Source organism: Lineus longissimus, chromosome 14 (assembly GCF_910592395.1).
Source record: "Lineus longissimus chromosome 14, tnLinLong1.2, whole genome shotgun sequence".
NCBI lineage: Eukaryota > Metazoa > Nemertea > Pilidiophora > Heteronemertea > Lineidae > Lineus > Lineus longissimus.
Window position 1 is genome coordinate 1 of NC_088321.1, and position 286,250 is coordinate 286,250.

Consider the following 286,250-nt stretch of genomic DNA (forward strand, 5'->3'; position numbering starts at 1 on the left):
AACCCTAACCCTAACCCTAACCCTAACCCTAACCCTAACCCTAACCCTAACCCTAACCCTAACCCTAACCCTAACCCTAACCCTAACCCTAACCCTAACCCTAACCCTAACCCTAACCCTAACCCTAACCCTAACCCTAACCCTAACCCTAACCCTAACCCTAACCCTAACCCTAACCCTAACCCTAACCCTAACCCTAACCCTAACCCTAACCCTAACCCTAACCCTAACCCTAACCCTAACCCTAACCCTAACCCTAACCCTAACCCTAACCCTAACCCTAACCCTAACCCTAACCCTAACCCTAACCCTAACCCTAACCCTAACCCTAACCCTAACCCTAACCCTAACCCTAACCCTAACCCTAACCCTAACCCTAACCCTAACCCTAACCCTAACCCTAACCCTAACCCTAACCCTAACCCTAACCCTAACCCTAACCCTAACCCTAACCCTAACCCTAACCCCTAACCCTAACCCTAACCCTAACCCTAACCCTAACCCTAACCCTAACCCTAACCCTAACCCTAACCCTAACCCTAACCCTAACCCTAACCCTAACCCTAACCCTAACCCTAACCCTAACCCTAACCCTAACCCTAACCCTAACCCTAACCCTAACCCTAACCCTAACCCTAACCCTAACCCTAACCCTAACCCTAACCCTAACCCTAACCCTAACCCTAACCCTAACCCTAACCCTAACCCTAACCCTAACCCTAACCCTAACCCTAACCCTAACCCTAACCCTAACCCTAACCCTAACCCTAACCCTAACCCTAACCCTAACCCTAACCCTAACCCTAACCCTAACCCTAACCCTAACCCTAACCCTAACCCTAACCCTAACCCTAACCCTAACCCTAACCCTAACCCTAACCCTAACCCTAACCCTAACCCTAACCCTAACCCTAACCCTAACCCTAACCCTAACCCTAACCCTAACCCTAACCCTAACCCTAACCCCAGGGCAACTAACCCCAGGGCAACTAACCCCAGGGCAACTAACCCCAGGGCAACTAACCCCAGGGCAACTAACCCCAGGGCAACTAACCCCAGGGCAACTAACCCCAGGGCAACTAACCCCAGGGCAACTAACCCCAGGGCAACTAACCCCAGGGCAACTAACCCCAGGGCAACTAACCCCAGGGCAACTAACCCCAGGGCAACTAACCCCAGGGCAACTAACCCCAGGGCAACTAACCCCAGGGCAACTAACCCCAGGGCAACTAACCCCAGGGCAACTAACCCCAGGGCAACTAACCCCAGGGCAACTAACCCCAGGGCAACTAACCCCAGGGCAACTAACCCCAGGGCAACTAACCCCAGGGCAACTAACCCCAGGGCAACTAACCCCAGGGCAACTAACCCCAGGGCAACTAACCCCAGGGCAACTAACCCCAGGGCAACTAACCCCAGGGCAACTAACCCCAGGGCAACTAACCCCAGGGCAACTAACCCCAGGGCAACTAACCCCAGGGCAACTAACCCCAGGGCAACTAACCCCAGGGCAACTAACCCCAGGGCAACTAACCCCAGGGCAACTAACCCCAGGGCAACTAACCCCAGGGCAACTAACCCCAGGGCAACTAACCCCAGGGCAACTAACCCCAGGGCAACTAACCCCAGGGCAACTAACCCCAGGGCAACTAACCCCAGGGCAACTAACCCCAGGGCAACTAACCCCAGGGCAACTAACCCCAGGGCAACTAACCCCAGGGCAACTAACCCCAGGGCAACTAACCCCAGGGCAACTAACCCCAGGGCAACTAACCCCAGGGCAACTAACCCCAGGGCAACTAACCCCAGGGCAACTAACCCCAGGGCAACTAACCCCAGGGCAACTAACCCCAGGGCAACTAACCCCAGGGCAACTAACCCCAGGGCAACTAACCCCAGGGCAACTAACCCCAGGGCAACTAACCCCAGGGCAACTAACCCCAGGGCAACTAACCCCAGGGCAACTAACCCCAGGGCAACTAACCCCAGGGCAACTAACCCCAGGGCAACTAACCCCAGGGCAACTAACCCCAGGGCAACTAACCCCAGGGCAACTAACCCCAGGGCAACTAACCCCAGGGCAACTAACCCCAGGGCAACTAACCCCAGGGCAACTAACCCCAGGGCAACTAACCCCAGGGCAACTAACCCCAGGGCAACTAACCCCAGGGCAACTAACCCTAGGGCAACTAACCCTAGGGCAACTAACCCTAGGGCAACTAACCCTAGGGCAACTAACCCTAGGGCAACTAACCCTAGGGCAACTAACCCTAGGGCAACTAACCCTAGGGCAACTAACCCTAGGGCAACTAACCCTAGGGCAACTAACCCTAGGGCAACTAACCCTAGGGCAACTAACCCTAGGGCAACTACCCCTAGGGCAACTAACCCTAGGGCAACTAACCCTAGGGCAACTAACCCTAGGGCAACTAACCCTAGGGCAACTAACCCTAGGGCAACTAACCCTAGGGCAACTAACCCTAGGGCAACTAACCCTAGGGCAACTAACCCTAGGGCAACTAACCCTAGGGCAACTAACCCTAGGGCAACTAACCCTAGGGCAACTAACCCTAGGGCAACTAACCCTAGGGCAACTAACCCTAGGGCAACTAACCCTAGGGCAACTAACCCTAGGGCAACTAACCCTAGGGCAACTAACCCTAGGGCAACTAACCCTAGGGCAACTAACCCTAGGGCAACTAACCCTAGGGCAACTAACCCTAGGGCAACTAACCCTAGGGCAACTAACCCTAGGGCAACTAACCCTAGGGCAACTAACCCTAGGGCAACTAACCCTAGGGCAACTAACCCTAGGGCAACTAACCCTAGGGCAACTAACCCTAGGGCAACTAACCCTAGGGCAACTAACCCTAGGGCAACTAACCCTAGGGCAACTAACCCTAGGGCAACTAACCCTAGGGCAACTAACCCTAGGGCAACTAACCCTAGGGCAACTAACCCTAGGGCAACTAACCCTAGGGCAACTAACCCTAGGGCAACTAACCCTAGGGCAACTAACCCTAGGGCAACTAACCCTAGGGCAACTAACCCTAGGGCAACTAACCCTAGGGCAACTAACCCTAGGGCAACTAACCCTAGGGCAACTAACCCTAGGGCAACTAACCCTAGGGCAACTAACCCTAGGGCAACTAACCCTAGGGCAACTAACCCTAGGGCAACTAACCCTAGGGCAACTAACCCTAGGGCAACTAACCCTAGGGCAACTAACCCTAGGGCAACTAACCCTAGGGCAACTAACCCTAGGGCAACTAACCCTAGGGCAACTAACCCTAGGGCAACTAACCCTAGGGCAACTAACCCTAGGGCAACTAACCCTAGGGCAACTAACCCTAGGGCAACTAACCCTAGGGCAACTAACCCTAGGGCAACTAACCCTAGGGCAACTAACCCTAGGGCAACTAACCCTAGGGCAACTAACCCTAGGGCAACTAACCCTAGGGCAACTAACCCTAGGGCAACTAACCCTAGGGCAACTAACCCTAGGGCAACTAACCCTAGGGCAACTAACCCTAGGGCAACTAACCCTAGGGCAACTAACCCTAGGGCAACTAACCCTAGGGCAACTAACCCTAGGGCAACTAACCCTAGGGCAACTAACCCTAGGGCAACTAACCCTAGGGCAACTAACCCTAGGGCAACTAACCCTAGGGCAACTAACCCTAGGGCAACTAACCCTAGGGCAACTAACCCTAGGGCAACTAACCCTAGGGCAACTAACCCTAGGGCAACTAACCCTAGGGCAACTAACCCTAGGGCAACTAACCCTAGGGCAACTAACCCTAGGGCAACTAACCCTAGGGCAACTAACCCTAGGGCAACTAACCCTAGGGCAACTAACCCTAGGGCAACTAACCCTAGGGCAACTAACCCTAGGGCAACTAACCCTAGGGCAACTAACCCTAGGGCAACTAACCCTAGGGCAACTAACCCTAGGGCAACTAACCCTAGGGCAACTAACCCTAGGGCAACTAACCCTAGGGCAACTAACCCTAGGGCAACTAACCCTAGGGCAACTAACCCTAGGGCAACTAACCCTAGGGCAACTAACCCTAGGGCAACTAACCCTAGGGCAACTAACCCTAGGGCAACTAACCCTAGGGCAACTAACCCTAGGGCAACTAACCCTAGGGCAACTAACCCTAGGGCAACTAACCCTAGGGCAACTAACCCTAGGGCAACTGTTAGTGGCTTGGGGTTAGTCACCTTAATGTTAGTGGCTTGGGGTTAGTCACCTTAGGGTTAGTGGCCTTAGTGTAAGTGGCCTTAGGGTGAGTGGACTTAGGGCCAGTGGCTTTAGGGTTAGTGGCCTTAGGGTAAGTTGCCTGAGGGTTAGTGGCCTTTGGGTTACTCGCCTTAGGGTTAGTTGCCTTATTAGAGTTAGTTTCCTTAGGGTTAGTTGCCTTAGGGTTTAATAGTGGACTGAGGGTTAATGGCCTTAGGGTTAGTGGCGTTAGGGTAAGTGCCTTTAGGGTTAGTGGCCTTAGGGTTAGTGGCCTTAGGGTTAGTAGCCTTAGTGTTAGTGGCTTTAGGGTTAGTGGCTTCAGGGTTAGTGGCTTCAGGGTTAGTGGCTTCAGGGTTAGTGGCTTTAGGGTTAGTAGCTTCAGGTTTGGTAGCTTTCGGGTTAGTAGCTTTAGGGTTAGTAGCTTTAGGGTTAGTAGCTTTCGGGTTAGTAGCTTTAGGGTTAGTAGCTTTAGGGTTAGTCGATGTGATGTCCTAAACTGGTTGTAACCATTGTCTCCCATCGTTCAGGTGGAGACATCAAGTCGTTGTGATGTCCTAGACTGGTTGTGACAGCTGTCTTCCATCGTTCAGGCAGAGACATCAAGTCGGTGTGATGTCCTAACCTGGTTGTGACCATTGTCTTCCATCGTTCAGGCAGAGACATCAAGTCGGTGTAATGTCCGAGACTGGTTGTGACCATTGTCTTCCATCGTTCAGGATGAGTCATCAAGTCAGTGTGATGTCCTCGACTGGTTGTGACCATTGTCTTCCATCATTCAGGCGGAGACATCAAGTCGGTGTGATGTCCAAGACTGGTTGTGACCATTGTCTTCCATCGTTCAGGCGGAGACATCAAGTCAGGGTGATGTCCAAGACTGGTTGTGAACATTGTCTTCCATCGTTCAGGATGAGACATCAAGTCAGTGTGATGTCCTAGACTGGTTGTGACCATTGTCTTCCATCGTTCAGGCGGAGACATCAAGTCAGGGTGATGTCCAAGACTGGTTGTGAACATTGTCTTCCATCGTTCAGGCGGAGGCATCAAGTCAGTGTGATGTCTTAGACTGGTTGTGACCATTGTCTTCCATCGTTCAGGCGGAGGCATCAAGTCGGTGTGATGTCCTAGACTGGTTGTGACCATTGTCTTCCATCGTTCAGACGGAGACATCAAGTCAGTGCGATGTCCTAGACTGGTTGATACCATTTTCTTCCATCGTTCAGGTGGAGGCATCAAGTCGGTGTGATGTCTTAGACTGGTTGTGACCATTGTCTTCCATCGTTCAGACGGAGACATCAAGTCAGTGTGATGTCCTAGACTGGTTGATACCATTTTCTTCCATCGTTCAGGTGGAGGCATCAAGTCGGTGTGATGTCTTAGACTGGTTGTGACCATTGTCTTCCATCGTTCAGGTGGAGGCATCAAGTCGGTGTGATGTCCTAGACTGGTTGTGACCATTGTCTTCCATTGTTTAGGTGGAGACATCAAGTCAGTGTGATGTCTTAGACTGGTTGTGACCATTGTCTTCCATTGTTTAGGTGGAGGCATCAAGTCAGTGTGATGTCCTAGACTGGTTGTGACCATTGTCTTCCATTGTTTAGGTGGAGACATCAAGTCGGTGTGATGTCTTAGACTGGTTGTGACCATTGTCTTCCATCGATCAGGTGGAGGCATCAAGTCGGTGTGATGTCCTAGACTGGTTGATACCATTTTCTTCCATCGTTCAGGTGGAGGCATCAAGTCGGTGTGATGTCTTAGACTGGTTGTGACCATTGTCTTCCATCGTTCAGACGGAGACATCAAGTCAGTGTGATGTCCTAGACTGGTTGTGACCATTGTCTTCCATCGTTCAGGGTGGCCTTAGGGTTAGTAGCCTTAGGGTTAGTGGCTTTAGGGTTAGTCGGGGTTAGGGTTAGGTGTACTTGGTGAGGAGCTAGCTATTGAAGGTGTCTCAAAGACAGTAGGTTGCTCTCTCCAAAGGGTGAGATGTACTGGGTGAGGAGCTAAGGTGTCTCAAAGAAAGTTGCTCTCTCCAAAGGGTGAGGTGTACTTGGTGAGGAGCTAAGGTGTCTCAAAGATAGTAAGTTGTTTTCTCCAAAGGGTGAGATGTACTGGATGAGGAGCTAGCTATTGAAAGTGTCTCAAAGATAGTAAATTGCTCTCTCCAAAGGGTGAGATGTACTTGGTGAGGAGCTAAGGTGTCTCAAAGATAGTAAGTTGCTCTCTCCAAAGGGTGAGGTGTACTTGGTGAGGAGCTAGCTATTGAAGGTGTCTTATAATGATAATAATACGAGTCTTATATAGCGCAGTATCCAACCATTAACTGGCCGCTCAAAGCGCTTGATAGGCCTCTTTAAAAAGCAAATGTTTGAGTTGTCCCTTGAAAGATAACAGAGAGCTGCAGTTCCTAACAGTTGAAGGAAGTTTGTTCCACAGCTGAGGGGCTCCAATTGAAAATGCTCTACCACCGACTGACATGACATTGGTCTTTGGGATAGACAGAAGAACGGCCGATGAAGTCTTAAAGACAGTAAGTTGTTCTCTCCGAAGGGTGAGGTGTACTTGGTGAGGAGCTAGCTATTGAAGGTGTCTTAACGACAGTAAGTTGCTCTCTCCAAAGGGTGAGATGTACTGGGTGAGGAGCTAGCTATTGAAGGTGTCTCAAAGACAGTAGGTTGCTCTCTCCAAAGGGTGAGATGTACTGGGTGAGGAGCTTAGGTGTCTCAAAGATAGTAAGTTGCTCTCTCCAAAGGGTGAGATGTACTGGATGAGGAGCTAGCTATTGAAGGTGTCTCAAAGACAGTAGGTTGCTCTCTCCAAAGGGTGAGATGTACTGGGTGAGGAGCTAGCTATTGAAGGTGTCTCAAAGACAGTAGGTTGCTCTCTCCAAAGGGTGAGATGTACTGGGTGAGGAGCTAAGGTGTCTCAAAGATAGTAAGTTGCTCTCTCCAAAGGGTGAGATGTACTGGATGAGGAGCTAGCTATTGAAGGTGTCTCAAAGACAGTAGGTTGTTCTCTCCAAAGGGTGAGATGTACTGGGTGAGGAGCTAAGGTGTCTCAAAGATAGTAAGTTGCTCTCTCCAAAGGGTGAGGTGTACTTGGTGAGGAGCTAGCTATTGAAGGTGTCTCAAAGACAATAGGTTGCTCTCTCCAAAGGGTGAGATGTACTGGGTGAGGAGCTAAGGTGTCTCAAAGATAGTAAGTTGCTCTCTCCAAAGGGTGAGGTGTACTTGGTGAGGAGCTAGCTATTGAAGGTGTCTCAAAGACAGTAGGTTGCTCTCTCCAAAGGGTGAGATGTACTGGGTGAGGAGCTAGCTATTGAAGGTGTCTCAAAGACAGTAGGTTGCTCTCTCCAAAGGGTGAGATGTACTGGGTGAGGAGCTAGCTATTGAAGGTGTCTCAAAGACAGTAGGTTGGTCTCTCCAAAGGGTGAGATGTACTTGGTGAGGAGCTAGCTATTGAAGGTGTCTCAAAGACAGTAGGTTGGTCTCTCCAAAGGGTGAGATGTACTGGGTGAGGAACTAAGGTGTCTCAAAGATAGTAAGTTGCTCTCTCCAAAGGGTGAGGTGTACTTGGTGAGGAGCTAGCTATTGAAGGTGTCTCAAAGACAGTAGGTTGCTCTTTCCAAAGGGTGAGATGTACTGGGTGAGGAGCTAGCTATTGAAGGTGTCTCAAAGACAGTAGGTTGCTCTCTCCAAAGGGTGAGATGTACTTGGTGAGGAGCTAGCTATTGAAGGTGTCTCAAAGACAGTAGGTTGCTCTCTCCAAAGGGTGAGATGTACTGGGTGAGGAGCTAAGGTGTCTCAAAGATAGTAAGTTGCTCTCTCCAAAGGGTGAGGTGTACTTGGTGAGGAGCTAGCTATTGAAGGTGTCTCAAAGAGAGTAGGTTGCTCTTTCCAAAGGGTGAGATGTACTGGGTGAGAAGCTAAGGTGTCTCAAAGATAGTAAGTTGCTCTCTCCAAAGGGTGAGGTGTACTTGGTGAGGAGCTAGCTATTGAAGGTGTCTCAAAGACAGTAGGATGCTCTCTCCAAAGGGTGAGATGTACTGGGTGGGGAGCTAAGGTGTCTCAAAGATAGCAAGTTGCTCTCTCCAAAGGGTGAGATGTACTGGATGAGGAGCTAGCTATTGAAGGTGTCTCAAAGACAGTAGGTTGCTCTCTCCAAAGGGTGAGATGTACTGGGTGAGGAGCTAAGGTGTTTCAAAGATAGTAAGTTGCTCTCTCCAAAGGGTGAGGTGTACTTGGTGAGGAGCTAGCTATTGAAGGTGTCTCAAAGACAGTAGGTTGCTCTCTCCAAGGGTGAGATGTACTGGGTGAGGAGCTAGCTATTGAAGGTGTTTCAAAGACAGTAGGTTGCTCTCTCCAAAGGGTGAGATGTACTGGGTGAGGAGCTATCTATTGAAGGTGTCTCAAAGACAGTAGGTTGCTCTCTCCAAAGGGTGAGATGTACTGGGTGAGGAGCTAGCTATTGAAGGTGTCTCAAAGACAGTAGGTTGCTCTCTCCAAAGGGTGAGATGTACTGGGTGAGGAGCTAGCTATTCAAGGTGTCTCAAAGACAGTAGGTTGCTCTCTCCAAAGGGTGAGATGTACTGGGTGAGGAGCTAAGGTGTCTCAAAGATAGTAAGTTGCTCTCTCCAAAGGGTGAGGTGTACTTGGTGAGGAGCAAGCTATTGAAGGTGTCTCAAAGACAGTAGGTTGCTCTCTCCAAAGGGTGAGATGTACTGGGTGAGGAACTAAGGTGTCTCAAAGATAGTAAGTTGCTCTCTCCAAAGGGTGAGGTGTACTTGGTGAGGAGCTAAGGTGTCTCAAAGATAGTAAGTTGCTCTCTCCAAAGGGTGAGATGTACTGGGTGAGGAGCTAAGGTGTCTCAAAGATAGTAAGTTGCTCTCTCCAAAGGGTGAGATGTACTGGATCAGGAGCTAGCTATTGAAGGTGTCTCAAAGATAGTAAGTTATTCTCTCCAAAGGGTGAGATGTACTGGATGAGAAGCTAGCTATTGAAGGTGTCTCAAAGATAGTAAGTTGTTTTCTCCAAAGGGTGAGATGTACTGGATGAAGAGCTAGCTATTGAAGGTGTCTCAAAGATAGTAAGTTGCTCTCTTCAAAGGGTGAGATGTCCTGGATGAGGAGCTAGCTATTCAAGGTGTCTCAAAGATAGTAAGTTGCTCTCTCCAAAGGGTGAGATGTACTGGATGAGGAGCTAGCTATTGAAGGTGTCTCAAAGATAGTAAGTTGTTTTCTCCAAAGGGTGAGATGTACTGGATGAAGAGCTAGCTATTGAAGGTGTCTCAAAGATAGTAAGTTGCTCTCTTCAAAGGGTGAGATGTACTGGATGAGAAGCTAGCTATTGAAGGTGTCTCAAAGATAGTAAGTTGTTTTCTCCAAAGGGTGAGATGTACTGGATGAGGAGCTAGCTATTCAAGGTGTCTCAAAGACAATAGGTTGCTCTCTTCAAAGGGTGAGATATACTGGATGTGGAGCTAGCTATTCAAGGTGTCTCAAAGACAATAGGTTGCTCTCTTCAAAGGGTGAGATGTTCTGAAGAGGAGCTAGCTATTCAAGGTGTCTGAAAGACAATAGGTTGCTCTCTTCAAAGGGTGAGATGTACTGAAGAGGAGCTAGCTATTGAAGGTGTCTCAAAGACAGTAGGTTGTTCTCTTCAAAGGATGAGATGTACCGGATAAGGAGCTAGCTATTCAAGGTGTCTCAAAGACAGGAGGATGTTTTTTTCAAAGGCTGAGATGTACTGAAGAGAAGCTAGCTATTCAAGGTGTATCAAAGACAATAGGTTGTTCTCTTCAAAGGGTGAGATGTACTGGATCAGGAGCTAGCTATTCAAGGTGTCTCAAAGACAATAGGTTGTTCTCTTCAAAGGGTGAGATGTACTGGATCAGGAGCTAGCTATTCAAGGTGTTTCAAATACAGTAGGTTGTTGTCTTTAAAGGCTGAAATGTTCTTGATGTGGAGCTCCCTATTCAGGTTGCTTCAAAGGAAAACGACTATGTTCAAAGTGTATATTCAGGCTGAACAGGTACAACGGTGTAGAAGCAACTCGAGCTATACCTCCCGCATGTTGACTCGATGCATCATATTCTTTTGTTATGCAGGGTATTTCAGTGCAAATTGGGTATGTCTTTCAATTGGCTATATGGGCGGCATTAAAATCTGCACTTGTCCACGTCCACCCAATACAACAAACAATTGAGCCATTGGAATGTTCTTCCCGTTAGTACAGCAAGGTCTGCTTTTGACATGTCAGCGCTATGCACACAACACGTGTTTAAGCTGCACCAGGTCAGAGTTTGAGCACAGCTTACACAGAGCAACGGGTATGTCAATTGTGACTGGGACTGGACATACAGGAATAAAATAAAACAAAAACAAAATGACGTGCAGGAAAAATGATATTGGTAGTGAGTGAAACAATACATGCTTTTAGATTGTAGAATATAATTTGTTAGAAAATAGCTATTGCACATGTTATATATCACAAACATCAATCCAATATGATGTCTGCGATGGTGCAGCTCACAAGTTCAGTCTGCGTTACCTTCTGGTGGATCAAGCAGTTCAAACCCAGTGATGCATTCCATGAACCAAGTTGTCGGGGCTGTACACACACGGAAGTGACGCTGCATCCTAATCTTATCCTTTAGATCGTGAATGATGAAGTAACAACCATCAGCCAGATACGATCCCTGATTTAGCGTGATAAGGAACAGTTATGTCATTTGGGATAACATCAGTTCAGGATCCATTTTCCCAGGAGGACTGCGTTCAGGTACTTGAGAGTTCGCGCGCACATCCCTTCACTGTGCACATGACTCACTGCAAGAATATGAAATCAAGGGTGAAATATTTTAACCATTACAGACACAAGCAGTAAGGCCTGCAGATCATTTCAAACTTGAAATCCCTGGTGTACATGTAGGAATCTTACAAAGTTGGTTTCAAGCTCAGTCAGTGATAACCCATGCCTACGCGCAATTCATTAACAATGCATCGATCTGCCAAAAGCTGAATGTAACAAGGTGTGCTCACTCAGGTCCAGTCAAGATTGTAGTGGGAATAGCGTGATATTTTTTAGTCCTGTTTGATGATGGGAACTGCTACTGTTGGATGGAAGGTGACTGGGCAGCCGACAGCATGGTGATAATGAACCTTGAAGGTTGATGGCTTCACAATCCTGTGGAAGATGAACTGTAATCACTTGCACTGTTTACGCTAGTCTACAGCATACCTTCAGGTGGGAATTCAGTGAATATCCTTCCATGAAGCATGCTGGCACACTTCTGGACCTTCATCTGCTCGAGGCACTTCAGGCCGGTACAGAGGAGGACAACCTGCTCTGGTCTGGTGAAGCTGGTGGGGGTCTGAAAGTCAGAGAACAACAGGTGAGAATTCAGTGACTATCCTTCCATGAAGCATGCTGGCACACTTCTGGACCTTCATCTGCTCACGGCGCTTCAAGCCGGTACAGAAGAGGACAACCCTAACCCTAACCCTCGGAGACCTTCACTCCGAGAAACTTGCACGAGTAGGCCCGGGTCACACAGACAAACCAATAACAGATCGTTCTTACCTGGACCAGTTTCTCCAGCACCATCAGCATCGGCCTCATGACGTCATACAACGGGTACCGCTTCTCAAGTAGATCCCAGTACCTCGGCCGTAAGATGATGACACAGCAGCCGTTGCCGTCACAACATGGAAGCACATGGATCATCCCATCATCCAAAACCTCCCCTATTACTTTCATTGGCTGCCTCTGCAGTCCCGTTCAAGGTTCTGCTGCTGACTTTCAATTCAAGGCCTTGAATGGCCAGGCTCCCAGCTACATCAGGGATCTTCCGACTGTGTACAAGCCAGGGCGGTCACTTCGTTCAGCTGAACAATTGCTGTTGGCCGTGCCTGTATCCAAACGTTGTGGTTGTGACAAGGCCTTTAGTGTCAGTGCACCCAGACTCTGGAATGAATTTCCAAGGAACATCAGGGAATCAGAGTCTGTGGACATTTTCAAAAAGAGACTAACATGACTAAAGGGACACCTGTTTTTGTCGACATTTGTGAACTTTTTAACAGCGCCTTGAGCACCATTTCCATGGTGGATCTGGCGCTATACAAGACTCCGTATTGATTGATTGATTGATTTTAGTATTTATTGCTGACGCAACAAAATGGCAATGGTCGTAGTCGAATTTCCGTGCGTGTAAGAAACGAGCCCTTTATCTATTTTCCAAGGTAGGCCTGAGTTGCAGGTCGGAGCACTTCTACATCTAGCCTACATGATGCATGGGTGGAGGAGGCCAGGTGAATCATGCTGATACACCACTTTAGACAATCACAATGCAAACTCGAAACTGCACTTCAGTCAAAACAACGAGAACATAAATACCTATCTTGTCCTAGTACTTAACTACCGTCTAGTCCCTGGTTCCCGTAAAATATGCACAGTATCGCAACAAAAGAGCACTTATCAAGAAACAAAATCAGAAAACTGAGAAGTTAGCGAAAAGAGGTCAAGGTCGTTTAATGGCGAACTAACGGGGTAGGTGCAAACTGTGGACGAAAGGCGATTTATTTTTTCACACCAGGTGCGGCCATTTGGTTTTCCATATATGGCATAATTTATATCATTGCATGTAGAATGTACGTTTTTCGAGAAAAAAATTGGGATCCTTGCGAGAGCTAAGCGAACTAATTATCGCGCGCTAAAACAAAAGGTAGGTCATTCAGTGCGGTGACCGGCGCACGAACTCAATGACTGAGTTCGACTGTAACTCTAGGGTCGGCTTAGAGTTCCTCAGGCGATGACATCATGCCTTAAATGCGCATGTCGAGTAGGGGTAGCACGCGAACGCAGTCGAGTCGGTTCGGGTTGATTTGGTTTGTTTAAACATGGCGGATATAGCGGCAATATACGAATTTTTAGACTTCATTTTTCCCAATAGTACAATAGATGTAGAGCTGACAAGTCAAGAACATTTATGGACACTATGTTTGTTCGCCAGAAGGAAATGGGTGCTCTAGGTTCATATCTGAACCTAGAGCGCTACTCAATAGGCGGCTAACAAGAAACTACGCATTTTACTGTTGTTGCCGACGTATGTGTACACTGAACTTGGGATGTGCGTCGGCCCCGTGTTGAAATGCCGTCCAGTGCCAGTTGGTGCATTTTTCGCTGATTTGTGCAAAATTCAACATATCTCAAAAGTTCAATGGTTGACCCTCGATTTTTTTTTTGATTTTTGTGTAGCGTAAGCAACTGTCTTCCATGGGAGAATGGTCACTGTAAGAATCATTCAGGAAGAAATGTATAATATTTTCGTGTTTGTCCGGCCCAATTGGCAATATTGTCATTTGGGATGGTGAACAGAGCTAGGAGCAAATGCGACGCTTATGATTTATTTAAAGAAATAAAATGCCCGATTTAACATTGCAGAATAAGGGGAATCGGGCGTTTCCAGTGATATACGACACAAATGGGTTGTCTTCATGCATTCACTTTGGAAACGCATTTTAAAATAGATGTTGCGTCCTGTTAAGGGGCATCCTGAGCTTCAGGTTTTTGATACTCCTATGTCCCATACAATAGCGAGAGCTGGAGCATATGGAAAACCACTGGGTGCCGAGGATGGTTAAGGGGGCACGTCGTCATCGCGTACATTTGGGAAAAACTCCCTAACGAGACCTAATGTACACTGGAGGCGAGGTATGACTGGGTTGTTCTAAAATATAGATTATTGAATCGGATATGCGACTGATTTCTAAACTACCGTCAAATTCCGATCTGATCATGTAAAAATAAGCTCCAAATATTGATTCGTAACCACCTTAGGTTCAAATGGCATTTTTTCATGTTTTTATGCATTTTTAGGACTGATTCCAAGGTTTATCACTGGTTTCAAGGTTTCACTAACCCTAACCCCCATCACATCATCATATCCAGAAGCAGAGGCCTGGCTGAGCCCTGTGATTTGGCCAAATTCAATACGATTGTTTTCTACTGTGATGATGTTAAGGCCCTTGTGTCATGCAGCGTATAAATTCCGTAGCACCGATACACAACTTATGATAAACCGCGACGTCTGCTGAAATTCAAATTGCATATGACGCCAACTGAATTGTGACGACTTGTTTCGCCAATCTTTTAGTGAACAGTGATCACGGGCTGTGGGAATTGCGACAGGATGGTGTAGAGTATCGCCACAACAATGTTGATATGATCACTTGTCGTTTCAGTGGGCATGGCTTGGGACATCCAGTGACCCAGCAAAAAGTAGCGATGGTACAGCCAGAAGTAGCAACAACTCGCAAAAGGGGATCCTCGTCTGACTGGTGACTGGACCACATGATAGGTCGCCATCAAATAAGGGAGCTGATCCAGCACAGCTGGATAGAGGGGGGCCCTTTGAGGGTTAGGGTTAGGTCTCTTGCAAATGCAATGAGACAGTAGTGCACCATATCTCTTCTCGATGTGCCCTCACCTTCATAGCTCCATGCAGATGTTGCCCGAGTTTACCAAGTCTTTGCTGGATGTGCCATACCCCTTCACTAAGCGTACTCTGATCTGGATGTGGATTGGCGTAGAGGTGACACTACTTTTTTTACTGTGAGGAGTGTCGAGGACTTCACTATAACCAAATTGCGACATATGTCTCTTAAAGAGAGGTCATCCAAACCTTCAGAGTTTGGTCAATGAACCCGAACCCTTCCCCCTTGAAAAAAGTAAAAAATAATACAAGTCTGTTTATGAATTTTTTATTTCAATCTGTACATTCCAAGAATTTATCAAGATTTTACCGAACAATATCAAAACAATGACACCACAGGGCAATTCATTCTCCAAAACAGCGATAATATGCAAGCATATTCTGAACAAAAACTATTTACATTTTTGAGTGGACGGCGCCTCACACTTCTATAACTGTGCAAAGAGAGGGCAATTTAGAATGTAGGTACAAGGCAGGGGAAACCCGCAACCCATCATTTGGAACGATCGCTTTATGAGGAACTTGCCGGCAAAGCCAGTTTGATAGAGACAAAAGACAACTCCGAGGAACAACTCAATAAATAGTGTGAAATTCAAAATTTCTAAAATAATGCAAAGAGCCATTGATACATGCAACACTTTTGGGACACATTGTTATACACGGTCCGGTTGAAAACATCTTATGTTTATGTTCATTTTGTTTGGGAAACCATTTTCCACTGGAATATCTACATAATTTATGTTTTTGAGTCGCATGCAGCGACAACCATTGTAAATGCAAGCAAGGTGAACTGCTGTGGTGTATTCAGGTCACGAACCTTGACCTCATTGATCCGAAACAGCACGACATCGGTTAGTGGGTTATTTAAATAACAAAAGAACCAATTTCGTCATGGCGATCAACAGGACCGTGCTGTGATCTCATTTGCATGACAAAAGGGGCCGCTCTAGATCAGGCGTTCAGATCAGTCTTCTCATTTGCATGACAAAAGCGGTTGCTTTGGACGAGTTTAACAATAGAAGTAACTTTTTGAATTCACCTTTACATGTATTATGGCTTTTATATGTAAATTTCACATATTGTATCATTATACAAACATAACAAATTAATACATAAAACGTCAGACATTGACGTTGGCGACAGCTTGCTCGACCCATTCTGTACCACAGGAAACTTCTTGATGGGGCAGTTGTTATCTTTATAACTCACAGGAAGAAACAAGATGAATCTTTCTGGACTAATTATCATGAAAAGACTGAGCTCCTCTTCCACTTGACCGCAAGGTCAGGAACCAACATCAATTTGGAATATTTTGGAAAAATTTCAATCAACAAAATATTTCAACGAAATCTCAAAATTTGGAAATGAATTTGCCCGATTCTTTTGCATTTGTTTTGGTCTTGGGGATAACCTTTGTTATCATATCATTGATGAAACCAAGAATGAAAGGCACCCGGATAATTACCGTGTTTAAGGAAATTTAAGATACTTGTATAAAATGGAGGCTAGAGTTTGAGTTTGCCAATTTCATATCTGTCCCAAATGGAGACCGGCACTATCAGGTCTCGGAAGCTGATTGGAATAAACGCAGGTATTCGTGGTACTGAATGGATCGAGAAAGTTCATAAGGCCTACGGTTCCATCAAAGACAACACATGTTCTGGTTGGCTGGGGTCGAACCAACCAGAATCACGTGGACCCCATGTCTCATTCGATGGGAAAATTGAAATATCTGATCAATTTGGTGATTTAGGAGAAAAATGAAGTAAATTTTAACAGCTCGATAGTAAATTATTTGGATCTGGTTCTGGTTCTTAATCAACAATCATCTAGGAGGAGTGACTGACGATGACTGATGGAAAGTCTTTTAAAGGCGTTCCAAATGTGTTCAGACATTTTGTCACAGCCACAAAATGGAAGTAGGCTTTTTACCATCGGATGATATTGAGATTTGCAATGAAACCACCTTTCAATCAGATATTTCGATAAAATACAACGTATCCTTCTGCAGAGGCCTACAGGTAGCGAATGTACAATACTACACCAGAGAAAGTCTGTTGCTTATGACTCCCATAGCGACAATCGTTCAGGGGCCGAGGGTTCCACATCCATTGTGTCATCTTGCTGAAAAGAAAAACACATTATGTATCACAGACAGTGCAATAGATGAAAAGCTCAATGCCCACAGACCATTTCAGAGAGATTCACGCAAAGTAAGCCTGAAAATGGCTAGCACAAAAATTGGCGAAAATTTTGCTTATGCACGTTCTTGGTCATGCTTCATACGATTGGTACAAAGTTAGACTAGACTTTGAGGTTTTACATAAATAATACATTTCGTTTAACTACTGATTTGTTCTGTGTGTAATCAGCGTGCTGTTTTCTCATGAAATCGTCCATGTGAGCCTTGTTGCAATTGTACGTTTATCGAATGTTTCACAGCTGTCTCAGCGAGACTTGAAATGCTAGAATTCATATTTCAAGATCAGAAGCTCGGTTGTTGGTGTTGCTAGCTTTTTGGAAGGCTGTCTCAGCGAGACTTGAAATGCTAGAATTCACATTTCAAGATCAGAAGCTCGGTTGTTGGTGTTGCTAGCTTTCTGGGAGGCTGGAGATTACACGATATGTGGTATTCACCCAAATAGGCATGTTCTGATAATATCGAAATACTCTTATCTTCGGATCCGGAACTATAACACCAGACAATGAGAAGTCACTAGGCCCACCTTAATGGTGAATATTCATGACCCTAGCAAATGCCGAGAAGGGCATATCAGTCATACCTGGTCAAATAGCAGAACTTGAGGTCCTGGCCTAGGCTGGTCAGGTCGTTATTGGAAGTCTGGCTCAGAGTGGAATTATCTGGTGTTATAGTTCCAGAGATAGTGTATATCTGTTTGCATTACCCTCAAGATGTGCCCCCGTCGTCACATGGCATCAGTCGTAAAGAGATTCCTGAAGCATGCCGTCATCCAGTGCTTGTGAGATTGGTATCACGTCTCGTCAAATGAAGGGGTTAGAGGTACGCATCTTGTCCAAATCCTTCGTTTGTGGTTCAAATGAAGTACATAAATATAATCCACATTTTCAACAGTTCAATCTGAGCGAAGAAAATAAAATAGTCTAGCGATGGTCCGTGGCTTTCGCGAATCCTTCGTTTGCGATTCAATCTGAACTAAGAATTGTGTTTGCGTTTAAGAATACGATACGCGATGAAAACGTCTATGCATATAAACACGTGTGTTATCGAGATATTCACAGTCCGAGCGAAAGCTTCACACAGTTAGATAGAGAGTCTGTTCCAGGATTGGTATGCGTACTGAGCCCCTGGATACCTCTTCCGTCCCCTGGATGTACAAGACTTTCATTATCCGTGCACGTCTGTGGACAACTGAAAATAGAAGTACATTGCCAATCAGATGAAATTGGTCGGCGTATTCAAGTGCTTCTTGCAGACACTCTATAACTAACCTTTAGAATTTTTTAAGTTGGAAATGTATTGGATATCTTTGTTGTTATAACATACTGCAACATTACTCAGAGTATGGTGTTCATCTACTGGGTGGATGTAGAGGTGATCAATCGGAGGCTCGAATGGCACAAATTTTGCTTTCCTTTGGAAGGTCATGTCAGCTGGCCGTTTTAGGCTCTTACACTCCGCCCTAAAGGCTAACTCACTTCTTCTTAACCTCGTCATCTCAGGACAATTGCGGTCTTCCATTTGATTAGATCATAAATTCTGTTTCCATCCAGGACTGGGTGTGGTGGTGCAAACTCTCTGCAACCTACAAAAGTATCAAACCATTACAAATCTTCATACAGTGCGAGAAGTGTCTTCAAAATGAACATCGTAATTGGCAAAGAAGCCCATCTTAACAACTTATCATCTTTTCTGTTGAACCTGGCTGCAATTTCCATTTTCTTAAATGGGTGGACGGAGGTGTCTTTAAATAACCCCTTTAATTTGCAAGTTATCAGCTTTTGTCCAGACGTTATGTTATATATCTGCCGAGTTTAGAGCGTACATGTATATAGAGTCAGACAATCGCCCCACTGTTGTAATATAGGTATTGACTTGAAACATGTACATGTACGTTGTGATCCTTACCTCCACTTACAATGCACATCCTTGAGAGCGTCATTTCCAGCAGTTGGAGCGACGCCCTGGTCGTGGTGATGAATATCCTGTGACCTGGATGTGGTGATGCCGGCTCCGGACGAGGACTTCCACTTCTGTGTCATTTCCAGCAGTTCGAGCCGAGTGGTTCCCTTTTTCTGGTGTTACCCATCTTTTGGGAATACTGAAAAAAAGATTTGACACGTTTTTCTAAGTTTCCCCCACTGAAACCCTTTGCTGCACATCTCCTTTTGTTGTATTTTAGCATTCCATACAACTGCAGTTTCATGGTGAGGGCTCTTCAGTCTTCGTCCCGACGTCGCTTGCTACAGTTTGCATGTTTAGAGCATTCTCATTATTTTCAAATGAAACTTTTCAAGGAGCTGATTACTCTGAGCAGATCAATCTTTGATTTTCAAGTGTCAAGTAAATAGGTTCTACTGCTTACCTGAAGTAACACTGCAGCTTTCTCCATCGGCTGTCTGGCCGCTTACCTGAAGTAACACTGCAGCATTCTCCATCGGCTGTCTGGCCGCTTACCTGAAGTAACACTGCAGCATTCTCCATCGGCTGTCTGGCCGTTCGGGATCGATCAAAAGATAACGGCACAACCGCTTCCCTTGGCAGGATCGTGTCAGGTGGCCGGGCACGGCTGTTGTCCTGAAAGTCAAAGTCACGGCAGATATTTAAAGACGTCAAGACAATTTGTAAACAAGCTGTGCTGCATGGTATGGTATAGTGGATGCGCTTTCAAATTACGGGAAATGGCGGTCAACCAATTGAAGGGCTCAGTCGATCACTCGAATATCTGGCATCCAATAAAATGGTCCTAAGGGATCAATCCAAAATGAACGGTTCTAATGGTGCCATTTTTGCTTCCCTGGGCAAGGTCATGTCAGCCTTCTCCTTCAAGCACCAACAGCTACACAGGCAGAAATTTCTATAAAGAATCTGTAAAGCTATATAGAAATGGTAAACACAAAATCTATATAGAATCTATATATATATTTTTGCCTGTGTATGCTCACTGTGATGAGAGCTAAATTCACCTATCTACTCACAAAGTCCTTGTCGTGTTCAAACTGGGATCATGTTCAAACCTCTGTATAGTGGGCTCTCGTCACACGCTGGGCTCTCGTCACACGCTGGGCTCTCGTCACACGCTGGGCTCTCGTCACACGCTGGGCTCTCGTCACACGCTGGGCTCTCGTCACACGCTGGGCTCTCGTCACACGCTGGGCTCTCGTCACACGCTGGGCTCTCGTCACACGCTGGGCTCTCGTCACACGCTGGGCTCTCGTCACACGCTGGGCTCTCGTCACACGCTGGGCTCTCTGCGGTGTTCTTGGCTCTGCAAGATGGATCTTGCTTCGCACGGGTCTCCCGGATGCTCTTCCTGAAAAGAATCTTAACGATTTAAATCGCTCATAATTTTTTAAATTGGGTTCAAAAATAATGAAATGAAGTTACCCTAAATGCGGCACACATCTTGCTCGCATCCGAATCCATCCCCAGACGTCTGTCACGCCACGATCGTGCATCTTCAGCCCTCTTCAACAAGCATGCCCCATCGCACCGACCCTCTTCCTTCCATTCGGAGGTGGTCTTTCCGTCTATGCTGTAAATGGAAACGGATTCAGTGGGAAAATATCTTACATGTATTGAATAAAGGTAGCAGGAAGGGGTGGGCGTTGGTGGTTTCAGAGTGTGAGGGGGTACTATAGACATAGGTTAGTGGCGTCTGCTAACTGTACTTTGAGAGACTATGACTAGGCATGATGCCAATCTCTCTTAGGGTCGAGTCAACAGGCATGTGGTTTCAGCATTAGGTCTTTCATTGTAGCAATGCGAAAATGTAAGCAATTTTGGTTAGGTCCGTCATTTGTTATTACCAAGTAGCTTCTAGAGTGTCTCAACCACTCTTGATTACAGCGGCCGTCTCAGCGCCACCACGCGGGGCCTAATGGTATTAGTCTGAGAAGCTTCGCGCGATCGATATGCACAATTCTGGGTAAAGTCAAATGAGGAAGTATGCTTATAGAGTCATTAGCATAATCTAACCTTAACTCCATCTCGAGGTAATCTTGGGCAGTGCAAAATAGTTACAACCCCATAATCGCGCTACAAGTCCATAATGAGATCACGGTGACCAGTTATAAATGTTTCGCCAGCTTCGCTATTTTGCCGCTACGCGTCGCGTTGGGTCCTTGCGTCTCGGTGTCACAAGGTGAAGATCACTATGTTGTGACCAGGTAGTGTACTAATTGTGATGACGTCATGCGCAATGCACATACTGGCTGTCGAAGGTATGACGTGAGATTACGTTGCTCACTTTGCATGGGTTGTTGCTGGAGGCTGGGAAGTAAGACGATTATCCCAATCATAAACAAGTCTCAAACAGTGCGGGAAATGTAACGATCTAACTGGAGTAGGATCTCGTATAATCTTTCAAATTTTTTTTCTGGATGTTTCAATCATCTCGGGGGAGAATCGGTCAAAGAGCTAAAATTGCGCAAACATCAATGACTTAACAAAATGCGAATCTCACCTGTTTGTTGTAATATCATCTACTTCAGTGCCTGATCTTCTACGACTGCCGCCGGAGAGCATAGAGGGTTGTAATATCATCTACTTCAGTGCCTGATCTTCTACGACTGCCGCCGGAGAGCATAGAAGGTTAACCCATCAAGTTAAGTGCGAGCCGTCTGATTAACGGCAAAGGCGAGTCCGGAGCCCGTCCCGGACTCCATCCCACACCATGTCGTCAACTTTCTTAAGCCCTTCAACAGCGTAAGAGAGGGAAGGCCTATTTAATTTAAAAACCTCTCTTTTTCGCGTTGAAATGGCAAAATGAACGAAGACGACACGCCCTCATGCTGAACCCCCCTCAGTCGTAGAACCGAACGACAGGGTCCCCTAGGGGCGCCCGACAAGAGACACAAAGCGTACCGTGCTTTGGACTCCGCCACGTCGTCGGCCGGCTGCTTGGCACACGCCTTCCATACGGAGTCCGCGGAATGGACCTTCTGTAAATGGAATTGGAGAGTCAACATCACAACTAATGCAAAAGACACAGAAAACGCAAAAAAATACAGGACATAGATCAACCAAACACACACCCGCACCCATACTCATCCCCTCGACAACCTCCCACATCCCACGCCCCCCAAACCCTCTCCCCCAGCTAATCACACACACATATCACTCTATACATACCCTTCACCTCGCGATAGACATCATTCATAGTCGGTTGCATTGGAGAACTTGGCTTGGGGCATCTGCAATGATAAAAGTGATAGTAACGGTAACACGAGCTCTAGAAACTTGTTCCGAGTGAAAGGCCCAGAAGCTTAGGGTGCGATTTTTGAGGTGTTCTTGACGAATTCGAACAAAATCATAAAAGAATTCGTCACAAAAACAAAGAATTCCTCGTCGTCATTCGGGAGTGTTGCGGAACCTCACTAATGAGACCCGAAACCAACCGAAACTGTCTAAACCTCACGAACAAAAGGACACGTGGAGTTCGGCCACGAAGTCTTTTCTGCAGCCAAATGAGGGGAAATATTTTGAATTGAAGGGGGGGGGGATAAATCTTTGGAGTAAGACGAAATTCAAAAACTGCTTGGCATACTGAAATGAAGCGGGAGTTCGCATGTGGCGAGGACTGGACAGGAATGATTCAGTGCGCAGCCGTCATTGGCTTCTTGGTTGCTGAGGAAAACGGCAAATTTCTTGGAAATCGGAATTCGGAATTGGATGTGTGCTCATTTACAGAAGTGGAGGTTGGGATATGCCAGAGTAATGTCCAAGACCGAATCTGTCTTACCATTGCGTGGCGTGGCCTGTGCTTAGAAAACGTGGCGTGGCCTGTGCTCGTCGCGTCTGATCTTGAAGCTCCACGAGTCTTGAATACGCAGTTTATATTGGGAGCGTTGGTAACATCAGTTGAACGACTTACGTCATGTTATTAAATAATAGAATCGTTCTGGTGCTTTCATGCCGTGCTCGTCATGGTCACTGCATTTGTTGTGCCAGCCTTATACGAGTGGATCATAGCATAATTTGTATATTTTGTACTGCTGATCTGGTCATAGTCAGGTTGGCACCAAGCTTTAGTAGGTTTCGATGTGGTAAGGAAGCATGACATGTGGATGTTATAATACACTATCTACAGCCGATTCTGTCAACTACGGTGAACAAAAGTCAAAAGGATGGTCTTGATTTAAAAGTAATTCAGTCGTGGACATCCGCTATTTCTGAAGAGGCTCGACAGATCTGAAAGGAACAATGAGTATGACAGGGAAAGGACATCGACATTTTTTTTTCGGGGCGGGACGACTAATTAAGTCGGGGGGGACGAAAACGAAACAAAAAAATTTGAAAAAAAAATCTGTTTCATTTTCATTCGCCCCCCCCCCCCCCGCCCGCCCGCCCCGAAAAAAATAATTCTGATGGCCTTTCCCGTTTCCACCGTACTTCTTGCCTCAAATCCCAAGGTACTTTTATGCCACCCCGGCTCAAGTCCCACTTTCCTTACGAGCTATTTTGGTACGACTGCTCCATTGCTGTCACCATCGTTTTCCTGAGCCCAAATCCAATCTGCAAATACCTACTGTGGTGTTGCCGCGACCTGTCTGGTAAATTAGGTGTTGAGATGTTGTAGTTGTATTCTAACACACTGGCCACTGTGGGTAACACTGTGAGTCTGAGTGATCACGGTTTCAGCTTGACAGACAATCAAATTTTTAAATCGACCTAGAAAATAGAGAACTTCGGCCATTTTGAAAAGCCTTAAAGGCGTTTTCACAGGCATCGTTTGTTTACCATGGATTAATAGTAACAATGGACAAGCTTAATCAAGTAATTTACTTGATGTTGTCCATGTCTTACATTGTTTATGATATTTTGAATGCATTTGGTGATGATTTAATCAAAAACATGACTCTTGTGTTATGGTAAACTTGCGCTGCCTGTGAAAAAAAGGCCCCTAACTTGGTACTTGGCTAAGCACAAAGCAGCACTGCATTAAGTCAGGAACTATGATCTGTATGCCATCTCAGTTCTGAGATTCAAAGATTACGGATGATATTTGTCTTCTATTTGTGCAAACATGTAGGCCTAACCATTAGACTAGAGTTGACTCACACCTGTACTGTAAGTTAGTAAGGACATAGAAAATAGCAACATGACATGCCTCTAATCAAGTGATTTGTTTCCGCTTGCAGCTGCTGCCAGCCTTACCTTACCAGTTGCAGTCCACATCGTTGACCTTTGATAAAGTAGAAACAATTGCCATGGAAACAAACAATCCAACTGACAAAGAGACAAGCCAAATAAATGCAGCCATCTTTCCATCAAGGAAACGTGGTCCTGATGCTGATGCTGGTTTGATGGTCTCTACTAAGGCATCGAAGAAGTTGTACTCTCAATCTGCAGCGGGTTACCATCAGATGTCAAGCGATACTGCTGATGAGGCGGAGATCGTTTCAAACGCATGCACCCAGTTTCATCCTTGTGTTGGTGATGTTCAGACATTCACAGAGGGTACTCAGGATGATTCGACCTTGACCTTGGACCCGGCAGCTATTGGGGAGTATTGTGAGATATCGATGGAATCCAGTACGAGTGATCAGAATGTGTATGTTAACCAATCTTCCACAGAGTATCAGCCTTACTGTGGCCAACTTCAAACATTCCCTGATGGCACGGAGAAGGAATTGCAGTCTCTTGCTGGGTACGTTTATTATGAGGTGTCGACGAGTGATATTCAGGCTTTGAGCCCAAGTGATGAAGGCAATGCAGTGATTATAGCACCCCAGCCGTTGGTAGACAATGCCTACACTGCCAACCAACTTCAGACACGGAAAGATACCAACGATAGAAATGAGTATGACCTCGGGTCCTCCATGGTGTCTGCTCGTGCCCTTCAGACACCAAGTGATCCTACTCGGCAGAATGAGACCTTCACTCAGTATTATTATTTGCCTGCTACTGAGGCACTTCAGACGTCAGCCTATACTTACACTTCTGTCCAGAATGAACTCGTACAAGCAACTGCTAACTTGGACAGTCTGCCTACTGCTTGTCAATTTCAAATGTCTGCTAGCCGTCTGCCTACCACTGGTGATCTTCAGATATCTGCTGATGCTAAGCAAATGGAAGCAGCCCAGCCTGTGGCATCTGGCAAACTAAAGGCATTGACTGGTGAAACTGAAAAGGATATGCCCTCGATTAAGTTGGAGTGTCTGCCTACTGCTGGAGATCTTACAACGTTAGCCAATACTAGTAATGAGCATCAGGTTCAAGCCCGTCCGCCTTTGACTAATTGTTCCTTTTCTGCCAATGAACTTGAGACAATGGCTAAGGTAACTGAAGGTGTCAAGCCCTCGATTAAGATGGAGTATCTCCCTACCACTGGTGACCTTTCAACATCAGCCAGTAGTATTAATGAGAATGAGATGGACACGGCACAGCCTTTGGCCAACCGTAATGAACTACAGACAATGGCTGATGGAACTGAAGTCAATGTTCCCTTGATTAAAGTGGAGTGCATCCCTACCGCTGGAGAACTTCCCACATTCTCCAATAGTAGTCATGGCAATCTGATCAAAGCGGCTACCTGCAGACAACAGGCAATGACTGATGGAAGTGAAGCTGACTTGCCCGCTATTCGGTTGAAGTTGCTGCCCACTGCTAGAGACTTTCAAACATCAGTCAGTTGTAATGAGAATGAACCAAACCAGTCAACAGCAAATCCTCAATCTTCTACAGTTGGACCACAGTCAGTGACTGTTAAGACTGTGGCTGACATTCGCTCGATGAAGGTGGAGGCTCCCCCTACCACTGTAGGTTTTCAGATATCAGCCAAAAGTAGTGAGAATGTTGCAACTCGGGCAACATCTGAGTCTCCAGTTACTGCTGGTGGACGACAGACAGTGAGTGATGGCACCGACGCTGACTTGCCTGTGATTAAGATGGTGTGTCTTCCAACCACTGAAGATCTTCAGACTTCAGACGAGCCCTCAACCAATATGAACTTCCCCACCAGTGAACCTGAGGTAGTCCCTGAGAGTGCTCAAGAGAATGGGGCCTTGATAAAGTTGGAGTGCTTGCCTAGCCCTGGAAGATTTGCGACAATGACTGAGAGAGGTACAGGGGAAGCAGCGTTGGTTAAGATGGAGAGTTTGCCTGGTGAGGTCCAGACATCACCCGGTAGGGGTGAAAATGAACCAACTGAGGTGACTGTTGACAGTGCCTTCACTGCTGGTGAACTAAAGGCATTAACTCACATAACTGGAGACATGAGTGAGCCCATGCCTATGGTCAAGATGGAAGCTTTGCCTCCAGCTGGAGATCATTGGACATCCCTAAATAGTGATGCAGCTACCCAACTGGCAGCGAACAATCCCATTACTGCCAATCACCTTCATACGGTGAGCAAGTCCACGCCAAGGGTGGACAGTATGCCAGACTCTGGTTCACCTCCAGCAACAGTTGACGAAAGTCCAGTGGAACAGCTGACAGAAGCAGTCGAGGTAACTCCAGCATTGGAGAGTCAACCTCCATCTGGAGATGTTCACACCTTGGAAAACAGTGATTCAGAAGAGGAAGCACCAATGCCAGTGCTTGAGCGCATGCCGCTCATTAAATTGGAAACTCCTTCAACCTCCGCTGGACCTCGGACATTAAACGCCAGTAGTCTCGGGTGCCAGGTTCAAGGTCAAATAAGTGATAAGCAATTGCCAAGAAAGCGTCAAACTCACTCAGATAGTCGGTCGCTATTCACAGAGTTGTTCGCCCTGCAGCAGCAGTCGCCAGGCAAGAAGGAGACAAGTGGCCTATATCAACAGAAAGACCTTATCAACATTGTCAGCTTCGAACCTGGAGTGGAACTTGACACTGGGTCCAGTTTGAGTATCAGGGTTAAAAATGGCTCTGGAAAAACACAGACTTACCACTATGAAGTGAAAGAGTCTGCTTATGATGCTGGTGTCGGTACTGCAACTGTCGTAATGCAGGAAGCCGGTTCTGGAAGTCGTAAGGATCGACGTAAAAGACGCAACCCAAGGAAGAGTACTTCTGCCTCTGATACAGTTGTTGTGGGCTCAGAGATGGAAGATGTTTCCGATTCTGGTCATGTGGCTTCCCTCAAGATGGAGGTCGAAGATGGTGAAGGGTCGCTGAGTGAACAAGAGATTCAGGAAGCCATCACAGAGGAAGAAATGGTAAGATGTTGTCATATTCTATTGTTAAGCAGGTGGCGCCCTGGTATTTTCAGGAGCACATATTTAATATAAGGGGGGGACCGAGCTGGTGCTGGCCCCCCTATTTTCTGCTGACTTGGAAAAAAAGGTTTTTCTAGTGAGAGAAATGCTTAAAAACAGTGCTCTACAGTGTTTATGCTGTGGCCCCCCCCCCCCTTTCTCATAATCCTGGGTCCGCCCCTGATCTGGTGTTATTGCATATTGGTCTGACTGTAAGTTATTGTCGTTTCAGGATACGAATGATGAAGATGACCTTTGGGAAAACTGGCAAGATCACGATCCAGATTACGATGTCACTAAAGAGGAGGGTATGTATTATTGGAGTGGCCAGGTGAAAACATCACCTCTGAGCTCCCGGTGTCAATTGCCGGTCAGCACTCTTCGGCAGGGTTTTCCGGCTTTTCTTCCACAACCAGTCTTGCCCAGGATGAACCTGTATCAATTGAAAAATCGATCACAGACGAAATTCAAATCCCTCGAAATGAGGTTTTGGTTAAATTCTTGATTTGCTTAAGATTGGGAACTGTCTGTTCTAACTGTATGATGTTAAAAGGTTAAGTTACAAAGAGAGACATTTGGACTGCATGTTGCTATGTATGTTTCTTGCAGATGACGAGGCCACCGCCAGCAACGAGGCCACCGCCAGCAACGAGGCCACCACCAGCAACGATGCCAGGGATTCAAAGTCAACTCTTTCACAGCCTGATCTACACATCGTCAAAGGATCCTTGCGACCGAGTTTTTCCGCCATTTTGCCCCGTCGTCGTAAATCAGAGGCAGGCTCTGCTGAATGTTTTGAGGTCAAGTGTACAGGGAAGGATATGAAAGAAGGCTTGATCTGTCGCTACACATTCTGCGATGAAACATTTCAAAAATGGTGTGAGCTAACGAACCATGAGCGCAGTCATAATGGATTAGCCGCACTGCACTGTAAACATTGTAATATATCAACGAGTGATCCCGAGGGTAAGAAAAGCAAACTTTACTCAGGCGTACTCACGTGTCATTGTGGGAAAGAGTTTAAGGAGGTGAAGCGGTTGACAGAACATGCTAAGACTCATGATGACAACAGGCCACATCGCTGTGAATACTGCAACAAAAGGTTCAAAACGAAGACTGTCCTAGCGCGTCATATTCGTACACACACAGGAGAGGTCAAATACGAGTGCATGTTCTGCGGGAGAGGATTCGGTGATTACAGCAGTTGGAAGCGACACGAGCGTGTTCACACGGGAGAGACACCCTATAAATGTGAACACTGTGAGCAACAGTTCAAACAGAGTAAAAACCTGAAAGCACACGTGAATGCTGCTCACACAGCTCTTGAGCATTATGGATGTGAAACATGTGGCAAGATATTTCTGAGGAAGGATATCTTGTATTCACATAAGAAATCACATGAGCCCAAGTCAACTGAGCGCCCATTTAAATGTGAGATTGAGTCGTGCGGCAAATATTTCAGGACGAAAAAACTCCTGGGAGATCACAAGCTCATTCACACCGGTAAAAAACAATACAAGTGCGATTTTTGCGATAAAACTTTTTTGAAAAGTAGCGCACGAACGGTACATCATCGCACACATACAGATGAGCGGCCGTTTAAATGTGACATCTGTGATGATGCATTTCGCACAAAGGGGGCGTTTCTGCAGCATAGAAATATTCATACGGGATCAAGGCCACATAAGTGTCGTTATTGTGATCAGGGGTTTGCCGCAAAGTCTTCAGTTTATAATCATGAGAAAATGCATAAGAAGGAGATAGAGGGCCTGGTGGACAGGAAGGATTTGGACACCCCTGTGCAAAAGGGGGATTTGGACACCCCTATGAAGAAGGGGGAATTGGACACCCCTGTGAAGAAGGGGGAATTGGACACCCCTGTGAAGAAGGGGGAATTGGACACCCCTGTGAAGAAGGGGGAATTGTTGGGGCGGGTCTGTAAACCACTGTTCAATGTTGGTGAGAGAATGGCAAAGAAACATAAGACAGAGTCACTGAAAGATCAACCTCTCGATGTCAGTGAGAAGAAAACCACTGCTAACCCATATGTTTTTGATGATTAACTGGTCAGGTTGATGGCCTGCTATGAATTAGATATAAACCTGGCAGCTGTGCAGTAAATATAGGCCAAGGCAATGAAATGTGTGTATCATGTTTTGAGAACAGTCTTATAAACATCACTATTGGTATGAATATTGAGTCTCATTGCCGCTATCAGCAGGACTGTGCTAGCGGTCCAATTTTATTCTACTACTATACAGATTTGAAATCAACATGGGAACAAAGTTTCTCATAGTAAAATCTATGAATACTAAAAAATGAAGGTGATATTGCTGTTTATGTATATAAGTAAAAGCCATGTATAATTACTTTAGATTTTTGTTTGAAAATTATTATTGCTTGTGTTAAGATTTATTTGCCAGTTGAGCAGATGACGTCATCACTCTGTGTGGAGCCTCGCATTCTGTTAGTCTCTCACACACCACTTTGAGTCTCCTTGGTGGGTAAAACCAGTATGAGCAACATGATCAGTGCTGTAGCTAGTGAGATGGGGGGGGGGGGACTTGTCTCTCAGCGCCCATCCCAGAGTCCCCTGTCTGTCATGTAGAACACGACTTAAATGAGTAAATTCTTTTTAATACTATATTTATTGTCTTCTTTCATTATTCATCTCGCACTGTTTCCAACTTTGTTGGTGGTCTTATGCTGAACAATGCCTAAACATCAACATAAGGACTAAATTTACCCTGATGAGCGCACCAAGGCCTTAACTTACCCCATGAGCGCACCAAGGGCTTAACTTACCTCCATGAGCGCACCAAGGGCTTGACTTACCTCCATGAGCGCACCAAGGGCTTAACTTACCCCCATGAGCGCACCAAGGGCTTAACTTACCTCCATGAGCGCACCAATCCTGCCAGTTAAAGACGACCCATTTGATCCCTTCGCTCCTGTCTATAAGGTCTCTGTCTATAAGGCCAAGCTGTCTAATCAACTCTACTGGGGTTGAATCCAAAATTCCATCCACTGCACTTTTGATAAGCACTGTCTTCTTTGAACAGTGTGAACTCAGATCCTGTATCCAAGGTTACGGATGATGCTTGAAGGGAACAGATATGACTTTCAATCTCTCAGACTCTGAAAAATAAGTGGATAGATCAAAAATCAAGTCATTACCAGCAATCCCCAACTTTATTATGCCGCTGCTAAATGCAGGCGCTACGATCGAGTTTGACACGTGACCCAATTTAGCCAATCGGAGCGTTCATCGAATAATAAAATATATTTTTAGTACAAGAAATCAATGCCTTGTGTCAGTTTTATGCCTTCAAGTTGTGGGTTCACAATTTTGAATGTGTTCCAGCTCATCAAAAGAACAGGGTTTTGTCTAGAATCACGGTTTTCCGAGTTTCTCCTTGTCAACACTGTCAGGAACCCCCCCCCCCCATCCTATCTACCTAGCCAACACCCAGACAGAGGTTACCAAATGACAGAGCTGAGAGAGCCCAAACATCTGAGGAATCCATGCAACAGCAAAAGCTTTGGCAAATATGCTGAAGGGAACGATGCAATATAATATTTCGGGCTTGGTCACCCGCCTACCCCCCCCCCCCCTAGTGACATGACCCTTCCCAGCCCTAGTGTCCCTAATTGAACCATCCAAAGCTAGGGATCTTAGGCCATAAAGTGGACAAATAAAGCAAGAAGTTATCAAAGGGCAGTCATTCTCATATCTTCAAAGATCACTTGAGGTCCAGCTTTTCATGTATGTTGATGTTTGGACATATATTCTCTCCTCAAATCCACTTGGGACGCCAATTTCGACCCCCCCCCCCCGTGGACATGGAAAAATTTTCAATTTTCCCAATGGCATGTGTTTCAGTATACTCAGTATGATGCTGCCATCTGCAGGAGCTATCGGCAAACTAAATATGCAAACTCTATGTGATTCAAAACGGCCACAGAAGTCGGCCAATTTTCATGTTTTCTTAGAATTTACATTAGGAAAAATTGCAATACACGTGGTATTTTCAACCCATATGTGGACATGGAAAAATTTTCACCATCAACTCAAAATTTGGCCTGAAAATGCCTTGATAGTCATAGATTCACATACGCTATCGGCAACTAGGCTTTAGTTACACAGAAAGCCGTGAGATGTCTCTCACCTCGATCTGCTATAGAAAACGTATGCTTGGCTCTGGAAGGGAGTTTGGCGCATGCGCAGCTAAAAGGGTGGGAATTGCTGGATTACCAAACGACATTCCAACTGTAACACACAGTGGAGAAACCATCAGTGCATCACCGAAAATTACAATAGATACTCCTCAGGGCATCCTAGCACCAGTTGTTTTCAATAATACTCTCCGCATCTCGATATTTCCTTTTTTGTTCACACCGAAGAGGAGTAAAAAAAGCCAGTTCTCTCTCAGGATTGGTTCAGAGTAGATGAGCACCTGGCAGAGGACAAGTGCTGAGAAGGAAACTATTCATACTGTAGAGAATCATAAATAACATTTTTTAATATGACAACGAATGGCATTGGAGCTGCTGGGGCCGGGTGGGGGCGCACTTTTCGCCCCTAATCAACATAAAAAACAGCGGCTTTTTTTCGGGACGCCCCATGCCAGTCATGAATCACGAATCTTAAGTCGGACAGAAGCATATTTAACGCACTTCTACTATTTTTTCAATCACTTTTAAACAAAGTCCATTGATTTTTACACACCTTTATCATGACATTTACCTCTGAACTTAAGTTAGAGTCCTTTTTCCTCTTATACAAGCACAAAATGTATTCGTCCGACAAAGCACGAGTTTCACAAATCGGCACTTGTTGTGGTTGTTCGTGAATGTAGGACCGATTCCGCTGTAACCGTATTCCTCCTCAGCCACCTGGACGGGATCGTCTGCTTGCCCCTACAGGTGCACGGAACATCGGTTTAACTTCTCATGGACAAAGCACCAAGGGCATCATGTAAACAGCGACAAAGCACCAAGGGCATCATGTAAACTGGGATTTCCAAGTTATTGCATTGACTTATTTTCAGAGAAAGAAGGAATTCTCCGAATTCTCCCAAATTTGATGTCAAATGGTGAACATTTCCAAGAAGCAAGGCGAGGCATGATCAAAACGTTTATACATTTTGTTTATTACATCTGACCGTCGAAAACATGATTTCTTACAAATTTACATCACTCATGCCACCTATCTCTGTTAAAAAAGAACTGATGTCCTACAAAACAGTCGTCTCTCTTTGATTCTTCAATGTACAACAATGCACTCCTGCAAACTGCTGTTGACCAAATCTTTAGAAACTTAATCTAAACTACAGGAACAGACATCTGTGCAGGCCAACATGCTGCAGACACTCAAATGTACAATGTGTACATTTTTATTCCATAAGTTGTTGAAGTGTGACAATGGGAACATCTGGGCCTATCACCTTTGAGGTCCAGGTTCGATTCTCTCCTCGTCCCGGCATACTCATGTGACGGAGAGGGCAACTCTCTTCAACAGCTTAGGTTCCCTCCGGCTCTCCAGTTTCCTCCTACTTGACATTACAATCACCCAATACAGAGGTATGAATGTCAGAGTTGATGTCAGCTCCCGACTCAATACAGAGGTATGAATGTCCAAGTTGATGTCAGCTCTCGACTCAATACAGAGGTATGAATGTCCGAGTTGATGTCAGCTCTCGACTCAATACCTTTATTCAAAGTGCAGAGACTATAGCCAGATTAAGTTACACAAGCTTCTGACTGTCCTAGGACGTTTACAGATAAGTACATGTATATGGTGGCATGATTATAATAAAAACAATAACCAAAAGTTCTAGTTATAAATTACAATATAGGTGGCAGTACGGACATAAAACAAAACATGTTGGTTCTTGCCACTTTCAATACGGAGAGAGAGATTGACACGGACTACCTGGTTATTCTAAACAACTGGGCTACAAGTGTTTAGGGATGATTGTTGTTGTTGGGTGACTAGGATTACAGTATTGGGCAACGGCAGTGTCTCTGTCGCAAGCATTGGAGATGTCCTATGCGATCATTATCACAGGCCCAGTGACAAAAATTACCTGTCTGCTGCGAACATCTCTGACCATATTTGAAGCATTGGAAACCAACATAAAAACTGAATACAAGTTCTTAAGTTCTAAATTACCAAAACATCACCAATCAGATTGGCCAATGATTGACTAACCACTGCTGCCAAAAGGTGGCAGCATTTGTCTAAATAATCACATAAATTAACATTACATTAAAAAAATTTCAAGAACGGTGTTGCACCACATTCTGCTTACACTTCCCCAGTAAATCAACCTGACCCACCCCATACAATGACAATGGACCAACCCTAAAAAAGTAAAATGTCTGATGGTTGATCTCACTGTTGAAATGTAGGGGTGACAGTTGATATTTCATGGCTCTAAAAGTGAAATAGGCTCAATCTTCTTACATTTTAAAGAGACACGGACATCCCACAGGGGGTCAGATTTAATCAGCTTTTGAAACCAATGACAGCCGACCTATAACATTAGTAATCTCTACTTGCTGCAGACAAAACATGCCCCTGTAATGAGAAATTGCTTGAGGGTGCATGAATGTTGATGTTACTCGCTTAACATGAAATGGGTAGAAAAGCAGAAAAAGACAAGCAATCATTGCAACAAAGTCTCTAGGCGGCACATTCTGCACATCCTTGGTTAATGTGTGTACATAATACTGACATTATCACGAGTCTAAACTGTTTGGATGTGCCATGGAAACAATGGATAGGTTGTCATGGAAACAAAGGATAGGTTGCCATGGAAACAATGGATGTGTTGCCATGGAAACAATGGATGTGTTGCGATGTAAACAATAGATGTGTTTCCATGGAAGTAGGAAGAAGTTTCCATGGTAACTGTAAGTAGGCCTCATATGAGAGTATAGACAAAGAGGTCGGGGAATGAGATGAGGTGGACGTCCATCCGTTAGTCCTGCTGTCGTCAACGACAATGAGAGACAACGTCATGCTTGACAGAGCCACACAAACTTGACCTTCAAAATGGCGTCCTTTTCCTCAATGACATCACCTGCATCGACTCTATGTCATCAAAACACAAAGAAATTATCATAAACTGTATGTTCAATTCGCAAGCGTTCATTTTTGTGAATTTCAGGCATAGTCTAATCTCAAATTTTATTTGAAAAACAAAGAGAAATTTTGTAATTCGCCAAAATAAAAAATGTGATAATTTATTTTTTTTAGATCTTTTTCAAATCACAAAAATGATGAGGTATGAAAATGAAGCGTTTTCCAGTAATCTCCATAGAATGGGATGTTACCATGGTTACAACGTATTATGCACTCCAGTCACATTTGAGCAATGATAAGACAACATCGTGGACCCCACAAGTAGCAGCTCCAGCCTCCACGTCAGAAACAAGCTCCGGCCTCCACGTCAGAAACAAGCTCCGGCCTCCACGTCAGAAACAAGCTCCGGCCTCCACGTCAGAAACAAGCTCCGGCCTCCACGTCAGAAACAAGCTCCGGCCTCCACGTCAGAAACAAGCTCCGGCCTCCACGTCAGAAACAAGCTCCGGCCTCCACGTCAGAAACAAGCTCCGGCCTCCACGTCAGAAACAAGCTCCGGCCTCCACGTCAGAAACAAGCTCCGGCCTCCACGTCAGAAACAAGCTCCGGCCTCCACGTCAGAAACAAGCTCCGGCCTCCACGTCAGAAACAAGCTCCGGCCTCCACGTCAGAAACAAGCTCCGGCCTCCACGTCAGAAACAAGCTCCGGCCTCCACGTCAGAAACAAGCTCCGGCCTCCACGTCAGAAACAAGCTCCGGCCTCCACGTCAGAAACAAGCTCCGGCCTCCACGTCAGAAACAAGCTCCGGCCTCCACGTCAGAAACAAGCTCCGGCCTCCACGTCAAGAAACGAGGTCGACCGACAGAGCTATGTAGACTATTTCTAGTGTGCAACAAAAATAGATGCCCAATATCCATTTCCACTTACACTACGACCCATTTTCAGCTCCTTGCAAAACGACAACAACCTTTATGTCAAGGACTACAAAAAATGGGAATTGTTCATAACAGCTGATTTACAGGTGAACAAAAATACAACTAATCGCCAGAGGTTACCACAGTTGATTATATTGTTACCTAGGTTACCTGAATCAGGGGCGATTATCTCTTTTAGTGTAGAAAACATGATAAAATAGCAACCGATTAACAGCGATAAAACATTGGTGTAAAAGAAACCTCACCCCAGTACGATTCAAGTCCCTGGGATGAGGATTCATCTCTCTCATAATCTCAAATTGCGGGTCAATTTCTCTCAGCTCGAGGAGCACCTGCTGAACCTCATCCCCAGTATGATTAAAAAACCTGGCGACAAGGTTAGACCACATTATTATGATAAAATCTTACACAACAAACATTTTACAAAATATCTAAAACTTCCTAGCAACGGAGTTGCTTACTTCTATTTATAACCTCAGTGTGACCGGAACCAGAACCGGTGTGACCTTGAATGTCAACATAACTTCAGCTCAGGAAAAAATAACCTTGTGACGAGGTTAATTGGCATCAAAGATATTCACAATCATTTCAAATCCAGAAAGGCTTCATTGAAAATGCGAATGACGATTGTGTAAGCTTGACCTTGACCCTATACCCAGCCTTTCTTGCCTTGACCTTTTATCTTTGGTTGATTGTGACGCCTCCTGTTCCTGCCTGCCGGAGATGAGTTGGATGACGGCGGTGTTTGGTGCACGATTTGTTGCGGGATCCGCACGACGCTTGGTGATGATTGAACGTAGTATGGATTCTGCACACAGTTTGATGATGTCATAGCACACTGTGACGGTGTCATAGCGCATTGTGATGATGTCATAGGGCACTGTGATGATGTCATAGCACACTGAGGTGATGTCACCAAATTTTGCGGCAACGCCATTGTAGGCTCACGTGTAGAAAGATTAGCACATTGTGATGTTCTAGCACAGTCTGATGATGTCATACAACAATCTGGTGACATCATCACTCCTTGTGTAGATGCCACCACATACTCTGATGATGTCATCACACACTGTTGAGGAATCCCTGTTTCGGCTGATGTCATGTATTCAGCTGCAGATGCCCCTGACAACGGGTTAGTATGCACAACAAAGTTTTGATTATGAATGATTTGAGGTGTAGAGTTGGCACTTGAAGTACAGCATGAACTGTGTACGTGCTGCAAGGTCTGACAACCTGGATTACGTGTCGTCACGAAGTGTTTTGTATGCTCCACATAAGGCGATGATGTCATAAATGGTGTCCTACCAGGTGTTGCCACCAAATGGGTCACTACCGCCTGCTCCGGTATGACGTCCGGCCCATATGGTGACAACCCTTGTGGTGGAAACCTTGCCCCCATGACAGAAACAGCACCATACTTCTGGGGCCCAGGATACCCATATGCAGCTGTGAGTGGTTTTGGTGAAGATCCTGATTTTGATAGTCCTGGATATACAGCCTGCCCTTCAGTCACTTCTTCCCCATGAGGATTCACCCACTTCTCTGCCCGCTTTCTCCGTGGTAGCCGCTTACTGCACAGCTTGACAAATAACGCCTGAAATGACAAATCAAGACAAAATAATCCAATCAGAACTGTACAATTCAATAGACAATACCTGTCTGTGTTATGTCTCAATATGATATGTATACAACAGTCACTCTATAAAGTGTCTATAGCAATGATTCAAGTGTTTCAACAGCCTTAGGCAAGAGTATTTTAATACCTCGTTTACCGAACGTTTTACACCAAACTTTTTAAGCGGCTCTCAGAAAATAAAAATAAAAATTTTCAGAGATTTTTTGACTTCTTGAACCTATCCTGGTAAAATTTCTGAGAGGAGGCAATAAAAAAAAATTATTTTCACAATGAATTTTTTTTCACAGCCAGTTCACAGTACTTACTAAGAAGATGAGTAGAGCTAATCCTATGCCACCAACAACATACCAATGCCTCATCACCCATTCCTTCATATTCTCACGCCCTTTCTCTGAGAAGAGATAGCGGCGCAGAATACTCAGTGGTCCTGACGGGTCAACCTGAAAAAAAATTGGTTTTCTCCGATGAAGGAATATTAATATGCAGTTTTATAACTACCTGTTTAGCAGACCAGAGGCTCCCCCCCCCCCCCTCCCTCCACCACCAATACCAACTATACCAGTATTCCTAACAATTATTCCCCCTCCCCTGTCACTATGACAGTTAAGGTGGAGAGGTTCAAAAATATCACATTTGAATGGTTTATCTCCTGTATGAATTCTGACAGCTACAGGTTTAACAATCATTAAATATCCACGACATGTTATCATGTTCTTGGTGTCAGTTTTTGGATGAGTGTGGATACGTTTGTAACAAAAACTACAAAACCACTCAAGATATGGAATTGAATTTTTGTTCAGGGACTGTTTACATTAGTAACATATTTCTTATGATATCCAATACATCGATTTGCTGGTATTTTAATTTCGTTCGTCATTTTGGATTTTGGTGACCATCATTAATTAGGGTGAGAGTTCAGGTCTTGGTGACAAGCTTCTTTGTGGTTCGCTCCCTGTTTTATGCATGTTGAACCTCATCAAATGTAGAGCTATCGATCAGTCGTTAACTGGTGTACGATTACTCAGATATCTGGTTTTTCATTATTTCCCCTCCCCTGTCTATCTGACAGTAAGATGGAGAGGTTCAAAAAGAAAGAATCTCGAAATTTCGCGGTATCCGTCTTCGGTGACAGATATGCTGATGAGAGGTGACACTGTTAGAAGACGTACCTCAGAAATTCAATCATTTTTGTGGTTTGGTTCTTTGGGTCATTCTAAATACTTTGGTGTCAATAACTTTAAAACCGTTAAATATATGGAAACAGAATGTCTTTTCAAAAGCTAAGTGCATAACCAATAGATTTCTAATGCTTCTTAAAAAGAAAATTGAATGTTAATTTCATTTTTGAGGTCATATTTAGTATTTGGTTCCGCTATGAACTTGAGGCAAATTTCAGGTGTCAATTAAACTTGTGTCATAGAGAAGTTTAACCTCGCTCCTAGGCTGGATTCACTCAGAGAGGTGGTCAACCTCTGCCACAGGGGCGCTACATTGCTGGATTCACTCAGAGAGGTGGTCAACCTCTGCCACAGGGGCGCTACATTACTGGATTCACTCAGAGAGGTGGTCAACCTCTGCCACAGGGGCGCTACATTACTGGATTCACTCAGAGAGGTGGTCAAGGTTCTGAAAGGCAGCAAAGCCTGTGAAACAATCCTGCACAAACTTGCAGGACATTCAAGAATGTAGAGCCAAACAAGAGGGTTTCCTTTCCATTGTGGGCAGAGGTGTGTGGAGCAACCATCTAATGGTGGTGACAGAAATCAGAAAGATATCCCTCCCTTGCCTATATGACAGTGAAATGGAGTGGGATTTCCCCTTCCCGACCTATATTGTCTGACTTCAAGTATGATTTCCCCTCCCCTGCCTATCTGACAGTGAAATGGAGAGGTCCAAAATATTCAATCAGGATCACTCCTGAGATCTTTTTCGATATACAGAGTCGAGATGTCTACAGCTGACTACCAGAACAAGCACATACCCACAAGGTTTCATCATTTTCTTGGTGCAGGTCTTGATCAATTCTCTAAACATCAGTAACTTAAGACTAGAAAACGATACGAGATATAGAATTCATATTGTGTTGGTGAATTGATGAGGACACAAATTATTTTTTAGTGAGTTCTGAATATTCAATTTGAACTAATTTGAATTGATTGTGACCCTGTATTTGGAATAGACATGGCAGTAGGCCACGTACTCACCTCCCTGCATTTGGAATAGACATCGCAGTAGCCCATGTAGTTGTTGCAAGGCATTCCCGGCTTGGCCATAATGTCTGGAACATTGTACGGTGCGCGGTTCCATTGTTTTGATGTTCTGAAAAACATATCAATAGTTATGTTTTTTCTTCACTATTGGTATCTGTGAGACAACACAGACCCAAGATGCACGTTAACTTATAGTGCACAAGTAATCTCCATGACATGTTCCCCTCAATAGATATGATAAGCCCCATAGACATGAGGTTAACCAAAGCACAATCCTATTATAACCTTGTCCCCACTTGATCACTTGCATGGCTTGTCCTCTCCTGGCTCACAGCAACACATGTGTGATAAGACCCTCAGCTATGAGGTTGCCCAAGCGTTATCCCCTTATAACCTTGTCCCCATGTACTCACTTGCATGGCTTGCCCTCTCCAGGCTCACGACAACACAGATGACATAAGACTTGGTCCTTCCAGTCACCAACTTTCTTTGGTGCACACTGGCATGATTCAAGGCCATAAACAAGGCAGATGGAGCCTGTACACTCCTGCAAGGTAAAAAGGCAAGTTGATAAAGCCTGGCAGATGGAGCAGCCAGTAACGTTTCATCATCACACTGATACTTACCCCTTGGTAACAGACTGAGTCATCATCACACTGATACTTACCCCTTGGTAACAGACTGAGTCATCATCACACTGATACTTACCCCCTTGGTAACAGACTGAGTCATCATCACATTGATACTTACCCCTTCGTAACAGACTGAGTCATCATCACACTGATACTTACCCCTTGGTAACAGACTGAGTCATCATCACACTGATACTTACCCCTTGGTAACAGACTGAGTCATCATCACACTGATACTTACCCCTTGGTAACAGACTGAGTCATCATCACACTGATACTTACCCCTTGGTAACAGACTGAGTCATCATCACACTGATACTTACCCCTTGGTAACAGACTGAGTCATCATCACACTGCGTCCGATTCGGTTTGTGAGCTGCTTCTGGACATGGGGCAGCAAAGCCAGTGGAAAACCGTTAAGGAAACGATACAATCATAAAGCCAGGTGACTCAATCTGAGTAATGGATAATACTACAATCATAAAGCCAGGTGACTCAATCTGAGTAATGGATAATACTACAATCATAAAGCCAGGTGACTCAATCTGAGTAATGGATAATACTACAATCATAAAGCCAGGTGACTCAATCTGAGTAATGGATAATACTACAATCATAAAGCCAGGTGACTCAATCTGACTAATGGATAATACTACAATCATAAAGCCAGGTGACTCAATCTGACTAATGGATAATACTGGTGACTCAGCTACAGACCCACACATTACAATCTTCTTCACCAACATCAACACCTGTTGCTAGGTGATGGCGTACAATAATGTTACCATTCTGGAGTCTCATTTAACATTCAAAAGGATATTCACAATATGATGGCTTGGTGCAGGTGGTTTCCTCGCGGCACACTCGGTAGTGAGATCTGCCCACCAGGCGGCATTTGCCTGTACAACACGGACCTTCACTTGGGCTGCAAGTAAACAATAACACGTTCGACGTCATGTTGTTACCAGGCAACTGTTCCTATCACAACCACTTTCAGCCATGTTGCCAGGCAACTGTTCCTATCACAACCACTTTCAGCCATGTTACCAGGCAACTGTTCCTATCACAACCACTTTCAGCCATGTTGCAAGGCAACTGTTTCTAAACCTACTCACCTGCATACAGCACCAGGTTTAAGGGTACATGGTGGCTCAGCAGGATGTGGGTTAGACTTCTGTGGGTAGCAACAGTTCTCACGGCAATCACCCTCCCAACCACAGTCACACTGCTCGCCAGGCTCAACGATCTCATTACCACAGATGGCGCCGGTGTAGACTGAAATAAAGAAGACGACATTCAGGAACCTGGATTTGAGTCATCCGCTAGGTGGTGCTGTGAGTGTATGACATGTTGCCTAGCAACCACCACTCTATACAGCTAAACAGATCAACTGGGCTGCACATTGAAGCTCCTCAACAAACAACCCTATAAATTCAACTCCTGAAGGATGGGTTAGGGTTAGTGTTACCAGGGTTCCACTGTACTTACTTATGAAGCAGCCTGCACTGCTCCGTGGGTTCCACTGTACTTACTTATGAAGCAGCCTGCACTGCTCCGTGGGTTCCACTGTACTTACTTATGAAGCAGCCTGCACTGCTCTGTGGGTTCCACTGTACTTACTTATGAAGCAGCCTGCACTGCTCCTTGCTTTAGCAGCGATGACCATACTCATACTGTCCTTGCTACACTGCGAAAACTTATTGTTATTGGGCTTATCCCCCGACGTGGCTCTTGCAAACATGATATAGTTGCCTATCTCTCCACCAGGGGCGCAGTCCTTTGTCTCCGGGTCATGTTGCGAGCCCATGTTGTGGCCAATCTCGTGAGCTAGGGTGACGTGCGAGACGGTCGACGGCACATCTTTGCCGTAGTTGAGCGTGGTAACGATCCCTGAGTTGAGACTTTTCATACTGCCTCGGAAGAACTGAAATTGATAACAAAGAAATTGTTATTTGGAAGGTGTCACTCTCATCTTCACCACATACAATAGTTTTGTAAATTCAACTTGGCCTTTAATGAGTGTAGTTCCACCAATGGTAGGCATATTTTATAACTGTAGGGCATTATCTCTCAGTTCAGTTTGAGAGTTGATGGGGTGGGAAGCCAAGCAAGGCTGTGTTTGAGGTTGGTTTGCTGTGCCGACTTCCTAAAATGGCCACTGGGGTTTGGTGAATGCAGGACTCCTAGGGGTGACCAATGCTTCACTTATCAACCGATTCTCTAGACTTACCCCATTCTGTTCACAAACTCCTCCTGCATTCTGTAGATCACCCGTCCACGCCAACCCCAATGTCCCACCATCAAAATCACGATATGTGAACATATAGGCCAGGCAAAAGTCGTTATAATTATCCTCAGAAAATAACTCCAGGTACTTCTCAACACCGTATCGTCCATTGTATTTATATCCTGGGATGTAAGGGTTCGTGTGTACTTTAATACGCTTGATGATGAAGTTGATGTTATCCTCCACTTCGTCTTGATCAAAATCTGCAGAATAAATGTCCAGATGGTATTCATTCTGAAACGTTCATCATACGATAGCCTAAGAGTAACGTCTGCTACTGGGCTCAACATGAGATGTTCTCCCCCAAACCAAAGAAAGGCTGTCCCTTCTTCCTCATATCTTGCTAATAAACAATGGGTATCCCCCCCCCACCCCTCACGGGCGAAATCTGGTGGTATTTCTACAACCATTTCTTACATCTTCAATTTGTTTTGAGACAGCGTGAGATGATCACTTTCTCTCCCCACCCCTCACGGGCGAAATCTGGTGGTATTTCTACAACCATTTCTTACATCTTCAATTTGTTTTGAGACAGCGTGAGATGATCACTTTCTCTCCCCACCCCTCACGGGCGAAATCTGGTGGTATTTCTACAACCATTTCTTACATCTTCAATTTGTTTTGAGACAGCGTGAGATGATCACTTTCTCTCCCCACCCCTCACGGGCGAAATCTGGTGGTATTTCTACAACCATTTCTTACATCTTCAATTTGTTTTGAGACAGCGTGAGATGATCACTTTCTCTCCCCACCCCTCACGGGCGAAATCTGGTGGTATTTCTACAACCATTTCTTACATCTTCAATTTGTTTTGAGACAGCGTGAGATGATCACTTTCTCTCCCCACCCCTCACGGGCGAAATCTGGTGGTATTTCTACAACCATTTCTTACATCTTCAATTTGTTTTGAGACAGCGTGAGATGATCACTTTCTCTCCCCACCCCTCACGGGCGAAATCTGGTGGTATTTCTACAACCATTTCTTACATCTTCAATTTGTTTTGAGACAGCGTGAGATGATCACTTTCTCTCCCCACCCCTCACGGGCGAAATCTGGTGGTATTTCTACAACCATTTCTTACATCTTCAATTTGTTTTGAGACAGCGTGAGATGATCACTTTCTCTCCCCACCCCTCACGGGCGAAATCTGGTGGTATTTCTACAACCATTTCTTACATCTTCAATTTGTTTTGAGACAGCGTGAGATGATCACTTTCTCTCCCCACCCCTCACGGGCGAAATCTGGTGGTATTTCTACAACCATTTCTTACATCTTCAATTTGTTTTGAGACAGCGTGAGATGATCACTTTCTCTCCCCACCCCTCACGGGCGAAATCTGGTGGTATTTCTACAACCATTTCTTACATCTTCAATTTGTTTTGAGACAGCGTGAGATGATCACTTTCTCTCCCCACCCCTCACGGGCGAAATCTGGTGGTATTTCTACAACCATTTCTTACATCTTCAATTTGTTTTGAGACAGCGTGAGATGATCACTTTCTCTCCCCACCCCTCACGGGCGAAATCTGGTGGTATTTCTACAACCATTTCTTACATCTTCAATTTGTTTTGAGACAGCGTGAGATGATCACTTTCTCTCCCCACCCCTCACGGGCGAAATCTGGTGGTATTTCTACAACCATTTCTTACATCTTCAATTTGTTTTGAGACAGCGTGAGATGATCACTTTCTCTCCCCACCCCTCACGGGCGAAATCTGGTGGTATTTCTACAACCATTTCTTACATCTTCAATTTGTTTTGAGACAGCGTGAGATGATCACTTTCTCTCCCCACCCCTCACGGGCGAAATCTGGTGGTATTTCTACAACCATTTCTTACATCTTCAATTTGTTTTGAGACAGCGTGAGATGATCACTTTCTCTCCCCACCCCTCACGGGCGAAATCTGGTGGTATTTCTACAACCATTTCTTACATCTTCAATTTGTTTTGAGACAGCGTGAGATGATCACTTTCTCTCCCCACCCCTCACGGGCGAAATCTGGTGGTATTTCTACAACCATTTCTTACATCTTCAATTTGTTTTGAGACAGCGTGAGATGATCACTTTCTCTCCCCACCCCTCACGGGCGAAATCTGGTGGTATTTCTACAACCATTTCTTACATCTTCAATTTGTTTTGAGACAGCGTGAGATGATCACTTTCTCTCCCCACCCCTCACGGGCGAAATCTGGTGGTATTTCTACAACCATTTCTTACATCTTCAATTTGTTTTGAGACAGCGTGAGATGATCACTTTCTCTCCGTACAAATCAAGATTATTCGACACTTCTTGTACATCGATCCCTTTGCATTCTGAATAGCATCATATTACCAAGGTAATAGTTGCCATGGTTACCATTTTTAAACAGGTTTCCAGACATACTGTGTTTCAGTTCGATACATTGATCGAAGCCAAGTGAGGATTAGTGATGGCTGTGAAAAAACAGCCAGTGAAGAATCCACGATAGATCAGCAATGGAGAACTTTCCACGGTAAAGGTGTTATTCTACTGCAGCGAGTTACCATCTCACTTTTACCACTTCCACAGTTGGTGGACAGTTGCAGAACCAAAACTTGCATCGAAACTAATCGAGCGCCTGTGAAGCTCCACTGTTTCCGACCATTACCACAATAGGGGAAAGTGGCATTCAAAATAAGTATTGTGTTACGTCCACCTGGTAAAGAACGCATGCAATCACTCTGCCTCTAGCCAATCATTCGTTACACCGTGCTGATCAAAACTCTTCATTTGGTCACTTTAATCTATTGCCAAAATTCCATACACATGTAAACTAGATTTTAATCTCTTCATCTTCCCTGATTGGCTATTGGCTAGCTGTCATCGCTAACTCAGCTACTCCAGTTTCATCACCACGACAACATGGCTATCGCAGCATATCCACCACAATCAATGGACCCTAGATCTCATTGAACACATTCCCAATTGATTGGATGTTTCCAGTGACTGGGACAATTTGGAAAGAAGATTACTTCGTGATCAGTAATAGAATGCTGTCATTTCACAGAATACAAGCGTTATTTAAAACTTGAAGTCTCAACCAGAGGAACAGGCTTGAATGAGAGCAGTTCAGAGCAACCCAGAATAAAACGAATCGCGACACACATTGGGGGAGAGTGTCCTACACATTCGTGACAACCAGCGGTCGTTCATACCAGGTCACCCCTCTTGCTACACATTCGTGACAACCAGTGGTCGTTCATACCAGGTCACCCCTCTTGCTACACATTCGTGACAACCAGTGGTCGTTCATACCAGGTCACCCCTCTTGCTACACATTCGTGACAACCAGCAGTCGTTCTAACCAGGTCACCCCTCTTGCTACACATTCGTGACAACCAGCGGTCGTTCAGACCAGGTCACCCCTCTTGCTACACATTCGTGACAACCAGCGGTCGTTCTAACCAGGTCACCCCTCTTGCTACACATTCGTGACAACCAGCGGTCGTTCATACCAGGTCACCCCTCTTGCTACACATTCGTGACAACCAGTGGTCGTTCATACCAGGTCACCCCTCTTGCTACACATTCATGACAACCAGCGGTCGTTCATACCAGGTCACCCCTCTTGCTACACATTCGTGACAACCAGCGGTCGTTCTAAAATGTCTTGAAGAAAAACTATTTAACTCACCTATGATTCTATAGATGGCGTTAACTCCCTGCACATGTTGTGTAAGCTGCTCAATGACGGCCTCCACATTATATCCTTGTTTCTTATAAAACAAGTGATCGGCCTGCATGTATAACAAACACGTCGTTTTCGTCGGGTCAATCTCGTGACGTTTACTCCGATGCAAATAACGATCTGCACTCCGCTCAAAACGCTGATGACCGTCCGAAGATTTTTGTAAACTTAGCCTAAAAAGATGACGTATACTTTGTGTATTTTTATGCTGCCGCGAATTGGTCACATGACCATTTACATCCAATGAAATATTTTCCCTGAGATGAGTCAACTTGGTCAGATTTCTGAATATATCATAATCTGAAATCTTGAATGAGTTTCGTTCTCGAGTTTTGTAAACTTCTGCACTCGGTGTATTATTTGTAGCAACCTGTTTATGATTTCTGTCTCCATTCTCACCGGCTTCATATCTGCCACGGTGTTGTTCACGCTCTGTCTTATTGCTCCGAGTCCAAAAGTCTCCTTTTTGCGAATTGTAAACTTTTTGATGTAGTTGATCTGATTGGCATTTGATGGCACTTTGATTGAATGTGACATCCGAGTGTTTGAATATTATGGAGTGGAAGTCCTTCGGCGTATTGAAGTAGCGCATGGAACGCTCAATGACGTACTGGTCATCAGGGGTGATGACCTTGCCCTCAAAGTGACCTTCAGAGGTCAAGGTACCATGGATGAAACTGTCAGGGTCATCTGGAATGAGACATATTTTTTGAGAAAATCATCAAAGGGTTAATTCTATCATCACAAACCAACTGTGAGTCATCACTAGCCTTGACCTTGGAGGGCGCATGACCTTGAATCTTGAACCACCATAATGGCCGCTGCAGCCCCACGATTCCAAACCTCTGTTTACGCTCCGATCCATATTATCGGCAGAAATCATGAATAGAAAGCTAGTATTTCCATGGAAACAAGCTAGGAATTAAAGATGTGGAAATTTGAGATATGAGTTGATGTTTGGGTGGTGAGGCTGAGGGTTGCTGGGTGAGAGATTGTCAGCCTTACAGGTAGGGCCTACTCTCAAAGGAGGACCAGCATTACTGAGTTGCTGAGGGTTGCTGGGTGAGAGATTGTCAGCCTTACAGGTAGGGCCTACTCTCAAAGGAGGACCAGCATTACTGAGTTGCTGAGGGCTGCTGGGTGAGAGATTGTCAGTCTTACAGGAAGGGCCTACTCTCAAAGGAGGACCAGCATAACTGAGTTGCTGAGGGTTGCTGGGTGAGAGATTGTCAGTCTTACAGGAAGGGCCTACTCTCAAAGGAGGACCAGCATAACTGAGTTGCTGAGGGTTGCTGGGTGAGAGATTGTCAGCCATACAGGTAGGGCCTACTCTCAAAGGAGGACTAGCATAACTGCTCCCGGGCAGATCCAGGATTCTGAGGGGGGGGGGGGGCATATGACGATAGAATATTCAACATCACCAATTCATGGAAAGAGTTCTTTGAGAAATCTAAGAGTAATCTATTTCCACTACCCAACACTAACCCACTACCCAACACTCACCCTAACCCAACACTCGCCCTAACCCAACACTCGCCATAACACAACACTCACCCTAACCCAACACTCACCCTAACCCAACATTTTTGTGAAGAACCCATGGTCTACAGTAACCCTAAAGGGTCTTCAAGCTCTGACTGGAATCGAAGACCTTAATCAGGTCACCTGACGTGGTTACCATGGTGACTAATGGAACAAATAGCATCTCAATGGCGGTTTTTCTGGGGTCGGAAGCTAGCGGGTATTCTTACTAATGGAGGGACCAAAGTCAAGCACTTTGAGAAAAAATGGTCGGCAAAAAACAACCAATGTGAACTCATATTGGCTTTGGTGAACTTCTACAGAGTTTCACTGAAATTATAGAAGTTGTTGATTTCCAGTAAGGCCAGACTTTACCAAGCTGATCACGAACAACTCTCTGACTACAAACATGGCATCATTTCCAAAGAGGTCAGACTTTACCAAGCTGATCACGAACAACTCTCTGACTACAAACATGGCATCATTTCCCAAGAGGCCAGACTTTACCAAGCTGATCACGAACAACTCTGACTACAAACATGGCATCATTTCCCAAGAGGCCAGACTTTACCAAGCTGATCACGAACAACTCTCTGACTACAAACATGGCATCATTTCCCAAGAGGCCAGACTTTACCAAGCTGATCACGAACAACTCTCTGACTACAAACATGGCATCATTTCCCAAGAGGCCAGACTTTACCAAGCTGATCACGAACAACTCTCTGACTACAAACATGGCATCATTTCCCAAGAGGCCAGACTTTACCAAGCTGATCACAAACAACTCTCTGACTACAGACATGGCATCATTTCCCAAGAGGCCAGACTTTACCAAGCTGATCACGAACAACTCTCTGACTACAAACATGACAGCATTTCCCAAGAGGCCAGAGTAGAACATGTGTGATGGGATGACAGCGGTACAGGCCGAGATTAAAATCATTCCCGTGTTGAATATAAACATAGCGTCCAATAGTAAAATCACTCTGGTACAATATCTGCGTGGGCCAGGAAAACCCACCAGACCACCGTAACGCCAACATTAACATCGTTATATTTCCCTTGAGGCCATAGCACAACCTGTCTTAATGTGAAGTGACCAGGCTGGTCATGTATGAAATCGTGGACATCATACATATCATCACATCTTGATCTCAACAAGTTGTCCAAATGATGATTATGAAGATGCCACCAGATGAAGGTTCTCTGCTTCACTCCCAATATCACAGCTTGCGATTTGACAACCCCACAAGGAGAGTCATCGCTGGAAGAATCTGTCCAAGATCTGAGCCTGATCCAACACCTATAAGTTTATAAATTGCCCAGGTATCTTCTAGCTCTATTCGTTCTTGATGTTTTCACGTGAAACCTGTGCCACTATTGCCTGCCTTGTGTTTGTCGCCTGCTAAAAGTATTACCTGAACTTCGCGGAGGAAACCGTCACCAAGACCTTGTGAAGTCACCATACATGACATGGTTAATCTGCCCCAGGACACTCAAATTGGTATTCTCAATCTGGTTTCAAGAACGATGTTCTCAGTGGGTGAAACCTTCATTGTTCGTACATCTCTCACCGTTGATACATCACACAAACTGTTTCCAAGCTGAGCAGTGCAACAATTGAGGTTTTTTCACGAACACTTCAAATGATCAAGGAAGTACCACCTGCTAACATTCCTCGTCTTTCGATGAACTCCTGAACAATATGTTGTTACTGATTGTAAGCTCTCTCATTACTGGCAGTAGAAGCCTTCGCACCTGTAAGGGTCAGTTAACCCTCTCAAGTTTGGCATGTATTCATCTCACCTATAACTGCAGAACAAACAGCATGGGTCAGGACCATCAGAAACAAGATGTTGGGATGACCTGTGTATGAACCAGCATCACTCCTCTCCTCCTGATGAAAACCAAGAACAGGATATATGGACTCAAACCGGCTCATACTGCACAAAGTCAGACTGCAGGACGGAGTGCAGACATGAATGACTGCCAGATGGAGTGTAGACGGTGATGACTGCCAGATGGAGTGCAGATGGTGATGACTGCCAGATGGAGTGCAGACGGGGATGACTGCCAGATGGAGTGTAGACGGGGATGACTGCCAGATGGAGTGCAGACGGGGATGACTGCCAGATGGAGTGCAGACGGGGATGATGGCCAGATGGAGTGCAGACGGGGATGACGGCCAGATGGAGTGTAGACGGTGATGACTGCCAGATGGAGTGTAGACGGGGATGACTGCCAGATGGAGTGCAGATGGGGATGACTGCCAGATGGAGTGCAGACGGGGATGACTGCCAGATGGAGTGTTGACGGTGATGACTGCCAGATGGAGTGCAGATGGTGATGACGGCCAGATGGAGTGTAGACGGTGATGACAGCCAGATGGAGTGTAGACGGTGATGACAGCCAGATGGAGTGCAGATGGTGATGACGGCCAGATGGAGTGCAGACAGGGATGACTGCCAGATGGAGTGCAGACAGGGATGACTGCCAGATGGAGTGCAGACAGGGATGACTGCCAGATGGAGTGCAGACAGGGATGACTGCCAGATGGAGTGCAGACAGGGATGACTGCCAGATGGAGTGTAGACGGTGATGACTGCCAGATGGAGTGCAGATGGTGATGACGGCCAGATGGAGTGCACAAAGCACTTTACTCTTGACTCTTGCTCACTTTGCCATTCCTACCACATAATGACATTTCATTACCAATTACGACAATACGAGCTATCAATTCCGTGACAATGCAAACAGGAACCTGTATAAACATACCATGATTTATAATGATTCCACTTCATCTCTCATCCCACGCACATAGTGTCATTGTGTTGGCCGCAATAAGTACAACGCCAGAAACGGATGAGGTCCGCATTGCGCCCTCTGTAGGGACCTGGGAAACCATTGTATGCGTGCCCGACCAGGAGGACGGCAGCAAGTCAACAGGAGGTATCAGGCTGTACCCGACCAGGAGGACGGCAGCAAGTCAACAGGAGGTATCAGGCTGTACCCGACCAGGAGGACGGCAGCAAGTCAACAGGAGGTATCAGGCTGTACCCGACCAGGAGGACGGCAGCAAGTCAACAGGAGGTATCAGGCTGTACCCGACCAGGAGGACGGCAGCAAGTCAACAGGTGGTATCAGGCTGTACCCGACCAGGAGGACGGCAGCAAGTCAACAGGAGGTATCAGGCTGTACCCGACCAGGAGGACGGCAGCAAGTCAACAGGAGGTATCAGGCTGTACCCGACCAGGAGGACGGCAGCAAGTCAACAGGAGGTATCAGGCTGTACCCGACCAGGAGGACGGCAGCAAGTCAACAGGAGGTATCAGGCTGTACCCGACCAGGAGGACGACAGCAAGTCAACAGGAGGTATCAGGCTGTACCCGACCAGGAGGACGCCAGCAAGTCAACAGGAGGTATCAGGCTGTACCCGACCAGGAGGATGGCAGCAAGTCAGCAGGAGGTATCAGGCTGTACCCGACCAGGAGGACGACAGCAAGTCAACAGGAGGTATCAGGCTGTACCCGACCAGGAGGACGGCAGCAAGTTAACAGGAGGTATCAGGCTGTACCCGACCAGGAGGACGGCAGCAAGTCAACAGGAGGTATCAGGCTGTACCCGACCAGGAGGACGCCAGCAAGTCAACAGGAGGTATCAGGCTGTACCCGACCAGGAGGACGCCAGCAAGTCAACAGGAGGTATCAGGCTGTACCCGACCAGGAGGACGCCAGCAAGTCAGCAGGAGGTATCAGGCTGTACCCGACCAGGAGGACGACAGCAAGTCAACAGGAGGTATCAGGCTGTACCCGACCAGGAGGACGCCAGCAAGTCAACAGGAGGTATCAGGCTGTACCCGACCAGGAGGACGCCAGCAAGTCAGCAGGAGGTATCAGGCTGTACCCGACCAGGAGGACGGCAGCAAGTCAGCAGGAGGTATCAGGCTGTACCCGACCAGGAGGACGCCAGCAAGTCAACAGGAGGTATCAGGCTGTACCCGACCAGGAGGACGGCAGCAAGTCAACAGGAGGTATCAGGCTGTACCCGACCAGGAGGACGACAGCAAGTCAACAGGAGGTTTCAGGCTGTACCCCACCAGGAGGACGGCAGCAAGTCAACAGGAGGTATCAGGCTGTACCCGACCAGGAGGACGGCAGCAAGTCAACAGGTGGTATCAGGCTGTACCCGACCAGGAGGACGACAGCAAGTCAACAGGAGGTATCAGGCTGTACCCGACCAGGAGGACGGCAGCAAGTCAACAGGAGGTATCAGGCTGTACCCGACCAGGAGGACGGCAGCAAGTCAACAGGTGGTATCAGGCTGTACCCGACCAGGAGGACGGCAGCAAGTCAACAGGAGGTTTCAGGCTGTACCCGACCAGGAGGACGGCAGCAAGTCAACAGGAGGTATCAGGCTGTACTCGACCAGGAGGACGGCAGCAAGTCAACAGGAGGTATCAGGCTGTACCCGACCAGGAGGACGGCAGCAAGTCAACAGGAGGTATCAGGCTGTACCCGACCAGGAGGACGGCAGCAAGTCAACAGGAGGTATCAGGCTGTACCCGACCAGGAGGACGGCAGCAAGTCAACAGGAGGTATCAGGCTGTACCCGACCAGGAGGACGGCAGCAAGTCAACAGGAGGTATCAGGCTGTACCCGACCAGGAGGACGGCAGCAAGTCAACAGGAGGTATCAGGCTGTACCCGACCAGGAGGACGGCAGCAAGTCAACAGGAGGTATCAGGCTGTATCCGACCAGGAGGACGCCAGTAAGTCAACAGGAGGTATCAGGCTGTACCCGACCAGGAGGACGGCAGCAAGTCAACAGGAGGTATCAGGCTGTACCCGACCAGGAGGATGGCAGCAAGTCAACAGGAGGTATCAGGCAATACATGAAGAACAATTGACACAGAGAAGTTATGGCCTCTTCAATATTCAGGAATAGCCAAAATACAACCACCTCTTGCCAAAACAGACTCTTGTTATTCATATATGCCTTGGGCACAGCTCTGTCTGTGACACGCCACATTGCTTCACATCGATAATTCATAAATTGACCAACAGATTGCGCCGGCAGAGAACGTGTTAAGAAAATATGCCATCAGCTTGTTTATGACATGCTGGGTGAATATAAAATAATGATTGTTCGCATTTTGTGCTGTGATTGGCAAACCGAGAATGATGGTGTGGGACTGGGTAGCGAATGGGACGAATTTGGTGGAAATAACGCTGCTTGATATGATGGTGTTGAGGAAACATCAGACACACCTTCTCATTGAAGATGACACCAGCAGACATGTATACCTCCCCAGTAAGACCACTATCTTTCAGGGAGACCTTCTCATTGAAGATGACACCAGCAGACATGCATACCTCCCAAGTAAGGCCACTATCTTTCAGGGAGACCTTCTCATTGAAGATGACACCAGCAGACATGTATACCTCCCCAGTAAGATCACTATCTTTCAGGGAGTTCTTGCCCTCATGTCCTCAAGTTGATTTTAGCGGAAGAGTAAGACATTTGTGTCAGACTGAATTCACTTTTTGACTGACAGTCTTCAAGAAATCAATCCATTCACGGCTTTGATATATGGGCTAATTAAAGGACTTCTACAGCTTGTAAAAGTCTTGCCTCCCGCCCTATTATCAGTATACACTGTACCTAATTAGATTGTGTCATCGAGCCTCTTTGATCTCTGGGCCTCACTATGACAAACAACCAAATACCATCATTTGAAAGTCAGCTGAACGCTAGTATCAAAGGTAGTGCATTAACACGATAAAAACCCTCGTCAGAAGCTCAAAGGAAGTAGTTAATGTTACTGGTGCATGATGGGATGTGATAAAAACACGACTTCTTGCAGTGGTTATTGATAAGGAGGGCTTTCTGTGACTACCCCTTAACAGATGCCATGGTAACTCTGAGACAGACATTTTCAGATCCCTTACACTTGGCAAGAGAGCATCTCTGCACGGCTCATACAGACCCCTCACACTTGGTAAGAGAGCATCTCTGTACGGCTCATACAGACCCCTCACACTTGGTAAGAGAGCATCTCTGCACGGCTCATACAGACCCCTCACACTTGGTAAGACAGCATCTCTGCACGTCTCATACAGACCCCTCACACTTGGTAAGACAGCATCTCTGCACGGCTCATACAGACCCCTCACACTTGGCAAGAGAGCATCTCTGCACGGCTCATACAGACCCCTCACACTTGGCAAGACAGCATCTCTGTACGGCTCATACAGACCCCTCACACTTGGTAAGACAGCATCTCTGCACGTCTCATACAGACCCCTCACACTTGGTAAGACAGCATCTCTGCACGGCTCATACAGTCCCCTCACACTTGGCAAGAGAGCATCTCTGCACGGCTCATACAGACCCCTCACACTTGGTAAGACAGCATCTCTGCACGTCTCATACAGACCCCTCACACTTGGTAAGACAGCATCTCTGCACGGCTCATACAGACCCCTCACACTTGGTAAGACAGCATCTCTGCACGTCTCATACAGACCCCTCACACTTGGTAAGACAGCATCTCTGCACGGCTCATACAGTCCCCTCACACTTGGCAAGAGAGCATCTCTGCACGGCTCATACAGACTCCTCACACTTGGTAAGACAGCATCTCTGCACAGCTCATACAGACCCCTCACACTTGGTAAGACAGCATCTCTGCACGTCTCATACAGACCCCTCACACTTGGTAAGACAGCATCTCTGCACGGCTCATACAGACCCCTCACACTTGGTAAGACAGCATCTCTGCACGTCTCATACAGACCCCTCACACTTGGTAAGACAGCATCTCTGCACGGCTCATACAGACCCCTCACACTTGGTAAGACAGCATCTCTGCACGTCTCATACAGACCCCTCACACTTGGTAAGACAGCATCTCTGCACGTCTCATACAGACCCCTCACATTTGGTAAGACAGCATCTCTGCACGGCTCATACAGACCCCTCACACTTGGTAAGACAGCATCTCTGCACGGCTCATACAGACCCCTCACACTTGGTAAGACAGCATCTCTGCACGGCTCATACAGACCCCTCACACTTGGTAAGACAGCATCTCTGCACGTCTCATACAGACCCCTCACACTTGGTAAGACAGCATCTCTGCACGTCTCATACAGACCCCTCACATTTGGTAAGACAGCATCTCTGCACGGCTCATACAGACCCCTCACACTTGGTAAGACAGCATCTCTGCACGGCTCATACAGACCCCTCACACTTGGTAAGACAGCATCTCTGCACGGCTCATACAGACCCCTCACACTTGGTAAGACAGCATCTCTGCACGGCTCATACAGACCCCTCACACTTGGTAAGACAGCATCTCTGCACGGCTCATACAGACCCCTCACACTTGGTAAGACAGCATCTCTGCACGGCTCATACAGACCCCTCACACTTGGTAAGACAGCATCTCTGCACGGCTCATACAGACCCCTCACACTTGGTAAGACAGCATCTCTGCACGGCTCATACAGACCCCTCACACTTGGTAAGACAGCATCTCTGCACGTCTCATACAGACCCCTCACACTTGGTAAGACAGCATCTCTGCACGGCTCATACAGACCCCTCACACTTGGTAAGACAGCATCTCTGTACGTCTCATACAGACCCCTCACACTTGGTAAGACAGCATCTCTGCACGTCTCATACAGACCCCTCACACTTGGTAAGACAGCATCTCTGCACGGCTCATACAGACCCCTCACACTTGGTAAGACAGCATCTCTGCACGGCTCATACAGACCCCTCACACTTGGCAAGAGAGCATCTCTGCACGTCTCATACAGACCCCTCACACTTGGCAAGAGAGCATCTCTGCACGGCTCATACAGATGGCTGCCTCTGCACGATGGCTGCCTCTGCACGATGGCTGCCTCTGCCTAGCAAGTAGAAACCCCCAGGTTCGATCCAAGGCGAACGTTAAGATGTGACTGCTGATCAATTCCAAGAAGTTCAAAGGAAAAAACAAAAACAAAATTGATTCGAACGAAAGACAACAAATTCATTAAAACTCATCATGGGTTGATTAAACATGTGACTTTATCATTAAAACCATTAAAAATTGAAGGTTAGCTCGTCTACTTATTGCCTGTCAATCAGTCGATAGTGGCTGTCAATCAAACAAAATAATTAATTGTCAAATCAAAGAAAAGATATCATCAAGTGATTTAATCCATTGAATTAGAAGCAATGATTTGCTTTTATTCAATTAGACTGATTTGATTGGCATACTATGTCTTATTCTCTCACTCCATGGTACAGCAGGCGTCTGGGTGCATCCTCCCTGGAAGCTCACGATAAGAACTCGCAGGAAATCACATGAGGTCAGGGCACCAGGCTCGTTACACGAAAGTCATGGGTTCAACTTTCCTCAAACATTGTCAAAAACATTGTCAAAGCTGACAACAACACTACCAGATGCACACCACCACAGCACTACAAACTTGAGGAAAGCTTCCCTTTCAGACAAGCCATCGCTAAGACTGTTGAATGCAACCCACCCCTGGGAACCCGAGGAATTGATTAAGCATGCAGGCAGAGTACACACCTAAGTCACCCCCTATGAATCCTTCTCTCTGATGTAACCCCCCTCTCCTCCACGAAGCCATCGCTAAGACTGTTGAATGCAACCCACCCCTGGGAACCCGAGGAATTGATTAAGCATGCAGGCAGAGTACACACCTAAGTCACCCGCTATGAATCCTTCTCTCTGATGTAACCCCCCTCTCCTCCACGAAGCCATCGCTAAGACTGTTGAATGCAACCAACCCCTGGGAACCCGAGGAATTGATTAAGCATGCAGGCAGAGTACACACTGAGAACTGTGGATCAATACCAACCGGAATTTAACACTACCCACACGCGAAGAAATTACCATCTCAACGGCTGCGTTGATACAAGGGGCTTCGTCTTCACACGAGAACATTACGAGGCCGGCATTATTCATATACATGTACGCAACGAGCAAGAGGATCATGACACTGCTCATGATGATGATGATGATGATGATGATGATACTGATGATGAGATGGTCTCTCTTTATGGCTGTAGCCTCCAAACATTGCTGCTTCCTGCTTGGATTTCATGCACAAAGTTCATCCTCATCCCATGTCAACTCTTCCAGAAACACTGCACCCATAAGATTAGCGTGCAGGACCTCTGTCTTCCCCCTCCTGGAGTCTTCAACTCCATAGAGCTGAAGCTGCTGTACGCAGCTAACCAGTATTTACCCCACTAAGGCCTGGTTGTTAGAGAGCATGTAGCTCATGACATCAGTATTTACTCACTAAGGCCTGGTTGTTAGAGAGCATGTAGCTCATGACGTCAGTATTTACTCACTAAGGCCTGGTTGTTAGAGAGCATGTAGCTCATGACGTCAGTATTTACTCACTAAGGCCTGGTTGTTAGAGAGCATGTAGCTCATGACGTCAGTATTTACTCACTAAGGCCTGGTTGTTAGAGAGCATGTAGCTCATGACGTCAGTATTTACTCACTAAGGCCTGGTTGTTAGAGAGCATGTAGCTCATGACATCAGTATTTACCCCACTAAGGCCTGGTTGTTAGAGAGCATGTAACTCATGACGTCAGTATTTACTCACTAAGGCCCGGTTGTTAGAGAGCATGTAACTCATGACGTCATGAGTTTCATGCTCAAAGGTATGTTCACTTTGAACATATCATCACTGTGATTTTGATGCATGATTTTAGAGCTTTCCGCCAGCTAGCAAGAAGTGACACAGGTGACGGATAGCTTTTCACTCTGAAGGGATTGAACAAACAAAAACATTGACATGCAGTGACTGATCCTATGGTGATGTCGGGCTGCAATGCTCAGTAGACTCTTCTGGGGTGACTGTGGAGGTCATGAGGACATAGGGCACTAGCACTAGTAGGCCTTCTGGGGTGACTGTGGAGGTCATGAGGACATAGGGCACTAGCACTAGTAGGCCTTCTGGGGTGACTGTGGAGGTCATGAGGACATAGGGCACTAGCACTAGTAGGCCTTCTGGGGTGACTGTGGAGGTCATGAGGACATAGGGCACTAGCACTAGTAGGCCTTCTGGGGTGACTGTCGAGGTCATGAGGACATAGGGCACTAGCACTAGTAGGCCTTCTGGGGTGACTGTCGAGGTCATGAGGACATAGGGCACTAGCACTAGTAGGCCTTCTGGGGTGACTGTGGAGGTCATGAGGACATAGGGCACTAGCACTAGTAGGCCTTCTGGGGTGATTGTCAAAGTCTCGGGTAACTAGCGATGGACTTCTCTCGGTTTGTTGAAGAGTGAAGCCCATCAACAAACCTGGTGCCCAATGGTAGTGGCACATCAAGAATAAAGCCAAGAGAAAGAAACTAAGGTTCTCAAATCAATATGGACTTGTAAGGGTTAAAGAAAGGACCATTTCGTCTTCCAACGCATTGGCTTTCAATCCCCAGCCATCAATACGCATCGCCTAACCCATAAAGAAATACAATACTGACTATTGATTCCATGCTCGCCGATACACATCAGCAGTCAACACCACTGCTCGCAAGCTTCTGATTGGATACGGTTGATCAGACGCGATATTGGCGATGTTTGAGGCACCATCGCCGATACCAGCCTCATTCTGGCAAACAAAATAGATGAGTAAACATCAACGAAGTGAACACAAAAATCAATTGGGAAATCGACAACAGTGAGGGAATCTTCTCCGGGGTTGAAAATGACCATGGATAAACGATACGATGAACTTCATAGATGTTCTGGTTGATATTAATGAGGCCATGAGAGATACTGGCAGGTTGGCTGCTGGTCCAGCAAGGCATGATCTACAGGCCTGTGTCAGCTGAATAGGTAGAGAAGGCTGAAGTCTGGCCGCTGGTCCAGCAAGGCATGATCTACAGGCCTGTGTCAGCTGAATAGGCAGAGAAGGCTGAAGTCTGGCCGCTGGTCCAGTAAGGCATGATCTACAGGCCTGTGTCAGCTGAATAGGCAGAGAAGGCTGAAGTCTGACCGCTGGTCCAGCAAGGCATGATCTACAGGCCTGTGTCAGCTGAATAGGCAGAGAAGGCTGAAGTCTGACCGCTGGTCCAGCAAGGCATGATCTACAGGCCTGTGTCAGCTGAATAGGCAGAGAAGGCTGAAGTCTGGCCGCTGGTCCAGCAAGGCATGATCTACAGGCCTGTGTCAGCTGAATAGGCAGAGAAGGCTGAAGTCTGGTCGCTGGTTCAGTAAGGCATGATCTACAGGCCTGTGTCAGCTGAATAGGCAGAGAAGGCTGAAGTCTGGTCGCTGGTCCAGCAAGGCATGATCTACAGGCCTGTGTCAGCTGAATAGGCAGAGAAGGCTGAAGTCTGGCCGCTGGTCCAGCAAGGCATGATCTACAGGCCTGTGTCAGCTGAATAGGCAGAGAAGGCTGAAGTCTGGCCGCTGGTCCAGCAAGGCATGATCTACAGGCCTGTGTCAGCTGAATAGGCAGAGAAGGCTGAAGTCTGAAAAAGGCAGAGTGCAACGCCGGCTTGCCGATATCTTAGAGTTTATGAGCACTCGACAGCTTGTAATGTAACGCTACGCCCATCGCATCACTCTGAAGCTCTTTACGGCCGCAACAGGATCAGCAGCGGCCAAATGCACAATCCCATAAGCCAACAATCAACAGGAAATAGGCCATCATCATGAGATCATCATTGAATTCTGAGAAATGTGGACAATGTTGATAACATTGTTGCCGATGCCCCGGTTTCTTGCCTATGATTTCTTTCTAATTTGGACACTTAGCAAGCCCGTCACACTCAAAATCACCGAAAACCGGCGACAAAAAAATAATTTTTTTTTTGTCATTTAGCAAGCCCGCCGCACTCAAAATCACCAAAAAATCACCGAAAACCGAAAAAAATAAAAAAAATTTTTTTGTCATTTAGCAAGCCCGCCGCACTCAAAATTGCCGAAGCGAGAAAAAGAGTCTCGCCTCAATTGTGCAGCTGCATCTTACAAAAAGATAGAAGACGACATTGAAACATATTTTATTCAAAGACGACAATTGAGAAATCTGTCGTTGCCATGGTAATGGCAGAAACATTAAATTTGATTGGATTACGTGCCTTGTATTGGGAGGTTTATCAGTTGATGAGCGGCTTGTCGGGGGATTCTTTTACATTTAAACAGTCAATCTTTCAGATTATCACACGAGTATATGACATATTAGCGTACGTTCTTCTCTAGCTGAGGTCGTCAACAGCCTGACCGCATCAATTTGTAAGTTTAAAGGGACCATAGGCAGGAGCTAAGGGAAAACTAGACAGTCTTCATATGAACAATATGCAGTTAGGCAACTGGGAAGTCTCTGAATCAGTGATTATATCCTCATGCTAGTGTGAGCAACAGTTTCAATGTACTGTCAGATACAAGAGACCCCTATCAGCTACTTGGTGTAACTCATTCTGACCAACCTGGCTCATGCCTAGTCTCCCTGCTAAATGTCTGATCAACCAGGTGGACTCTGGAGTGGCTCTTTGGTTGATAACCCAGACTTTGCCAAATCATCTAAGGTCAAATGGATCTTGGATGACCCGAGCTTGCAATGGTGGCAATGAAAAGCAGTATTCCTTCACTATTTACCCTTATAGTGACTGTGAATATATTCTGTTGCTAGGGAACCAAACAGTGAATTCAACTAATCAGATACACGTTCTAGCGATGTACGTTTTGGGGAGTTTAGGGAATTGCGCTAAATATTTGGTTAATACCGCGCCAAGGGAGGCAGCAATTAGACGAAGTTGAATACTAATGTTTCTGGGTGGTGATGATCATGGATAAAACATTGCTGGTCGAGCAATGTAGCTGGTGACCTTGGCAAGGTCATAGTCATTCAATCTAAAGAGTAATGCTGGAGATAAAGAAAGTCACATGTATGGGTACCCCAAATGGTGGATGGGAGTCTAAAAATAGCAACTGCAACAGCACTTTGACAACCTGGACAACTTGACTTCGGCTGCTGCTGTATTTCAATCTCTGGTTATGTTGTCATGGTTCCATAGCAGTGACTAACATTGCTGGTTTTTGCAGCATTTCAGTGGGAATATTGGCAATCAGACTCATGCAGAGCATCCAAGGTCAATTCTTTCAAGCCAAACTCCCAACTTCATGAGTCAAAACCATGACTTATTTCATGGATTTGTAACTGAGAAATCTCTGCAAGGTACATGCAAAGATTTCCACACTTTGCAGCAGCTTGGCTGCCTCATCTTCAAGGAATGGACCGCCCGATGGTTATAAACACTTTCTAAACAAGAAAACAATACTCCACATCAGCAAACAGTAGGGCAGGCTACTGGACGTGGATTAATCCTGGAGGTACAGACTGTGCAGGTATGGACGTCGGCCAAGTTGACTTGGACGTAAGGTCCACACCTCTGGAGCGGAACCAGGACTCAAACAAAGAGGGAGCTTGTCCCTTGGGATCAATGCCTTGATCCCCAGTTTGTCAATGTGTTAGTTTGGTGTCCCAGCCCAAGAGGCAAGTCATCTTAACCACCACACTGCTACACCTACACTCAATGAATACAAAACAAGTGAGGTTTGCGAGCAGCTGTCCGCTTATTTGAAAGCTATTTCCCAGACTTTCTCTGTGCTATACAGGTGAAGCAGCTAGCCGCTATGATACATCACTTCTCTAGAGTGGATCGACTTGGTTAACCCGTGAGGATCGCATTATTTGTATGAACTATCAGAAAATGTGAGTCACCACTAAGTCAAATCAGGATCCAAAAGCTACTTCAATGGTTATTTGAATCCAAAGTCCCGTTGAGTTGACTGCCTTTGTTGAGCATTTGCCACCATCAACTACCTGGGAACAGACTTTTATAGTGGAGGCATCTCATTGAGCTTGAAAGAGACAGTGACTCGAGATAAAGCAACGTTAGAACTTCTCTCACCTGATTACCTTCAGCTTCCCCTCGCTGTATCTGCTCACCGTACGAGGTCTTCCTAGCTTCAAGCTCCAACCAAAGCGCACAAAGACCTTGTTTGGGGACAGAAGTATTTTGGTGAGTGGTCCCTTCCTTTGGGAACCAGCTGCCGGCCTATATGAGGCTGGCAGACAGCGTAATTTCATTGAAGCTGTCACTAAAGATGTGGCTATTTAAGAGACATTTTGAGGGATGAGCTCCTTGATCACATTGACACGGTGGAAAGGCACCCGCTACAAATCTGTATACGGCTATGAGAAATGAATGCAGAGTCAATTGTAAAATATCTGCATTATATAGCGAGAAGCTACGCACACCACTCACTAACAACAGTTTGGCTATTTTAACAGAGTATCATTAATATTTCATGATGGGTAATTAGCCATGATGATAGCTCCCAGAGCCTACTTCACAATAAAAGCATGTTGGACAAAATAGACCGGCACCATTATAGATCATCAATGCTATATACGACAGACATACTTAGGGTGATGGTGCTAAGGCAAGACTTTTTTTATACCTTGTTTAGCGTGCTTTTTTATCCAAGGACAAGCTGAGGAGGGTGGAATAGAAAAAAAAAATTTTTTGGCTCTCACGGAAGACTTCTGTAGAGGCAGCTCAGAGGAGGAAGGGCGATTTTGATTGCAGCGGGCTTACTTAATGACAAAAAATAATAAATTGTTTTTTCTTTTTTTTCTTGGTTTTCGGCGATTTTGAGTGCGGCGGGCTTGCTAAATGACAAAAAAATAATTTAAAAAAAAAATTTGTTTTCTTGGTTTTTCGGGGATTTTGAGGGTCTTGCTAAATGAAAAAAAAAGATTTTTTTTCACTTTTTCAGTTAATCGCCTAGCGGTGCTATGGGTGATGGTGCTAAAAGCATAAAACAACAAGACCAGGTCACCCTTCTTTCATCAACATTCAGATATCAGAAGATAACTCAGAGTGCATGTATATGTAACAGAGGAAAAACATCAAGGTCCAACCGGGGATTGAACCCGGGACCTCTCGCTCATAAGGCCATTACTCTACCGACTGAGCTAAAGGGAATTTCCCTCTAGCCTGGACTAGTAGTAATGATACCACCACTACATATACATGCATAAAATGAGCATAAATGAGCATATCCTACCTTGGAGGTATCCTATATAAGCCCTATGCATATCGTAATACATCGGTCCATCACTTGTCTCCACGACGAGATCAGTTGTATATACCCCAGGATCTCGTCGTAAACGGATTTTAAAATTCCTGAAATGTCGATAGATATGTTGAGCATAATTGTCATACACTTGTCATCATAGACAGTGGAACCGTGGTAACACGACCACTCATGGGACCGAGGTTGAATGGTCGCGTTACCGGGATGGTCGCATTAGTGAAGTTCAAAATCCAAAGTTCAAAATTTTGACAAATTTTCAAAGCCAAACTTCTTTTGGGACTGATGATGTTTCCTCATTTTGAGGAGAAAAAAACAAGTGAAAAAAATATTTGGACTCAGAAATTTTTTCATCCTTCAGAGTTGTGGGAAGCTGAGATTTTTTTGAGGTTGAAGTTTTCTTCAACTGATGGTCTGGTGGAAAGAAATCTTTGGTCAGGTGGTCTAATAGAAAAACCATTTAGAGCTTGAGAGAAAATGGTCTGTTGGTATGTTATGATCTGGTGGTAACTGTAAAAGTTGGATTTTGGTCTCGTGGCCTACTTCACCAAAATAGGGAGCGGAGAACACTGATATTGTCACAAAGCCTCTGAAGGCAGTCTATACGAACACAGCCATCCACCAAGTCCACACAAAAGATACTCATTTCCATGGTAACCAATGTCTTAGATAGATGTAACAATGCCTTTATGCCTCAGTTCTTGTCAATATTTTGTCAGTGCTGATGTTTAATTAATTAAGACGGGTAATTAATGTTGGGTCGTGATGTCAGAATCGCTGGAGTACAGCGTGTGTGAGAATATCATTGGTCGATGATGGACTAACCAAGTTGTAAAGTGAACTCATTTTCATCTCAAAATGAAGAGTTCTGACACACAGATGACAGATCAGGGGGAGGTCCATCTGAATCCCATCTGATCTTTGGTCCTGACACACAGATGACAGATCAGGGGGAGGTCCATCTGAATCCCATCTGATCTTTGGCCCTGACACACAGATGACAGATCAGGGGGAGGTCCATCTGAATCCCATCTGATCTTTGGTCCTGACACACAGATGACAGATCAGGGGGAAGTCCATCTGAATCCCATCTGATCTTTGGTCCTGACACACAGATGACAGATCGGGGGGAAGTCCATCTGAATCCCATCTGATCTTTGGCCCTGACACACAGATGACAGATCAGGGGGAAGTCCATCTGAATCCCATCTGATCTTTGGTCCTGACACACAGATGACAGATCAGGGGGAAGTCCATCTGAATCCCATCTGATCTTTGGCCCTGACACACAGATGACAGATCAGGGGGAGGTCCATCTGAATCCCATCTGATCTTTAGCCCTGACACACAGATGACAGATCAGGGGGAAGTCCATCTGAATCCCATCTGATCTTTGGTCCTGACACACAGATGACAGATCAGGGGGAGGTCCATCTGAATCCCATCTGATCTTTGGTCCTGACACACAGATGACAGATCAGGGGGAGGTCCATCTGAATCCCATCTGATCTTTGGTCCTGACACACAGATGACAGATCAGGGGGAGGTCCATCTGAATCCCATCTGATCTTTGGTCCTGACACACAGATGACAGATCAGGGGGAGGTCCATCTGAATCCCATCTGATCTTTGGTCCTGACACACAGATGACAGATCAGGGGGAGGTCCATCTGAATCCCATCTGATCTTTGGTCCTGACACACAGATGTCAGATCAGGGGGAAGTCCATCTGAATCCCATCTGATCTTTGGTCCTGACACACAGATGACAGATCAGGGGGAGGTCCATCTGAATCCCATCTGATCTTTGGTCCTGACACACAGATGACAGATCAGGGGGAGGTCCATCTGAATCCCATCTGATCTTTGGCCTTGACACACAGATGACAGATAAGGGGGGGTCCATCTGAATCCCATCTGATCTTTGGCCCTGACACACAGATGACAGATCAGGGGGAGGTCCATCTGAATCCCATCTGATCTTTGGTCCTGACACACAGATGACAGATCAGGGGGAGGTCCATCTGAATCCCATCTGATCTTTGGTCCTGACACACAGATGACAGATCAGGGGGAGGTCCATCTGAATCCCATCTGATCTTTGGTCCTGACACACAGATGACAGATCAGGGGGAGGTCCATCTGAATCCCATCTGATCTTTGGCCCTGACACACAGATGACAGATCGGGGGGAGGTCCATCTGAATCCCATCTGATCTTTGGCCCTGACACACAGATGACAGATCAGGGGGAGGTCCATCTGAATCCCATCTGATCTTTGGCCCTGACACACAGATGACAGATCAGGGGGAGGTCCATCTGAATCCCATCTGATCTTTGGCCCTGACACACAGATGACAGATCAGGGGGAGGTCCATCTGAATCCCATCTGATCTTTGGTCCTGACACACAGATGACAGATCAGGGGGAGGTCCATCTGAATCCCATCTGATCTTTAGCCCTGACACACAGATGACAGATCAGGGGGAGGTCCATCTGAATCCCATCTGATCTTTGGTCCTGACACACAGATGTCAGATCAGGGGGAGGTCCATCTGAATCCCATCTGATCTTTGGTCCTGACACACAGATGACAGATCAGGGGGAAGTCCATCTGAATCCCATCTGATCTTTGGCCCTGACACACAGATGTCAGATCAGGGGAGGTCCATCTGAATCCCATCTGATCTTTGGTCCTGACACACAGATGACAGATCAGGGGGAGGTCCATCTGAATCCCATCTGATCTTTGGTCCTGACACACAGATGACAGATCAGGGGGAGGTCCATCTGAATCCCATCTGATCTTTGGTCCTGACACACAGATGACAGATCAGGGGGAGGTCCATCTGAATCCCATCTGATCTTTGGTCCTGACACACAGATGACAGATCAGGGGGAGGTCCATCTGAATCCCATCTGATCTTTGGTCCTGACACACAGATGACAGATCAGGGGGAGGTCCATCTGAATCCCATCTGATCTTTAGCCCTGACACTATCACAAAAAAACATATGACCTCGAATAACCTCAGGCCATCGACATTATTGTGTGATTTAGCAAGGACAGCATGCATGTCCAGTTCAATCTTTAGATATCATAAAGCAATTCATGTGTTTACCTTCCAAGAGCATTGATGTCTAGTTTCATCTCTTTATCTGCTGAGCGCTTCACGATGTGGTGTTGCTTCTCAAGGTGGGTGTGGTCGTAATAGACTGGCTCAAAGTGCCGGATGTACTCTGTTAGGGGTGTACCTGGAAGTGAAGGAAGAAAATGAACCAGACACATCAACATTTGGGGCGGAGCGTAGCCATGTCTTCAGCACAACTGGTCTTCCCTGGCTCTGCCCCCGTGATGTCATCACATGGAAGACATCATAACTTCCGTTGGGACGATGCCTTTCAAGGCTGATAACGTCTCATCATGTTCTGGCAAGCTGGTGTCACCTGGCCCCAGAGACGGGTGTGTATTGTTCACTGGGAGGAAGGAAGGGTGTGGAGGGGGGTAAACAAACCCAGCACTTATAAACCAAGATGATCTTCTGTCTCAGAACAGCTTCTTTAGAGTTAACACACTGTTTTCATGTTAAACCCAGTGTGGCGTTACTAGAGACAAAACAACTTGTTACAAGATTCTGGATTGCAACACACATGGACGTGATGAAGCCCAGAAGACGAGAAGACGACACATCTGCCTCAGATTTTGTCTCCTCTCAGCGCTGTCCCCGATACAGACGACCAATCACACCCCACACTGCTCTGCATCGAAAAAACATCTCTGGCTCTGCTGCTGGGAATGCCAACACCATCAACATCATCACCATCACCAGGGTTGTGATCCGGATCCCAAGGCAGATTGAAAGCTAGGAGCCAAACAATGGCTTTGCCTATAAATAATAGAGGACTCTTGCTTAACCCATCACAAACCATTCCTAATCCCATGTCCTTATCCACACACGAACTGACCTGCTGACGGCTGACGGCTGCTGTGGCCAGCTCTGTACAGATACACTACGCTATGCGTATACATTGTAGATCACTAGTGAGTAATGTATCATCACAGTCTAAAAATATCATATTTCAACAACGGATTGCATCACAGCGCGCATTCAGAAGTGTCTTGTTTTTACAGAACATTCAGATAATACCTACCAGCGTCGACCAATACATCCTGTAAAACCAACAACAGAGCCAAAACGCAGCAAAAGAGAGTTTGATCCGAGTGTAAATCCACCATTTTGACAATCTCTCATCAAAATATCAGAAAATCTTGACTTTCATTGTCCAAAAGAAGCATCATTTTATCCGAAGTTCGTGATATCTTAGGATATCTTTATCCATCCTGATGCGTGTTTTGATCCTTGTGTTATCCTAAATGCATAATTCCGATTTTAATTAGCTGTGAGCCCATAGAATATCTTGATAACAAAACTGACTAGGGCATCTCTCAAGACAAAATAAACTGGCTGTTTCATTAACTCCCTCCGGATGCTGGGCTCTGCCATTATCCTCCCTCCGGATGCTGACAGCCATGAAGGGGCAGCACTGTACAGTCTGCTCAGAGACAGTTCACGGCTCAAGTCATGCCGTGTTTATTTTGCCTCTATGGTTGGAAAGAGATGACTCAAGATGCTGGCCGGAGGACAATTCGGTTTGGCTGAAGACATTACCACAGAAATCGGGGGGGGGGGCGCTATGGGGGGGGTTATCAAGGGGGGGGCGTTATCAATGGGGGGGGGGGGGGGGCGTAATCAATACGAGGGGCGTTATCAATGGGGGGGCTATGGGGGGGGGGGGGTTATCAATGGGGGGCGTTATCAATGGGGGGCGTTATCAATGGGGGGCGTTATCAATGGGGGGCGTTATCAATGGGGGGGGGGGGGGGCGTTATCAATGGGGGGCGTTATCAATGGGGGGGGGGGCGTTATCAATGGGGGGGGGGCGTTATCAATGGGGGGGGCGTTATCAATGGGGGGGGGGCGTTATCAATACGAGGGGCAGTGTCCTTGACAAGAATGGGGTGTCACAATCCACGCTGACCCTGTATTGTACGCGCCGGTCACCGATTCAAAGGTTGACCACGCTCAACGTTGCTTAACTTCCACTCTGGGGCCAACGCGCCAACCACTGGGCCATAAAGGAATTCCCTCATGGCCGGCGGGTTAAGCCGTGCCATATACCTGGGGGTACTATAGAGACCCCATTGGTCTCCGTCGGTTTCGCTCCCTCAGGTGGATTAAGCACACCCAAAGGTGGCGTTAGCAGAACACTTCTTGCTCCTAAAGCGGCACTGTGTCATCATCTGTAATGGAGGCACGATGTCAGACACATCAGTGCTCTTTCTTGAGTACTAATATATAGAGGGGCAGACAGGGGTATACCTGGAGACGATCCATGAAGGGCCTCACATGGGAGTCGGCCAGGCGGAAAGCTGCTGACCAACATGAGTGGAGGACCCTGATATATATAGAGGGGCAGACAGGGGTATACCTGGAGACGATCCATGAAGGGCCTCACATGGGATTCGGCCAGGCGGAAAGCTGCTGACCGCCATGAGTGGAGGACCCTGATATATATAGAGGGGCAGACAGGGGTATACCTGGAGACGATCCATGAAGGGCCTCACATGGGAGTCGGCCAGGCGGAAAGCTGCTGACCGCCATGAGTGGAGGACCCTGATGGAAGCCCCATCTGCCACCTAAGGGTCCTAAGTATGTGAGTAATACAGTGGACTGGGGAGAGAGCGGGGCGGGGCAGGGCAGGGCGGGGCGGGGCAATGGATACAGAACAACATGGATTCAATTTTTCTATAGTGAACACTTTTTATATCTTGAGTTTACATAGACTTCATATCTGTTACTTCACCTCAATCCAAGACCCACTGTTGTACATGCAAGCACTCATTCCTACAGACAATGCTATCATTGGTTACAATAGTGGCAACTTTAAACTGTTCCTGGACCCTCCATAACCTATAAGGAACCTCTCTACTCTCAAGGAGCAGTCTAATGATAATGAAGTTTATCACATAACCATATAACAGGTGGTTCTGGGAGGTGATTTATAACTGCATCTTCCATGCTGCCACCACTCTGTCAGGCCAGCGTAACGGTAAACACGTCCAAGGCTTAGAAATGTGGTATGAATCGAAGTGTCCAGTTACACTCTTGTTTTGAGATGAAGTCCAGGCATATACTGACGATAATATAAAACAGGATAAAATCACTATTAAAACAGAAAAAATAGTAAACTCTCCAACCCCAGCATGGAGACCATGACAACGCTCCAACCCCAGCATGGAGACCATGACAACGCTCCAACCCCAGCATGGAGACCATGACAACGCTCCAACCCCAGCATGGAGACCATGACAACGCTCCAACCCCAGCATGGAGACCATGACAACACTCCAACCCCAACATGGAGACCATGACAACGCTCCAACCCCAGCATGGAGACCATGACAACGCTCCAACCCCAGCATGGAGACCATGACAACACTGAAAGACGCAGTGCCTACTCATATCACGGCAAAACTCTAAGCAGTTCTGTATCTTCAAGTTCGAATCCGAAAAACAGTTTTGTTTAATATCTTGTATTGTGATGACAATATGGAGCTTTTGGATATTACTATTTCTAACCAAAGTCTGCTCAACATTAAAGGTTGTTTGTATTGTGATCACAATATGGAGCTTTTGGATATTACTATTTCTAACCAAAGTCTGCTCAACATTAAAGGTTGTTTGTATTGTGATCACAATATGGAGCTTTTGGATTTTACTATTTCTAACCAAAGTCTGCTCAACATTAAAGGTTGTTTGTATTTTGGGTTGAGATGAGTGGGGGAGGGGGGGAGGGAGGGGTGTAAACACTCCCCTTTCATGCCGTTTGACCAATAAGCTGCCAAACTCTCAAGAGGGGAGGATGGTTTTAAAGAATTGAAATGGCCTTTGATATATCCAAGTTGATCATCAGTTTCTCAAGGTTTTTGGAAGAGAATTTGGCTGTCATACAAATAGTCACTGCATTTAAACCACCAAGAAGTTTATCAAACAATTCTAAACAAAACAATCTTACTTATAACAAAGGTGAGTAACGGTGTTACTATGTTCATGAATGAGTGGGAATCAATTTGGAAACACTGGCACAGCCAGCTGAGGAGTAATCATGAGATCAGCCTGATTTGACTAATTTGAAATGTTCTGACATACATGTAGCATAATATTCTTGAGTGCAACTGCAAAGAAAAATATCTTTCATCGGATATCCCCCCAAAATGTGCTCCTTCTGCAGTCGGGCATCACCGAGAAATACAGGGACAATAGACAGGAGAGTGGAGTTCCACTGGTGGTTTCAGGAGAAAAACGTCAGAGAAGGCCTTAAATGTTTTGATGTGGGGCACTCATGTCAAAAGATGTGAGTTCATAACATCGACTTCAGTTCTAAAGCATTGATTAAGTAGAAGTAAGAAGAGAATAAATGAGATGGATGGTTGGACGTTGTCCCTTTAAGGATTAAGGAATAGTTAGTCATGTCTCATGAGAGTGGGAACCCTCTTGTCAGGTTTGGCTCGACGGATGAGCCAGTGGTATACAACAGGTACCAAGGTATTAGTCTCACCTCAACGGCCAACAATCCATTCCTTCGCATTTCTCAAAGAGAAACGTCACCTTAACGGCCAACAATCCATTCCTTCGCATTTCTCAAAGAGAAACGTCACCTTAACGGCCAACAATCCATTCCTTCGCATTTCTCAAAGAGAAACGTCACCTTAACGGCCAACAATCCATTCCTTCGCATTTCTCAAAGAGAAACGTCACCTTAACGGCCAACAATCCATTCCTTCGCATTTCTCAAAGAGAAACGTCACCTCAACGGCCAACAATCCATTCCTTCGCATTTCTCAAAGAGAAACGTCACCTTAACGGCCAACAATCCATTCCTTCGCATTTCTCAAAGAGAAACGTCAAACCATTTATCGTGGATACAATTCACACCTTTAGACGTCTTTACAAGTATTTACAAGTTTATACATTCAATCGACTCACATAAATAATAGTGATTATAATCTATTACATCCAACAGGTTGAACGACCATGGAGCGGACAGCATCTGATGATCAGACGCATTTGACTTGATTTAGAAATATCTGTGAAGTTGAAGATGCAAGAAGTGCCATATCATATAAGTTAACTGCACAATGGCCTTGAGTGATCTCTCTTCCATAGTTCAGGCCATTCGCCCCAACAGTAAAACTTGACTTTTATGTCAACTTTTTTACCAGTTTTCAGTTTTGAAGTTTTTTTTCTCAAAGTAGCATTTCATTTCATTAAAATCTCTTCCGTTTCAAAACTCTTTAAAATGTTTTCTTTGAATTTTAAAAAAATCTTCTTTCCCTATCTGCAACTAGCACCTAGGCCTAGCAAGTGGGTATCAAATTTTTACAATTTTTTTACAACTGAAATAATATAGAGAAGTATGCTTTTGCCAGATAAAAGTGAGAAATTTCTAGGCAAATAATATAATTTGTTGATAAAATTTACAAAAGTGGTCCCCCCTCCAGAATATAAACCATGACCATTCACCTAGAAATAATGATAATGTATGCAAATAATGCTCATTTACATATGACCTTTACACTATGACCTAGACAATAACATGACCTTCCCCGTCAGTGTAAGAGTGGGTAATGCTATGAGACGTCTAACAACAGTCAATGTTACACGTACGTCGCAGAAGTTAAATGCACAGTTCCACTGAGCACATGTTTTGTCTCTGCTGTATTCCCCAGCCGAATCCAGAAACTGTTCTGTAGAAGCTAGGGAGTGAACATTCTACCCTTGGCCAGGTGCGGTGTGAGTATACAGACTGGCACTGAGCGGGCTCGAATCCACAACCGTCCAATCACAAGTCAGACTCTCTGCCACCGTGCTCGCCAGAGTCGAAATGGAACGATACTGTTCTCGACTGATGGAAGCATGGCACAAACAAAATGTTTCTGAACACAAAAGCCAATCAGATTATCAGTAACTCTAAACACTTCACAAACTTCCAACTGAATATCAACCCACTCTTACGCCGACTGGAAAAATCTATCAACTGGGTCAACATCATTAGAATATGACCTTTGACACCCAAAACAAGTCCATAGAACAACATCATTAGAATATGACCTCTGACCCAAACAAGATGGAGTCCATTTTACAACATAATCTAAACATGACCTTTGACCCAAAACAAGGTTCAAATCATTCAAACAACATCATTGATTATGACCTTTAACCTTTGACAATAACCAGTCTCTCTCATGAATATTCCATAGTCATTTAAATATAGTAAACAATTATTTCAACACTTTGACTTCCTACTTTGCCAAGGCAGTGTACAACAAAGTCACATGGTACCGACACGTCATATACGAGAATCAACAAATTAACAAGTTTTAAAGAATTTGAATTATTCAAAAGGTGATATCACCGTTAAGTTTCATTTTAAACAAATGCTGCCTTTTCAAATACGAACAAATATTAAAGGGACTTGATGTCACAGAGCGTTTTGTCGACTGCTGCCAATACTGACAGGGTGCGCCACCGTATAACGTAGGGTGTTTTTATCATCATCTGACAGGTAAAGATATGAAATGTATTCAAAGTCTGCATTATCAGGGTGCGCCACCGTATAACCTGGGGTGTTTTTATCATCATCTGACAGGTAAAGATATGAAATGTATTCAAAGTCTGCATTATCAGGGTGCGCCACCGTATAACCTGGGGTGTTTTTATCGTCATCTGCCAGGTAAAGATATGAAATGTATTCAAAGTCTGCATTATCAGGGTGCGCCACCGTATAACCTGGGGTGTTTTTATCGTCATCTGCCAGGTAAAGATATGAAATGTATTCAAAGTCTGCATTATCAGGGTGCGCCACCGTATAACCTGGGGTGTTTTTATCGTCATCTGCCAGGTAAAGATATGAAATGTATTCAAAGTCTGCATTATCATCGACATCTGGAAAGAACCCTGGTGGTAGAACGGTGAACTAGTTTGACCTAGTTTATACAGAGTCCCTCTAAAATTCGTTTCATTGTAAATTTCCTTCTAATTCCTAATGCCCCTTTGATCCCCATAGATTCACGGCACCTTCAACCAAGACTAGCGATTCTCTTCTGCTATTCTCTAAACCAAAACCACATCTCTTACTAATCAACAACGTGATCAGGGCAAGGTTGTTCAGAGAACAATTTGGTAACCAACTTGGTCAGACATTTCATTCGCTGAAGAAGACATTGCGTTGAATTATGTTGTTTATAATCACGCGCCGCTCGATACAAACCTCTGGTGACCTTGGCTCTCACAAGAAATTGACTAAATCTCTACTCAGTGCTGCCACCAAGTGATCACAACAAGAACCTGCCTGTACAATGTGACCCTGACCTTGAACAACTATGTACAACTCTAATAATAATCAACATTCTTGAATACACGACGTATCATCAACTCTCGCAGCAACTCATCCCACCTGGAGTCTCACATTGTGACCTGATCAGTGCAGCGGTATGAGTGAGGTGACTCATACGCCAGCTGGTATGAGTGAGGTGACGAGGCTCATACTGTGAGGGCATCAGCTGAACTCAACCTAACAGGATTCATACCTCAACCAAGATGGTGAAACATGTTTTTGAGGAGAATACAACCAACTTTATGCTCATGAGCTCGATTCATAACATTTAAAAATAAACACAAACCCCCTCCATTCCTAGTTAAAACCAGTTCAAATTCATTCATGCAATGACATTTTCAAGAAATTGGATAATTTACACTTTTCGATAAAATCTCATTTTAAAAATCAGAACAAAATAATAACTTAAATGCCACTCCGGTCGGTGAAATACACAACCAGGATAAAATACCAGGACACTTATGACACCAAGAGGAATATTTCCCCACGTATTTTGAACACGTGATAATATCAGCCGAAACCAGACTTTTCAAAAGTCGCACAGATACAGAACTTCCTTGGTGACACAATCTTTAAATTGCACATAAAATGCTAGTATAACAAATCATGGACCTCAGCCCAGCTACCTGAACTCAGGCCTTTTTTAAAACTGAACAACAGAATATTGGTTGAATCTGTTTTCTCTCCTAGGAAGGGTTAAACCAAACAGAGGACCGACTGACTCGTCAACTTGGCACCATATCGACATCGTTCTCCATATCTTCGAGGCGACAGATGACCACGTAGTGACCTCTCTCGATATCAACGGACCAGTTGTTTCAAAGTCAGCCAAAGAGGGCGCTTAGTCAGGGGATGGAGAGGATGTAGATTTGGTGCGAAGTTGACTCAATTACACAGAGTAGAAACATTCAAAGACATTCCCACAGCGCAGACTCCAAAACAATAAAGATAATGCAGCCCGCCATATTGCTCTGGTTACTATGGTGATGATCATGTGATTAATCTGGTGGCAGTAACTCGTGGAGACGGAACTTGTCCTTGATCAGCGGTCGCACATCCTCGTTCTGAAAAACAAGACTTTGATGAGTATTGTGACCACCAGGTGGTGCTGATCATCGCGTTTATCTCTCAATCCAGTCAGCAGACGTCACGGACTACTTCAAAACCTCAAATATCATCTTATCACACTTCTTATGTCAACAGCGGATGGCGCCGTGTCATAATATCAACGTTACTTGATCGAGGACGGATTCAGAATGGGTTGGCATGAAGATATCGAGAGGGATCTCAGAGCGGATCAGCTCCCCTGGCTCTCTTACACCAAGTATAAGACTGACTGTCTGCATGTGAGCAACATTTACAAATCATCAAACGTCTCTTTATACTTACAATATGCACTAAACTCTCCAGGAAAGGTATCAACTTGATGAGCTCCGTGTCGGATTTATCCATGAACCAACTCTCAATGGGGATACCATTATACAGCTGGAAAAGAGACAAGTTCCATCATCTGACACCAGAGGGAGACATCTTGTTAAACAGGACAGGGGACAGTGGTTCCACCTGGTATTCATATCCATGGACAAGATTGAGACTTGAAGTTCACAACAGACCTGGCACTCGACACATTCCATCCCCAGTCTGGTGTCATCCTCATATGAAATAAGAGGGCAAATCTCTCTCACAGCTCTGTTACACAAAATTGCCCCTAAAATGCTTATTTTTTATCCAATTTTGACAATTCAAAGATCCACAGAGGGATGAAGCAAAGAACTTTCCATTCAAGCTGTCAAATTTACCATGAAATAAGAGGAAAAAGTCTGAAATCTGCCTAATCGATAGTCCCTGATATTGGTTATAGAGCTCAATAAGTCCTTACCTGGTAACCAAATGCCTGTGGCGAGTTATCGATGATGACAGTTTTAGACAGATCTCGGCCGAGGATCTTCAAATCCTTGATGTAATTACCATTGACACATACGCAGTGTTCTCGGAAGAGACGATGCCTGGCAGGAGAAAAGAGGATTGTTTACAAAATGTGAGGGGAAAAGGTTGTCTAACAGCACCGGACGATCTACCAAGCAACAGGACGATCTACCGACCAACGGGACGATCTACCGACCAACGGGACGATCTACCGACCAACGGGACGATCTACCGACCAACGGGACGATCTACCGACCAACGGGACGATCTACCGACCAACGGGACGATCTACCGACCAACGGGACGATCTACCGACCAACGGGACGATCTACCGACCAACGGGACGATCTACCGACCAACGGGACGATCTACCGACCAACGGGACGATCTACCAAGCATCTACTCACCTGATGAGCTTCTTCTCTGGATCCAAGAGATTCATCAGTTTATCCGCGTAAACTTTCTTGGACGCTGTGAACAAAATCACCTCGTACATTTGTGACACTTTCTCCAAAAACTCACGGAAATACGGCCGCGTCCGGACAAATACCTGTAAAATAGAAAGAATATCTGATCACTCCTGGTGATGACCATTGGTCGATTGACAGTATTAAGCTGAGCAGTGCCTGCATTCAAGTCATCACCAAAGACAAAGCGTGTTTACCTCATATGTTGTATCTTGAAAATAAACCGGGAAAGAAAATGACGCGTCCATCAGCCGATTCAGACTGCAGTGGACGAGTGTTTCATCCTGAAATACAAAATAGCAGAGCATCAACATTAGGTTTTCTATGCCTTGACAAAAGACAATCTTTGCCCACTTTTACAACTTACCCCAGATGAGCCAGTGAATACTATGGACTTTGAACCAGCGGTAAACAAGCTGTCCAGAATTTGTATCCAGCACAGTCACACAAAGAGTGCCTCTTCTCGATTACAGCAGCAACTATCCATAATGCCCTTGTGAAGCTTTTGTGAGCTGACAGAGTTCTGACAATACAGAACCATACCCCGAACTGTCTCACACCCACTGTAGGCCTTTACGAGCCCGGGAATCTTTTTGCCACAATAAGTTTTATAAAAGACCAGTACTCACGAGATCAAGAACGAGAGAGAACTCAGGCGTACTCCTTGTTTTGAGTGGCAGCGCGGGGTTGTGAGCTCGCATGTCATCAGTCAGCGGCGGCAGATGCTTGATGAAGTAATACCTGCAAACAAACAAGGTATCTTTAGAATAAGGACAAGATGAAACAGTTCAACAGGGTTTTTCTGGGCTATACCAGTTATTTCATTGACCAGACAAACTTAAGGAATTCCAGGAACCAAGCATTTGTCAAGGAAACCTCCCAAAACAACTTACGGATCAAATGTCTCCCACTCATCAAACTGTTGTTCTTCCTCGATCTCTGTCGTCTCGACGTAACCAGTCGTCGTCGTCGTCGCTGGCATCGGTGGCGCCACCTGCATGGCAACAGGCTCCTCCTCGACGGCATGGCACTGTGATATATCAGGCGTCGCCCCCTCAAGAGATGGCGCCTCATTCTCTTTGCCTGTAATATGACCACTGTCTAGAGTGTAAAAAGAAAACAGTTCTAACGAACTATTTCAACATTTACCACCTGGTTCACATCACAACCTTTGTGGTCTTGTTTGGCCACATTGCTTCAAATTGTCATCACATCAGTAGTCAGAAAACAGCACTTCAAAAATCATTCATTTTCATGACTTATGGTTTTCCACAATGGCACTGGAGTAAGTAAATCCCCTAGTTAATCTTTCACTCAGGGTTGATCAGAATTCAATGGTGAGTGGGGTTTGTGTGAGTAGCTGTGTAACAATGAGGTCCTCAATGGAACCCAGTGGCAGACAAAGCCCTCATTACCAAATGCACTGGGCCATGATAGGCTTAGGCTCATAAAGGCAGACAATGAACTGGGGAATGAACAAAGGTTACATCACAAATACATCTAAATACTGTACTGGTGTGACTAAATGTGCAGTGTATACAATCACAAACATCAAATCATTGCTATGTGTAACAAAAGGATCTCTTCGTAATCGCTGGGCTGATGACTGACTCATTGGGTCACTACAACCTGGGACGACCACAGCAGATGAGCAGCGTTTAAATGACTGGTTTGCTGGGCAATCCAGGTATGCTAACTTTGGAGTTCCAAGACTCACAGCTCACAATCCACAACTCCTCAATTTGAATGTAACACCCAAACAAGCACCCGTGCAACTCCACACATAGACGGAGGGGGACACAAAGGGGTAGACACAGTTACAGAGACAGGGAGGGGACACAAAGGGGTGGACGGACATAAACCAAAAGTAAGCGTCTATTACTAAAGGAGCGCCATGCAGTCTTGACAACATCAAATATCTTCTCAGCGGTTGTCAACGTACCAAGGGAGCTACCTTCCGAGTCGCTTGATGAGGAGTCATGTGACTCATTGGCCGTCTCCAACTCGAGTTTGCTGGCAAGATCCTCAATTTCCTCCACTTCTGTCTCTGTCACTGAAATGAAGCCAGGAGAGTTTACCATTGTGTGAAGGGAGCATTCAAGAAAGTCAACAGAGTAACATGTTGGTGAAGGGCAGGCTTGTGGAAGCAGCAGTATGACTGCACCATTCATCCAGGGCCTTGCCCTCCCAAAGTGGAAGCAGCAGCATGACTGCACCATTCATCCAGGGCCTTGCCCTCCCAAAGTGGAAGCAGCAGTATGACTGCACCATTCATCCAGGGCCTTGCCCTCCCAAAGTGGAAGCAGCAGTATGACTGCACCATTCATCCAGGGCCTTGCCCTCCCAAAGTGGAAGCAGCAGTATGACTGCACCATTCATCCAGGGCCTTGCCCTCCCAAAGTGGAAGCAGCAGTATGACTGCACCATTCATCCAGGGCCTTGCCCTCCCAAAGTGGAAGCAGTAGTATGACTGCACCATTCATCCAGGGCCTTGCCCTCCCAAAGTGGCCTATGACGTTTACTTTCATCAGTTTTCTATTAGATAAGGCTACTTTTGAAAACATGTAACTTCTAAAACTGACGTCAACGTGTGGGGCACAATCAGCGCAAGGCTTAGAATTGATCAACAATATCGTCTATAATCTTGTGCACTGTGCATGTAGATGTGTAGATCACTACATAAACAAACTGTTCTAAGGTCAAGGTAGCAATACACCTTGTGCAATGAAGTTATGGCCCAGAATACCTGGTTTCAGTCTTTGACCTATGCTGAATGGACATCTCGGTTGGTGTGAGTTGCCCACCTTTCTGTTAAGACAAGTACCGCAGACAGTGAGAATACAAACCTTTGCCATTACTCTCGTCAAACAATTGAAAGACAGGTGAGAACAGCGCCCCGAGGATGGTGCCACTTGTCCGCACGGGCGTCTTGGGGGGCTTCCGTCGCCCACCCTTCCGTCGGTGCTTCCGTTTCTTTGTGACGAGCGGCGTCGATGAGATGAGGTTTCCATTCGGGTCTTCATTGTTGTTTTTGTTTTTGCGCTTCCTCTTGCTGGCGGACTCATATTCTCCCTGAAATGAAAAATGACCACATTGAAAATCAATTTATTCTCAATTCTTGATTCAAATCGCACATTTGTGGGTTGCTTTAGAAATAAGAGGTTACAGGAGCCTGCCCTCTTGGAATGATCTTGTTTGATCTGAGGACACACCAATAAACCTACCTGATTTTCATGATCCCTGGAGGGGGTAGACCAGATCAGACTCTTCAGTGTCGTGAAAATGCTGTCTGCCTTTTTCACGGGGCCGACCTGAAATACCGGTAAAATGAAAGCACTGCAAAAATCGAAGGGTTTTTATATTCTTATGAAGAAGCTGGGTCTACTTGTAGCAAAATATAATCGCCAATTCAACATGTACAATCACTGAAAACCCACTCTCTATCACTGCAAGGCCAGTTAGCAGCGCATCATTTGAGCACACTCTCGTACAAACCGCACTCTCTATCACTGCAAGGCCAGTTAGCAGCGCATCATTTGAGCACACTCTCGTACAAACCACACTCTCTATCACTGCAAGGCCAGTTAGCAGCGCATCATTTGAGCACACTCTCGTACAAACCACACTCTCTATCACTGCAAGGCCAGTTAGCAGCGCATCATTTGAGCACACTCTCGTTCAAACCACACTCTCTATCACTGCAAGGCCAGTTAGCAGCGCATCATTTGAGCACACTCTCGTACAAACCGCACTCTCTATCACTGCAAGGCCAGTTAGCAGCGCATCATTTGAGCACACTCTCGTACAAACCGCACTCTCTATCACTGCAAGGCCAGTTAGCAGCGAATCATTTGAGCACACTCGTACAAACCGCACTCTCTATCACTGCAAGGCCAGTTAGCAGCGCATCATTTGAGCACACTCTCGTACAAACCACACTCTCTATCACTGCAAGGCCAGTTAGCAGCGCATCATTTGAGCACACTCTCGTACAAACCACACTCTCTATCACTGCAAGGCCAGTTAGCAGCGCATCATTTGAGCACACTCTCGTACAAACCGCACTCTCTATCACTGCAAGGCCAGTTAGCAGCGCATCATTTGAGCACACTCTCGTACAAACCGCACTCTCTATCACTGCAAGGCCAGTTAGCAGCGCATCATTTGAGCACACTCTCGTACAAACCACACTCTCTATCACTGCAAGGCCAGTTAGCAGCGCATCATTTGAGCACACTCTCGTACAAACCGCACTCTATCACTGCAAGGCCAGTTAGCAGCGCATCATTTGAGCACACACTCGTACAAACCGCACTCTATCACTGCAAGGCCAGTTAGCAGCGCATCATTTGAGCACACTCTCGTACAAACCGCACTCTCTATCACTGCAAGGCCAGTTAGCAGCGCATCATTTGAGCACACTCTCGTACAAACCGCACTCTCTATCACTGCAAGGCCAGTTAGCAGCGCATCATTTGAGCACACTCTCGTACAAACCACACTCTCTATCACTGCAAGGCCAGTTAGCAGCGCATCATTTGAGCACACTCTCGTACAAACCGCACTCTCTATCACTGCAAGGCCAGTTAGCAGCGCATCATTTGAGCACACTCTCGTACAAACCACACTCTCTATCACTGCAAGGCCAGTTAGCAGCGCATCATTTGAGCACACTCTCGTTCAAATCACACTCTCTATCACTGCAAGGCCAGTTAGCAGCGCATCATTTGAGCACACTCTCGTACAAACCGCACTCTCTATCACTGCAAGGCCAGTTAGCAGCGCATCATTTGAGCACACTCTCGTACAAACCGCACTCTCTATCACTGCAAGGCCAGTTAGCAGCGCATCATTTGAGCACACTCTCGTACAAACCACACTCTCTATCACTGCAAGGCCAGTTAGCAGCGCATCATTTGAGCACACTCTCGTACAAACCGCACTCTCTATCACTGCAAGGCCAGTTAGCAGCGCATCATTTGAGCACACTCTCGTACAAACCGCACTCTCTATCACTGCAAGGCCAGTTAGCAGCGCATCATTTGAGCACACTCTCGTTCAAACCACACTCTCTATCACTGCAAGGCCAGTTAGCAGCGCATCATTTGAGCACACTCTCGTACAAACCACACTCTCTATCACTGCAAGGCCAGTTAGCAGCGCATCATTTGAGCACACTCTCGTACAAACCGCACTCTCTATCACTGCAAGGCCAGTTAGCAGCGCATCATTTGAGCACACTCTCGTACAAACCACACTCTCTATCACTGCAAGGCCAGTTAGCAGCACATCATTTGAGCACACTCTCTTACAAACCACACTCTCTATCACTGCAAGGCCAGTTAGCAGCACATCATTTGAGCACACTCTCGTACAAACCACACTCTCTATCACTGCAAGGCCAGTTAGCAGCGCATCATTTGAGCACACTCTCGTTCAAATCACACTCTCTATCACTGCAAGGCCAGTTAGCAGCGCATCATTTGAGCACACTCTCGTTCAAATCACACTCTCTATCACTGCAAGGCCAGTTAGCAGCGCATCATTTGAGCACACTCTCGTTCAAACCACACTCTCTATCACTGCAAGGCCAGTTAGCAGCACATCATTTGAGCACACTCTCGTACAAACCGCACTCTCTATCACTGCAAGGCCAGTTAGCAGCGCATCATTTGAGCACACTCTCGTACAAACCGCACTCTCTATCACTGCAAGGCCAGTTAGCAGCGCATCATTTGAGCACACTCTCGTACAAACCACACTCTCTATCACTGCAAGGCCAGTTAGCAGCGCATCATTTGAGCACACTCTCGTACAAACCATGAAAACCAATACATGTAAGAGAAGACGACAAGGCCTCACCCAATGGCACAAGTTATTATCCGTCAATGTACAATCAATGGTAGCCATGGAAACCAGAAGTATGCCACGATGCTGATTCATGCATGCCATCACCGATGATCAACTGGTTACCGGGGCAACGGTAAACATAGCTCTAAAAGCATTAGTGGTCCTTTTATAGAAAATAATGAAAAGTATTTGATTTTTTCTTGTGCAGTTTGATTTGATGTATCGCTTTATCAATGGCTTCAGTAAATTCATGAATGAACTTACTGGTGGGAGGCCTCCACCAGCCCAGTATTTGACCTGCCTCCACAGTGACCTACCTGTTCATTTGTCTCTGCCAGTGTCCTCTTGCGTTTCCTCGACCCTGTCTGCTGGCTCCCCGCGCCCGACTGGCGACTACGCAACTTCATCACTTGCCAGCGTCGACTGTCGCTTGGATCATTCACATCTGAAAAAAAAAAATGAAAAAAGAAATATTTACGTGTTTTATTAAAATTTTATGACGGGCTAAATCCTTCTTTTGGTTGGTCTGCCGCGACGCTATTTTAGTTATTTTGTCAACAGACGGAGACCATGGAACATCTTTTGCATGTCACGCACTGAAACATTGTAGACAAGCGATGGTCCGTTGGTCGATTGAACCAGGTCTTGCCATATCAAATGTTTACTATGTTCACAACCTACTTTATTGAAGTTCCATTTTGATGAGAGTTATATGAGCATGTTGATTATGGTTGCTAGAGAGAAGTTTGAAAGCACTGGGATCCTGTTTAGGGTCTCTTCAAGAGTGGGGGTTTCACTATCACAGAGTTTGACACAAACACAACAATTCAACTCAAATTAAAGTGCTTCACTTATTGAGAAGTATTAGAACTTCATGAAATGTTTGAATGAGGCCAAACTGTGTCAACAGAACAATTTTCATATTCAGTGGAGTAAAAAAGAGCTGGCATGACTCATCCCACTACACTGATAGGTCACAGGTAGACTACATTATACTCGATCAATGCAATATTGTTCTAAAACGTTTACTCATTTTAGTATTTTTACAACATGTATGTTTTTTACATGCAGCAGCAATAGGAGAAAATCCACCTGAAACTGGGAAAGGGAGCACAGAGATTCTTACTCAGCATTCTGCTATAAAGCTGAACACAATCAGAGCAGGGATATAGAGGGGACATCACGGTCCACTGACTGAGTAATGATTATCATGACCCGCCACCTCAGTTCTCCTCAGAGTTTCATCTACATTATTATTGTGGCCTGTTCTTGGCACTGCGCCAGATTCATTATGTGGCAGAGTAAAATTGGCTACAGCACTTTGTATACAATCATAGAAGGCTGGATGGCTGTTGATTTAACAGCTGACTGTAGTGAGTCAGTGCAACCTATCAAGCTAGTGCAGGGAGGTCAGCGGTCATGCTCACAATAGCCACCAAAATGCCTCTAAAATGCTTAGTTTTGGTCCCATTTTGAAAATTGAAATTTTCTATTCCAGTTATCATATTTAGCATTTGTCTAACCTCCCGGACTCTCTCAGTCTGTGTGAATTTTGCCCCCCCCCCCTCCCAGGAAAAATATGAAACCGACAGTAATTTTGGCCAGAAAAAGGTGGCATTTTCATTTCATCAATCATATGTCAATAACTAAGTACAGGATTGGTCTTCTATGGTGCACACAACCAGTGCGTAGTTTTTATCTGAAGGCATCGTAGCCGTCAGTACAATCAAGTCCATTGAATGAGTATTGATTGGTGTGTAGAGTAAGAGCGTGGAACATGACTGTGTACCGATGTGGTTGTGCCTTCCAAGGAGGATCAATAAGACAGGAGCAACCCACCAGCCATGTAAACACAACTCCATGTTGTACATGTATGATGATCTTTTCAGTGGCTTTGCTTAGGTCTGGGTGAGCCCAACTCCTGTCTACCCTCAGTGGCTGTGGACCAGCCCTACTCCCTGCTGCCCCTCAGTGGCATTGGGTGAGGGTGAGCCCAACTCTCTGTGCCCCACAAAGACTTTGGGTGAGCCCAACTTCTGTCTACCCTCAGAGGCTTTGGACCAGCCCTACTCCCTGCTGCCCCTCAGTGGCATTGGGTGAGGGTGAGCCCAACTCTCTGTGCCCCACAAAGGCTTTGGGTGAGCCCAGGAAAGGTCATCAGTTGACAAAATTAACACAATTTGTCAAATAGATTTCTAGTTGAATGCACCACATCATTTCTGATTGAGAACTGTAAATTTTCATCGTTTGTTGATTTATGTCCTTTTTTTGTCAAAACTGCTCCCTTTCCCTCAAAAGGAGAAAATCCCCCCCCCCCCCCTTTTTGGATCATGGCGAAAAAGAACCCGGCTTAATATTCAGCCATGGCTTATCTTCCAGGGAAGAACGGGGACTGTGGACATGAGCAAGAAAAGAGCAGGGTGACCTGAAATAAAATGGTAGTGATTGCACTCTTTGTATGCATTAGCTGTTCTGAGGAAGAGAGCACTTTTACAACACATAGAGGGGCAGTGGAGCCATCTGAAACGCCAAGGTGACGATTTGTTGACTGCGAAAAGTAACTTCACATTGTTACCAGTACATATTTCAGTTCACAATCAGATGAACATTTTCGTAAACAACGTCAGTGGTTAATGGAACAGGGGACAACATTTCTGTCTTCAGTTGACATGAGGCCATTATTTTGTGTAAAGTTACACTATAGGCCTACATGTCTCATTCTCATGCAAGCTGAGGAGGTCACAGGATTCGCTTCCTCATGAGCTGAGCCCACAACAGGACTTCTGACATTGCTGGACATGACACAAACACATCAGCCCACACAATCAATGCCAAATGCCTCGAGCATGTTGAGATCTGGGACTCCCAGATTCCATGCAACCCAAACAGGCCTAAGAAAGCTGTATAAATAAGAATTTTCCTGAAAATGAAACTGAAGGCAGTCCCCAAACTGTTCTAGTTCTGGGCGGAGTACAAGTGCTTCCATTATCTATCATGACAGTGGTTCATTAGAACAAACGTTGTTTTGCGATATTGTATCCCCACGCCATGAGAAGATTGTGAGTAATATCACCACATTTTAATGGAATTAACATCATAATCACCTAAATGGGAATATATATAAATGCAGAAGTGGCCATACAATGAATATTGTGCACATTTACAGGATTCAAAAATGCTAAAATTGCATTTAGCAATGACACTGATGACCAACTCCACTCAACACGATCACGCACTTCTTTCTTCATTTATTCTTTCTGTTCGTCATTGAATATCATATCATGATATAGGATATAGGCTAGGCCTAGTATGCCTAGGGCCTAGTTGTAAAGCCTAATTATGACGTTCATTACCATTAGGCCCTACATGTACATCCGATTTATGAGATCAGTTTCACTTGTCTTGCACACCGTACGATGTATATAGGCCTATACGAAGACAACACCACTAGTTATCTCACCAAAGCTGGTCAGGTAAATGTCATCTCGGGCATCGTTATTAGCAGGTTGATGGTATAGATTGCGTCATCAACAAGTTGCAATCTCAATCTGACATTCTGACAACTTGGCATAATCTTGAAATCTGTGAAGGAATTTTTCTCCAAAATATCAACATTTCAAATGCTGTGAACTCAGTAACTATAGCCATGATTTTAACAATTAAACCATCATTATCATCAGCTTATGTTACTCTATCATCTGAATCATGATCAAGACGAAGTAAACGCCGAAATCGTGGAGAAAACCTACCAAATTTGAACGATGTTTATATTTTCCTACTCCATTTCGCGCGTACAAACAGTGACCCGGATGATGACAGCCAACACTGCGCATGCGCTATAGTATAAATAATTAGGTCAACCTGGATTCCACGAAAATGAAAATTTCTTTACCCGGTGACGAGGTAAAGGTCTCACTAGCCAGTGGTGATCAGGTCAACATTGGTCCCCCCTGAAAAAAAGTTCTTCAATCTCAGGCGATTACCACGGATACAGATAAGCCTATCATATCGCTATTGCTGCATGTTCAAATGTCGGTGTCCTTATAAAAATATTATTTCACCATCCATGTTAATTCTCAAGTTATAAGGCGGCAAGGTGAAATTTTCAAAATTTTCATCGATGTACAGGGTGTCTCATGTATTGTGCTGCCCCCATGTTCTCATGACTGAATTACTTGATAACAATGAAAGCTGGCCAGATGTATTCTAGAAGCGACAAGCTATTCAGAAATGTATAGGTTTATGTGTGAGAGTGATATACTGCAAGGTCGACAGCCACTTGAACAGGGGTATGCATGAAATGACGTCGCGCCATTTGTGGAGCCAGGTAGGCACGGCCATTGCACTGGCTAGTGAGACCAAAGTCATTGATCTGTCACAACCAGTTCATCAACACTGTGGGTTTGACTCTCAGATGGATGGGAGGGGAATAGGCCTATGTTTCTTCAAAAAGAAAGAGCAGGTCTCACCCCTCATCAGAAAGAGGAGGGCTCGCCCCTAATTGGGAATGTCGATGAGTCAAACGATGATCAAAGCACATATGCCGTTCGCCCCTCCCGTCCGCCCCTTCTCGTCCGCCCTCAGGAATGTCGGTGGGTCAAACGGTCATAAATGCGCATGCACCGTTCGCCCCTCATCAGAAAGAGGAGGTCTCGCCCCTCATCAGAAAGAGGAGGTCTCGCCCCTCATCAGAAAGAGGAGGTCTCGCCCCTCATCAGAAAGAGGAGGTCTCGCCCCTCATCAGAAAGAGGAGGGCTCGCCCCTCATCAGAAAGAGGAGGTCTCGCCCCTCATCAGAAAGAGGAGGTCTCGCCCCTCATCAGAAAGAGGTCTTGCCCCTCATCAGAAAGAGGAGGTCTCGCCCCTCATCAGAAAGAGGAGGTCTCGCCCCTCATCAGAAAGAGGAGGTCTCGCCCCTCATCAGAAAGAGGAGGTCTCGCCCCTCATCAGAAAGAGGAGGTCTTGCCCCTCATCAGAAAGAGGAGGTCTCGCCCCTCATCAGAAAGAGGAGGTCTCGCCCCTCATCAGAAAGAGGAGGTCTCGCCCCTCATCAGAAAGAGGAGGTCTCGCCCCTCATCAGAAAGAGGAGGTCTCGCCCCTCATCAGAAAGAGGAGGTCTTGCCCCTCATCAGAAAGAGGAGGTCTCGCCCCTCATCAGAAAGAGGAGGTCTCGCCCCTCATCAGAAAGAGGAGGTCTCGCCCCTCATCAGAAAGAGGAGGTCTCGCCCCTCATCAGAAAGAGGAGGTCTCGCCCCTCAACACATCACGGTGACACTGTCCTAAATTCCAACATAGGAACGAAACAACATAGGTTCTACAAAAGTTTTATTACAAAATTTCAAAAGGGTTCACGAACATGTTTATCAATATTTCACAAAGCACAATCTGCTTCTCGGGTGTTTTTTGATAAAAAATACCAAACACCCACAAAATCACATTGAAAATCGGCTTTTTAAAACACAAGGCATAAAAGAAACACCAAACAAGTTGTGTTCTCTCGAAAATACTGGAAGTGGCTCTTGCATCTGAATTCTTCATTTCAACTTTTGTAGCACAGTACTCGAAACTTTAAAACCAATCAACATATATCCACAAAGGCCCAGTACATTCGTTGAATCCACTTAAAAGTATTTTACACCATAACCTTAACTTAGTAACAGACTCAGCCTTTCAATTGAGGCCGACCTTTTCTAGACATCAAACATTCCATGGTGGAAGCCACTGCAGTAATACTAACAGTTAACTGCATACCTGGCTCAACCTCTCATGGCCGGCCTTAAACAGCTGCACGCAGCCAACGTTGAAACTATTCTCTCTTGTTGGAAAATACAAAGATTTTGGCAAGGAACACATTGTGGCAGTCAATCACCAGACGGCACTGTGTAGGGTTTCCATAGCAGTCAATCACCAGACGGCACTGTGTAGGGTTTCCAGTATTGATAAAATACAGTTAACAAAGTCAACTGCTTTGAATGAATTACGTCCCTAACATCCTACTTGGTAGGAAGAAATGCACAACAGGCAGTGAATATGAAATACAATTGCAATTACAATGAAAGATATTCTCCATCAGATAACAATCCAAGTAATCTCAGTTGCTGAGGACTGTCAGAGAAAGGCGATTTTCCAAAGGCAAAATGTTCATTCTGTTCTCCTGGGCGTGGTTGATCAAAAGCCTAAAACTGACGTTATCCCCGACGGTTTGTTAGGTATCCTAAAGACATTATCTCTTTCAATTGATCCCATTAAAACTTCTCACATAAAGACTACAGACTCCTGCACACAGGGAGATAAGTCAAAACACTTCAGTCAATCCTGCACGCAGGGAGAATGGATAAGATTATTGGTTCAAACAGATTTGTTCACTCTTTCACAATCCTGACTCATTTCAAAAAGAAAACATCCTCAAGGAGTTTACTTTCCTCTTCCTCAACCTCTTCATCAGACTCCGACCGGTGGCTCCCCCTATCCAACACGTGGCGAGGACTAAACAATGGTTCACTGTGCTCCAAGCTGTCGACGATCTCAACAACAGATAGCGCCCTCTCACTGCAAGTAGAGGAGACAATGATGTGTAAATTGAGTCTGTTGAAAGTAGAAAGAATCAGGGGTAGGCCTACTCTACAGTCTCTCCGATCCACTTTCAACATCTCTTTAATACATGGCCCAGTGAAGACTGGTCAACTTCAGTATTGATACAAAGAGTGCATCAATGTCTCGAGGGGTGAAAGGGTAACCCCTAGTGACCTTGCACCTTGGCGAAGTTCCAAATAGGGCTGAACATGCCATGTCATATGAGTGAACTGATCACTCTCTTTGATATCCAAGTACTCACCTCAATGGCGGTGTTAGAGATGTGCTCCTTGGTGTTGTGCGCTGGCGATTGTAGACAAGCGGGAGGTTACCTTGACGACCAGCATCAAAGTCCAAACTAAAATACAAAAGATAGAAAGAAGAAATAAGAGAATCGTATGGCTATAAGATGTCATGTGAAGACATGGTTAACGACAACAACGACAGCTGACATCAATGATGACAGATTGGACCAGCGAACCAACCCAGCAAATTACGTCACAGCAATGGTAATGGTATGGATCATGTCATCCTACCAGTTCAACAGTGCACCTCAAGTGATGATTCTCTGGTAGAAAAACTGACATCCTTAGAAATGTGTCCCGAGTGGATTTGTTGGGCCACTAGGCCATTGTTTGAAAACAGCTTTATAATGTTCCCCTGGTGTTTGACTTACCCAGGAGAAGAGAGTCGCCTGCATCCATCGTCTATATACGCATTTGGTGGTGGAGACCTCAAAGATGGCGCCACCTGATCAGGCTGCGTCATCTCCGTCGCTACATCCATGAACAGCGGTGAAGCTGGCAGCGGTGCCTCATCAGAAAACCTCAGTGGTGAGGTGCCAGCCTCAATGAAGGACTTGTGGACAGGAGAAGGGGGAAGGTCAACTGGAATGGGTATCCTCCCTTTCTGTGCTTTTTCTGAAACAAAGCGTGTTTTTTATTGAGATGATTTGACTGAACGAGGGTCATGTTCTGTCAACGAGAGAAGGGCCAGAGCATTAGTACGCACCAACGCTATGAGGTCAACCAACCATTCATCAGTAATAGGAACCTACCTTCCACAGCATCTGGCCCGCTTTCTTCAGTATCCGTCGGCAACGGGAATTCACCAGTTTTCTCAAACGTTTTCATTCGACGTCGTTGTTTTTCTTGCTGGCGATGTAGTTGTAACTGGAATCAAGAGACACAGGCAAATGAAGTACAGTAACGAGCCATAAGATCACAGGCAATACGCCAGCTATGGTATCGATCCAACTATGTTTCGATAATTACCATCATTGGATCACTGGATCAGTTGACGACAAACACTTGAGCCTAGATCCTGGAATGGGAAAGCTTGATCACTGGATTAAGATGTCCCAATGAATCACCCCCCCATTTCTGATCAATCAACGGTTTAACTTGAACCCAGATCCTGAAATAAGAAGCCTTATTTCCTATCTGACCATGGTTTCTCTCACCTGTTTCTCCCGTAACATGCCTTCATGCTTCCTATCTGACCGTGGTTTCTCTCACCTGTTTCTCCCGTAACATGCCTTCATGCTTCCTATCTGACCGTGGTTTCTCTCACCTGTTTCTCCCGTAACATGCCTTCATGCTTCCTATCTGACCGTGGTTTCTCTCACCTGTTTCTCCCGTAACATGCCTTCATGCTTCCTATCTGACCATGGTTTCTCTCACCTGTTTCTCCCGTAACATGCCTTCATGCTTCCTATCTGACCATGGTTTCTCTCACCTGTTTCTCCCGTAACATGCCTTCATGCTTCCTATCTGACCATGGTTTCTCTCACCTGTTTCTCCCGTAACACGCCTTCATGCTTCCTATCTGACCGTGGTTTCTCTCACCTGTTTCTCCCGTAACATGCCTTCATGCTTCCTATCTGACCATGGTTTCTCTCACCTGTTTCTCCCGTAACATGCCTTCATGCTTCCTATCTGACCATGGTTTCTCTCACCTGTTTCTCCCGTAACATGCCTTCATGCTTCCTATCTGACCATGGTTTCTCTCACCTGTTTCTCCCGTAACATGCCTTCATGCTTCCTATCTGACCATGGTTTCTCTCACCTGTTTCTCCCGTAACATGCCTTCATGCTCGTGTAGAATCTTACGCAGACGATGCTGTTCTCGTAGCAGAGCCTCTTTCTGAGCCACCATCTGTTTCCGTCGTTCTTCTGGCGTCAGTTTCTTATAATACGTCCCGAACGAATCCCCGTTGATGTGATCGTGGAAATTCGTTGAAATGGGCGAGGAATCATACTCCACCTCCCTGTGATCTTGCTCATGATGCCTGTGATGCATCTCCCACTCTCTCTCCCTGTGACTAAGCTGCTGGCCTCTGATTGGTGCATCTTTGTTTGTTTCAAACTGGCCGTGGCAATTCCCATTAACATCATAGTTTCCTTCATACCCATTATCCCTGAAACCATTCTGGTTATACTCCTGACGCCTGTGATTCTCTTCCTCCACCTCCACATGCCTGTGTCCATTGTAAGCATCATAACCATTCAGCACATCTCTGTGTTTCCTGCGATCGAAATCTCCATGCCCATTCTGCACAGCAAAGTCCCTTTGATCACTGCGAGCGTGGCTCCTCACTACTGGAATGCTAGCATAACTCTCACCAAACTCAGGAACAAGAGGTGCAAAATTACCACCATTTCTTGCATGTGACACGTCTACCCCACTTCTCTGAGTGCTGGAAAGCAGTGGGTTATGCAGCGGGCCTGGCGGTCTATGTTTCTCTGATTCCCAATCATCGCCATGGTAACCACGGGGCGGTGCCTTCCCAGTTGCTTCATAGTACAGATCTGGTTTCAGCCAGTATTCATCTGTTTCTGGTCTGTAGTTGTTCCTTTCTGGTCTGGAGACTCCAGCATCTATAAACTGGTCTGTAGGCCCTTCACATCGCTCTTGGGCAATCATGGCATCAATCTTATTAGTGTACCTCCGCTGGTAAGGCCCTGGGTACTGTGGGTCTGGTTGGACTGGGTACGGGTAAGCATGGGACAGCGGCACGAATGGTGGATACATCATGTAGTGGCCTGAAGGGGGCACCATAGGGACTTGATCTCGGAGAGGCGCGATGTCGGGCTGCAATGCAAACTAACAATGAATCATTCCCCAAAACAGTCTATGTTAACTGTTTGAGACATCAGTTACCAAGTTTATGACACAATACAGTGGAACAGCGGTAACACCACTCATGGGATGATGATATTTCTTTCATTTTGACAGCGATTGAACACATAAATGGTTTAAACTGACTTGATTACTTACCACGTTCGTTTGTTTGGGCGTGTACATACTGGCATTCCTGACAGACCTGGGACTGGTGACGCCACCATCCTGTAGGTGTGGAGATACTGGCTTAGGCAGCTGTGGTGTTTTCAATGGGGTTGATGCCTAGAAGGAAAGGTAGAAACTACAGTCTGGTATCATGTATGTCTGTTTACCGCTCATAAAGGACAAACCATTCCAAATAAAGTGGTATACCTCAGGTCACAAAGGACTTCATTTCAATCCAAGCCTAGATCAGACAATAACCTATTCTTGTAGTTCCCACTCACCCTGTTAGGAGGCGCTACCTCCTCCCTCACCATCAGCAGCTCCTGATGTTTCTGAATGCGATCTTGATATTTTATCAACAGCTGCTGACACTCCTCAAGTTGGGCCTCGATCTCTGAAGAAGAAAACAATTTTTTCTAGGTTTTTGGCGATTTTGGGTGTGGCGGGCTTGCTCAATGAAAAAAAACGCTAACCAAGGTATAAAACAGTCCTGCCTAAGCATAAGGCCTACCTGTTCGTTCCTTGAGTATGCTCTCCTTCTGTTGGACGAGTGATCCAATCTTCTCTTCAAACTGATTACGTTCCCCACGCAATGTCTCCACCGCAGACTCTTTCTCTTCACCAAGTCTGAAACAGAAACGGCGCATTTTTACTGAAAATAATTTTCAAACCATGACCATGAACGACCCATTTTAAAACTGAATCACAACACCTTCTTTCCCCAGGATGTTTTTAGTGGGCAGTAGATGTGCCATTTTCCCGTGAAATGATTGACCTCCATTGACTTGGATAAAGTCTGGCTCATCACAAACCCTAAGAAGTGTTCAGTAAGAATGATGATTCCGATTCTGATGATGAGAATGATCACACGTTGGACACATCCAATTGTGCTCAAACAACAAGCTTATCAGTCAGACTTCATGAATAACATCAATCTGTCAAAACAAAAATGGTGACTTTTTTGAGGAAAGAAAAGCACAGACAAGAGTCTCTGTGATAGAGCAGTACAGATAGGAGTCTCTGTGATAGAGCAGCACAGACAGGAGTCTCTGTGATAGAGCAGCAAAGACAAGAGTCTCTGTGATAGAGCAGCACAGACAGGAGTCTCAGTGATAGAGCAGCACAGACAAGAGTCTCTGTGATAGAGCAGCACAGACAGGAGTCTCAGTGATAGAGCAGCACAGACAAGAGTCTCTGTGATAGAGCAGCACAGACAGGAGTCTCTGTGATAGAGCAGCACAGACAGGAGTCTCTGTGATAGAGCAGCACAGACAGGAGTCTCTGTGATAGAGCAGCAAAGACAGGAGTCTCTGTGATAGAGCAGCACAGACAAGAGTCTCTGTGATAGAGCAGCACAGACAGGAGTCTCTGTGATAGAGCAGTACAGATAGGAGTCTCTGTGATAGAGCAGCACAGACAGGAGTCTCTGTGATAGAGCAGCACAGACAGGAGTCTCTGTGATAGAGCAGCACAGACAGGAGTCTCTGTGATAGAGCAGCACAGACAGGAGTCTCAGTGATAGAGCAGCACAGACAGGAGTCTCAGTGATGGAGCAGCACAGACAGGAGTCTCAGTGATAGAGCAGCAAAGACAGGAGTCTCTGTGATAGAGCAGCACAGACAGGAGTCTCTGTGATAGAGCAGCACAGACAGGAGTCTCTGTGATAGAGCAGCACAGAGATCTTACTTGGCCAATTCCGTGATAAGATTTGCCACCCTTTTCTTGTCCTCCACACAGAGATCGCTGAGTGATGCCTTGCGCGAGTGGTTCTTGGGCCGAGGTTGGTTTCCAAGGTCTTTCATCAGACGTTGCTTGGGGCGAGGATGATATGACTTCGATTCCTTGGTGTAGGTCAGCTGACTCGAGCCGGAGTTTTCCTTTTCCGAGTTGGTCTGGAAAGAATACAGTTTATTTAACCATTCTGTCATGATCACAGACATGAACATCACCACTGACTATGGTTAACGACTTTATCTCTTGCATCTTCAATTTTGATATTACATCTTGCCTTTACGGAGAAGAGAGTGTGTTCCAACCCAAGAAGACTTGCAGACATGGCGAGTGACATGCCGTGTCAACAGAGATGTGGCATTTGGAATCAGTGCAGAGTTCCAAATTCCATCGTTCCTGATCATGATGATGATCGTCCTCTTGACAAATGGATTTCACTTTATACCTCATTTTCTTCATCGTCTCTCAGAGTCTCCTTCAGCATCAACTCATCGACCAGTGGCTGGTGTCGAGGAATCCCTGCCTTCACCTCCTTTGTGCGATGACCTTTGACCTTTGGGCGTAGGTTTCCAACGCCAGCCATACGTGTGATACCTGGGATGATTGCAAAGTTACCGCTCTTGTCATCTGAAACAAAATATTAGAATATTAACATCTGCTTTCACTCACTACCAGAACAAGTACTAGGCCTACCAAAAAAACAAACGTGACAGAAGGAATTATATGGAGGGTCCAAACAAAGGGGGTTTTCACCTCCACTGGCACTGCACGGGTAAAACTAAATTATGAACTATCGTAGGGCCTAGGGGGTTCTAGGGTACTCCCTGAAATGAAAGCCCAAAGACTGTGACTTAATGTGACAGGTCAACTGGTGGTTGGCCTATGGCTGGAACGTAGGAATTTGATAACCTCGCTGAATCGCTGAATGAATCCATTCCAATCCAAGTGCAAGTTAAGTTAGCCAAGTAATGAAGTATGTAGGCCTACTGCCGTACTGGTATTTTTCTACATCTACCATTAATGCATTGGCTACCATCCACACAAGTGACAACAACGTGCACGCTATGTACCACATCGCGCACATGCATAGACTATACATCAATGTAGCCTACAGCTGAGCTAAGTCAGGTCTAGTAGTGCATGACAGCGCATGCATGCATGCACTCATGCAGCGTGTACATTATTATTTGTGCAGTGAAAATGTTCATTTCGGACAAGGTTTGAAGTAGATTTTCGGGATGAAAACAACCATCAAACTCCATGAAACTTGCTCCAAGTATAGATTATAAAAATACCTTTAAAACAAACATATATATTATACTTTTGAGATTCAACATACCATCACTGGTCCAAAAAACAGGCATCGAACGAAACTTTTCTAGCTCGTCCGCCATTTTGAAACGGACCGCGGCCGTGACACGCATGCGCATTGGCAGGGTCTATTCCGCGGACCAAAGGTCTCGTTAGGGAGTTTTTCCCAAATGTACGCGATGATGACGCACCAACTGGCACTGGACGGCATTTCAACACGGGGCCCACGCACATCCCAAGTTCAGTGTACACATACGTCGGCAACAACAGTAAAATGCGTAGTTTCTTGTTAGCCGCCTATTGAGTAGCGCTCAAGGTTTCAGAAACTCCAAAAAAACATGTCTTTTGCCAAAACAACTGCTGAATCAACACTGACATACTGTGAGGACCGAGAAATCAATGATTTTAGGAACTACTGTGAGGGGGTCCGCGCATGAATAAAAAAAAACCCTCCCTTATGAGACCAAGATCTTTAGGTCTCATGCACACGGGAGTCACTAAAAAATGTGTCCGCTTAGAACTGGTTACATCACGAAAATATCTCTACATCCCTCGATGTGTACATGAATATGCACGAAATCGCTCACAGCGAAGGAATTTATTCACATTTTTCATCTCAAAACCCGGCTAAAACCTTCGGTAATAAACCTTCATATACGGTTCTACGGATAAATGCCAGCCGGTACTGCATGATGTGGTCAATCTTCTCTGTATCACCCTGTATGATCACACCGCTCCGTAATTCAAATAGGCCCCGTGTGGTGGCGTAGTAAGCGGAGCGCTGATTGGTCCATATTATTGGTGTGTGGTGGGCGTGTCGTGACGTGCATGCCTATATTTGGGAGATCAGTAATGTACACTGGAGGCGAGGTATGACTGGGTTGTTCTAAAATATAGATTATTGAATCGGATATGCGACTGAGTTCTAAACTACCGTCAAATTCCGATCTGATCATGTTAAAATAAGCTCCAAATATTGATTCGTAACCACCTTAGGTTCAAATGGCATTTTTTCATGTTTTATTCATTTTTAGGACTGATTCCAAGGTTTATCACTGGTTCCAAGCTTTATCACCGCCTACCGTTTCTCATGTCATTGGCCTAATTTATATAATCCACTGCTGGGACTTTGTCTTGGTACGATCTTCACTTTGGAACAAACGGATCAGTTCTGAGAATTACAGACTTTTATTTTCTTCATAATCAAGATACTCAAATTACTTTTTTTCAAAAATTTCTTTCTGAGCATATGCGGAAACCGTCTCTGGTCTAATATCACTTTAGATTTCATGAAAATCTCCACTAATAAAAAAGTGAGAGCCAAAAAACGAGGTCTGTAAAGTCTTTGGTCTGTAGAATAGACCCTGCCATGCGCATTGTTGCCCACAATGTCAACAAGATCACGTGTTACCATGCGCATTGATTGTCAACACGACCACGTGGTGGAATGACCACACCCACTTTTCTCAGTGTTTGAAGGAAAATAGTTGGAAATCATTCCAAAAGCTGGTATTTTGAAATAATCTTCCGGTGGAATGGTTCTATGCCTGATATTCTACTCATAGCAAATGTGAAAAACACTAGTGGGTTCTAGTTTTGTGGCTTTGCTGGACATGTGCCCCCCTTCGCCCCCACACACAGTTTGAGCCTGTACAGTACTGTATATCGCTCTCCTCCCCCACCCTTTAGCGGCTTATTGCCTTGTGATTTGTGTTTTCAGGCCCTTGGCAAAGATCAAGACTTCTGCATTCTCAAGCTGTTACTTGCACCATCTGTCACCAAGACATATTCATGGCTCGAGTCGCTCAGCAGTCGAGAAAATGGATGCCAGGTTTCACTCTTGGAGTGAGAATTGGCTCCTATCTTCTAAGAAGGAGTTTTGTGACATTAGGGACAGGCAGAGACAAGAGCACTTTTCAACTGGGAAATGTAAGTCAACATCTGGTGTTGAAGTAGGCAAGCTAAGCTGCCCCTGGAGAAATAGTTATCCTAGTGTTCAGTTATGGTTCAGAGAGTTCAGCCTGGGGTAAAAGCTCGCAGTAGTCTCTTATTATAATGGTACAATGTCAAATACAATGGCAAATATTCAAATCAATAATTTTTTTACACAAATGGTCGGAAAGGGTTAACTGTCTGTAGACCCAGTAAAAGCTGTGACTCGCATAGATTTGGCCGGACTCCGTGGTCTGAAAGGGTTAACTGTCTGGACCATGTAATGTGACTCATATAGATATGGACTGGTGCAATGCTAGCATTAGCATGGATAGCAACTATAGCAAAATATTGATCCTTTTGAAAGTCATGAAGGCTGTTATTTAATGTTTAATGGGGCTGGCACTTGGATAGAAGGCAGCAACATCAATGTAGGACTGTGTGTCACTGTATGAACAGTACAAGAGCTCTACATCTTTTGGAAGCGCTGTCTCTAAGGTAGGCTACTCTAAGGTGAGGGTAAGGGTGATTGTGATTGCACAATATCACTGCTCCCCAGTTTATGTGATTTTCTGTTTCATATTTTCAGACCCCGTACACCCGTCTATGGCTCCATTCTCTGCGCAGTCACACAATGTCTACAATCGCCAACCGACCCAAACAAGGGGTCAAAGCCGTCCACCTCGCACCCCCCAACAACCGAATACTTGCTGCACCAACTGTGAGAAGACTACAGTGAACGTGTTACAGAGGAGATGGATCTATTTATTACAGGGGGTGGTCATCTTTATCCTTGGACTTGTCCTGGGTATCATCTACTTCTGTATCCGAGCAGTGACAGCGACGCTCCAGTTCACTGAGACGATACCTTCCTACATCCCCTCAATACTGGTAAGCGATGGTTGACATTGGTCTGTTACAAAGTGCTTCACTCACTCAGCCGTGAGTCTATCCAAGGTGTTGATTTTGTCCTAGCCAGTCCCCAGGGGCTCTGATGATCTCGTGTGTCTAGTATATAGTGCTCTGGCTCAGCACTTGGACGACCCTGTCTGTCTCAAAGCGCGTACTGACCTCATTGTCTCATCCACTCTGTAATCCAGTTGTTCCTTGTTCCCATTTCATTCTTTCAGCTGATGATGAGTGGCATTCTGGCGGGACTCCTATTTTGGAAGCGTGAAAATCTGCTGGTAAGTGCCCATAGGTGGCGCTTTGTGACAAGTTTTAGGGTCACAGTTAGTAAAGGGCTCGGCTGACCTCAGTGAGAATACCCCTAAACCATGGGGGGTCGCTTCCAAATTCATGTTTTCTAAGCTTTGTTTCGTTTTTTTGGAAATTTTTTTTAGGAAAGCTGTAAACATAAATAGAAACAATTAACGATTGATTACCTTACAAATTGATAGCCTATCTGACACTGTTGATCTTTACCGCAAAGTTGAAGGAATTGTTGACATGGTAACTCAATTTGTGTATTCTATTTCTTTCTAAACGTTACTCTCACACAGATGGTAAGAAGACTTTCTATGAAGCATCTTCTCAATTCTTGTCAAGTTCACATTCAAATGTTGAAATAATCCCATGAAATTCAAAAAGTTCTTTTTCATGTTTAAATGTTCTTTGAAGTGTAAGTTAGATTGTCTCACCCAATTCACAGATTTCCTCACAAATAATAATAAAACAAACAGTGAACACAATCAAAACATGCTCATTCTTTTAAAACTTCTTCACATTTTCTGTTTCATCTCTCGATTAAAAATGTTGCCACTGAATTCTTTCTTGCACATTTCTTGTTTTGAACTCTTCTTGACATTGCCGGATGGCCGATCATTTGTGGAGGCTTTTTCAGCCTGTATATGGCTTTTAGTTACCACAAAAGAAACCAACCAACACTGACTGTGATGAATGCACAGATTAAGTTCAACTGGGATACTTGTACAACTGACTATTCATCAGTCCAATTCACCACGACAAAGATTGTAAATGAGCTTGTTAAAATAATTGCTATCACAAGTACTGAAAAACAGACACAACAGCTTTCTAGTATAAATGCACTGTTTCAGGTAATTGGGGCACTATTCCTCTGTCTGGCCAGCACGATCATATGTGTTGCCTGCTCCGTGTTTTCGCTGATCCAGCATATTCCCCTCATCAAGCGGATGGTGCTGTGTTCCTTCGATGAGATTGCCAGGCAGTGTCACTGTTATACTGACACTATAAAAGGTAACTTCCAAGCAGCACCAGTCCATATAGATTGTCTTCACGGTCAGCCTGATGTTGGACGGCAGAACTCCGTCCCTCCAGCATGGCAGGTGATGACGTCACGTGTCTTGCAGGTGATGACATTGCGTGTATTGCAGGTGATGACATCACAGGTATTAACCACTGAGATTTGTCCGTCCCACACTAGTCACATCCCAGGTTACTTCCCAATTGGACGTACTGGATGAGGTTTTCTGCCTGGCAAGATGAAGCGCAGTGGTATACTGTGGTGTCTGGCTCACTGTTAGATGGTTGTGGGTTTGAACCATGGTCAAGTCTCCTCTTAGTCCATCTCAGTCGAGCTTATGTGAGCGCTATCTGTGTTACAGCACATTGATATCCCGAGGAGAGTGACAGTCATTCTAAGCCACTCTAAGACAGACCTTGGTAGGCACTGGAGAAGAATTGAATCCTGGCTTCCATGTCTCATTCTAAACAACAAAGAGACGAACCAAAGGCATCAGTGATGTATCATTGGTGCAGAGTTTAACCCTGTCAATTATCTCTCTGTCATTTCAGACATGACCCTCTACACGTTCCACGACATTGCCAACTGCCACCTGCTTCACAGTGATCTCCTCGATTACCATTACACACAGTGCGGCCTCTATATGGTGACTGGTCTCATCTGCTTCATTTCTGCATCATTCCACGTCCTACTGCTGAGGTTTTATACCAGGAGGAAATTAGTAAGTGTAACCCCACCCCACCCTATGTGGTCCCTACATGGTGACCGGTCTCATCAACGGGACAACTTGTCACACCCTCAGAATACAAGGGACAAGAAGGTCACCCGCGTGCCCTACTTCACACCCTCAGAATACAAGGTACAAGAAGGTCACCCGCGTGCCCTACTTCACACCCTCAGAATACAAGACACAAGAAGGTCACCCGCGTGCCCTACTTCACACCCTCAGAATACAAGGTACAAGAAGGTCACCCGCGTGCCCTACTTCACACCCTCAGAATACAAGGTACAAGAAGGTCACCCGCGTGCCCTACTTCACACCCTCAGAATACAAGGGACAAGAAGGTCACCCGCGTGCCCTACTTCACACCCTCAGAATACAAGGTACAAGAAGGTCACCCGCGTGCCCTACTTCACACCCTCAGAATACAAGACACAAGAAGGTCACCCGCGTGCCCTACTTCACACCCTCAGAATACAAGGTACAAGAAGGTCACCCGCATGCCCTACTTCAGCCCTCAGAATACAAGGGACAAGAAGGTCACCCGCGTGCCCTACTTTAGCCCTCAAGACTCTGGTAGGATGTCTGGCAAATGAGATTGGTCTTCTTAATCTTTTTCAGCCGTCGTCCGTCCGAACTCGATCTCTCTCCATCCTACAGCCAGTTGATGTCCAACATCTTGCCAATATTCAACTTCGACAAAGTCACATGACTGATTTAAACCAATCAGATTCACTTTATGAAAATACTGCTGGTGGATTGGATAATCACGGTTATGACGCGACCACAGGGATTGAGGTGCTGCCACCTACAGGGAATGAGGAACCATTAGTTTACATTCCCGTTGATGTGGAACGTCCACACCAACCGATTCAGCAGGATCCGTTCTCGCGTTATATTTCTCTCCCCGGCGAGCCGCGCGTCTGTCTGCTTGGAATCAGGAAACGTGAAAGTATCTTACAGCCTGCTCGAGAGGTGGAAGAAACTGCCGAGGCAGCAGAAACTTTTGATGATTTGCCTGTCGGTGCATCGGCGGAGGATCTTGCACAGGGTCAAGGTCATGTTGGTACAGGTCAAAGGTCATCACCAAACAGAGCAATTAATCAACAGATACTGAATGGTTTGGAGTTGTATCGTTTTCAGAATCGGCGGAATTCATTAGCGGACATCAGAAACTCACAGCCACGTCATTCTACGCCGTCTGTTGCCCATAGCGACCGTCCATCGGCAACCATTCCAAACCGTCCAATCAGGAGATGTCGTTGCCATGATCTGCCACGCCGGCCATTACCACGGCAACCAATAAACAGTCTGCCACCGCGCCCAATAACTCGTAGCAGAAATTTAGAGAATTCTCTGCCGCGAGTTCCCCGGAGACGAGGTTACCCGTTAGCCCAGACAGTGTCGCCACAGTTACAGGATTATCTTGAGCAATGCAGTCGATTAAGTCTCGCTTCAGACATGATGCCCCAGCAACACCCAGCGAGACTCGGTCATCTGCAGGCTCCGCGGGCCAGAAGCTGCTACAGTGACGACTACCACGCATTTCATTATCTCCCAGAATTCTTAGCACTACCAGAGGAGCCACCTCCGCCATATAGTCTGTCACCCCCGTATGATAATGAGCATCTCCCAGGTTATTCTAGCAGACATGGTACGGTCCGTAACCCGGGTAACGCGACCAGGACAAGGTTGACACGGGCGTTGATGCCAGAGACTGAACTTTGATGATTAGGATTCGATAATGACGGTCAAGTCATATCCAGAATATCCTCTATTCAGATTTTTAGATTTTACAGTATTTTATAAGAAATTTCACTAATCTATTAGGCCTAATGGTTCAATTGTTGATAGTCAGAATATGATATCTGTAGGTTGAAGTCAAAGTGAGTTTGGATAAATTTGAAAAGTTCCAAGTCGACCAGGACAATATACCAGAAACATAACGATATGTAAGGTTGTGAAATCCATTATTATTATTTAAATAATCTTAAGATTACAATACACTTATTAACATACACATTTTCAAGTATAGTTACACATTTTATCCAAATTTTGGCAAAAATAATTTGTCAAAAAGTTTTCTTGAAAATACAAAATAGAAAGATCGTCCAGAAATTCTGGCCGTTGTCGTTTCTATTTCCACCACCAGCAATGGCGGTGATGTTTTAGGAATATTCGCCACAAAGAATCAATAAATGATAATGCACAGTGTGTTGCTACAGTCAAAAGTAGACTCAACATTACAAGACCTCCCCATGTGCATCATTTCAATTTTCAAACAAATTATCCAGGCCACCTATGGAGTAAAACTCATAACTAACCCACGCGGGTGAGGTGCAAAACACATGAAATAAATACGTCTTCATAAGCACCCTCTCCGAGATGCAACCAATGGTTATAAACTTCAAAGAAAGAGGGCGTTTTGAGAATATTTGTAAAAGGTTGATTTTCCCCGACAGAAGTGAATGAACTGCCTACTTCAACTCAAAGGGTGATTGGGTACACCCGCCATGGAGATCATGACAGCCACACACCAATTTAGGCATGAAAATGTAGACAAACTCAAATACCTGAAACAGGGGAAGAAAACCTGAAAATTATAGACCCCCCTTCAGAGAGTGTTTATTTTTGAATGAATCTGGTTAAATCCAGCAACTTTTGGTTTTCAAATTGTTCACCAAAAAACCTGAAATCAGGCAAAAACCTGAATATTTACATGCCATTCTGGATGTCAAACTGACCCCACTTTGTTGTGAGTGCACTTGAAAGTGTGGAGACTCGTTACCCTCGCGTGACATACTTATGCCTGACAGGAAGACGACTCCAGTCCACACCATTCTGGATGTCAAACTGACCACACTTTGTTGTGATGGCACTAAGAAGTGTGGAGACTCGATACCCTCGCGTGACATACTTATGCCTGACAGGAAGACAACTGCAGTTTTAAAAACATTCTCAAAACAACCAACAACCTGAAGGAGAGAGACTTCCTCAAAGAAAAAACCAACACATATTCTTATAACCATTTCATGTACGAACATGTAGTTCGCACATTGTTGTTCAGAGGGCGCCATCAGTGTATACATTCATAAGTGCCACACATCACGCTGAATAATCTATCGGTGATTTGATCGCTCAGTTATCGCTAAATCCACAAAATCGACTAATTGACCGACAGAGACACAACTTACAGAGACCATGCCTGGAGTCGGAACTATATATCTAAAAGCTCAAGCAACACACTATCAATATACATACATGAGGAGGACGAATACTATACAGAATTGCTCGAGCCTGAATACTCCCTCATAACAACACGAGGTTATGAATCCTGGAGGAAATATCGAGTCACTGGAGTGGGTGCAACCAGAAAAATAAACCAAATAAAGGATCCGTTTAAAAAAGTTCTAATCAAGGAGATGCTGTGTCTTATTTAAGTACCAGTAGAGCCACCTGTTCAACAGAACATGAACTAGACCTGTTTGTGCATTCTCGTGATGATAAGTACCATTGCCAGAGCTGCCAAATGGCTTCATCGGGCCAGAGCTTAACCTGCATTAGGCGACCATGGACGGGGTGTTTAAGAGAAGCATTGGAGGGTTAAGTGTCTCACTCAAGGACACAAAGATGACACAGCGGTGATTCTTACAAGAGTCACAACTATTCACATCTGTGTTTCATATTGTTAATCTCCTCACCTACCGAGCATATGGAATACAGCAGTGGGGCGGATATCAACAACATAAAGATCAGATATTAGTCGCGTGTTGGATTATGAATCTGTCGTTATCTCAACACACTGTTGAGGCAGGGCTATATATTGCCATTACTACTCTACCTGACCTAATACAAGACCTCACATCACATTACTACTCTACCTGACCTAATACAAGACCTCACATCACATTACTACTCTACCTGACCTAATACAAGACCTCACATCACATTACTACTCTACCTGACCTAATACAAGACCTCACATCATCTTTTCATGCAATAAAACAACAGTCATCTGTTAAACCCGTATTATTGACATTGATAGGCAAATAACTTAAGTAAGATTGATTGACAGATTTCAGCGCCTGGTCGGTCAATCAGTGAGAGCAGTGATGTGAGTGGTCAGTCCCAACGCTGCTCTTGTTAATATATTTGTCTCCAACGCTGATTGAGCTTTTCGGCCCTGGCATTTGCTGGCGACAACCAACAGAGCTTTTCTGTTTTACCGGTCAAAATTCAATCAAACATTTTGTTTCACTGAGTTTCTGGAATATTGCTCAAGATTATAAAGAAGTCATTCCAAATGGAAATAAACATTGGACACAGTTTATGCCAGATACCAGTATTTTTCCCATCATGCACTGGGAACAAGTACAACACAAACATATATATACACATGACACGAGAAGGGTTAATCGCCACAGAAAGAAGCAGTTATCCAAAACAAATTCAAATCTTGTTTAATTAAACCTAAGCAGCACATAGAACTAATTAAAAGTCACTAATATAAGTACCAAGTGCGAGTTTGATCTGCATAGCAATGAAGATGGCTGGTTGCTATGGTTACCAGATAAATGACCTTGGTAACCATGGAAATCTAATTTAGTCCCCAATAATTGAACATTCTAAGCCCATAGCAACCAGGCATAAGAAACAAATGTTCACATGTAATCTCACTTGAAAGTACAGCACCCAAACATATGATAAACAAATGATCGTCATAGAAACAACCTTAATGACATTGTGAAACGGACATGTTCACTTGGCATGAAAAGTATCAGGTAATTGTGCGTCTGTCTACTTGAAGCTCCATCGTGCTCAAATCTCACCCTATTTCATAAATCATCATTGTTCCCGCGTTTAAGATTTTCAAATAATCTCGTTTTCTTGTTCTTTTTCACAAAGAGTTGTGTTTGCCCCCAGACTAGAAAGCTAGCTACTGGTCAGAATCTACGAGACTCACAGATACCCTGAGGTTGAGTTCCCCATGGGTTCAGATGCCTAGCGGTTCATTTGCCGGGAGATTTAGACGCCCAGAAGTTGAGTACCGTGGATGTTGTAACATGTGAAAGGTACATCAGTTCCATGGTGTAGACCATGTTGTAAACAGAGTTGTGCTCCAAGACTGATTGTGTAAACAGAACGGTATCTAAAACATGAAATAAGTACAGAATTACCAGCACATTAAGATACATAATGGCCATTTTATTAAGAATTGTAAGATTTGGACTTCAATGCCACCACGAAAATAAAAATCTATTTTTTATATTTTTTGTCTGACGAGTTCATTTGAAAAGCCTTCATTTCCCAGGAACCAACAACCATGTCTCACTCTTTCGAGTTGACTCGGTCCTGAAGTATACACGTACCTTAAGTTTAATGATTACAGACTAGTGATTTCTTGCGGAGACGTGCAATAAAATGCACTGCACAGATCACAAGAGATTGTTGTTGCCGTTACCCAAAGTGCAACACAGCCAAGCCTATTCATATCAACAGTGCCCTGGTATAGCAATGGTGCTTGCTACCAGGGTGAGACTAGTCATCATGGAAAGTCTTATGACCAAATTATTGAACACAAATCCTAAGTTAATCTTGTAAAGGTAGATTCATCACATTTTGAATTCATATTCAATTTGACCAATAATGAAGTGACTATATTGACTAAGTATTGAAGGTTGTGTTCCCTGAAGGCCACTTGTCTGAGGGCCTACTTGCCATGGATCCCAACTCATCAAGCCGCACGAACCTGCCCACTCTATATTGACTAAGTATTGAAGGTTGTGTTCCTGGAAGGCCACTTGTCTGAGGGCCTACTTGCCATGGATCCCAACTCATCAAGCCGCACGAACCTGCCCACTCCATATAATGTGCATATCCATAGCTTTCTCAGTGTAGTTGAGATCAGTAAAACGTTTATATATAAACATAATGACCAGCAAGTTGGGATGCCAACCTTATACCCAGCAAGTTGGGATACCAACCTTATTCCCTGCGAGTTGGGATGCCAACCTTATACCAGCAAGTTGCGATGCCAACCTTATACCCAGCAAGTTGGGATGCCAACCTGATTCCCTGCAAGTTGGCATGCAACTTATTCGACTAAGAAGTGAACTAATGAACAGTAGAAATGACTATAAATACATTACAAGTTGACATACATAAATATTACATGTTTGCTCAGAGATGTGATCAGCAAGAGTACCTTGTCACCCCCATTTCCCAATATAGACTCTTCCAGATAGAGCTTCAGGAGAGACCATTCGAGAAACTAAGGGTGTGAAGATTCAAAGCACTGAATCAAAACCTGATAATATACCAGATGGTTTAATCTGCCACGACACATCACCTTCCTCTGGTGAGGAATGGACATTCTAGGTGGCGCTGGGAGCAGGACAACGTTTTCAAGGCAATGCCGTAGCTCTGTGCTCAGCCTACCATCAGTGACAATACTGCCACGTCATTTATAGCCCGACGCACCGATCAGCAATGACGTCATCATTCAATTATATATATACACTGGACGTCATCACTTGCCGTAAAAATCCACTGCCCACGGCCCACTCTAGAGGACTGTGTGTGTCCAGTTCATCAATTAAACTTATCGGCTGAAATATTATATAGAACTTAGCCTAAAGGTGGCAAGTCTCCTCAACAATTGGGATTATTCTCCTTCAATTTTCGATACCCTACCACACAGATTTCAAGTAAACGTTGACAATCTGTGTCCAACTGTGGTTCAACCTAATTACCCATAGCAACAGTGACCACAACCATAGCAAAGGTTCTCAATACCATAGCAATAGTGATTGTTACCATAGCAACACTAGTCACCATGGTAACCTGTGAAGCAGCCAGATAAGTATTTGTAATACTGATTATTTTATGGACATAGGTGTTGGTTGCCATGGAAATATGCTAATGCCCAATCACCAAGACAACAAAAATCTCTATAGCTTTTTCCACAGCAACGAATGTAAGTAATATCAATTGATCGTTATAATATTTCTGTAATATTCATCAGCAAGACCACCTTGATAGGGTGTCAGGGTCTTACAGAAGAACGATCCAATGATTCCAAAAAGATTTAGTTTTCTCTGGGTAAACATAGGAACTTTTCACTGAACAGTAAATTGAATTCTTGGAAATCAACAAGATTTTGTTCACTGGCAACATAGAAACTCAACTGGTTGCCTAGCAACTAGAAACATTGCTTAGCAACCACATTACTGACTGTAACGACAGGTTGTTTTCAGGACAATACATGGAACTGCTTCTCATTAATATGTAAATAATTTGACTTAGTGCTGGCCTATCAGAGCGCTGATTTAGTGATGATGTCATCAGGTTTCTAACCATGCACGTGGTTCTCCATTGTTTTTGTTGATTTTCTGTGCTTGATGATGTTGTTGCTGTTGGTGTGTTGGTTATTTTCAACTCTGAAATAGAAAACAGAGGATTTCAAATGAATTCAAATTCACGAAGAAAATACAACTCCCACCTTCTTCTTCTTCTTCTTCTTCAGCGTTCGCTCTGCACTTGGCCCTATTGCGTGGTGGCCAGCAGCACCACTAGGCCATGAGGCTCCCTGACAACGCCCACCAAAATAAGGTGGTGTGCAATACTCTCAGCAGACGCACCACTCGCCTGAACTAAAGTTTGCCAGGACAAAGCAGTTTTATCGACTCACAAATAACAAACCCAACCTCCCCAAAAATATGACTTACTTTTTATGATTATTCATCACATGATTATTCTCGCCGACGTGGTTGGTCACATGACCACCTGCGAAGCCATTCATTGGCTTATGTTGGACGCGCTTACACTTCTCATCAACTTCATTCTCACGAATGTCATCGACTTCCTTCATCTGCCCGGTGGCAATCTTATACAGGAAATTAACAATAAACTGAAATGTGGAGAAAAACAATTTTGAGAAGAAATTTGATTCACTTCCCCTTTTTCTGCCTTTTCTCCCTATGTGGCAAGCCCTACCTTTGACAGAGAAGGTAGTCATCTACACCTTCCTTTGACAAGTCCTTTTTTCTCAAGCATTCGTCCTGAAGGAATCATTCTCCAGACAGTATCATCGGACGGTCATTAAATTATAAATACATGATGCACACATCACTTCCTAACGATATCACTGGTCACTGACAGCTTCTCAAGCATTCGGCCTGAAGGAATCATTCTCCCGACAGTATCATCGGACGGTCATTAAATTATAAATACATGATGCACACATCACTTCCTAACGATATCACTGGTCACCCACAGCTTCTCATATGAGATTGAACTCACCATGAACCAGTATATATTCAATATCTGTAGAATCCACAACATGACGTTGAAGAAAAACCAGAAGACGGGAAGTGAAGGGGCGTAGGTCATGGCACCGTGGCCGGCTGAGTGGAGCACCTTTAGTGGGAACCAGTAGAGTCGGAATATGAACCTGGAAAGAGGAATCACCATGAAGACGACGATTTGATGAAACAGCCAAAGAAGTGACGCCATTTTGACATTTTGGGCTCAAAGTAAAACATGAAAGTGAAAGCACATTCAGATTCGCTGAAATTGTGTAATTTAAAAACCGATTTCTTACCAAGTGGAAGCGAAGAAGATGAACCCGATAGTTGACAGGATGTCGTGGAATGCATAGAATCTGCCGCCGCGATCTTTCAGATAGACGTTACACTTTGTAAACTCGAGGCAAATATCGGTGACATCGTGGACAAACAGGACAAGGGCTCCAACCTTATGATATCTGAAATGACAAACAGGAATTCAACACGATGGGAAAATGAAAAGAAGATAATGTTCTTACATGAAACGCTTCATGATTGTAGAATCTTCTCCAAGTCCTCTATTCCTAGGCCTAATTCAGCATTTATTCAGTACAATCCAAGAAGCACAGAAACTACAGTTGGAGGTCAAGGGGTTGGATGTGAACATTTTCACACTTTCGTGCATTTTGCAAAGATTTCTAAAAAAAAATTCAGCATTTTTATTTTGGTGAATTACATTTACAAAATTTCTTCTGGATTTTCTTACACACAATATTCTTTGTTGTATTTCAAGGTTATTTGTGAAAACAAACAAAACCAATTTCAAAATTAGCAAAATTCACCAGTGTTGTTTATAGATTATAGATAATTATTGGATTAACTGATTAGGAACTGTTTATACCTCTTTATTTATTGATTGATTGATTGATTATCCAGAAGTTCATCCAGGGCTCAAGCTTTTTCAATGGACATATTTCAACTTGTAAATCCCAAAGGTAGATCTGACATATCACAGCCAGACATGAATCCTTATCTCAGACAGAATTGTGTTATCACCCATACATGAATGAGGGGGTCCGAATCAGGGACCACATCATGCTTGGAGACCTTTATTGCCTCCCTGTCTGATCCAGATTTCAAGATCCAACTCATTGTGAATAGACCCAATGTACAGCACCAGTGAACTACTTCCAGAATACACAGCCCATGCCAAGATCTGAGTGTCTTCACAGCACCCATGGACTGTGACTGTTCTCTTGTCACAGGCCATTCTCTGTGCATGCCTCAGGCTTTTGAATTGTGAACACGATGAACAGACCCCCCTCTTAAAATTGGCATCAAACTTTGTTTTGAAAGACTTCTCATTGATTTTGGGTTTCAGGTTCGAGCCAACATGGAGGGGGGTCAAACCATAGAGGGATCAGCCTGTGTGGAACCCTTCCAAATGTGATCACATGACTCTTTGAAAGGCTTAGCACATGTCAGCAGTTAATACTCAACAGGAACAATAGGAATTGACCCTGTATAAGACTTATTCATTTATTATTGATAAAGGGCATAATTGGCTATAACATACTCTACACAAACACTGCACACAGCACTCTTATGCTAATAGTGATACTTTGACTGGCATCCATCTTTTGTTTGATTTGTGAAGTGATTCTACAGAGGCATGTTAGTATAACCTCATTCCTAGGGTAGGATAAGTGTATACATGAGGCATGTATGTGAACATGAGATAGTCCCCTTGGGGACGCTAACTTCACAAACTGAAGGCCACACTCATTCCAGACATCCGATGCTGGCCACTGCATGGATGGTTCGTACAGGTGTATGGGTGCGAGGTTAGCTATGCATGGGTGCGAGGTTAGCTAATACCTACCTAACAGCATAAGAAAATCCTATAAGAGAAAGCGTCAGAAAGTGATGAAACATCATAACGATGGAGTCTTTCCGCCATTGGTCCATGAACAAAGTGGCATATATTGAATGGATGTAGAAGCTACACTGGATCATGTACATCAAGTAGATGTCAAAAGGCATCACCAAAGATGGCACCCAATCTGAAAGAGAGACGAGAGAAATCAACTCTAAGACTGCCGTGTGTGTTGATATACGTTTTGAACAGTAATCTGCTGACTGCGAGGGACGCAGGTCGTCATTCAGTTTGACGCACTAGAACAATGGGAATAAGGCCTAGGTGCGAGCAGGCTTTGTTTAAAGACAATAGACCGTGTATTGGGCTAGGTCTGAATTCTTGTCACTGCTAGGTGAGGGGTAAAATAACATGAGGAAGGTGTGTGTGGTCATGGCCTCATGTGTTTTTGCTATTAGTTGTCTGGTTGATATTGTCAATAAGTTGTCTGACATCATTTCAAAGGGGGTGGGGTCGGGAAATGAAGCGCTAGAGAGAGACTATTGGGCACCTTACTGATAAGATTATTTTTGAAACTTGGCAAAAGAGCCTTGATTCAAGTGGTCAAAGGGAAGTCACCACTTCTGGTTCTGATGGTGAAAGAGTTAATACGAGAATTCCAATAAGAACTGACGAATGTGCGGCCATCTCAGGGATCACTAATCTCATATCACATTCATAATATAAAGTGGATTATGCGAATAAAGATTAGATTGACAATGTGTCCACTTTCATTCTGTCGCTCGCTTGGGGACATAACCTGAACATGTTCCGACCACAAGAAACGAAGGCTGTATAATACCCTAGAGTACTGACATCGTCTCGGGCCACAGATTTTCTGCTTTTCAATCAAACACTTTTTTTTGTTTTGATATTTGAGCAGCGTATTTCCTTCTTGAGTGTCACCTTTGTATGTGACGATCTAAAAAGAAAAGGAAATCTTCCAACGTGAAACTCAACCCACCTTGCCATACCAACAACGGCTGCTGAAAGAATCTCCTATCCGTGAAGAATAAAATATATATACTGTAACTCCAGGTAAACATATAGAACATCCATTTCCACGCTGATTCTGGAAACTTTTTCTGGTTTAGGGGTGTGAGATTGAAGAATAGTCCAATTGGCTGCAATGACAAGAGTGGAGAGTTGGTGAATGGGTGGAGACTGCCACTGGAAGCGGCCATCTTGGTTTGGTGCCAGGAAACTTCGGCCATCTTTTTTTGCAGGCAGCCATCTTGGATCAGTAGAAAAAGCAATCCTGAAAATCGGATTTCTTGACAATGAACAAAGATTTAAAACATTGCTTGAAACGAGAGAAATAGTGTCATTTTTTAGAGACTGCTTGTCCTGTTCATTTTCATTTTATTTTTAAAGTTATTCTTTTGTTTAATTACACCTATGTTTATTTCAAACATGATGAATGATCCCAATATTATCAGGTCAAGATGAAAGCGTAGAACCACCTGGTGTTTAAGTGACAAACTAATTCCTTCCAAAACGAGTTTGTACAGCAACAAGTTAAATAGGACATGTTGTTTCATTTATCACTTGATAAGTTAAGCTCGACGTTTAACATTGAGTTTAACTTATCAAGTGATAATAATGACAACAATTAAATGTTCAGATAACCACACGATTTGTAATCTTCCCCCACACCAACTCAAGATAATTTTCTTGGCAGGCCGAGTGTTATGATGATATCAGAGGGCAAAGTGTAGGCCTTCATTCTAGGAATAGAACACCACTTAAATGACACATACACACAGAGGAACCTCCCTTAGCAGACACCTCTGTAAACAGGACAGCCTCTTTATTGAGGACAGTGATTTTTGTCCCAACAGGTCATTTCTATATGATCTGACCTCTGTAATAAGGAGACCTCTACTAAGGACAGCATCTGTCAGTCCCAAGGGGGGTCCTTAGTGATGATATTACACTACATGATTGAAAGATGAGTCATCTCGTTCTCACCAGATGCAATCCTTGTAGCCAGCAGTGTTTACTGAGGACAGCTGAATGTAAAGCAGTGTGATGTGCCTCCTCTCAAAGACAGTGCATCAAAACATGAAGATGTCCTATCACAGCTGTCAATGTACTTGGCTGACAGTTGACAGAGCCAGAGTTTGCCAAATTTTAAAGGGGAACTGACTTCTGTATACAGATTTTGTTACACTAAACTTCATTGTAAACACTTCTCTTTTAGGCCCTCAGGCTGTATTTCTGGCCAACCACCTATTAGTAATGCCTATTTAAACATAATATCAGCCCTAATTGAGCTGATTAAGCTATTGTCCTCAAGGTGTCACTCATGGTCAGCTGACTACCTCAGAGGGTGCACTTGGACAATTGAGTACACACAGAGTATAATATATTGTCCTCAAGGTGTCACTCATGGTCAGCTGACTACCTCAGAGGGTGCACTTGGACAATTGAGTACACACAGAGTATAATATATTGTCCTCAAGGTGTCACTCATGGTCAGCTGACTACCTCAGAGGGTGCACTTGGACAATTGAGTACACACAGAGTATAATATATTGTCCTCAAGGTGTCACTCATGGTCAGCTGACTACCTCAGAGGGTGCACTTGGACAATTGAGTACACACAGAGTATAATATATGTTGTGTTTTCTGAAAAAACCAACCTTAACTTGATCTGAAACAAAATACTGATTATTCACACAGAGCTTTTTGATGAGAACCAAAACTACCTGCCCCCAGCCTATTCTAGTGAAATACTGTGCATTCAGTTCAGTTACGTTAGTGTTTTAGAAAAGGTCAACTAAAGGCTAGCCATTTTGTTAAAGGGGGCTTACAGGCAGTTACTTATGTAGTCTTCCTGTGTCTGGCATACTCTGTCATGGGACAGGTTTGGGCTTGATTAGGTGATGATGATATCATCTAAACAAGTGTGTCACATTCAATGGCTTGTGAAATAGGAGCGACCCCTATTGGCAGCATCATTTCTTCAACATTTGTTTTCAAATTGTAGTAGTTTTTTGTTATCATCCCATAAATAAACAGCAAATTCTAACTCAAGTAGTGAACTATGAAAACCAACAAAAGCTATCTTAAAACAAACTCATTATTTTGTTAAGCTGCAAAAAGATCTTGTGAAGGAAACTTAACAGAAATTAGGTCGTTGGACATTCAAGGTCAAGTTTAGGAGAAGGTCATGTGGAAAGGTCAAAAGTCAAGGTCAATGCATGCGGTGTCAGTTATTTTCATAATCACCCAAGAGAATCAATTCCCAAACTTGCAGGGAATGGGACACACTTTGGGATGCTGCTTCTCAGCAAGATGGTAAGCTGATTCTCAGCAAGATGGTAAGCTGCTTCTCAGCAAGATGGTAAGCTGATTCTCAGCAAGACTGAAAGCTGCTTCTCAGCAATATGGTAAGCTGCTTCTTAGCAAGATGGTAAGCTGCTTCTCAGCAAGATGGTAAGCTGCTTCTCAGCAAGATGGTAAGCTGCTTCTCAGCAAGATGGTAAGCTGCTTCTCAGCAAGATGGTAAGCTGATTCTCAAGGGTGACTGAGAGGGCATGTGTAACCAATGCTGAGGTGCAAAAGAAAACACCTGCGAGAGACAGAGTGGGTTAGAATGTTAATGTAGGCAGGCACTGTACTAGCCACAAGTAACATCCCCTGTTCTGTAGAACACTACATCATACAAACTCCTTTAATGGGGCTACCGTTGTCTTTTATAGAGCTGATTAGGGACATAGAGGGCTACAGAAAAATATCCTTCAGACCCAATATTGCAATATTGTGCAAGACAAGGGATGTTACTGACAACCAGGACAGTAAAACAGATGGTTATATACAGTGTTATATCAACAACGGCTGCTCCATATGTCAATGCCAAACTCATGCCGTGACACAGTTTATGCCCCACTGCCCTAATGCCGGCATGCCTTGCACATGCAGTCAAGTGCACAAGAAGTTTGCACGAGATATTCTGAAATACATTGATTTCTTACTGTATGTTGATTAGGCCAAAGCATGATTGAGTCATTGCCACAGAGGAGCGAGCCCACGACTGCTGAAACATTGCTCATTTTGCCCTGAATCATTCTCGTACCATGGTTGTTCATCTCCCGTCGCAAACTTAGGAAATAACAAATGATCAAACTTTGACATTTGATCAGTTTACTTCGTTATTTCTCACTAAATTTCTTATTCGGGGCGGAACATCCAAGTGGCTAAACGGCAGCCCTCAACCAGGCATGAGACCACATGTGACCTCCTCTCAACCAGGCATGAGACCACATGTGAGCTCCTCTCAACCAGGCATGAGACCACATGTGACCTCCTCTCAACCAGGCATGAGACCACATGTGAGCTCCTCTCTGTACACTTGTGTTGTTCTCATGATCAGTCACGAGCTTCACATACTCGGACCGACCCTCGCCAGCCTGGAAAATACCCTTTGTTTGATGTCAGACCAACCAACATTTGTTTATCAACAGGAAAGCCTGTGTAAATCATAAATAAAAGACATTTTCTTCGCCTCTTTAAGCATACAAGAGACTAGGAAGTGTTTGCGACCCAATTGTTTCAGAAATTGTGATTTGGGAAGGAATCACAAACCTACAAGAAGCAACAATTTCAACTCAGATGCAAAACCATTAAATTTTAGTAGCAAACGCGAAATTTGCCCACTACAAATTGAAACGATGAAATTTGCCAACTTTGAGCAACGCAAACATTTCCAAGTTTACTGTATAGGCTTCTGCTTCTATTCCAGCAGGCACTGTAAGCTTACACCACAAACCCTGACGTTCGATTGATTTCAATGTAAGTTATTGTTTTGGTAATTGTAACAGACCAAGATGGCCAAGCGGAGGGAAACCCTAGAAGGTTCCTCCTCTACTCTAATCAAATGTAATGGTTGGTCGTGTTCATCAAACAAACACTATTTTCTGGATCGGTGGGGAATCGCCTGGGGATGACTTCCTCTCTGTCACACTCCTCACCTTATCATCTTTGTCATAGGTTTTTAACTGAAATACACAAAGGTTCAACTCTAAGAATGAGGGCAAGAAATTGACAAAAGCATTGAGAAATCATCATGCAAGCAAGACACCTTATGAAGTGGTGAAACGCGCCAAGCAAGTGTACAGTTTTTGTCAGGAAGACCTCACTGCGATCCTGATTGCATGTGACACAAGTCGCTGGTTAGCAGTCGTAGTCATGAATCGCGATCGCAGCGACCAGGAATCGGGATCTAACCCAGTGGAGACTAGGTTTTGCTGCAGACTATCTTCTGTCACACACAGAGGCCATTGTAATGACAGGTCGCAGAGACAAAAAGTGCTCGTTTGCTTGGCGCTATCGTCATGGGGGAAAGGGGAGACCAAGACCTAGTTTTCTCTTAAAGTTTGGTTTTCACCACAGAAATTTTGGTTGGGGCCTACCCTTTAAAACAGGGTCCACACCGAGCCTTGTAACAATCTGGCAGACATGCAGTGAAGATCAGGGTCGAGTGGCTCAATCTGTGTTAGAGAATGAAATGGCCAGGGCCATTGTGCTCACCTCATGTGGAGGAAAGATGGATAAAGAGCATGGTATTGTGTCATGTAGTGTTAGGTTTGATGTAGGTCCAAGCAATTACAATTTCCCCAAAATGGCCAATTTACAGTACATTCGACCTATGTGACCTTGAAAAGTAGGTCAAATCAAAGAAGACCCGGGTGACACATTGAATGGTTGTTAGAATTAGATGTACCTATGATATAAAATTGGTGCCAATCGGGCAAGTCATTACTAGAAATAATGGCATTTTGAAGAATTTAGGATTTGGCCCCCACCCTGGAGGCCAAACGGCAAATCAGATCGCACCAAACTTCGATACCTGCGATCACCTGACCAAGGGGTACATGTGTACTTAATTTGTGATCAATAGTCATTGCAGTTAAGAAACGTGCCATAGTTACGGCCTGACGGCGAATTTACGTCATTTGACCTGTGACCTTGACAAGAAGGTCAAATTAAAAACCTGTGTGACATATACTGTATGGTGGTTAGATGTACCCATGATATCAAATTGGTGGCAATCGGGCAAGAAGTTAAGGAATAATCACATTTTTAAGGTTTTTGGATTTTGCCACCTGGTGGTCAAGTGGTGAATCATATTGGACCAAACTTCGGTCCCTGAGATCACCTGACTAAGGGGTAAATGTGTACCAAATTTGGTATCAATAGTCATTGCAGTTTAGAAACGTGCCATCGTTACATCCTAATGGCCAATTTACACCATTTGACCTCTGTGACCTTGAAAAGGAGGTCAAATCAAAAACCCGGAGGATATATGATGCACCTTTGCTAGAAGTACCTACCATATTTTTTTCAAAATTCCCCGACTACTATTAAGGGAGATATTGCATATTTTCACTTTTAACGTTTGGCCCCCTGGTGGCCAAACCATGAAACGAATCAGACCGAAACTTGGTCTCCAAGGTGTCATTACATAAGGGTACATGTGTACCAAGTTTCAACTCAATAGCTCTAACAGTTACGAAACGTGCCCTGCTAACGGACGACGGACGACGACGACGACGACGACGACGACGACGACGACGACGACGACGACGACGACGACGACGACGGACGACGGACGCCACGGTATGGGATAAGCTCACCTCTGCTAAGAGGTGAGCTAAAAATGACAGCGTTTTCTCCCAAACACAGCATAAGCTCATCTCAGCGTTATCGCTAGCAGTTATCACAATCAATTACAATAGTGGTGTTACGACTAATGTCACTGCTACACCGATTGGGCAACCGGGACACAGCCACAGGGTCATTCATCAAGTGTTAGCCAATCTCCAAGAGGATGCTGGTGAGGGGCCTGGCATCATCAGGGGGTCGGATCCCGGGGTCGAGGAAACAAGAAAAGAGGGCGCAGCTGACACTTTCAAAACGTCTGGATCTCCTGAATTCATGTTGAATGAAATAATCTACTGTTGTGTCAGACATTTCATTTTTTGAATAGTGTTTAGATTATCTAACAAATTGGTTTGAAATAAAAACCGATGATCTATGACCATTACTGCGCTGCATGTATAATTCTCCCATCTAGTTGCCTATGTATCATGCCCCCCCCCCCCCCCCCCCGCGCAATGGTTCGTCAAGTGATGAGCCATCAATTACTTTGTGTATATTATATTAGCCAGCGTAGCATCTAAAGTGATAAAGTGTCGATTGTGACAAAACTGCCACAAATTCACCTCCACTTAAAACATTTTACCAGCACCACACAATTTTGATGAAAAAACTGATCTAAATAATAAATGGCGGTCATAATACAACACGTGATGGTGTGTTATGGCTATTGGTGTATTGGACAATGACAGATGTACCATGTGAACACAAAGGCAACATTTACTCCACTCCACTGCTGCCGGCTCCACTCATGCATGAACTAAGGCCATGGAAGGCTGATTTTATGGTTCTGGTCTAATTAAACTGGCTGAGGCCATTCACTTTCCTTGAGCAAGACAATAGGTTTGACTCAGACAGTAGTTCATTGACCAGAACACTGAAGAATTGGTAAACATTGACAACTTGGCATCAATGGGACTGACCAGTATCACTGAAGCCATTGGGACTGACCAGTATCACTGAAGCCATTGGGACTGACCAGTATCACTGAAGCCATTGGGACTGACCAGTATCATTGAAAACCCAAACTCATTTTTTTACAAAATACTAATTCAGATCCGAGTTCTAAACTTTCGAGTTTTCGATTCACCATTACGAGAGGGCCAGTCACAAAATCATAACATCAAGTTTCATTGTTCAATTGCAACAATTATCAAACTCCTCCATAATGAATGAATATTGATCCCATATGTTACAGCTTTGTCTTCGTTATGACTAGTAGTTATCACATGTGCTTTGATGCATACATTCTGACTGAAAGGATTAGACCATGGTATGAGCCAGTCCTTTCAGCGGCCAGTCAGTTGTCATCGATTGGCACCTGTCACCTCAGAGGTGATGGTAACTTCTGACAGACTATATCACAGCGCACAGCATTGTCAGAATATCACCTATTCCTGGCATAAAATACCTAATACTTTGAGTCATCACCACAGTCGGCAGAAGTCCAAATAAAAGTTCCAGATCTGGAACACAAGTACATAACCAAGGTATACTTATTCATGCCATGCAGAACAGGACAGGAAATGTGGACATTTTGTTTGAACATCTGCTGACCATATCACTGGTTCTTGAAAGCAGTGTTCTAAGTCATCAAATGAGTGTTCACCCACGGAACACTATCTGCATTGAGATCATAGTGGTTGTGCCGAGTTGATGAGCATTTTAATCCTAACATATTTCTTGTCTGGCTTCTTGATCAAACAGCTTTGTTTTGGCTTGGACTAGGATTGTTTTTGGAGGGGGATGCTGCAAATGATTTGTACATGAGTCCTCCCATTAGTACTTTTTAAAGTTACTACTCAACACCCCTTTGAAAATAAACCATTAATATCAGGTGGAGGCATGGGTAACCACTGAAGAGAAACTATAGGGTGTAAAACAATACAAGAGTACAACATGTACCAGGTCAGATATGGATATTGGCCCCCCCCCCCCCCCCAACTCATCTTTACTGAGACACCCTGTACATCAAATATCAGTCAAGTGTTGCCATTGTATTACAGTAGGTTATGAAATATGAGTGGCAGGTGACGATAAGCTGGGTCAGAATGCACCTTATGAAAGAGAGCATGGTCACCACCTGTGTTCTGTCCTTGGCCTGCAATAGTTTGGACAATCGATTGGTCAACTTTATGATTGGGCCCTTTTGTACTCATTTGTTTGAAACAGGCAACATTGGGCTCATGTGTTAAGTCTACAACATTGGGCTTATGTGTTAAGTCTACAACATTGGGCTCATGTGTTAAGTCTACAACATTGGGCTCATGTGTTAAGTCTACAACATTGGGCTTATGTGTTAAGTCTACAACATTGGGCTCATGTGTTAAGTCTACAACATTGGGCTCATGTGTTAAGTCTACAACATTGGGCTCCCCCTACTCCACAAGACGGCAACACCAGCAGCCCTCCATAGCAATGACTGCAAGAGTTGAGTGGTATGAAATCAAAATTTAAAACAATCTGCTCAAACTTGCTCAATACAAACAACGGATTCATTGACACAGACAGTCTCATATAATGCAAGCGTTAGCAAGACATCTAAATATTGACAGCAAACAATGCCGTAAGGCCCCCCCCACACCCCTAACTATTGCCACAGATCACTGGGAACGAGTCGTATGACCCCCCCCACACTCCAAACTATTGCCTCAGATCACTGGGAACGAGTCTGACTAATTGGGAAAACTTCTTTAAACTCGACAGTAAACATTGCCAGCATCTCCCCCCCCCCCTCTTAACTAACATTTCGAGTCCCTTCATTTGCTATGGACTGCAGACTGCCGCATCATGATAACATGCAGACAAGTGTCATGATTGTCACAACCACATCTCATTCATTGATCATGACATGATTCCTCACAGAACACGATACAAGTCAGCTATAACACTTATCGATGGGAACACGATTGGTAACCGCATAACCACATTAGGTTTCAATGCCATATTGGATGGCAATTAGTTATGTTATGTGATGTTCACATAACACGATACATGTAGCAGATGACTGAATCATCACCGGGCAAGAGATTCGGTTATGATTTGGTTTTTATGTATTCAGTAGACAAAGGTCGGGGATAAAGTGAACAAGGGGGCCAAGGGCCGGGCTCTCAGCTGAACATTAGAAATGCAACACCCTGAGCGTTGGTCTGGGTTGATAAACGTATGCTTCAGGCTGAAAACACAATACATGTCCTCGCCTTTTGACTGCAGTTTGGCCATGCCATAGTTCAATGGGCATGTGCACAAAATGACCAGGCCAAAACCAAATATCCTTTATCAATTGACCCATTTGAAGGATCTGTTTGAAGGATCTGTTGACCTCATAATTCACGGACACTTCCAAATTGGTTGAAATAACCACTAAATCAATACAAAACTGATTAAAGCTGACAAAAATGCACCCAAATCAACCAAGTAAAATTCAAGTGTGCAAATTTAGGCTGAAAAATAAGGAGGCATGGTGTAGTCAAACGGATGCTTAAATACACTTGGTAAGATAGAATTCTCTCACGCACCAACACCTGAGTTCTTGTGTTGATGTGCCCAGGTGTCCAATACATCCACAGCCACTCTCTTTGATAATTTCCCTAACATTTTTCCACAACCTTGTTCTACATTTGAACCCGGAAATAGATTCTTCTATTTCTCCCAGTAGCACAGATGACTCACCCTGAAGAGGTTTAATTGTTAGCCTTGAACCTGGCCATGAGCCATAGTTCACCATTCACTCGATCAAGCTTTGGCTCCAAAGATTTGCTGAAACTTTTGACCTGGTTTGAATGGCGTATAACCTGACCGGAACCATTTGAGGACAAGGCTATTTTAAGATATAATTTGCGTTAGATAAGTCAGCAATTTAAAAAAAGTCAAACATGTTACTGTGAGCTCAAATTCTGATGACGGTATTTCATTTATCTGAAGAGAGTATTTGGGGATCAGTCACCAATGAGTCAGTGTTTACCTTCAGATTTTTCCAACCAAACGTTAACATGAAAAAGGTTTGACAATTCTACACACAATTCATACACAAAACCATAAGATCATGCAGAAAATCCTTGACCCACCAAAACACAAGAATAGGAAGAAAACATTTCAGGTTTGTTAATATTGGATCCAATAATTCAATGGTTATGGCAATGCCTTCGGGTGCATTGAGCTTTTTACCACAAAGGCTGGGTCAAACTGGTGAGATGGTGTGGGCACTTAATGTAGCCATCCTCCCCCTTCCCTAAGGGTCAATCGCCGATGGTCAAAGAAACATGTCAATAAAAGTACTTTGTTGTTGGAGTTTAAACTCTGGACTCACAATCACAATACGACACGGATATGCCAATTCATTATCAGTGTTATACATTATCTTTACATTGAATTCGACATTTGTCAACAATGTAGTCAGGTTATCAAAATCCCATTACACAGACCGAGAGGGTACACTCCAAATATGTCAACAACAGAAATCAAATATGTCAGTAAGTTTGCCAAGTTCATAAAAATAAAATGTCAGCAGGAGATAGCAGTTAGCGATCTGTTGGAACATCCAAGGGCAACTTGTATCGTCACCATGTCATAAAGATTACAACAAGCCAGCTGCAATGTCAGAACAATCTTGTTTGTCAAGATGTCCAAAACATTTGTGACCTGTTTAGGGCAAAAGTAGGCACTTTGGGTGGAAGGCCCATAGTGAGACATGGTGTGGGCTGATCGGTACTAAATCATCCAACGACGACCCTTTTATCAGAAAATCATGAATGAAGGTATCCTCTATGGTCTGCAAAATCTGTGGCTGGGAAAATATATGCCAAATGGCGAATGCATTTCGTGTCAGAAATAGATGTAAATGCAATTATTAAGGGTTGTCAATAGTGAATAGGTACCACCATTTTGGCTAGAATCTGAAATCCCAAATCAATTGGAACTCCTCAAAAACGAAGTGAAAGAACAGACTCCCCAGCCTTGCTGTTCTGTCACTTTGTTTTGAAGGAGTTCAAAATAGACGAATTCGAAGAAGTTTGTTTTGGCGGTGACCTGTCAAGCGTTTCACCTTGAACAAAGGATCGCCGTGTCTCTAGGCATTGTCCGAAGTCAGCTTAAGTTTTCTGACATGTTCTGAGTGTACGCACTTGATTTGTTTTGGCACCAATTCGTCTTCTTTGAATTCGTCTATTGATTTCGGATTTCAGGTTCCAGCCAAAATAGGCCGGGTAGGCTAGGCCGACCTATTGCAACCCTTAACAAAATTTGGCCTGAATCAGACACAACAGAAGAGGGTACAACTACACATCAAAACCAAAAGTCTAGTTAAAAACAGCCAAAATCTGGCCAAAAGTGATTAAGGGTCTACAATGTATACCCGTACTGTATTTCTACACACCTTGTACACGAACAATGTAAGGAGGTATCTCGCAATCGTCCAGAACACAGCCAGTCCGAAAACGACGGCGAAATCTCGGGTTGGAAAGTCGCCATATTTCTTCAAATCTCGGAAGAAATCGAAAGGGTATGAATAGTTTCCATTGGACTGATCTAGAAATTTCACAGTTGCCGAATAGGTGTCTAAAATACACTGTTTATAAGTGGGCATCGGGTACCACACCTCTTCTGGCCCAGCCATTTTGGTTTATGTCATTATCAAGTCGAGCGCAGCGCAGAATTCTCTCACTGTGAACATTTACACTACGGGTTTGCTGTGCAATTTTCCTGACCAATTACCTGCAGTGCGCGCGGTGCAATTTGTTTCGCCCCCGACGACGATTTGGAGCGAAACCAGTGGGGGCGAAGAGGTCAAGGAGCGAAACGACTGTAGGTCGTCTACCCAGGTTTTCGGATTTAAGCTTTCAAAGGTAGCATTTGACATAATCGCTTCAGTATTTTTCGTATGAACTGTGATCTTTTCTAAGAGTAACTAATCCTCCTAACTGCGAGTACAAATGTTTTGCGTATTAAAGAACAACATTGGTGGAAACACTGCTTCCAAATCATTGTCCGGCATTAGATAAATTTGTATTACACTTTCCGTATCCTTTACACTACAGTTTTGATGTCGGATGTTCCTGGAGATGTGTGTGTGTGTGTGGGGGGGGGGGGGGGGGGCATTAGTTACAACTAGCCAGGTTATCCAAAGAAAAACGTCATCTCAATTAAACTTCATATTGAGTGAGGAGGTTGGAATATGTACAGTACAATGCAGGCAGATAAGGAAGGCTACTAAGTAACAAAATAGGCTACAAAGTCCAAGTTATAGATTTAGACATACTCACATAGAATAGTTCGATGAGCCGACGATGATATGATAATGATTGGCTGAAACATTTTCTTTTCAATTAACCGTTCTACCGATTGTTGACCAAACCAGAGCAAGCCATGGTTGTCTTATCGATAGCTCAGAAGGTGGCGCTTGGTCTGGCGCTACCGACGGCAGCTTTGCTGGTCTATCTCTTGTGGAGGAGCACTGACGATGGTGAGTTTCGCCAAAACTAAACTCAATTAAAACAGTATGCAGGCCTCTCAATGAACCCAAACACGCGTTGTCTAGAGAAGTCAAGAAGAACATCGCTCCCTGTTCTTTGATAACTTTGTCCTTGGTATGTTGTCTTACATGTATTGTTATGTTGTGTACAGTGGAACCTCTCTATTAAGGACACCCTGGGACTGACAAGTGCTAATAGAGTGGTGTCCTGATTAGAGAGGTCAAATTGAATGGAAACCACCAATTTGGGACCAAACCTAGTGTCCTTAATTGAGAGGTTGTCCTTAATAGAGAGGTGTCCGCTAAGGGAGGTTTCACTGTACATACATATCATGTATTCTCATCTTACATATGTTTATGTTCTCCTTTCTCAGATGAAGGTGTGGATTCTGAATCCTTCGTTACTTCCCGCCAGACAGTGATCGAGGTGAAAGTTCCCCGTCCTGTGGTCGGAGCTGTGATTGGACGACAGGGTTGTGTGATCAAACAGGTATGATTGAATAAAGATGAAATATCGTCATGAAATAAAGCAATTTAAAAAAAACATATACATCATATTTCCCAGTCACGAAAACTGTGATCACATGAAAGCATCTCTTTTCCCTTTGTTGTGATCATGTGCTGTAAATCGCCTTGGCAGTCTCTCAGCTCTTGTGATATCTGTTGTTAAGGTCGCACAGGAGACCGGCGCCAGGATTCACTTCCGTGACCGAGACGGCGACAATGATGAGGAGGGCCCAGACCGCATCGTACTCATCCGAGGGAACATGGAATCTGCGCAAAATGCCGAACTCAAAATACGCAAAATCATCGCAGAACAGCCGGATGTGGTGGTCGAGGAAATCCATGTGCCGCAGAGAATGTTGGGGAAAATTATAGGTGAGATGGTTACGCCCTTTGCACAGGAACTCTGTAACTCCATTAGTGCTGACCTGGCATTATCCCTCGGTATCCGCCTTACACTCACAAACGTCTATGTTTTTGCCCTATCTGAATTGAAAAGATTGTAATTTTAAGTTTTGGGGTAATTTTTTAGGTCGTGGTGGTGAAAATATCCGTCAAATGATGCGGATATCAAAGTGCCGGATTAACATAAGTCGTTCTGGGGGCGATCGAGGGCCGAATACGTTGACACCAGTTGAGTTGAAAGGATCTCAGGAGCAGATTGAGACTGCCAAGGCTTTGATCGACGAGAAAATAGCCGAGGCAGATAACGATCGGGCGAGGGATGCGGTCATCATGGCAAATAGGCGGGAACGTGGCCGGCCGCGGGGAGACGCACAGCCTGTTAAAGGTATGTCATGCCTCTCTTATCTGATGACGTTTTCCTGTATAATATCACCGGTTAACCACGTTCAGACAAAGTAGAACTAATTTGCTGAATGAATTCATCAAAGCAGGTAGCATTCTGGGACACTTCCCAAGTAATCGGGTCACAAAAGGGTGACGTCGGTCAGGTGTACTGTGAGTATTGCAGCCTGTGATGTCATTCCTGTTTTAACAGTTCACACCAGAATGACTATTTCAGACCGAGGCCTACGCTAAAAGCAACTTAGTGAACTAATATCAACCTTGTTCCTGCTTTCAGAGGCAAGCCTTTATGCACCAGACCAAGTGCGTATGCCAGACCACGGAGATTACATTGAAGTCTACGTCTCGGCCATGGAGCATCCAGGACAGTTCTGGTTGCAGTTGTTAACGACAAGCTCAGCGCGGTTAGACCGCCTCGTAGACACTATGACCACTTTCTATGATGATCCCGAATCAATTCAGGTCAGGTTTGATTTTGTGCAAATTGCTTTAGACGAAAAAAACAGACTGCCCAAATTCAAAACAACAGCCAATTAGTCTCGAGCCCAGCATTCAACCAATACATTGTGCCAAATGTGTGGAGTTTCAGCATTAGCATGCGTGTCAAGAAAAATGACATCACAGAGCTATTTTCAATTCCAGTGTCTTGTCATATTCCCTCTTCTTGATTCTAGTACGCCAAGGTGATCCACTTTAACCCTCTTCTTGATTCTAGTACGCCAAGGTGATCCACTTTAACCCTCTTCTTGATTCTAGTACGCCAAGGTGATCCACTTTAACCCTCTTCTTTATTCTAGTACGCCAAGGTGATCCACTTTAACGAAGGTGATATTGTCGCTGCCCCCTTCCCATATGACAGCTCCTGGTACCGCGCCCGTATCACTAAGACACCTGAGGGTGACGACATAGACTTGTTCTATGTGGACTATGGTGATACTGGCACCGTTCACAAGGAGAAAATACGACAAATAAGGTGAGTCTGTGACGAGCTGATTTACTCAAACAAATGTGGTATGATCATAAAATTTGGGTGAACAGCTCTCTAACAGTGATCGTATTGATCAATAGGTAACCGACTATGCCACCGAATGATAACGTAGGGCTACAATAGCGGTCGATCTGAGAATATAAGACAAGTGAGCTTCTCGGATAATTGGGCATGTCAGTAAATGTTGATGCTTTGACCTAATTATTCTCTTTCCAGGAGTGATTTTCTTAGTCTTCCTTTCCAAGCAGTCGAGGTTTGCCTCGACAATGTGACCTCTCGAGACGAGCAATGGTCAGAGGAATCGTTAGACTTATTTGAAGAGATCACTGCACCGGGAAAATGGAAAACGTTAATGGCACGCACAAAAAGTTTTAAAGGGACGAAAAACGGTTCTATACCATGTGTGGAGTTAGTCGACACTAATGGTTCTGAGGTAAGATTATAGGTGGCGTTCTCTCATTGATTGACAGAAACCTGAATCAATGTTGTGGTTCTGAGGTAAGACTATAGGTGGTGTTCTCTCATTGATTGAAAGAAACCTGAATCAGTGTTTGTTTACTATCTGTTTCACTTTTCAATTGCTTCCTTATTTGTTGATATCAAGATGTAAACACAGCACGCGGACAGATTCTCGATTTGCTCTCTCTGATGAGCTGGGACAAATCAGATACATCCAGTCTAGTTTAAAAATGTGACACAGGTGGAGCTGCTGATTACAATGTCACCATTTTCATATTTGATTGTTTCAGGACGTATACATAGCACAGAAACTTGTTGATTTGGGATTTGGCGTCTTTGATGAACCAGCCAAGAGTGCTGATACGTCCACTGTAGTTGAGAATGGTGACACAGGGGGAGCCACTGAAGAGGTAGAAACGAGCACGGTAGATTTCAGTACCGCTGAAAGTGAGTGCTTGCCACGCCTGCTTTTCTTGTAGTTAGAGGACAGTGATTGGTCAGAGTCTGGCCGGACATCATTACACTGCGTTTTGAGAAAACAAATCTGAATTTGCCACAAAGAAAATGATGATGGGTAGCCTCAGAATGTGCTTGAGAGCTTTCCAACTCATGTCAGCTGATTGTTTTCATATTCTAAAAATTGATGGAAGCATTTCTTGTCCCAAGCTTGGCAATGGAGATGTACCATGATAACATCGTCCTGGATCCAGGACAGGATCCAGGACGATGCTAACTTATCAAACCATGTCAGAGTTGATGTCAGGCTCTGAACAGTTACTGTAACCATGTCAGAGTTGATGTCAGGCTCTGAACAGTTACTGTAACCATGTCAGAGTTGATGTCAGGCTCTGAACAGTTACTGTAACGTGAAGGTGGGCCTCGAGTTATTTACATCGCTGATGATTCATTCTGCTATCATCGCGTTCACCCTGTCTTGGCCCACCATGTGTTGTCTGTCTGCTGGCTAACTGTCCTTGTCTTGTCAGACTAACCAGCTTAGCTTGATTACTTGGGCTTCATTCATTCCCTTGCTTTAATAAAGCTTCATTCTAAGTGTCCTGTTTTCATTTCATCATTCTTGTTTATGTTGATATCTTGGCATTCGAATGTTCCTTTAAGCTTTATTTTGGTGATGATCAGTGGGGGAATTGTATCTGGTTGTCATGGACTTTAGACCCAGCGGATCAGCTCTATGTCCATGGTGAATACCTTTCCTGAGATTGGGGACTTTCTATATTTGGCAAGATGTTGGTTTTGGGTGGTTGTGGGTCTTCTCCAGTATGGATTAAAGACAGTACACTTGGTGATATGTTGTGTGGCTTGGATATGGTAAAGTAAGGTCCCTTCAGAGAAAAGAGAAGAAATTGTTCATTGCTGGTTATTGAACCTCAGAAACTTTGGTGACTAATTCAATGTCTCAAGGTCAATTCTTCATCACAGTGATGTTTCTGCTTCTACAATGAGAAAGAAAGCAACACCCTGTATTACCTCTCTACGGACCGTGTCTGCCTTATCTAATAAGCTCTGTCAGATGAGCATGAATCCATAACAAAACCTTCTTCAATGAGCTGATGACTCAGAAATGGGAGGTCAGCACCTCTGTTGACGAAGTCTTTACGAGATGTTATTGTGTTGATGTTAAGCCACCACACGCTGCATTCCTTCCAGGAATGTTGATGTTTCTTTGCACCTAAAGTTTAAATCTTTGATTGAATGCCAAGCCATTGTTGTATGTTTTCTGTAGTAACCTCTCCATTACTTGCAGGTCACCGTCATGCATTCCGTGTAAGTTTGAGATTTAGATTCGGTTGGGTGCCTAACCTTGATTTTGTCCCGGGATGCCTGCAGAAAAGTGTTGTATGGTGCATGACATGGGAGAGGGTGTTGGGCTGCCTTACCGATGCTACATGGATGTTTTTGTCATAAGAGATGACGGCATCAGTAACAAAGTGTTGTTCACGATGCATTTTTCTGCTGGTATAATTCAGATAGTCCCACAAACCCATTCCATTTGACTGGAGAAGTGAATGCTTCTAAATATCTGCATACAGACCTACTCTACCTTGGTGATCATTCCCCATGAACAACTCTACCTTATCCCCCATTGAAGAATCACCAACAAGCACATGTACATAATAACGTCTCGACATAATCAACGTGAGCACAGAGTGCATGTCCTCAACCACTGACTCATCAACTGGACTGGTTGTTCTATGTGGTCACATGACCCCTCTGCACCTGATGAGGGGATTGCTTCGTATCAATGTGCTCATCTGACCTCGGTGCCTGTCACCCTTGAGGTCATGGGTTCAACTCTCAGTCAGTACACCTTCTCATAGGATAAAGAGGATGCCTCTCTCTGACAGCACAGGCTTCAACATTACATTACAAATTAATAGAGAGGTCTGCCCTGGGGACACTTGACCTATTGTCAGCTCACTCATGTTCTCTCATTGTATACTGAAGGCAAACAGTGACCACATGTAAACTTTCTCTTCTTTCTATTTTAAGGATGAGGGGCGGTATAAAGATCGATTGATCGTACAGCAGGTCATGGATTTCGGACGCCTTGAGATTGACACGTGACCATGGATATCTTCATGTTTAGCGGACGTTTGGAAACCAACACGTGACCATGGATATCTTCATGTTTAGCGGACGTTTGGAAACCAACACGTGACCATGGATAGCCTGATGTTTAGCGGACGTTTGGAAACCAACACGTGACCATGGATAGCCTGATGTTTAGCGGACGTTTGGAAACCAACACGTGACCATGGATAGCCTGATGTTCAGCGGACGTTTGGAAACCAACACGTGACCATGGATAGCCTGATGTTTCTCAGAACAGAGAGTGATTCATTCAGGAATGAGTTACATTTATAAAACGAGGCCAACTGCCGCATGTTGCCAGGGTGGAATGAGACATTGTGTGAGTGTGCAGTGGGATCAGAGGCAATTGAGCGAGACCAAATAAGTCTTGTTTCATAAAGAATGTTTGTATCCAAGCATCAACTCATTTGGGGCCGGCCATTTCACTGTGTGATTCCAGTAGGCCTGTTTGCTATTAAAGGTGAGGGAAGCTATGCTCACTGCAGTACAGATCTTTTTGTTAAATATGTAGATATGTCATTTGATATCAAATAAAGCGCATTGTTTTTACATTCGAGTTAATATTTTTCATTTCATTTTGGATCATTGGACATTTGAAAGCCAACTCAACTCAATTTTTTTCAGAATTTTGAACTTGTAAATCTGTTCAACAATTTTGGCGGGAAAAACCTAATCATGTATTTTGTCCCCGGATTTTCAACTTCACTAACGCGACCATTTAACCTCGGTCCCATGAGTGGTCATGTTACTGTATAAAACTAAACTTGGATAAAAGAAAGGAAAATCTGGTCCCCTGATGTTCAATATCATGAATGTTTACCCCCAGCAAGTGAATACAGTTCTTTCTCTCTGGCCACTACAGAGAACGGGAACACTCCTGGCCCTTGTGGAAAATTTGAACATTAATTCCACAGATTATGAAATTTCAATGCATTTCATTGTGATGTGCTTTAGAAGAACAATTCACTATAACCATGTGTTCACTGTTTAAGTTCTCCCTTGACCACAGCATACAACAACTCAAATATAAATAAATCCAATATAAATAGATTTACATGTAGGTGCATTACATCTCGAGTACACTGTACATTACATCTCGAGTACACTGTACATTACATCTCGAGTACACTGTACATTACATCTCGAGTACACTGCACATCAACTTATCATCATACCACAAGAAACATATTCGCTTAGTGATTCCGCCGTGGGAAAACACAGAAGCACATAATGACTATTGAGGAAGAAAAGGGCAGACCTTCCTCGCGTCCCGATATAGAAAATGCCTCATCCCAAATCCCAACAGACGACCTTGGCCCTATTGGCCGCTGTCTTCTGCCCATCCTGAATAAAAATATAAAAATATGGCTGTCGATCTCATCACAGCTATTTTCTGGTTTACTCCAGAATCCTGAAAAATACCGACCTCTCGCTATAGAAAAGGTCTGTATAACGTTTCCATGACTTCAGGTGACCCATTATTGAACAGGCCTAAGAATACCCACCTGAAACCATGGAAACTGCATTAAAGCTCAATGTTGCTTACACCCTTCAAACAAAATGAGCATGACCCAAGTAAGTAGTTTACATGGAGACTGGGAAAGACCATTTTAGATTTCAGGTAATTCCATCTCACTGTCACCCTTTCAAACAAGATGAGTATGACCCAAGTGAGTGACTTTGAGAGAGACTGGGCAAGTCCATTTTAAATTCAGGTAGTTTATGTACTGTCACTCAACAATCTGACATTTTCTGGTTCCCCATCGCTGCTTGGACTAGGCCGTCGGTTGTTCATAGATGCTGTGATTCCATTGGTTGTCACGACTACTATCGGTACATCGTTATTTATTGTATTGTCAGCTGTGTCCAAGTCTTTATCCTTAGATTTTCTGATGACCTGGAAACAAAAGAACAATTTCAAAATATGTTGATCACCAATTTTGAAACACCTGGATTTAGAATGAACTGCGCTCTACAGTGTAACTGTACCATGCACCAGTGGAGCCTTGTTTTGAATTCAGCTGTTATGTGAGGCGACTATAACGCTTTGTAGATTTGGCTGGTCCAATACACGCTATGGTCTCTGTAGGTTATAAGCACTCACCGCTTCACCTTTCCATATCAATCTGAATTCTCTCCGATATATGCTGATGCTGAACACTGTGATTAAGGTGAAGGGGACGAGGTAGAGAAGGGCAGGTTGGCCAATCTCCATAAATATGAGCGCACAGAACGTCACCAGGAGCCCGAGACCATATGCTGAAAACATAACCATTGATACAACATGAGCTGTGAGTGAAGTGTGCAGGCAGACTCTTGAGTCTCTGTCTATCATGAAGACATACATTAATACGCTTACATTGTACACCATGTCCTGCTACCTGCATACAATAGGCCTTACATTGTACACCATGTCCTGCTACCTGCATACAATAGGCCTTACATTGTACACCATGTCCTGCTATCTGCATACAATAGGCCTTACATTGTACACCATGTCCTGCTACCTGCATACAATAGGTCTTACATTGTACACCATGTCCTGCTATCTGCATACAATAGGTCTTACATTGTACACCATGTCCTGCTACCTGCATACAATAGGTCTTACATTGTACACCATGTCCTGCTATCTGCATACAATAGGTCTTACATTGTACACCATGTCCTGCTACCTGCATACAATAGGTCTTACATTGTACACCATGTCCTGCTATCTGCATACAATAGGCCTCAGATACCTGACAAATCAGATCCAAAACAAAAGAACAACGCACACTCGAACACTTCTATAGGCCTAAGCTGACTTCAGACAATGCCAAAAGCTACTGTGAGCCTTTGTTCAAGTTGAAAGATGGTTAGAGAAGTTGCCTGGGTCGGGGTTGAATATTGGAGGCACCATTCCTTGCTGAGTTTGTCCCAATTAATAACATTATTCACTGGACAGACTTACCAACGGGAGACAGACTTACCAACAAGAGTCGCCATGAAGTAAATGCGACATCTGCTCTGCACTCTGAGATCAAAGCCATGGATGTAGGAGATGAGGAGACCTGGAATAAAGAGATTAGATTATACCATGGTTCATTCATGGGGCTGCATGGTCAAGTCATTTACGGCATCCACGACTTACCAGGTACGAGGACATCTCCAAATCCCAGCAGAGAGTAAGGAATATGGCAAAGAGCAATATCGGTCTTGATGAAGCGCGGTACCTTCAACACCATGGGGAGCTGTTCTCCCGTCGTGCTGCCCTGGCCGGTTGCCACCTGAACCATGATACTCTGCTTGCCCTGAAGGTACAACACATCAAGGGAGTATTAGAGATTGTTGATATGGAAGAGCCAGTGGCCACCTGAACCATGATACTCTGCTTGCCCTGAAGGTACAACACATCAAGGGAGTATTAGAGATTGTTGATATGGAGGAGCACCCAAGCACCTCAGAAACTTAGGCTTGTATGTAAAATGGCACTATTACCAACTAACATGACTCATCAGGCCTTCGTTTGAGGTCACAGACGCTGAGTGTTAACCTTTTACAACATTAGGACAGAAGTCCTTTGTCAAGAAGTACATATCAAATCCCGCAGCTTCTCATGTGACCTACCTTGGTGATCAGAGGCGTGATGAAGACGAAGAAGATATCATAAACGAACAGCAACAAGAGGAGGATGGTACACGCCTGAAAAGAAACAAACACAGTTTGAACGTTTCCACCAAGCTTCTTGTTCAATCTTATCGTGTGCCACATTCAAGAACTGACTCTTCTCCTGCATGAGGAAAATGGGAGTATGATTGAATTCATCAGCCGTCTGCTTTCATGGTTGCCCTGGTTTTCAACAGAGACCTGGTTGAAACTAGACACAAACATGCTGAGATATATCCACAGCAATGTACACAGCAATGTACACAGCAATGTACACAGCAATGTACACAGCAATGTACACAGCAATGTACACATTGTTGTATTATCTACCAGGCAACCAAGATGGCAGACGGCTGGTGGCTTTGATCAATTGGGTACCTCTCTTTATAGGAGTTCTATTGGCAGTAATGTTTGCTTCTAAGATGTTTAAACCTATTTTGCTACGAACCTTCAGGTTGGGAAGTCGGATTGTCTTCATCATGTGGACACAGAATACTATCCCAAGGAAATCCTGCAGCACCCAGGCATATCTGAAAGGTCAAAGGTTGGAGATCATCACCATAGCAACACAAAAATATCTTCCAAGAAAGCAAAGCACACATAACCAACAAAAACAGTGTAAAAGTAGTGCCACCTACTGCCACCTACTACTGCCACTGAGCTATATAGGCAGGGTATATGAAAAAGCTGGATCATTGGAAGGCTGGATTACCTGGATTGTGCCTCATGATCACCACCACCTTGATGGATTGCAAATGCCCAAATCACAGGGATAGGCCTACACTACAGTACACCATGCAGTGCTAGCTAGAGCAGCACGAGGCTGAGTATTGCAACTAAACGATAGGCCTACTGGTAGGCCTACACTACAGTTCACCATGCAGTGTCAGCTACTGCAGCTGAGGATGCGCATACGATGTTAATACATAGGCCTACATCGTACTCCTTTGACATGTTTGAATGCCTCTGCTCAGTACAAGTGCAAGGGATAAGGCACCAATCTCTATACACATGGATATCATCCATTCCAGGCAGTGGTGATTCACGAGTTACAATCCAGTGATTCCAGCAGTCCAGCTTTTTCACATACCCTAGGTGGCACCTCACTTATGCCTCATGTACTCACCCGGCCTTCCTCTCGATCGCCCACCAGATCACTTATACCTCATGTACTCACCCGGCCTTCCTCTCGATTGCCCACCACCTCACTTATGCCTCATGTACTCACCCGGCCTTCCTCTCGATCGCCCACCAGATCACTTATGCCTCATGTACTCACCCGGCCTTCCTCTCGATCGCCCACCAGATCACTTATGCCTCATGTACTCACCCGGCCTTCCTCTCGATCGCCCACCAGATCACTTATGCCTCATGTACTCACCCGGCCTTCCTCTCGATCGCCCACCACCTCACTTATGCCTCATGTACTCACCCGGCCTTCCTCTCGATCGCCCACCACCTCACTTATGCCTCATGTACTCACCCGGCCTTCCTCTCGATCGCCCACCACCTCACTTATACCTCATGTACTCACCCGGCCTTCCTCTCGATCGCCCACCAGATCACTTATACCTCATGTACTCACCCGGCCTTCCTCTCGATCGCCCACCAGATCACTTATACCTCATGTACTCACCCGGCCTTCCTCTCGATCGCCCACCAGATCACAACAGCAGAACAGCAGAAGAACAGCACAATGTTCCTGATCTCAGGACGAGATGAGAGAATTGGGATCTTGTTAGGAGGCAACCTGAAAAATACAATTGACCTCTCTAATCAGGACACCTCTCTATTAAAGACAGCACTTGTCAATCTCGAGGGTGTCCTTAATAGAGAGGTTCTACTGTTCAATAACTCCTGAACATTTTCAACTGACTTTCTGAGTCAATTTATAGGAAATGACTAGGTTATCTTGCTCACCAACGGTTTCAGGCAGCCATGCCCAAGATGAAGGGAGGGGTTGGTGTAGGTGATTGGTGTAGGGATACTCACTGTTTTGTACAGATAGGAATCTTGGCCACCACGGGCTTCAAGCAGTTGAGGGAGGGGTTGGTGTAGGCGATTGGTGTAGGGATACTCACTGTTTTGTACAGATAGGAATCTTGGCCACCACGGGCTTCAAGCAGTTGAGGGAGGGGTTGGTGTAGGTGATTGGTGTAGGGATACTCACTGTTTTGTACAGATAGGAATCTTGGCCACCACGGGCTTCAAGCAGTTGAGGGAGGGGTTGGTGTAGGCGATTGGTGTAGGGATATTCACTGTTTTTTACAGATAGGAATCTTGGCCACCACAGGCTTCAAGCAGTTGAGGGAGGGGTTGGTGTAGGTGATTGGTGTAGGGATACTCACTGTTTTGTACAGATAGGAATCTTGGCCACCACAGGCTTCAAGCAGTTGAGGGAGGGGTTGGTGTAGGTGATTGGTGTAGGGATACTCACTGTTTTGTACAGATAGGAATCTTGGCCACCACGGGCTTCAAGCAGTTGAGGGAGGGGTTGGTGTAGGTGATTGGTGTAGGGATACTCACTGTTTTGTACAGATAGGAATCTTGGCCACCACGGGCTTCAAGCAGTTGAGGGAGGGGTTGGTGTAGGTGATTGGTGTAGGGATACTCACTGTTTTGTACAGATAGGAATCTTGGCCACCACGGGCTTCAAGCAGCCATGGAGAGCAATGCAAGAGGCCAGACAGAAGAGCCCAATCACTGCGTACACTGAAACAACAAAGTGATGATATCCATTTTGATTTTCAACGTCACTAATGCGACCACCCTGGTAACGCGACCATTCAACCTCGGTCCCATGAGTGGTCGTGTTCCACTGTATCTCTCGATGACCATGTTCTGTAGAACCATTTATAAACCTATTGACATGACCATTCATCGGCAAGGTCTCAAATAAGCACTTTTGGACGGCACCTTCAGTAAACCTATTACAAGTTTCTTACCCAAATAATCATAAAAGAAATAAAGTGCCAACAGCATGCCGATAATCAAGATGACAAAGAATATGACAGCCAGTGGACTGACATCCAGTGTTTCCACTTCCTCAGAGGTGTCCGGTCCCTCTTCTTCATCTCGGCGCGGCATACCAGCCGTCAACTTGTTCTTTAGATATCTGGAAGGTTGAACATGAGAGTGGTGACTGACGAGAACACACATTGACAGTTCAGCTTCAGCACAATATCTTAAAGATGAAATCAGAATATGTTTACGCATTCAGGCAGTCAGCTCAAACCGCTATCGTCAGGTTGCAATGACATCAAAAATATCATAATACTTCAAACTTTAAGGTCAAGGTCAAACTCCAGGTCTATGGGGAGGAGAATTCTGTGGCTAAAGTCATGTAAGAAATATCATTACAAGGTTTTTCTAATGATAAATGATTTTCATCATCAACCCAAACTTTTCCGAGTTCACAAACCCTAACATACTGTTGATGTTTGTTGACTCCCGCCCAATATGCTCCGATGAAGATTGTAAACACCGCCATTATCCAGATGAGAATCAGGTTATAATCAACACGACTGGCTGTTGCTTGGAATAACTGCAGGTTCAAGTCTGGCCCAAGTGACTGAAAAAATACAGAGTTTACATGTACATGTAGCTTATGCTGTAAAAAATACAGAGACTTTACATGTACATGTAGCTTATGCTGTAAAAAATACAGAGACTTTACATGTACATGTAGCTTATGCTGTAAAAAAATACAGAGTTTACATGTACATGTAGCTTATGCTGTAAAAAATACACCGAGTTTACATGTACATGTAGCTTATGCTGTAAAAAATACAGAGACTTTACATGTACATGTAGCTAATGCTGTAAAAAATACAGAGACTTTACATGTACATGTAGCTTATGCTGTAAAAAAATACAGAGTTTACATGTACATGTAGCTTATGCTGTAAAAAATACAGAGTTTACATGTACATGTAGCTTATGCTGTAAAAAAATACAGAGTTTACATGTACATGTAGCTTATGCCGTATACCAATGATGATGAGAACATTTTAATGTGACCCTACATGCCCTAGGCAAGTCGCTTTACTTCAATTCCTCTGACCTTAACCCTGTACAAGTATCTGCCTTCCTGCCTAAGACATAGTAAGACAACACAAACTGGCGCCCAACCATGGTGGCATGCAACGAATGCCCACAAGAACACGCCGTGGAAAGTCTTGTACAAAAGTTGAGGCTTAATTTCAACCCCCTGAACGACCCTGGGGAAGAATGGGCATTATGAGCAAGGAATATTACCTTTAATTGGTCGTAATCTTCCTTAGTTATCATTGCAACAGTCATGTTGATGTTCGCGTAATCAGAGAGATTTGTCGCTCCAGGAGGAAATACCTAAAATGGGGAGATATTAAACACGTTTATCCAAAGCCAAATGGTCACCTGCTCTGTTGAAACTCTGGGGTTCAGATAGAGAGCGACACACAGACAGTGACACACAAGCTGATTGTGTATACAATGACCAGATACAGAGCTACACACAGACAGTGACACACAAGCTGATTGTGTATACAATGACCAGATACAGAGCTACACACAGACAGTGACACACACGCTGATTGTGTACACAATGACCAGATACAGAGCTACACACAGACAGTGACACACAAGCTGATTGTGTATACAATGACCAGATACAGAGCTACACACAGACAGTGACACACAAGCTGATTGTGTATACAATGACCAGATACAGAGCTACACACAGACAGTGACACACAAGCTAATTGTGTATACAATGACCAGATACAGAGCTACACACAGACAGTGACACACAAGCTGATTGTGTATACAATGACCAGATACAGAGCTACACACAGACAGTGACACACAAGCTGATTGTGTATACAATGACCAGATACAGAGCTACACACAGACAGTGACACACAAGCTGATTGTGTATACAATGACCAGATACAGAGCTACACACAGACAGTGACACACAAGCTGATTGTGTATACAATGACCAGATACAGAGCTACACACAGACAGTGACACACAAGCTGATTGTGTATACAATGACCAGATACAGAGCTACACACAGACAGTGACACACAAGCTAATTGTGTATACAACGACCAGATACAGAGCTACACACAGACAGTGACACACAAGCTAATTGTGTATACAACGACCAGATACAGAGCTACACACAGACAGTGACACACAAGCTAATTGTGTATACAACGACCAGATACAGAGCTACACACAGACAGTGACACACAAGCTAATTGTGTATACAATGACCAGATACAGAGCTACACACAGACAGTGACACACAAGCTGATTGTGTATACAATGACCAGATACAGAGCTACACACAGACAGTGACACACAAGCTGATTGTGTATACAATGACCTTTAAAATGATGTTGGACACAGGAATGACATTCGATGACATATTCATTCCAGATGGGCAACTAGTAACACTTTAAATTTGAATTATTTCCAGAAGACCTTGTCCAAAGGTAACCAACTTAGTGTGAAAACCACAGTCATACAAACTTCTCTTCTTTTTCACTCAACTCTAACAACCTCTAACATGAAACAGCTAAGAAAGGGACAACTTGGGTGTGGGATTTTCTTAGCAGAGTCATTATCCTCCTGACCAGGTGAATACCACGCCCAAGTTGGTCCTTTAAGAAACCAACCAGGAAGTTCATCACCAAGACAATTCTCGCGTGTCTTTTTCTTACCGTTCCATTCATGTTGATGACAATCATCGCCGTCGCATTGTCATTGTAAACATTGTATGCTTTGTCAGAGAATGAACAATTGCCTCGCTTCACAACGACCACTTTGTCCTCGAGCTGCACAGATATCGAGGATGCCTCACAGCCAAAACTTGACATGAGGTCGGCCATTTTGTGGACAGGCTGAAAAGTAAGCACAGTATTGATTAAGTACCATGGGGGGAGGCACTGCGGACACCTCTCTATCAAGGACACTAGTTTCGGTCCTAATTGGCGGTACCCTTTGAATTTGACCTCTCTAATCAGGACATTTCTCTATTAAGGACAGCACTTGTCAGTCCTGAGGGTGTCCGTAATAGAGCGGTTCTAATGTACTTTATTTTCTAAATTCCTGGTATATTTCAAAGAATTTTCTGGCATACAAGGTTGAGAGGAGCATGCCTGGTCTGTCAGTCTTTGGACGGGTCTGGGTCTTGCTCTGTCGTGTCTCAACCAGAGCATCCAGAGACGGAGGACACTTACTGCTTCTTCCTGATTGGTTGGTAGGTCCTGAAAGCTTGGGTTGTACGCCAAACAGAACTTGTGGCCAGCCGAGTCATTATACTTCACGCTTGCCAACAATATCCCATAGTCACACGAGACCTGGAAGAAAATTGGATTTGAAAGAAATCATGGAATGGAATGGAAACACCTGTCAACGCTGAGGTTCGAGTTCCCTTTGGTGATGAAATAAACACAGGAGTGTGAAGTTTAAGTCAAAACCCACATCGAAGAAATGCAGAAGGTACTTTTTTCTTCTCCTGTGAGCAAAAATTTGTACGAGCATTTATTGGATGTCGGTAATTTGACCTAACCTTCACGCTCCTGTGGAGATACGGGAGGGCTACTCATCTTTGACAGCATAGTCTAGCTCCAGGACAGGAATCGAGATAGGAATCAAGGGCTGGGTAACAGTAACACCTGCTGCGAATCCCAAGAGTAAGAATCACGGGCATCGTAACGGACCGTCCACGACATCAGGGAAAAGACTTTTACCTTTGCAGTAATCGCGGAAGTGAGTACTTGGTCTTAGATTTGAACCGAGTTTACTTTGATTTCACCTGACCTGAGTTGTTATTCCTTTTACATGCAGTGTTCATGCACTTTGCAGAAAGCTTGCTGCAGTGCCAGTGACAGTGTGCAAGTGTCACGTGAGTACTTAACTTTAAACTTAGTCGCACTTTAGGCCCAAGTAACTAGTAGGCCTACATGAAGTAAAATTCGGATAAAATTCTTACCATAGAGATAAATGAAACACACACAAACAACGACAAACTATTCGAGAATCTCTTCATTGTAAATAAGTCACAAAATATATTCATTTGATGAGCGTATTATGCCAAGAAAACGATGAATTTATGATGTTTTTCAACTTCCTTCTTCCTTTATGATTTCGTGATTCTTTATCTATCGACTGACTGAAGTACCATTAGCGAATTGGTCTCGATTCGAGAAATCACCCAAAGATGCGAGTGTGATTGCAGGTCACGTGATGCGAAGAAAACATTATCACAAATAATATGACAAACAAAGATCTATAAATTGGTTTTCCTAATGTACCTCAGTATCATGTTTTTTCATTTTCATCTCAAGAAAGATTAATATATAGTTATTCAGATTTTATGAATAGATCCCTCTTATACTAATAAATATTCTAATGCAAATGATTTTTATATATATTTGTCAAAACTACTTTATATTAACCAAAATACTAGCAGACCAGAATATGTGTCATCTTTTAAAGTAGGTGATGATGACGTAGCACTGTTTTTCTGATTAGCATACATTGAGACACATTTCCTGGTTGCACTAAATAATGAACTCCTAATTAGCTGATCATCTGGCACCAGAGGATCAGGAAGACTTTTTGATGACCGAGGTGAAAACATAGGTTAGTGGAGGTGAAACTGCTGTTAAGGTGTTATGTTATTGTAACTGCATATTGTTTATGATGAATCTGACCATGGCATGTAGAGTAACAGTCGTTATGGAATGTTAGGTAGTGTCAGTGTGTCAGAGTATGTACACTGTGTGTACTGTAATACACAAAATGCATCAATACACACTGTGTACATCCATACTGTAAACACTCCTCTACCCCATCAACAGTGCGTGGAAGTGCACATGCATCAGCCGAGCGATCCCCGCCTCTGATGCATGAATGCTGATCTGAGCCTGTGTCAATCATCGACCATAGTCATAGACGAAGTGAAATTATATTGCTGTGGTCAACTCCTGCTCCAGTTACCCGACAAAGAATGTATCAAGCTGTTGAGTGTTGTCATTTTGGGCTACCGTACAACGTGTATGATATTGTGTTTCCTTGACGATGCATGATGTCGATGTGTTTGATTGAAGGAGAGAGGTCTATTTCTTCAGGTGGTCCATAGGGCCCGGGAGCGTGAAGTGAAAAAGATCCTGGAAGGTGCCCACGTTTATTTACGCTTGACATTGTGACGTCACTTCTCACGGGTTTGTAGCACAGCATTTCATCATAACGTTGTGATGTGATTTTCAGTAAATTGTGCTAAATGTATTACTTTTTTTCTTGCACTGCAGCATGGAGATCGACTTGGCAGATGATCCACCGAGCCCTGGTGTGTTCGAGGAGACAAGTCACACTGTGGCGGAGATGGTGGATGTTCCATCGGAAACTGATGTGGTGGATGCTGGTGTAAATAAGACAGAAGAAGATGAAACTGAGAAGGCAGATGGTGAAAGAGTAAAGGAATCAGTAAAGGAGAATGATAGAACCATCAATGAGAGTAGTTTAGATAACTTTAAGACAGGTCAGTAAATTGACATCATCTATCAACTCTTTGAAGACATGATTGTTGTCAATAGCCAAGATCTAGCTGATAACTTGGAAGAAGGTCCATTGGATTTGTAGGTGGTCAGCAGTTGACTTTGCATGGTACATAGATCAAAGCCAAAGGTAGTCAAAGAGTTTAAAAAGTTAAATTTGATGCCAAACAGGTTATGAAAGCTGCCAATTATATTAAGGATAACAATGCCGCTTTGCAGTGATCGGGGAAATTGACTTGAATAGACCGAGGTGGATTTAGTGGCGACAGTATCAGAACTCTTCAAATGAGTTTAAAGTGAATTAAAATTGCATAGATTGAATTTGCAGATGTGGAGATTGCTGACATTGACCCAGAAGTTGTGAAGAAACTAACCAAGGGCTTCCTGAATGCATTCTTACCCGAGGGAGAAAAGGCCAAGGTCACCTTGGACGAATTGTTGTGAGTATTCTTTGTCTTTGATGTTGTAACCTGAACGTCTCTGTTGATCCTTGCCGTTAACAACAGAAGAGTGATGACTCGGGTACCACCTTGTTTCATCCACCAAGTAGACTGTTCCTTGCCGTTAACAACAGAAGAGTGATGACTCGTGTACCACCTTGTTTCATCCACCAAGTAGACTGTTCCTTGCCGTTAACAACAGAAGAGTGATGACTCGTGTACCACCTTGTTTCATCCACCAAGTAGACTGTTCCTTGCCGTTAACAACAGAAGAGTGATGACTCGGGTACCACCTTGTTTCATCCACCAAGTAGACTGTTCCTTGCCGTTAACAACAGAACAGTGATGACTCGGGTACCACCTTGTTTCATCCACCAAGTAGACTGTTCCTTGCCGTTAACAACAGAAGAGTGATGACTCGGGTACCACCTTGTTTCATCCACCAAGTAGACTGTTCCTTGCCGTTAACAACAGAACAGTGATGACTCGGGTACCACCTTGTTTCATCCACCAAGTAGACTGTTCCTTGCCGTTAACAACAGAACAGTGATGACTCGGGTACCACCTTGTTTCATCCACCAAGTAGACTGTTCCTTGCCGTTAACAACAGAAGAGTGATGACTCGTGTACCACCTTGTTTCATCCACCAAGTAGACTGTTCCTTGCCGTTAACAACAGAAGAGTGATGACTCGGGTACCACCTTGTTTCATCCACCAAGTAGACTGTTCCTTGCCGTTAACAACAGAAGAGTGATGACTCGTGTACCACCTTGTTTCATCCACCAAGTAGACTGTTCCTTGCCGTTAACAACAGAAGAGTGATGACTCGGGTACCACCTTGTTTCATCCACCAAGTAGACTGTTCCTTGCCGTTAACAACAGAAGAGTGATGACTCGGGTACCACCTTGTTTCATCCACCAAGTAGACTGTTCCTTGCCGTTAACAACAGAACAGTGATGACTCGGGTACCACCTTGTTTCATCCACCAAGTAGACTGTTCCTTGCCGTTAACAACAGAAGAGTGATGACTCGTGTACCACCTTGTTTCATCCACCAAGTAGACTGTTCCTTGCCGTTAACAACAGAAGAGTGATGACTCGTGTACCACCTTGTTTCATCCACCAAGTAGACTGTTCCTTGCCGTTAACAACAGAAGAGTGATGACTCGGGTACCACCTTGTTTCATCCACCAAGTAGACTGTTCCTTGCCGTTAACAACAGAACAGTGATGACTCGGGTACCACCTTGTTTCATCCACCAAGTAGACTGTTCCTTGCCGTTAACAACAGAACAGTGATGACTCGGGTACCACCTTGTTTCATCCACCAAGTAGACTGTTCCTTGCCGTTAACACCAGAAGAGTGATGACTTGGGTACCACCTTGTTTCATCCACCAAGTAGACTGTTCCTTGCCGTTAACAACAGAAGAGTGATGACTCGTGTACCACCTTGTTTCATCCACCAAGTAGACTGAACGCTGCGCAATCTTGCCAATCAAGAGTGTTGTCTTTGTCTTACTTGTTGGCCCGGAGTTAAGCCTGCTCTGCCAACCACAATCCTCACCTCCCACTCTCTTTCAGACAAAACCAAAAGGTGCTTATTGAGACAGTCCAACATGAAAGGTCAAAGTTCACTGAGTGCACTGCCTTCACGGACCTCACAGAGATGGTAGGTTGAAACTTTAGTCTGTTTTCTGGTGAGCAAAATAAGCCTCAAGCAGAATTTGGCGAGAATATGCTGGTGTGGCAAGAAAGTGCTGTCTCTATGAGAGGTCTTGGTGTGCTTTGGCAGTGCCTGAGAGTAGATGACATGGAATTGGTTGATAATCTGACAAGTGGACACTAGAGGCACACAGGTGCTGTCTCTATGAGAGGTCTTGGTGTGCTTTGGCAGTGCCTGAGAGTAGATGACATGGAATTGGTTGATAATCTGGCAAGTGGACACTAGAGGCACACAGGTGCTGTCCGTGAACAACGCTACAACAATATGCAGTAAGACTTTGTTTTCAGTTATTGACTTGGCCGGAAACCTGTTACCAGAGGACTGGAGGTTATAATCATTGCTGACCAATCTTACAGCTGACGCTGACGCTGTAGCAACTCCTTCTTTAAGTCATTGTTCTCTTCTTCAGATGAACCAAGCCAGACAGTATTACAACAAACTGGTGACCGTCAAAAAAGACATGGCTGCTCTTCACGAGAAGTCAGTTAAATTAAAGGTAAATCCATTTTTTGGACAGGTTCGAGTCCAGCCTGTATATGGATTGTTCCCAAAAGCTTTGTTACCAAGCGGTGATTCAGAGTTCATAAGTTGGACAGAGCCTTTCATTCACCATCCTTGCTATACCACCTTTGACGTTTGTTATTGTAGTGTGTTTTGAGCCTGGTTGCTGAAAAGGCTTTTAGGTCAGCAGTAACCTGCTTTACCGGGAGGTGTTAACACGACCGACTATTGCATTCAGATTCTAGTCCAGCAGTAACCATCTTTACCGGGAGGTGTTAACACGACCGACTATTGCATTCAAATTCTAGTCAGAGATGTTTTTTCTTTCCAGAAACGAGCGCTGCGCCTTCAGCAGGGTAAACAGAAGGAGATGTTACAGAGAGAACAGAAACATGAGAAAGAACTTGAAAAGGAGCGAGCGTTGATGGCTCGTCCCATCAAGAGGTCGAGCAGTCAACCACAGGAACGTGGAGGACTTGTATAGATGTTCTCTTCCTTATGGTGTCAACCACAGGAACGTGGAGGACTTGTATAGACGTTCTCTTCCTTATGGTGTCAACCACAGGAACGTGGAGGACTTGTATAGACGTTCTCTTCCCTATGGTGTCAACCACAGGAACGTGGAGCACTTGTATAGACGTTCTCTTCCCTATGGTGTCAACCACAGGAACGTGGAGCACTTGTATAGACGTTCCCTATGGTGTCCACTGTAGGGCCGCAATTGGTGTTGGGGGGGCCGCAATTGGTATGGGGGGGGCAAAGTAACTGTACTGGATGCTTTCTGCCATAAATTGGGGACCAACCATGATTAGAATCAACACATTCAAGGGTACATAGGTCAAAAAGTTCTCTCATTTCAGGCCTGAGAAGAAGCCAGAATGGTTAGCTCATGTCAGTGGCTTTTTGATTGTAGTATAATTCTCAAAGATTAGGACGAGAGTTAAATTGTAAATAGCGTTTAGGAAACAAGTTGATTTTTATATAATATATTAATATGAAATAAACAAAAATTGTGCAAAGATTATCTTGTTTTGTTATCGTTCTTAGATTTGGACAATAATCAGTCATCATGTTGACCTGGTGTTCCTGTGGCACTTGGCAGTCCCCACAATGAAGTCCTTGATGGACATTCAGCTGGTTGTAAACCTGGGGGGGGGGGGGGGGCTCCATGCAAGCACCGTTTGTGGTCCAGATTAGGACAACCACTAGACCACTGTGTGTGCCCTCCCCGTAATGTGCCCATCCAGTAAGATAGTATGTGATGTCATAATGACACACATGTCATGATAGACCTTTAGAACGGAGTCGCAACGGCACCTGAACGGGCAGAAATGCCACGCTTTGATCGCCGCGCCATCTTGGCTAAAATGAGAGAACTGAAATTTGTTGAAAAATTGTTCAGTTGCATGCTTATTCCTAGAGATGGCGCGACAATCGGACAGTAAAGAACTACGCCATCGCCATCTTCAGGGCAAGGTAGAAACTGAAAATTGCGTTTTGTCTTTTCAGTTTCTATCTTGCCCTGAAGATGGCGATGGCGTAGTGCTTTCATGAAGTCAATGAGACTCCGAAAACCAGCTCAAAGAGATCTGAAATGATAAAGATTTAGTCCGAATCAGCACAAAGTGTGGTTGATTTTGACCTGGTTTAGTTAACACCTTCAGCGCCGAACCAAAACGAGGTCTGTAAAGTCTTTGGTCTGTAGAATAGACCCTGCCCTCCTGATGATGGCCATCGCCATCTTCAGGACAATGTAGGAACTGAAAAGACCAAACAATATTTTCACGCTATTTTCAGTTCCTACATTGCCCTGAAGATGGCGATGGCGTAGTTCTTTCATGAAGTGCTTTCCTCCTTTATTTCTCACTTATGTTATCTTTTGGTACTCTTGTACCTTTTATTAAGGTCTGAGTAATAAAATTCATTCATTCATTCATTCATCATTCATTCATTCAAAAAGCACCCAACTATTGTAAAATAATCAGGGACCGTTACGGTTTCCAATGGCAAAAACACTTCCCTAACGATATAACGGGGGACAATTTGACTGGGGTGCAATCTGAGAACTGTCGGGGGAGGTGGGGGTGGGGAGTTGTCCAGATATCGACTCAGACGTAGGCATTCAAGTCGATGGTTGTGACGCATCGTAACTGGTTTCAAAAAGTGATTGAGGACATTTCTTTCACACAATGCATGTCATCAAGTTGATCATCACGATGGCGAATTTTGGGAAGACGAAATCAGCCCCTGTAGTGTCAAGACTGTAACCGTCGCCCAAAAACCAATTTCCACGCGAAGTATCGAATCGATTCTTGAGTCCGTCCCCAGTAGCCCCTCTAAAGTTAGAATGGCAAAGTTACTGACCCCGTGATAATCTAGTCCAGGTAGAGGAGATACCACTCGTCATGTAACAAAATTGATTCAGTAAAACTTAAAATGTCCTGGTATGGTAGACCTTTAGAACGGAGACGCAACGGCACCTGAACGGGCAGATATGCCACGGTTCGATCGCCGCGCCATCTTGGCAAAAATGAGAGAACTGAAATTTGTTGAAAAATTGTTCAGTTGCATGCTAATTCCTAGAGATGGCGCGACAATCGGACAGTAAAGAACTACGCCATCGCCATCTTCAGGGCAAGGTAGAAACTGAAAATTGCGTTTTGTCTTTTCAGTTTCTACCTTGCCCTGAAGATGGCGATGGCGTAGTTCTTTCATGAAGTCAATGAGACTCCGAAAACCAGCTCAAAGAGATCTGAAATGATAAAGATTTACTCCGAATCAGCACAAAGTGTGGTTGATTTTGACCTGGTTTAGTTAACACCTTCAGCGCCGAACCAAAACGAGGTCTGTAAAGTCTTTGGTCTGTAGAATAGACCCTGCCCTCCTGATGATGGCCATCGCCATCTTCAGGACAATGTAGGAACTGAAAAGACCAAACAATATTTTCACGCTATTTTCAGTTCCTACATTGCCCTGAAGATGGCGATGGCGTAGTTCTCTCATGAAGTGCTTTCCACCTTTATTTCTCACTTATGTTATCTTTTGGTACTCTTGTACCTTTTATTAAGGTCTGATTCATAAAATTCATTCATTCATTCATTCATTCATTCATTCATTCATTCATTCATTCAAAAAGCACCCAACTATTGTAAAATAATCAAGGACCGTTACGGTTTCCAATGGCAAAAACATTTCCCTAAAGATATTACGGGGGACAATTTGACTGGGGTGCAATCTGAGAACTGTCGGGGGAGGTGGGGGGTGGGGAGTTGTCCAGATATCGACTCAGACATAGGCATTCAAGTCGATGGTTGTGACGCCCATAACTGGTTTCAAAAAGTGATTGAGGACATTTCTTTCACACAATGCATGTCATCAAGTTGATCATCACGATGGCGAATCTTGGGAAGACGAAATCAGCCCCTGTAGTGTCAAGACTGTAACCGTCGCCCAAAAACCAATTTCCACGCAAAGTATCGAATCGATTCTTGAGTCCGTCCCCAGTAGCCCCTCTAAAGTTAGAATGGCAAAGTTACTGACCCCGTGATAATCTAGTCCAGGTAGAGGAGATACCACTCGTCATGTAACAAAATTGATTCAGTAAAACTTAAAATGTCCTGGTATGGTAGACCTTTAGAACGGAGACGCAACGGCACCTGAACGGGCAGATATGCCACGGTTCGATCGCCGCGCCATCTTGGCAAAAATGAGAGAACTGAAATTTGTTGAAAAATTGTTCAGTTGCATGCTTATTCCTAGAGATGGCGCGACAATAGGAGAGTAAAAGAACTACGCCATCGCCATCTTCAGGTCAAGGTAGAAACTGAAAATTGCGTTTTGTCTTTTCAGTGTCTACCTTGCCCTGAAGATGGCGATGGCGTAGTTCTTTCATGAAGTCAATGAGACTCCGAAAACCAGCTCAAAGAGATCTGAAATGATAAAGATTTAGTCCGAATCAGCACAAAGTGTGGTTGATTTTGACCTGGTTTAGTTAACACCTTCAGCGCCGAACCAAAACGAGGTCTGTAAAGTCTTTGGTCTGTAGAATAGACCCTGGCCATCGCCATCTTCAGGACAATGTAGGAACTGAAAAGACCAAACAATATTTTCACGGTATTTTCAGTTCCTACATTGCCCTGAAGATGGCGATGGCGTAGTTCTTTCATGAAGTGCTTTCCTCCTTTATTTCTCACTTATGTTATCTTTTGGTACTCTTGTACCTTTCATCAAGGTCTGAGTAATAAAATTCATTCATTCATTCAAAAAGCACCCAACTATTGTAAAATAATCAGGGACCGTTACGGTTTCCAATGGCAAAAACACTTCCCTAACGATATAACGGGGGACAATTTGACTGGGGTGCAATCTGAGAACTGTCGGGGGAGGTGGGGGTGGGGAGTTGGCCAGATATCGACTCAGACATAGGCATTCAAGTCGATGGTTGTGACGCATCGTAACTGGTTTCAAAAAGTGATTGAGGACATTTCTTTCACACAATGCATGTCATCAAGTTGATCATCACGATGGCGAATCTTGGGAAGACGAAATCAGCCCCTGTAGTGTCAAGACTGTAACCGGAGCCCAAAAACCAATTTCCACGCGAAGTATCGAATCGATTCTTGAGTCCGTCCCCAGTAGCCCCTCTAAAGTTAGAATGGCAAAGTTACTGACCCCGTGATAATCTAGTCCAGGTAGAGGAGATACCACTCGTCATGTAACAAAATTGATTCAGTAAAACTTAAAATGTCCTGGTATGGTAGACCTTTAGAACGGAGACGCAACGGCACCTGAACGGGCAGATATGCCACGGTTCGATCGCCGCGCCATCTTGGCTAAAATTAGAAGAACTGAAATTTGTTGAAAAATTGTTCAGTTGCATGCTTATTCCTAGAGATGGCGCGACAATAGGAGAGTAAAAGAACTACGCCATCGCCATCTTCAGGGCAAGGTAGAAACTGAAAATTGCGTTTTGTCTTTTCAGTGTCTACCTTGCCCTGAAGATGGCGATGGCGTAGTTCTTTCATGAAGTCAATGAGACTCCGAAAACCAGCTCAAAGAGATCTGAAATGATAAAGATTTAGTCCGAATCAGCACAAAGTGTGGTTGATTTTGACCTGGTTTAGTTAACACCTTCAGCGCCGAACCAAAACGAGGTCTGTAAAGTCTTTGGTCTGTAGAATAGAGCCTGCCCTCCTGATGATGGCCATCGCCATCTTCAGGACAATGTAGGAACTGAAAAGACCAAACAATATTTTCACGGTATTTTCAGTTCCTACATTGCCCTGAAGATGGCGATGGCGTAGTTCTTTCATGAAGTGCTTTCCTCCTTTATTTCTCACTTATGTTATCTTTTGGTACTCTTGTACCTTTTATCAAGGTCTGAGTAATAAAATTCATTCATTCATTCAAAAAGCACCCAACTATTGTAAAATAATCAGGGACCGTTACGGTTTCCAATGGCAAAAACATTTCCCTAACGATATAACGGGGGACAATTTGACTGGGGTGCAATCTGAGAACTGTCGGGGGAAGTGGGGGGTGGGGAGTTGTCCAGATATCGACTCAGACGTAGGCATTCAAGTCGATGGTTGTGACGCCCATAACTGGTTTCAAAAAGTGATTGAGGACATTTCTTTCACAATGCGTGTCATCAAGTTGATCATCACGATGGCGAATCTTGGGAAGACGAAATCAGCCCCTGTAGTGTCAAGACTGTAACCGTCGCCCAAAAACCAATTTCCACGCAAAGTATCGAATCGATTCTTGAGTCCGTCCCCAGTAGCCCCTCTAAAGTTAGAATGGCAAAGTTACTGACCCCGTGATAATCTAGTCCAGGTAGAGGAGATACCACTCGTCATGTAACAAAATTGATTCAGTAAAACTCAAAATGTCCTGGTATGATAGACCTTTAGAACGGAGACGCAACGGCACCTGAACGGGCAGAAATGCCATGGTTCGATCGCCGCGCCATCTTTGCAAAATTAGAAGAACTGAAATTTGTTGAAAAATTGTTCAGTTCCGTGCTTATTCCTAGAGATGGCGCGACAATCGGAACAAGTAAAAATCTTACTGTGAAGTAATCAGGGGCCGTTACGGTTTCCGATGGCACCTGGTCCTCATGGTGAGAGGTTGTGTCGTTGTCCAAGGTGTCCAGGTCAGTCTAAAGCATAGTCCAAAAGCCATCGTTATGGAATGGAGGGGACCAGTACTGCAACCGCTGTTTGTAAGCCCGGCGCTATAAACACTCTGCCGAGACTGGAACCCACTCGGACATATTATATTCAAGTCGATGGTTGTGACGCATCGTAACTGGTTTCAAAAAGAGATTGAGGACATTTCCTTACACCAAGCATGTCATCAAGTTGATCATCACGATGGAGTAACCGTGGAGATACGGGAGGGTTACTTGACAGCATAGTCTAGCTCCAGGACAGGAGTCGAGATCAAGGGCCGGGTAACAGTAACACCTGCTGCGAATCCTAAGGGTAAGAATCACGGGCACCGTAACGGACAGTCCACGACATCAGACTTTTACCTTTGCAGTAATGGCCGAAGTCAGCTAGTACTTGGTCTTGGATTTGCATCCCTGGCCCTTTGTAATGGAAGATTTGGTACATTAGGATACATTTTGATTGGATGCTTTTGGAATGCTGCCCAATCCTTCCACACCTCGAGGACCCCGTTGACCCTTAGGCTAGGTGCAAAGCATATTGATTTTGTCTCTTTCCACAAACAAGTTGTGACAAAAATAAGGCACTGAACTACTCGTCATGTCAAGGCACTGAACTACTCGTCATATCAAGGCACTGAACTACTCGTCATATCAAGGCACACACATCTACACTAGAGACATCAAGATGGTCCAGAAATATGGGCTTTGGGGTAGTTTGGTGTGACCGGGGAGGACTTGGTGTGGATTAGCAAAGTTGTGTGATATTGATAGGATGAAATTTGAATAATCAATAAGTTAAAATCTTGTATCTTTTTTGACATGATTTTATTACAAAACTTACGAAAAAACTGTAATCTCAGGCAAGAGTTGTTGGGACTTTGAAAGTGAAATGGAACATTTGATTTCATTGAAGTTGTGATGTTCAGAAGTAGCAACAACTCCTGACTGATTTACAGTAGCCCTTACACACAATTCATTAACTTGACTCGGGATGCAGTCCTGAAAACTCACAAGTGATGACAATCAAGGTGCCCAAACTGGACTTATATTAAGAAGTGGAGCTGCCATCCATAGTGTGACAGTTCCTGGGCAGTTTTACAGTATTGTACTCTAATGGTCCACCAGTCATCCAGTTCCAACTGCACAACAATATTATTGTTACCAACCTTTTATTTACCCAGCACATCACAAAATTCATCTCATTTTCACATCAAAATGACCAATGAAATTAGGTAGAAATGCATAAATCATAATTTCAGTTCTGAATTTTGCCTTTGCTAGGCGTGTTTGTACAAAATGGTCACCGATGTCCGAGAGAGCAGGCGTGCTAAGCTCATTCTCATCCTTCCTGACTCACAAAAGGATTTGCAATCATTTCCATCCCCTCCGATGGACATATTAAAACAACAGACGTCCCTCGACACACAACAAGTCCAAGTGGTCGTGTATCTTCCGTCAGTTTGAATGGATCATCTGGATCTGCAAAATGAGACGATCGGTTTGTTGAGCTTGTAATACTTGGCATTTAGTTTGGGTTGGTTTCGTCCCAACTATTAGTTCCCCTTTGATCTGCACAGCGCCACATCAACTCTGGCCTGGTTATTAGGCAAACATTGTTTGCACACTTTCCCAGGGCATGCTAGGCTTCGTCATGTTTTTCAATTTCCTATGTTTTGTAACTACCCGGTACAAGCACATGCCTAGCACTAGTGGATAGCACCCCAATCAGGTTTTGAGGGTGGGTTTTTCAGTGCAGTAAGCAAGAAGGGAATACACCTTATGTAATGTTTTAAAAAACGTTACCTCGTAAATATTCTGTGGTGTTGTCGAGTACAAGGTTGAGGAGGGGATCATAACCTTTTAGAATGCCAGCAGCTGGAATGAGGAAAACACATCTGTTACATTTGAATATATTAGAAGATTAATTAGCACTAGATATACATTTTAAGATCTTACCTTCGCGTCCGCCACTGAATTTGACCCGAATTGCTCGATCGAGATACTTGGACAAATCTAAGATGGTTTCTTTCTTCTTCTTCTCCTTATCACCTTGACCCTGATCACGCTCACCTCGTTGTTGCTGATGCTGAAATGTAAAGAAAGTAAACGTTCTCACAAGCAAAACCATCTAAAAAAGTCAGACTCATTTCGAATCCAGGTAGGTACCGGTAGGCCTATATCAATCCTCATATCTCTAGAAGACCATAGTAAAAGCCTAATGATCAGTTGAATTGGGATTGTTAACAATAACTTGTTCCCCAGTTTACTAAAATAACAATCCCCGCTGATCAGGCCATGTCACTTGTCAGTGCCCAAAAAAGGCATGACATTTGAGTGATGGATTAAGTACCATACTTTAGTTCATTTTTACGCCAGTCTCAGCACATTTCACATGGGTAGTCTGATAGCAGACATTTAGGCCTGCCCGAGCCCGAGTGAGCCTAACCCAAACCTAACCAACCAGGCAGCATAGCCCCAACCCTTAACACTAACACTCAGATCTGAACACCAACACTACCCTGCCACTAATCCTAACCCCCTTATCCTCAGTCTATTACCTAAAATTGCCATACAATACATATTGTTACAGTTCTGTAAGAATAGCCACTTCGTTAGGGAAATATGTTTGGCACATCCTGTACATTTCAAAAACGAGGACGGGATGATTTCCATATTTCTTTTATCAAAACCTGCCCATACATAGCATATAGTACAATAATCAATACATCACATCAGACACAATAAACAAAACTTCTATTCTGTCAAGTCTTAACGTAAAATATAATTGGATGATTAGGATTTTTGAGGGCGAAGGAAACGAATTTTAACACAAGTTTCTTACAACTTGCGCCATTTTGAAATGTTGTCGTTGTCAGTGAAATGTAGTTACGTTCCGTTTAAGCCGATATTGAATGCAAGGAACATAGTCACAACCTGTCTCGTTGATATTCCATCAACGAGATCGAGTTAGTTAGTTAGTTCGTTAGTTAGATCGATTTAGTCATCCTGGGCACTCCATCGAGTTTCCCTTCTTGGATCCGAACATTGAACACCCAGGGTATGGTAGACCTTTAGAACGGAGTCGCAACGGCACCACTGATCGGGCAGAAATGCCACGGTTCGATCGCCGCGCCACCTTTGCAAAAATGAAAGAACTGAAATTTATTGAAAAATTGTTCAGTTCTACCTTATTCCTAGAGATGGCGCGACAATCGGAACAAAGTAAAAAGCGCCCAACTGCTGTAAAGTAATCAAGCCTCAAGAGCCGTTACGGCTTCCGATGGCACCTGGTACTCATGGTGAAAAGTTGTGTCGTTGTCCAAGGTGTCCAGGTCAGTCTAAGAATGGCCCACAAACCATCGTTAAGGGAATGGAGGGACCAGTACTGCAACAGCTGGTTATAAGCCCGGCGCTCGAACACTCTGCCGAGCCTGGTACCCATTTCCTCCTGGGATGAGAGAAGCAAGTAAGGAGGATACGATATGTACGGTGCTGGTGATGCCAACGCTGTTTCGTGCCTCCCTATTCGGCGGTCATGCCCACTTTTTGCCTCAATAGAGAGAAAATATTCCATCAAACATGGAGGTAGAAAGCAATTAAGTGTGTTATAATATCATGTCTTTGGAAACGGAGAGAAGTCACATCGTTAAAACGGAAGCGTTGGAAAGATCGTCTTTCAGTATATTTTGCGCATCGACCACAACAATAAGTTTTCTAAAATATGCAAAACGTTTTCAAGATGAGTGTGTTTAGCCCGTTTCGAGGCAATTCGTTAACAAAATGTGTCAGAGCCAGCATCAGATATTACAATATTGATAAATGCGCCACAATTGGGACCCAGCCAGACGCGAATTCGCCAGATTATCAGGTAATTGTGTAGTCCGATAATTGGACGTAGAAATTTTTAATGCAATACATTACTTATTTTCGGACAAGTTATCTGTCACAAGAGGGTGTAAATATACAGGAAGGGTTAAGGTAGAAGAAGGAGAAGGAATCTAAAAAGATCCTTGTGAGCTGTTTGTCACTTCGTCTTCAAGATTGTGATCTCTTGGTGTGGTGGACTTCTTCCTCCATCACTCCGCAACGTGTCACCTATTTTCATGTGATATCTCCCCAGTAGATACCCTTATACCAGGCCGAGGAAGCCACTGCTGGCCATAACAACCAAGCAGCAAACAAGCCGCATAGTCGCACACTAGTCAAATGAACCAGCGACGTACATTGGCTAAGACAATCGGATTTACGCCATATTTAAGCTTCTTTGAAGTATTTTTTGCTAAAAAACGGGCACCTACGCCTTGCCTTGCCAGTGAGTTGTGTGGAAAATGGCACACTTTTTAATGTAGTGATCAATCTTGAGTGTTTGAAATACGTTCTTTCAGGAAAACTACACGCGGATGGAGGCGATAGTACAACAGCTGAAGGACCGTGTGGCACATATAGTTAAGGGTAGGTTAATGGATAAAGCACCTCACTCTACTGTTTAGGAGCTGACACATGTTATGGTGCAAGTGGTCAAGTTATAGCTTCAGTCCAGAAGAGTTCTGTTCACACTAGAGTAAAGGGACTATTACTATTTTTTACCATTTGCGCTTGCCTCATACAATGTACATGATGGCACTGTTTTGAAACTAGGAATGTTGGATATTTCACCCAGGAATCTGCCGTCATTGGGCTCTTGTTGTTATGAAACAGATGCCATAGCAACACAGATTTTGAATTTGCATAAACTAGATTGTTTTGTTTAGGGAACATTTTGACAAGATACCACAGGATTAAACTGACTTTCTCTTTTATGAAGGTGGTGGAGAAAAGGCAATAGTCCGTCACACATCACGCGGGAAGATGTTACCAAGGGAACGCATAAACAATCTGATCGATCCTGGATCTCCATTTCTTGAATTCTCACAGTTGGCAGGATATCAGTTGTATGGGAAGGAGGAGGTTCCGGCTGGTGGCATTATATCAGGCATCGGCAGAATTTCAGGGTGAGGAAGAGGTGAAAAATGTCTGAGTTTAGAAACTTGTACAGCTCAGAATATTGCTCGGGATGAAGGGAAACTTCCCAGGATGTTCAGGTTACTTATCACATAACTTTTTGAGGACTATATGAGCACACAAATCTGGAACCAGATACTGAGTGGCAGGGTGCCAAGGCACAACAAATAGGTACAATCAGTGCTGCAGACAGCTGCTTATTTAACGTTGTATGGTTTCTTTCAGTCAAGAGTGTCTCATCTTGGCCAATGACCCAACGGTCAAGGCCGGCACATATTATCCAATTACCGTCAAGAAGCATTTACGAGCTCAGGACATAGCGCATGAAAACAATCTTCCTTGTATATATTTAGGTAAGGAGCCTTGCTTCAGCGTACTGATATTCCCCGCTCTTCACAATCACTAGAAAGAGGTTTTAAAGTAGTCTTTTCTCATCATGAACATATTGCTCAAAAGTCTGCTTGCAGGGGCTATGAAAATGGTAGGCCTCACTCCCTCATCATTCAATAAAGTGGCTGGAAATCATCTTTACAATCACAAGTTTTTACAAAGTAAGAGCTTCCGTGGTGTTTGCTTATTAAGACAAAGTGATGTGCAGTGGCGACCTTGGAGGACATATGAAGGTACACAGGAAGAAAACACAGCAATAGGCCTTGAATATTCTAATGATTTTTGCAGTTGATTCTGGTGGTGCCAATCTGCCACGCCAGGCCGACGTCTTCCCCGACCGCGATCACTTTGGTCGGATATTCTTTAATCAAGCTGTGATGTCATCCAAGGGGATTCCCCAGGCAAGTACTCAAGGATATCCATCCATTTAAGTCTCGTCTTAAGATCTTAAAAGGGCCACATCAAGATGAAGAAGCAAGGCTTCATCATCAGACAGCCCCTACCCCATCCTGATTATGCAGAAAGGTCCCAAATATTTAATCTTCTCATGTTTGTCACCTTGGGCAGCATGCAAGTGCGAGGGGTCAGACAGGTTACCTCTAACCCCTCATCGCTGTCACTGATATTGGTAGACAATAGTTCATATTTATGTTGATATTTACCACATTTCAGATTGCGGTCGTCCTAGGCAGCTGTACAGCAGGTGGTGCCTATGTCCCCGCCATGGCTGATGAGAGCATCATAGTACGCAAACAGGGCACTATATTCCTGGGAGGACCACCGCTGGTGAAGGCTGCCACCGGGGAGGAAGTGTCGGCAGAGGACCTGGGCGGTGCTGATCTACATTGCTCGTAAGTTAGTGTTTTACTGGAAAATATCTTAAAAGATTATTCTGATCTGAAGATGAAATCAGACATTTGATATTTAATATTACCCGTATGAAGTCCTTGTAATGATTGTTTCTAAATATTCTTTCAGGAAATCAGGTGTGACAGATTACTACGCCCATGACGACCTCCACGCTCTCCATATCACACGGCGATGCATCAAAAATCTCAATTACAAAAAGAACCCTGGAGTGACAATTGAAACACCGGAGGAACCGCTGTTTCCGGCGCACGAACTCTATGGTATCGTTGGAGATAACCTCATGAAGACTATTGATATACGGGAGGTAGGTCAAGGTCGTCATGTCAATGTAGTGGCTGAACATTTAAAACAGCCTTACCACCCTTGATTGGGTTAAAAGCACCCGTCCATATTTAGACTTCTCACCTGACTTGACCTTCAATCTTCTGCAGGTTATCGCTAGGATCGTAGACGGTAGCAAGTTCGATGAATTCAAGGCGATGTACGGAGAAACGCTAGTCACAGGATTCGCGCGTCTGTGGGGCTATCCGATAGGAATTCTGGGAAATAACGGTGTTCTATTTTCTGAGTCGGCGCTGAAGGTTTGTCTGTTTTTCTTCGACTTTTGCCCAATCGCGTCACTACTGCATGCGTGCTCTCTCCAGCACAGGCTGCCATTTAGCATCTACTCATACAGAAAGATTCCAGAATCATAGCAACTTTTCAGCCCAGAATTGACCGATACACACAAACTGTTACTCTTTTATGTCCAGGTTTTATGGAGATTTCTGTAGGTTTTGTGATGAATGATCGATCGGCAGTTTATTCTGATATCATCACGCGCCTGTGATGAAAGTGATGGTATTGTGACCGTTGTTGCCGCGTGTCGCCCGTTTAAACATGGATTCTATCTTCTTGCAGGGGACCCATTTTATTCAACTGTGCAGTCAGCGTGGCATTCCATTGCTCTTCCTTCAAAACATCACTGGCTTCATGGTCGGACGTGACGCGGAGGCTGGCGGTATAGCAAAGAATGGCGCCAAACTAGTCACAGCAGTCGCCACCGCTAAAGTACCAAAGCTTACAGTTATTATCGGAGGGTCGTATGGTGCTGGAAATTATGGGATGTGTGGCCGGGCTTATGGGTAAGAAGGATTTGGTTGTTCAGGTGGTGTGGCAGCGTTAAGGTTGACAGGACATCCTGATGCTTCTCTCTTCATCCTATCATTTAACCATACACTGATGAACTTGAAGTGGTGAAGAAGAATGTTCAAGTCTTCAGTAATGTAACGACCAATCTTGATCTGATTTCAGACCCCGGTTCATGTACATGTGGCCTAACGCTCGCATATCAGTCATGGGTGGTGAGCAGGCTGCGGGCGTGCTGGCACAGGTTGCTAAGGAACAGCGACTACGGGAGGGGAAGACGGTACGTATGATTGTCACCCTGGAAATGGAACAAGGTTAAAGATCGCATCTTGGCTAAAATGATCAAGAATTGCTGAGGATGTCAACACATTGGGTGATCTGTGGTTGGTGAATCAGAAATCAGTGCAGTAAAGCACAATTAAAGTGTCTCTGATTAGTCAAATATGGCTGTTCAAGAGTGCGATACGTTATTGGGCGGGGATCCCTTTGCCACGTGGCACTTCTCAACCCAATTTATATCTTTGTAGTGGACAGCAGAAGAAGAGAAAGCGCTGAAGGATCCTGTCATCAAGAAGTACGAGGCCGAGGGGAGTCCATATTTCTCCAGCGCCAGGTAATAAACACTCCATTACATGAAGCGTTTCATCACAAAATGAGTTTTTGCTGCTTTAAGAATAATAGGTCAACATGACCATTGATCGGAAAGCTCTTCATGAGCACTTTCTGATGGTACATGTACTGCTTGTAGACCTATTATCATGACCATTCATTGGAAAGCTCTTGATGAGCTTTCTGGTACCATTGTAAACAAATTGACATGACAAGTCATTGGCAAGTTCTTCACCAGAACTTGATGGTCACAATATTGGTGTGCTCCTTTGGAAGACTTCTACATTTTGATTACTTGCCTTACAGATTGTGGGATGATGGCGTGATAGACCCGGCCGACACACGGAATATCCTAGGACTCAGCCTCAGTGCTTCACTCAACCAACCGCCGCAAGAGACCAAGTTTGGTGTCTTTAGGATGTAGAATGGCAGTCGAGGAACAGATCGACCGAAGTGTGTGCTTGGTAAATTCATTTTGGACTGATATTCCCAGGCGCGGTTTTCATACGGGAGCGCTGTAACTGACATCCTCCCAACAGTGTTTTGCTGTAACCGATCACCGCAAGGACCAAGTTTGGCATCTTAACGCAGCAGATACTGTAATAGTACAATGTGACAGACACATGTGGACTACGTCTCAGTGCTTCTCTGAACTCTGCCACGTGAACTGTGACCTAGTCTCTGCACAGACTCAGAGCCGCTCCACAACTGACCAAGTGTGACTCTCTGGAAAGTGAGACCAGAAAAACAAATGTGTGTGGCAAATTAATTTGGTACCTATATTCTTGGATAAGGTTTTAGTATTGAAGAGTACAAGAGCACTTGTAATTGATTACTATAAACAAAGTCCTATTGAATTGTGTGTAAATACTGGTGAGTGAATGGCGTGAAACAAATAAACAAATGGTCAATTTCTTCCGGTCTTTTCTCGATTATTGCTATTCAAAATAGCTTTTTGTTGTCATCAGTTGTTAATTTGATCCACGGCGTCAGACCTTCACAGAAGGTGACAAGGGATAAACAATACTGGGTCATCTACTAAGTAACATAAATGTCAAGTTGCACTCCACTCAAACTTGGCATTAGGTGCCTCCCATTCATGGAATGGACTTAACAGCCATCAGAGAATATACTGCAAAAGGAGTGTGTAAATAACTTGAGAAGAAAAGAGCGGTAGTAAGACCCACCTGTTTATTGGAAGAACAATGGTTTATACAGAAAGGGGCTCAAATGAGCAAGTTATGCGTTTTTTCCGACACATTGATAAAAGGCATTGGTACACCGAACACATGCCTGAATAGGCTTTGGTACGCCCTACACCTGCATGAATAGCCAAAATGATATGTAGATTTGGCTCTAATCTTTCACAATTGTCAAACACATTCTTGGTCCGTCCAACCAAGCTATAAACTTGCCACCCCCTTCCCCCCTCTAGCCTGTGTCAGGAGATATCCTGACTAAAAACCGAGCTGATTCATTAAGTAAAACTTCATCTTCTGCGTTCAACCTGCCAATGACTTCAGTCCTGTGGCGGAGATCGGAGATGACACAGCTTGCCGTTCCGAGGTCATGCTGTGTTCACCAAAGTTTTCCCAGCATTGATATCGGCAGATCAGAGTTTCTGTTGTACTAAACTTGGCACTGATGTTATTCCACCACCTCCATGTTTATGGCAGTCAAGCAATCATTGTCCTAGATGAGCACAGATTGACCACCTCGCACCAGCTCCTTCACGGTAAAAACGACAGCAGAGTTTTAGTTTTCTTTTTCTTCACTAAAGGCGTGTTAATGACTTGGAAACAGTCGGTCACACTCTTACGGCAGTATTTGAAGAAGAGACGTTCAGCTTGGTTCAGCACAAGATCAAGGTCCATATTTTTTGACAAACTGAAAATACAAAAATAAACAATTTGAAGTGTTTGTGATGTCACTACCATCCTTTGAACCAAATCCATGACCGTTTTCTAGCATTTTCATTTATCTTCCAAACACGTTTGCCGCATTGCCATTGGCCAGATGTTCTAAACATTACTCCTGGTGAGCTTAGGCCTTCTGTACCTACCTACTGAGCTTGGGCCTTGTCTCTTCTGTACCTACCTACTGAGCTTAGGCCTTGTCTCTTCTGACTGAGCTTAGGCCTGTCTCTTCTGTACCTACCTACTGAGCTTAGGCCTTGTCTCTTCTGTACCTACCTACTGAGCTTAGGCCTTGTCTCTTCTGTACCTACCTACTGAGCTTAGGTCTGTCTCTTCTGTACCTACCTACAGAGCTTAGGCCTTGTCTCTTCTGTACCTACCTACTGAGCTTAGGCCTTGTCTTTTCTGTACCTACCTACTGAGCTTAGGCCTGTCTCTTCTGTACCTACCTACTGAGCTTAGGCCTTGTCTCTTCTGTACCTACCTACTGTGCTTAGGCCTTGTCTCTTCTCTACCTACCTACTGAGCTTAGGCCTTGTCTCTTCTCTACCTACCTACTGAGCTTAGGCCTGTCTCTTCTCTACCTACCTACTAATGCACTGGAAGACTGTCGACGGATCATCACACTGAAACAGTCGGTTGCGATGATCCATTAATATCGCCACACACATAAACAATTCAAACGTAAACTCTGCTCGTGATGTGACAGCTACTGGTCTTGTCTTCCCTCCTGAAAGAAAACACACCATCATCAAATCATTCAGCAGGCATTGTATATCAGAATAAACAGATCAGCTGTGGACTGAGGAGATCGCCAAAGGGGTCTCTACAATTCTTGAGGTTCTTGGCGTAGCCGATGGTCAACACACAAACTGCAACTGACCATTTGGCCCCCTTACTTGCCAATAGTCCTCGTTTGATATTCTCTGATACGGCAAGCCAAATATCTTTTGTTAAAAGATGATGAGAGGATGCCGACAGGAGAAAGGTGAATGATGAAACAAACATCTCACCCTGTGTTTCGTAATCTTTGCGTATTTCCTTTAACCGAACCTGCTCGGCCGCCATCGATGATAGCTCTAGATGATGACTGCTCAGGATTTCAAAACATCGGAGTGAATTGTCAAAATCAAACTCCCGCTTGAACCCAAGTAACAGCCACCTGGAAACAAATAATATATCATTTAGATGGCATCTCACCAACTCTTCCAGACAGGAAAAGTTGCCGCAGGCTGAAATAGAAGCCAGGACTAAGTTTCAAAGCCTTGCTATGATAAGCCGAGGGAACCTACTGCACTCACTACTCATCAACATCAAAGTCCACTATTCACCAGAATGAGATCCACCAGTAGCATAGGACCAGATCATGTTGACACGACAGAGTCAACAGCATTCGTCAACAGAACAGGACTGCCAAGATCACATGTGCAGACATACTTACTTGTGGCTGAACATCAGATCGCCGACTTCACACTGCTCGTCAAGATATCTGAACAGCTCAGGGTCAAGTTCTATTAACAATTGTCGCATTAAGTCTGAAGCAAGAAGAGACAGAAAGCTGAAGAGATCTGAGCAGAATGTAAAGGTCCTTGTAGACCCCGAGTAGACTCGGTTCAATTGACACTAGCTTACGATGGACTTCTCCCCTGGCCTAAGTCAGAGTCATGAGACTAATCCCCGACTGCCACTTAAAAATACTTAAGATCAGGTGCAGCTAAAAATAAAAGCTGTTGAAGGAGTTGAACCCTCGACCTCTTCATTGTCAAGGATGCGACGGTGTTTTGTGTAAGGCACTGTACATTTTGAGTATTCAGCCAAGTGCAGGCATAGCTCAAGGATCCTGTGGTAGGTCCTGGACAACTTACAGATTGATTATCATTGCTTGACTGACTCTTGACGACCTTATCATACCCAAGTGGATAGAAGAAGTAGAAATCACCTACCAACTTTTTCTATCATTCCTTCCTCCAAAAACTCCAGCTGAATCTTCGCCATGTATTCATTAAAGCACCAGTAGGCCTCCACCTCGGACCCGAACACAACAAGGAAACGACACACTATGTCGTTCATGCCCTGTGTGTAACCAATATCAGGGTGGAATGCTGCGTACGTAATCAGCATATCTCGTAATGAATTCAGGGTGTGACTTCCACCTTCCCTGAATCAGAGAAAATATAAGTTATTTCTCTTTCCTTTGTTGAGAAAGTTTGAAAAGATGTCAAATATTTGGGCGGGAAGTACAGGAACTGTGTGATGGCCTTTACCTGATAGTTTCGTAGTCCCTATCCGTCCTCGGTACATCTCTATCGATGACCCGAACATATTCTAGCAGTTCTTTCATTGGTGTCAATGGTTGGCGCTCAGCGAATATCTTTGCTTGTATATCAAAGTAGTCTCTCTGTTGAGCATCGACAGGACTAGAAGAACATTGTTGTGGAGGAGGGCTGGCTAGATCTAATGGCAGGTTACTGATATAGGAGGCTGTGATACCAACTTCCTCCGGGTCGACTGAAAAACCAACAGAGATTTTTAGATTGTTGCCAGAATTCACGGCAATAGTTCCATTGCTGGGCGTCAACTGGAATGGATGAAGGTGGTGTTGGGGCAGGGCTGAAGATCGAAATGCAGTGTCCTTTTGAATTTAGATAGGTTTTCACTGAAGTTAGTCTCGTATCAACAATAGCCAGTTGTTATCTTTTCACTTTATCCTGAAATATCTTGATACCTTGAATCAAAACTCAGATAAGCAGCTCAATCACCACGGCAACCAGAGCATTCCTGACCAGTAGGGAACCATCATTAGAATTGAGCCTACCTGAGTTTGCACCGAGCACCAGTTTCTTCTTCCATTTATCTTTCAATGTTTCGTATCTGATTTCATAATCCTGGAGCAAGACGTCCCTCTCCCGCTGTGTCGTCATGCAGGGATAGAGTCCAAACACAAACTGCCACACTTGTCTTCGGATTGACGGGTCAACTCCACCTGCAAGAGACGAACCCGGGAAGTGAAGAAGTTCAATGAAAAGGCAAATATCCACTGAATCTTTTCTACAATGGGTCATTCTGATTTGCTTAACAAAAGAATTAAAACGACTCTACAGCAAATAATAGATTTGAGCCACACACACATTGGGGCACAGAATTTTTTCTTCTAACATCCCCGAGTGGAAGATGCATTCACCTTTAAATACAGCCTGCCTCAATCCATGCTCCTCTATCAAGCGGCCTTCCTTGTCGAGGAATTGTTGAAATGATTCAAGACTCAGCGGAGCAGTCCTTGAGGGTGTGAAGTCTGTTGCTTCTGATGTCACATATTCATTCCTTGGTGGGAATTCTACTTGCTCGAATGAATCGATGTCTACAAAACTGAAAATGAGAAAAAAGGGCCGTTACTCGATAGACACATTCTCTGTCGAAACCGTCTGTTTAGGGCCTACAACAGTTTTTTAAGAACCGAAACCACAACTACAACAAATCATTGGAAAGAGGAGATTCAAAATGACAATGATATATCTAAATCCGATGAAATTGCTCAACCATTTCGGAAAAAAATAAAAAGAGTGAGATTTTATTTTTTTGGGACACCCTGTGAAGTGTTACTTTTGGAATGACACCATACACATCAACGACTAATGCCAGTAAACGACAGCTTGACAATCAACTTTTGCCAGATATTCTAATCAAACGGTATTCATTCTATCATTATATGCATGAATAGAAGAAATAAAAAACGTCAGATCGTTTTATTTTGCTTATTTTTGAGCGTAATTTTCACTGTTTACCTTTCTAGCTTAGCCATTATTTATTTCCGGGTACGCCGCAGTTAAAAAATTATTACTAATACCTTAATTACCACCGACAAAATATAATATTTATATGCATTATCTATAAAGAAATTATATATCTTAAATTGATGGATAAAAGTTGAATATTATATTTTATTTCTGAAGAAGAAAAATATATTTCCCAATTATCAACCAATCAGCAACACCCAGATACTGTTTGTTCCCGGAAATTCAAAGAGATAAACATGGAAGTGAAATCCGAATAGTTTCACAATTTTTCCCGAATAATCGCCTTCTAAACCCTTGATAGCAAGTTTGTTAAAGTGTTTGTGATAATGAAGTTGGACACAGTATTTGTCCTTATCGCATTGGTGCTTGTTTGCACTGGTAGGTTGCTTCTTTGTAGTTTATTTTTGGCAAAATCTCGGAAAGAAAATGTCGAAATCCAAGAAAAACCAGCTGATTTCGGTTTCACCATTTCACTATTTTCAGATCGAATTTGCGTCATTGCCTGGAAACATTCGTGGTTGTGGTCATGACATCTGTCTCATGTGAGAATGAATGTAACATGAGTCTTACTTGAATCTATGCGGATGTCATCTGGTCATTGTCTCCTGAAGATTTACCTTCTTAGTCATGACAATGACATCATCGGACCCCCGGCCCTGGCCCTGATAGTGATAGGCCCAGATGATAGGCCTACATGTTTTAGGCCTGAACAACTGCATACATGCCCAGGCAATACAGACATGTACATGGGTTTTTAACATAATCACCCGCTTTGAAAATTGTATGCTATTTTTAGCTGTTGACCTACATTGCAATTGTATGTGGGTGACCATTGTCACGGACCACTGGTTTCTGTCTAACTCAAAAGGGAACAAAGAGCACTGTTCATATTCTCTGAAAACATCTGACGAATAATTTACTATGACTTGTTAATCGTAACCCCTAAAATGTCACTCAAAGAAGATGCGTCACATATGTCACATGAGCTTACCTGATTTATCATGTTCATCATGCTGTCTTTTCAGTTCTCTCCACGTGCCATGGATCCCCGACGGCTGAGTGTCTCAAGCTAGAGCAGATGGCGAGACAGGCGTCCCAGCGCCAAATCCCTGGGTTCAAGATGTATTGCCAAAAGAACAAGGCTTGTACAGGAATAGATTGCAACGGAAACATCAATATGGTGAGAGTAAAACATGGCAATGCATCTGGAGTGTTACTAAGCCAAAAACTTGATGACTGTCAGGTTATACCTGTTCTATGACTGCCAAGCTATACCTGTTCTGGGACTTTGAATCAGCAGACTAGAAGCTGGAACAAAATGTCAAGTTTTTGTATCTGGTTCCACCTGCGCAGGAATGATTACCATGGAGATGGACGAGTACGAATTCTGGTGTGCACTTGTGTTTAATAAAAACAGCAAAGATGCTTTATGAGAGCAAAAACTGCAAGATAATTCACTCAAACAATTCAGATTCCTGATATGTCTTCTCTTCTTTCTTCTTTCCTCAGCCAACATACAAAATCCAGACAGAGTTCTGTTTCGGCTTCGAGATCCAGAACTGCATGAAACCGACCAAAGTGGACTTCTACACGTACCTACCGTCACTCAACAAATCATTTGAGGAGCGCCTCGGTAACAGTGAACGACGGAAAATACCAGGTGCATCCATCGACATTGGTATTGGTACTATTGACCCGTTTGCCAACATTACACTGATAGACAAACCAAACAATAAGATACTATTTGGGGTAAGAGTCTATTTTGCTGACAACAGCTTCATTTTCTGTGATGCCTGTTTAGCTTAGAATCCTTCATGTCATGCGACTTCTTTAGTGATCTATAGTACCACCATCTCGGTATTGTCTCTGAAAGCCACGCAACAGGCCTCGCTCACATGGAGTACACTCAAGCTCAGACTAACAGAATGCTTTCATTGATGGCATGGAAACGCTCCTTTAGGTTTATAGTCTGATATCAACAATGTTATCATCCGAGTTTACACTTTACACCTGTCTGTCCTTTCAGGTCGGTCTAGCCCTCCGTGTGACATACTTGTTTGACCGACAAGGTCACTGGCCGCGGAACCTACAGTACACGTTAATCCCCCCCACAGAGATCCCTGTTGCGCCGTGTAAGACACCGTCAACCACCATGGCGCCACCTCTTGACAATAAATGCATCACACGTGGACCACAGACGACAACTTGGCCAGGTCGGTCACCCGTAATACTGTAAACCACCAATCATTATGCTTGTTTATCTTTGCAATTTGCAAAATTTCTAAAAAAATATTTCACTGTCAGTATTATTATTTTGTGAAAAAAATGTTTTTTTATGCTGCCCTTTTATGCTGCCGTGACGATGGTCTTCAGCCATACATGCAGATGGACAGAAGATGTGTTAATCGTTGAAACCTATATGTCATAGATCCTATGCTGGAAATGTTTGCCTGTTCTGAAGTTTGGATTGTCTCTATTTGGCGAAACAGGTATCAAAACAACCTCGCGCCCATCAAGGCCACCGCTCTCACCAGAACCGTTCAGTTCACCTCTGCCAGCCAAACCTACAGTTCGGCCGAGTAAGGGCACTAAACCCACAAGTAGGCCGTCTGTCGGTAAGACTTTCGACCATTTAGTGCAACATGTAACATAGAACAGGCACATTTTTAGTCATCCATTGGATATAGATTTGATATCCAGATGCAGATCTGGTTCAAGGGATCCATTGGATGGTAGAATAATTTGCCTGTGATGCTTTAGCTAATCATAAACAAATAACACCATATATTCACAGGATTTCATTTTTTTCGTTTTCCCAAATGCCATGATTCATGAAAATGAAAATTGCAAATATTTGTTTTTTTATTGGAAAACCGAATGAAATTGTGTCGTCCATCAAAAGCAGAATTTTGAAAATAGTTTTTTTAAGGAATTTTCGCGTGTTTGAAAAATAGTTATGCATGAAAGTGTTTGCATTTACAGTATTTGCATAGCATATTAGAAGTATCTGACCACCATTAGCACAGGAAGTCTTGGCTCTGATGTAGACAGTAACAATACCTGTATTTGTAGGCTTTTCCATAACCGCCAAATCATCCCACCTCGCGCTATCAACTGTCTTCTGTTTTATCCAAGCGGAAAAAAAAAAATTTCACAATTTTCAAATTTTTCGATTTTTGCAAAACTACTTTATACGGAAATTGGTGGAAATAAATATGCTGTGCGATTTACAATATCTGATATAAAGCAACCCTGAAAATCCATCCCATTTTTCACAGAAACCACGCCATGATCTCACAGAAACCACGCCATATTCTCACAGAAACCATGCCATGATCTCACAGTTTTCTCCCCTGCTTCTTACTCAGCTAATAATATTTCTTTTTCAGCACCCATCCCAGTTACGACACCCAAACATACCGGTCCAAGGCCACAGCCATCACGTAAGTTGACCAACCTGTTGTTACTCAACACCAGAACATATTGTTATGTTTGGAAACCATTACATCATCATTCCTCAACAAATGTTCAGCAGAAGAAACTCATATTTTCATTTCATCATTTTCAGCGACGTTCGGTAAAAAATGCGACCCATATAACTTACAGTCTTGTGGCGCAAATGAAAAATGTCCCGTAGACAGCAAGGACCCTAGATGCCAGTGTGCCAGCCTGAAGACTTATGACAAATGGTCTGGACATTGTGTTGGTGCGAGTCCAGTGCCACACCCTACCAAGCATTCCGTCCTCCCTACGAAGGCCGCCATGAAGAAGAGTATAACCGTTACAGACGACAGTAGCAACCACAGTAAGTACAGTAGAACCTCCCTCTGCGGACACCTCTGCCAGGCGGACACCTCTACATAACGGACACGTCCGGCCAGTCCCGATTTTTTCTAAGTCATTTCCAATAACAAAAACCTCTGTACGGCGGACACCTCTCTATTCCGAATTGCGGACAGGGCGATAGCCAATTTTTGGTCCAATTCCCTCCCAATTACGGACAGTAGGCAAAAACAATGGCTTCCCGCTTGCGCTTGGAGAGTCAAGTAGGCCCGACAGGTGTGATATTCGCGCAATTAATCAACGTAATTACCCCATGGCATTGTGTTTTTGTATCCTAATTAAGCCGCGGCATTGGCATTGTGTTTTTGTATCCTAATTAAGCCGTGGCATTTGTTTACTCATCTTTTCAACTAATCACATAGGCCTTTTGTGTCTACGGACACTCATAAATCCACGCGGTTTTGTCAGTGTTGCGGCGAATATGCGTTAGTAGAGAAATTAGAAAAAAATAATTATTTATCAAAGGTGGCTGATGGACAGAAATTATGGTGTTTTTTGACACATTATCACATGTCGAGGAGATTTTGCAATAAAAGGGGCACCTTTTACTAGAGAGATTATTCACGCTCTGAGTTCCAAAGTAGCTCACGTCATTCAACGCAACATCACAAGCAAATACCGATCAGCCAACAGGTTTAAAGTTTCTACGCTAGATGTCGACACAGAGAAAACCAAGACCTGCAAGGCGGGAACTTCAAATCCACCTATCGGACGATTTGGCATAACCTCTCTATTGCGGACACCTCTCTATTGCGGACACCTGGGCCCAGTCCCATGGGTGTCCGCAATAGAGAGGTTGTACTGTACTCGACAAATCATTACAGCGGTTTTAGTGTCACTGATTTTGCAAATAACCTCATGCGTGTAAATCACAAATATTTTGTTTGACAGAACGGAATGATCGGAATCCCAGTAATAATCGCCATATCCTGAAATAATATTTTGACTGTTCGTATTTTTCAATTTCAGAAACTATAGTGATCGCAGCGTGTTCGACTGCTGGCTTCCTGCTGGTGGCTGCCATTGCCATCACCACAATCATCATAATCAGGAAGAAGCGAGCACGTTACGCTGACCACGACATCCTGTTACAGAATGACGACTCGGAGGTGAACATCTAGACAAAGGTCAAGGTCGTTCTTGATACCGTACTGGGACACTTCGGCATCATTATTTTTTGGCAAAACTGCAGGTCGCTTTGTTTCGGCAATATTGCTTACTTGACATATCCTAGTTTATCGTATGAGGCTGGTTGGTTTAGTCTTGCACAACGTCGGTTATACGAGTTTAGCCTGTGCAAGATTGAAACCATACTTTCAACATTTTGCGTTAGAGGCCTTCTGCCATTGTTTTATGTGCATAGCAAATGAAAGTGACTTACAGGTTTTTCAATTCCTTGCCATGGTTGTGATATTTTCATCACGAAGGTACACAGCTGAGATATTTACCCAGAGTTCATTTGAATCTCAGCCATTGTTGTGATGTATTTTCTTGATTGATATTGGTCAGCAAGGTTTTCTGAACGGATGTAAATTTGACAACAAATCGGGTGCAAAAATTAACCACAAACATGTTGCCCCAGAATGTTTGAGATCTTCTGCATCTCAACACACAGAAGATTTCTGTGGGCAGGCTTTTTCTGGGACACACTGTAAAGTAGTTAGCTACTTTAGATCTTTGTGTAAATAGTAATAAGAGAGTGTACATTATGTATCATACATGCAGTCCAAAGGTTCTTTTATAACAAACCAAGTTTGAAATTTGAAAACCACTGATTTTCGAACTTTGCCTGTGATAACAAAACCTCTGGAGAAAACCAATCTTATGAACCTCTTTGGGTCCATGTATATCATGTTTTAATATCACTTTAAGACTATAACTTGTGATGCACCACTATGCTGTAACTAGGAGTTGGGTCAGAACACCCGAAAAAAATAATTTTGCCAATATGCGGAGCATGATGTTGATATTATCTGCCCACGGTGTCTGTGTCATTTTTTTCATCAATTCTCACATTTTTAATAAAAATTCCAACATTTTCCGTCCATCCTTGTAGTGTGTATATAAAAAACATTAATTTGGTCTGCATCCTAGAAAATCTGTTGCCAGCTTGCTGAGAATTGGGCGGGCGTTCCATCCTGCTGAGATGGTCGTTCCTGAGAAAGCAGAAAGTGTGTCAGTAATGTTGGAAAAACTGTTTTGTTGGAATCTTCCAACTAAATAACATAGTGTTCTTTTGGTAATAAGGATCTGACTACAACGTTAATGGCATATGATGTCCAGGTGTTTGAGTTCGCTAACGGACACATGTTATTTTAGTCAATTAATCAATGAGTGCACATGTTGAGTGTTTTTCTTGTGATGCACCCTGTTTCCCAGGCCTCTTCCAGGTACCACTGATAGAGTGGAACGACTGATGTCAGTAACAACAATGACCCCATAAGTCAGCCATTTTGTTTGCCCACAGCCTCCACAAGGGGGCACTGACTAAGAAAGAGGTGAATTGAAGCCTGTTTCTTGTACTTCCTCTCAGTGATTTGAGCGGGGCTCTTACAGCTTATGCAAATAGCAATTTCCACTTTGAATTAATGTGTTCAGATATGATAGTATAAGGTTTGTTTATGTTTGCTAGGTAAGATAGTTGTTTGTTTTTTAGTTTGAAGAGTTCGTGTTAAGAGGTATCCTTGCTATTATTTCCAAAGAGGTGACACTTCCATGGGCAACTTTGGAAATGTATTTCAGTTCAAAAGCTTTTCGAATTCAATGTTTGCTTCTAGCAGCACATACCTCACCCCTTGGCTGCCTTTAGGTCTAGTGGAGATACTGTAAACACCTTTATCTTTGTGACCCTAAATGTTCATGAAAACATCCATTTCTGATTTTGCTTCCATTTGTTCCGTGAATGGGTGAATTCCCCAAAAAATAAAACCATTAGTTAAACATTTTCTTGCCTCTCAAGTTCTCCACTGTACAACTTCTCACAAACAAACAAGGCTTGCGAAAAAAGGGGTTTACAGTTAGCGTAGCTTTAGCAAAATTGATTGCTGTATTTCATACTAACTATACATGTACATGCTTTTACTTGTGCCATTCCATGTTTGGAGTTCATGAGGTGTCCACCAGGTGTCCAACACGAAGGTGCATTTCCACGGTGACCACACTCTGATATATCAGGTGATTGAGTGTGCAGCGGTTACAATGCAGGTTCCCACTCTCCAGTAATACAAAAAGGAATTGCATCCACCATAGCTTCTATAGGGTGTCACGAAAGATAACTTTTTACATTGGGCCTAAAACGAGAGTTTGGAAGAATCTTCCCGGTTGTGTTCCCGAGATGAAAACGAGGAAAAAGGAAATCGTTGACATAAATAAAGTATTTTAGGATAAACTTGTTACTGGTTGCTCAGTGATGATAACGGAGCGCATCGGATTTTTGGATTGATAAAAAAATGTGGTTTTCAAATGTATTTTCAAACATTTTGGCTGTGTGATAGGGGAGCATGAATCAAGCCATTACTCATCAGCAGTGTTGTCTGATTGTTGAAACAGCTGTCGGTAATTCCAAACAATGTATATAGATGCTTTATAAAATAAAGGTAACTCCACTATTTATTATATATTTTCACAAAAATTGTATGTTTTTTGTTTGATTCTGCTGGGTTGTGACTTTCTTAACGCTCACCATCTCACCGGCAGTATGGTTGTGACTGTCTCAACTCTCGCCGTCTTGGTAAGACAGTGGAGCTGCCAGGTTCGGGGTGGTTGTGACTGTCTCAACTCTCTCTCCGTATTGGTAAGACAGTGGAGCTGCCAGGTTCGGGATGGTTGTGACTGTCTCAACTCTCTCTCCGTATTGGTAAGACAGTGGAGCTGCCAGGTTCGGGATGGTTGTGACTGTCTCAACTCTCTCACCGTGTTGGTAAGACAGTGGAGCTGCCAGGTTCGGGATGGTTGTGACTGTCTCAACTCTCTCACCGTGTTGGTAAGACAGTGGAGCTGCCAGGTTCGGGATGGTTGTGACTGTCTCAACTCTCTCACCGTGTTGGTAAGACAGTGGAGCTGCCAGGCTCGGGGTGGTTGTGACTGTCTCAACTCTCTCCGTGTACTGTTGACAAGATGATGATGGAGTTGGATGCTGTGTCACTCAATACAGCATTTCTTGACAGACAGTATAGTAGAGACCACCAGCCCAGATGGGGTTAATATCGCCATAGAAGTTAAAAACTCTCCCAAAAGATGAAAATTCCTACAAAAAAATATTCCCACTGTCTCAGCCAAACGGGCTGCGAGGGTTAATAAACAACCTTGTACCCAGGATCAAAAATGAAAATTGCAGGTGTAATGGTCTCACCAGCCAGTGGTGATCAGGTCGGCCAAAAAACTAGTTCTTCAATCTCGAGTGATTACCATTGATACAGATGGGCCTACTCTATCTCTATTGCTACTTGTTCAAATGTAAATGTCCGATGTTTTTTGCGAAGGGGTAGCGCTGACGATTATTCGAGGAAAATACCAGTTTCTTCTGTGTTCTTACGCGGTGAGCAGGCCCCGTTAGCTATTTATAGCTCAACAGGATGCTGACATCGACTGGTTCCTGTGAGATTGCACATGTTCTCAAGGTAAAATTTCGAGGGCAAAAAACTCAAACAAAAGCCGCAACGATAGCCTGTTTTTATATAAAAGATTGAAACAGTCGTCAGTTGGCTTTCTCAAGGTGAGGAGTAGATGTGTATGAAAATTTGTTTTCACCATCCTTGTTAATCTTGAAGTTACCATACAGGGTATCTCATGCATTGTGCTGCACCAGTCTATGCATGACTGTATGTCTAGATGACGTTGAAACTTGGTCAGGTGTATTCTACAAGTGACAAGCTATTCAGAAATGTATAGGTTTGTGTGAGAGTAAGATACTGCCCAGTCTACAGCCGCTGGAACAGGAGTATGCATGAAATGACGTCACGTCATTTTTGGAGACAGGTAGGCCTGGCCTCCTCACCGGCTAGTGAGACCAATGTATCAAGAACTTTTTAACTTTTTCCTAGGAACAAGGTTTCAATTAACCCTCTCATCCCGTTTGGCTCTGACCGATGGGACTGTCTCATATGTCTCACCGTGTTGACAAGATGGTGGAGCTGCAAGGCCCGATGCGGGGTGGTTGTGACTGCCGGTTATCTGTCTCACCGTGTTGGCAAGACGGTGGAGCTGTGAGGCCCGATTTGGGGTGGTTGTGACTGTGTCGTGTCTACTTTACGTTCAGTTATGTCACAACCGGTCCTCCTGGAATTTGTCCTGGAGGAGACAACTTTATGTAACAACAACAACAACAGACGAACTTTTATCGGAAAACCAAGGGGTTTTCAGCATAATTTGATGCTCCTGAATGAAAGGCATGCATAAGTTAATTAGCGGGTTGAGGAGCAAAGTGATGTAAGTCATTTTGGCGGTATTTTTATATGTATTTATGCCTCGGATGAGGTGTTCTTGCCTGCCAATGGGGCAGCGGTTACAAGTAAAATGGTGGTCGTCTGCATTGTTTTCCCGGGTTTTTAGTCACGTGGTTCGTGCGCACTGATCTCTCACCTATTCTGTCTTTATTATCAAGATTCATCCGTTAGTACATTGATTAACATAACGTAAACCATAGATGTTGTAATTGGAGCCAGTTCCTCATGTTTTATGCTCAAGTAAGGGCACAATCCCTGTCCAATTCCTATCCTGTATTGCATGTGCACAGTACAGTGTACATTGTTATAGCGCGTAGTGTTTCTCGCAGGTGGCAGCACCGTATGGTGTCTTCAAGACGTCCTGTCTTCAGGTTGTGACTTGATGAGATTTGTCTTTAGTTGTAGTTTACAGATGTTTGATACTGTCATGTTATTTGTCATTACAGTTTCACCTCAGGCAATAGAGGTAAATACAAGGGTTTACGAATCTGAGCGTTATCTTCCTTATAATCCTGCGAGACCCGCAATGACGTCGTGAGCAGACGTTACAGTGACTACCTCAACTGTCTCACCGTGTTGGCAAGATGATGGAGCTGTGAGGCCCGATTCGGGGTAGTTGTGACTACCTCAACTGTCTCGCCGTGTTGACAAGATGGTGGAGCTGTGAGGCCCGATTCGTGGTAGTTGTGACTACCTCAACTGTCTCACCGTGTTGGCAAGATGATGGAGCTGTGAGGCCCGATTCGGGGTGATTGTGACTACCTCAACTGTCTCACCGTGTTGACAAGATGGTGGAGCTGTGAGGCCCGATTCGGGGTGGTTGTGACTACCTCAACTGTCTCACCGTGTTGACAAGATGGTGGAGCTGTGAGGCCCGATTCAGGGTAGTTGTGACTACCTCAACTGTCTCACCGTGTTGACAAGATGGTGGAGCTGTGAGGCCCGATTCGGGGTGGTTGTGACTACCTCAACTGTCTCACCGTGTTGACAAGATGGTGGAGCTGTGAGGCCCGATTCGTGGTAGTTGTGACTACCTCAACTGTCTCACCGTGTTGACAAGATGATGGAGCTGTGAGGCCCGATTCGGGGTGGTTGTGACTACCTCAACTGTCTCACTGTGTTGGCAAGATGGTGGAGCTGTGAGCCCCGATTCGGGGTGATTGTGACTACCTCAACTGTCTCACCGTGTTGGCAAGACGGTGGAGCTGTGAGGCCCGATTCGGGGTGGTTGTGACTACCTCAACTGTCTCACCGTGTTGGCAAGACGGTGGAGCTGCGAGGCCCGATTCGGGGTGGTTGTGACTACCTCAACTGTCTCACCGTGTTGGTAAGACGGTGGAGCTGTGAGGCCCAATTCGTGGTGGTTGTGACTACCTCAACTGTCTCACCGTGTTGGCAAGACGGTGGAGCTGCGAGGCCCGATTTGGGGTAGTTGTGATTACCTCAACTGTCTCACCGTGTTGGCAAGACGGTGGAGCTGCGAGGCCCGATTTGGGGTAGTTCTCACCGTGTTTTCGCGGACACTGAACTGGCATGTCCACGGATAGTGGGGACACGGATTCGCCAAGGTGAAATGGTACACGATCAGCTTTTACGGCGGTCACATTCCCCCAAACTAATCCGGTCAATAACGACACCATTCAATCGTGCCGTCACACCCTCGGCAACTGGTTACCAGACCTCGTTACAAGCAGAAACTCGGGTCACTCCCTGATTGGTCAATGCCATGGTGCGAGGCCACGTGATGTGACGTCAGTCTGAGGCCATTCCATTCTCCAAGCGTCGTCAATTGTGATCATCGTTGTCAAGCCTGACTCGACCTACTGTCTCTGCCACAGTTGGCTCGCCAGTCACCTCTCAACTGATCGGCGGCGCCTGAATGATAACGGACTCGTTGCTAATTCACTACACTACCTCCCTCTTGAGTCGTACAATCTCCCCACTGTATCATTTGTCTCTTACTCCTATTAGTAACATTGGAAAAAAAACATCATGAATCTCTTTCAATGCTTTTGGGATCATTTACTCACAGTCTTCATGAATGAATCATTAACGTAAAACTAACACCACCGAAATGTTATGTACACGTATATGTATGCACACACCACTGAGACCAATTGGCAGCGAGATGTGCCAGCGGTTATTTCTGGGGTGGTGCTCACCTTTACTTTGTGCTCGTCGATAGGTCCGCTTCCAAAGAACCAGGCGACTCGAATGTACGCAATGTAAGGTACCAGCTCACATTTGAGGAGACACAGACCAACTTTTCCTGAACTTTATGATTATGTCCCCTGAAGAACGAGTTTAAAATCACTGGAAAAGAAATTCAGCTTGTGAAAATGTACAGAGGAATTTTGCGGCCAACGAAATGGCAGTTTACAGTATTCGAATATGACAGACGTATCAATATTCACCCCGGAGTATTCCCGGCGGTGAATATTATAACGAATGAGACTGGTGGATTCGCTGGTGAGCTCGGTTTACATTTGGGACGTGGTGTCAAGCTCATTTTGGATGAAATCGATCTGGCTCGCGGGATGCATGCTACTTGGTTAGGGTATCTTGAAATGGATGGCCAAGATCACGGGCATGCTGTGACAGGAGCTTGAAGACAATATCTGTGCGATAGTTTTAGTTCCATATGAAGGCAAACAAAATATGCTGGCAAATAGAAGGAAAAATACGAGGTTCGCAAGCAAAACGTTCCATCATAGAATCATTGTTGGGCACATGGTAGGCCAAAAGGATCTCTGATGATTATCATAGACCACGTTTAACATCCAGATCCCATCATAAATTGGCCACTTCAAAGGGAGGTTAAACCACAGTAGAACCTCTCTATTAAGGCCACCATTGGGACTCGCAGACTCTGACCTTCATAGGGAGGTATCCTGATTACAGAGGTCCAAGGCTCAATAAATAAGAAACATAACCCATCGTATTCTCGCCTTGATATTATCCAGAGCTATCGACCACCATCTAACATTTCTCTCACGAAGCAGACTGTTCACGCTCAAGCGCACTTTCCGAGATTTCCATAAATTTCCGGAACATTTAACAGGCAGGTCAGCGATCGAACCGACTTGGCTGTATTAGCGTAGTATCACAGAAATGAGGTACTCGGCTTATGCAAACTCAAGTAAGGCTGGGCTTACATGGAGTTCACGCTGTTACTTGTTACACAGAATACAGAAACAGTCTGTACTTGTACGATGCTGTTCCAAAGAGGACAGGCGACATAAAGCAGCGATAACAATATAATATAGAGTTCACGTTTATATATGTATCCAGTCGCTTTTCAAGTGACACACCCATGACTTCCTGATATCCCACCGACCCTACGCCCGTGACGTCGATTGTCATTGGACCGTATGGTCTTGACTCATTTCACGCCATGCACGCACTCACCTAATTGGTTGATTGCATTGGGGCGAGGGATTTGGGATAATTTGAATTGATTTTGGGCGGTGAGATACTTGATCGATATGGTTAGTGGTTGGGTGATCAATTTGGGGGATACAGACGTGGAGAGCCTGACGTCCCCAAGTTCAGAGCAAGTGGCCACATGGAAGATCAGTGTTATAGGCCAGGTTAGATGGCTAGAATTGCCAATGGTATTTCCTAATGTTCGATCAATTAAATGGACAACCGCTGCCTAATCGCCGAAGAGCCATTTGATACGCAAGTCAGGATCTAATGAACCAAAAACTGATGGAGTGGGAGCCGTTCTGTCACGTGACGTAACCAAAATGGCTGCACTTCCGCCACAGTGAGCATTATAATTGCATTCTGGAGATGAAGTTGCCATGGTTACCTATGCTTCCGTTGCTACGGCTGGCTAAGTCTGGACAAGACTGTTGGATTCCTGCGGTGAGGTTTGGCCACGCGGAGTGAGATGACGAAAATCACCAGGACGATGCCGCGGCACTCTAATATGTCAATGAAATCGGATGAGAGAATTAGATTTCTTCTGCGGCACTTGTCGGATCCTGGTTGGTTAAGATGACAGACGGAGGATAACGCAATAAGTCCGTCACGTCCGGTAGCCTGCTTTTAAGCAAACCTATGATCAGATGATGATGATGATAATGATGATGATGACTATATCTCGAGATCTCGCTGGGATGCGCGTGGTTTTACCAGACTGATACAATACCAAAGGGAACTGTCATAGCCAATCAAACATGAAATATACAAAGAATACATCACCAAACCAATTGCAAATCCAATCAAAAGATACATCTAGATTCAGAACAAACAAATGCTCTTATTCCACACAATTCGCCGGCTAGTTGCCTTATTTGCGAAACAAATTGGGATGATTGATGTCCATGATAGCGCGACATAACGCTGTTTATATCTATCTTCTGACGGCGGTGAGGAAGCGAAGATGTGGGATGAGATGGAGGAATGGTATTTTTAGAAGGGTTTATCAATACTCTGAGATTCATTTGGTTCTCCTTCGAATCGTCTTTGTAAACGAGGTTTCAGACAGTCTACACTGTGTGTTGTAATGATCCATGATCTCTTCAAACTCCCTGGTGTCTTCTGATATGACAGAAAACAATAGGGTTCGACACATTTTCCAGGGAGCCTTTCCTACTTCTACACTGGGATGAGTGTACATGAATGATTAAAAAATGAAAAACAAAAAAAGACAAAAGAGGAAAACTACCGCCATCGGGAGTCGAACCAGTGACCACCTGACCGAACGTCAAGCCCTCTGATCGCTGAGCCATCAAGACTTTCATGTTTGGCCGGTGATTTTCTTTGCTTTAGAACGCAGTGCGCAGACGGCACGAGGGAATGTTATCCCTCGGACACCATTCCAGTCGTCGCCATATTGAAATATCAATCAATCCGTGTGTGACTAGGTCGCACAGGTGTCAGGGTGATTTGCCGAAATAGTTCCAAAGTATCTTATATCTTGATATCTGTACCGATTTTTCTCATTCTGTCGTATTTAAATAGCTTTGGGATATTTTTGATAATGTTTAAAGCTGATTTTAACGTTTGAATGGCGTTTAAAAAAGGTTTTTAAAGCCAAGGTCAATGGGGTCATGGAAATAGTTTTTGGCGCCAATGATGTCAGCAATCGCCGAACCGAGGAGCACCACTATCGGTGCTGAGACAAACCAGACTGCTGGGCGAGAAATTTCTATTTGGCGGGAATCATTCGCAAGATGTGGTCATTACAAAGAGAGTGAAGTTAACCCAAATTGAGAACAGCATTTGTCTGTCCCAAGGTTGTCCTCAATTATTGAGAGAAAACATCCCAAAATGTTATGGTTAAATGAATTACAGGCCCTTACTGTAAACTCACTCAGGAGCTGTCCGACCTTCAAATGGCAGCAACTGCTGGATCTGTCATATTCTTAGTCCCCGACAGTAAACTGGCACGATCAGTGTGTACTTCAGTTTGTAAATGTCGGGTTCTGGTTCCTTGGTTTGGCTTTGTAAGGACACTCGATGGTTAAGTGGCAGTGTTACATACATAGTCAGGGACCTGAGGTTAACCACGGAGGAACCAGGTTTAAAGCGAAGCGATTCCAATCCCCGGGTAAATGTTTATGTTTCCAGTGTGTCTCATTCAAATGGCATATTGTTTTCTGAAGTGACAACTAATCCCATCTCGTGACCTCAGAGCGGCGACTTTAGAGGAAGCTCTTAGCGATAGCGGAGAAATATTGACAATAAGCAACTCCGCGGACATCCAAGCAGCGGGGTATCTCTCAGGACAGCCATAACTCAACCACATAAACACTGCAAACGATGTTGGATGGTCGCGGCACCAGCTAAGGCCGGTCATCAACCGATAGCTTTCATATCGAGAAATCGTTTTCTTCTCTGCTAGTTTTCTTGATCTAGTCTTGTATAAATTGTCTGTTGGGTTCTATTTGTTCTCGCTGATGAAATATATAGTGTGCTTTGCCGGTCGGTATGTTGGACATTTCTCCACCGGGAAAACCCTACGGACTCCGCAAGGGCAAGCGATCTAAATGTAATACGTGGTGATTCAACCATGGAACAAGAATCTATAATTGTAGATTCGATGTAAAGCGTAGTTGGTGATAATTGTCATAGATTTTACAATGAGCCATCATAGTTTCCTTGACGGAAGCCTTTGCCAGTGTAACAAGAAATCTTATCTGCAAACTGCACAGCCATAAAACCACACTACTTCTTCCCCACCCAGGAGCTACACGACAACACTATTTGGTTGCTCCGTTTTTATGCGTTTGCTTGTAATCAATGTTCGCGCCAGAAAGTAATCGAAGCCAACGAAGCGGCGGTAAATAACGCCGGGTATTCTCGACAAGTCAATACATTGATTTTGTGTCTTTTTCAGTCTCAACCCGAGAATAGCAGCGTGTTGCAGGAATATTTCATTTGCGATGAAATTTACGAGAGCTCTTGGTGGAATTTCCGTTTCGTCGCTCACGGTAAATGAAGCATATCGTTGATCAAAAAGGCCTAACTCCTTCTCTTTTTTTCTGCTTGTGGGTTCGCCTGTTGCCGGCGTCACGAGGTCAAGGCGCTTCCGGTCTGTCCAAATGTCAGTCACTGAACGGGCGAACCCGAAGCCTCAATGCTGTGACATTCCTCGTCAATGTTTCGTGAAAGGACGAGACACGACACGATTGAGGCATGCATTTCGAGTCTAACGCATCTCAGTCAACAAATCCCCGATACATATCATAAAACTACTGTTGCTAACTGATTGACTTGCCTCAGACTAGAAACGAAGCTGTCCGCCGGACAAAAACGCACACCGAAAGATCAATGCGCGCAAGAAGAAAACATCGAGAAAATGACTGTTCTCCGATGACTTGCCTAATGAACCACCAATTCGCAAAATACCCACATATTTTGTAGCCGCTGATAGAATGACTTGCTGAACGAAGCTGTTAGAGCGAACCCGTTGGGAGCCATTTAATTATACGGTGAGCTTGAAAGGCGATGGCGGCTGCCTATTACAGCGAAGTGAATGGGATTTACAGTTAGTTAATTTGAAATGTGAAATGCCGTTTCATTTAGACATTTCATTTTGTAAAGTGGTGTTTTATTTATTTCTTGAAATCGACGCTGCTTGCCTTCAATTTGTAACTGAACGACCCGGTGATTCTCAATTCTGTCTCACAGCTTCTGTTCGTTACAACTACAAATCTCTCATCGAGTTGATCAAGACACTTCGCCGTAACAACGCTGAGACTATCAAGGATGTCATGATGGAATGCGTCATAGGATTTTTGACGGGCCATCAAGGAATTTACTACTATAATAGAATTGGTGAACTATTCTTAATGTCCAGAATTCTGAAGACTGTTACTCTAATGGGTCTGTACCTCGCTGCTAACGTCTATTTCGATAGTGAACACCGTCATAGGATATAACGATAGATCACCAAAGGTTCAACAACAGACCTATCAATGATGCCGGCAACCCTGGCCTGAGCAAGAGTTGAAAAACCTGCCTTTAGACAGTTTGCCACCAGTTTAACTTGTAAAACAGGCGAGGGAGAACGACCACTTGACAATCGGAGAGAGTGTCGCGTGTCTATTGATTGCTAGAACCGCCGGGATAAAGGCGTGTGCATTCGGGGCTTTCTCTTGGAGCCGAGTTATACAGTATCTTCCTTGAGGTAATGAAGCGGAGAGTATTACCAGTTGAAGTCCCGCCAAGTTACTTGTGGAGAGAGGCAGGTTGAAGCCACTGCAGGCAGAGTTCCCACTTGAGAACCCGAGACAGTGTAGTTGTACCATTGATCGCCGAGCAGCCGAAGAAAGAGGCTGTAATCATGTCCAGATCTTTCTATACAATTGGATTCGTCGAGGTCCAACATAAGGTAAATGTCTTTCAATGCTAAGGTCTCACCACGCCATTCCACTAGAAGGCGTTTTCTGCAAATCACAGGAGGAATACAACTTCTGATCTACATTTCTAATTCTGTTTACATTTGGATCATCAGTTGTCCTGGGAAATTGCAAACTGTAATGTGTAACTGGATTAGCGCTGGAGGATTATGGTAAGCTGTGAACTGGAATTGAATTTCTGTTTGTGACTTGTTGTAATCTTTCATCTGTAATTGGATTGGTGTCTGTGATGTGGTTGTAATCTGTGGTCTGTAACTTGATTTGTGCTGGTTACGTGTTAATCTGTTATTTGTAATGCAGTTTTGCGCTTGTGATTCGTCGCTTGTCACGTGTTGTAATTTGTGATCTGTGATTGAATATCTGCTCGTGACGTGCTGTAAACTGTAACTGTATTGGTATTTATGATTAGTAGTAATCTGTGATATGTAACTGAATTCGTGCTTGTGATTCGTTGTAATCTTTAATCTGTAACTGGATCAATACTTGAGATTAATACGGATCATCACCTGTGGATATCATAGATTGTTGCTGCCAAGAACCCAGGGGTGAGATCCGTCATTCTAGATATGAGACTTGCCTACACCGCCCCGCTGATACTCAGCCGGCGAATTCGACACCACACATTGATCCGACGACAGGATTGCATTCCTTCCGACATTGCCGTGACTGAAGTTCCTTGGAGTACATGTGTCATTTCTGAGATTAGTGCTCCAATACCCAAGGGCTAGATTGGTCTTCTCAATGAGAGGTTGGTGCTACTGCAGGAAAGGAAGGACGTTGATTCTCCCGATGTCGACAGTATTTGAGTATCGTGTTAATCCAAAATCGTCATTCCATCACAACACTGCGCTGACAAGAACCCAAGGGTGATATTTCTCAGAATATGAGCGATGTAAATACAAGTCATTAGAAATGGAATGCTTTACTTTATAGCTAATTGCATTGGCTGTTCACTATTCACTTCAATTTTAGGAATATTATTTTGGCAATGTTGATGCTCCACTCTGCCAAGGTGATTGTTGCTTGAAATGTATTGCAATCAGTGCCTTATAATTGCACTGGCGATGGCGGAGATGGTACATTCGTAGAGGAAGAATTCATATTCAAAGCGATCTTTCCATCAAGACTTGAGAAACTTTGCCGACGAGCCGTTGTCGATGTAGTACATGAAGACGCTAGCTGAACTTCCTACTAATCTTACACTGATTGAAAAGGACGGATTTATTTACTGCAAATCTGGCTATACATCTCGGTCTTAGGAACTTTATTATGGCCATGTCGGAGTTCTCCCAACAACCCTAGAGCGAAATCGGTCATTCTTGTGAGTTGCTAAACCTGTGTTGCTAACAATTCAGGCGGGGATTGCTATCACACCACACACTGACTGATAAGACAAGTGGGCTATTTCGAATTCTGCTGCTGTTGTGACGGCTAGTACTGTCAAAGCTACAGGATCATTGTGCTATTGGTGAGTATGCTAACTTCATGCGGTGTTTCGCTCGCAAAATAACAAATGTATCACTAAGAAAGGGAAGAAAGAAGTCATTCGCAAAGGTTAGAACCTGCTTTTGAACCGTCCCTACTTTCACAGCCGTCGCTGGCGGGGGTAACTAGCAAAAGAAGGAAGCCTACAGATCCAGCCAAATGGGAAGCAGTCATACAGAGAAATAACAACACTCCTGAAGCAGAAATGCAGAAATGACTGGAAGAAAATCCAGGGAAACCACCACCCCCAATCAGATCAGCTGTGGCTACTTGACCGAAAAGACGCTACTACCATCTACCGTCTAAGAACAGGCCACTGTGGCCTGCGTGGGCATCTTAAACGTATAGGAGTAAGAGACACAGCAGAATGCCAATGCCAGACAGCAGTGCAAACACCAACGCACATCCTACAGGACTGTCCCCTGTACCAGGATTTACGAAATAGATTCTGGCCAAAGGACCCGAAGGTCGAAGAAAAGCTGTGGGGAACACAGCCGGACCTTCGGGCGACAAGCCGCTTCATCTCCGCCACAGGACTGAGGTTATAGTACTTAGGCAGGTTGAACGCTGAAGAAGAAGAAGAAGCTGGCGGGGGTGGGTGGGGGGGGGGGGGGGGGGCTAAAGATCGGGATATTCTGGAGGAAGTGGCCGCCTGTTCTCTTTCTAAAATGACATCCAACACCCTGAACTGTTAATGGTAGCGCGGAGCAGACAGAGTAATCTCGTGTTGAAGGAGAAAGTCGGCCGAAAATGAGATTGGTGTGAAACAGACAGTTGTTGAAATGGTCCGTGTTTGAAACATCATAATACAATGTACTGAAATGGCATGGTGATTTTGTTCAATCTCTATGAACGGACAAGAGTCTTCACGTATTCAGTGGATTGTGCTATGAACCAAATTACAGATGGAAATTGTACATATTTAATTCAGTAGGACTGTCATGAGGATGCGTCCGTTTTCCTAATTCACTTGATCGTCCCCAGTGACACGATCAAGCTTGTATCTTTGGTTTGGCCGCGTGTTTGGGAACGAAAGGACATTCTAGGCAATTTCATTAGGACTAGTTATATCGGATGAGCAGCTTTACCTTCAAAACATCAAAGTGATCATTCGACGGTAGAGACGGTCATGGCGGAGGTTATTGGGACTTCCACGCAGTGCCTCCTGTATGGCACTCAATTGTGAAGGGGTTGGCTGGCGTGGATACCTTAATTGTGATGCCGAAAGAGCTGACAGCCGATATGCTTATATTCAAAGGAGCTAAACGTCAATTTTTCAGCATACTTCTGAACATTTTTCTCAATACGGCGGCTTACATGGTTGGTAATTTGAAAATGACACACGAAAATCGTCGAGAATCATTTAATATTTAAAGGAGGTGATTTGCAAGCTATAAGGTTCATTGCCAGAGTCATTACCTTTACAGTCTACATGCAAATTAAGCTGATTTAAACCATGTTCGTGGCAATGACCTTTTTGCCACGCTATTTTAACGCGCTGATCACCGGAAGTGACGTCATACTATGGTAGGGGACATAAATCAGAAATATTCGGCGGATAACATACCTGCCGTATAAATCTCCCGCAAAATTACCTCCCACAAATATCTTCCGTAACATCTCGCCGTCAAATTCCGTCTCAGCAATTAGAAGCAGAGGACGGTGTGTTTTCTCCATTTTTACGCCTGAACTCGCTGCAATCTTAGCCTTCGACAATGGTGGCAATTTGTCTTTTTTGCTCTAGCGATTAATTAATCAAGAGTGCCGCCATTAAATCAAAGATATCATCGAACAGGACTGCTTCAAAGAGGGGCTTTAGGAGATGATGAGGGGATGATGCTCGTTGGAGTGTTGGCGGCGTGTTTCAGGCATTCGACACAGGATTCACCTACCATTCCGGGCGTCATCGGTATCCTCAAAGGTCAACGCCGTTCGTTATGAATTTGAAATTTGTAATTTGAAATATTTCAATTGTGTAAATATGAACTAAAGATAAATTTCAGCATTGCCGTTGTGTTGACCGTTTGAAAAGGTGTGACTTACGGAGTTTCTTAAAGGTGAGCAAACTCTCTCCTCTTCTAACGAGAGGCGGAAGTTTGTTCCTGAGATCTGCAGCTGGTTTATTGAAAGACTGGTCACAAATACCTAATGAGGACAATCTCTCTAATTGTTGCAACTTGTTCATTTCAGACTATCAACCTCAAACCTCAACGAGGAGGATGGCGAAGAGAGTGGCAGAGGCAGAGTAGACGCGTGTTGATATCGAGCACCAGTGTTCGGCTAGAACGTTCGAGGCGCCACCACGCGTGAGATTTGGACATTGATTTATCTTCTCGTGATTCCTTTGTCGGCCACGTTTCCCCATCTCACGGGGTTTTCGCTTAAGGCAGCAAGCCAGTAAGCCAGTTGTTGGACTGTCCAACTGACTATTCATTCCTCGCTTTGAGGAATTATGGTGTCGCATCCGGAATATATGATTAGGAATAGAGTTGAGAAGAGGAATTATTGTCACGAATAATGTGGTTTCAAAAGTTGAAGACAGATCTAGCGACCCCAGCTTTGTTGGAGTAAACCTCGCTAAAAGGGGGCACTTCTAGCAGTTACCGTTTTCGTGATCGTTCAAAAGTGGAGTATAAATCGCATCGTCTTTGAGAACTTGTGTTCACCTTTCCCAAGAAATGGCGCTGGTGTGCAACGAGTCAATCAGAGCTGCCTATTTTGAAATTCAGTCGCCAATGAGAAACCGAGTTGTGGATTCATTCCAATTAGGAATTGTGGTATGTTCGCTCGGGTTCGTGGAGTTATTAGGAATGGCCTTGAACTTTATGGTCTTGGTTGTTCTGTGCCAGGACAGGAAGAATAGGGGATGTGCTTTGTTATTGCTACAAATCATGACCGCTATTGATAATTTCTACCTTGCGTGTAACTTCGCTGGAACATGGCTGCCGGCTTTTTTGCAATACGTGACCTATGGTGCACAGGAGTGCCCTCTATCGGATTACACCCAATTTAGAGTTACATCGGATGTTTACTTCAAGACTGTTTTGAATATTGGGCGAGACACTGTGAATTGGATGATGTTAATAGTTGCTGAATATTCGTCATTTCCGCTGTGTTGCCCCAGTTACGGTTCGAAACGACTGTATAATATGCCATTTGCATGTGTCGATATGTCCGTTACCATGGCAGTCGTTTTAGCATTAAACATATTCAAATTTGTCTGCGGGCCTGCTCCGTTTCCATGGAGTCCCGAACAATGTACCTTCAAAGTAAAAGGTATGTATCTATCAGTTGTTAAGGCAACCATTCTCGTCCCCGAGTTGTGTGTTCTAATTATGTATGTGTTTCTCGTCATACAAATGTACATCAGTAAAGGGACAACAACGGATCCCAGGGGCACCCATGTTCTCGTACAAATAAAAAGAGCATTCGCGATTATGACTCTATATTTAGTTTGCGAAGTGCCGAACTTTGTTTATCATATCCTTCGTTGGGACATGATAACGATACATGGCGGACTACAAACACAGTATGTCATATCCTACGTTGCACTTTTAATGAAACACGTGAACAGTTCATGCAAGTTCTTCGTCTACTGCAACGTGGGGAAGGAGTTCAAGATGATCTTGAGGCGACTGATCTGTGAGGACTATGATGATGATTCAGTAGACTGCCAAGAGATGTCGCCTGTGTTGCTATGCGACGAGGACAACAGAGAACACGACAGTTATGATGATCATACGCAGACCAAGTGCTTGTTGAATGATGAAGAGGAAACGCGCTGTGCGGTTGCGCATCAGGTCACTGTCGTTTGATGGCGTTGCCAAGGATTGTGGTCAAATCTCGTTGCCATGGTTATTGTAGCTAGGAGTGGTCAGGTCTTGTTGCCATAGTTATTGTATCTAGGGTAACTAGTTAGACCACGCTGCATGGTTATTTGGTACGGGGTGCGGTTAGATCTTGTTGCCATGGTTAAATCCGTTATGTAACTTAAAATTCAGTCCTGGAGACATTTCTTTTTACCAGCTTCGAACAATAAGTAAAATGTGACCAAACATTCTCTCAATGTAGGTCACCAGGTATCATAAATTTGAAGAGCATGTGGTCAGTTATCAAGTCAATGAGGGCTTTAGACCGAAGCCTCTTCAGTGGAGCTGGGTCAGCTATGTAAGTGAGGGCTTTAGACCGAAGCCTCTTCAGTGAAGCTGGGTCAGCCATGTAAGTGAGGGCTTTAGACCGAAGCCTCTTCAGTGAAGCTGGGTCAGCTATGTAAGTGAGGGCTTTAGACCGAAGCCTCTTCAGTGGAGCTGGGTCAGCTATGTAAGTGAGGGCTTTAGACCGAAGCCTCTTCAGTGAAGCTGGGTCAGCTATGTAAGTGAGGGCTTTAGACCGAAGCCTCTTCAGTGAAGCTGGGTCAGCTATGTAAGTGAGGGCTTTAGACCGAAGCCTCTTCAGTGAAGCTGGGTCAGCTATGTAAGTGAGGGCTTTAGACCGAAGCCTCTTCAGTGAAGCTGGGTCAGCTATGTAAGTGAGGGCTTTAGACCGAAGCCTCTTCAGTGAAGCTGGGTCAGCTATGTAAGTGAGGGCTTTAGACCGAAGCCTCTTCAGTGAAGCTGGGTCAGCTATGTAAGTGATGTAACTTGAACTATTTTACAATAAACATGTTATTTAGAGTTTACATTCATTGTTGTCTTTTTCTCGTCTAATTTTCAGGGAACATCGGACATTATATATGTAAAATAAATCGGAATCCATCATTTCATGATTTCATAAGCGATACAACGCGTGATGCAGGTATGCTTGCAAAAACAAACTGATTGGGGCCAACTTCCCGATTTCGTCAATCAGCCCATAGTAGGACTAGATTTTATTTGAAAACACCAACTGCACTTGAAACATGATAGACACCCAGCGACTGGTTTCACCTGACTGCAAAAACAGGTTTATCGACGAGACGGGCTACAGAGACGCTCTCGTGAAAAGAAAAAATGAAAAATATTCCTCTAGCGGGTTCGAACTCGAGACCCTTGATACTTGATCTTTACCGTCTTACCCACTATGCCACGAACGCGTTGTAAACTGCGAACAACTGGCGACTTGACAATCCTCGAAGGCATTCTCAGTTCTGAATAAACCATACAGATGGCGGTGTTGTCGCTTTCAAAATGCGCTTGAGTGCCGACGAACTCAGCGGACAACCAAGCGGACAACCAACCTCGAATTAACCTCGTCTTCATACTGCGTATATCATGTTACACCCACTTAATGTCACAAGAACAGTCAGATTCATCCTTAACGAAATTAGTCCACTCCAATAAGTACGATAATGGGTCTCCCTTACCTTAATGAAGCAGGCGTCAAAAGTTGATAGATCCCATTCTCTTAAAGGCCGCGTTCGTTGATGGCCATGGTTTTCACGAGCCAGCTGCTAGAAAATAGAAATAAACATCGTCATGATGCAGTTATGAATCCGATGATACGTCTCTGCAGATGAGGCAGGCCACAAAAGTTGATGCAGATGACCACCGCAAACGGGCGATTTTGTCGCATGGAATTATGTCTATGGTGGAGCATGAGCCCTCAAGGATTCGCCATTCGACAGGCTAGTGAGATAAAACCTGACATGTATGCGGTTTTTATTTTCATACCAACAATGTACACAGCAGCATTATTGAAATGTGTATTCAGGGACGTATCACGGCATATCGACCCCCATGAAGCTGTTTCGTGGGGTTCGATGATATCAGATTTGCCCTGATCACCCGCGGACATGATTGTAGAACCACGGGAATTCAGGAGCGAGAAAGCTTTGTTTACAGACGATAGAGTGTGTATTAAGTTAGAGCTTTGTTAGAGTTAGGCTTTGTTTACAGACGATAGAGTGTGTATTGAACTAGAGCTTTGTTTGATTTAGGCTTTGTTTACAGACGATAGAGTGTGTATTGACCTAGAGCTTTGTTAGAGTTAGGCTTTGTTTACAGACGATAGAGTGTGTATTGAACTAGAGCTTTGTTAGAGTTAGGCTTTGTTTACAGACGATAGAGTGTGTATTGAACTAGAGCTTTGTTAGAGTTAGGCTTTGTTTACAGACGATAGAGTGTGTATTGACCTAGAGCTGGGTTCTTCACTTGCTAGGCGAGGCAAAATAACGCATGTAAAAGTCATGTTCAAAGTTCAATTTCCGACGAAGGCTCTTTACCTTTAAATCCTAAACTGATCTCATTCAATTAAAGTGACACACTAGTGAAATGTGCCATGCGAGTACCGAGGGAGGAATTAGCGCCAAATGGAGTTGAATAGTCTGTATTGCATTTGACAGTTTTAAATGGTCCAATTGAGAAAGTTTAAACTACATTATATAGTCATTACGGCCCTTGTCGGTTTGGCATCGACCCCTATGGAAGCTGGTTCATGGGGGTCGATGATATCAAGATTTGACATGATAACCCTTTGAGAAGACTGAGGAACAACGAATTTAGGTCGAGGTGCGAGCGGGCTTTGTTTAAAGACAATAGACCGTGTATTGGGCTAGACCTGAAGTCATTTAGGTCGAGGTGCGAGCGGGCTTTGTTTAAAGACAATAGACTGTGTATTGGGCTAGACCTGAAGTCATTTAGGCCGAGGTGCGAGCGGGCTTTGTTTAAAGACAATAGACCGTGTATTGGGCTAGACCTGAAGTCATTTAGGTCGAGGTGCGAGCGGGCTTTGTTTAAAGACAATAGACCGTGTATTGGGCTAGACCTGAAGTCATTTAGGCCGAGGTGCGAGCGGGCTTTGTTTAAAGACAGAGCGTTATGGATATGTCCGACGACAGGAAGCATCCAATATTCATTGTCATCCTCCCCAGCGTCTCATCTGGCTAGGTACGAACTGATCATCATCGATTAATATATTTTTAATATGATTCACTTGTAACAAACTATGCCAGTGGGACGTCGAAAGCATGGAAATGACATGGCCCTTCGATGAGATTCTCAAATTTGCATTCGTGGCTGTTTTCTCTCATATACAAATGACTTGTGGTGTTTCACAGAGCATGGTAGCTGAACCCACTGCAAGAGGGATTTCAAGCGGGGGGGGGGGGGTTGTGTATGCCTAAGAATAAACCTTGAGTGTTTGTTTAGGTAAATAAGCCATTCCAAATTTGAAAAGGTAAATGATTAAAAAGTTTCTAATATCGAATTTATCCCTTGAAAATAAACAAATAAACAAATGAATAAATAAATAATAGACAAATCTGTCAGAACACACACTAAGTGGAAGGTTATCAATTATTTCCCCTGGCATGAAAACGGAGCACAAATGTGTAAGTTAAAAATATAATTTAGAATATCATAAATATGAGCGAATACTGGATCCACTCTCCATTAAGATCCCCAACCCGACAATACCCGATTCGTACCACCACCTCGATGGGTAGAGTCTAAACAGCTGAACACAATAGTAGGCCTTTCGCAGCCATAAAAGGGGTGGGATTTCAGAAAAGAGTAGAAATCAGGTATTGTCGGGTTTGGGATCTTATTGGTGAGTTGATACAGTATTTTTGTTTGAAATGGCCCGGGGATGAAAATACAAATGACACGAAGAAAAAAAGGTTCACATTAGATAACAGTGAACCTTTGTGATAACATTAAATTCTCACGAAAAAAGGTGATATTTGCTAACCTAACAATCCCATCAAGTTTATAACATTGTATAGCGGCCCACTAGAGATACATGTAGTATCATGAAACTGGGTCCGTTAAAGAATCTGTACGGGCGTTTTGGATTCAATAACAAATGAACAACAACTGTAACACCTCGATATCTGACGATATCAATATTTTTCAGATGATATCAATGTCTTTGTGCGTTATTATGGATAAAGAAAATATACTTTTAATGGAATGTCCCCTGGGAAGGCTCGGCCTTTTCTTGATGGATTAGCACAGCCGCGTGTTGCTAGTCATTATTCACTTTGCAGACATTTCGACAATTTATGTCATTTATCAAATAAATCATTATTAGTGTGGACATTAGCTCGCCCTCTATTGTCTAGCACCTGAGCTAAAAGAGGTAACATCTATAATAGATGAGGGTCAACACTAACTAAAGTGGATGAGACGTTTAATGTTTGCTTTGGAAGCTTTTCCGTTTTCATTTATTTATACGTTATATGACAAGTGGCGCCGACGCTGAAGAAATCTTTTTAATAATCGGGAAATGAGAGTAACTACAGTGGAACCTCCCTTAGCAGACACCTCTGTATTAAGGACACCCTCTATAATAAAGACACTAGTTTTAGTCGCAAATTGGTTGTTGCCTTTCAACAGTGACGTATTCAACATGGCCGCCACTATACCTGGGTAAATGGACCAATACCTTCACATGTGTCTATTTCTATATCAAACATGGCGAACACCTCAGTATTGTTTTCAATCCTACTCCTGTTTTTCAGTCGTTTCTCCAATAGACCAAATAATGGGCAGGAAAAATCACATTTATCCTGAAGCTTACATTTAAATCTGACAATTCTGTGGGGTTTTTATCTCTATGGCTTTCTTGTGAGGTTTTCATTGTATTATATGTTCACTTTACTGTATACTTTACCCCTGGACGCCAAACAAACCATCCTCAACGATAACCAACAAAACATGATCAATATAATCGTTTATTGAATTTGTTCCAAATTTGTTTGTGATTCATATAGATCTTTCCACTCGTTGTTAGCAATACCAGGTTCCAAAGTGTTTGTTTACATTGAATACCAAACTGGATGGAAAGATTTAGTTGTCTTCTCGATACAAACCCAGAGAAGGACGACACTGCGCACACCTATTGCGCCCACCTACTGCGCGCACCTACTGCGCACACCTACTGAGCACGCCTACTGCGCACACCTACTGCGCACACCTACTGCGCACACCTATTGCGCCCACCTACTGCGCACACCTACTGCGCACACCTACTGCGCACACCTACTGCGCACACCTATTGCGCCCACCTACTGCGCACACCTACTGCGCAGACATAAAACAAGGCAAATGCATTTTATATTGAAAATAATGATCGTTTTAGAATATGTTGCGCTGATGTAATGATAACTTCAACACATGACATTGGTTTTTTATGCTTTGAATACACGCCCTGCCGTATCATTACCACCCCTTAGCGCGAGATTGAATGACCACAGAAGTTGTGTTATTCACTAGCAATCGAGCTGCAAGTTGCAAACAGATCATATCAATAAGGATCATCGTTCATCACGGGAACTTGCGCGTTTATTTTAGTTTTGATCTCTGCACCGGGTATCGAGGTTCGAGTGTGCTAAATACACACCCACCCATGTCAATATCACACCTGAGCACGAGATTGAAAGACCACATAAGTTACGTTCTTCGGGAATCAGTCTTGCACGAGCGACCGGGCTGTGACTTACAAAGAGAATATCAATAGTTGGGAGGACTCCTGCTCATCACGTGAACTCCAGGGCTTTACCGTTTTTTCATTTTCGAGTTCAAGGAGCGAGAATCTTTTGTGGAACATCCACGCCCACCCGAGTCAATATTACATCTGAGCACGAGATTGAAAGACCACATAAGTGACGTCGTTAAGGGCACAGTCTCTAACGAGCGATCGGGCTGCGAGTTAGAAAGAGAATATCAAATAGTTAGCAGGAGTACCACTCATTTCGGGAACTTGCCGATTGTGTTTATTTCGTTTTCCTCGTCAGGAATAAAGTTGATCGGGAGGCGGCCGGAAGGGAAGATGTGGAATACACTGTTTATCGTGTGTGTAACAATGTTATGTCTCTACACAGAAGGTACGGAGAGTTTTATCAATTCTATTTCTGTCTCAATAACTTAAAAAAACTTTTTTGACTTCAATCCATTTCGTTAAATGCGTGTTTTTTTATGTCGTTACGTGCATGTTTTCTCTCAATAGGTTGCTTAACACTTTTAAGACCAGACGCCCATGTCTGTGTTGAGTTTAACTGTGGCTATTCCTGGTCTAAGATCTCGATGACAGTCCTAATGGACATCTAATCCTTAAAGATACTCAGATCTGGTGTTATCTCACTGAGGCTATCAAGATTTGCCCTGATAAGACAGTTGAACAATGGGAATTCAGGTGCGAGCGGGCTTTGTTTAAAGACAATAGACCGTGTATTGGGCTAGACCTGAAGTCATTTAGGTCGAGGTGCGAGCGGGCTTTGTTTAAAGACAATAGACCGTGTATTGGGCTAGACCTGAAGTCATTTAGGTCGAGGTCCGAGCGGGCTTTGTTTAAAGACAATAGACCGTGTATTGGGCTAGACCTGAAGTCATTTAGGTCGAGGTGCGAGCGGGCTTTGTTTAAAGACAATAGACCGTGTATTGGGCTAGACCTGAAGTCATTTAGGCCGAGGTGCGAGCGGGCTTTGTTTAGAGACAATAGATCGTGTATTGGGCTAGACCTGAAGTCATTTAGGCCTAGGTGCGAGCGGGCTTTGTTTAAAGACAATAGACCGTGTATTGGGCTAGACCTGAAGTCATTTAGGCGTAGGTGCGAGCGGGCTTTGTTTAAAGATAATAGACCGTGTATTGGGCTAGGCCTGAAGTCATTTAGGCCTAGGTGCGAGCGGGCTTTGTTTAAAGACAATAGACCGTGTATTGGGCTAGACCTGAAGTCATTTAGGTCGAGGTGCGAGCGGGCTTTGTTTAAAGACAATAGACCGTGTATTGGGCTAGACCTGAAGTCATTTAGGTCGAGGTGCGAGCGGGCTTTGTCTAAAGACAATAGACCGTGTATTGGGCTAGACCAGAAGTCATTTAGGCCTCGGTGCGAGCGGGCTTTGTTTAAAGACAATAGACCATGTATTGGGCTAGACCAGAAGTCATTTAGGCCGAGGTGCGAGCGGGCTTTGTTTAAAGACAATAGACCGTGTATTGGGCTAGGCCTGAAGTCATTTAGGCCTAGGTGCGAGCGGGCTTTGTTTAAAGACAATAGACCGTGTATTGGGCTAGACCTGAAGTCATTAAGGCCGAGGTGCGAGCGGGCTTTGTTTAAAGACAATAGACCGTGTATTGGGCTAGACCTGAAGTCATTTAGGCCTAGGTGCGAGCGGGCTTTGTTTAAAGACAATAGACCGTGTATTGGGCTAGACCTGAAGTCATTTAGGTCGAGGTGCGAGCGGGCTTTGTTTAAAGACAATCGACCGTGTATTGGGCTAGACCTGAAGTCATTTAGGCCAGGTGCGAGCGGGCTTTGTTTAAAGACAATAGACCATGTATTGGGCTAGACCTGAAGTCATTTAGGCGTAGGTGCGAGCGGGCTTTGTTTAAAGACAATAGACCACGTATGAGCTCAGGCCTGAATTCTTTTAACCGCGAGGTGATGGGCAGAATTACACAATGTCATTATGGAAGCATTGCCTTGTTGGCAGAGCTGTACAGGTGAACCGACTACTCGCTAAACGCCTGATCGAACACAAAAAGGGTCCCAAATCAACAGTTAACAGACACTTACAAATTAACTGGAGACAATCGAAGTCAATTGGGATGAGGTCACAACTGATCATGTGGTTAGAACATGACTATACGAGGAAACGAGGCGACAAGCCGTCTCTAAACAGATACCATGACCTTTTCATAACCATGGTGTCGTATCAACAGCTTATTACGATGATATTATTAGCTATTAGCATTGAGATGTTCCGTGTGTGTCAACTCTTAATCCTATCATTGTGTGACACAAAACTTGCATGTACAGCATGCTCTTAAGACTGTACATCTTTGAGACACTTGACAATGCACAGTGTAGACAGTCCGAAATCTATTGAAGGAAGAACCAAAAAGGCACTTTAGAATATGACTTTTAGTTCATAAGTAATTCAAGTTCTATTTTGTAATCGGGTGTGTACAGCGTTGATCGGCAGGCATGCTAACGCCCTGTTATGCGCTTGTTTTAAAATCACACGTCGTGACGGCGGTCCTTTGCTTAAGAAGTTTGTTTGGCCACTGAACATTCATGGGTTTCACCTGGAACAAAGGCTCACAGTGGCTTATGGCATTATTCTTATAATGTGTCTGTATTTGTTATGATAAGGGGCTAATTCCTCTGTGTCAAAAAGCTCCATTGGTATGACTCGACCCAGTCGATTCGTCGCCACGAATTCAGAATTTGCTGCTTCTAAGACAGTTTAATGGATCGGTAAAAGAATGTTGCTTTTTAATGGACAGACGAGAACCAGACGTTAATCAGCTAACATAGATGATCACGTCCTCACATTCTCAGATAAAAAACCAGTCGGAATTTTGATTTCGCGAATATGGCAAAACCTCGTATCACAAAATCAGTCCGACTGTCAATGTCCTCGCCACTTCAAGCTTGCCCTTCCACTCGACTATACATGAATTGAACTCGGGCATTGGTTAGAAAAGTTGAAGAATACTTCCCATCCGATATTTTAAATGGGCATAAAATCAGTCGGGTTTTCAGTCGATGCAGGTTCAAATTGAATTATAGGCGACATTAATTGAAATGATGTCGTTCATCACCACGTTCTCCAACTAACAGCTTTCAGTCGGAGACGGTGTTTACAAATGGACCATTAACACTGTTTTCAAAATCATTCCGAATGTAGCGACCATGAGTGCTGGTTAATTAGAGCTAATCCTTCAACGATAGATGAAATTTATTGCCGCATTTCACTCTTATACACAGGCGGTTGGTATAACAAGGAGAGCTGCGAGAGTTTAGGCTTTCGGAGTGGAAACATGAGCGCGTGTCATCTCTGAGGTCCTGGAATCTATTCCCTGTTGTTCCTGGTATACTTATCTGATAGAGAGGAACCAACTCAATTGGTTATTTCAGCATGCATTGGGGGCGTAACTACCAAACCGCATTTAGGGCGTATGGGGTGCATTGGGGGGCGTAACTACCAAACGGCCTTTACAGCGTATGTGGGCATGCATTGGGGGCGTAACTACCAAACGGCCTTTACAGCGTTTGGGGGCGTGCATTGGGGGCGTAACTACCAAACGGCCTTTACAGCGTTTGGGGGCGTGCATTGGGGGCGTAACTACCAAACGCCATAAAGGAACGAAACAAATCTAGGGATTCAATTTCAAATTGCCTTATTTGGCATTGTCTGAAAAATGAAGACTACCTCTGCCCCTTAACTGTCAGTTAGCTCAATACATGGTCGATTGTCTTCAAACAAAGCCCGCTGGCATTTAGGCCTAAACCGCCATTGTTCTACTATCTTATCAAAAGGCTGGAAAAGACTTGCTAGTCTGGCTAAAACACGATTTTCCTTCTATGCCTAAGACCATTAGAAGCTACACACCCTTTAAGGCGGAGATTATCTTCACTGGAAGACAAAAAATGAATACTCCTTAAACTTCATAGGTGAGCCAGGACGAAAGCTTCAATATGTAGGCCAACGTTAATAGGCTTAGGAATTCTCTCCGTGTTTTTCCTCCTACAAACGGACCGGAAAGAGAAGCGTCTCTTTCGTGTGGGAGTTAGCCGCTTATTCTCAGACATCATCGTTGGCTCGATAATGCCTCTAACGTATCCCGTGTGAAGCATGAGCAACTATCTCACTCACCTTTTGCTCTCGCGCAATAACGCTGTGAACCCGCAAATTTTTCGCGGGTGTTGTATTTCGCGAATAATATTGTTTCGCGAAAATAAAGATCGCGAACATTTATTCTTTCATAGGAAAACAGGAAGAAACTTTGTAGTCAAAACTGAGAAAATTTGAATATATTTAGAAATTGATTCGCGAAAATTAAGATCGCGAAAATCGCAAAAATTTAAATTTTGATTGAAAAATATCTAAACTTTCTTGGCAAATCATTTTGAACGTTTCCACAAAAATATGATTGCTATTCAAACTTATAACAATAAACCAAGAATAGTCAGTCTATGGCATTTAGAGAATTGAACTTTTTGCAAAATTGATGCGAATTTAGCAAATATAAGCCTGTTGCAGAAAATATATATTCCATATATATTTTCTATATATCTTATTTTCTATTTATTCATAAAATATTTTCTCTAACAGGCTAATATTTGCTCCGTCACAATACAGAGAACTATAGAGAACTAAGCTTTGAACAGAATCCAAGAATAGCCAGCTATTTGATGTTGAGGGAAAAGCGAACTTTATGACAATGTGAATTGTTCGACTAAGTGCACGGTATCTACTTTTAAATGATGTTCTACTTGATAAAAACACTTTGAAACGTTTACATTACAGGAAAGAAAAGTTGAGTACAAGTATTATAAAAAATAAACCGACAAATAATTCGTCGCTCTGAGGTTGTAACCAGGATAATACGTTTGAAGATAAAACCGATTCATCTCTTAGCCTGGTTCAGCTTTGAAATGTGTAATGAGATAACTGCACTCACACCAGACGCCTACAAACTGACGTTTCTTGATCTGATCACACGCCACAAAAACAATTAATTTGAAACCAGCAGATGGATAACAATACGTCTCGATATGAATCGATTAAAGTTTAGAGTTATCGCTACTCGATAAGTTGGATAACCGCCACGACGCCTACATCTCGATTTAAAAAAAAAATTCTTTTATCGAAATGGAAAAATGAAAGATCTGCAGAGATATCACGTGGTATCACGTGGTGTAGCGTTGCATTCGCTACAACTGACGTCAGGCTTTCATGATGGTCGATAACCCTTAACTGGTGCAATGTTATGCGTGTCTTCGTTATTGACCGAGTGTTTCTCTTCATCGTTTAAAGAACGCTGAAAGATAGATGATTTCGGTGTTTCCCCATATTTAGAAAACGTTATCTCTCTGGCTGGCTATTGTGTTGGAAACACTGGACTGTGGCGAACAACCACATATATTACACCTGCAAGGACAAATAGACGAAATGAACATGCCAAGAATGCGCTGGGGACGAGCCTAGTTTGGCATGACAGCGACCTCTATCGGAGGTGAAAATCATTAAGAGATAGCGGGTTGGTACATCGTGTTTAATTACCGTAACGGATCCCACAATGCTTACTTAGCTTAGGGATATTTTCCGCAATTAAATATTAATTCCGCTCGTGCTACGTGGCGTTCCCCGTTTAAATAAACCCCAGGCAAATAGGAGTGACTAAATTCACTAAAACAATTTCTTTTCTTTTTTAGAATAAAGTTTGACATACAAACCAAATACATGTAAAATTTTAGACGTGGAAAATGCTGCATTGTGAACGAAATGGCATCGTTAATGCAAAGGAAAGATAACAAACAATGGTTTCTAACGCTGACACATGGGTTCGTCAACAAACCTTTTAACAGTACTTTATTCACGTGTGTCGGTAACGTCTAGCTTCAGGCAATTGAAGTCCAACTAATGTTACCGGTTGTTACGCTGCAAACTGCGTATTCATTCGAAATAAACTTTCATTTTTGAATGTACTTTCACCTTTAAACTCGTTTGCCTATCCGCCTGCTTTTGTAGATCCATGGATGAGAGTTCCATCATAGGCTCATTGACGATGGCTCCCATACAAATGAACGAATGCCTCAAAGTACAAACCCATTTGAGTAACTGTCTTCTGAATTCTGTAGAATAAGGAGAATCACCTATTCTAATTGAAATTCTTTGAAAGCCCGTCAAAATATCTATAACGGATTCCATCCATGGATCAAAGATGGGCCCCATGTAGATACGACCACGGGTTCCATCCATGGATCAAAGATGGGGCCCCATTTAGATACGACCACGGGTTCCATCCATGGATCAAAGATGGGCCTCATGTAGATACGACCACGGGTTCCATCCATGGATCAAAGATGGGCCCCATGTAGATACGACCACGGGTTCCATCCATGGATCAAAGATGGGCCCCATGTAGATACGACCACGGGTTCCATCCATGGATCAAAGATGGGCCCCATTTAGATACGACCACGGGTTCCATCCATGGATCAAAGATGGTCCCCATTTAGATACGACCACGGGTTCCATCCATGGATCAAAGATGGGCCCCATGTAGGTACGACCACGGGTTCCATCCATTGATCAAAGATGGGCCCCATTTAGATACGACCACGGGTTCCATCCATGGATCAAAGATGGTCCCCATTTAGATACGACTACGGGTTCCATCCATGGATCAAAGATGGGCCCCATGGTAGATACGACCACGGGTTCCATCCATGGATCAAAGATGGGCCCCATGTAGATACGACCACGGGTTCCATCCATGGATCAAAGATGGGCCCCATTTATATACGACCACGGGTTCCATCCATGGATCAAAGATGGTCCCCATTTAGATACGACCACGGGTTCCGTCCATGGATCAAAGATGGGCCCCATGTAGATACGACCACGGGTTCCATCCATTGATCAAAGATGGGCCCCATTTAGATACGACCACGGGTTCCATCCATTGATCAAAGATGGGCCCCATTTAGATACGACCACGGGTTCCATCCATTGATCAAAGATGGGCCCCATTTAGATACGACCACGGGTTCCATCCATTGATCAAAGATGGGCCCCATTTAGATACGACCACGGGTTCCATCCATGGATCAAAGATGGTCCCCATTTAGATACGACTACGGGTTCCATCCATGGATCAAAGATGGGCCCCATGGTAGATACGACCACGGGTTCCATCCATGGATCAAAGATGGGCCCCATGGTAGATACGACCACGGGTTCCATCCATTGATCAAAGATGGGCCCCATGGTAGATACGACCACGGGTTCCATCCATTGATCTATGATGGGGATTCTCCATCATCTATCCATGGATAGGCCCATGGATGGACCGTTGATGATTAATCCCCGTCACAGATCCATGCATGGACACTTTCGCCTGTGGCTCAGTGAAAAAACGAAGAAAAAAATCCTGTTTTCTAGGGATTTTCGCAAATTTGCTGCCGTTGTTTTTATGGCGCAGTCATCACTCAATCGACCGTGTTATCAGAGCCAATATGATGACAATGAGCGGCGATGTTAGTAAATAAATAATAAGACAAGATGTCCCGTCTATTTGTCGAGCTTGTCGATTTCTTATGGCTAGCAGGAGACATTCACTTGTCAGGGTATGAATAGATGGAACGCTTCAGACTAGATGCAGCGATAAGCATGTTTATTTTGATAATACATGTACATAGTTTACCAACGCGATGTCAAAGCAGATATACGTCAACTTTCTTACGCTTACATGCTCGAGTAAAATTCGGTGGTTGGAATGGTTTGTCTGAAGATCAATAATGTACATCTGGTATCAGGGACTACTTTCATATCAAACACATCATCCGATACATAACAGTACAATTAAATATTTATTTTACAGAGATACAAGGCCAAGGAATATGACTATTCTTTTATCAATCTCTGCAATGGATACACGGAGGTATATACATTGAATAGAACATCCTCAAACAAGTAATTCAGGGTGTGGCACGCACGAAAAACTACGATTTTCATTTCAAAAGAGATCAGATTACCTTTGTCATTTTCTAGCGATATCCACCGAACAAATATTTTGGGGTGCGGCAACGAAACAGATTCGTTTGAAAGCTTTGTGAGTTGTTTGTTGTTTGCTTATCAAGTGTTGGATCCAGGATGATCAAAGTGAAATCAGATGACCTTTTCTGTGCAAAAGTAGTTTTATAACATCAATTCTCAATCAATGATTCAGATGGATTACGCAAATCCAAACTCTCATGGCAAAATTCAATTTGTCTGAGGTGTCCTATTACGAATTGCTGAAGACACAATTATAAAACAAGCGGAACTTAAGGGAAAGTTCTCTCTGACAAGTCTAAAGTCAGTGCAATATGTAACATTAACTTTTTACACACAATTGCTAATGTTGACAACAAATCTAATCAAAAGGAAATAACGTTATTTCCTCTTGACGTAGTGCAATTGGTAATTAATTCATAATGCGACTCAGTGTGAATGCAAACCGCAATGTTGTTCTTCCTTTGAACCTAACAGTACGTAAATTATTAAATACATAATTGATTATTGTTGTTATTGCTATGTGGGATAATGGTAAACAAACAAGAATGTCACAAAACGGGAAAAAGTTATTGCTTTTATTGGAAATGATAGAAATATAATAGAAAAGTGGTTACTTGGATCGAAAATCGCCAGATGATTGATTATCCGGCGAATCTTTCCTCAGATCTTATTTCGTGTTATTTGACTGTACACGTGAACACTCTTCACAATTCTTCATCATCTTCTATTCTAAGATGGTAAAGAAAGCACAAAGTGTATTAACTTGCTCTTTTACTAAAAATCTTATTAGGATTTCCGTCGAGGGTGATGTGTTGCAGCTACTGCATGATATGACTGTATAAATGAGAACTATACACGGAGGCACCGTATAGAAAGCTTGGGTTAACATCCTTAAGGTTTTTAGGCTATGCATCTGTCTAGAAAAGGTCTTAGAAAAGATGTCGATTCCATGGACTGAAGCCAGTTGTATATCCCCCATGGCTCTTATTTCGATGCTTTAACCCTGGGAAGTTAATTACACTGTGATGTATTACACAAGTTATATAATGAATCATATCAAACGATTGTATATCACTTTCGCCTATCACTTTACTTTCGCCGTGTGAACAGAGAGCGCAGAACGAGTCAGTGTTTCTCAGAGGAGAGGCAGTTGATGACACCACGCCGCTCTGTCTTGGCCTTTGGTATAAGATCTTAGTCGGGGCTCGGTTGTTCAAACAAATTTTCAATAACACTGGTGTCGGGGCTCGGTTGTTCAAACAAGTTTTCAATAACACTGGTGTCGGGGCTCGGTTGTTCAATCAAGTTTTCAATAACACTGGTGTCGGGGCTCGGTTGTTCAATCAAGTTTTCAATAACACTGGTGTCGGGGCTCGGTTGTTCAATCAAGTTTTCAATAACACTGGTGTCGGGGCTCGGTTGTTCAATCAAGTTTTCAATAACACTGGTGTCGGGGCTCGGTTGTTCAAACAAGTTTTCAATAACACTGGTGTTGACCTAACTCGGCGTTAAGTCTAATTGACTTAAGAGATGACACTAAGCCAAGTTGAAGCCAGCGTTAGTGAGAAATCTTATTTTGAACAATTACACAGTGGGTAAAGGTATTGGCTTACCTTTGCAACACAATAGAAACAAGACCATCCCATTACAGTGTCGGAGGGGTGCAATCGGATCAAAATAATAAATGCCGGCCAAACACCCCTCAAAATAAACTAATCTTTTGTCTGTTTCTTTTGTCTCGTTATTTCTTCTCCAAGTAAGCGCGTTTTGTTCTTTGGCAAACTGATACCCACCGCGAATCAGTTACTGGGCTAATTTGAATTGTTCTATTAGAATGTCGCAAACTTTCGTTGTTTTCTATCAGAACACATCTCCAGGCTGTAGCTGTAGTTGGCTCGTGACTTTATTTACTTGTGTACAAGTTCTTTGCAGCAGTAAGTCACGCTCTTCGTTCTGGTAAACGTATGAGCAGTCTTTGATCAACACTGACAGTAGCAGGAGTTATCGGATGAAGTCCTTTGTTTATAGAGACGTATTTCAATGGAGAAACAAGGGACGGGAACGGGGTTGACATTTCTTAAGTCATGACAAATCCATTTCCGGACATGATGTCAATTACTCACGTGATGAACTAAATAAGGCCTATTCCTTTCTTTTTTTACTGAGGAAAATTGAGGTATTGAGGATAAATCTTTTGTGATGTTTATCGAACCTAACCTTACTACAAATTCAAATTTTAAATTTTGAACGAAAATTTGAAATCTGATCTTTAATAATCAAACATTTTCAAAATGTCCCAATTCACAGGAGTATTAATTTTGTATACGTTATCACAGTTGATGTTGAAGTGCACTGTTGATTGAGACGTCTAAACAATATAGCACTCACATCATGCATGTCAATTATTTATGACCATTGTGACAAATCATCTCTCTCGTTGATAGCTTTTGACAACTTGGTCATGGTCTGGCTGTGTCATAATCCTGCAGCAAGTTGTGTTAGACTTCAGGTAGACCACAGGGCTCCGTTATATAGAAGAGTGTCCTGTTCATGGCTTTCAAATATTTTAAAAACTATCATGTCTGGAGCAGTCACAGTCCTGTAGGAAGCCGTTTTGACTTCAAAAACATTCTAAAAGTGTCCTTGTTGGAGAAATCACGGTTCCACCGGAAGTCTTGCAAAACGACTTTTGAATTATTCTGTTTAGAGAAGTCACGGTTCTATTGGAAATATTTGTTTACTGCAAAACCAAAATATCTCATACCTTTGAAGAGTCGTTGGTGTGATTTCGAGCCAACGAGTTTTGTTTCACAGAATGGCAACTTCTCATTCTCTGAAAAAAGCTCCCCAACTGATAAATGATGATAGATGGTGTGTCCCTGGTAAGCCATCATGTTCCAATTACCGGACGAAGCTGAATACAGGAGGAGAAAGAAACCAAATGAAATGGTCATCAAGTTCCCGTCAAGATTCGCGCAAAAATCACGTGGGGTTTGTTTATTGTGCCATTCATTCATTGTCTAAATGTGTTGGTAGCACAGGCAGTATCATGGCGCGTAGCAGACATTATCAAAGCTGCTGGGTTCCGATTACCGGATGAAGCAGCCGGAAACCATATCATAGTCATCAGGATCTCGTAATGAATCTCGCAAAATCACGGGAGAACGTTTTTTTGTGCATTTTCTTCATTTTTTGAAACTGTTCAGGAAGCCTTGTTGGAAGCAGAAGGACCATGGCTGTCATTGGCTAAGATGGCTGTGGATCAGAATAAGACACGGACTCTGATTGGTCAACGACTTTCTGACCACCGCATTCTCCCGTACAAGGTCAAACTTCAGCAGTACTTTGTGTGAGTGTATAGAAACGACCCAAAGGTTTCCTCTGGAAGGATAAACCCAGCATCGCTGCATGACTTTTTGTTTCGCTTCGGGACATTTTAGGCAAATCACTGTTTCAATCGAGTTTGAAATTCGAAGTGCCATCAACTGACCTAGCAGCCATTTGTTAATGGTTTTTCACTACCTCCGGGTGTATCCATAAATCTAAGAGTGATTTCATTTATTAGAAGATAGCATCCCCTATTCAGTTTATGGTTGGCAATATCAATATCATATTTGTTTTAATGGCATGTATACTGAGTGTTGAAAAATAGTCTCGGTACTTTTGAAGTTGAATATCTTTTTCAAAAAGCAATATTTTTTGGATGCAGTTTCGTTCAATTAGAACTCAGTGGCAATAGGGTTTTGTGTGTATTCGATGGAAAATCGCCAAAGGCCTCCAATGAAGAAAAGCGACTGTGACATTTACTTATGAAAACGCCTATGTGAATTGATAAATCTCACCCCGTAACACAGACAACTCGGGGCAGACTGTCCCCTTCTCTCGCAAGGCGACATGAAGATTATGCGAACGCAGAATACAAAACCATGGAAATATTTTCGATAACACACACATCTCCGGGGGGAAACTGATAAACCTAACTTAAAAACCAATATTGGGAAAACGTTATGATACAAATCGTCTCAACGGAGAGTTAGACGCAAGCCATTTCAAGTCTAGGTATTGTTTTGATTTGAACAACATCACTCATGCGTCATTTTCAAATTTTCAATAAAATTTCCTTTTCCGAACTGAAGGATTATAACTTTCTGAAGGAGAAAGTTGTGCTTTTTGGCTTTGTTTTTCAAAGTGGTATTGGTTGGTTTGAAAAATGGCCGAGCATATTTCAAGGACCAGAAGATTAAGAAACTTTCTGGAGATCGAATGAGACCGAGATATTTCGATTTGGTCAAGTAGTTTTAGCTCGGCGCCAATTTGGTGAAGGAAGTTTGGCCGAAAATCGAATTGGAACCTAAGTACGGTGTAAACCTTACAGCCATCATGCACATGACCCGGTGTGACAGCGGATATAGTCCCCCTGGAGTCATAGTCCGGTAGCATTGTATTTGACCAATTAAGCAGCATGATCTATTGTACCGCTAACCCTAACCAAAACATTTAGCAATGCGGGCTATTGTTACACGGACTATCAGCCCTAGGACTACTATCCCTTGCACACCGGCTTCATATGTGTGATGGCTTGAGTTATATAGGGTTCATATTATCACTTGTCATGTTTCAATTTTCACGAGTTAACTAATACAACGCGAGACTGAAAAGCCCATAAAATACGTACCTACTTCGTCATTCATCCTTTGAAGCCATTCAAGGTGATGCGAAACCCACTTGATAAAGTTTGCACGACAACAGCCAAAAATAAAGTTAGTCTCTGTCCCGGCTGGATCACATCAGTTTCGGAAATATGCACTGTGTTGTCGTATCTAATGCGTTTATTCGTCGTTGCCTGTCGACTCCCATGAAATCTGTTCGGTGTTGTCAAGACTTGCCCTGATAACACTTGGTAAGACTGTGGAACAATGGGTATTCAGATAGGTGCGAGCGGGCTTTGTTTGAAGACAATAGACGGTGTATTCGGCTTGGCCTGAATTCTTTTAACTGCAAGGTAAGGGGCAAAGTATCCTTTGTTTTACTTGGTGTCCTCGCCTTCAGTTCAGCCCAGTGAACGCATGTACTTGAGACTAGCTTGTTTTGAACATCCCGGCCGACGCCATTTGTCCAAAGGGACAGACACCACTTGGACATAACACATTCTTCCGTCCAAGAACATGATAACATATTCAATTATTGCAATCAATAATGTCCACGCAAGCCAGACCATTGACAATAAAATCTCACCCATGGGCCAGACTGTATCATCCTCCATAGACCTGTAACTTAATACCCACTCAATCCTATCTTTTTATTTCGATTCCGAGTCACGCAGAATTCCCTGATCCATCTTCGTCATATCCTCATCTTGAGATTGCAGTCTGATTGGCCAGGTTTCGCGACACGCCATTAAAGTGACCAATGGGAATTTGAATTCAGATCACGAGGTTTTAAACCGGTTTGTCACGTGATGTTGACCATATTACTCTTGTCCCGTGTCAACTACTTGAACTCTCCCGCAAATGGTTCTCCTGAAAGGTTGTCAGGGACAGTAACTTGGTATCCCTCCTGTCACCGTAATATATACACGGCAGGCATGGTGTCATAGGTGACCGGCTTAAGTTGACACTGTGAGAGGGCATTTGTCAGGCATACCCTGAGGTGAATCTAGTGTAAAACCGCTCTCGTTCAGTAAATGTGATCTGGTCACATTCCTGAATTCAACTGAGTACCTTTGGCCAGAACGATATGAAAAACACGAGCCGAGGGAGAGAGGGCAGGTGTCCTGCTGGCTAGGGAGAGTCGATCGCCATCTCTATGACTCGAAGACATATTTCGACCGAGAATCGAACTCACGACCACAAAATGCCAGGAGCTGACACTAACCTCGAACATCAATATTCCCCAATGTGCTTTTCTGACAATGTCAACGACAATGATTCTCCGAAACGCATAAATACCGATATGTCGTGGCTATGATATTATCAATATTCCTTTTAATGTATAGATTTTCTTTAACGCATCGTTCTTCATCTTATCTTTTCATGAACCTGCTTACTGGATGATCCTGTCACTCAAATCATTTATCAATAACACATAGGTACGTATGTAGTCTCTTCACGATATCATTTATTCACGTCTGCTTAATTGTGCTGTCGTTTTGACAACAATAATGTACCGTACACACTTAAAAACATTTAGGGATTTTTTGTCGTGCACCATCCGTATGGGAGAGTTTCCAACCATATTGGCGTATACAGTTCGGTGCGACACGCGTGCCCTCGATGCATATGACAAATTGTAACTAAGGTCACTCTTCATATTCAAGTCACTCTTCAGCGTCCTTCGCTGATAGCAGGTCGGTGTCTCGGTGGGGCAGGCCCACCCCATTTTTCATCCCGATTGAACAATGTTGAAAGGCATCGATTGACAATGCGAATAATATCTACCGAGCCTTGGCTCCCATATCCAGGTCTTAGATGGGCGAGACTAGAGTACATTACTGCTAATGATGATACCTTATAGTGATATATCTTTAGGTGGAATTACATTAGCCGAATTGTCGCTGTATTACCCTCATCCATTTACGAATTGTAAAGGCGTGATAGGCCAATAGAGTTATTTACGCCTGGTTAATGGTATAGGTGTGGCGAGGATGCATGTCTGTGGGCCAGCGGAAATGGAACATACCATGACATGCCCGATGACACATCTGGTTCCTGGAGAGTTAGAGGAGAGAGTGTGATGGCGCCATGTAGGGGGGGGGGGGGAAGGGGGGTATACACGATGATGAAAACGATATTTCATGAACACCATGATACTTCTTCTAATTTCAAATCCAAATTTGACGAGATTATAGATTACACCAGATTATCCAGTTCTTTCGAGGTTTGGGTTTGAATCAATCGGTCTTTGCTGGTAATCCTTGTAACTTTATCTCTCAGCAAATCAGCCTATGTTCGTGATGTCACATACAAATGTTACCTCTGAGGCAGGGTTTTTGCTCTTTTTAATTGTGTGAAGACGAAATCACCCGAGGACCTGTAGACGAGGTCGTACAAGGAAGGAGCCACTGCGCATGATAAGATCGACATTGTCCCCTTTCCTAACTCACTCGGAAACGCCTCAGTCTCGATGGCGATGCTACCTTAATACCGGAAACATTAGCTGCTTCTCTAAGAGTAACGTAGTGTTGTAACTTGTTACCTATTGTAAGCCTGAGACGCTGCGACTAGCTTGTCCAGGGGTGATCTTCATGGCTTGGGTGCGATCACGCACAATCGCAAAGTCAGATTCAAACTTACGGTAACATATCACGCATGCGCGTCAAGTGACACAAGAAATCGGCTTAAAACCTGTCTGGATACCTTCCCCAAATTAGTTGCTTTCGCGCCTCCATATCATTTTAATGGGTGGAAACTTCTACAAATCTCATATTGAACGGTTTATTTGACGGATAACGAATTTTTTACTCTTTTTGTCAAAGATAATTTTCGTGCTTCTCACTCACGAACCGAGATTGTTCGCAAAAACTGGGAACGTACGACGCACGTCAAAACATTTCCGTTGGCAGTCTTTTTTGAGGTATAACATTATACTGTTCTCAAGAATTAAAAAAAAACAAGAGAACGATATTATCGAAAAATTTCAAAATCTATTGAAATGATATCCAGGTTTTATCAATAATCGTCTGCTCTTCTCCTGATTGTCGCAGTTAATAAATGTGCACCCCTAACATTTAGTTCTTGCCAGGTCTGAAACATTGACATAATACTCTTCTTAAAGCTGACATGCATAAAAACCCTAACGGCCAAGTTAGAAGACACTAACGCCCTGTCGGCCATGTTTTAAACACACTCGATAGACTACCTGCAGGCCGCAGTGGCGCTACCGTATTCACCAAGTGGCCATTTCGACCCGGTGTGATCATGGTTCGCAATCGAATGCCACCTCATCAGACAGTTCCTCATTACCCGCATGGTTTTAATACTAGCAAAGCGGGAAATTGTTTTGCATCTTTAAAACTCGAAAAATAGCTGCGTGCTCAAATAATCATTAGAGGGTGTCATGTTCATCTACTGATCATATATCTTATGAATTCACTTTGCCAATAGAGTAAAAGGGCATATTTTAAAGTCCACTTTGAAACTGAAAATGGTACAGATGGCACGAATGACGCATTCTGTTAAGGTTGCACCTGAAATGAAATATATGTTCAATTAAAACAACGGCTTCATGGCATAGTGGGTAAGACGGCAATGATCAAGTGTCGAGCGTTCCGCGTTCGAACCCGCTCGAGGATTTTTTTTCATTTTTTCTTCACCTGAGAGCGTCTCTGTGACCTGTCTCGTCAATGAAAGTCAAATGTGACCAGTGGCTGGGTGTCTGTCATGTTTCCAGTGGGCAGTTAAGTGGTCGGGCGTTTGTGTTTTCTAACTCGGACGTGTTTATGCATGCATGTCAGCTTTAAGAATTGGGAAAATCAGGCAACAATTATTGAAAATCTTTTAAATCCTTTAAGTTATTAAGTATAGCCTTTTTCTCTTATTGGCAGATTAATTCCATCAAGTATGATTCAGTTTGGATGAGCTAAAAACATTTTCTGTCGACAAAATATCGAGTCTTTCAACGTGTTTTTTTATTTCCAGAACTTTCTCTCCAATAAACCAAAACAGAACAGAACATGCGACAATCGCATTTTAAAAAAAATGTCAGCCGTAAACGTTCTGCACCTTGAAAGTTTCTGAAAAGAATTGAATTTTTAAGAAATTCATTTTAACGAATGAAAAATATTCTTTGATGATTTAAAAAATATATATTTTTGCGATTTTGTTTTAATTGGCGAATTGAGATTATTTTCGAAATCCGCTAAAGAAAAACTCAAAAAATTGAGTGTTTACAGTATTATTCGTTTTCGATTCGTTCTCTAATTAACAATTATCAACACATATTTTTCAAATAAAAGGATATTGATTCTTTTTCGATATCAGATAATGCCAGTGATTGACAGGCAGCGAACAATGGATGTGAAAACTGAGCTCGTGACGATGTAGGCTTTGAGAAGATTCGAAAGGCCTGTTTTTATATCTTTAACAATTCCGCTCCATCTAAACATGTAAAACCAAGTTTGAAAATCACGACGAGAGTCTGATAACATTCTGAGTCAAGATATTCAGTTTCGTGGACAAATACATGCACACATACACTCGTTACAAGTTTCTTCAATATTCAAGTTAACATCTTAACCACCAATGAGTTACACTCTTCCACATGAATGTTTTTTGTGCTTTTGAAAAGCCTTCTACGGTTATTCAGCCAACACAGGTCTGCCCCCAAACACACGCCAACACTTATACACCCCACGACCCGGTGGTTCAAAACAACTTTGTCACTAACGCTGGCGTTCACTTACCTATGCGTTATCTCCTTCAGTTAACACCTTTAGACTTAACTCCAAGTTTAGTAAACGTCAGCGTTAGTGACAAAACTTGTTTTGGACAACTGAGCCCTGATGTTTTTCTGGAAAATGAAAGAACTCAGTTCACACGTTTCTCTGAAAAACCTTTACGGAATGTATATGTTGGTGTTGGCTGATCATCATAACAACCAAAGGTTGTTTCAAAAACTCAAAAGTGCTTATTTTCAGTAGTGTAGTACTTGTCCTTTATATCAGTCGACCTAACTGATCTTAACTGGACGCTAAAGAATAATTTTCGAGCAAATCAACATGACACATGACAATCCCGTTATGTCATTTATATGATACAATGCGAGTATGGTTTTTTAAAGGGAGTGTATATTACCAGTAATCATACAGAGGGCTTATCGCCTTTTATGTGACTCTCATAGTCTAATCCTCCTACATTATCGTGTCGAGTACACAATGAAACATTTCTCGGGCTATCTCGGACAGCGTTTGAACCTAAAGGGCGGTGTGATGATAACATTCGTAATATTGGTGACATCATCAACATTCTGACATCGGACACTGGACCTGTCACACAATACCCACAACGACGATGGTTCGCAAATTTCACAAATTATAAATTACAAATGACAAAATGTTATTTCTCCCAGAACGTGACGACACGATCGGTTTTGTTTAACTAACTGACGTCTGTTGCTCTCGTCAATATCGAAATTTCACCAGATACGAACTGATCAATTTTGTGAATATCGGTTCCGTTTTATATTTGTGATGTCATCGGTTCTTGCATGGTGCTTTTATACCTTCCTTGAAACCAACAACATCGACGAACGCCAAGTGCGTTTCTCACATTACAATGCGATAAAATTGCCAAAATATTCTTTAATAAAGCAGGTATCTAAGTTACGGGAAGACAGGGTGGAATTTCTAATCAAGACATGATAGTTCTTATCCTCCGTAGTCATGATGATGGACCGTGTCATGAAAGTGGAATTCTGTTGCCCGTCAGTAAGACTGCTCTTCACGCCGCTGGCTTAAACACTGTAGATGCGTAATTTCTTCGACAGTAAAATCATCATCACCGCTTTTTGAGTATGTTCGTGTCTGAATGTTACATTGGGTATATATTCGCCTATGTTAGCTGAGACCTCTCGACTATCATGCAAGCTGTTTCGTTGTGTCGATGTTTTCAGGATTATGTATTACTACGCCAAGGTCCCGGAGAAAATCAAGTCTATATCTTTGAATCATCTGACAGTTTGTCGACACCAGTCGGTTTTTATCGCTCGTCACCAGGCAATGAGAGCTGATCTCTTTCTCAGGGATAACGCTAAAAAAACCCAAAGAAGCCATCATAATGTTTTTCAAGTCATCGTCTATTCTGTCCCAATGGTGCGCATTTTAATTTGCACATGAGTAGATACATTTAAGACAAACAACCTTCACCCTTATCAAACCTTCCCGCTTATCAAACGTGCGTTGTTCGTGAACTCCTGTTGAAGAACGGCAGATTGCGATACCCCTGGTGGCTTGGGATAAGCTTCGACCAGACGCCTCGTTCGTGGCCCGGGAAATAGCCCATTAGACATGAACTTTTTGAACTTATGAACGGCAATGAATATCCAAACTTAGCCATAAACATCTTTATGGGGGCGTAACGTCTTGGTTTGTATCTCAGTGCTAAGGAGACACCAGACGACATCATGTGGCGGAATACAGTTTTCCGGCAGAGCTTAGCAGAGTATTAGGTAGTTTGATCTGTCATCTCTTAACATTTTCATTTCAAGTGGATGCGCAGTGTCACTTTCTCGCTTTGTCAAGTTTTCAAGCCTCAGTCAATAAACAACCATATTCGTGACAAGTGAAAGGCGAAACGTGACAAGTGACAGGTGAAACGTGACAAGTGACCGAGTGAATCCTATGTAAACCCGATCATACGCATATTTCTCTTTTTTCAAACGCAACACATCTTCAACACTTCGCCATTCACCATGCAAATTGTTGTGACAAGATAGTCTTTTTCCTCTCATCTGATATGGAAGATGCCCAACAGCATTATGTTTGAGAAGATCTTACCTCAGCATAGCTTGACGTCTAGTTTGATTTGTTAACTTCGCTCGCTATTGCTGTGGAGCGGAAATTTTTGCGGCATTCACTAGATGTTCGCGAATGGGGATGATGGGCACGTACGCGTCAGGTTATCTCTTCGAGGTCAGGGTGAGACCAAGGGACGGGGTTGGTTAGAAAAATAAAGTACATGTAGTTCCAAACCCCTATATCAAAAGTAGGTAGGTAGGTTGCGTAACTTCAGCACATCATCTCCAACCCACTGTGGACTATCATTTTAGGTCCGGATTGGTAACCTGACTTATTATGCATGTAGTATCGTTGCGAGTGAATGTTGTAACATCGCTTATAAGAAATTATAACAATGAAGCTAGCCAGTCTCGTTGGTGCTTTGAGCGACGACTGCTAAGCCAATGTTTTGGATTATTAAATGGAAAAAAACCTGATTGCGTTATAATCCTCTATCAGCCAGTTGTGCGCTTATCGGCTTTAGCAGATTCGTTTAGTGTCACAGACAATGCGAGTTGGAATACTTCTTAAGATATTGTTAATTAAGGGAAAGGCATATGCTCTCGGCGTGCTGTCTCAAAAGTGGATTAAAGAGATATTGACTCCATTGAAAAAAGCGATATAGCTAATTATATTATCTTTCGAGAGATCTTTTTTCGTCATTTCAAGTCACCGATAGACAGAAATAGCACGATTTAGCTTGAACATCCCGTGAATTAGATGGCTTCGGGTTGAGTTTTATACTTGGATATGTTTGTCTAATCAATTCGGATATGAATCTCCGCATCGAGTGGTACACTCTCCAGACCTCAGACAAGGTTGTGCCGAGGCCAATGTGGTATTTATTCCATTACATTTTGAGTTGAGTTAATATGCTTTAAAAAATATGTTCGTATAATATGGGCCACGTTCCTCTATACAGGCGTTTTAAAACTAGCAAAGCGGGAAATTGTTTTACATCTAAAACAAAAAAACCAATAAATAACTGCGAGCTCCTATAATCATCAGAGGGTGACATGTTCATCTCCTGATTATGTATCTTATGAATTCACTTTACCAATATTGTAAAAGGGCAAATTTTAACTTTGAAACTGAATATGGTACAGATGACACAAAAGACGCCATTCTGTCAAGCTTGAACATGAAATGAAAAACTGCAAAATATGGTCGTTTACAACAACGGCTTCATGGCTTAGTGGGTAAGACGGAAAGGATCACGTGGCGAGGGTTCCGGGTTCGAACCCGCTAGAGGAACAATTTTCATTTTTTCTTTACACGAGAGGGTCTCTGTGACCTGTCTCGTCAATGAACTTATTGTTTGTGCAGTCAAGTGAGACCAGTCGCTGGGTGTCTATCATCTTTCAAGTGCAGTTGGTCGTTTGGTGGTCGGGCGCTTGTGTTGGCCGTTAGGGTTTTTTTGCATGCATGTCAGCATTAAGATTGTACAATTACATGTGTAAGAAACTAAAATGGGCCTTCAAGCAGACTCTCTTGAACGAATCGTTGTGAGATTTTCGTCTTGGATGAACACGTCCTTTTTATATGAAATATGAATGCCAGCTTGGCTACGGTACTCACTTCGGATCTTAAAAGTAGTTACAATACTAGATAGCCTCTTAACTAATACCAAACACCATCCAAGTTACAGTGAAACAATAGTGTCCTGTAATGTCATTTTTAGCACTCGCTTGAGAGAGACAATCTCTCGATCTGCCAATAACATTGCGCCAGCAAAACCAACAATGTCAGAATGATAGAAAAATTGCAAAAAGGCCGAGATTGCGAAATAAAACTCATCGGGGTTTTTGAGATGAGCTGCTGCCAGAGTAGGTCAGCAGCTCTTACCGTGATAAAAGCCGACTGCAAACCATAACATTGTTTTACATAGCTCTCCCGTGCAGATGGAGAACAACGAATCAATATACCAGTCAGCTCTCAACTCACAACAAAAGGAATGTATCGCCTTTCGTTATTTTAGAATCATCGATACGACAGGAAAAACTAACTTGAATTTTAAAATTTAATCCGTTTAACATGAAAATAATCTAGATTTATGATGTCATTTTATGACCTACGATATAAAAACAAACATGTCGATGCTGTGGAATCATCTGCATCGTGAAGATTTTAATTACTCATAAGACTTGTAATTAGATGTGAAGTCTCAATTAAGATGTAATTATGTATTTGTATATCTATCATGAATACTGATTCATCTACAGTTAATGTTCGATATGTGGCCTATAACATTATGAGTTGTGTCAAAAATAGACTCCCTTTATGACATCTGGTACAAAATATCGTTAATTGCATCATCTGAATTTGAACACATAATTCATCATACATTGAAGACAGCAATCCTAAAAATGTTAAGAATCTATCTTTTCTTCTTGGACTTTGGTTCATCCAAAACAGTCGTGCGGTTAGATTTGCCTTAGAAACATATCTGAAAATATTCAATTGACTAGATTAGATGTATCAGTATTGATTTTGAGCTGCAGTTGTTGAGATTCTGTATGTCACCACCAACGTAGTCAACCAAATCACATCAGGCTCCAATCTCGAGTTATTACAGATAATGCATTTACATTACGAATGGTTTTTATTTCTTCTCAATGTTGAAGTTCATGATTTTATGGGGGAAATCTGTATTTATTATGACAGTTTGTACAGATGGTATCACCACCTGACTTATTATGTTTCTAGTAATAGTTATGGCAGCATCTTTTTTTTCTCTCTCGTACTTTGATAATAAAGTAGTGCGCTACTTCGAAAGACCTACCGCGTTTATTTTCAGCTGAGCTAATTTTACAAATGTGTTCCCCAACCTGGCGATAATTGTAGTGAGCGTTTTTTAAGTGGAAAGCCATGTCATCTAAAAAAGACCTTGTTCGTGGTTGTATTTCATCCACTTGACCGTAAGTAAGTCGAAAACATGTTCAGCTGAAAAAATTTGAATTCTCCCGGCGATTATTGTACATGGTCATGTTTATATCAGGGCTCTTGTAAAGGCTGTTCATGTTTTTTCTGAAACATAATAAGACGTTAACTAGGAATCTTCTTCAATCTTATCAGGACGTGGGATGTCCTTTTTAAACCATTAGACGCCACTATATAACCTATGCACCGCCAATAACATGCGAACTACCAATAAAAACTAGCATTCTCCTGCCGTTGACTGTCCTGATGAACAGACTCTTTGGTGCAGGCTTTTGACTTCAAACTAAATGGATCGGCGTACTCGAGGATAAGCTAACGATAAAGACGATGCTTTAACTTCACGGTATTTATCAATGAAACGACATATCGTCTATTTGATATCATGTAAGGGGAACTTTGTTAATCGTTGTAAGGAAATGTTTAAGCGACTACCTTTGTCAGTCTATTCAAAAAGACTATGCCCACATCGCTTTGAGCCCTGGAGCGCGAACTACGGTCGGAATATTTTGAAGATTGTGTTTTATTGATCTGGGGTTCGCGACCAGCTTCGCATGCCGTGCTATTTGTTATCAGGGCATTCCAACCTCTCCATCTAAGACAGAGAATTCGTGTAAGCAACTTGTATCAGCGACAAAGACGTCAAACCTCAGCCACTATCAGCCATTCGAATATAATCCAGCATACCGGTACCCAATGTTGTTCTTTTAGCGCATTCAACTGCAATATTATTCATGAGAAAAAACCTGCTTGTCATGTTCTGACGTTCTTTTCACGGCCCGACACGTCCTTCAACAAAACTCGATATCAAACCCACAACATCACAGAAACCAACAGCGGTTTATATAATTCTTATTATTTTATTCATGACCAGGGATACTGTTTTTTCACATATTCAAAATCTAAAACATAACATCATTCTGTCAGATTAGTATAACGTGGGTGGGACAGTCCTCTAGAAAACTCGACATATCGAATTTCATAATGTCACCCGAAAAGAGGACATGTTATATCTTTTATTTCCTAATCGCATTAGGCCTACCTCTTTTTGCTCTTGTCTGTTACGTCATATCACCCACCTTGAAAGGTGTTTGGTGGGGGTCGATGTTGTCAAGGCTTGCCCTGATTACCTTGTAAAAGACAATGGAACAATGGGAATTAGGCTAGGTGCGAGTAGGCCTTGTTTAAAGACAATAGACCGTATATTTGTGAGGCCTGAATTTACTTCTGACTGCGCGGTATGAGGCAAATGATGTTCAACATTGGCCAGATTTCACAGGGTGTGTATTAGTCATTTGCACCGATACCTCCTTTTGACTTGGCGATTCTGGGGTAAGTAAGAATCGGCGAGTTTCAACACATGATTTCACAACAAACACACAAAAACTGTTCAGCCACCATGTTTGCTTGGTCATCGGCAAATCTGCAGAGGAATTGTGAGTGACAGTGATTGGGTGAAAAAGTGCTTTCCATAATCCCAATATATCAGTTTATATTTACGGCTAACTGAGCAATGAATGAGTTCTTTTCATGTTTATCACAATGATTCGATTGGCTGCCAGATGCCAGTCAAGATTACGACAGGCCTCGGCATAACGGTTGCTTAGGGATACTTGCACCGTGTGCTTTGCTCCGCAGCAAATGCTAGCTACCCTCTCATTGGGAGACTGAGATAAAGTCATCTCAATTTCGCTATCGCTAGTGTATCGCGGTCAGTCTGCCACATGAATGAGTATTGGGATGAGACTCGCCGCCTACACGTACTGATGTCAAGGGGAAACCGAGTAGAAATAGGAACTGATAGATAACTAAGCTTTCAGGCTGAGTTCACAGAGAATTCACGTTGTCACTTGTCGTGTTTCGCGCGCCATTTGTCGGAGTTATATAGGACTCACGTTGTCACTTGTCGTGTTTCGCGTGCCATTTGTCCGAGTAATATAGGACTCACGTTGTCACTTGCCATGATTCGCTTGTCACGAGTTAACTGCTTGAGGCTTGAAAACACGACGTGAGGGTGAGAAGTGACCTCGTGAATCATATGCAGCCCGCTCTTTGGAAAATTTCCGAATCTCCTAATGTCGCAAATGATGCGGATATCCCTGTTGACTTTATTCCAATCATGAAAATAACCTGACGACGGAGTATGATTTTGCACTCAAAAGCCATAACAACATGATTTATTGAACCAGTTTGTCATTGAAAGCCGGTGATTCTGTAATCTGTGAAAGATTTAGTTCTTTGATAACGTGCAGAGATGTTTTCCTTCACTCGAGGAATATTATCGAATTCAAATTGTTGCGCCCTTCACGCAAGCAAAAAGGGAGCGGCTTTAACAATAAACAAATATACCTGTTGCCATTATTTGAGTACGGGACTGGTGGTTTGTCTTTTTTCATGTTTAACGGAAGATTTCAAGCCCTTCATCCTCATTAGACAATGTAGCGAAAACACACAAACGTGGGGCTGGAAGAAATAAAGATATTCTACAGTATTATTTGGATTTTTTGTTTATCCAGCCTACACCGTAGCTGTACAACAATACAGATGATAAAGTTCCGTTTGTTTGTGTTGTAGGCGGCAAAGCGCTGCAAGATAAGTAAAAGTAAGTGTTTATTTCCGCTCTTGCCGTGAGGGAAAACCACTTGCTCTATGTTAGAATATTGCACGAATCAATGTATCAAATTGGCTTAAATTTCTAAACTAATGTTTTCTTTTCTTTTTATATTTCTATGCTATCTTTCGGACTCGTCCCCAGGTAGGTAAAATCAATCTTCAAAATGTTTAAGGTGTTGTGTTGGTCGAAATACCATCAACGGCTTGTCAGTCGAAAGCTGAAAAAAGTGTACACCGGTATAACAGCAAGATAACCAGTAGGCTGTTCCACCGGTATAACAGCAAGATAACCAGATAGCTGTTCCACCGGTATAACAGCAAGATAACCAGTTAGCTGTTCCACCGGTATAACAGCAAGATAACCAGTTAGCTGTTCCACCGGTATAACAGCAAGAAAACCAGTTAGCTGTTCCACCGGTATAACAGCAAGAAAACCAGTTAGCTGTTCCTTCCATAGTACAATGCTCCTTCCTTGGTAACGGCCAACAATAGGACTAAATGTATCTAATCACTATTATTGGAGATTCTTATGGTTCCTTGGATACGTTGGTGGGCTTTCTAAACTTAAATGGATTCCTCCCACAACTCGAAGTATGGTACACTGCCAAATATGTTATGCCTTTTGAGCACGTTAGTAGATCAGGGTTTTCCTCCCCAGCAGGTCTACTGTGTACTCCCTAATCTAGCTGATAGTTTGCCCTGTGGACACTGGGACCAACTATTAAAAGGTTAGACAACGTGATGTTATGTTATGATTGCAAGCGCATGCAGCGCAAAAATAGATGCACTACAGTTAGATATACATGTACTAGTATGTTGCTCTGAATTGTCCTAAGATATACCAAGAATCTTCATCCGTCTTTTTGATATGGATTCCTAAAATTGTTACCCATCCCTGTCCCTGTCCTTAGCTGAGGGCATCTTATCCCTGGCCCTATCCTTAGCTGAGGGCATCTTATCCCTGTCCCTAGCCTTAGCTGAGGGCATCTTATCCCTGGCCCTATCCTTAGCTGAGGGCATCTTATCCCTGGCCCTATCCTTAGCTGAGGGCATCTTATCCCTGTCCCTATCCTAAGCTGAGGGCATCTTATCCCTGTCCCTATCCTAAGCTGAGGGCATCTTATCCCTGGCCCTATCCTTAGCTGAGGGCATCTTATCCCTGTCCCTATCCTAAACTGAGGGCATCTTATCCCTGTCCCTATCCTTAGCTGAGGGCATCTTTTTCGACCTGTCATAATTGAAGTAGTCAGCTCCGAGCGATGTTCCCTTCTCAACACGATGAATTATAAACCCATTGTGCTTCCGATTTGACTCGGAAAAATCAATGGTAGAACGATTGTGTTTGGCCACATGGTGTTTGTTCAGTAACTGAAGACGGGCAATTAGTCAACGCCACGGGCGAAATTATCACTTTTCAATTGTATCAGCCGCAGTTAGCCAAGAGGCTGGGGAACGCCAAATGACAAAGGCTGACGTCGGGAATGGTGAAAGCCTCGGGGGTTAAATGAATAAACAAGGTGACATATCCTTCTGAGTATTGCCAGGTCGCCTCTTGGTTTTTGTGATGCTAGAAAATCGAGAAAAAAAGTCAATTCTTACTTCGACGGATCGCGAAATTATTCTCTGTTTTGCCAATCAAAATATATTTTCACCTTTTTTATCATCACTACTCGAAGTTATTCGTCAAAACTGCGAATAAAAAAAACCCGCTGAAATATGATGTTAAATAATAACTTATCGGAAAGGTTCTACCTTATACAAAGTATAGATCCATACTTGCTGATACCAATACCGTCCATTCTGGCACTTAGATATAAATATATCATCGAATTCAGAACATGAAAGTCATGAGTGATGCCGACTTAGAACAAAGATTTCAGTTTGGCAAATGCACTTAACTCTAAAAAAACGGTGAAGTCAACAGATAATTTTCCCAATAGATCAGCTACTTTCCTTTTTTTTTCGTTTTAAGGTGCGATTCTGACAGAATATGTTTCGCTCTAATGATACACATTCCCGGCCGCATATTCAGCAGTAATTGGGAATCGATTCGATGACATTTTGCTTATGTCAATAAGAATTAACAACATTATTCATCCTGGTCGCTTACAACAAATTCAATCATGATTCAATCAAGGTAGATCATTAAGCTGTCAATCATATCTTGTTGAGTTCCTTGATTGACATGCAGGACGCGTGTGCCTTTCATCTTTGCATGGCTTAGAAGCTGGGTGTCATGGACGCTCGTCCAAGGACGGGTTGACATTGGGCACTGGTGATGCAGTGCAAGAGAGTCACCTCCGATCAGAAGGTCGTGAGTTTGATGCCGAGCTGGTGACACTTAGACCTTTCAACAGGCCTAAAATCACCAAGAATGCTAAAATGACGCCCAGTTTAGACTGTCAATCGAAATAAAGTCACGTGATCCGTCACTGGTTTGTTATCAAATTACTGACTGACATTCTCTAATCAAAGGCTCTATTCTTGTTGGCAGAGCACTCCTACATCAAATGTTTATCTTAAAGTGACTCTGCATACCTCAAGAACACAAAACGCGTTACCCAACTTCAAAGATAAATTTTTCAATAAGTTAAAGCAGAGTTCACGACAGAGTTAATGGTGTTGTTTTTCTAAGTTTTCCATTGAGTTAGAAATGGAGGAAGAGGTGCTAGTTGGCCACTGACATTGTCGAGATCAGAAATGGAGGAAGAGGTGCTAGTTGGCCACTGACATCGTCGAGATCAGAAATGGAGGAAGAGGTGCTAGTTGGCCACTGACATTGTCGAGATCAGAAATGGAGGAAGAGGTGCTAGTTGGCCACTGACATTGTCGAGATCAGAAATGGAGGAAGAGGTGCTAGTTGGCCACTGACATGGCCGAGATCAGAAATGGAGGAAGAGGTGCTAGTTGGCCACTGACATTGTCGAGATCAGAAATGGAGGAAGATGTGCTAGTTGGCCACTGACATGGCCGAGATCAGAAACGGAGGAAGAGGTGCTAGTTGGGCACTGACATGGCCGAGATCAGAAATGGAGGAAGAGGTGCTAGTTGGCCACTGACATTGTCGAGATCAGAAATGGAGGAAGAGGTGCTAGTTGGCCACTGACATTGTCGAGATCAGAAATGGAGGAAGAGGTGCTAGTTGGCCACTGACATTGTCGAGATCAGAAATGGAGGAAGAGGTGCTAGTTGGCCACTGACATTGTCGAGATCAGAAATGGAGGAAGAGGTGCGAGTTGGCCACTGACATTGTCGAGATCAGAAATGGAGGAAGAGGTGCTAGTTGGCCACTGACATTGTCGAGATCAGAAATGGAGGAAGAGGTGCTAGTTGGCCACTGACATGGCCGAGATCAGAAATGGAGGAAGAGGTGCTAGTTGGCCACTGACATTGTCGAGATCAGAAATGGAGGAAGATGTGCTAGTTGGCCACTGACATGGCCGAGATCAGAAACGGAGGAAGAGGTGCTAGTTGGGCACTGACATGGCCGAGATCAGAAATGGAGGAAGAGGTGCTAGTTGGCCACTGACATTGTCGAGATCAGAAATGGAGGAAGAGGTGCTAGTTGGCCACTGACATTGTCGAGATCAGAAATGGAGGAAGAGGTGCTAGTTGGCCACTGACATTGTCGAGATCAGAAATGGAGGAAGAGGTGCTAGTTGGCCACTGACATTGTCGAGATCAGAAATGGAGGAAGAGGTGCGAGTTGGCCACTGACATTGTCGAGATCAGAAATGGAGGAAGAGGTGCTAGTTGGCCACTGACATTGTCGAGATCAGAAATGGAGGAAGAGGTGCTAGTTGGCCACTGACATGGCCGAGATCAGAAATGGAGGAAGAGGTGCTAGTTGGCCACTGACATTGTCGAGATCAGAAATGGAGGAAGATGTGCTAGTTGGCCACTGACATGGCCGAGATCAGAATGCACCAGGACCGATGATATCTAAAGCCTAGATTACTAAGCCTTGATACAAAGCATTGGAATAATAGTGTATGTGTGATCCGTTTACCATACTCAAGGAGAAGTCTATCTTCTTATTTACGGCCTACTCTCCTTGATAAAGGCATTGTGCTCCAATAAAAACAACTAAATCACCACACAGCAGCAACAGCACTTTACTAATTGCGTCTCCTTGCTTACTGTCTTTGGGGCTCACTACTTTTTCATTACTTTGTGTTGAGAGAGGCGGCAATGAAAACATATAAATATGCGCTAGTGGTATCATAGAAAGTTTACATGGCGGAAATTGTCCCTTGTGCATTTTGCCTGTGAACAATGCATTGATTAAGCCGATATAATATACTTATTGGAAAGTATTTCCATGGCAGACCACGCGTGAAGTTCTGATAAAGAAAGAAGCGACAGTTACATAAAAACGCAAACTTCATTTTGTAGATACTTTCTTTTTTATTGATATGATGCGAAATACAAGTTTTACTCGAAACATGTACAAAAGTCGCTACAGAGTCAGATAAAAACACACGGCATTGTGAGGGAAGGACTGTTTTACTGGAAGGCGAAATATAGTCCCATCAAATCAATGTAAAAACACTTCGTCTAGCAATGTTCTGGCCGGTAATTAAAACCTGTATATTAACTCTCTTTTTACGATTTGCAAAAAATAAACATTGTGTATATTTCCCCTCACCTCGTAGTGAAAATAGTTCAGGCCAAACTCAATACCATGTCTATTGTCTTTCAACCAAAGCCCGCTCGCACTTTGGCCGTGATTCCCATTGTTCTACTTCTATTCACAGGGTTATTAAGGCAAATCATGATGACATCGACCCCCACGAAACAGCCTCATGGGGCTCGATAGGCTGCAATGGCACATGTATTTCTTGCGTCTTTTTCTGCATATCATGAATAATCATACGTTTCCAGTTTGACATGTTCTCTAATCTTTCCCGCGAATCTAGGTTCTTTACGAAATTCGCTTGTAGGTTGATGATTGAAATGAGTGGGTGAATATTATTTGCTGATTATGAAATGTTCGATCTCGCTCCAACCATTTTATTGATGTCTGTTATGAGGCAAACAGTAGCGTTCCAATAACTCGTCAGCCCACTAAGAACAACCTGATCCATCATCATTGTTGACACAGCGTTCCTGTGTTAGAATCTGGGCAGAAATACCACGGCACAGTATGTTGTAAGCTTACGGGTGTGTTTCAAAACATGAATTCTGTCACACACTTACAAATTCATAAGTCACTGAATAACTCTCACAAATCTGATTCAACTGAAATCTCCGAAGTTATGTCTGATATAGCTATTGAAAAGTACTATATTACACAATAGAACAGCTATCAATGTTTTGACCAAATAGAGCCTGACAACGGAGGGTCGTTTCTGTGTCGGACGGAACGATACATTTATACATAGCAATCTGGTTGCACTAAACATCCCTTAGTGTAACACCATATCCCAATACTCGTCGACGTGCAATGGGAGATGCACAGTGTCACTCGGGAATCCCTTGGGTCATTCAAGAACCTTTAGTAACACCATAACGAAATTATCTCTAAATCTTCTGTTATCCTAATCTGAAATTTACAATGCCCTCCATACTTCCGAGAAAAGGTTTAAAGGAGTCGTAACAATCGGTTCTAAAAGACACATCACCAACACGCAACATCCCCAGCTTCCAGACTTAAATGTGAGATATATGATCGATCGCCGACGACATCGCATCGTTTCTTTGTCGTATTAATCCACGATTCAGCTCGTAGATGCTATTTTCAAGCAACTTCCTCGTTATAAAATGCATAATTTCGATCAAGAGATATTTGGCATGAGACTGAGCGTGTTACTTTCAAAGGTTATTGTTATCCTGGCGTGTTTATGGATATGGGCTGCTTAGTAGAATGGTGCCTATAATCTAGATTTCATGACGACTCACGTTTATTTCTTAATGAAATTAAGTTTCTTAACCATTTATCTAACCATTATTTTGCCTAAGTGACGATATGTAGTGTTACTCTAATACCAATGTATTGATTACCTATACCGCATGATAGAGAGGTTCGCTCGCTTGCCGACGTCAAAACTATGACAAAAGCACTCCAGAAATCCCTCGCGTAATTTTGTCACATGATAGCGTCACGTGACACAAATTCATAAAAACTCGCCATCAATGCCCACACATGTGCATTGCATTAGAGCGAGACTAATGTGTTAAATGTTGCTTTTAGTTCGTGGGCGGGATGAAAGAGATGACACTTCACCGTGTAAACACAGCAACGAGGTCACTGAACTTGAGCGCTCGCATTTGTTGTCACAAACTGAACGCCTTCAGCTCTGTTAATAATAAAAACAATATGTGTTCAAGTAAAGTTGGACTTCCCTCCTTTTTTGATGTATCTTCAGAAGCGGTTTCACATGTTAATTCGCATTCCGGTACAAATCGTGACTCTTTAATGTTACCGATTAGGAAACATTTTCTTTTAGCGAAATTTCGAAATTTCACTTTCGGTTGCTGTCAAAACATATTTCGCGATTCAAAGAGAACACGAAAGTAAGGAATAATCTAAAGAAGAACTGGTTAATCTTTGAACCTTCTTCTCAGCAACATCATTGATAATTCATACTAGCCCTGCGCACAAGCCAGATACTGTTCTCTTTGCCAATCAAAGGACACGATGCCATAATTGATTGTGAAATATTGCTCTGACTATATAATAACGATAGTCTTTGTCGATTCTCCTATCAGACTAATGGCACAATTGTAAATATTCAATCAATTTCGTATCAGTATAGAATATATTATAGATACAAAGAAACCATGAGACTGTCGTTTATTTTTTCAGGAATAAACACAGAATTAACGAAGTAACAAACTGTAGAAAATTGTATTCGCCACCGGATTAAATAATGGATATACGACGATATTATCAGTAATCCTCCTTCAAAGATCCGTACTCGGCATCAGTAGCCAGATGATCACGTGTTTGATGTCCAAGTATAGTACAGCATTAGTTAATTAAGAGAACCGTAATCCCGTGCGTCTTCATGAACAAACGAATATTATATTTAGTCCATTCATTTCTTAACTGTCATTCATTTTCTTGAAAAGATCCCCAGGCAGTATAGCGCCTACTCCGAACCTGCCCATGTCACAGCCACATCAGGGAAATTACCCCCATTGAAGGAATTAAGGCACAAGCTCCACGCAGCGCGTTGCAACTACATAAACCTCACATAAGACAATCGCTGCATGGAGCTACGACATGAAAGGACAAGTGTCTTATTACGCTAACTGTCCGCAGCTAAGACCTGTAGTTTGCTCTCCAGACCCAGATCGATGCGGACATAACATTACGAATTGACTTCAGTATACACGGCACCTTCCTACAAACGCACTAAACAACATAAGTTGAAAATAATACTGAATAGTGGCTTTGGAATATTAATAGGCACAGCCTGTCTGTTAAATAGGTTCATCTCTGGCTTGTTTTTTTAACATGTTTAACGGTTAGAATATCAATAGCCACTAATACAATGTAATTATTAAATATTGATGATGACGAGCTGGCGAGGATGTTAGCATTTCTTTGAGATTTCCTTCTTTTGAGTTTTATGGGCCGTTCTCACCTGGTCGAAGCCACGACAAGATTTTAAAAGAGTTTTATTTCAGACTTGGTGCGTAATGTACATAATAATGTCCATTCTTCACAAAATTCTCAGTTAAAATCTTAACAAAGAATCCGCCCTCGATATAAATCCGCGATCCCGCACATTACATTTGTTTGGCCTTACCGGTTTAGGCCCGTCAATCCCATGCAACCTGTTTCATGGGGGTCGATGTTATAAGATTAACACGGTAAACCCTTTGATAAGACAGTAGAACAATGGGATTTCAGGTGCGAGCGGGCTTTGTTCACAGAGAGTAGACCGCGTATTGAACCAGATCTGGATTTTCTCTACTGCGAGATGAGGGGTAAGGCCATGGTTACCGTTGAGGTTCGAAAATCTTCCCAAGATTGGCGAAAACAGAAACGGTTAACAGTATTTTTACGTTCTTAGTCCAAAAGAAACTAACAGAGACAACGAAAAGGTTTGCTTCATCACAACACCAGTAATATGATAGAAGAAACTGGACACCAACCTCTCTGCCTTGTTAGCTCAACTCTCAGCGCCGCGGAAGGGCTAATTCACTTCAACTCATCAGCACTTTCCCGAGAAAGAAGAAGGGCCTGGGGACATTCTGTGAGATCTTTGCGGCAATGGGGTGATTGTTAAGGGTCGGAGATTTACTTGCCAATAATAGGAAAGTAAGGCACAGCGAGTAATCCACTAGCGATGTTCTATATACCATTTCACGAAAAAATGGCGCTCTTCGCCAAAGGAATCTTAAATCACATTGTTCGTTCATTGTCTGACATCGTCCGATTCTGAAAAAGTTAATATTTCTAGACACTTTTGGCTTCAGATGAAATATGAGAATTTGTTCAAAGATTTCATTTTCTGTGCGAAATTGACTTTGCTTTGAAAACATTACCCGAGTGCCATAGAGTTGAAAAAGTGACATCGTGAATCACATGTGGCCTGCTCTTTGGAAATGACTTGTTCGTTCTCAAAGTGACACGTGACAAGTGAAAACGTGACCTCGATGTAAACCATGAAGGTCAAGTCTTGGGGTTGAGAAAGTGTTAGGTGTTGGTGTAGTGTTCGTGTAGGAGGCCTACCCCAACCCCAACACCGAGCTTGGGTTGGACATCGGTGTAACACTTCGAGCAACACCAGGGTGACACCAGGTGTAAGGTCCCGGTAGGTCTAACACCGGTGAGTTGACTAGGTGTTTGAGTTCACGCCATCTTGTTTTCTCGCTTCAACCAAAAAAAGACAATTTTACCCTTATTGGCGATTATTTTCGAGCCCTAAGTGAGATGTGAGACCACCAGGATTTTTGTGAAGACTGCCGATTTCGATGTGACAGTGGGTGGAACATTTCAGTATCTTTACTGAGCCTCATCAACCAAGGGCGGCGAATTTCTATACCCACGTGCAACAACATGTGTGAGGTGTGGTTTAGAGAACCCCGTTTATAACCAGTGTAAGTGTAGGTACTGCATTAGCTGTAGAGTAACCAAGGCAGATCACACCTAACAACCTTGAACCTTCAAGTAAACAAGGGAACTGGAGAGATGACCCCATCGTTGAATATGACCATCGCCACTCAGCAGCAACTCAATTTCTGCTGGTGAAGGACGGTTGGTTGTAACACCAAGGATGACGCTGGTCGTGTTAGTGCTAAGGGGGATTAACGTCACCACTCGTGTCAGACGCGATAACATTTGGTCAAGGGTCCATTGGACTTGTCAGTCTAAGTTTTAACAAATCCAGATAAAGTCTTACTTGTCAGACTTATCCAGAAGACGAAAAGGTTTAATGATTGTGGAAAAGGATTAGAAACTCTGTCGCCTTACTTGAACGGTAACTCAGATGACATCTGACCTGAAAGACTAATCCAGAAGACGTAAAGAAATAGACATATTCATGGTTTAAGGTTCCTGTCACGTGATCAGCCAGGTAGCCTTCTAATGCATCGTGTTGTACTGCATTACCTGATGCACTAGGAGAGCCTCGCTACCTGCTGCTGGTGGAGCGAATTGCAGGTTCGCAGTCGGTCTTTTCAGTGAAGACCCAGGTTAACGATGTACCACACGCTACAATGTGACCAATAGCACCTATGATTAACTTAGTTTCTGCTGGACAAGGTTTGGTGCCTCTGAGTAACTAAGCTTAGCATCCGTGTCTGATAGGATTCTTATCACTATACATGTCTAAGGGGATAAGGGTTCAACACCTCTATGTCCTGAGGATTCGCCCTAGGTCGAAATAAGAGAGAGATTTTGGCATACGTTGCTATCATTGGCAGAAAATTCGCGACAATTAGATGATTGATTATCAACACTCTCTTATATCTGACAGACTCTGTCTAAAGGCAGCCCCTCCGACGCCAGCAAGTAATCGCTTTTTATCCAAGAGGTATTGACGACTCCGGCCTATACACAACCATATGTCACATGCCGACGGAATATACTTGGGCCGGACACTTTTTCAAGGGGGGACATATTGACTGCTACACCGACATTGGTTCGAATTACACTATACCATCAGCACAGAGAAACACACAGAGTACACATCACCTCGTGTGGGATGCCTCTCACTTTATTGGTCATAGTCTCGCGAGACTTGACGTGAATTGGATAATGTTGGTGGTGTTTGTCAATCTGATGTGGTTAGATATTCATAGTGTGAGGGTGTTATCTTATTACCTGAGAAGTCCCCCGGTGGCTGGTGGTATCGGGGATGGTTTACTACTGGCCAGTTTGGACTGAGGCGACCGGACTGGTGGAATTACCAAGGTTCATTTCGTTTGTTTGCCCATGCCGAATTTGGTCTCGAAAGCTGTTCGTGGGGGTCGCGGTTATCAAGCCTTGCCCTGATGACCCTTTGATAAGACTCTCGAACAATGGGAATTTAGGTCGAGGCGCGAGCGGGCTTTGCTTAAAGACAATAGACCGTGTATTGGGCTAGACCTGAAGTCATTTAGGTCGAGGTGCGAGCGGGCTTTGTTTAAAGACAAGAGACCGTGTATTGGGCCGGGTCCGAATTCCTTATTGCGAGGTAATAAGGTAACTTGTCGTTTTGAGCGATGACTGGCAGCCAATATGGTTCCCATCCTGATCAAATACAAATGAAATCACAAAAACGCAATTAAACGACAACAATGAATAAGTTATAATCCAATGTTTATTGTCGCTATGATTGAATGACATCTCCGCGTAATAATTCACAGCAGCCACTCGTAGTGTTTACATCGCCGCTAACAATTCAATTCTCGCAAAAGCTCGCTGTCAAGTGGTTCTCGTTCTGCGTGTCATTTTGTTCATTCAGTTTTAACCTCCTTCTGTCAAGTCTATTAAATCTCGACTAAATTTTTCTCTATCCCTTGGAGACTCCGATGTCTTCTCGGGATAGGTGGCCGTTTTCGAGCAACAACACCACGAAGACTTCTCATAGGAATTGTCAGAATATGCTCGAAGATCTTATTAATTCATGTTGACGATCGAAAGAGCCAATCAGATTGCTCAGATTAAATGACGTCATGGGTTGGATAAGTTGATGAACACACAACCAGCAGCTAGAGATATGATGCTCCGATGATGCCCGCCGTGGGTAGAACGAATCAACCATCCCATTCTCGGTCGAGTTACGACAGTAGCCTTCCCCATACGGGCGTCTCTCAGCTGAGGTGTGAATCATTCTACTGTGACTATCCTACCATAACCTCGCAGTTAAACACAAACAGGCTTAGCCCTGTAAACGTTCTATTGTCTTTAAACAAAGCCAACTCCAACCTTGGCCTCAATTCCCATTGTTCTACTCACAATCTTATCAAAGGACCATCGAGGCAAATCTTGATTAAATCGACCGCAAGAAACAACTTCCATGGCGGTCAAGGCAAATAAACGTAATGACCCGTGTGGCATTTCCCGGATTCGAACCCCGAACCTTTAGATTGCGAGTACGGCTCCCAGGCCAGTAAAGCACCTCACGCTACCGCTGAAGTCTTAGGACAGCAACCTTACTTATGTTATCACCATCACTCAATTAAGTGGATGTGATGATTCTGGAGCTGGTTAATGCGATGAGACAGTCAGGCAAATATCGTTAGTGTTGCTGTGGCCTGATGGGCTATGCTCACTGATGGCGTGCGCGCCAGGAGAAATCTGTTGAGAATACTAGCTTGCGTTTCTTTCATTCTGCTCTGGGGCAGAAGTTTACACTTGCCTCCAAAGTATGTCCAAACCACACGTTAAGACGCTGTGATAGGAGCGTTTACACGGCACCAAACCGATGGCGATTAATCCGATTCGGTCTAGTTTGGTTTGCCGGGGAAAGGCGCGCCAGTCTGATCTTATCTTCATGTGATTTGATGTGGTATGGTCAGGTTCGATGTGGTTAAAAAGTGGACTCTTTCTACTTTTGGTCCGTAATTTTCTAGGACTAAGTCATTCATGACGTCGTGGGCGATATGATCTGGTCTGGTGTGCTTGGTTTGGTCCAGAGTAAACAGCCGCATTGACCATGTATGGAGTCAACAACGGAACACGTCACAGTGTACGGAACACGTCACAGTGTACGGAACACGTCACAGCGTACGGAACACGTCACAGTGTACGGAACACGTCACAGTGCACGGAACACGTCACAGTGTACGGAACACGTCACAGTGTACGGAACACGTCACAGCGTACGGAACACGTCACAGTGTACGGAACACGTCACAGTGCACGGAACACGTCACAGTGCACGGAACACGTCACAGTGCACGGAACACGTCACAGTGCACGGAACACGTCACAGTGCACGGAACACGTCACAGTGTACGGAACACGTCACAGTGTACGGAACACGTCACAGTGTACGGAACACGTCACAGCGTACGGAACACGTCACAGTGTACGGAACACGTCACAGTGCACGGAACACGTCACAGTGCACGGAACACGTCACAGTGGACGGAACACGTCACAGTGTACGGAACACGTCACAGTGTACGGAACACGTCACAGTGTGTTAGCAACACGTGACATCTTTGGTGAAGCATCTCAAACAAGTCCAGCTGATCTCAATGTGGGCGTCAAATGCCTTTTGTCAATTCTACTTTATATCTCCTTATTTCTCATCGCACGGCCATGAAAGTTCCATAGGTGCGATCACTCTGAGGTTTAATGGAAAAAGAGGATGGTTCCTTATGGTATTCGCCGTGAAAGGCCTGGCATACTTCTATATCAAGGAGTACGCACTTGTGCCCACGTAACGCTCAGATATATCTGAAAACATTCACTTAAATAATGTGATAAGGTCGTATGTCAATGGATCACTTCATCAACCTTTCCTCGGAGGCGCCATTTCTTTCATTGTGTTTTTATCGCTGGAGGTTTGTAAGTCGAGTGGCTCACCACGTGTTATCAAGAATAACGCTGAAACACCCACCAAACGAGAGGTTTAATCAGTGGCTAATACCTGCCAGTTAAATCGCGTCGGCGGACTAGTGAATCTGTGGTAATTGACAATCACGAAGCATGCATATATGTGGGCTTGTATTAACCTTCCTTTGAATATTACAAGCCACTGCACAGTCAACAAATCCAAGTCGTGATATATGAATTACGACCACTTTCTGCTTATTTGTGAAGTTTATCCTTTCGTAGGAGACGCATGGCAAACCTTCCCAAGTAACCCACTGATAATCAATCATTCCGTCTGTTTAGCGATATGAGGTTCGTTTCCTTGCGATCGATTTCTGAAGACTAATATGGATGAGACATGTCCGCGGATCAGGATTAAGATGTTTCCACATTGTTGCATGTATGTGCATTAATCATTTGATAGAATGACAGAATATTATATATACATGTACCAGTTAACCCTCTTGCATTCAGTCATGACATGTTCCATGTATGCGTGTTGATTGTTCTGGTGCGTCATTCCGTCCCATAGCAGGCAGTTGAAAGACACCAGTCTTTGCCCAATACACGGTCTATTGTCTTTAAACAAAGACCGCTCGCACCTCGGCCTTAATCTCCATGGTCTATTATCTTATATCAAAAGGTCATCAGAGCAAATCTTGTTAACATCTACCACTACGAAACATGGTCTTTCGAGGACAAATCACAACCAGAATGAAGAGACAAGTTCACTCTAACTTGGGCGACTGGTCTCACATCCATCAGGCATAAAAACGTTGGTTCTGTGGTGGGCCCGTACTCGGAATATTCATGAGAACGCCTTTAACGCCACTTTTACCGATAGGGGGACATGGGCCGCTTCACCGCTGTATAATCTCCAGTGTTTTCATAACTGAAGCCCCACATTTCAAACAAGGAGTTGTCGCCAATCCTTTTGAGGTCTGTTTGAATATTCTCTGTAACCGATCGTCACTGACACAACTCAGTCAATATTTGAAATCAATATCAACATCATGTTCTGTCTAAAAGCTTGAGGTTGATTGCTCTGCTTGTTGACACACACTGAAACACTTTGAGAATATTTGGTAGGTAAAAGGAAAAGACTAAAGTGGATCTCAACCTTCTCAACCGCAGAGAAAGCCATTTCTTCCAGGAAAATAATTTCACCAATTTATTTCTGGTCGCAGTATTGATGAATATGAATATTAATTAGTTTGAAAGATATTTGAATGTAATCAAACTTGTCACGTGTCATTCAATCAAGGATGAACTTGACACCTGCACAAGAGCGACTACGTGCGATTCACGTCGATCTCACTTTTGACTTCTCTCGGTGCGTTATGTTTTGAAGCTGAAGCCAATCAACGACCATGTTCGTGACACGTGACACGTCAGGCTGCCGCCCACCCACTCAAGCAGCGCATTTCTGAGTCTGCCTCGTGATTGGCCGAAAGTGGCTACACACTGTGGCCACCTATTCGGAGCGTTCATTATACGTAAGGACAGCGTAGATCACAGATTTTGATCGCTTTCAAACACGAAATTTATTGAAATTTATTCAAGTATTGGATTTAATCTGCTGAGTGCATAATAAAGATCAAGTTTGTGTAGTTTATGAATAGGACAGACAACTCATATGACATGTTAGGCTGCCCTGAACTGATCAGTTTATTCCAAAGTGAAGATCGTGCCAAGACAAAGTCCCAGCAGTGGGCGATAATGCGCCACATTGTACGATGATATTAGGCCAGTGACATGAGAAACACGACATCGTGACAATGTGAATCGTATTTGAATCCGACCGCAAATGTCGCAATGGCCGACGAGGATGTTCAATCTCAAATGAAAATTGTCTCCATTGTCAAATGTTGTCATGGATCATGAACGGGGCCTTATGATGAAATGTACAAACAACAACCTTTCTTGTGAAACTTTCCATTCGTTATTTGATATATGTTCAGGACAAATTCAAATATTCATCTTACTGACACAATGGTGTCTTGATCTGTCGATATACAAACATTATTGAGAGATGTTTTACACAAGATTGTTCCAACAAGAAGATCAGCAGGCTCTAACTCCGGCAACAGGTGGCACGCGTACCGGTGTAGCAATTTTGAATGTTCATCTGGAAAAAGGGTCCTTCACAATTCATTGTTGTCAGGCGAAGGTATGGGTCTACTGAGACTCTTGACCTTCAAGCGCAAATCAATCATTCTTTCCCGGAACACTCTATCCTAGGGCATTTAAAACTGTTACACGTATTCATCCTGATATACGAGTGCCCTTGGACCACAGTTAACATTCGTCTCCATGGCGGCCTCGTCCCGTGGGTTGGAGAAGTAGGACAGGGGACTTGTTACATCGATGGAATGATGCCGCGAGTCAGTCGCGAGGAATGCAATTGGTCATTCTATCTGAAGATAAAGTTAAATATGTAAGATTTGTTTTGCGGGGGGGGGGCTGCCCAGGAGCACACTGGCAGATTAAGGATAATAAAAACTATGGTGCAATCTTCATTTACCATCTGCTTGCCTTCAAGACCATCATCCATCTAGTTTGATGCGTGCCGCCATGATTGCACGATTGGATCAGAGTCCATCATTACGTTACACAGTGCATCATTTGGAAGTTACTTTTGCTTGCATTAGGATATGCAATTGGATCTCCACTATATTTCTCATTCAAATGAAGTGGGTATCTAAGTATGAAAACTTTGTACGCAATTTCGTCGTATTCTTACCGGTGCAAACTTAGCACTGCGTCCTCGTCCTTGTGCAGACTGACACCAACCATTCTCGCTATCACATCTCATAGACCGGCCTCATGGTACATCACCGCTGAAATGACGAGACAAATAAAGGTTAAGGACAGAGTCAAGATCAATATTTCCTTTTAATCATTTTAAAAAGGCATATTGTCCGGTTAGACAATCACAATGTGAATTTTGATGTTGAGTACTTGATTCCAGCCAGTAATGCACGGTGCCCGCTGATGGGCTCCCAAAATCTGCACAACACCAAGTAGCAATACTCATGCTAGGTCCTTATGCCCTTAAATCGGAGGAGGCCCTATGACAAACTTTAGACTAGAAGCATCTCCAACCACCACAGCGTCTTTCCTCAGTCAAGTTATTAGTTACCATCGTATGCCTTAGAGGGGGCAGATGGAACTGTTTAAACAAGAAGTCTCTCCAACAGCCACAAGTATCTCTTCAAAAACATCTCAGCAACACGTTCGACCCAGGTAATCTGTCAGCTGGCTGACGAGTAGGTTGGGAATTGTGTGTGATCAGTTCTCTTAAAGACGCCCACGACAAGGATTAAAATCTTGTGTTTAACTTTATAGGCTAACAAATGCAAACACTTCCAATGAACCCCCTACAAGAGACGAGTGGCTCTTCGTCTCTCCGACTTTGACACCCTACTGCGAACATATCAATAGATCAGCCAGCGGTCCTTGGTGTCGCCGCGTGGGATACGCCCAGTGGAATTGTTTGCAAAAGTCAGGGAACCACGATCTGACATCCATAACCAGCGTATTCCCTATTCATGCCAGTTATAGTCGGGTGCTACACCGCAGTCGGGATCGTGGAGCCAAATGAATAATTGTTTAGATTTGAAATGCATTATTAAATGATATGACATACAAGGTACAACGGTCGCAAGCCACATCAATCACAAAAATAGACAAGTCCCGCCTTACCAAAAATAACACCGGCAAAATTATATTAGCACTTCGAGACCATCAACATCATCGTAGATGTGGCTCTGTGACCAAGACTTGGGTCTTTAATTTGTGAGGGCATGGTTAGAGTTGGCAATTGATATCGCCAGTGAGCATGTACATGTACATGAAATACAGTGATGCACATGATCCGTGTAGTAAGCCTTTGTCTCGCTTGCGACTGGAGTTTCTTACTGCGCAGTTCATTCTCTGCCCGATTGCACGACTTTTACTAAAATAAAAACCTATTAAAACCAATCAAGACCAATACGAAGCATAGATACCTCGCCCTACCTTCTGCTGCAGCAGTTTTGACTTGATTACCGAAATCTCGAAGGCATTTTACGTTTGAAATCGGAGAAAGTGTTCCGATGATCTTCTACGCAGTTCACACTCCAACTGACTGGCGTTCAAATCAACCGCGACCGATCATGACCGAAGACAATACATTTCGCGTCACACCATCCGGGCACTACCCCGCTACCAGGCTTAGCGTACACATTAGGTTTCATGAGTTAACGAGAGTCCTTTGTTCTGTCAAAGGATCAATTAACTGGTATTGTCAAAAATGTGGGATTGGCCTAGCATACATACATGTGTATGCGTACTGAGCTGTGGTCACGGAAAGACATTAGGCAGGTTTCGCGAACCAAACGAAGAGGTACAAACGGCGAAGTTTGCGTCATGTAAATGCATTTGATCGACGAATGTTTAACATTTCTCCGATTGCTTTTCCTACCAAATATAACAGTTCCGTTGGTCGTCGTTCGCCCGGCTAGCGACACCTGCCGAATGTCACAATCGTACGACATATGATTGTCAAGTTTGATGAACTAGACTCATATGCAGTCCATATCGTCATCCTGGTTCTCCTGTGTCTATCGTTGGACAAGACGAGGCCGGCCCATTGCGTCCAGAGTGTATCAGTAGAAATGCAGCGATTTTGATATTAGAATACTAGCCTTGTGACATGGAACTTGAAATACTAGCATTATATTCTGCAGCAAGTTTTTTTATGATTCTGTGATTCATTCTTCATTTTGCTCCTGCTCTTCAAAGCACTTGCCCCTACTCACATACGACCCCGGGCGATGCCTGAGGTCCGAGGACATTGTTTCCTGCTGATCAGAAGAATCGCCTGTAGACGTACTGTGGCAGGACTTTCCTTGTCGAAGCGGTGAGGCTTTGGAATGAGCTCGGTGTTGACATTCAGAATGCTAAGACTGTTACCATTTTCAGGCGTGGGCGAATGACCCAACAACACCCGAAATTACCACTCCTTTTGAAGTTTATAATCAAGCAATCATATTCGATTGAATGCGTTACGGCATCGCGTTACATTGGGCGGTGGCTGTGAGAGTAAGATGGTGAAAAACACCTAAACTGCGAGAACCAGCTTAATTACGAATCACTTCAAAGGCATGCGATGAGATAACGGGCAACTATAAATAGAACGGCGCTGTAACCCAATTTGATAAGTGAACCTCGAGATCGAGAAAAATGTAAACTATACTATAATTACTATTCGAACCCCGTGATTTTATTGATATGCTAGGTTTGGACACGCGAAACTTGTCGTAATTATAGCATTGACGTTATTGATATGCCTGTATTGATGTTTTTCTGAATCATATTTGACAAACTGTAAACAATTTTGCGGGTGTTTTTTAATTTCGCGAATTTAGCGAATAATCAGAATTCGCGAAAGTAGAATTCACAAATTTGAATATTTTTGATCGAAAAATTAAAAATCGTTTGGGGTTTGGCAAGCCTTACGAAGAGGTTCATCCGAATGATGAAGATTGATGTAAATGTATGGATATCATATATTTATAAAAGGATGTTTGTTTTTTGAAAGGTTCTCCGATTCCTCGCAAGGCGAAGCGAAACCCAACCTGCTTCGACCCATTTCATACCAACTCAACCCGTCTCAACAATAATATATGGTCAACACCAGGCTTAAACAAACTCCAATAGAAAACAAAACATTGTTACCATGGTGTTTAAGAGAAGGTAGCATCAGACTAGTGTGTAACACTGGGCCATATTTTCACAATATTCTTTCATCTTAAACTACAGAAATCCTTTCGTAAAAAGCCTCGTGCTATATCGAGGCGACTAATACCGTGATATGGACCAGAGGTGCCTAGTTGTAAACAATGCCTTCCTTTGATGGTAGTCGCAGAATGTCAAAAGTAATGATCAAGCTGTGTCGAGGGTAGTTCGGAGGTCATGAGGGATGTTACTCATATCAAGGACATCCTTTTAACGGATTGCATTGATATGACACAGTCACGTGGATCACGATCTGGAACCTTCCGCATCTCTTTAACACTGCGATTCCAAGAAAACCTAAGGAAGCCTGACGTCTGTTTGCTCTTCCCCGTGGGGGCTTTTCGACCACCATGAAAGATCTTTCGCTTGGGTTAAGGCCATCAAGATTTGCCCTGACGACCCTTTGATAAGACTGAATAACAATGAGACTTTAGGCCTGGGTGCGAGCAGGCTTTGAATAACTGTTTCTAGGAGTTTCAGTCAACCGCAGCTTTTGTGGGCTAATAATGAAGCCAGTGAATTGTTAAAAGTCGCTCGTTTAGGACTCGTCGTCTGGTAAGAGGTTAATGATGATGTGATCATGAAAACCATCTGTCAAAGGAATACTTGTAATTAGTCCAGGACAACAAGGTTACTGCATATCCCTTGACTCTCTTTAATGCTGGCAATCATGATAGCTTGGGGTCGCACTGGGTTGAAACAATCAGGCTCCCCGTGACGATGATTAAGATGCCGCGGATGCCATTTGCGAGTTCGTCGATGGATGCGTGATATCTACATTTTTGTGTGGTGTCAACGATGAGTCAGATGGTTAAGATACTCTTTGAGTGAAGGACACGGCAGACTTCCAATGCCAGCAGTACAGACACAAGTCCTCATCCTACAAGACTGGCCCCTGCAGCAGGATTTGCCACAGAAATTCTGGCCCGTAGACACCAATGTCTAGGGAAAACTGGGGAACGCAGCACGACCTTGAAGCGACGAGCCGATTCATCTCCGCCACAGGACGGAAGTTATACTTTGGGGAGGTTGAACACAGAAGAAGACGAAGCCGTTCATACAATTACACAACTGATGTTTACAGGTTGGGAGAAAAGGGAGAAGGTGCGATAGACTCTAACCCATATGTCAATGTATGTTAATTTGTTCTTGCCGCGTAAGACCCATCGACGACCCATTCATTATAAGTCACTCTGCAAGCGATACTTCTGGTGCTAGAGTTCCGGCTGAGACACCTCCACTTTCTAACTTAGAGTGTGGGAGTGCCGAATGACTTTGTATCATCATCCAAGGATTTCCGTTTTCGTCATTGAACACCATAACTAGAAAGGTGACTGGCCAATGTATCAGTAACGGGGAGTGAGTGGTGTGGGCTGGAAATATCATCATCAAGGCGATATCTCTGTTGATTCCTGATGACAGGTGCGAAACTAACCAAGTTGTCCTTCAGAATGACACCCTTCAATAATTGGCTGATGCCATAAATGTGTGACTATTATCGCACTAAATGTCACAGCTGTCAATTAGTTCTGCCTCTTATTGTGATCGAATTGATCATCCCGTCAATCACTTGGCTCTGGTAAACGGGGACCGAAATCAGTGTCCTTTATAAAGAGTTTGCGGAATGTTCTTGGAGTAATTGTCCTCGGCTTCCTTGTGGAGCTTGCACTGGTTGTATTAAGGAAGGAAGAGTAACTTGACTACATCACCTTTTATATATTTGACTCATTTTGTCGGTAATGTTTTAAATAATTATATCTCTAGAAGTCGTAGTCATTTCCATCAGACCTCTGCACAACCATCACCGGTGTAACATCTGTGGTTGTTTCCCATGTGTCAGTGTTTCCAAACAATAGGCAGCTAGAGAGACCATGACTTTTCAATAGGGGGAAACACAGAAAAACTTGTCAATCTATCTTTTAGCGTTCCCAAACAATGAGGGGAAACACTCAAAAATAGAAACACTCAAAAACATTACACCGGCATCGACACCAGAATGTTTTCAATCGGTATTTATCGGAAACGTTCGGGCAGTCTCCGATACCTCTTCTCGACAGGTCTTTTTGAGCATTGATTTTTATCAAAGTATTTGTCCCAGGATACCACTACACAGTTCATTGTTATCTCAGCCCTCTAGCGGATGCGGAAAGAACTTTTATTTCTCAAAGACCCTGGTGGGATTCGAACCAGCGCAAAAAGCAAATCACAACCGGGTCAGCGCCTCAGACCACCGCGCTACCGACGCACACTTGACAGTGGGAGAGCGGTAGCCGCTACATATTCAGCACGGTTCAGCAGTTCAATGTGCTCATGACGTGACGCGAGCAAATTCCACGGGCGCCGGGGGGAAGTTTCAGATTTGTAATGTTAATATCAATGCTATATTGTATGACATTCCGAGGATCAAGGCCAATTTCAGCAGTCCTTCAAAATAGCGGCCATGACGGTCACTGACCGGCGGCCATGACGGTCGCTGACCGGCGGCCATGACGGTCGTTGACCGGCGGCCATGACGGTCGCTGACCGGCGGCCATGACGGTCGTTGACCGATGTTGTAGATGTGTCCATTACGCGCTAATTGTCGTCAAAGAACAATTAGTGAGGTCTTTGTTGTGTTAGTATTGACACTGCTCACTCAATCACTCTTAGTTAGCTGTCGGTGGCGACATTGATGGTCGGTTGTCAGGCATATGTCACGTGCTGTTAATGACAGTAAGGAGAATGGGAATGGACTATATATGGAGCGTTTCGCATCAGCTTTTCAGGTCCACTTTATTCCTTGCCTCTAAAAGGTTGAAGTGCGTGCTCTAGGTAGTAATGGAGGGATTGGAGTTAGTATTCGGTAAGAGTTGTAACTGGGCTTGAATTGGGTTCATCTGACTGTGTCTCTGATGATAGTCGTTCACCATAACTCATGTCAAGACGAAGATTAAGGCAAACTTGCTTGTCCTTCGAGTCTATGAAGATGTCCTCAAGACGCGCACATCTTTCCGCAACGCCAACACTTATTAATCTAAATAGCAATAATCCCTTTCCTCCGGTGAACGCTTATGGATGCGTCTCCTTCCTGTAATACAGGAGATGCACATGACGTGCCTCGAATAGGTAATTAATGGCCTAATTGATAGTCTAATTAATGGTTGTCCCGCAGGAGAGAAGCATTAATCCAATCACTGGTCTGATCCGCCGTGATTGAGGGCTCAATCAACCCCTCAAGGGCGCGCGCCGTTCTCTCCAAGTTAATCTTGCACTGCAAGTTTCTCATCTACTTGATCATGTCGGTGTTTTTCTTGCGCCAAAAACTGGTTTGTCAAATTTCAAAGGGGTCGGTTCACGATACGACAGGGAGGACACGGTCTCCAAGGGGGGAGGGGTCGTCTGCAACCGCTTCTCCGGGTATGACATTAAGCTGTTACTCCATTCCAAAGTAACTTAATGGTAATTCGTAAGTTCCAAGTCACCCCGTTTCACTTCTGGTAATCTCAACCATACGTGCGTCTCTTTTAACAATCTCAGACGCTGACTTAGTGAGTCCCCGGTGATGACGATACGCTATCACAACCTCACACAGGCTTATCCGCTGGCATCAGCAGAAAATCAAGGTCATAACACTTAACATCGGTAGAATGCAAAACTATTTTCTCAAAATGTGTCGACTCTCTTAGTTATTCGGCTCAGAGGTGCCTTGCATCCGCATGATATTCACACAAGACGGAATTCCGCATATATGGAGGTACCAAAGTGAGTAATGTACATGTTACCCTCTCTTCCCTCTAGGGGTTGACTTCTATCATCAATTCAATTAATCTTACAAAGGCAGATTAGATTCAAGTGGCTAGGGAGTGATAGCATAGCCAAGAGGAGCTGGTTCCTGGTCGTGACGTAGCTATATGATCACTACCAACTCTGAACTTCACCTCACTGACAGAGACTACAACATTTAAAGATTTAATCCACTCCTCGATCTGGTTATTAAACGCTGCCTCAGTGACTTCCAATATCAAAATTCTAATGAAAAATAGTATGCATTCACCAGCGATCTCTCGTATGGTTGGTTCCTGTGAAGATTTGATATTTGAATCCGCAGGAATCAAAGCAATCCTTTATTAAAACCTGTACACAGTCGATCTTAAGTTGTGGACCTAACATGTCTCGGCGGAAGACGTTTCAAGTTTGCTTCAAGGACAGTCGTACTCTTGGAGAAGTTGAGGAGTATAAGATTATTAAAGCAGCTATTCTAACTTATATTTACCGTTGCCAGTTTCGCCCCCGTTAAGCTGTTTCGTAAGGGTCGGTGTTGTCAAGATTTTCGCTAATAACTTTTGGATAAGACAGTAGAACCATGGGAATTAACGCCTCTTACCAAGCCATATTGTATTCTGACAGGTTTTGGTGGATGTTTTTGTAGCAGCCATGACCGTCAATACCCCAGAGTTTAAAAGCGGAGGATGGAATATTTTGTTCCCCGGACATTCTGTCCTCGAACATTTCAAACTTCTACACCTGCCACAAATCGCTGAAGGTAGGATTCGTTCAAAATCGAGGATAACAGATGCGCGTTTTGTTTCTGTTCTACTGCTGGCCATATGCCTTGAAAGCCATTCATGATGTTGAAGTATATTTCAACCCAATCTCAACATCTGCATGAAGATTTATTTAGAAAGCTCTCAGGCTTTATCGGTGAAGGCGTTCAATAAGCACCAAAAACAGTTCTGTCGAAAGGTATTGCCGGTGTTTTCACCCTTATCCTCATGTTGAGGAAATGATGCCGAACTGGATGCATTGGCTGTCTCACGAAACACCGCGAGGGTAAAACTAACATTTACGGAAAAACATAGATTGTGGGCGAAACACTTGCTCCATCTCCGCGGCAGTGATAGTCGCCTCACCAAATACACGGCCTCAACTCAAACCCCTTTTGTTTAACATCAAATACAACGGTAATCTTATAAATATCGTCAGGTATACTAAGTAATACTGTCAAGTTCACGACACCTTCGTCAAAATAGATTCCCAATTGAGATTCCACAAGATGCGCGGCTACGCTATGTCCACATCGCAATCAGACGAAACGCCTAATTTCGTTCATCCAGGTCAACGAGGTTAGACCCTTCCATGGCTTGTCTACAATATATTGGGAAACTGTACGGACCAGTTCAATAAGCTTAGGTGAACCGAATAGGTAATTCCTTGTCCAGATATCGGCGATATGACCACTTAATTATGAGGTCAATGAACAGTTGCCTTTGCTCGTCAATACATAACCTCAAATCTCGTGTAGGAGAATGAATGACAGAGGATACCGCGATTATAGTTGTGGTTAGCTCAGTGATAGTGAAGAGGAAGATGTCCTCTTGATGCTGCCGACTCGAGATTGCAGGGGTATACCTGTGATTGAACTGAATACTGTTATTGTGGCGATAGCGTTATGCAGATCACAATCAAGCGTTTTCGATCGGGCATGTCCTTGGAGTCCTTAGAACTTTCGTTCTGCAAGTGTCATAAAAACCAGCTCAATATTTTGGGACCATAACAATTTGTTATTAAGTATAACACATAGCACACTGGGTTCGGTTTACATATGATTCACGATGACATAATTATGACAGGTTTGACGCTTCTCATGTCAGTGGTCATGGGCATCTCCATCAGTGACTCTGACATGGAAACATATGACACGATATGACACCAGGGTAAGGGTCACACATCAACATGCGGCATGCCTCGTCTTTCGAAATGACTTGTTCGTTCTTCATATTAGGTTAGACAGGAGAAACGTGACAAGCTGCGAATTATGGACTCTTTGTTAACCACAGATTCCAGCCTTCTATACCTGTACCGGCGTGTTCCATTGCCTCAGAAACCGTGGACATCGCCGACCACCTTCGGTATTTACCATCAAGGCAGAGACATTAATTAGTCTCCTGGGTGTCATTTAGAAAGAAGTGAACGTGAGGTCTATTTATTGTTGATTGTTCACCGTGATTGTGCATAAAGTCCACCGACGGGTCATTTGTCATCCGGGCATTTCTTCGAATAGCACATCAAAAGTAAACTTAAGTAAAGAACGTCAGCACCTTTATCATGAACTTGATTTTTTACTGCAGCTTTCGATCCTTCTTTCAGTTTGATATATAATCTCGTGATCATCTATCATGCTAACATGTCGCGTCGACTAGCATGTCGTAATCTGTAATGCCAGATTTTCGTGGTCGTTTTGTTTTGAAGGACTTCCACTGAATGAAATGACTTCCTCGAAAATAACATCATTAGAACATGAAAAAGAGGTTCAACTTTTACTTCGTCGCTGGATCAATCTTGAACTCGTTTCCAACTCCCCAACAGCACTTCCTAAAACATCTCATTCAATATTTGTCTCAGTCTGTTTCATACTAAAAACCAAAAAACGCAGAGGCTTAATTTGCACAGCCAGCAGTAATTTCATTGGAAACTCCCCCACGGCCTACTGGTCCGACATTCAGTTTCTTTCTGAGACATTACGGGCCGATTGTGTACACATTATGTGTAACTTCCGTCCTAATCGTGTTAACATTTTTATAAACAAACGTCCCGGCTGTGTTTCTTGGTTCTCAATGGACCGTTAGACATTTTTTCTATCAAAACACGACTTTAACTATGTTGTCCACGTCCGTGTGTTACGTATTGTTACAGCCCCTTCTGGCCAATTTGATATTTGCACGATTGCAAATTCTATTTGGACTGACACATTTTGTGTTTTCTCATTGCAGCCGCCCCTCTCAAGGACACACAGACATCTTCAGACCAAAACACACCTCTAGACAGAGATATCAAACTATTACTATGCTTAACACGACCGTCATCGCCGGGTTGTTCAAAAGGTAAGCTTGAATCACAAACACACCTCCAGCCAGAGATGTATTACTATGTTGACATGATCTACGATCTTCAAGATTTTTTTAAGATTCTTGGTTGAGAATTTTTACAAAGATACTTACAAGAGTCTTGTGACGAATGTAAATTATCATGCAGACGAAACAGATATCAAGAATCTTAATAAATCTTAACTTTCGACCAGGCTTCTAAGACTTAGCGAAATGTATCTTGATATGTTGATTTACGACCTTGGTGGAGATTCCTGAGTCTGGGTGCCTCATTGGTTAGAGTGAACACTTATCACTACCCATTCCCTCGTGGATGGGTAAAGACAAAGCATGTATAATGATTCGTTCAAGGGTCGAACGTAGTGTTACGACCCCGTTCGACCCCTGATGGTACACCCAGAACTTAAACAACTAACCAACTCAAGCAAAATGACCAAAAAACGCGATCATATCAGTGACATTTCAAGGAATCAAATATCAATTTGTCTGATACAAATTGTTACATCTTGGCTTTCTGATAGATCATGCGAGCGAGCTACCGATAAACTTTATCGGTCGAGCCTCGGCGGAGTTACTGCCATCCTCGCGATGCCAATAATGGTTCATATAGGTTTTCAAACACCGAAACACTGGTAAGGCTGAGTTTGTGTGGAGATCACGTTGAGAGTCATTTCCAAAGAGCTGGCTACATACGATTCACGATGTCACTTTTCACCCTCACGTCGTGTCATGTTGAGACAACTTACCAACAAGTTCGTTAGACTTTGTTTCCACAGAATTCACGTTGTCACATCGTGGATTCTATGTAGCCCGTGTTATGGAAATTAACGTTAAGAACGAAAAGGTTTAAGTGACAGCTCTATGTAAACAACGCCTTATAAAGGTCCGTTTTGGAGAGTCACTTTTACCCATTCTGGCTATCGGGTAGCCCAAACTAAAAGTGCGCCCCGATTCGGACCGTAAACCGCGCGGGACATTCGACCTATGATAACATTGTAATCTTGAAAATGATATACTCCATTGTTCGTGCAACGTCAATATTCACGGTGTAGATTTCACCGCGGTGGCGATTTCAATATCCGCCGTCCGCTGCTACTCGCGAACTTGATAGTCGACTCTCGACCAGGTTAGTGATCGATAAGGTTGATGCGTCTTTGATATAAGATAGCGGCTGACTTAGAGCAAAGGCAACATTGATAACTGTCAACAGTTGTCAGTGACGGTGTCAAACACAAAGGTTTTCACCTGACATCGAGAGTAACGATACAGAATTTATCAATTTGAACCGATGTCTAAATGTATTATCAATCATGTGGTCGTATGTCGGTCCCAGCCTCGTCCCAGGTCATTGCGCCTCCACCAGTTCCTGACGCATGGTTGGATTTTCGCTACGTTTATATTGCCGTTGACCGGGGCGATCGACCACCCAAATATCGCGAGATCTCACCGTGAGGCACGTGATTTTATCAGGCTGTGCCGGTCCATCAATGAGAGACGTCAACAGTTCATTCCAAAAATGACATTGTATCGTCAGTCAAGGGTTAACATTCATGACGTGATTTCTCTTGCTAATAAACTCAAACTGATCACATCAAAATGGTGTAAGTTTAATTCAACCCTGGAAGCTTGAGGATGGATACAAAGACGGTATTGAAGTTAAAGTAAAGTCAGAATACAGAAAAAGTGCGCAACTTGATTTTAAGCAAAAATACATCTTTGATCCAGTGGTCATAAACAATCATACTTTGACCATAGTGTGTCTGCCCTCCCATTAGAAGCCTCACCTGAAATGCATAAACCACAAACAGTAGAAAACAAGTCTTTTAGGCAGGATTAGTATGAAGTGATAAGGGCGACATTAATTTGGGCAGTTTTCAACAAATCGTGCGCCTGGGAGTCGTTTGTCGTGGATGCCATTAGGTATTGAATCATTAGCAGTCGATGCGATAGAGGACCGTGTTCAGTCATAAATAGCCTGCTAAAAGTTAAACGTGTGAGCCATGTTACTGTGGACATTGTCTGCCTTTTTTTGTTTTTGAGTACCAGTAGATAACCAGACGGTTGATGACACTCTGTATATAAGAACCTTAATGATTGTACATGTACAGTCACGTACATGTACCGTACATGTACAGTCACGTACATGTACCGTACATGTACAGTCACGTACATGTACCAAATTGAGTTTTTACTAAGAATCTTAAAAGAGGCTTCACAGGATTCATCCTGCGTAACTACACTAGCTTGATAGCATGTCTCATCACACACTCGTAGCACACAAAGACAAGGCGACGATGTGAAAGAGAAAGATCTTGAAGACTATTAACCGGGATTAACTGTCCATTACACGAGTGTGTCTCTCACAGCTGCTTCATATTGGGGATCATCGGTCAACAGAGGATGGACTTACAAGTTCGCGTCCGACAGCCAGGTCAAAACCAAAATAAGATTTTTAAAATCAGCCCAATCAATCTCGGAACTAGGCTGATAAGTGCATTGTCATAATAGCTTGATAGCATATCATTAGACCGGCATTATAACGAGTTCTCATTGTCATTATCGGTATTCACTTGTCACGAGTCAACTGACTTAGGCTTGAAAACACGACGTGAGGGTGAAAAGTGACGTCATGAATCGTATGTAGCCCGCTCTTTTGAAATGACTAGATTCTATTCGCCAGTCAGTAGGAGGCGGTTGCTACGGAGACGGTAGGAGGCAGCACTGCATGCGTTTGATACCGAGGGATTCTAAAATGAACCATTTTTCTGTCTTTTCAGATGCAAATTTAGAAATGATTCTGGACGAGATTTCCAAACTAGAAACTGCACAATCAAAAAAGAGGTAACCTATTATCATTTATAGCAAACTAAAGTCAGTACCATTGGTATTACACATGAATAGGGGGCGTGACCTGTCAAACATAATTTAACCATACATTCCCAAACGTGGCGCCACAGCAAACATGATAGAAAAAAGTGCCACCTATGTTCGTACCGCCAAACCTTGAAGTTATCATTCAAAACGTTGAATGGAAGTTTCTTTATTGACATACCAGAATAAATCTATGGCTGTGAAGGCATTCCTCCCGTATGGAAAAACGTTATGAGCATGTACATAGTGTCAATTTAACTAGAAAATGGCTTTAAAGTTTATTAACAGGACTTTTTAGTGTTGTACAAAGCACTCTTTAATGTCGATATATTCCTTTTTGTTTCTTTTACCTGAGTGTTATTTTCTCTCTTCTCCATTCCAGCTTACTCAGTGACATAAACCGATTTAAAGACCACCGGATAAGAGACTCCCAACCTGATATACGCTCAGAGTTGACCAGCGCCCAGAAACGACCCAGCTTCTACAGTGATTGGAAGTAAAACCAAAACGAGGCAAGGATGACGTAGAGAGTAGCCATGACGTCACAAGCGACCTTGACCTTCGGCTCGATTTCTCGAGTTTTGATTGGCTGCTGTGTTTCACACAACTGTATGAAGTTTTGTTTTTGTTCAATAGATTTACTTTTTGTTACTTTCTTTTCGATTTTGCTTACAAAACTGGACGATTGAACTTGTCGCACAGATACCATAGCGACTGACGCCAAAATCAGTCGCGTCCCTTGTCGCAAATCTCTATAGGATTCTTAGTTGAGATCTCACTCAGGATTGTATCTATGACATATATACAATATAAAGGATTCTTCAACATTCTTAGTCATGGTCTCTCATCAAAAAAATGTTGTTCAGACCGCGCAAGAACGGCTGAATAAGATCTTGACTTAGAATTTTATAAGAATTGGGACTTTCGACCTTGTGTATTTCTTTTATTATCACCCTATAAATGTATGATGTCGTCAAACTCGCCTCGTCAATATGATAAAGCGGACAGAAAGCAACGTCAAATCACAGGCTACTGACTCGAGGGTGGGGTCGAAGGGGTCAATATGAAGGGTTAAGGTGGAAGAAGGAGAAGGAACGAAATGTAAGAAACGTCAGTAGTGTTTTCATCACTTCACATGTTCGCCCCCTGTACATCAACGCACTACACAATGTGGGGGCGAACAGGGGGCGAACAGGGGAAGTTGCAGTCTCCTAATTTTCGGTCTCTTTGAGACCTCTCTGGATCTCTTGCTCCCTCAAGTTTCAGTAAACAAACTCGACATGTGACACGTGAAATCGTGAATCATGGTTCAGGCTGGGTTTACATGTCATAGTGAACTCGACGTGAAACTGTACTCTATGAAACATGTAAAAACACCTTGATTTACAAAGTGAACTCTATGTAAACCTTTACTCTGTCGTCATATGTAAACCAGAATGGATTATACAAAGGTAACTCTATGTAAACACAGCCTTACACAACTCCGTCAAGTCAACGAAACTCATTTTACCCTCCCAAACCATATGTTGCCAGATAACTCTCTAGTTTCTGTTAGGCTTGATGGTTACTGTACTGGTACCAATATTGTATGTGGCAAAGATGAGCTAAATCCATTTTCATCAGCTTTTTTATCATCGTGTAACAATATTCATAAACTTACATTCTTGAGTCTTCAACCACTTATATGGGTATTACGTCAGAATCAGAGGTGGATTAACCGTATATTAGGCCGTGTATCTTCAAAACGTTGTCATCTGTGAAAATGCTATTATCATGACTTATTCTTTACACACGTTGTTGCACGTTAACCGTATCTACTCACTCGATATAACCATCCGAACATCTGACATCAAGAGCACTACATTTTAGTTCATCAATTCAATCCTAGGTGGCCGAACTGGCTTCCTTCAGCCCTGCCACCTAGGAGGCAACTGATAGGATACTCCAGACTGACAACATTCGCTGGTCAGGAATGAAAAACATACTCAGCGCCGCCTGCGCGAACGCCGCTTAACTCAGCGTATCTCAGCGTCCCAGTGTTAAGCCTTCCTCGAGACAGCCGTAGCTGGTATCTTTACAATGGCATGCCAACTTTATAGTACATGATATGCGTTTACGCCTGTGATATACAATTATGTCTGATTTCGCCGTTGGTCCCTTACTAACGTACTTCAACGTATTACTTCAATCTGTTTTTTCTGGTTTACCAGCAGTGATTGAAAGGACAAATCGTGTATCAAAGATGCGCCCCGTGGAGATGCCAGAGGCTACATGTACCTTACATTAACCTTTCTCTTCTCCTTACCATGCTTTCGAGTTGGCTCCCCTGGCATTTGAAGCAGGGTACATTTTGACATCGCGTCCTTTCACTTCCCGCTTCCTTCAAGGAGAAATGTCTTATACAACCAGTCTGAATAAGTAAAATAAATCGATGATATATGGGGCTGTCGCTGTAACTAAGGCGCCGTGATGGCCAGAGCAACGTGTCATCCCTTGGTCAAGAAAGCAGCGCCTACAAAAGGTTCCGCTACGAAAGTGGGGGCGCCACCTACAAAGTGGGACGTTTTATTGTACATTTTCATACGAGTCATCGTAGTGTAAGATGGGGTGTGTCATGTATATACCTGTCAATGCATGGCATACTCAACAGCACGAGCTGCCATCTGTATCTTTCAACGAGCGCCACGATTGGCGGAAGTTGGAACTTCGTTTCCACGCCTCGGGATACGCAATCTCCAAGCATCGCCATTAGTAACGGTTCCCTGGTGATACCTGCTCCGTAGCAGATACAAACTAACCTCTTATTGGGAGATTACGGAATCGTTTATCTTTATATTTTGTACTTACTTACACAATTGATCATTTTCAATTTCAATTTTATTTTTCAAATGTGTGAAAAAACGATCTCTAAATGCCAATACATGATGATTATAAAGAGATACGGCAGTAACCATATATCTTTATCTTGATAGGTCCTTTGATCTGATTATACGCCAGTCCGACTGTGATAGGGAATCAGTTAACCTCTCTATAAGGACGCCCTCGGGACTGACACATACAGTCCTTAATAGAGAGGTGTCCACTGAAATGGAAACAACCAATTTGTGACCAAAACTAGTGTCCCTTATAGAGAGGTGTCCTGATTAGAGGTGTCCAATTGAATAACAACAACCAACTTGCGACCGAAGCTACTGTCCTTGCGAGGGTGTCCTTAATAGAGAAGGTGTTCTTAATAGGGAAGTGTGCGTTTAGAGAGGTTCTACTGTCAATAAGGTCATGTACAATAGTAATTGGTTGGTATCCTTTTTTCCGGGGCGGGAGGAAGGAGATTTTCTGGAGGTGGATCGTGTGGGAGGGAGAGGGTTAAAGCTCGTCAGCAGGTCACAGCAAGTTGATGTGGTCAAGATATTCCTACCAGGAGCGTTAACCCTTTCCATTATTTTGCCCCTCACCTCGCGGTTATCAGAATTCAGGCCGACCAAAATACACGGTCTATTGTCTTTAGACAAAGTCCGCTCAAACCTAGCCTAAATTCACATTGTTCAACGGTCTTATCAATGGGTCTACAGGGTAAATCTTGATCACATCGACCCCACGAACATAAACGTCATGAAAGAGGTCGGTACCATTTCAGAAAGGAGGGGTGGAGGGATGCTCACCAATTTATTTTACATGTCCTTGTGTGACTCTGAAGACAGGGAGATGACATCCACCCTCGCGCATTCTGATTTAATTGTTTTTTTCTCCCCGATGAGGATGTGAAATAAATTTTCAAGGAAGACACCGCCTTATAGTTAGTTTCATCTTACCGTCAATTGGGTAACTTTGACCGTCCAATTGGGTAACTTTGAACCCCCGACTATAGATGCTTCTCATTAAAACCATCCTCTCTACGGGGGGGGGGGTCAGAGTTACCCCACTGATCGAAGTTATCCTATGCGACGGCATTCCGGAGTTCACGCTCCATATACTTTTAAAGGATTCGTTTTAATCGTTCTTCAGTCTGATGGAAAATATATTTTTGCGAATTGATATCATTCGGCGCGACATCTGGTTGAAATAAAACCGATGAACTCCGCGATCAGGTCGGATTATCGGATCGGATCTGTGTCGTAATCGGAGTTAAGGATTTCGATTTTCGTGGCTGAATGCGGGAGCGTCGAATTCAATCCAACATCACCACATCTTGACCTACAGTTATCGTTGACATTTAAATGACTTTTACACATCAATTCAAGACCTTCAGTCAAAGACGAGTAAGTTTTCATCTCCGATAGATGGCGTATTGATCTTCTTAATCCTCAGTCAAAATACCGACACCTTATTCTGACATGCGTTCTTATACGCGGGCATTAGCTGAATGCGGAATTTTAAATTGACACTTCGAGGGACGGTGTTATCTTTTTTATCACAAGTAGGGTTCGAGTAGAAAAATGGGTTTGATCAACAATTTGCTTTCAAAATGTAGCTGATAAGTATGAGGGCTGGCGTATACATGGACCCGTATAATCTAAGTCAACACAAAGGCAAAGCTATCGGCCGATTTCGTCTTGGACTTGAGGGTTGAGTTGGCGTGTTACATGGTATTACGCCATGTTTTGAAATAAACATGTGTTGGATTTCTTATCTCCTGATGGTGAAGGTCTCTTAAGTTCGGTTACTTCAGTTTGAAAAGAATTCATTTTAAACCAACACAATGGTCCTTGTTAACATAATTATAGCAATTGGCCGAAATATCGCGCGTTTGTAAGGCGAGCTGTAATTGGCCACAAGGACGTGGTGTAATCCAATCCGCGTTCATGTCACATTATTACGAATTTGACATCACATTAGTTCGGGTTTTCTCAAGTCATTTTCTATACAGATGCTAAAAGTCGGCGGAGCTCAAACTCTCTAGTATCTCGCCGCAACATCCCTCTTTTATCGACTTACATAACTAAATAATCAATGCTTCCAATAGCATCAACGAGTCCATTCACCCGCAGTGATTTCTCGCCTCTCAGCCAAGCAACACCTCACGCGCGTTGTCATCGCAACAACTCCGCCATTGATAACAAGTCGCAACTGAACGCATCCCGATTTCGTAACATCAATTCGAAACCGTTTAATTGTCACTCCAATAGATTCGAGAACGCACGATAACTGTTTTACCAGGGATTGAACATTCATTTGGAGAGAAAGACTCAGAGGTGTTGGAGATTTTATCGAACAGCTGTTACGGTTCTTTGCCTCAAGTCACGACAGCCCGGAATACTTGGCTTTCTTAAGTCGTCTGCACTCCATCTTCCCGAGGAATACCACACCATGATGAGCAAGATCGTGTCCATGCTTCTTCTGTCCTGCGTGTTTCTACTAGCCAGAGGCGCTCCAATAAAACAAGGTAGGATTCTTTAAACATACATGTCGTTTTTTTGCCCCTTGCTTCGCAGTTAAAAGAATTCAGTCCTCGCCCAAGACACGGTCTTATATCTTTAACAAAGCCGGCTCGCACCCTGGCCTAAATCATCATTGTTCCTCAGTCTTATCAAAGGGTCATCAGGGAAAATCTTGATAACATCAACCCCCATGAACCAGCTTTCAGGGTGGTCGATTGGCCAACACCGGGGAAAGAAACGTACGCAGTTAATGTTCGTCCTTTCTGTTCAAACCAGATATCCCCAAAAAGAATCGTGACATTTTAGTCATTTTCGGCTTGTTGCCAATTTCTGAATTGTTTTTGTTGATGCTCAGGGCCAAAGAATCCATTTATATGTTTTACTTATATTTATAAATTCAAAGCAAGAAGCCCCTGGTGCGAACCTAACAGTCAACATGAGACTTTCTGAAGCAGGTCTGTTCGTCTCACATGTCAAACTGCACCCAGTTGTAAAACGGGTACCGGTCAATATGCTCACGTTGTAGCGTTGATTGAGCCGCTGATCTGAGTTCTACTGAAATGTTTCAGGAATGACCAATGAATAGATCTAAAGTGTTTTGAGAATGTTGTAAAGCGTTATATGAAAATTTACGTTTTTCTAAACTCCTTCCAATATGTCTTCTTTATATAGGTCATGGAACACATATTATAGCCTTGTAACTAATTAATATTGCAGGTGATCATGACATGTTCATATGGAACTAATTACAAATGTTTACAAGGTAAACAAACATGTCATTAATCAAGCAAGCGTTGACTTTATCGCCACACTTGGAAACCCCGCCAAAAGCAAGCAATCGACTGATAAATATGGCGCGAAGAATAACTAAAAGGTATCCGAATGTGCCCGTCCGCTCTACAAGAGGGACGGGATGCGCTTTGCCTATATTTATCATAGCGTTTTGGCGCGTTGGCCGCGGTTACTGACAGTGACTCTCATGAATGTTTAACACCACTAGTCAACAGCTTTTATAGTTAAAACATGCTGCCATTGACAACCAGCAAACGCCCTAGTTGTCAGTCAGCGCCACCTAACAGGAGCGGTAGTTTTGTGAACTACAACTGCCGCCAAAACAAATTTCATGAATTTTTTTCAGACATTTTCAAATATGCCCTCAGATTTTGTGTGGTTTGCAGTTGTGTGGGATAGCGCGCTTGTAACAATAGGAACCAATGACGTCACCTAGTATAACTGTGATCATGCATAACGAATCATCCATTACGCATTAATTAACTCGTCATCAGAAATGGTCTCAGATCACTGAGTCTTGGGTCAGGTAACCGCCAAATACCAGGCATAGGTGTGTCAAGAATAACACGGGCTGTGTCGTCACCAATCCATGGCGATCATTTCTTACATGGCACGCGTCCATTATAGCAATCATTGACATGACAACCAGACACCTGATATATCATTAACCGGCTGTAATGATCATCCAACACCCGATGCGTCAGCTATAATGATTTTTCACAACCAGATGTGTCAACCTCTGACGACATTGGCAGGCCATTATTTTGTATACTTCCGCTTATTCAAATAAGCCTCGTCTCTTATTTGAGACCCGTATGTAGCAAAACCAGGAGACCGTACCCATCAGTTTAAAATGGCGTGGTCTTTTGTTATTAAACACGACGATAGGTGCCGCTGCAGACAAATTATCTCCTTTGTTTAAGCTGTGTCACAAGTTCTAAAATGGTTTGTTGAATTAACCGCGCCACCTGACGCCGGGTCTTTGAAATAAGCATACCTTTCAAACCTATATTGCAGAAATAGATTGATTTGAAACATTTTGCAATTTTATGCCCAGTCGCACTGTGCATTTTAATTAAGAAGCCGCTCATAACTCACGATAACATGATGTGAAAACACTCTCGACTGCTTTTAGTGATTTGCATCAGTTGAAGATGAAAAACATTTCCAATTTGAAGGTGACATTTAAATTGCCTCCTGGGTAAAAAAGTCGCTGAGGATTTCATTAAATTGAATATCAACATTGTTGACAAGTCGTGACTGGCCTACTATATCTTTGATTATTTTAGACACATCGTTTATTTGCCTTCACGTCAGATCTATCTAGCCCCTTGACAGCTGCCTCGTGGAGGCAATGTTAGGAAGATTTTCCCCGACGACCCTTCGATCAGGCAAAAGAACAAAGGGAATACAGGCCCAGGTGCGAACGGACTTTGTTTAAAGACAATTGACCGTGCATTGGGGGAACGACTGAATTGTTTGAACTTCGCGGTAAGGGACGGAACAAAGTAATCGGATTAGCCGAATTCATCCTTCATGCGACCAGCGGCGTCTGCTGCGTTTTGTATTCTTACACCGCAGTGGCGCGGAAATTAACAATACAAAGCGCGGAAGCCAATGTATAATATCGGCTTAATTATGCGCTATCGGCTATTGCAGGGGTCATTGCACCGTAGTCGACATTTCGAATGAACCAAGTCCTGTATTAATGAAACCAGAAAACCTCAGATAAGGTGCTCAATCAGCGCTTCAACCCGAGCATTTCTAACCGGTGTATGAAATGACCCTTGTTAGAATGTCTGTGGAAAGATGGATTGTTTCATGCGCTTTCGTCTTCGCAGTGTTGAAAGAACCCTATACCATAATCCGTCAGTATACAATAGGGCCGGACACTTTTCCCAAGAGAACACTATCTACTACTACACCGGTACATACCCATTTAGGTGACTCGATGGGGGGGGGGGGGGCAAGACAAGGGTCGCTCGGGCCTACAGTGTGGGTCGAACAAGATGGGGGGCAAGACATAGGGTCTCCCGGGCCTACAGTGTGGGTCGAACAAGATGAGGGGCAAGACATAGGTTCTCTGGGGCCTACAGTGTGGGTCGAACAAGATGGGGGGCAAGACATAGGGTCTCTCGGGCCTACAGTGTGGGTCGACCAAGATGAGGGGCAAGACATAGGTTCTCTGGGGCCTACAGTGTGGGTCGAACAAGATGGGGGGCAAGACATAGGGTCTCTCGGGCCTACAGTGTGGGTCGAACAAGATGGGGGGCAAGACATAGGGTCTCTCGGGCCTACAGTGTGGGTCGAACAAGATGGGGGGCAAGACATAGGGTCTCTCGGGCCTACAGTGTGGGTCGAACAAGATGGGGGGCAAGACATAGGGTCTCTCAGGCCTACAGTGTGGGTCGAACAAGATGGGGGCAAGATATAGGGTCTCTCGGGCCTACAGTGTGGGTCGAACAAGAGACCCCTGCACCGCCAGTGAGAGATTCGAACCGCTACTATGCCACTTCGACCCCTTTGACTCTACCCCCGTTCAGTTCATTCAATCCATACCCAATGATAGTGAATTACCCGTCCGTCTCGTCCGCGGTTAACAACAACCCGAGGCCATTGTTTAGTAAAAATCACCTCCATAATACCCGTTCAACAGGCTAATTGCAGTGCAATCACATTAACTCTAACCCCCTAATGGATTTATATAGCAATCCGCCTCGCCGCAAAATAAGATAGGCAGAGATCAGACTGCCCAATTCAACCGCTGCAGACGGTTAGGGTAGCTGGGAAGATGTACACCAGCCCGGCGCAACGAGCGATTTTAGTCGCTCCGACCTGCGCGCGACCGAGTCATGACAACATGAGAGCATACTGATACTTGAAATGGAAACCGATCGGCGGCCCTCATAACCCTTTAAATGTTGAGTTGAGAGCTGAACGTCAACGAACACATTATTAGCTCTTTAAAAAGTATTGAGCGATTGTAATGAAAGTAGGAGGAAACCAGAGACCCCGGAGGAGATCTGTCGAAGAGAGTCGTCCTCTATATCACATGAGTGTGCCTTGCAGAAGCCACCAGGAATCGAACTCGGGACCTCGCTGTGACGGTCGTTGATGTGAAAACTGCGCCACTCCGACAGCCCAAACAGTTTAACATTTGATATTAGGCCCAGGTGCGAGCGAGCTTTGTTTAAAGACAGTAGACCGTATCCTATTCAGCAAAAGTGTACATGTATTTCAAGTATGTATTAAGGGGTTAATATGTAATACATTTCCCTGTTGACGGTTCCTAGTCTATTGCTTCATAAACATTAATACAATTTACTCTTTCACCATTAGTACTCACGTTACCATGGTTACGATTATTAGCAACTATAACAATCAGAACCGTGAAGCTAGGCTAATCCTGAGGCTCAGCGTTGTTGAGAAAAAAGGTTCCGTCGAATCTTGAGTTGACATTTTGTAAATAGCTCGTGTTTTTGTATCTGAGGCAGGGATTTACATTGAGTTTATGGCGATAGCTGGTCGCTTGTAAGTTGAGTATACCGAGAGTGTGGCCCATCACTTGCAAGTTTGGCTTACATAGAGTGGGCCGTCACTTGCAAGTTTGGCTTACATAGGGTGGCCCATCACTTGCAAGTTTGGCTTACATAGAGTGGGCCACCACTTGCAAGTTTGGCTTACATAGAGTGGCCCATCACTTGCAAGTTTGGCTTACATAGAGTGGGCCGTCACTTGCAAGTTTGGATTACATAGAGTGGGCCGTCACTTGCAAGTTTGGCTTACATAGAGTGGGCCGTCACTTGCAAGTTTGGCTTACATAGAATGGGCCGTCACTTGCAAATTTAGCTTACAGAGGACCCAGTGAAGAAAGAATTGGAAAGATAGCACATGGAGAACATAGTCCCCCGGGGACATAGAAACCAGAAACATGCAGACGAAGGGTACACAGATCTGCTCCTGTCTTGTTGACAATCAACCCAGACTAGCAACGTAAACAAGACCCAATACACCACCATATCACTTCCCTCGGCCAGGGAATCATTGGGGTGATTTTGAGGAATCACACAGCTCCCTTTGAGCCGTATTAATGGACGTAACCAGAGCCCAGGCGGTAAATGGGGATATCTGTCACAGATTGATCTGGCTTTCATCAGTCGTCATTTCCCTCTGTGCCAGGGTATCATGCCACTGATGTATAATTTGATTGCCGTAAACGAAATGTCCTCCTAAACTTTCATCGCCACCTCATACCTACTCCTGCGCACTCCCCAAACTAGAATTATTGATGATGTTGTTCCGTAACTGCTAACACGGCCGCCATTTTGTTTCACCTACACATTGCAAAAGTCTCTGTCCATAGATCTGTGATGGTCCATGGACGGAGGTCGATACGCGAACGTGTATGGGGTATCACAATGCGGAAGTTGGCTTTTGGTGCAAACTGACTTGGACAGCTAAAAATGGAAGCTGTAACTTCTCTCTGGCAGTCAAGACTAGTTAGATTAGACTGAGATGGAAAGATGATGGAGATTCTCAATGGACGGCCCATGGATGGAACGTAGATCCAAGGATGGAGTCGTTAACCTGATCGAATGATTCATAGAGCTTGGTGCCGTCAGTCTCCGCATCAATGCCATTCTGGGCTGGGTTAAAGTAGTCTCAAATCCACTCTGGAACCCCCGAGCCAACATTCCCGAAGAATGTCTTGTAATTAATTCGTGAAACGTCGCAGGTGTTTCCGTCCATCTTATCATAGATAACTAATATCCTTTACCCGCGGCGAGCTGTGGAGGCACTCGGGGGTCGAGTTCTGGCGTGATCTCGAGTTGTCACTGGCGAGCTGTAGGGGCACTCAGGGGTCGAGTTCTGGCGTGATCTCGAGTTGTCACTGGCGAGCTGTAGGGGCACTCGCGGGTCGAGTTCTGGCGTGATCTCGAGTTGTCACTGGCGAGCTGTGGAGGCACTCGCGGGTCGAGTTCTGGCGTGATCTCGAGTTGTCACTGGTCACCTCTTCTGCGTGACATGAATACCGAACAAAAGTTATTTCCAATGAGCAGACTACATATGATTTACAATGTCACCTTTCCCACTCGGATCGCGTTTTTAAGCTTAAATCGGTTGACTCGTGACAAGTGAAACAGGAACAGTGACAACGTGAACCCGATGGAACTCAAACCTCACAAAACGACGATGTATAACTCTAGACGCAGCTCGTGGCGCTTTAGTTGAAAACAAGCTGATGTTTGGTTTCGGGCAGAACTGGCAAGTTATCCAGGCTTTCAGAGATGTGTCTGTTTATTCCGGTGCAACAACCTTGGGCTGTTGTCGCTAATCGTTATTGGTAGGTTCCGCTAAGAGCAGCGAACGCTGAAATACAAAGTATCATGTGAATGTACCTTTATCGACGACTTTAGAAAAAAGATTCACAGATTCCTTGTACAGCTCGATATAGAGGATGACTTAGATGTGTCACGTAAATGAATACGCAAAGGACTGATGAATGACAAGACAGACCTTCGCAGTTCGAAGGCCTACTTTCTCGTTCGTTCGAAACCTATCCAATCTCCTACATCTTTCTAACTGAAAACAGCCTTCAAATGTTTGCTTTTTCTGTCAAGTTTGTCGCAAAGTAGTCGTTTTTAGTAAAGGTTTTCAAGGGTTGTCGTAAGTAGATCTTTCCTTTGTTCTCAACCACCCTGCTCGTCTCTCTAATTCAATGCATTACCCGAACATGACTAGCGGATACATAATTGAAAACAGCTTTGAAGTTGGTCTGGGCAAATAGGGTTTTGAAGTCCAGGGTTGTGTTCTGATAAATAATGACATGTTATTATCTCAAGACTGGGCTCATCCAGGGTAACCGATTAAGCTGAGATGATCGTGATGTTTCTCTATAGTGGTACCCTGGTTCCCCAGCAACAATCACGGGCTAGTAAATGGTTAGGCTACGTAAAAAGAAACACTCTTCGCGATCGGTCGTGGCTTCGTTCAGTCAAATCCAACACAGCACATGCAACTCGATCATCGTTCCATCCATACCGAGATCGAAATACCGAGATCGCTGCCGCAAAAATGAGGCCATGTGTGTTAAAATACTGAGCCATCTGTCCCCTCCCCTCAACCATCACTGTCCACTGCATCTGACGACGTCTGCCATCCGTCCCTGTCTGCCATTTCAACAAAGAAAGGTCACAGACAATAACACACCCATGAAGACAGAGTCTGAATAATAACATGAACTTCCGGTCGTTTACAGCTAATGATTGTCCTTTTGTGGCATTTGACATTTGTGACCATAGTTAACATTTACCCTTTAGAGATATGGCGAATGTAAGACGGGATTTGCTATTCCTGTCCAAGGGCAGACGACTGCAGCGCTCGCAGTGCCGGAAAATGTAACCACGTGTGCGATGTCACCCGTGACATACGTCAGTTAACACGTGACAAGTGAATAATGGCAACGTGAACCTTATTACTCTGCCTTACTGCATACGGTGCCACGACTAAACTACTCTTATAGGACTGCACAGCTACATACGGATAACGTGAACCCTACAACTCTGCCTTACTGCATACGGTGCCACGACTAAACTACTCTTATAGGACTACAAAGCTACATACGGATAACGTGAACCCTACAACTCTGCCTTACTGCATACGGTGCCACGACTAAACTACTCTTATAGGACTACAAAGCTACATACGGATAACTAATGAACAGGTAAAGAACGCCGAGGGAAGCACCTGGCGAGAACCCTGGAAGTTATCGGTTTTTTCAATAAAGACCCTGTCGTCTGCAGCCGTACTTTATAAAACCCTTATTGCGCGTTCAATATTCTGTGGACCCCAACCGTTCCCTGCCATTATTTTTGTGATTTGCAAACTTTTGTTTACAAAAAGTGCTGGGCGTTCACAATGGACCTATTCGGTCTGTAGTCCATTCGTAAATGGTATGTCCGCATCGTTTTGGGCTCTGGAGCGCAAACCACTGGTCGGATGTCTCTGATGTCCGGTTATTATTGATCTGTGCCTTAAAACAAAACAGGATTTTTTTAAATGAGTATATATTTTCGTGAACGGTTTTGAAGCAGACTATTAAACTGAACTTAAAAGACAACCGACCAGTAATTCGCGCTCCAGTGCCCGAAATGATACGGACATTACATTTACGAACGGGCTGTAGTCTGTATCAGACAGTAACATTGATTTGTTGTTTCGAAGTACTTTATATTTTCATCGGTTCATTTGGGGCATAAAGTACAATTGAAGGCAAATATTTGCTCCATCGGTGACTAAAACGCTTTGAATTATGTGTAAGTACATGTAGAGGGTGTTTCATAAAAGTTCTCTTATAGAAAATGCTGATAAAATCAAGCAAAAATGGCAAAATCGGATTCATGTGCTGATTAAAGAGGGTTCTCAGGGATAGTCGTGGCTCACCAAACACTGAATTCGCCCCCAGAAACTTATTTCGCCCCCAGAAACTACGGACAATCGATTTTCAAATGTAATTTGGAAATTTACTCAGCACTTTCTTTCGGCGAGAGTTTTGTGGAACACCCAGTACTTTTAACCGGTATCGGAATTCGATTAATGTACCGACAGACAAGCAAACAATGCTGTTATTACAACAACACTACCAATTATGATTAATTCATTTGAACGTTTTCAAATATTGCGTCTCAGGATATGTGAATAGCCTGATTTCGTGTGAGCTTGCGTTAGAACATTTTTTGTACTCTTGTACTTTTTGTATGTCAAAGAACCATGATTAAATTCGTCAAAATAAAAATCCCGAAAAAAATTTTGATTGGAAAATATTTAACGAATTTCGAAAATCGCGATTTTTTTGGGAAATGTTCGTGAATGGCAAAGAGGCGTGCAAATCGCCATGTTCATAGTACAATGTCGTCCATGCCAGACACTATTCGGCAACCTTCACGTGTCCTAATTTATGTTCGGAAATGGTCGGGACAACTGCTCGGCTGTACGAAGGTTGCCGACATGCTGCTGGCGGATGGGTATTTGCCAGAGGAATCGATTGGCTGGAACATCTCACGTGATGAGAAGCTCTCAGTCAAGAAGGTCTCAAACTTCGAGAGAAAAAGTATTAGTTACCCACATTAGGTACCCTCATGCATTCTGTTACAATATTTCAAGCGAACATTATTTCTATAACCTTTGCAATGAGATGATTTCATTTGTAAAATATTGGCACTATTTCGGATTCACAGAAATAGTTCAGATGCTCGCGCATGTCGTTGTTTGAACGAGCCAATCAGATTGCTCAGATTGAACCACGTCATCCCATGGGACTGGATTAATCAATCTAAAGTAGGTCTTCTTCCTATTTTAGAGGTTTACAGCGTTGACCTTGCCTCGTGTGATCATAGCTACAACAACAACTAACTAAAGCGCGCGTTTTTTTTATCCTTTCCTTGTCAGAAACCCACCCGGGCATACACTGTTCCATCTTTTTTCCCTCCCAAATACACCATCAGGTTATTAATTTATCCGCGTGACTGCCTTTGTGGAAATTGGGGATTTCACACGGGTAATAGCTGGCAGAGATGGCACACTAGGAATCTTAGTCCTGAGCGCTTTTTGCTTCAGCTCGGACCTGTAATACTCCCAGAGAGTAGAGCTTGATTAAGGAATGAGTCGGCCGGTAGTGAGGTTTCGATACAAATTAACAGAGAGTGACAACTTTGTGTGTATGTCGTCATCAGTTTTAGGGTAGGTGTTCCCGTTCTCGAGAGCGGATACCTTGAACCAGTGCGGCCTCCATCGCGAACGAATAATGACAAATCTGTGGGACATGTCTCCTTTCACATGTCGTGATTGACCAGATCAGATGAGTATACAGTATTTTGATAAGTCGAGACAGCGCGTACAGTCGAACCCTCACTATTAGTATAAAGTGATAACGACATCATTATCTCAGGACAAGTAATCTGAAACAATGATCTGTCTTGAGATCAATGGAGGACGCCTAGCAAATGAAACCAGCGTCTAATACGGCAGGCAATTTGCGTGGGGAATGCGTTAGAAATGGGTAACATGAGACAAGCGTCTGAGAGGACTAATAAGATGAGAGACATCAATAGAATCCTGAATGGTGATAACAGGCAAACAGAGCCGCTGAAAGGTTCACTTGAAGAATTCACTGCCGTGATCGGATGGACTTAAAATACCCATAGCGTAGGTTTATGCTCTAAACCGTCAGATTGGTTTGTGAACTTTTGCTGCCTACGGAGCCCCCGTCTCCGGCCATTATTCTCTATGCTGCCTTACTCTACTGTTACTCGGGCCTGGCGCAAGAGCGTTTGCGTTCAGGACATACTCGGCATGCGCTTCAAGGCGCGAGATCCTGTGCTTACCCAGGTAAGCGCGGCGGCAGTAATCGAACGCACTTAGGTCGCAGTCAAACCTCGTCAGATCAGCCTTAGCTATTAGCCAGAGGAAGAGTAAATAACGTAAGTTATTGCCTCCTGGCCAGAGCTTTGACAATGACAGACAGTCCCTGCATGGCGTGAACATTTCCATGAAGAAGATGAAGCACATATTTCTTTGTCTCCAATATGATATCTTCAAGGCAAAGCCTTAAACAAACAAGTTGACATTTAAGACGAAGCTCAAAACTGCCACGGTAATGCCATACAAAGGTAAACCATTGCTGAAGTGGATATTTATGGTAATCACATATCAGCGGAACTGACAAGCGGGGGAGGCTTATATCATTTCATTTCTCCAGGAAACCTTGGCAACTCTTGATGGCGGCACACTGATTGAAGCAAATGAGCTTAATGAAGATCTAAGTGGGATTGAAGAATATAAAGCCCGAGGTAGAGTGAACACAGTGGGTATCACATCCTTGAAGAGTCTTGTCTTTCATTGCCACAAGCATCCTGACATTCAGAGTTTATTCCAGTCTGAGCTCAGAGAAATCAAGGTTGAGTTATCGAAGGTCCGGGCAACATCATCACGAATGTAAAGCCCAACAGAACATCTTAAAAGCCTTTCTTAACATGTGACCTTTCAGCTGGTCCTGTCCCGTGGTCCTCAAATCTGCTGCGTGGGATAACGCGAATGGTTGGCTTCACTAATTCAATAATCCATTAAAAACAAAGTAACGTAACCTTTGATATTTATCCACTCTCTCCTCTCACCCAGTCTCCATTCAGCGACACTGATTGCCTCGCTGCGTGGGTGAGATCGATTTCGTGATTTGGTTATGTCGTAGGCGGAATAATTCGTCGCATTGGGATTCTGCAGATCTCATTATATGTACATCATTAAGGGGTCATCGGTCCACCGGTCCAGCCTGGGGGATTGGCCATAAACAGTTGACACAGTTGGCCGCTTTCAAACCGAAAATGGTACAGATGACGCAATAGACGCCATTCTGTCAAGCTTGTACGTGAAATGAAAAACTGAAAAATATGTGCATTTACATTAATGGCTTCATGGCATAGTGGGTAAGACGGCAAGGATCAAGTGTCGAGGGTTTCGAGATCGAATCCGTTCGAGGAATCTTTTTCATTTTTTTCTTTCCACGAGAGCGTCTCTGTGACCTCTACCGTCAATGAACTTATTGTTTGTGCAGTCAAGTGAGACCAGTCGCTGGGTGTCTATCATGTTTCAAGTGCAGTTGGTTGTTTGGTGGTCGGGCGTTCGTGTTTTCTAACTTGGCCGTTAGGGTTTTAATGCATGCATGTCAGCTTTAACGAATGACGTAGGCCTTTGCTTCTCCTCACCAACCTGGCCGTGACATGTCCTCGCAAACGAGGCTGTTCTGTCCCCACTTGCAGCCGGCGGGGGTGGTATCTAATTTTCATATTGCAGCCCAGCATCCGGAGTGACGTTTGATATTTACATGCAAAGCTTATCCGTATCTGGCTGTCACTTTTTATGCCCTCCTTTGTTGATGTAAACGCAAGGGATTTACTTAGTGAAAGGTTAATGGAGTCTTTTCATGAAGGAATCGCCAAGCAATTATTTATTGTGGCTAACAGTAAAAAATAGAGAGGTTTAGATCGTGAGACCAAAAAGAACGTGCATGTCCGTGTTAGAGTACATCTCTACTTACTGGTGCAGCACTATTGTTGAATCTCATCAGCGATAATGGCTGCCAAACCAAAACCGCTGCCGCTAAAACGAGCCGCAAAGTATAATACACAAAAACCAATAAGCACTGCTAACCAATAAGTTTATGAGTGACTCCTACGCCTCTGAAATTGCCCCTGTGCAAGGGATAGTAGTCCTAGGCCTGATAGTCCGTGTAACAATAGCCCGCATTGCTAAATGTTTTGGTTAGGGTTAGCGGTACAATAGATCATGCTGCTTAATTGGTCAAATACAATGCTACCGGACTATGACTCCAGGGGGACTATATCCGCTGTCACACCCCATTTTTCCTGTGTCACGAAGAATCGAACACCTACAGACGAAAAACGCTTTACCAATATCACTGAGGCCAAAACCAAACACACAAAATGAAAAGCCACTTTGCAATGTTTGCTGACGCTATTTCTAGATGAAGCACAAAACTGTGAGTCAATCAGTTTTTCGATCGTGTCTGAGAAGCGAAGAAGCACACACATCTTTCCAGTTTGCCAAGGAACCGCTATCTGACAATATCGTCTCCCACTACGAACTTTCAAATGAGCATTAATCCTTTGCGACATGCCGTAAATGTCAGGCGATCCCGCGCATGCGCTTTAGCTACAGCCTCCGAGCTGCAAGTTCGTTGGTCTTTAACTGAGTTTGTCCTTGTCTTTCATGCTCGTTTTTAACTTAAGCATTCCAGAGAATAGAATAGTTGGTATAAATACAACAGATTCTTCCCACTCTCATCACTGGCCTGGCGGTGGTACAGCCTGCATAGAGGCCATTCAGCCCGGCATTGAACAATGAAATGAGCAGCTCGTGGGAGTGACTTACGAAGCTGTAACACACGTAGAACAATGACTTGGCGACTTCATCAGAAACAAAAGATGTCTATTGTTCTTAATATTGATGTTTTCGAGAGAAACTCACAGGAAATGTGAGGGAAACATTAGGGTTTTCGCTGGCACTGTAGTTGGATTTCAACACGCATTGTTCAACATTCCCTTCTTACAACTTGTACAAGGGGGAAACGTCTCTTAGTGGCAAGCTTCTCGGTGATATGGAAGGCTGCGTTGAAAACACAAGATGAAATAAGGTTCTCGGACAGTTGGAGAACTCGTTCCCCAGGGTCGAATATCCTTGAGTGACCTCCACGTCGATAATGCCATTACTTTGATTGTAGATCTATTACCAAACGTGCAACCTTGTCTCTCAAGTCATCTATAGCTCCCCTTTCCCAGTCCTGTCGAGCGAAACGTCGTATCTGAAGCCACTCATCGTCGTTAAAGTGGCGAAGTGCATTCGATCCGTTTGTGAAAAACCTCTTTTCCATTCTTTCTAACCAGTACGTAGGCTCAAGACCGCAGGCCACAAGGAGATCCCTCAGATCGATCTGAATGTTGGGTTCCGGAATGGACATGATTGGGCCACTTGCTTACTTGAAAACCGTGGAAATAAACAATACGTACCAGCGAGGAAAGACGTCTACTAAGTAGTAAACTCAACGAAAACGACAAAATGGCCACGTCATTGGTAGCGATTCGTAGAATCCGTGTCGCACAACGGGGAATCCCCGCGGCTTTGTCACGCCCTCTTCTGGCAAACTGATAAACTTAAACGCCTGTGGGGATGGAGACACCGTGGTTTTCGTCTTCTTCGCCGTTGATGTTTTGCATTGTTTTAACCCCTTACCTGATCACAGACATTTTATGTTGTGGCATGTGCTTTCACAAAGCAACAGCTCTATACCTGAGGGAGCATGTTTCTTTACAAGTGGCCGCCCGCCGCCGAATGAGCAGAGGGGGCAGGTTGCGTGGGCAGGAGTTTTCCTCTCATATGAACCATGTTAAATATTAATATAATAAAATACAAGCATTACATTTGTTTATATCTTTTATATAAATAGACTTTGTGCTCAAATTCGTTATATTCCTTTTCCTAAACATCGAATTATCTAAAAAAATAATATAACAGCGACAAACATCAACACATGATAATAAACTATATTGTGTACTATAAGATCAACATGATTACTAAAAAGCATCACCGGTTTTCATAATATGTTGAAAATATGCTTTTTTGTAAATTTTTACGTCTTGCGTTATGATAATGTCTCCAAAGAACTGGTTGCTTACCAGATTACCTTCATACTTCAAAGAAAATACGTGGATCTTTCTAAATGTTAAATGGCCTTTAGTCTAAGACTTCCTTAACATGAAATAATACGCTTAAAGGCCTACGCCGTTCGTTGAAAAGTTGTAATTGAATTTGAAAAATGTCCAACTGCGTAAATACGTACTGACTATGAAATTCAACATTGGCGCTGTCAGATAGATGTGCAAAAACTATGACTGCCAAGTTTCAACAAATTTGCATTCATGATAACGGCACTACGGCTTTAACTGTACCAAAAAAGACGTGTCAACTTCCTGCCGCAAGCACATCCTCCTTAATTGATACGATCACGTGACTAAAACCTTAATTGCTAATGTCACATGACTACGGCTCATTACATCCGCCTGTGATGACAAAAGAATGACGCATCTCGAGTAATTTGCTCACTAATTGGTTGGCTAATGAGGCCAGAGATGATGTGGATGTGATGTCTATACCTGAGGCATGACACTGCACATGCAATCATCTTGACAACTTAGGCAGATATGGTAGAAATAGGTACGAAACACTGCTTTTTCTATTTATTTAGGACAGCTTCACCAATAGCAACATACAGTTTGTTCAATAAAGTTATCATCTGGAGATCTCTACAAGTAAATCCATGTAGAGTGCAGTAGAACAGGAATTATTGACTTTTGAATTTACCTGAGTTGTCGTATGCTAGCCGTGTGGTAACCATAGTGGACAGTGCCTTGCCGACACTGTCCGAATCGCCACACTGGATGAGGCGACGCATATCAATTTCCTGGAGAATGCCTTCGACACACTCCCATCCTTCCGATCACCCGGCAGGTGGACATGGTTATTTCCATGCGCTCAAAAATGGTTTCCGGCTGAATGGAAATGTGATAGCTGAATCCCAATGAATGTAAACGTCTACATGTTGCATGATAGCTATATTTGACAAAATATCACAAGTCTCAGGTGGCCAAAGTGACCACGATTTTTCTTTCCATCTCGATGATGATCGATTTACTCCGGTCCTGTCAACCTCCGAGACCAAGATCCCCTGGTGACAAACGGCGGAAGTAACAGTCGTTCACGCTGGTCGTTATATTTTCTCGTTTAAACAAATAATGTTTGTCAACCTGTCATCGTCACGTTATTTATTGCTTGATCAATCTTCTTATGCCGAAGTGTTGTATCAGTCTATCAATCAATTGCGACCAGTTCATTAGTACTGTATCAATTGACATAGACCGACAAATGCTTTGAAAAATGGACCATCGGTTCGGCTTCCGTTTCAATCAAAGTACATATCTCTCGTGTAGCCTTGGTTCTGTGCCGAACCATGGTTGGGGGCCACTCCGGAGGAGGGTTCAAATCGGCGGCTGAAATTTTCGAGACTACCTCTAACGTGCAGTGCGACGTAAAATGAAAACAAAGCCGTAAAGCAGTCGTTGTCGCGATCGCAGGCAGCGGAGTACGAAAGCCCATTCGAAATTCAAAACTCAACTTTGAGATTCAAAACTCGACTTTGGAATTCTCAAAACTCGACTTCGAGATTCAAAACTGACTTCGAGACTCAAAACTCGACCTCGATATTCAAAACTTCGACTCCGAGATTCAAAACTCGACTTCGAGACGGATTCGAAACAACGATAAAGGCTGCGGCAACCTGTTTTTTTTAAATATATTTTTGTTTTGTTGTTGAGTTGGTCTTTCTGATGGCAGCCAGGAGGAAAGCTACACTTTCTTTCATGTTTTTCCATTGCGTTCCCTGCCTCTCGTCTGCCTCTAACTTACCTCTAAGTCACTCCAAGCTGACACGATAAATCACTTTGATTCTCAAGCAGATTAGTATAGGTCAATAGCTGGTCGACGTATTACCAAATAACCATGGCAACCACTCAAAATCATTAAGTGCCAATAGAGCACCTCTAGTTTGTGTAGCGTCCACATACCTTTGGGGAAGCCATGGGGTCAAGCAATCTCCCATGTCATCAGTGTCTTCATTGCTGGGGATGGGAGCATAATAAAGATAACAATAACAATGATGATAGTGAAGCGCTTCTCACTGTATTATCAACTGTTCCAAAGTGCTTTACAATCATAGTCCTTGTTTTTATCGTTTCAGATACCGAGACATCGTTAGCCGACAAGGGTAGTTCGGTACAGGTAAGCACAAGGCTTGTTAATACTCACACTTATTTTCATTTCTTTTCGTTGTTTTAATTTGTAGCCTTTCGTGTTGTCTTTTCTTCTGTTGACTTGACTAGTGAGTGGCCTATGTGTCCATCATGCCGACACCTAAAGGGCTAATTGACTGCTTAAACTTGGCTATACCGTGATTGGTTGCCGTTTATTTTCTGATCAACTACCGCAGCAAAACCGATGAAAAGGACTGATTCTCCTATCAGCAGTTTCATCAGTTTGCCAATAGCAAAATCAGTTTGCTATTTTTGCATCTAAACTTTTGCCGTAGGGCAAACGGCGGTTTCCCGCTGTAGTGGAATCAGTCCACAACAGGCCAAAATAATCAGCTGCTATTTTGCCCAGGACCTCGGCGACACACCTCGGACTTGGCCTGCATTCTTACCCCTCCTGGCGGCGTTTGGTGACACTACAAATACCTCAATTTTGGTATCAATTCCTTAATTCCAAAACACCATGGTTTATTTACAACGTTTCGTTGCTCATCTTGAGCTGTCATTTCGCCTCACCTCAGCCGCCGTGTTAACTTCGGCCTAAAACGTTTCTCCTCCCTCGAGGTGGTTGGTGATTGGCGAGACAGCCAATACTTCCAGTGAGGTATCAATTCCTAAACCATCGCAACAGAAATCTCATCACTTCCGACTGACTCGTTCCTGTATCGCTCACCTATGCTAGCGTCCATGAAAAACATGACAGATCTACTTTATGTTATATTTCCTCAGATCATTAAGAATTCAAAAATACGGGACGTCCGCGATCAACATTCAAGGAACGTGTCATGTTGAAGACTCACAACGCAATCCGAGACGACATGTTCAACTCGGGGACGATTGAATCACCTGCTTTTAGAGGGTAGAAAAAATATCTAAAATCGATGGCGGATTTCTCTGATTATAACCGAATCGTCTGCTTTGGGCAGAAATGAAAGGTTTCCATGGTAACGGGATGATTTAGGCTGTTTGAATAGATAAGATGGGGATGAGACGATGAATTATTTAAGATAGACGGTGTGACTGTCTCAGGAATACAGGGTGATATAATATATGAAGAAAAAATAATCAAACGCGCACAATGCTTTGCGTTTCTTTGAGGTTTCTCAGGGATAGATATGTTTAGGAATAGATCCACGTATCAGTACGAATAGCAACTAGGTACGAATGGCAACTAGGTACGAATGGCAACTAGGTACGAATGGCAACTAGGTACGAATGGCAACTAGGTACGAATGGCAACTAGGTACGAATGGCAACTAGGTACGAATGGCAACTAGGTACGAATGGCAACTAGGTACGAATGGCAGCTAGGTACGAATAGCAACTAGGTACGAATGGCAACTAGGTACGAATAGCAACTAGGTACGAATAGCAACTAGGTACGAATAGCAACTAGGTACGAATGGCAACTAGGTACGAATGGCAACTAGGTACGAATAGCAACTAGGTACGAATGGCAACTAGGTACGAATAGCAACTAGGTACGAATGGCAACTAGGTACGAATAGCAACTAGGTACGAATGGCAACTAGGTACGAATGGCAACTAGGTACAAATGGCAACTAGGTATTCGTCAATTAACCACTTCGGCTGGAACAGCAGACTGTACGCCATCATATATTGTATGGCCTCCTCCTGATCATGACATGGAGGACTACGCTTGCCTTCCAAGCTGCACGAGTAACTCTCAAACGCTGGATGGCCAGTCTAACTATACCACATTGCTGGCTTCGTGGCTGTAACATTTGTGGCGTCGCTCAGATGCCCATTATTCCTGAGGGTGCCACTCCCATCTTATAACAAAGGGTGATGCTATATTTGTCTAGAACAATCAGAAGCGGCTACTTAATATCTAGCCAAAGTCTAATCCATTATCAGAGGGTATTATTTCATCCACTGGAGACGCGCTGCTACGGTACATTTCATTAGTGATCGACACTGCACGCAAACAAAGCGTAGAAATGGCTGGGAAAGTTGGGTCGTGATGATGCGATTCGAATAAAAGGCGTAGCGTTGACGGGTACTATTGGCAGCGTTTTGGTTGAAATGTGTCGATAGTCTTGAGACAAGGAGGCAGTGCCCAACCACCTAGACTGGAGAAACCTTAGTACAGCAGGATTGTGCGCCGTGTGGCATCTTGCTCGTGGAGGACTTAACAATCAGGCTGAGCAGCTATCAAACTCAAATAGCATGTCGAACCCGTCTAAGAATGTCACATGGCTAGCTTCATGGCTGTATTCATTGAGTAGCCAAGTCTGTTGGAAACCTTTCCTGGGGAAACCACTCCCTTTCAATTGAAAGAGATGATGTCTGAGAATGTCACATGGCTAGCTTCATGGCTGTATTCATTGAGTAGCCAAGTGTGTTGGAAACCTTTCCTGAGGAAACCACTCCCTTTCAATTGAAAGAGATGATGTCTAAGAATGTCACATGGCTAGCTTCATGGCTGTATTCATTGAGTAGCCAAGTGTGTTGGAAACCTTTCCTGGGGAAACCACTCCCTTTCAATTGAAAGAGATGATGTCTAAGAATGTCACATGGCTAGCTTCATGGCTGTATTCATTGAGTAGCCAAGTCTGTTGGAAACCTTTCCTGGGGAAACCACTCCCTTTCAATTGAAAGAGATGATGTCTAAGAATGTCACATGGCTAGCTTCATGGCTGTATTCATTGAGTAGCCAAGTGTGTTGGAAACCTTTCCTGGGGAAACCACTCCCTTTCAATTGAAAGAGATGATGTCTGAGAATGTCACATGGCTAGCTTCATGGCTGTATTCATTGAGTAGCCAAGTGTGTTGGAAACCTTTCCTGGGGAAACCACTCCCTTTCAATTGAAAGAGATGATGTCTGAGAATGTCACATGGCTAGCTTCATGGCTGTATTCATTGAGTAGCCAAGTCTGTTGGAAACCTTTCCTGGGGAAACCACTCCCTTTCAATTGAAAGAGATGATGTCTGAGAATGTCACATGGCTAGCTTCATGGCTGTATTCATTGAGTAGCCAAGTCTGTTGGAAACCTTTCCTGAGGAAACCACTCCCTTTCAATTGAAAGAGATGATGTCTGAGAATGTCACATGGCTAGCTTCATGGCTGTATTCATTGAGTAGCCAAGTGTGTTGGAAACCTTTCCTGGGGAAACCACTCCCTTTCAATTGAAAGAGATGATGTCTAAGAATGTCACATGGCTAGCTTCATGGCTGTATTCATTGAGTAGCCAAGTCTGTTGGAAACCTTTCCTGGGGAAACCACTCCCTTTCAATTGAAAGAGATGATGTCTAAGAATGTCACATGGCTAGCTTCATGGCTGTATTCATTGAGTAGCCAAGTGTGTTGGAAACCTTTCCTGGGGAAACCACTCCCTTTCAATTGAAAGAGATGATGTCTGAGAATGTCACATGGCTAGCTTCATGGCTGTATTCATTGAGTAGCCAAGTGTGTTGGAAACCTTTCCTGAGGAAACCACTCCCTTTCAATTGAAAGAGATGATGTCTGAGAATGTCACATGGCTAGCTTCATGGCTGTATTCATTGAGTAGCCAAGTGTGTTGGAAACCTTTCCTGGGGAAACCACTCCCTTTCAATTGAAAGAGATGATGTCTAAGAATGTCACATGGCTAGCTTCATGGCTGTATTCATTGAGTAGCCAAGTCTGTTGGAAACCTTTCCTGGGGAAACCACTCCCTTTCAATTGAAAGAGATGATGTCTAAGAATGTCACATGGCTAGCTTCATGGCTGTATTCATTGAGTAGCCAAGTGTGTTGGAAACCTTTCCTGGGGAAACCACTCCCTTTCAATTGAAAGAGATGATGTCTGAGAATGTCACATGGCTAGCTTCATGGCTGTATTCATTGAGTAGCCAAGTCTGTTGGAAACCTTTCCTGGGGAAACCACTCCCTTTCAATTGAAAGAGATGATGTCTGAGAATGTCACATGGCTAGCTTCATGGCTGTATTCATTGAGTAGCCAAGTGTGTTGGAAACCTTTCCTGAGGAAACCACTCCCTTTCAATTGAAAGAGATGATGTCTGAGAATGTCACATGGCTAGCTTCATGGCTGTATTCATTGAGTAGCCAAGTCTGTTGGAAACCTTTCCTGGGGAAACCACTCCCTTTCAATTGAAAGAGATGATGTCTGAGAATGTCACATGGCTAGCTTCATGGCTGTATTCATTGAGTAGCCAAGTCTGTTGGAAACCTTTCCTGAGGAAACCACTCCCTTTCAATTGAAAGAGATGATGTCTAAGAATGTCACATGGCTAGCTTCATGGCTGTATTCATTGAGTAGCCAAGTGTGTTGGAAACCTTTCCTGGGGAAACCACTCCCTTTCAATTGAAAGAGATGATGTCTGAGAATGTCACATGGCTAGCTTCATGGCTGTATTCATTGAGTAGCCAAGTGTGTTGGAAACCTTTCCTGGGGAAACCACTCCCTTTCAATTGAAAGAGATGATGTCTAAGAATGTCACATGGCTAGCTTCATGGCTGTATTCATTGAGTAGCCAAGTCTGTTGGAAACCTTTCCTGGGGAAACCACTCCCTTTCAATTGAAAGAGATGATGTCTAAGAATGTCACATGGCTAGCTTCATGGCTGTATTCATTGAGTAGCCAAGTGTGTTGGAAACCTTTCCTGGGGAAACCACTCCCTTTCAATTGAAAGAGATGATGTCTGAGAATGTCACATGGCTAGCTTCATGGCTGTATTCATTGAGTAGCCAAGTCTGTTGGAAACCTTTCCTGGGGAAACCACTCCCTTTCAATTGAAAGAGATGATGTCTGAGAATGTCACATGGCTAGCTTCATGGCTGTATTCATTGAGTAGCCAAGTCTGTTGGAAACCTTTCCTGAGGAAACCACTCCCTTTCAATTGAAAGAGATGATGTCTGAGAATGTCACATGGCTAGCTTCATGGCTGTATTCATTGAGTAGCCAAGTGTGTTGGAAACCTTTCCTGGGGAAACCACTCCCTTTCAATTGAAAGAGATGATGTCTAAGAATGTCACATGGCTAGCTTCATGGCTGTATTCATTGAGTAGCCAAGTCTGTTGGAAACCTTTCCTGGGGAAACCACTCCCTTTCAATTGAAAGAGATGATGTCTAAGAATGTCACATGGCTAGCTTCATGGCTGTATTCATTGAGTAGCCAAGTCTGTTGGAAACCTTTCCTGGGGAAACCACTCCCTTTCAATTGAAAGAGATGATGTCTAAGAATGTCACATGGCTAGCTTCATGGCTGTATTCATTGAGTAGCCAAGTGTGTTGGAAACCTTTCCTGGGGAAACCACTCCCTTTCAATTGAAAGAGATGATGTCTGAGAATGTCACATGGCTAGCTTCATGGCTGTATTCATTGAGTAGCCAAGTGTGTTGGAAACCTTTCCTGGGGAAACCACTCCCTTTCAATTGAAAGAGATGATGTCTGAGAATGTCACATGGCTAGCTTCATGGCTGTATTCATTGAGTAGCCAAGTGTGTTGGAAACCTTTCCTGGGGAAACCACTCCCTTTCAATTGAAAGAGATGATGTCTAAGAATGTCACATGGCTAGCTTCATGGCTGTATTCATTGAGTAGCCAAGTCTGTTGGAAACCTTTCCTGAGGAAACCACTCCCTTTCAATTGAAAGAGATGATGTCTAAGAATGTCACATGGCTAGCTTCATGGCTGTATTCATTGAGTAGCCAAGTCTGTTGGAAACCTTTCCTGGGGAAACCACTCCCTTTCAATTGAAAGAGATGATGTCTAAGAATGTCACATGGCTAGCTTCATGGCTGTATTCATTGAGTAGCCAAGTCTGTTGGAAACCTTTCCTGGGGAAACCACTCCCTTTCAATTGAAAGAGATGATGTCTAAGAATGTCACATGGCTAGCTTCATGGCTGTATTCATTGAGTAGCCAAGTGTGTTGGAAACCTTTCCTGGGGAAACCACTCCCTTTCAATTGAAAGAGATGATGTCTGAGAATGTCACATGGCTAGCTTCATGGCTGTATTCATTGAGTAGCCAAGTGTGTTGGAAACCTTTCCTGAGGAAACCACTCCCTTTCAATTGAAAGAGATGATGTTATCTAAATGTCCACAACAGCTTCAGGCAATGTTTGAGAGCTGATCAAGTGTAGGCAAAATCCAAATCCGATATCATGTGCTGTCCTCTTGGGACACGTACAGGTGTAGAAGTGAGACTATAAAGTTAGAATCTACTTGGCGACGGAATTGACGGGTGTGGACCCCCGTACCCGATTCCAGGCATTAGCGGCGGCCAACTCCGTGGGATGGTTCGAGTTGGCGTATGGATCGAAGCCGTACAGCTTGCTAATCACGTGTGGAGAGGATAATGGTTGATTGACATGACTAGATGACACTCTGAGGATGGTTCGCATCGGCGTATCGTTCGAAGCCGTACAGCGGAAGGAAGGACGGGTGATTACAGGGTGTTTACATGACTAGCTGCAACCCCTTCTATTGTCCTGATGAACAAATGACTGCAAGACTACTCAACGCGATTAGTTATGCTCGAGTAAGACTGCGTGCGAAAAAGTCAATGGTGTCTGTCGTCTAATTATCCGAGGATAGAATGTCCCGGGAACAAAGGAGTCTATCATGCGCTTTAATCGCTGAGCTATTGACGGTCATTGTCTCTATGGAACCACACACCATAATCTGTCAGAATACATAATAGTAATGTGTTCTTTACTGAAGCTAATGGTTTGTCGTGATTACAATACATAAATGTACATGAAATTACAAGATTGTGAAACAAGAGGAAGAGGGCGCCGGACACGGTTTCCAAGAGGACATTTTCTCCTTCTACACCGGCTCACCACCTCCAACTGACGAGCTCGGTATGAAATATTCAAAACTGACAATATCAATCTCCAATCGCTTCAAAAGTCAGACGCAGTTTGATATGTAATTTGTCAAAGTTGCCCTGGGGTATTCAAGCGGTTTATTAAAAATTCTCTAACGTGATGCCAGTCACACTAAGCACTGAAACTTTTGAGTGAAAAGTTGAACATTTCAAAATTTGGAACATAATTTTTCCGTCTGCCCCTGTTGAATCAGAGAGTTCGTCAGTAAACCCTCTCTGTGTAATGGCGATGACATTTAGTAAGCCCCCCTTTAGGAGGGGCTCTTAAGATACACGTGTGTGTGGGAGTATATACTGATTTGATGAGAAATAAAGAGAGTAAATATTGTATATCCTACAAACAATTTTTTTTGGTATTTTTCTGAATTAACTCCGTTGAGTTTACCGATATCTCCGCGATCTTCCGGTGGTGGTTGCTATCCCATTGGTTGAAATTAATTTAAATCTTCATGGGAATTCGCTACATCATATGCCTAAGAAATTGGCCAATTATATTAATATTTTTTTTAGAGAAATATCCGTCCTAAATAATGACAGAAAAGGGTGGTTTATTTCAATTTTGTGTCGACATGGTGGTCGAGGTCACGTGACATAAAAACAAAACAATCGCATACACCCGTCCAAAAAAGGCACTTTAAGAAAAACAAATACGTTTTTCCAGCTTAAAACCACACTGACGACTAAGTTATTTTGGTCTACTACCCAAATCTGAAGTATCAAAATGAATCACAAACTAGAACTAGCTCTATTTAGCTATAGTTGCGTGAAAAATTCGGGTGAGCGACGTACATTCTGCACCCTAGCGGCCAATAATTAAACTACTTTCAGCCGTCTGCTCCGGTCTCGTTAGGGAGTTTTTCCCAAATGTACGCGATGATGACGTGCCCCATTAACAGGACGTGAATGCATGAGGACAATCCATTTAAGTGTCGTATATCACTGGAAACGCCCGATTCCCGTGAATAAGGACAATCACAATGTATTACATTACCAAAACAAAAATGTGTCGGAAGGAACTATATGGATGGTCCCATCGCACCCCACCCCTCCAGCAGTATGACACAGAAGGGCTAGTTGACTGTCCACCGGGGGGGGGGGGGGGGTTTGGGGGGAGCTTCCCCCCAACGCACTGGTAAAAACCTATGTCGACGGAGGGGGGTTTGGGGGGTGTCCCCCCATTGTAACAGCTGTAGTTGTTAGAGCTTGCACTTAACATATGCTCGTAGGGGGGTTCGGGGGAGCTCCCCCGACCTAAAGGGGGGCTCACTAAGTCCTTGACTTTACATATTATTTATACTAAGTGGTACCTCTGATCCGGTTGAAATCGGGATGGGGACCTCTTGGCCCTAAAGTTAACCACCTTCATCGATATTACATTGCAACTGTGCTGGATCCTTTGACCTTCACCTCAATTCAGTACCCTAAGCAGGTCCCCTGATATCACCCGCTGCAAAGTAAACAACCAATTGTGGCCAGGGACTGGTAGCTTAGATCCTCGGATAGCAGCACAGAGGGCGAAGGAGACGTCGGTTGTGTCTGCCAGTTTAGGATGACATCGCAACCACGTGATTGGCGCATGACGGATATCTCTACGTCAATCAGCGCTGGCTGTTGTGACACGTGACATGCGTGATTGACCTTGACCGTGCGAGAATTAGACGAAATCGAATCAGCTTATAGACATTTATGAAAGACATGGCAGACATGACCGATTGTCTCATTCTTCCTCAGTGCTGCCATCATGTGGGACGATCGCGTACAAATTCAGATGACCACTCGGGGGGAAATCTCAAGTATGGGAGGTCTGGAGCGGATCATCTGGTGACGACAGCGCGAGTAGACCTCGCATCTGATGTCAATTCAAGCTGTAGAAGCCATTAGTATCGACCAATTTTGCCCGTGGCAATTCACAATGACCTTTGTTAGATCTTCCCCTCCATGATCGTCGCTTGGATATCTCGCGGACGGGGATGTGCAATGGCTCACTGCGCTGAGTGGAAGCTTTGTTGAGGGTGACCTCAGAGAGGTTTGACTTTATCTCATTTAGATTTTGAAAGCTTGCCAATCAAAAACGGAATCGAAAGTCTCGTCACTGTTATTTTTATCATCAACGAAATAAAACCCGGACTTTGGCCGCGTTTCTGACGATCAGTTTGGTCACAGAGAAACAAAATGGCGGCTAGCGGCTAGCCAGCGCGAGATCGATATACCATTAGGTTAGTCAACATGGTTATTGATGAAGACCACCTGATCTTGTCATGTCTGATTATTCGCCGTCGCTGATGATGCCATGTCAATCACAGCAGCACACAGACACCACGGGTCATTGAGTGCTCCTTTCCGGGCACTGTATCAGCGCCGCGGTCGGCAGAAGTTGAAACCAAATTTCACCTTGACCGTTACTCAGACTGAGGATGCTTCGAGACTGTGTATGGCATCGGTCCAAAAACAGTTGGCAAGCCAGACACTCTTGCCACTGAACAAAAGCCCAGGCTCTTTTTAGAATAGCTATTTGGGGTGTGGCTTAACGATCGCAGCGCTGTATGACCTTGTGATAACCACATGCAGGTCATGCGTTATTTTTGAATCGGGCAATCCCTACGCGTATTGTGATCCGTAATGTCACGTGTCAGTGGAAATCAATCACTGTAAGATTTGGATTTCGGCTTGGCGAATGAAAAGCTTCCATTTTGACCTCACCACACCCCGTCCCTCTTGTAGTTGGGGACGAGTTGTCCTTAGTTGCGCCAGGCTGAAGAACTTCTTCAGATCTGTCAAAAACTGTATTGCAATAATGTTGGATTTAGTTCTAAAGATGAAGGTAAATCATCGCCTTCATCGTGTTTACATCGAAATGTGAAACGATTCATCAACGCGCTCTTGTCATTTCGTGGCTTCCAGCCATCAGCAATATTAGAGTCAGTAACGCAATATCATTGCAGTGGCGGGGACCGAAGCGCGAAATCGATGTTGTCAGACGCCGGAAAGTCTGACGTCATAGATTTGTCAATTTCCGGCGAATCACGTTTAAAATTAATAACGTGAAGCAAATGGCCGTTCCTTTGTGAGCATTTTCATGAAATAGCACGACCGGTGTGAAATCAAAAATGTCTCCCGTGAAATAGTGTCCGGCTCTATTGTATTCTGACAGTATTAGTATATGGCTCCATAGAAGTCATGACCGATCTTATCTTCATTTCTCACTTGATCAGGGGATGAACTTATGAGGCTGTCTCATCTACCAGCGTCAGTCTAACCCCAATTGCTTCATCTACCAGCGCCAGTCTAACCCCAATTGCTTCATCTACCAGCGTCAGTCTAACCCCAATTGTTTCATCTACCAGCGTCAGTCTAACCCCAATTGCTTCATCTACCAGCGTCAGTCTAACCCCAATTGCTTCATCTACCAGCGCCAGTCTAACCCCAATTGCTTCATCTACCAGCGTCAGTCTAACCCCAATTGCTTCATCTACCAGCGTCAGTCTAACCCCAATTGCTTCATCTACCAGCGTCAGTCTGACCCTAATTGCTTCATCTACCAGCGCCAGTCTAACCCCAATTGCTTCATCTACCAGCGTCAGTCTAACCCCAATTGTTTCATCTACCAGCGTCAGTCTAACCCCAATTGCTTCATCTACCAGCGTCAGTCTAACCCCAATTGCTTCATCTACCAGCGCCAGTCTAACCCCAATTGCTTCATCTACCAGCGTCAGTCTAACCCCAATTGCTTCATCTACCAGCGTCAGTCTAACCCCAATTGCTTCATCTACCAGCGTCAATCTAACCCCAATTGCTTCATCTACCAGCGCCAGTCTAACCCCAATTGCTTCATGCTTAATTCACGCGTATACTAAATTGCGCGATCAAACATTCCATTCGTTGCTCTAACCGCAATCAGCTTCCAGATCACAATACCGTGGATCTCTTGTCGTGGCTATATCGCATCCATCAGATGATGAATATGCCGGGATCTCATGTCGTGGCTATTTCGCATCCATCAGATTATGAATTGCACTCGAAACTTGATGACGTCAATGCGGGGGTGTCGCATCATTATTCATGGGACGCTGTCAAGACGCAGAATAACAATCAGATAGCTGTAAGTGCTAACGGAGTAGGCTGATGGATTGGGGGACTAGCATGGCTAAGAGTATTGTTTGTGCTATTTTAGGAAATGACCGACGTATTTGGAATATTGATGACGATGCTAAGGTGGTTGACTTTGGGAGATGCTATGGGTACAACCTCTGTAACGATGGTATGCAAAAACGAATGGAACATTTCAATAGTACATTTTTCATTTTGCCTTTCCACGAAACTCCAAATGGCGAGATTTTTAGAGAATTTAATCAGTCGGAATTGTGGGAAAGGATGAAAGAAGATTCAACGAGACTTAATTACCTATTGGGCGCAGGTGCCCATTGCCGCATTTCATGTCGCTAATAAGAATCTAATGACTGCATTTAATTCATCTAATTCATCTAATTCATCTAATTCTCCATAGTTCATTGACAGAACTGAAATCATCTGGGCCCGAATATCAGATGATCATTTTAACCCATTAGAACACAAAATGTCTATACTTTAGTCTTACAGGGACAATTTGGGAATGATGTGTTGGTTTTTCAGATAAAAACGGCTTCCAGCAGGGCCGTTACTTCTCCAAACAGGATTATTGAAAATGTCGCTTCTCATGAATTCTTAATCATGTGACATTATCAACGAACAAAACCGATTAAAATTCGGAGAAAAAGGATTCCATTAATGCTTCAAATCGCGTCATTACGAACTGGGTTATTTAGATAATGTCTCTAATTGTTGTGTCTTGATTGGTAATGAAGACAGCCGAGTATGCTGTAATCGGATTCTCATAATGAAATTTTGTGATCAACTCGAGCAGTATTACGCTATTTTAGCCGTTGACATTTGCAAAGATTCCATTGGATATCATCATCAATAAGCGGAAAACGAGTGAACCACTCGCTCGTAATTCCTTTACATTTTTCTTTATCTCTGATCCCTGTTTAATGGTATAGATAATATAATCCATGTTGTGTATGATCCATGCAGAGATATTGATATTAAGCAGGATTTACAATCTTTACAAAGGATGAAGGTGTATCTTCAACAAGTCCTGTGCGAATGAGCAACTTAATCACCGGTAGGTGGCGCTAGTTAGCAGTCAAGTTGCATGTCTGCAGACTGCTAACTGCAGAAAATATTTGTGGTCTTTGTGACCAGGTTTGTGTAAGAGACGAACTTCATTATTTTATTACGTGTCCGTATTTCCGTCACATGCGAGTAAGGTTGTTTCCAAACTTAAAAGAATTACCTCAGGTTTTTTATCATGAATTTTTCCATCGCATTATGACTAAATGTTCCCGGGTAAACTTAGACAATATTCATAGTTTTTGTAAAGAATTCATCAGCTTGGTCCACCATATGTAAATGTTAAATCATGTAACCTCTTATACCCGAAAGGGTTTTTTGGAGAGAAATAAATTATGTTATGTTATGTTATGTTATGTTATGTTATGCATGTCAAGTTCAACAATAAAAGGTTCTGTATTGTATTTGACCGCTTACTAACACTGCCACCTTTTGGCAATTAAGTCTCTCAATCATTAACATTCGTATGGGGCAGTTACGAAAGCTCACAATTCACGAGCATCGAACGTAGCCGTTCGTAGCTCTTCCTAACGCTTGCAAAAAATACAGCCTCATGAGTGACACGTTTTTTGCCAAGGGAGGACATTCTGTGAATCAAAACATTATTCGTGACATGGTGTTGTTCCGTCTGCCACTGTTCATCAGTTTGATGGTTGTTTCGTCAATGGCTGCCAGACATGTTTTGTCAATGGCTGCCAGACATGTTTTGTCAATGGCTGCCAGACATGTTTTGTCAATGGCTGCCAGACATGTTTTGTCAATGGCTGCCAGACATGTTTTGTCAATGGCTGCCAGACATGTTTCGTCAATGGCTGCCAGACATGTTTTGTCAATGGCTGCCAGACATGTTTCGTCAATGGCTGCCAGACATGTTTCGTCAATGGCTGCCAGACATGTTTTGTCAATGGCTGCCAGACATGTTTCGTCAATGGCTGCCAGACATGTTTTGTCAATGGCTGCCAGACATGTTTTGTCAATGGCTGCCAGACATGTTTTGTCAATGGCTGCCAGACATGTTTTGTCAATGGCTGCCAGACATGTTTCGTCAATGGCTGCCAGACATGTTTTGTCAATGGCTGCCAGACATGTTTTGTCAATGGCTGCCAGACATGTTTTGTCAATGGCTGCCAGACATGTTTTCTTGGTTTGCGATGTTTTGTACGCTATCTTGTGGTGATTTGTTTACATCCCAGACCTAGGTTACACAGATACTTCTTTTCTCGCCTTTTATCAGGAATGTAAAGTGACATTGTTTTTATTCGGTGTCTTATTTATTTTTCAGGTGAAATCAACAGACGAAGAGGAACTACACAATCTTAAGAGTAAAGGTAGGCAAATAATATCCCGTATGCGCGCGGGAAGTGCTGTTATTCCGACAGGAATGACACTCTAGCCAACTGCGCAAATGCAACCCCCGTTGTAAAGGCAGAAACTGTCCCCCTGGAGGAAGCATCCGGTCCTTTTGTATTCTGACAAACAGAGACAATGGCTCATATGAATAAAGTCTAGCAAATGCTTTTACTTCAATTTTGTACAGAAAGGCCTAGTGTAATTGTACATGGAGTTTTAGATAAAAGCATTTGCTAGTCTTTATTCATATCACCCATTGACCGTCCACAGCCAAGAGTGTGTAATGCACAATAGAATCCTTTGTTCCCCAAACATTTCTAACTCACATTTCCAACGCATATGCTTTTGTTTGACATCGTGATTAGCAGGTCAAACAATGGAAAGACGTCCACGTAGGCATTTCCCCCGGGAAGTTCAACAAAATACCTCCAACGATGTGATGTGTTGTTGGCGCTGGTTGAGTTTCTTTTAATGGTGCGAAATAGAACCTTTCGTCCCCAGGGGGTATTTCGTCCCTTTTTGCGGATATTAGGATGAATTAATATGAAATTGATATTTTCTCTCCAGTCCCTGAGGTAACAAAACAAGGCCTTTCCATTGTGAAGACAGTGACCAGCTCAGAGAAGGTGATCAACGGTCAGAAGGAGAGCTCGTCCAATGCCGAAACAAAAGGTTTGTGCAGGTTTCAGATCTGACAAAGTGTGTTTTTAAAAAGATGTCACTTTCGATTGCTGATATCACGGTCACCAATCAACAAGACAGAAAAAACTGCAACAGTATTCCTGGACAAACTTTCCAATGGCGAATGAATTTAGCTGACACACACGTATCCGGCTATCTCCTACAAGTAAAACAAAAATGAATTGATTTAAGCTATCTGTTTTATCATTTTGATACTCCAGTGCTGAAGCCAGGGACAGGCAAACTCATCGCAGATGTCAAGGTCGCCAGCCAAGGCCACCAAAACGGAAACGAGGCTCCAGAAGTAGAAACGGAAGTTGATATCCCCGACCAAGGAATCGCGCAGAAGTTCAAAGGTTATGGAAAAGATGAAGTGCCCGTCAACAACCCCATGGCGTTCACCCCCAAGGCCGTGGCAGAGTATCTCCTGGTGTCTGGTGACCTGGATGGATTCTTTAGCTCCCTGGAAGAGCTTGTAGGCGCTAAAGTGGTATGTACGAACAGGGTGTATCTTACACTAGTTCACTAATTAGGCAATTAGGACTAACGAATTGACGTGATAACCGTTAGCTATGAAGATGTACGAGACAAGATTGAATGAATATGTGTCCTCCTTTTCTAGATGTCTGTGGACGATGCCAAGAGTTATGAGATGGCCGTCGAACGCGAATACCAGCTCCTGTTGTCAGAATTGGAACAACCAGACGAAATGGTAAGATGATAATGAAAAATGGTCAGACGTGTTCTGTGATTTGTTCAAATACAACGAACATCTTAGGATTCCCTTGGAATGTCTGTCGGAACACCCAGACGCAATAACAAGATCATTGGTGATTTCTGCTGGTGATTAACGATAATGCTATTCTGTACAGATTAACGATATCACTTTCTCTTTTCGCCAGGATTACTACGACAGTCTGAACTTCAACCGGCCAGACAAGCGAGAAGATGATACGGATGTCTTCAACATCGATTCGATGGCGCGGCGAGTGAACCTCCAGAACGCCATTGAGAAGGAGGAGGCTTATGCCGAGCTCGCCCAGGCCTTGGTGAAAGATTACATGAGGGAGAGCGAGGTGGAGGACTTGCCGTATGAGAATGTGATTGATGGTATGAACCCCCAAGAGGTTGACAATGTCATAGGTAAGCTATGGTTCGGTTGGGTTACAGAGTCTTTAGTTACATGAAGGAGGTCACCAATATCATAGGTAAGCTATGGTTCAGTTGGGTTACAGAGTCTTACATGAAGGAGGTCACCAATATCATAGGTAAGCTATGGTTCGGTTGGGTTACAGAGTCTTTAGTTACATGAAGGAGGTCACCAATATCATAGGTAAGCTATGGTTCAGTTGGGTTACAGAGTCTTACATGAAGGAGGTCACCAATATCATAGGTAAGCTATGGTTCAGTTGGGTTACAGAGTCTTACATGAAGGAGGTCACCAATATCATAGCTAAGCTATGGTTCAGTTGGGTTACAGAGTCTTACATGAAGGAGGTCACCAATATCATAGGTAAGCTATGGTTCAGTTGGGTTACAGAGTCTTACATGAAGGAGGTCATCAATATCATAGGTAAGCTATGGTTCAGTTGGGTTACAGAGTCTTACATGAAGGAGGTCACCAATATCATAGGTAAGCTATGGTTCAGTTGGGTTACAGAGTCTTACATGAAGGAGGTCATCAATATCATAGGTAAGCTATGGTTCAGTTGGGTTACAGAGTCTTACATGAAGGAGGTCATCAATATCATAGGTAAGCTATGGTTCAGTTGGGTTACAGAGTCTTACATGAAGGAGGTCACCAATATCATAGCTAAGCTATGGTTCAGTTGGGTTACAGAGTCTTACATGAAGGAGGTCACCAATATCATAGCTAAGCTATGGTTCAGTTGGGTTACAGAGTCTTACATGAAGGAGGTCACCAATATCATAGGTAAGCTATGGTTCAGTTGGGTTACAGAGTCTTACATGAAGGAGGTCATCAATATCATAGGTAAGCTATGGTTCGGTTGGGTTACAGAGTCTTTAGTTACATGAAGGAGGTCACCAATATCATAGCTAAGCTATGGTTCAGTTGGGTTACAGAGTCTTACATGAAGGAGGTCACCAATATCATAGGTAAGCTATGGTTCAGTTGGGTTACAGAGTCTTACATGAAGGAGGTCACCAATATCATAGGTAAGCTATGGTTCAGTTGGGTTACAGAGTCTTACATGAAGGAGGTCACCAATATCATAGGTAAGCTATGGTTCAGTTGGGTTACAGAGTCTTACATGAAGGAGGTCATCAATATCATAGGTAAGCTATGGTTCAGTTGGGTTACAGAGTCTTACATGAAGGAGGTCACCAATATCATAGGTAAGCTATGGTTCAGTTGGGTTACAGAGTCTTACATGAAGGAGGTCACCAATATCATAGGTAAGCTATGGTTCAGTTGGGTTACAGAGTCTTATATGAAGGAGGTCACCAATATCATAGGTAAGCTATGATCAAGTCGGTGGTGGCATCATTCCTGAACCATAAGACATCTCAATTTGGAACAATAATTATTTGTGATCTATATGAATTGAACTCTCTCTGGTGGTTGTGGATCAGAGCAATTTCGATGGACTCAAAAAGGTCATAATGGCGGACGAGGCTTTACATTTCTTCGTCCATCTAAACTCCATATCGGACTCCACAACAAGCACTATCTGTGTAATGAAAAACCAACGTACCTCACGCCCATATCGTCCCTTTTATGATATGCAGATCTTCTTGCCGACGCCATCGTGTCGGACGAACTTGAGCGGGAACCCGAGGTAGCCATACCTCAACCGGAAATGCCACAGGAGGAAGATGACTCGGAGGAAGCGGAATTAGATGAGATTGCGCAATCCATGGGCCAGGCACCGGAAGTGCCGGAGAAAGAAGAAGGGACGGAGGCCGATGTGGCAGATAATGAGAAGAAAAGTCGAACGAGTCAGGAAGCAAAGGAAACAGGTAGGTATAGAGAGCTTGCCTGAGCCCAGAGGTCAAGAGATTGCCTGAGCCCAGAGGTCAAGAGCTTGCCTGACCCCAGAGGTCAACAGATTGCCTAACCCCAGAGGTCAAGAGCTTGCCTGACCCCAGAGGTCAACAGATTGCTGACCCCAGAGGTCTACAGATTGCCTGACCCCAGAGGTCAAGAGCTTGCCTGACCTCAGAGGTCAACAGATTGGCATATCTCTGTCATCAATTTGAAGCATTGAAACATCTCAGTTGGCCATCTAGCAATGACCTTGACCTTGTTTTTGCAGACGACAAGAAGGCAAAGAAAGGTAACGACGAGACGATTCCCGCCAAAAAAGTCTAGGAACTTGATGACGTCATACTGATGGATATGAGTTGAAGCTGATGGCCCTCCAAAGATCAGTTTACTTTCACGTCACGTGACCGTTCATCTATCTGCCACCATTTTCCGAACATATCATGTGATTAGTTTTGTGATATAGGTGATCACGTGACTCGGGTAGGCTGCAATTATTTGTTTCTGGCAATTTATATTTTTCTATAAATAGTCTAACTGGTTCTGGTTCTGTTTCATATGTAAGGTCCGTATATGCAGTTAAGGCACAATGGTCAAGTGTGTGCTAGACTAGTTGCATGGGGTATGATAAAGATTCAAAACGGTCATGAAAATGATAATTACATGTAAAAAGATATGAGTTACAAAGGCCTGGTTCCTTTTGGGCGTTTCCCACTGCTGTCGTTGCCTGCGCATATTTTCACCCTAAGAGGGTATTAACGTTAGAAGCGGCAAAATGGTCGGTTTTTTTACTTGTTCACATCAATATTTTATTGTCTATGTCGCCTCTTCCCGGATAAGCAAACTTCGCCAAGTTATGAAGTCAACCTCTGTTGAAAAATACGTCATTCAGTCACATGGTTGACGTCATTTCCATCAGAGGTTAACCAACCACTGCTAGGGGTGCTGATCCGGAAGGAGGCCAATTCTTTACTTCTCGCCCCGGTCACGTGTTCACCAACAACAATATTCGTTACCTCGTTGTCTTTTCGTCCAGTCATTGTTTTCTGAAAGTTTGAATACATAATAATAGAGGGCATTGCGACAGAAACATGATGGGTCAGCTGCAGCGGCCGTCACTAATGCATAAGTTCCCAGTCCTGTGTATAGGTGGCGATTTCGGGATCTATGAAAGTTTTTAAGAGAGGATCACCCAATGAGCTTGTGAAAGTCGGTAACGCGCCGCTTGGTGCGCTACTTTCGAACGAGAGGCGAGTTTCTGTCGCATTGCTTTCGAGAAAAAAAAGGAGGATGGCCTGCCAATTCATTTTATATGACGTCACTGATAAAATGTCGCTTTCATTGTGACCAAAACATGAAAGAGGTGAGGAGATGAGAGCATGCCTATACATCACAGATAGACCATTGCGCCTCTTTCTAGGTCAGCGCACCTGGCGGCCGAGTGTCGAAACTCCATCAACCGACGGGTCAGCCTCTGTTAAAAAATACAACACGAAGCATGCAGTTTTAAGTGATGACGTCGTTTTCAGCAGAGGCTTACCCTAGAAGTCGGTGAAGGCCTTGGTAGGCCACTGCATTGTTGGGTGAGAGGGAGGTGCTAATTGGTCTAGGAAGAGTGGCCAAAGTCGATTAGGGCGGAAATGATGTGGGAAATGTAGCCAGATGCTTCGTACTGTATAATGACTGGTTCACGTGCTTGATGACGTCACGTGCTTGATGACGTCACTGCTTGAGGTTAAGACAATCGTGCCCTGTTTGTAACTTGTCGTCTGCTGTAAATAAGCTTGGTTTGTTCTCATCATGTCATTTGCATTTTGTATATCCTAATGCAGCGGTCAAAGTCAAACTTGTACCCCTCCATATTGTCAAATTCTGATGGAACCATTTTTTTCTGAGCTGGTCTTTCTGTCGATAGGAAGTCGCGTTGAATTCGTGGAGACTTTTTGTGAACGTTTGATGGACAGTTTCTACATTCGGAAAATGCACCTGACGATTCGATTTCGAGGCATGGGTGAATATCAACGTCGAATCATCTGGCCCCAGATCAAAATGCAAAGCGTTGATTATCGCCCGGTTGGGAATGGCGGAGGGGTTCATGGTTTATGTGACGGCTGCATAGTTACCCTGTAAACAATGCCATCAGTATGCCGGAATGCTGAATGAAAGTAAGACAATTTCCATGAATACCTGGGTCTTAATTGTTAATATGTTGTTTATGAGGGCGAACTAAAGATACGGACCTTAGTGAAATACGCCTCGGATACTCGGGTATCTGATACGGCATCTTCTTGTTGCTGGTTTGGAATGCGAAAGCATATTTTTATATATCTGTCATGATGCGGTTGTTTTTACAGGCATACATTACCTTTGGAACAAGACAGTCCATGAATCAAGTAATGAACTTAAGGGGAAACAAAAAATGCTCCAGGTCCTAAAATTAAAGTGCTCTTATCCTGCTTTCTACCATTCCTCAAGAGTTTACTTTTCTAAGCTGTGAAAGTTATTTTATTTTGTAAGTCCTTATAGGAGCTAGTATTTCTCCGACAGGACAGGGCCTATGAGCACAACTCCACGAGTCATGTTTTGGTGGAAGGCATCCTTTCAATAGATACATCGCACGTTAAGAGTTTCCCCGATTCTCGATACTTCCATAAGTCCAAATCGCCAAAAACGAGCTACATTTGTATTTATATTTGGACGCTACCAGCCATTTTGTTTTTCTGTGTAGTAGTTCCATTTCCTCGTGGAATGGGCCACAGGTTATGTGATTCAATCCCAACCACAAGGCCGGGATAAGATCGCTTTAATGATCAAGAAGTTGTGTTTTCATGGTCGTCACCTCCTGTGACACTTATTCCTTTTCAATATGGCTGACATTCCATTGCGATGTTTACGAGAGTTGATTGAGAAAGTGATCGTCCCTCAGCTTATGCATCTGTCAATGCGTGCCTTGTACATCCTTTCCTCATGGGCCAATGCACGTACGAAGCGAAAACAAAAACCTGTATTAAATCGAAGTCATCCGATCACGACAATCCAAAATAGGTCGCCAAGTCATCAGTAATAAGTCAAGGTATTCGACTCCACTTCTGGGTCTGTTCATCGGATGGTTTGTTCATCAAAACATCATTGCAGGACAATCGCATCGACAACTTACGAAACGCTACGACACGACTTCACGCCAAATGACGTTCGAAAACTTTGCGGCCTTTGTCGCGGGTCGATAGCCTGCGGAGGGGGGATTCAAGCTCACGCATTGACATTCGCATGAATTTCATAATATTTGTCCACGCATTCATTTGTTTTGTTGTATCATGAATAAAGCCTATTTCCTAACCCTTCTTACTTGTCTTTATTTCCTGGATATTAGGCAGGTTTCACAAGCATTTCAAAGAGCTACGTCCTGCGAAATGCGAGAAGCAAAAGATCTGGCGTTATCTGCAGTTCAAGAGACATGAGCACCTGGGAATTGAAGGGCGAACGAAATGAAAGGTTGTCTCTCGATGGTATTGCTGCAATACGTCTATAGACATCTCTCAGGAACTAACTCCTTGCCACAGCCTGTCTCGCTCACTTTGCTGTCTGAGACAGGTACAACCTGGCAGTGTACGCCCGTCTCATTCACCAGAGACAACATCAGTGCCTTCTGACCTTGGTAGACATTCTTCCTCGATTTGCTCCTGTGCTCCACGTACCTTCAAACTTCAA

General features: G+C 43.8%; 17 protein-coding genes and 1 long non-coding RNA gene across 32 annotated transcripts; 8 read left to right on the plus strand and 10 right to left on the minus strand.

The window, feature by feature from the left end:
• Positions 1-10,624: 10,624 nt before the first annotated feature.
• On the minus strand, positions 10,625-12,802 carry LOC135498896 (uncharacterized). 2 transcript variants are annotated; one of them, XM_064789412.1, is made up of 4 exons: positions 12,634-12,802; positions 11,821-12,204; positions 11,479-11,611; positions 10,625-11,066 (listed from the first exon to the last, which is right to left on the minus strand). In XM_064789412.1, the coding sequence occupies exons 2-4, from the start codon at positions 11,995-11,997 to the stop codon at positions 10,981-10,983; spliced, it is 396 nt and encodes a 131-aa protein (XP_064645482.1). In that variant the 5' UTR covers positions 11,998-12,204; positions 12,634-12,802; the 3' UTR covers positions 10,625-10,980. The 2 variants fall into 2 exon arrangements, with proteins under 2 accessions (XP_064645482.1, XP_064645483.1); XM_064789413.1 differs by having other exon boundaries at positions 11,821-12,242.
• A 2,215-nt stretch (positions 12,803-15,017) lies between these two features.
• On the minus strand, positions 15,018-31,946 carry LOC135498588 (uncharacterized). Of its 3 annotated transcripts, XM_064788905.1 has the most exons (11): positions 31,860-31,946; positions 30,008-30,250; positions 22,065-22,126; positions 21,397-21,874; positions 20,319-20,466; positions 19,910-20,244; positions 19,297-19,508; positions 18,840-19,032; positions 18,421-18,516; positions 17,638-18,122; positions 15,018-16,855 (listed from the first exon to the last, which is right to left on the minus strand). In XM_064788905.1, exons 5-6 carry the CDS (start codon positions 20,387-20,389, stop codon positions 19,926-19,928), a joined length of 390 nt encoding a protein of 129 aa, XP_064644975.1. In that variant the 5' UTR covers positions 20,390-20,466; positions 21,397-21,874; positions 22,065-22,126; positions 30,008-30,250; positions 31,860-31,946; the 3' UTR covers positions 15,018-16,855; positions 17,638-18,122; positions 18,421-18,516; positions 18,840-19,032; positions 19,297-19,508; positions 19,910-19,925. The 3 variants fall into 3 exon arrangements, with proteins under 3 accessions (XP_064644975.1, XP_064644974.1, XP_064644976.1); XM_064788904.1 differs by lacking the exons at positions 30,008-30,250; positions 31,860-31,946 and adding an exon at positions 23,462-23,629 and having other exon boundaries at positions 19,343-19,508; XM_064788906.1 differs by lacking the exons at positions 21,397-21,874; positions 22,065-22,126; positions 30,008-30,250; positions 31,860-31,946 and adding an exon at positions 20,910-21,007 and having other exon boundaries at positions 19,343-19,508.
• On the plus strand, positions 23,403-29,741 carry LOC135498587 (uncharacterized). 2 transcript variants are annotated; one of them, XM_064788902.1, is made up of 4 exons: positions 23,403-23,485; positions 24,074-27,073; positions 27,345-27,420; positions 27,722-29,741. In XM_064788902.1, exons 2-4 carry the CDS (start codon positions 24,143-24,145, stop codon positions 29,173-29,175), a joined length of 4,461 nt encoding a protein of 1,486 aa, XP_064644972.1. In that variant the 5' UTR covers positions 23,403-23,485; positions 24,074-24,142; the 3' UTR covers positions 29,176-29,741. The 2 variants fall into 2 exon arrangements, with proteins under 2 accessions (XP_064644972.1, XP_064644973.1); XM_064788903.1 differs by having other exon boundaries at positions 23,441-23,547.
• Positions 31,947-32,241: 295 nt separating the features above from the next.
• On the minus strand, positions 32,242-66,734 carry LOC135498911 (disintegrin and metalloproteinase domain-containing protein 10-like). Its single transcript, XM_064789428.1, has 13 exons — positions 66,436-66,734; positions 65,406-65,538; positions 62,259-62,377; positions 45,562-46,305; positions 41,847-42,106; positions 41,237-41,540; positions 40,732-40,891; positions 40,437-40,541; positions 39,940-40,021; positions 39,398-39,531; positions 38,979-39,093; positions 37,080-37,214; positions 32,242-36,732 (listed from the first exon to the last, which is right to left on the minus strand). Exons 1-13 carry the CDS (start codon positions 66,518-66,520, stop codon positions 35,788-35,790), a joined length of 3,321 nt encoding a protein of 1,106 aa, XP_064645498.1. The 5' UTR covers positions 66,521-66,734; the 3' UTR covers positions 32,242-35,787.
• A 1,346-nt stretch (positions 66,735-68,080) lies between these two features.
• On the minus strand, positions 68,081-84,801 carry LOC135498570 (CTD small phosphatase-like protein 2). Of its 2 annotated transcripts, none has more exons than XM_064788867.1 (12): positions 84,734-84,801; positions 81,302-81,429; positions 78,359-78,445; positions 77,981-78,206; positions 77,077-77,187; positions 76,028-76,217; positions 75,764-75,875; positions 75,332-75,418; positions 75,075-75,217; positions 74,621-74,747; positions 74,131-74,226; positions 68,081-73,805 (listed from the first exon to the last, which is right to left on the minus strand). In XM_064788867.1, exons 2-12 carry the CDS (start codon positions 81,389-81,391, stop codon positions 73,740-73,742), a joined length of 1,335 nt encoding a protein of 444 aa, XP_064644937.1. In that variant the 5' UTR covers positions 81,392-81,429; positions 84,734-84,801; the 3' UTR covers positions 68,081-73,739. The 2 variants fall into 2 exon arrangements, with proteins under 2 accessions (XP_064644937.1, XP_064644936.1); XM_064788866.1 differs by having other exon boundaries at positions 76,028-76,235.
• Positions 84,802-86,333: 1,532 nt separating this feature from the next.
• LOC135499071 (uncharacterized) lies at positions 86,334-93,980 on the minus strand. Its single transcript, XM_064789711.1, has 11 exons — positions 93,915-93,980; positions 93,021-93,202; positions 92,531-92,736; positions 91,356-91,471; positions 91,126-91,238; positions 90,836-90,961; positions 89,624-90,649; positions 88,614-88,728; positions 88,233-88,476; positions 87,819-87,914; positions 86,334-87,532 (listed from the first exon to the last, which is right to left on the minus strand). The coding sequence occupies exons 1-11, from the start codon at positions 93,967-93,969 to the stop codon at positions 87,367-87,369; spliced, it is 2,445 nt and encodes an 814-aa protein (XP_064645781.1). The 5' UTR covers positions 93,970-93,980; the 3' UTR covers positions 86,334-87,366.
• A 1,631-nt stretch (positions 93,981-95,611) lies between these two features.
• On the plus strand, positions 95,612-100,703 carry LOC135498566 (uncharacterized). The gene is made up of 6 exons (XM_064788862.1): positions 95,612-95,815; positions 96,408-96,709; positions 96,949-97,005; positions 97,876-98,035; positions 98,594-98,763; positions 99,385-100,703. Exons 1-6 carry the CDS (start codon positions 95,707-95,709, stop codon positions 100,489-100,491), a joined length of 1,905 nt encoding a protein of 634 aa, XP_064644932.1. The 5' UTR covers positions 95,612-95,706; the 3' UTR covers positions 100,492-100,703.
• Positions 100,704-100,821: 118 nt separating this feature from the next.
• On the minus strand, positions 100,822-121,230 carry LOC135498567 (ceramide synthase 1-like). Of its 3 annotated transcripts, XR_010449102.1 has the most exons (9): positions 121,001-121,230; positions 113,940-113,966; positions 109,928-110,087; positions 108,931-109,111; positions 107,366-107,527; positions 107,065-107,215; positions 106,491-106,672; positions 102,725-106,202; positions 100,822-102,604 (listed from the first exon to the last, which is right to left on the minus strand). XR_010449102.1 is itself a non-coding variant. In XM_064788864.1 (8 exons), exons 1-8 carry the CDS (start codon positions 121,208-121,210, stop codon positions 106,115-106,117), a joined length of 1,161 nt encoding a protein of 386 aa, XP_064644934.1. In that variant the 5' UTR covers positions 121,211-121,230; the 3' UTR covers positions 100,822-106,114. The 3 variants fall into 3 exon arrangements, 2 of the variants coding, with proteins under 2 accessions (XP_064644934.1, XP_064644935.1); XM_064788864.1 differs by having other exon boundaries at positions 100,822-106,202; XM_064788865.1 differs by lacking the exon at positions 113,940-113,966 and having other exon boundaries at positions 100,822-106,202.
• A 173-nt stretch (positions 121,231-121,403) lies between these two features.
• Positions 121,404-128,015, plus strand: LOC135498645 (tudor and KH domain-containing protein-like). Of its 5 annotated transcripts, none has more exons than XM_064789026.1 (11): positions 121,405-121,469; positions 121,982-122,086; positions 122,470-122,585; positions 122,767-122,974; positions 123,132-123,389; positions 123,684-123,868; positions 124,204-124,379; positions 124,611-124,827; positions 125,144-125,300; positions 126,619-126,638; positions 127,365-128,015. In XM_064789026.1, the coding sequence occupies exons 2-11, from the start codon at positions 121,990-121,992 to the stop codon at positions 127,437-127,439; spliced, it is 1,509 nt and encodes a 502-aa protein (XP_064645096.1). In that variant the 5' UTR covers positions 121,405-121,469; positions 121,982-121,989; the 3' UTR covers positions 127,440-128,015. The 5 variants fall into 5 exon arrangements, with proteins under 5 accessions (XP_064645095.1, XP_064645096.1, XP_064645098.1 ...); XM_064789028.1 differs by having other exon boundaries at positions 125,144-125,263; XM_064789025.1 differs by having other exon boundaries at positions 121,404-121,469; positions 126,619-128,015.
• A 479-nt stretch (positions 128,016-128,494) lies between these two features.
• On the minus strand, positions 128,495-138,276 carry LOC135498644 (signal peptide peptidase-like 2B). The gene is made up of 14 exons (XM_064789024.1): positions 138,100-138,276; positions 137,345-137,464; positions 136,826-137,005; positions 135,372-135,464; positions 134,546-134,685; positions 134,060-134,229; positions 133,730-133,826; positions 132,751-132,864; positions 131,563-131,644; positions 131,076-131,150; positions 130,600-130,759; positions 130,439-130,519; positions 129,571-129,725; positions 128,495-129,363 (listed from the first exon to the last, which is right to left on the minus strand). Exons 1-14 carry the CDS (start codon positions 138,181-138,183, stop codon positions 129,187-129,189), a joined length of 1,728 nt encoding a protein of 575 aa, XP_064645094.1. The 5' UTR covers positions 138,184-138,276; the 3' UTR covers positions 128,495-129,186.
• Positions 138,277-138,653: 377 nt separating this feature from the next.
• Positions 138,654-143,354, plus strand: LOC135498898 (biogenesis of lysosome-related organelles complex 1 subunit 6-like). Its single transcript, XM_064789415.1, has 6 exons — positions 138,654-138,752; positions 139,421-139,650; positions 139,995-140,106; positions 141,688-141,775; positions 142,239-142,325; positions 142,662-143,354. The coding sequence occupies exons 2-6, from the start codon at positions 139,422-139,424 to the stop codon at positions 142,812-142,814; spliced, it is 669 nt and encodes a 222-aa protein (XP_064645485.1). The 5' UTR covers positions 138,654-138,752; position 139,421; the 3' UTR covers positions 142,815-143,354.
• Positions 143,355-149,319: 5,965 nt separating this feature from the next.
• On the minus strand, positions 149,320-151,387 carry LOC135498600 (U6 snRNA-associated Sm-like protein LSm7). 2 transcript variants are annotated; one of them, XM_064788920.1, is made up of 4 exons: positions 151,345-151,387; positions 150,459-150,588; positions 150,306-150,377; positions 149,320-149,981 (listed from the first exon to the last, which is right to left on the minus strand). In XM_064788920.1, the coding sequence occupies exons 1-4, from the start codon at positions 151,354-151,356 to the stop codon at positions 149,842-149,844; spliced, it is 354 nt and encodes a 117-aa protein (XP_064644990.1). In that variant the 5' UTR covers positions 151,357-151,387; the 3' UTR covers positions 149,320-149,841. The 2 variants fall into 2 exon arrangements, with proteins under 2 accessions (XP_064644990.1, XP_064644989.1); XM_064788919.1 differs by lacking the exon at positions 151,345-151,387 and having other exon boundaries at positions 150,459-151,003.
• An 810-nt stretch (positions 151,388-152,197) lies between these two features.
• Positions 152,198-157,375, plus strand: LOC135498598 (methylcrotonoyl-CoA carboxylase beta chain, mitochondrial-like). Its single transcript, XM_064788917.1, has 12 exons — positions 152,198-152,370; positions 152,888-152,954; positions 153,307-153,493; positions 153,729-153,856; positions 154,182-154,294; positions 154,566-154,744; positions 154,872-155,067; positions 155,195-155,344; positions 155,664-155,887; positions 156,057-156,171; positions 156,419-156,504; positions 156,807-157,375. Exons 1-12 carry the CDS (start codon positions 152,224-152,226, stop codon positions 156,922-156,924), a joined length of 1,710 nt encoding a protein of 569 aa, XP_064644987.1. The 5' UTR covers positions 152,198-152,223; the 3' UTR covers positions 156,925-157,375.
• Positions 157,376-157,382: 7 nt separating this feature from the next.
• On the minus strand, positions 157,383-162,229 carry LOC135498599 (TBC1 domain family member 16-like). Its single transcript, XM_064788918.1, has 9 exons — positions 162,199-162,229; positions 161,598-161,782; positions 161,232-161,399; positions 160,681-160,924; positions 160,360-160,574; positions 159,858-159,951; positions 159,430-159,578; positions 159,005-159,146; positions 157,383-158,387 (listed from the first exon to the last, which is right to left on the minus strand). Exons 1-9 carry the CDS (start codon positions 162,213-162,215, stop codon positions 158,231-158,233), a joined length of 1,371 nt encoding a protein of 456 aa, XP_064644988.1. The 5' UTR covers positions 162,216-162,229; the 3' UTR covers positions 157,383-158,230.
• A 202-nt stretch (positions 162,230-162,431) lies between these two features.
• On the plus strand, positions 162,432-169,670 carry LOC135498798 (uncharacterized). Of its 2 annotated transcripts, XM_064789250.1 has the most exons (8): positions 162,432-162,588; positions 163,236-163,390; positions 163,720-163,959; positions 164,237-164,423; positions 164,700-164,825; positions 165,600-165,653; positions 165,779-166,015; positions 167,023-169,670. In XM_064789250.1, the coding sequence occupies exons 1-8, from the start codon at positions 162,537-162,539 to the stop codon at positions 167,172-167,174; spliced, it is 1,203 nt and encodes a 400-aa protein (XP_064645320.1). In that variant the 5' UTR covers positions 162,432-162,536; the 3' UTR covers positions 167,175-169,670. The 2 variants fall into 2 exon arrangements, with proteins under 2 accessions (XP_064645320.1, XP_064645321.1); XM_064789251.1 differs by lacking the exon at positions 164,700-164,825.
• A 20,486-nt stretch (positions 169,671-190,156) lies between these two features.
• Positions 190,157-244,887, plus strand: LOC135499134 (uncharacterized). Its single transcript, XM_064789812.1, has 4 exons — positions 190,157-190,658; positions 240,892-241,002; positions 243,783-243,846; positions 244,259-244,887. Exons 1-4 carry the CDS (start codon positions 190,604-190,606, stop codon positions 244,374-244,376), a joined length of 348 nt encoding a protein of 115 aa, XP_064645882.1. The 5' UTR covers positions 190,157-190,603; the 3' UTR covers positions 244,377-244,887.
• On the minus strand, positions 229,893-232,501 carry LOC135499095 (uncharacterized). Its single transcript, XR_010449229.1, has 3 exons — positions 232,382-232,501; positions 231,105-231,201; positions 229,893-230,778 (listed from the first exon to the last, which is right to left on the minus strand). It is a non-coding gene; the product is annotated as an uncharacterized LOC135499095 (long non-coding RNA).
• Positions 244,888-248,790: 3,903 nt separating the features above from the next.
• LOC135498928 (uncharacterized) lies at positions 248,791-285,878 on the plus strand. Of its 2 annotated transcripts, none has more exons than XM_064789445.1 (9): positions 248,791-249,256; positions 265,408-265,463; positions 278,787-278,832; positions 279,422-279,526; positions 279,757-280,025; positions 280,158-280,247; positions 280,438-280,678; positions 282,287-282,517; positions 282,814-285,878. In XM_064789445.1, the coding sequence occupies exons 1-9, from the start codon at positions 249,181-249,183 to the stop codon at positions 282,867-282,869; spliced, it is 1,170 nt and encodes a 389-aa protein (XP_064645515.1). In that variant the 5' UTR covers positions 248,791-249,180; the 3' UTR covers positions 282,870-285,878. The 2 variants fall into 2 exon arrangements, with proteins under 2 accessions (XP_064645515.1, XP_064645516.1); XM_064789446.1 differs by having other exon boundaries at positions 248,796-249,256; positions 265,408-265,448.
• Positions 285,879-286,250: the final 372 nt, after the last annotated feature.

Excerpts from the sequence above, each read along its gene's own strand:
- LOC135498896 (XM_064789412.1), bottom strand. The coding sequence starts at position 11,997 with ATGAAAGTAATAGGGGAGGTTTTGGATGATGGGATGATCCATGTGCTT. Across the intron at positions 11,612-11,820 it reads TGCTGGAGAAACTGGTCCAG|ACCCCCACCAGCTTCACCAG; the intron begins GTAAGAACGATC and ends TCTGACTTTCAG. Across the intron at positions 11,067-11,478 it reads CACTGAATTCCCACCTGAAG|TGAGTCATGTGCACAGTGAA; the intron begins GTATGCTGTAGA and ends ATATTCTTGCAG.
- LOC135498588 (XM_064788905.1), bottom strand. The coding sequence starts at position 20,389 with ATGCACGATCGTGGCGTGACAGACGTCTGGGGATGGATTCGGATGCGA. Across the intron at positions 20,245-20,318 it reads AGATGTGTGCCGCATTTAGG|GAAGAGCATCCGGGAGACCC; the intron begins GTAACTTCATTT and ends GATTCTTTTCAG.
- LOC135498587 (XM_064788902.1), top strand. The coding sequence starts at position 24,143 with ATGGAAACAAACAATCCAACTGACAAAGAGACAAGCCAAATAAATGCA. Across the intron at positions 27,074-27,344 it reads CCATCACAGAGGAAGAAATG|GATACGAATGATGAAGATGA; the intron begins GTAAGATGTTGT and ends TTGTCGTTTCAG. Across the intron at positions 27,421-27,721 it reads CGATGTCACTAAAGAGGAGG|ATGACGAGGCCACCGCCAGC; the intron begins GTATGTATTATT and ends TGTTTCTTGCAG.
- LOC135498911 (XM_064789428.1), bottom strand. The coding sequence starts at position 66,520 with ATGGTGGATTTACACTCGGATCAAACTCTCTTTTGCTGCGTTTTGGCT. Across the intron at positions 37,215-38,978 it reads TCTATTCCAAATGCAGGGAG|GTTGACCCGTCAGGACCACT; the intron begins GTGAGTACGTGG and ends ATTTTTTTTCAG. Across the intron at positions 36,733-37,079 it reads TAGCTCTACTCATCTTCTTA|GCGTTATTTGTCAAGCTGTG; the intron begins GTAAGTACTGTG and ends TTGTCATTTCAG.
- LOC135498570 (XM_064788866.1), bottom strand. The coding sequence starts at position 81,391 with ATGAAGTTGCGTAGTCGCCAGTCGGGCGCGGGGAGCCAGCAGACAGGG. Across the intron at positions 78,207-78,358 it reads CCAGGGATCATGAAAATCAG|GGAGAATATGAGTCCGCCAG; the intron begins GTAGGTTTATTG and ends TTTTCATTTCAG. Across the intron at positions 75,218-75,331 it reads TTCAAGATACAACATATGAG|GTATTTGTCCGGACGCGGCC; the intron begins GTAAACACGCTT and ends TCTATTTTACAG.
- LOC135499071 (XM_064789711.1), bottom strand. The coding sequence starts at position 93,969 with ATGGCGGACGAGCTAGAAAAGTTTCGTTCGATGCCTGTTTTTTGGACC. Across the intron at positions 91,239-91,355 it reads CATACTCAAGGAACGAACAG|AGATCGAGGCCCAACTTGAG; the intron begins GTAGGCCTTATG and ends TTTCTTCTTCAG. Across the intron at positions 87,533-87,818 it reads TCTCTAACACCGCCATTGAG|TGAGAGGGCGCTATCTGTTG; the intron begins GTGAGTACTTGG and ends CTCTACTTGCAG.
- LOC135498566 (XM_064788862.1), top strand. The coding sequence starts at position 95,707 with ATGGATGCCAGGTTTCACTCTTGGAGTGAGAATTGGCTCCTATCTTCT. Across the intron at positions 95,816-96,407 it reads GCACTTTTCAACTGGGAAAT|ACCCCGTACACCCGTCTATG; the intron begins GTAAGTCAACAT and ends TCATATTTTCAG. Across the intron at positions 97,006-97,875 it reads GGAAGCGTGAAAATCTGCTG|GTAATTGGGGCACTATTCCT; the intron begins GTAAGTGCCCAT and ends GCACTGTTTCAG.
- LOC135498567 (XM_064788864.1), bottom strand. The coding sequence starts at position 121,210 with ATGCCCACTTATAAACAGTGTATTTTAGACACCTATTCGGCAACTGTG. Across the intron at positions 110,088-113,939 it reads CCTATGACAAAGATGATAAG|CCAATTGGACTATTCTTCAA; the intron begins GTGAGGAGTGTG and ends TTGTCATTGCAG. Across the intron at positions 107,528-108,930 it reads GGATTTTCTTATGCTGTTAG|ATATCATAAGGTTGGAGCCC; the intron begins GTAGGTATTAGC and ends TTGTCATTTCAG.
- LOC135498645 (XM_064789025.1), top strand. The coding sequence starts at position 121,990 with ATGGTTGTCTTATCGATAGCTCAGAAGGTGGCGCTTGGTCTGGCGCTA. Across the intron at positions 122,087-122,469 it reads GTGGAGGAGCACTGACGATG|ATGAAGGTGTGGATTCTGAA; the intron begins GTGAGTTTCGCC and ends CTCCTTTCTCAG. Across the intron at positions 125,301-126,618 it reads AGATTTCAGTACCGCTGAAA|GTCACCGTCATGCATTCCGT; the intron begins GTGAGTGCTTGC and ends CATTACTTGCAG.
- LOC135498644 (XM_064789024.1), bottom strand. The coding sequence starts at position 138,183 with ATGAATATATTTTGTGACTTATTTACAATGAAGAGATTCTCGAATAGT. Across the intron at positions 135,465-136,825 it reads TCATCAACATGAATGGAACG|GTATTTCCTCCTGGAGCGAC; the intron begins GTAAGAAAAAGA and ends TCCCCATTTTAG. Across the intron at positions 133,827-134,059 it reads TTTCTTTTATGATTATTTGG|TGTACGCAGTGATTGGGCTC; the intron begins GTAAGAAACTTG and ends TTGTTGTTTCAG.
- LOC135498898 (XM_064789415.1), top strand. The coding sequence starts at position 139,422 with ATGGAGATCGACTTGGCAGATGATCCACCGAGCCCTGGTGTGTTCGAG. Across the intron at positions 139,651-139,994 it reads TTTAGATAACTTTAAGACAG|ATGTGGAGATTGCTGACATT; the intron begins GTCAGTAAATTG and ends TTGAATTTGCAG. Across the intron at positions 142,326-142,661 it reads AGAAGTCAGTTAAATTAAAG|AAACGAGCGCTGCGCCTTCA; the intron begins GTAAATCCATTT and ends TTTTCTTTCCAG.
- LOC135498600 (XM_064788919.1), bottom strand. The coding sequence starts at position 150,630 with ATGGTTTTGCTTGTGAGAACGTTTACTTTCTTTACATTTCAGCATCAG. Across the intron at positions 150,378-150,458 it reads ATTCAGTGGCGGACGCGAAG|CTGCTGGCATTCTAAAAGGT; the intron begins GTAAGATCTTAA and ends TCCTCATTCCAG. Across the intron at positions 149,982-150,305 it reads CACCACAGAATATTTACGAG|ATCCAGATGATCCATTCAAA; the intron begins GTAACGTTTTTT and ends CTCATTTTGCAG.
- LOC135498598 (XM_064788917.1), top strand. The coding sequence starts at position 152,224 with ATGCAAAACGTTTTCAAGATGAGTGTGTTTAGCCCGTTTCGAGGCAAT. Across the intron at positions 153,857-154,181 it reads TCTTCCTTGTATATATTTAG|TTGATTCTGGTGGTGCCAAT; the intron begins GTAAGGAGCCTT and ends TGATTTTTGCAG. Across the intron at positions 155,888-156,056 it reads ATGTGTGGCCGGGCTTATGG|ACCCCGGTTCATGTACATGT; the intron begins GTAAGAAGGATT and ends ATCTGATTTCAG.
- LOC135498599 (XM_064788918.1), bottom strand. Across the intron at positions 159,952-160,359 it reads AGGAATGATAGAAAAAGTTG|ACTTAATGCGACAATTGTTA; the intron begins GTAGGTGATTTC and ends TTCTTGCTTCAG. Across the intron at positions 159,579-159,857 it reads GATCTGATGTTCAGCCACAA|GTGGCTGTTACTTGGGTTCA; the intron begins GTAAGTATGTCT and ends ATTTGTTTCCAG.
- LOC135498798 (XM_064789250.1), top strand. The coding sequence starts at position 162,537 with ATGAAGTTGGACACAGTATTTGTCCTTATCGCATTGGTGCTTGTTTGC. Across the intron at positions 163,391-163,719 it reads GCAACGGAAACATCAATATG|CCAACATACAAAATCCAGAC; the intron begins GTGAGAGTAAAA and ends TTCTTTCCTCAG. Across the intron at positions 166,016-167,022 it reads AGACGACAGTAGCAACCACA|AAACTATAGTGATCGCAGCG; the intron begins GTAAGTACAGTA and ends TTTCAATTTCAG.
- LOC135499134 (XM_064789812.1), top strand. The coding sequence starts at position 190,604 with ATGTGGAATACACTGTTTATCGTGTGTGTAACAATGTTATGTCTCTAC. Across the intron at positions 190,659-240,891 it reads GTTATGTCTCTACACAGAAG|CCGCCCCTCTCAAGGACACA; the intron begins GTACGGAGAGTT and ends TTCTCATTGCAG. Across the intron at positions 241,003-243,782 it reads ATCGCCGGGTTGTTCAAAAG|ATGCAAATTTAGAAATGATT; the intron begins GTAAGCTTGAAT and ends CTGTCTTTTCAG.
- LOC135498928 (XM_064789445.1), top strand. The coding sequence starts at position 249,181 with ATGATGAGCAAGATCGTGTCCATGCTTCTTCTGTCCTGCGTGTTTCTA. Across the intron at positions 279,527-279,756 it reads GTCCAATGCCGAAACAAAAG|TGCTGAAGCCAGGGACAGGC; the intron begins GTTTGTGCAGGT and ends TTGATACTCCAG. Across the intron at positions 280,248-280,437 it reads TGGAACAACCAGACGAAATG|GATTACTACGACAGTCTGAA; the intron begins GTAAGATGATAA and ends TCTTTTCGCCAG.